Source organism: Centruroides vittatus, unplaced genomic scaffold, assembly GCF_030686945.1.
Source record: "Centruroides vittatus isolate TY-2023 unplaced genomic scaffold, ASM3068694v2 scaffold_3315, whole genome shotgun sequence".
Taxonomy (NCBI): domain Eukaryota; kingdom Metazoa; phylum Arthropoda; class Arachnida; order Scorpiones; family Buthidae; genus Centruroides; species Centruroides vittatus.
In genome coordinates this window covers 936,519-1,174,847 of record NW_027122703.1, presented here as the reverse complement: position 1 = coordinate 1,174,847, position 238,329 = coordinate 936,519, and the positions used below count along the sequence as shown (strand labels likewise).

Below are 238,329 nucleotides of genomic sequence, written 5' to 3'. Positions count from 1 at the left end.
TGCAATAACAACTCTTATATTAAAAAATAAACATTTTTCAAGGATAAAATGAAGAACGAATAACGATCAAGGTTAAATTGTTAAATCGTTTAATTATATAAAATATATAAGACGTTAGTTTTGTCACAGAACACCAGTCTGACGTCATCCCCGTACAGTATTTTTTATAAAAGCTAACAAGTGTTCATGGATGACCTTTCGCGAATTTTTTTAATACAACCAGAATAAGCAAAAGTACCGTCAGCTTACGCTTCGATTGGTCAAAGAAAATTTGAGATTTCAGAAATCTTTACAATCTTTTTTAAATAGGAGTTTTATACTAAATTGTTTTGTGAATTGTTAACGGGACACCAGTCAATCGATGAAATCCGATTCACGTTTACATCTTAAAACTTGCTTTAATTTAGAATAAATTGTATATAAACTTAATTAGAATGCAAACCTACCCTTTTCATTAAGTGTGTATAAGTTATAAAAGTCGATTTTGAATTTAAACAATGTTAATACAATACACGTTTGATATAAAAAATGATTAACATATTTTCGTGTTGGTAAAATTAAAAAAGTCAAATTTCAACTTCTAGTTGTATATTATACGTATAACTTGTTATTTTATGTTATTTGGTAATAAATTAGAAATTAATATAATATAATATAATAGGGCAAATACGACGGCCGGATGGCCGAGCGGTCAAGGTAGCAGCCTACCGCTCTGGGGGACCCGGGATCGAATCCGAACGGGTCGAATATTCCCCACGAATTTTTCAAGGGGTGGTCCGTTCGGATATGTCGGGCCCCGTCCCTCACCACCCGGTTGCTCCGTTGTGGGCCTGGCCGAACCTATAATGGGCCTTCTAAAAGAGCCCCTCTTAGTGCCTACAGGGCGGAAAGAGTTAAAAAAAAAAAAAAAAAAAAAAAATAGGGCAAATACTAATTTCTAATCTCAATGAAAGTGCGTACATCAACAATCACATTGTGGCTTTATTAAACCTTATTTATTTTCTTTTCTTTACTTTCCTTATACTATCTTCCTGTAGTAACAATTTTACTTCCGTTTTCTATTTACTTAACCACGCGGTAGTTAGTCGACACATGTGGCCTGGACGGTAATAAAAACAAAAAGGGTGTGACACCGAGGGGTCGAGGGGTTACGTCAGAGGAGATAGGAGGACAGGAGCGAGAGGAAGGAAGATTTTTCGGAGAGAGAGAAAAACGGGACGAACAGAAACAAAGAAAGTTATTAAGGAACGGATCCGAGGTTTTTTTTTTCTTATTTATTACCGCCAGTCACCCCTTCGAACCAATTTTCAGTCTTATCATCTCTGTTTAATTCTCTTCCACCTTATCTTTCTCTAGGGCCCTGTACTTAGTTAAGCTAGATATAAGTTAGAATAAGTTCTTTGTCTTGTCGGCACGCGGGGACTAATTGATGACATTGTTACGCGCAGTCCCAAATGTATTTGTATTAGTAATTAGTAAGTGTGTGTAATCGTTTCTTTGTAAATTATTTATGTTCGCTGAAATTAATAAACCTCTTTTTTTTAATTCTATCAAAGCCGAGCGACTCTCAGGGTCTTGTTATTTCATATACTCGGCTAACAATGGCGTCCGCGACAGGATTCTGTTAGTAACGGGATACGGTTTTTATTGTATAGAACGTAGCATTGTATTATCGTGCCTGTAGATTTAAGGCCCTACAATTTGTAATCAATTGTATTATTTTTATATCATTAATTATGGATGATTGTAACCAGAACAATCTTGCTACATCCTCAGGAGGCGAGGGTGAGGGGATCCCTCCTGTAGTCACAGGGTTTCTAGGAATGGTTCCCATTTTTTCTAATAGTGGCAGTGATTTGGTTAATGTCCGCCAATTCTTCAAGACCATAGATAATATATCTCGCCTGGCTGGGTGGAACAGTGAAGTGAAATTGGCTGTCTTACAAGCTCGGTTAAAAGGGGGGCCATTATCGACGTTCTTCAGCTTGGCTGACCAAGATCCTTGTACTTTTGAGGGAATTAGGCAAAAATTAATTCAATGTTACGAAAAGCGAGAACTTAAGGAAAAGAATGCACTCGACCAACTCTTAAGTATTAAGCAGAACCATGATGAGACGGTATGTGACTATGTCATCCGCATGAATACACTGTTGTCGAAGGCCGCTTCCAATAACGAAAAAATTGGTGCCTTGAGGGATGACATTATTAGAGAGAGATTTATAAAGGGCCTAAGGCCCCAGCTAAAGGGATACGTATTAAGGAGAGAACCCCAGACCTTAGATCAGGCAATTAAGGAAGCGGAGAGGGAAGAACGGGTCGAACTCGAGTGTAACGTTAGTAGAGAAAATAAATTTGTACACACCATTGAAATAAAGAACCCAACCGCTAATGAGGATCCGAATGGTGTGATGAATATTGTGAAAACAAAGGAAGACGATAGACTTGAAAGGTTGGAAAAAATGGTGGGGTCGTTATGTAGTACTGTTAATGGTTTGGTCGAAAGACTGGGTGGAAATCTAGATAAAAATAAGGATAGCCCGAACCGATCTGTCCTAAAAAGGTGTTACATTTGTGGGAATCCTCGCCACCTGGCCCGCCAGTGCCCTCAACGGAATATAAATGATTTAAACTAATTACGGGGCGTGATGATAGCCAGTATCACGTCCCATGCATCGAGCTAACCCTGGCCCCTAATGTGTTCTTCTCTAAAAAGGGCCTTCCCCTCATTCTTGGTGATGCTTATGGTACCAGTATCAAGTTTCTGGTCGATACGGGTGCGGAAAGGTCCGTGCTAAGCCTGAAGATCGCTCAGAGCGAGATATGGAGTAGGGGACCGAACGGTGCACTTCACAGGAGTTGGAAACGACTACGAGGAATCGGTGGGGAGGTTATCGAATGCGAATGGGAGTCTAATATCAAGATCGAAAGAGGAGGGAGAACTCAAAATGTTCAAATGACTTGCATGCACTTGCCATCCGAAGTCGAATACGAAGGAGTATTGGGTATGGATGTGTTAAACAGGTTCCCGGAAGTATTAATTGAAACAGGTGAGAATGTAACATCTTGGAATAGAACCGAAATTGATGACTTTTATCAGTGTTGTGGATTCAGAAGGGAGGAATCCGATAATACGATGGAGGTTAATTTATCCCATTTGAAAGACTACGAAAAAAAGGAAGTGGAGCGTATCTTTAATGAACACCCCGGATGTTTCGCACGGAAAATAGAAGATTTGACCGGTACTAAGGAATTTCTTCATACACCTATCATTAAAAGTAACCAAATAATTAATACAAAACAATATAGAATACCGCAATGTTATTTGAGTGAACTAAAGAAAATGATAGTTTCATATCTGAAGGCGGGGATTTGCGAGGAGAGTACTTCTGAATGGAATTCCCCCCTTCACATTGTCCCGAAGGAGTCCGGCGAGTTAAGGGTTACTCTCGATCTACGAAGAATTAACGAAGTAACCCAGTCCCAGGAGTTCCCTCTAGCCCGTGTGGATGAGATCTTAACGAAGTTTCAGGGAAGCAAATTCTTCTCGGTAATCGACCTAAAGTCTGGATATTTCCAGATACCCATACATGAATCAACACGTCATTTCTTTGCTTTCTCTACTCCTTGGGGAAAATTCCAGATGTGCCGCCTCCCGCAAGGTGGAAAGAATAGCGGGAGGTATTTTCAATACGCCATGTCTAGGCTGTTGGGGAGATTCATAGATATCAATTGTTTCGTCTTTCAAGACGATATTGTGTTGTTCTCCCAATCCTTTGAAGATCACGTGAAACTCCTAAGGGAGGTAATCTCTATATTAGACAAAGCCAACTTGAAATTGCACCCAAAAAAATCGAAATTCATGGTGAAAGAAGTGCGGTATCTGGGACACATCATCGATAGTAAGGGGATACGACCTGATCCCTGCAACGTGGATGCGATTAAAGAAGTCCAACCCCCGCGTAATGTGAAAGACGTCAGGAGTTTCCTCGGAATGGTGGGATTCTTCCGCAACTTTATCCCAAACTTTGCCGAGATTGCTCTTCCTCTTACATATCTGACTAAAAAATATGTAAAGTTCTTATGGGACGACCAGTGCCAATCAAGCTTCGAAAAATTTAAAGAACTATTATCTAAACCCCCTGTGCTATCTCATCCCGACTTTAAAATACCTTTTTTCATGCACTCGGACGCTTCAGATACCTGGGCTGGTGCGGTCTTAGAACAGGAAAGCGAAGGGAAACTCATTCCCATTGGCTACTTTAGTAGGAAGTTCCGTGGGCCCGAACTAAAATATTCCACTATCGAGAAGGAATGCTACTCAATAATCTTAGCCCTCCGCCACTTTAAACATCTTATTCTTGGTCAGAAGGTCACTGTGCTTTCCGACCACAAACCTTTAACCTTTGTGAAAAATATGAAAAATCACAATAACCGCCTCATGAGATGGGCCGTAGAATTATCTAATTTTGATTTGGTCATTACGCATGTTCAAGGGAAGAGTAACCCAGTGGCTGATTTATTGTCTCGACCACATGGTAGTAGAGAAGAAGCCCCCTCAAACAGCGATGTCATTAATTGCATCAGTGAAGAGTTGTGGAAAAAGGTAAAGAAGTCCCAGATTGGGGACAGAATTTTTGGTCCAATGAGAAATCATTTAATTAAATTCCCACCCTCTTACAATGATTACCCGAGTAGTGGCATACTTCCTGAGTATCAAGTAGATGGTGATGTATTAGTCCACGTACGACCGGGACGGTTTGGAATACGTCAATGGAGGCGTGTTTGTGTAGGGGAAACAGCAATTAATGACGTAATTAAAGCATTCCATGAATCACCATTAGCCGGACACTACGGCAAAGAAAAAACGTGTGACCTGATCAACCGTTACTACTACTTCAAGAAGATGAAAAAACTCGTCGATAGATTCGTGAAGTTCTGCAAAGTTTGCCAACAACATAACTTACATCAAGGAAGAGCCCCCTTTCAAGAAACGGAAGTCGCTAATTATCCGTTTCAAAAGGTGTCAATCGACATAATTGGCCCTTTAAATCAAACACATAAGGGTAATCGTTATATTCTCACCATAATTGACATGTTTACTCGATACACAGAAGCCGTCCCTTTAAGGGACCAATCTGCGGCCTCTGTAGCCAATGTGTTTTTCGAAAGGATAGTCTGCAGATATGGCAGTCCCGAGATCATCATCTCTGACCGGGGCACGAATTTTACGTCCTCCATCTTTAATGAAATGTGCAACATCCTTACCGTCAAGCACAATGTTACGACATCATATCGCCCTTGTTCGAACTCAGTTTGTGAACGTGTGAACAAATCCATCAGTAACCTTTTGGCCAGAATATCAGGCGGCAGCAACAACAATTGGGATACCTTCTTACAGACTGCTGTGTTCGCTTATAATAATGCTACACACTCCTCTACTAGTGAGTCACCTTCATTTCTTCTTTACGGATTTGATCCTAAATTCCCTCATGCGTTCCCTGTTGAACAGACAAATGACTACCCGGGTATTCGGGAGTATCGTGATTTCCTTATGGATAAGCTACGATGCATCCGTGAATCGGCATACGAATTAAGTCGCAACCGTAACAAACTTAACCGTAACCGCATCAACACAGGGAGGAAGGTGAGGAGCTTTGAGGTAGGGCAGAAAGTTTGGATGTTAAGGAAAGGGAAGAAGCAAGGCAAGTTTTCTCCAAAATATTTAGGTCCTTTCCGTGTCTCTCGCCTCCTGGGGCCTGTTAACGCGGAAATCGAAAATTGTAATAAAAAGGAAAAACTTGTTGTACACATAGACAGACTAAAACCGTGCTTCTCAAACTTCCGTGAGCCTAGACGGAAGCGTAACATCCCAATTGGACACGAAGGATCACAATCCGGAGAGATCGAGGAGATTGAAGAGGAAGAAGACATCCCTCACCTACCCACTGCGCAACGGGCGAGCTACAATAGGTATAATCAACATAACCAGCAGCATCAAGGAGACCGCAAGGATTCGGGTAATGAGACCATGCTGGAACAGAGGGGTAATATCTCCCACCCGTATAACTTACGGGGGCAGAAAGTGGACTATCGCCGGCTTCACTTTGGAAGATGAACTGTAGTTCATCATCCATTAATGGTTGTGTATCTCCATATTAATGTTTCTGTTAATTGTTAATATGTCTTTTGGTGGGGACGTATGTGGCTTTATTAAACCTTATTTATTTTCTTTTCTTTACTTTCCTTATACTATCTTCCTGTAGTAACAATTTTACTTCCGTTTTCTATTTACTTAACCACGCGGTAGTTAGTCGACACATGTGGCCTGGACGGTAATAAAAACAAAAAGGGTGTGACACCGAGGGGTCGAGGGGTTACGTCAGAGGAGATAGGAGGACAGGAGCGAGAGGAAGGAAGATTTTTCGGAGAGAGAGAAAAACGGGACGAACAGAAACAAAGAAAGTTATTAAGGAACGGATCCGAGGTTTTTTTTTTCTTATTTATTACCGCCAGTCACCCCTTCGAACCAATTTTCAGTCTTATCATCTCTGTTTAATTCTCTTCCACCTTATCTTTCTCTAGGGCCCTGTACTTAGTTAAGCTAGATATAAGTTAGAATAAGTTCTTTGTCTTGTCGGCACGCGGGGACTAATTGATGACATTGTTACGCGCAGTCCCAAATGTATTTGTATTAGTAATTAGTAAGTGTGTGTAATCGTTTCTTTGTAAATTATTTATGTTCGCTGAAATTAATAAACCTCTTTTTTTTAATTCTATCAAAGCCGAGCGACTCTCAGGGTCTTGTTATTTCATATACTCGGCCAACAACATTATACGACGGCCGGATGGCCGAGCGGTCAAGGTGGCAGCCTACCGCTCTGGGGGACCCGGGATCGAATCCGAACGGGTCGAATAATCCCCAGGAATTTTTCGGGGGGTGGTCCGTTCGGATATGTCGGGCCCCGTCCCTCACCACCCGGTCGCCCCATTGTGGGCCTGGCCGAACCCATAATGGGCCTACTAAAAGAGGCCCTCTTAGTGCCCACAGGGCGGAAAGAGTTAAAAAAAAAAAAAAAAAAAGCAATCACCTGGAATATTTTTCACTTGCTGTGTTTAATTTTGGAAAAAAATTTTATGTATATAATTAACAAATAATCATTTGAATACAAGTAAACGAATCATTACAAGAATTTGAATTTAGATTTTAACGTCGAAGATAAGTCAAAAGTAAATTGTTACCAGAGCCTCTTCAGCCATCGGCCGTATCGACCGATGTTACCGCTTCCCGGGACGTGGACCCAGAGGTTGGATTTTGGGAAGCGTTGTGAAATGTGTTGATTATAATGCACGTGAATGGAATCGTTGGTGATTGGATGCGACGAACGTGACGTTGTTTGAACTGTGTGTTTCAGCGTGAGGGGTGTCGTTGTTTCTGTGCTTAGATGTGAATTACTAAACTAATGTGAGTACGACAAGGGGGAAAAATTAAAAACTCCTTGTCTTCTTACATCTAGGTTAATAAAAGGTTTTAGTTTGAATGTTAGTATGACAAAAGGAAAAAATAAAAAAAAAACCTCTTTCCTTCTTATCCTAGGTTAGTAACATAAGAAATAGCAAAGGAAAAAAGTTGTTTACATCTCTTGCGAAGCGACGCTTTTTCATTTTCATCCTTGCCTACACCGAACGAGAGGATCCCACTCGTTGGAAAAGCAAAGATGATGTCGTCAACATGGAGACATTTCACTTTTCGGAACACGTCCGAATGGCGAAATGCCTCCTTTGCGTTCAACGCGGAACAGAGAATGCTGTCGACACCGGCTATTTCCGAAGGCGATCCCGTGAAGAAAGAACCCCTTCCGCAATCGATGGAAGAGAGTTCCTCTCCCCGCTCAAAGAGTGAAAAGGCCCTCTCTGCATCGATTGCGAAAGGAGAACGCCCTTCACACTTCGTCTTCTTGGGCCGCAGCCACCGCCAAAACCGCCAGCTCTTCATTCAGCAAAAAACAAAAAATATATATATTAATGGATACGGATATACTTAACGCAGAAAAAGTTCAAGATTATACTCACGACGGATCGGAATTCGGATAGCTGGCATTAGATCCTACCGGAAATTGCTAGAACGTTCAAACTGCATTTGCAGTAGAGACGACCGACCCGGAACGAAGAAACTCTCTTACGTGTAATTTGTATTTGTATGACAAAAAATTAAAGATACGCCGCACTTAGCGCAGCAAGTTGCAACGTGTAGCCATGCGGAAAAGGCATTCGTATTCAATCACGAGCCTGTCGTAACAAGTGTTTCGTTGTAGAGCAATTTACACTAACGTGCGTATAAATGGTCCGTCGCCGAAACGCAACGACGGCATTTAAAAGAGTTCGATGCAAAGAAATTTCGTACGAGAGTCGACGAAAACACATGACGTGGCCGCAGCCGGGACACGAACGTTTAAGTGGCACAGTGGCGTGCCGTGACATTTGATGATAGGGAAGCTGTGTTTCTGTAAGAAGCCGACTTCCAGGGGCAATCAGTTAATTGCGCGTCAGTAATGGTCTAGGGTCCATTCGTACTGTACATGGGTGGTGGCTGTAGAGACAAAGACGACAAGTATCTGACAAAAACCGTTTATTTTAACATAAAGTAAACATATACTATGTACAAAATAGTTTGCTTTAGGACAATCAGCCGTTCGGACGTCCTGAGCATCGATGTGGTTCTTCGATGGTCGATCGAAGGTGGCCCCTGGACAGTGGCGTTGGCGAGTCTGTAAGGCACGGGGAGACTTCTTCTGTTGGCGTCGGGGACACGGTCTAAGTCCGAAGTGGCACGGGTTACAGGTTGGCACAATAGACGAGAAATTTTTTATTTTATTTATTTATTTATTTTTTGCGCGTTGACACGCGGCGTTTTGGTTATTCGGAACGTTAACCGAGTGCCAGGTGTCCTCGATTGTCGGAGATTATATCAATCTCCATTCTTTCTTTCATCCATTTTGATTGGTCGTTCTCCCTCAATCACGCTTCCCGAGTGGTAGGTCCCTGGTTTCTAAACGTAACGAGACTCTTACCTGGAGAGTGAGAAAAGTCAAAATCGAAGACGAATTCGATCTTCCACCAATCATAGGACGACTTCCTTCCGCGATTTACGGTTTTTGCCTGGCATTTTGATAAACAATGGGTGTCCGACTACAAACGACTTTTACCTATGATTTTTAAACTAATAAATTTTTCTCTAAATTAACCGTTTTTTCGCGTCTTTCGTGACGGGTCAGACCTGTCCGGTACATGACATTTCCATAAAAGTTTTAAACAAATACCGGAAATGACAAAAATAAACAATTTATGTATTTTAGTTCTAAAATACAAATAATACATACATAATACAAATTGATACGATACAAACAATAATAGAAAAACTTGTTTTTTTAATTTTTTATAAACTAACTCTATTCGGCCATTTTTTCCGCTAAGTCGTTAATTACTTTATCATAAAAGTCGCTGGTCGTCGACTTCATCAACGTATTTGAAAGCTCTTTTTCTATCGAAAGCAACGCTAGCGACCACAATTTTTCCTCCGACCGAGTGTTTCTGGCCAATGTACGAATTCTCTTCGTGGTCGAAAAACTGCGCTCAACAGACGCACCGGTAGATGGTACCGTAAAAATTAATCATATTAAATCATATAATTCTTTCAGTACATCTTTGTTCGGATCGACATTAATTATAATATGTTTTATGTTTAAGAGTTACTTGTCAATATAGTCCGGACACGAATATAAATACTGCGATTCACTACGTAATTTAGATAAATCAAAAAATTTCCCATAAAATTTACTTAATTTAAAGAATTAAAACGCGCTTGGAAAAATTGTTTTTCATAATATTAAAATTATTGACATCTAAAAGTGATAAAAATTCTAAAGATTTTCTCTCAATATAATTACAGTATAATTAAAAGAAAATTATAATCAAATATAACTTTGCAAAAAACGTACATAAAAATAACATTGAGTACTCTTTACTTTTTAAATCTTAAACAATTCACTTAGTCAGATAGTGCCTACGTAGTACTCTGACTACGTAGTACGTAGTCAGATAGTACTCCCTGCCAGTGTGCCTAAGGGATAGAATCGTTGGAAGCGTTACACGTGTGTAGTTTCCATCAGCTAAATTGACTGAGATTGGTGCTCTGTAAAGCGCATGCGCCAATGCCCCCTGGCTGCTTTACACCATTCAGTTATTCTCGCCGTGGAAGCTTTCTCGTAAGCGCTTCCATTCCGCCACTGATATTCGAATATACAATAGTAATCTTATCGTTTTTTTCACATATAGTATAGAAATTTTTAATAAGATACATAATGCAGTTATAATAAAATATTAATTTTAATTAATTGAGAGTACTGTACGTTAAAATATAAAAATTTATATTTCAGAAAATACAAGGGAAGGCCATTGGAAGGTGGATGAGGCGCTTCCACCGCTTCCAATGACGGCACGCCACTGAGTGGCACAAAGCATTTGCGGGGGATTACGTAAGTGTGGAAGATGGACTGCACTCAGAAAAGACCACCTTGTGGAAAGAGACAAACACCCTAAGGAAAAGAATTCTTTGCGTCCAGCCTGTATAGATAACAGTTAAGTGTATTAGTATTACATGTGTTTGCAGACAATTTAATTATGGCAAAATAAACTATTGAAAAGCGTTGTAACTAATACATAAATTCAATGGAGAAGTCGGAGGTCAAAGGGCGAAATTTTTGACGTCGAAGGAACATCCTATGCTTCAGAATGCGGTCAATGTTACCGGAGGACATTTTAGTTAAAATTACGATACGCTTTGCGATGCAATTCGTATTTATAGTTAGTATTAAATAAGTTTTGATTGACTTTCTATAAATAAAATATTTGCAAATAATCCATATTCTTTGACCGTGTATATAAAATATAATCTAAATTAATTACGGTAATTACGAAAATAAACCAATGAACAAATACCTAATCCTTTGCGTCCGTCGTTTTCGGCGCTTCGGTCGCCTTCCAATGTGACGACAGGTTTAAAAGTCAAAAGAGGTGCGTTTCGGGTGGTAATTCAAACAAAAAACACAAGTGACGGCAGATTTAAACGCAAATATGCAAAGTCCGAGTCGGCCAATGTCATCTCCGAAAGTTGCACTAAACGAAACGAAAATAATATCTTACAGCTTGCTAAATTCTAATTAAAATCTTACTCGGTGTAAAGTCGTCTTAAAACCGCGTTCGGGTAGCAAAGAACACTAAACAAATAGCAAAAAACACAGGAAAAACCAGAGCAAAGAGTGCACACGTCCGTTTGGCAAGCGAAAAACGTGCAAAGTGACGTAAAATTGTGTTGCAACAATACGCGTTTCCATAGAAACGGCAATTGTTGCGCGATTAGAAAGCGTGTAACAAATTCGAATGCGATTGACGTCATGGATTCTTTTTGAAGCCTAAGGCCAAATATCTACATTTTTTACTTTTCTATCCCCCGAGTGACGACGGATTGGGATCGACAGACTCCCTACCACCCTCCGCCATTCTCCGGAAGGGGTTAGAAGCGAGATTTTCTATAATCGAACGTCGTCTTTACCTCACCACCCCCCAAAACTAGAACAAATCCTTCTTCTCGTTCGTCCAGTATTTTCCGATTGACCGACAGCACAATTTTTACTAAATTTCGTAATATTTCGTTTATCCGACGCCATTTTAAAAGCGGTTACGTGACGTCTTAGGACGTTAGTTATATTAAATATGTATGTTATAGTTTAGTTACGTAAACGTTAACTAATTTGACTTGCATATTAAAAAAGCGAATTTTATGAATTTACCTGTCCGAAAGAAAATATCGTGTATGTATTTTTACACGAAACAATCAAATATTATATTGAAATTGAGAAAAAGAGCGTGCGTATCGAAAAATGTAAATTTTTTTAATAAAAAAAAAATCTATCAATAGCAACGAATCGCGTAACTTTCTCGGCTGTTACGAGATATTATTTAGAAAATAACTGTTATATTTTAATTATAATAAATAAAATTGTTTGTGGCGCCATCTGTTATGAGATTTTGTTATATAAATTTTTATATTTTTTATTATTATAAAATGGCAAAAGGTTTAATTTTAAGGGTAGAGATGAGTTTTATAAAGAAAGGGGAAAAAAGACAGAAAGAAAGAAATTATAAATGCTAGTAATGAGTCAAATCTTTATTAACCCTGACCCTGTTGAAATATGACACATGCCCCCCCCCGCTCTCTCTACTCTCTTGACCTTTAACCATCAAAGTTTAACAGCATCAATGCCTCTTATACACAAGCTACCGTATCAAATTTTATTCCTTAATCAAGAATTTTTAAAACATTAACCTGATTTATTTTACGAAGGTTCGTTCTTGTAAACAGTATCAAAATTAAAATTTTTAACTATGTTTTCTATTAAAATACATTTTATATCAGTGTAGACTCTGTAGAGAGTGCATATACGGTCAAACTTTGATTTATTACCCTTATTTGTTTGCACCTGATACTGGCATACCGTCGAGCGTGGAGCTAAACTGAAGTACTGTACTTGAAAAAATAATTATATATAGCAGACATGGGCAAATGTGGCTCTTGCTGAAAGTGTTAATTTCTGCTTTTTATTATTATTTTTACAGTTTTATTTCCACGAATTTATGAAAATATGTTTATTAAAAAAATTCAATATTTGTTTTATATTATATTTATATTATATAATAAAATCGCGGTACAGAACTGCGGTACAGAACTGCGGTACAGAATAAAAAAGTACAGACCTGCGGCTCCCATGCATTTTGCAAAATCTACATTTCGGCTCCCACTGAACTTCTGCTTGCCCACCCCTGATATATAGCAATAATGTTTGCATACAGATTTGAAAATTGAAACGCGTTTGATATCGTCGCAACGCTGTCGTTTTCAATGAAAAATCATACATTTGATAACTGACATATATTGATTCTCTAATACTTATAAGAAAAATCCGTTCACAAGTATTCATTGGCACTTTACGATGAAAGTGCTAAGTAGGAAAATGCTGTATGACAGTTTCATAGTGTATTTATATCGAATACTAATATATGTTACTTCCTAATATCGAGCTTTTATGCTCGATATTAGAAAACACTGTAAATTCAATAAATATTCTTTCGCTACTAATATTATATTAGTATACACAGCAGACTATTTACACTCTGCTCGGAGATAGTGAAATACGTTAGAAAAGCGGATGTTCGACCGATGAATTTCCCTGAGAAAAAGAAGTATGAAAGTGTGATATAAAAGTACAAAAAGCAATGGAAAAAGTCATTTATATTTATTTAAATTTATGTACTGTACATCTGGAGACTTGGTCAAGGGAAAATGAAAGATTTGTGATACAGTATTAAAAACAATAAATAAATAAATCAAAGAAAGAGATAAAGAAGAACAATACAATAAGACGGACAAAACATCTGTCTTTTTGTATTGTTCTCAATACTGTATTCTATAATCTACTTGTAAAAAATTGCCAAAAAATTTATGAATGTAATTATTTGTCTTCAAGCTTTCACCTTTTTTTTTTTTTTTTTTTAACTCTTTCCGCCCTGTGGGCACTAAGAGGGCCTCTTTTTGCAAGCCATTATGGGTTCGGCCAGGCCCACAATGGGGCGACCGGGTGGTGAGGGACGGGGCCCGACATATCCGGACGGACCACCCCCCGAAAAATTCCTGGGGATTTTTCGACCCGTCGGGATTCGAACCCGGGTCCCCCAGAGCGGTAGGCTGCCACCTTGACCGCTCGGCCATCCGGCCTAACTTTCACCCTGGAAAATTTTCTGCCTGCGCCCACAATTGACGCACAATCCAAATCATTAGGAATCTGTAAAGTTGTTTAACAGAAAAATTCGTAATCTTAGCAAGTTTCAAATGCAGTGGCATAAAATATAACAAAAAGTTGGGATTTCTTCCTGTCTTGAAAATTAAATGCTATCATTAAATCGTTTGTGATTACGTGGAGATAAGAACGATCATCAAAACTTATGCTTGCTTAAACCAAAATTTCTCCTTTACCAAATGGAGCACGCTCTTATACAAGGAAATGGTCATCGCGGTTCCTCTCTCACAGCAGATGAGAAATCGTCAAATATACGTTGTACGTTGAATCTGAACTTACCGATAAACAGAACAGCATTCCAGCCTCTATGTTGTATAGTCTTTGTCTTCGAGCTTAGCATTTATTGATTGTTCGTTAACATCCGAAGACGACAGCAAATAGATCGTGTGATTACAAGCTGCCCAGTAACCGCCGAGAACGCTCAATTCTGTGGCATTCTGTCGACAATTTCGACAAGTAGTTAAATAATTTAACTCTTTTCCTTTGGGATAACTATTTGTCTATGACCTTGTCCGCGTATTATGCGTATTCTTCATGTACCTGTACTTTATAATCTTCTTTCAAAAGTTTGACTTGAAGAAAGAAAACATGAATCGATATAAACATGCTGCAGCACTGTATATAAAATCATGCAAACATTAAGCAAATTTTAAAAATAAAGAAATTCGTTGAAAATCATGAAATTTTATTAGAATAATTGATACAATTCAATATTTCAATATTTTATTATTATAGAAATTCTTGAAAAACTTACCTGAAAAAATGTATACTTTGTCACTAAGTGCCTGTTAAATAATGTTAGGCCGAATGGCGGAGTACACTTTTTCATCAGGATATTTAACTTTAAAATAAAAAGTACATTTTTACGTAAAACAATTAATATTAAAAACAAGTCACCGCGAATACAACATTTGGTTCCTTCGTTCCGATTAACACTATTGTTTCGAGAAACTAACAAAATAAATGTAGTAAATTACCTACGAAATCAGCGTTAAAATAATAATTAAAAAAAAGGTGTTAATTTATTCAATAAACAATACTTTTATTTACAATGAAAGGACACGGTCTAATTATGTCCATATTAACTGAACGGTAAATATATTTAATAGCTAAATTATCAACATCACTTCAATTATATGTTGTGAATAATACCAATTGTATATCTAATTACAATGATTAAAGTAGTGATTTTTACATTTAAAATTGAAAAGTAAACTATCAATTCGAATCGCCTTCCATAATATGGATAACTGGGTCTTGCAATTTATATATAGTCTATATCAAAATGGTTACACGCATTATATAGAAATAAGCGAAATTACATGTAAAATTATTGCAGTTTCACTAAATATTTCAGATAAGTAAAATTTATTGTTTGTTATTAGGCCTATACTGAATTGAGGAAAAATATTTCTGGGTTTTAGAACATTGATTCATATATAAAGTACACTATAATATATAGTACTAATTTCAACTCATTATAAAAATATAGGGAAGAAAACAGGTACTGAAATGTAAAATGTTCATGTTTTCTACCCTTTTAAAAACAGAAAAAATACAATTTATATAAAATTAAATATTAATTATAATTTAATCGCTTATTGTATAAGTCCGAATTTATATTAAACGTTATTAAAATTTGGTTAATGTTACCTATGGTTCCAAGATGGCGACTCGTCTCTGATTCCAGCAAACAGAAGAAGGGAAACAGTGGGGACGCACATTCTAACTTAACCTAACCTAACCTATTCTAATAAATTACCATAATTATTAGAATAGGTTAGGTTAGGTTAGAACGTGCGTCCCCACTGTTTCCTTGCTGGAATCAGACGAGCCGCCATCTTGGAACCATAGGTAACATTAACCTTAAAAATTAAAAATTTATATTGTTAATATATAACCTAAGATAACATTGTTTACGTGATATAATTAAAATTTATTTAATGTCAAAAAGTTGTAAACTTACCAATAGTTCTTCTTTGTATGAAATATTGTTTGAAATAATGCGAAGCAAATTTCTCGAATATTTTTCTCCCTTTAAATAAAATGTTTAAAAAAAGACATAAAAAATTATATTAGTAATATTTTAATGAATCTAAAATATAAATTAATTAACAGAAATTCTTAACATCATTTATTAATTAAAAAGCTTTTTATATAAAACATAAATAATCCTTTCTTCAAATAATCTTTTTATTTTCATATTTTGATATTTTCAAATAATCTTTTAGACTACAGATTTAAAAATCAATTTCTTAATTCTAATTTTGTATATTAAGTTTACAATTTGAAACATTCGCTCGGTGAAAATCATAAAAGAAATCTATATAATTGTGTGATTATTTTTTAAAGTTATCATTATGAAAAATTAATGTAGTGCATTCGATAACAATTGATATAAATGTAAGTGTTTTGAAGTATCGGCGTTATGTTTCTTGTACTTCAATGAAACTGCTTTTCAATGATGTATCTATGTGTTATTGTGTTATTGTAATGAAATTTTTCATTTTTTTTACTGTCATTCCACGTACAGAATTTCACAATATATATATCAGGGGTCGGTAACCTTTCAGCAGTGTTGTGCCGAACTTAAGTGTTATTCTGGGTGCCGACATGATTCTACCAATTTTGTTATATATATATTATCAAAATTGTTATAATCGAGTTTTGAATTTAATTATTTATTCTTTCGTTTTAGGATAAGAAAGATCAACACAGATATTTTAAAAGCTACATTTTCATACTACGCTCTATATTGGTTTTCGATATAAACGTTATAAAATATTATCTTTTTTGCAAACTTAAAAATTTCTTCTTGTTTGTATAATTCTACATTATACATTAAAAATATATAACTGAGATGTTAAAACTAGAGTTTCCGACAGTGTATCTTTTTTTCTGTGATTACTTGAGTGCCCCTATATGGAGATGAACGAGTTTAAATTAAAATTATGCCCGTAGTCACTGTGTAATAGCAAGCAAAAATTTGCCTTATGTTGCCATGATACCTATTTTAGTCTCAATTAGAAAGCGTAACTTTCAACTGTATCCAGCAAATATTTGTATGGTCCTATATAGTATTATCATTAATTGAATTTGCCTATTTTTTATTTTGTTGTTTTTTTTTCTGATTTTTCCATATCATTTCCTGTAATGTTACGGCCCTGTAATGTCAGGTACAGTGGCAATTCTATTGCGACTATTTCTAAAGCTCTTAGAAAATACAGAACGGGATGCTAATTGTTTTAAATAAAAATTTACATTTACTAATGTTATTTTAAGTTGTTTATAAAGACTTTTGAACTTCACAGGTGTGACTTTTACTATAGCATTTTATACATTTTGTATATTACGTCATATAACGGGCACTCAACTAGTACAGTACTCTACTCACGCTCATGTTAACACGCCATCTGTCGGCTTTTTTCGTAACTTCGAAGGTTCGTAAGTCGAATGTTCGTAAGTAGAGGACTGCCTGTGTATATATACAGTAAGTAAATGTAAATATGTTTTTAATTCTTGATCGAAACGTTTGTTCGTTTCTTTCGTTTTTTCTTTCTTTTTAAAAACATGCTCTTCTCCATTCTTTCGTTTACCAGAAGCTAATTCATCAAATAAATTAGAAAAAATTTAGAGATTCTCCTCCATCTTAATCATCTCCAAAAGTAGAAGCTTCGGAATTTAATTCTTATTGAGATTTTGAATTATCAACATCCTCTAAGCTATCAATTGCCCATCTTTTTATTTCCTATACCATATCCTCTTTTTGAAATTTCATTTTGAATCTTGGATCTAATAAAGATGACAAGCAGAAAGACTTGTTTTCTATATATGCTGAAAAATTTTATTTTAATGAAATTTTCTAGTTCTTCTATTGTGATATTAATGTCACTAAAGGAGCTACTGCTTTTTGCTTTTGATAAGAATAATTTCAGAGTCTCTATTGTGGGAATTATTAAAGATGAGGTAGTTTCTCGTTTGCCAACTTTCCCAAACAAAGGAAGAGATTGTTGATTTTGCAAGGATATTCGATCGTCTCTTGTTTACTTGACCAGAAGGAGACGGAGAACACCAGGCAGAGAAAAATGGAGTTTTTCCACGTTATAATTAACCGTATAATTAACTCCAGGATCTCACACTATTAACGCAATAAATTATTAACACTTAATCGGTATTGGCCATTTTGCTTATTGGTACATTCTTAGTAATGTCTCAGACGCTTTTGGCTCTAATAAACTACCTTATAATTTATACATATCAACACAGCATATGTTATAGAATTCCGGTTGTGACTTTATTCACTCGTTCTCAAAAAAATATTTTAACGAAAATGAATACCATTCACTTCCCCCTGTTCCTCGAGAGATGTAACCGTCGACTTCAGCTACTTTTTGTCTTTTTGCAATAATATATTCATAGAAATTCTGCGAATTACTGATAATATCAGTCTGAGTAATGTTTTCATTAATAATCCATAAACACAATAAAAAATGTTATGTATTAAAGTGTAATACAAAAATATCACACAATCCTCAATATTATTTGGCAGCACTGTTACTTTCTACAGTGACTGTTACCAAATACGTAATTTAATTAGTAATTAAATTCAATAATAAATAATCCAATAATTAGTTAATAATTATTGGAATCATAAGAATATACACTAAAATAAATTTTATTAACAATGAAAAATTAATGACTACATTAACCTAAATTATATTTAGACTGTTAAATTAAAGGATTTCAATAGTAATGAAATATTTAAACTACTGTACTTACCTGTTTTCGAATTACACACATCAAACCAAGTACAGTAAATATAAGTAGGAAAATAACCACAATCAGAAGATACGAACCGATCACACTATAACTTCGGCGTGTGTTAAATACCACGTTATACGACAAAAATACAGACAATGAAAAGAATATGGTTAGGGCCGATGAAAATGGCGTCGACAAAATTTTATCTATATCGTTCAGTATTTCTAATCCAGAAATATACATTTTGAATAATTCAGAAACATTCAAATCTTTATCAATTAAATTTTCTGTTATGTAACTTAATACTGCATTTAATATGACATAGACAATAGCAAGCACTGCAAGATACGCGGTTATAACAGAAAACATAATATTTATCCCGTATAGAATGGAAAGTGTGTCGTAAATTGATTTAAATATTAAGAGAATGCCATTCAGTTTAGTAAAATACAAATTAATTATAACGTACTTTATGGTTAGTATTATTGTTATTGCGAAACTGATTAAATAAGTAGCCGGAATCAAAACATTTGCAATAAGTGATGATACAAACTTGATTTCTTTTCCGTATTTTTTCGGAATATTTAATAAAGCAAAACGTCTTACATTTAGTTTTACGTGTCTAATTGTTTCAAAATGCATAAATATATAGAGACTAATGATAACGAAAAGAAACCAACTGAGATAAACAGTGCAGATTACAGTTATGTCTTCTTTCCATGCTTCTAAATGTGAAGAATGAAACTGTTTTAATTCGGGAAAAAAGATCGTCGCCAGCATCCGTATAGAGTTTGAACAATATAACAACATAACTAAAATGCTATAGCATTTTGCTAAGATTTTGCTTAATGAAAAGTCTTCGTCGAAACATGCATACAATCCGCATACACGTACACAATTTGACATTATTATTAATAACTCATCGATTTCTCTAGAATATTCAAACATTTTTATAGAATATATATTGTATTACAGTAGTATCTTCTTTCCAAGTTTCTGAATAATACGAAAATTGTTGTAATTCTGGAAAAATATCACTATCCGCATCCACGTTGAGTTTGAACAAAATAACAGAATAACCATTGAGCAATAGAGTCTTGCTAAAGGTCTATAGAATATATTTTCTTCATCTAAACACGCCTGTAATCCAAATACACGTATGCAGTATCGAAACTGTTATTAAAAACTCGTGTATTTAGGACATGTTAATATCTTTTCAACTATCCTTTCTTTAATATCCTTCCTAAAACACTGTACATTCTTTCTTTCTATCGCTAAGAGAGAGAGAGACAATCTATTAATATAAGCGCATCCAGAATAATTACAAAAATATTACGGAGCGTAGAGCAATTTATTGAGTATAATATATGTATTTTTTCCTTAATTAATCGGAAATTTTATTAAATTTTTTATTGATTTATTATTAAAGCAAACCGTTCAATAATTTCCTAATTAAACTTCTTCAAGTGCAACATAATTTATTAAACAGTACCATTAATTAAATATTTTTTATCTTAATTGATTTAGATATTTTCCTAAGTAAATAAAAGGGGGTCATCATTAAGACCATTTAAGTGAATAGGCGGACAGAATTTCGTATTTTTTTTTTTTTTTACTTTTAAATTTTATTAAAACATGGTATTCATATCTTGGTTTATACTATAAACTTTATAGTATAATTTTTATTAAGTATTCTTAGAAATTGTTCATTATATCAGGTATATAATTAACATTTTGTAATTAAGCTTGTAAATTTTCTTATAGGAAATATAAATATCAGAAATTAAATATTAGTTCTCTAAATACTATGTAGTATAAGGCAGTGATTCTTAACAGGGGGCCGCGGCCACCTGGGGCTCTGTAAGAAGTTTGCCGGGGGGCCGCCAAATTATGCAAAATTTTCTTTAGAATGTATAACCGAATATCGTATTGAGATGTGAAATAAGAAAGATAGTTTTTCTATTTAGTTTTTTTTTTATTTATTTTTTATTTCTTCCTACATACAACTTTGTTAGTACAGAAGAAATAAATGCAAATATGCTAGTTACACCGCAGTATTTACTTCTTTTACTCCAAAGTAATTCTAAGAAACTATTAATGCTTGGAATTTTAAAAATAATTAGGAAAAATAGCAGGCTTTGAAAATTTGGTTAATGTTACCTATGGTTCCAAAATGGCGGCTCGTCTCTGATTCCAGCAAATAGAAGAAAGGAAACAGTGGGGACGCACGTTCCAACCTAACCTAACCTAACCTAGTCTAATAATTTTGTTGGTAATAATTATGGTAATTTATTAGACTAGGTTAGGTTAGGTTAGGTTGGAACGTGCGTCCCCACTGTTTCCTTTCTTCTATTTGCTGGAATCAGAGACGAGCCGCCATTTTGGAACCATAGGTAACATTAACCGAAAATTTAAATATTTTTGCAAAAGATATGCAAAATCTTTACCACAAGTTGTGGGTGTTTTAGCTATAGTTTAGTTTTAGCATCGACTTTGGATCGATTTATCGACATGTTTCTTATTTTATTTATTGTTAAAAATTAATGAGTTTTCGTGTTTAATTGTGAAGTTTGAATGTTATTTAAATAGATAATGAAATAGTAAAGTTATGATTTACATTTATTATATAAAAAAATAAAGCAATAATAATAAATTAATTTGTTAAAGATAATTTAACAAATATAAATTATTATTTTAAAAAATGGGGGGTCACAAAAAATTATGAAATATTTGGTGGGCCGCGAGTATAAAAAGGTTAAGAACCACTGGTATAAGGTATTAAATTAAGATGTCGTCATACATTTCTAACATTTTTACTGTATAAAATGATATAATGTTTAATTACTTTCTTAAAAATAATAATATAATTGTTTAAGATGCTATATAATTTATAATAAATGTTATGAAGCTTTTTAGTTTTATTGAAACGTAAACGCAACCCGCTTTTTTAAAATAATGAAACAATATCTGATTTGGCCTTTATTTTCTCTGAAAAATATGCTCACCGCAGATATACAGTATATACGAGTAACGCAATTAAGTACTGTACTTCTGCAAGAGAGGAGAGACAGTGACGTCAAAGTCACGTGACATCTGTGGCCGATTACCGTGACGATTCATTCCTATTTCAAGTGCGTGTGTCAGACCGCCTACTAACAATCCTAGAAGGATAATTAAAATAATATCAGCGTTACCATTTTAGTCTTTTATTTTTGAATTTAGTTTCTTTTTTTTCGATTTGGTTTATGGTTTAAATATTTAGTTTATTCTTTTTTCGGCATAGTTTTTTCTAGTCTTTTTTAAATAAGTTTTTACTGTGTCAAAAAATTCTTTTTTCACGTTCCATGATCGCAATTTTACCAACTGTAACGTCAATTATTATAATAATTAAATATTCTATAATAATAAAAAAATACAAAAATTTATATAACAAAACTCATAACAGATGGCGCCACACACAATTTTATTTATTATAATTAAAAATATAAAAATTATTTTCTAAATAAAATCTCGTAACAGCCGAGAAAGTTACGCAGTTCGTTGCTATTGATGTAACTCATTTTTTATTAAAAAAATCTATTTTACGAAACGAACGATCTTTTTCTTAATTTCAATATAGAAAGATCTATATTTGATTGTTTCGTGTAAAATAACATACACGATATTTTCTTTCGGGCACGTAAAAACATAAAATTCGCTTATTTAATATACAAGTAACTTTAATTAACGTTTACTTAACTAAACCAAAGTTTATACGACAATAGTGGAAACTTCTGCTGGAAACTGGCGACAAGCTTCTGCCCGCCATGTAGTGGCTCGAAGAGATACTTCACTCCATTTGTACCGCGTGTATAAGGAGACGGTTTTGGGCGTTAACATAAAGTTTTGAACTTATTATATCTCACAATAATTAGAATGGCCGGAAGAGGTGTTATTTGCGTTATGTATGGCTGTTTTAATTACAAGATACAAAGTGATCGCAAGTCGGTTTACAGATTCCATAAAAACATGGGATGGGCCGAATGTAAAAATGTATTATCATCTTAATAATAATAATAAAAAAAAATGATGACAATTGCAGAATGCTGCATCCAAACAAATGTGGGAAAAAGTTATGTTCTGAAATATCAGCAATATTTCAGAACAATTTTAATATACTTTTGTTACAGAGCACATATGGAATTAAAACTAAATTAATTATTTCTTAAAGAATGCAAATATTAAAGGTGTCTGTGATAATTGTATTAAATTATTGGCAGATAAATGTTTCAAAGTTCTTATTAAAGCACTAGCAGATAAGCCCGGCGTTGCTCGGGCAAAAAGTAACGATAGCGAAGATTAAGATTATTACATTATAGCCAATCTTACCCATTTCTACAGAATGCAAGAATTAGGTCTCCCCTGTTTCCAGACTAATTAGAGAATTTTTCGATGGGTCTAAAAATATGTTCGATTTCTCGCAAAAACGCAAAAAACCGTATCTACACCTGTAAACCTTGCACGTCGCTTTCTCTTAACACTTCCATTGCTACTTAACACTTCGATTGCTACTTAACACTTCAATTGCTACTTAACAATAGCTACTTAACACTTCAATTGCTACTTAACAATAGCTACTTAACACATCAATTGTTAACACTTGAAGTGTTAACAATTGAAGTGTTAAGTAGCTATTTGTTAAGCACTATTGTCGTATAAACTATTTGACTAAACTATAACACCATTGTTAAGAAATACATTTCTTTCATCTCCCCCACGTGGTATCCTACTAAATGCCATATTAAAACGCAGTTAAAAATAAAAAATTGCATCTAAAATAGTACAGTAGAAGCTGAGTTCTTTAGGATAAGCCTTAATCCTTTCCCTCTCTTCGCGGAGGGAATTTCGAAAAATCCCTTCTTAGTGATGTACCATATTAAAACGCAATCAAAACCGCAACAAACCGCATTTAAAATAGTATAACAGAAGCCGAGTTATTCACGGTAAGCTTTAATCCTGTCCCTCTCTCCCGCGTGGGGAAGGGGGAATTTCGACATCTATATAATAGTAGGTATATAAAAACACACGCGTATTCGAATGCAACGTTGTGTCAAAATTTCAAAGCAATCGGTGAAGAACTTTCGGAGATTTAAGATTTTGAAGAAACGAACATTTACATTTTTATTTATATAGAAGATATGTGACAAAAATAATGATTTATCTGGAAGTTTTCTGAGAACAAAAAATGCTAACGATTTCACATATGTAATAATTGTAACAAAATGCATTATGTACACAGCTTGATCATAAAGGTTTGCAAGTTTTGTTAGACTTTACATATGGTCTGCGGTGTTAGTATTCTACTCGAGCCGCTAGATGTCACTAGTTCGCGCTGTCGCATGCAAGGTCTATATAAGGTCATGACACGCCTACTGGAGCCGCCATTTTGAGACTTTTTGAGTCGCATGTTTAAAACAAACTTGTATGAGTAGTCAGTTTTATACGACATTAATTAAACTAATTTATGCAATTTTAGTTAAATTAATGTCGTATAAAACTGAATGCTCGTACAAGTTTGTTTTAAACATGCTACTCAAAAAGTCCCAAAATGGCGGCTTCAGTACGCGTGTCCTGTCCTTCTTATATAGACCTTGGTCGCGTGCTAATTCACGAGAGTTTCCACTATTGTGGTATAAACTATTTGACTAAACTATAACACGCAAATTTAATATAACCAACGTCCGATGACGTCACATAACCGCTTTTAAAATGGCGTCAGATAAAGGAAATGTAGTAAAAATTGCGCTGTCGGTCAACGGGAAAATACCCGACGAACGAGAAGAAGGATTTGTTCTAGTTTTGGGGGTTGGTGAGATAAAGACGACGTTCGATTATAGAAAATCTTGTTTCTAATATTTACTTTTGGAGTTTCTTTCTCATTGGAAATGACCATAGTTTTGGTCTTTTTGCAGTTCAGTGTTAGTCAGAATTGATTGCTCAATTTTGATATTTCCTCTATCAGCATCATTAGATCCCATTCATTTTCTGCTATATATACGTTTAAAAGTGAAGTGCATGAGGTTTCGACAGCTTGGCATCTACTTTAGTGCCCTTGACGGTTCTAGACAGACGGGCGGAAATGTCTCCTCGAGGATTCAAGACGGAGATTTCCTTCCATATGACTCATCCTCGCCATCTTACGAGATTCTTCTAAGCTAAAATTTGGCCTTCCGATTAAAAAAAGGTTTATCATCTCTAGTCCAGATAATTTATTGTACCCGATGCTCAATGTTCTTCACCAAGTTCTGTAATTAAAACATTTTACAATAAAGCATTATGTCTCATCAATTATTTTTATTTTTAATACGTACGAATATACTTTTTTTTACTTTATTAAACGTCTTTGAATATAAATTGTTATCAAAGAAAATTAAAAAAACCGACAGCTATACGATAATTTCGTACAAAATAGATGACTGTTTAAATGCTTAAAACGAAAAAATATATTTAGAAAGTAGCAGTGTCTAATTTTCCATTCATAAAAAGGACCTTCAAAGTCTTCATTTTTAATTATCTTTACGTTATTAGAATAGTTTATCATATTATCGCATAAATATGAAATAGATAACTTATATAAAATTACATCCGTATTAAAAGATTATAGTCTATTTACAATATTATAGAGCTTCACACACTTTTTTTATTCTGAGATATCAATGTTTTGCCAGGATTTCAACATACCGCTTCTGAAATAATTTGCTTAACTCGTCTCAACTAACGAAAACAAATTTAAAAAAGTTCTATACAGTACATGTCAGTTAAATGTTTAAAATATTCTAAAATTTAGATACAAATAAATAAAAGTTCTTTAACATTTTAAAATCTCTGTTTAAAAAATTCTTTGATAGATTAGTGTAAAGAAATTTGAAAGTTTAATGTAATTAATTGCCTAAGTCGTTTTAATACTTAATAATCACATTAATAGTGTTGAATCATCTCCCTCAACCCATCTGATTTAAATGTATACAGTACAGCGGCAATGTACGGTACGTACAGTACAATATATTGGCACTGTTCACTGTTTTAACAACCCGTTGTATAAGATCAAAGTTTTAAAGCAAGGTTTAACGATAACTATTGCGATATAACTTTTTAGAATAAAACAATAAACGTAACAATACTACAGTTCTTTTATTTATTCCTTTTGACTTAAAATAAACAGTTTTATGTTATTCGGAAGTCGAGAAAGACCCGAATTATTTACTATGTTTTTAAGCTAATATTAAAAATTTGATAAAAATAAATGATTTTTAGTACACGAGAAACGTTTCTGATCTCTTGTAAATGTGAGGAATGTGTGAATTGGACCCATGTGAGAGGGTCTTATGATATTCTTTATGGAAGTTATACGTTCGTACAGCTTATAAATGATAAATTAATAATATTTATGACACTATAAAGACATTTTGTAGCATGTAAAACGAATAGCGTCCAAATTTGCTTATTTTTGTCGCGTTGATGCCGCTAAAGTTTTCGAATATTCAAACTTTCTGGTAGAGATAGTCAATACAATTCACTACCTTTATCAGTAATTCTAAAATTAAGTAATCGAGAATGAACAGTTTCAATGTTATTTATATGAACAGGTGGATAAAGTGATGTACTGTACGTTAATAGGTGCTTTTACCAATATTATTAGACTGTATAGAGAGAAATAACGAAATATTTCTTAATACTCTGCAGCCTTTTAGAACTGTCCGTTATAATTAGTTACAATAGTCTAATCAATAAAAAACATCAAAGAAGACATTCTTTCGATTTCAAGAATAAGGTGACACGTGCAGAAATCCAAAGGTTAAATTTAGATTAACTTGGTTATATCCGTGACACTTGGCACAACACTTCGTATTGTTTTTCAATGACAATTTGACAAAAGTTGATCGAAGAGGCAATCAGATGGTCTATTAAGATAAGTTTTATCTTATTCCGATGTAATATAATCGTCTTTCTATTTGCTTAACAGGTTTCAACAGTTAAAGTTTATAGTAAAATATGAATTACACCGTGCTAAAATTACATTTAAACTTACATTAAACACAATTTTTCTGAAGATTAACGTTAAATATTAGAGTCAAAGTATTTCAAATGGTTTCTAAATATATATGTACCTTCAAATAAAAGAAGAGGTATATTCAGGGATGTACAAAAGGAGCCTCTTAGTATTGGTCTTTTAGATATAACTAAAAAATTTTACTTAAACCTATTCCTGATATTTTCTTAACAATGATACCCGGATACATTTCTTTCTGAAGCTATTTATTATACATATATTTGTTCAATAACAAGCCATTAATCAAATTTTATAAGAAATCAGCTTGTACAAATAATAGAAAAATTACTATAAATTATCTTAGACGACTTTTAAGTAAGTAGCTCTATTTAGAGAATGGTTTGATCAAGTCCTCATTCGGTAAACAATACACGCTTACATTTAGTTTATTTAGAGCTGACAATAAAGAAAAACACAACTCGCTTTAATGAACATTCAAATGTTCTTCTCCGCTGTTCATTCTTATTTACTTAATCGGTAATTATTCATGCAGATCTGACAGCTTCCCTGCCAAGTTTAAAAATAAACTTTCTGTTGAGGATACCTCTTGCTGAAAAACGTTTAAATCAGGTTGACATCCGTCATATTCGCATACTTTTCACATAGAATCGTCTCTTGTTCTTTAAAAATTATTGGCAACGACAAGGAAGGGATTAACTAGAACACGAGTTTTCACAAAACGAAAAATTAATTTGAAAATAGCACGAGAGAGTTTTTATTCATGCACCGTTGAAATTAGCATAGATAGTTTTAAAAATAGACTAGTACGATAAGTACAGCACCTAGAAACTCTTGCCAAAAATCTATCGTTGGGTCAAGGCTAGAAATAGTTTTATGGATGTATTTAAAATAGTAGATTGTAAATATCGTATAACACGTTCATTTTCATTCAGATTTCGGTGGAATTTATGTTTCTAGACGATTTATAATCTGGTTTAATTACTTTATAATTCAGTTTAAATTACAGATAACTTTTTATATAAAATAATTAAATTAATTAATATACGTTTAATAAGTGAGATAAGAATGGATTAATTAAAATCTGCGTTATAAAAAACATAAACAACAGCACTGATTTTTTAAAAGTATTTATTAACAGAGCTAATTTCGTTGATAGTCATAATAATAATAATAATAATCGTGAATAACAAGGGCTTAACACTTCGTAATAAAAATTTTATAGGACAATTCCTCACGGATTAGAAGTTATACAAATTCTGTACACGATTCAGATCACAATTAAAAAAAAAAAAAAAAACATTTTTTTTTCCGAAGTTAATCATTGCCACCACACCAATCCGGGACTAGATAGATAGAATTGATTTTAATTTAATTTGGTCTAAAATTTTATGGGGCTGCTTTTTCCATTTTGATCATCTCCAAGATGCCGTCTTGCATTTCTTTTACAGCTTGGTATTCTGTAAGTCCCATGCGCCTCTTGTTGGAAATGTCATAAACACCACCCTCGCTCTCTGTGTGTTCACCGCGAGTGCCTATAAATAAAATAGTTTTAATTTAAAATTAAGTTTATTTGAAAAATGCCAAATGCCGTTTCGGACAGATTATATTGAACAGACATATCCGAAGATACATCCTTTACGAGTAAGTCGTGTGAAGTTGGAGAGAAACTTTATAAAATTAAATAAGTTTACGAGTGGGAGATGGTTAAAAATGATTTCCGTGTGATTTTGAATGATACATACCGCGGACTTGCAAATTGAATTTAGCAGCAACGTCTTCTAAGACTTTGCGATCTTTGGCCAATTTTGGCAATTGGATGTGCACACTGGCACGGATTGTTGTACCTAAATTAGTTGGGCAGAAAGTAAGGAAACCGAGACGATCGTGGCGAGAAAATGGAACTTTGGATTCGATGATCTTGACGGCCTGCAAATTTAATATTTCGAATAAATCATTATCATTCGTCTATTTTACATTTCTATTATTAGAAGTACACTATATAACTCTATCTTACATCGACTAATCTCTTGAAGACTTGCTTCAAGTCACCACCCTTCTGCATAGAGATGATACGAAGATGATCTTCTTCGTTGCACCAAACCAAGAAGGTTTTGGCATCATTGTGGTAAATACCGCGACCAGTGGGCCAATAACGGCAGGCATTGGCAGCTTGCAAAAATCTACAGCAGAAAAATATAATATATTTTTCGTTTCTTACATTATTTTTTATTTATTTATTTAGTTTAAACTGATATTTACCTATCTCCCTCCTTGAACAAGAAGTGATCGTCGATCAATTGTTGTTGAGTGGCTTTGTCCATTCCAGTCAATGGATAGTATTTACCCTTCAGTTCACCTTCCATGCTAGAAAGGGTGCTGCTAACCTTTTCTTCCATCTCTTTGTATTGCTGTTATAATCAAATTTTATGTAGTAATTTTTTAAAAGCGATTTTTATATAATTTATTGAATTATTTACTTACTGCTTCGGTCAAGCAGGGGTTGAAGGGATAACCTTGAAGACTCCTCCCGCATCGTACTCTAGTTGAAATAACAAATTCGTTGGTTGGGTCGAGGTCGACCAAAGTGTTGATATCACCAAAGTCAGTGGCGGGATGCTTGTCGGTGGATTTGAAACCGGCGTGATAAGCTTCGATGACAGAGTCAAAAAGTGGTGCAAATAAGCTGTAGGATTCGGCATCAGGAGCGTATATACCGACGCCACTGTCCAAATTCTCAACACCTGAATTGAAATTTTAAATATTTATAAAAACTACTAATAGGAATTTGATACTCTAATTAATATTTTCACCCAAAAATATGTTAAATTAAATGAAGATACTGAATAGGTCGATACATGATAGGCTTTCAACAAGTGGGCTTAAATTCGACTGAGGTTCATCTTTCTGTCACTACCAGGATTATTAATACAATTTACTTAGTTTATAGTAAGCCAAAAGACGGATAAAGGATTATTCTAGTTTAAAAAAATAAACGTGTACTGAGGCATAAAGTGAGACCGAGTAACTTCATAATAACGGAACAGTATCAATGAAAGAATGAAAAATTCATTCTCCAAGTCAAATTTAAATTGATTATTGCACGTATTATCATTTACTCTCAGAAGTTACGACGCAATATTGCAAAACTAAATAATATAATTGTCGATCAAGCGGGGATTCGTTCAAACAAGGGTTGGAAGGTGCTTTTAACACTGAATTCGGATTGTGTAAGTAGACAATGAAATTCTTTCTTTTCACAGAACACGAGACTCTACCGAAAATCAGTCTAGGCGAAATTCCAAAATCCTTGACCGTGAGACAATCTGAAAGTCATTCCTATTCTAAAGGCTAACAGGTCCAGATTTTGACGAGAAAAATTGACTAAATTGTATTTGCTGGGATCGAATAACTAACGTTCAAAAAAGGAATGTATTGTATATATGAAAAGATAGTGGTTGGCTGTCTTCTATGGATACTAAAATAAGGGGATTGCCCAATAGCGAGTGTGATAGTTGAATACCAGAAGCAGGAGGAACCTTATTTTAAAAATAGACTCTTCTCTCTCTAACAGTGAGCTCCTTAAACGGTCATCCCAGATTGTAACTGAAATAACCTTTTCAACCGATGATTTCTTATAGAACTACTTTAATTATATTCTATTTTCTATTCGCTGCATTAGTTATTTACATTTGTTCTTTTATAAACTTTCTTCTCTAATTGCAAGTTCGTTTTTGTAATTTTATATTGTAAATATTATTACAAGAGCAAAAGACATATAAATAAATGAAGATTATTGGTATATCTCCAACTACATATTACGCGCTTAATTATTCGTATCATTAAAATATTAATTCTACGTTTATTTTTGAAGCTATTTCAAAAATGCAATTAAATATTATTAATATGGAAATTTAACACTTAAACCTATTGCATAAATATAACTTATGTAAAAATAGTTTTTATAAATAAATATCCAACACTAAACATTATCGGGTAAGGGAGTTGCGCGATATCTTGTAAATTTGGCGCAAGTTAGACAAAACTAGAGTTTGGAATATTTGAAAACAGCGCTAATACCTGATTGGATAATATCTAAAAGAGTGGCACCCATTGCAGTTTGACGGTTCTTCAGTTCATCGAACATTTCTTTTGTCAAACATTGTTTCAGCAATGATTTGCAATCTTTGGCTTCCTGGAGTTTCTTGAAGCCAGCTTCCAATTTTTCGAGAACTGCAGCATCCACGGGCATGATGGCTGTTAGTTTGGTTGTTTGAACACAAAACAGTAATTACAATTGATGCAAGAGGAGCAAAGAAATCATTCGGGACGGTCCTTTTAATACGTCCGACAAAGGATTATGGGTAAAGTAAGATCATGTGAGAATACTTTAACGATTTTGCGCATGCGAAGTAACTATACGTAGATTGATAAAAATAAACATGGTTCGAATTTTCGGATAATGCATGCCAAGAATCGAAAGTCTTTCGATCCTTGTTACTTTCGTGTTCTGTAGGAAAGGTGACAACCGTAATGTTTCCTGGCATTTCCTAATTTAGATTCAATCGTCCAATGGAGTTTATCCAATTGTATTCTTAAGTTAACCATGAATGAAAATGAAACGCACAATAAATATATATGTATATAACAATAACATAAAACTGAAATGTCTAGTAAGCTTTAAATATAGAAGCTATCGAGTTAATAAAAATGTTTAAAATAATATAAATATTTTTGGTTTTATAATTGAAAATGCAGTGTAAGATTGGTAATTGGCACGAAATATAATTAGGAATTTCACTAAATAAATAATAAAATATATTCATTTATATTTTTTAATACAGAAAGTTTTTAGTAAAATTTATATAAAGTATTTAGCATTTTATTTACTATTTTTGATTCAATTAATTCTCTTAATTGTTTATTACAATATATTAGTTTATGTTAATCTTTAAAATCGAAAACAATGAGCAATATTTAGTTAACTAAAGTCTAACTAATTAGTAATTTGAATGTAATTAAAGGATTCTAAGTTCACTTTTGAAAACTTTCAAAAAATGGACTTAAAACAATTACTTGTAATTGCTCTAAGTTAGTAAAAGTTACATTAATTACGTAAATAATAATAATATTTAATATAATGAAAAAAGAAAGTTTACTTTCTTTTCCATTATATTATTCATTCTTTTCTTTTCTGAGTATGATTCTAAATGAATCTATTGATGAAAAGAAAAATGTTTCAAGCTTTAATATCGATAACAAAAACAAAAGCTATATTAACAAATAATACAATGTAGATGCATAGTGACGTTTTCATAATCCTGTATTTCAATAAATATTTAAAAATATTAAAATTTGTTTATATACTTCAAGCGAGTTTATTAAGAACGTATCGTTTATCCTTTATTGTTATTAGCATTGTAAGTTTTATTGAACTGAAATGAGTAATTAAAGTAATAACAAATAAGTGTAATAGGAATCAGGGTCTTTCAGAGATCGAGTGAAACTTGTCATTTACTTTTTTCACTCGCTGGAATTTTAAGACAATCGCAGTTTTAATGGTAACACGAAATGCAATGAAATTAATCTGTAACAAATGTTTTAGAGGCCTTTGCCAAACATTTCTGCTAATCTCCCGTGAAAGGACCCGGAGGATCTTGACTAGTAAATGATAAAGAAAAATTGAGAATTTATAAATATTTTCTATTTTGTCTAAATTTTAAAATTTTAGTTTATATTTATATGCAATTTTATCCACGACATAAATCAAAACTTCCCTTCGAAAGAGAGTCAAAAATGATCGTAACGCAAATAAACACAAAGTCAATGCGCTGTCACCGCACAGTGACGTCAAGCGAGAATACGACACCATTTTTCTATATAAAATTGATTTTGAAATTTTATAAAACGTTCGAATTTCGCATTTGAAATCTTAACTTATAAGTATATAAAATCATTTAATGAATTTTAAATGGAGTTTTAAGCTATTTATTGTATTATTAACTTTAATTCGTTCAACATCCTAAAAATGATTTATATTTGTTAAATTCAGCAATTCAGTATTTTATCAGCTGGAATATATATACATATTGCATAAATACCGTGTTAAGATCCAATTTGAAAATTTAAAATTTGAATTAAACATCGCTGATAGGTCAGTTAAATCACGTGACTAAAACTTTATATTGGAACGAAACTATCTTGCGACTTTAATGTAATGTTAAATTATTGCAAGAGTAATTATTAAAAACTCGAAATAAAAATAAATAAAGAATAAACTGTTAAAAATTCAAAAGATTGGTAAAGAAATATAAAAGATTTATATCCAATAAGGTTATTCACTGCGATATAGCGTGACGATTAAACCAATCAGATGACATTTTACAAATGTCAATGTTTTGTTTATACTCTACTTTTTTTTTTTATTAAATTTTAAACAATTAGTTTCCTGTATTTAAGTAAGCAGTGACGCAAAATTATTATATTGTTTGTCATATTTTCAATTCGAACTGTTGGCTGCTAGGTAAGTGATCTTTCGCATTTAAATTTACACAGAATATATCATTAAATCATTACATAATGGCCTATGTTAAAGTTAAAATTTTTAAATCGGGTCACGTGACTGATTCTTATATTATGACGTTCAATCACGTGATTGATTTAAAGAAAAATTTTAATACAATAATAATTCGTGCTCTTAGAGTGGATGAAAATGGGAGAAAACGATAATAAATGTAGTATTTTCGATATTTTAATACATATTTTGCTCTTTATGTATTATTACGAACACGAATTCTAATTGGTTAAAAATTTTAAAATTCGGATAACGTCACAAATCATAAATTATAATAATTAGTCACGTGCTCCGATTGTAACTCGTGTTTTTTATTTATTTATTTATTCATTATGTGTACGATCATTAAAACAAGTAATAAAATAAATAGATTTATTTATATTTAAACATGTTTATAGTTCAGTATTAAAATTCATCGACCTGTATTGTTATATATTTCTGTAAATATGTTTTTCCTCCACATATGTCAAAATATGGCTGAATGTTATAGGTATGTCTTACACTCTGACACTACAAAAAAAGGTAACAAGCATATAAAATTATTTTTTAAATAAAATAATATATATTTTTTATATTATAGGTTAAAATATTATTATAATAAGGAACATTTTCTCATATAATTTTAACGAATTGACAAATATCGTTTTTAGTTGTTAAGTTTTTACCGCAAGTGCATATTATAAAAATTCATTTTTATAATATGCACTTGCGGTAATATTTTCTATCACGATCGTCACTTTCCTTTGATAGATTTGTGATGTAATTTAAAGTTTGGAGGTCGTCAGAACAAATTGCCGGTAGCCAACCAAAACACTTCTGCCAAATAAAATCCGATTTTTCCAAATAATATTTGGAAAAAACGGATTTTATTTCCACTTATAAGTAAAATAATAATGAACATTTTTTAAAATTTTTTAATACTGTTTCATAGCTTAATAAATTCAATAAAAAAATCCTATTAACAAAATTTTGTTAATAGGATTTTTTAGATGAGAAAGAGAGAGATTATATCAATTTTTTTCTAATGAAATTTTTAAAAATATTCTACAAATTTTGAAGAATATTCTACAATTTTTCTACAAATTTTTCTACAAATTTTGAAGAATATTCTACAATTTTTCTACAAATTTTTCTACAAATTTTGAAGAATATTCTACAATTTTTCTACAAATTTTTCTACAAATTTTGAAGAATATTCTACAATTTTTCTACAAATTTTTCTACAAATTTTGAAGAATATTCTACAATTTTTCTACAAATTTTTCTACAAATTTTGAAGAATATTCTACAATTTTTCTACAAATTTTTCTACAAATTTTGAAGAATATTCTACAATTTTTCTACAAATTTTTCTACAAATTTTGAAGAATATTCTACAATTTTTCTACAAATTTTTAAAACATGAAAAAAAAAATAAATCAGAATTTAATTTTTAATGTGTTTTTCTTTAATTTAAGATACAAAACTACATTTGTTTATTTCTAAGAATCATTTCTGCTCTGTATTTAAAGATTTTCCAATCTAAGTTATTTTATTATCTATTAAATTTCTGTTAAAAGTAGTAGTTTCTGTTGAAAATTTATTTTAAGTTTGTAGATTTTAACTGATTTTTTAGACAGATTAAATTATTTTATAATTGTTATAAATTATCTAATTATTATTAATAAACAAAGAACGTGTAACTGTTTAAAAACTTTTTTAAATATTTTATTGAATGTATTTGATTATATAGATATATTAAAAACATATAAACTATCTTATAATTCGCAATTTTTCTTTAATAATCGATAAATAATTCGTTTGTTGACTTATGATTACTATTTTGAATGTTATTAATATATTCTGGTTATATTTTGCAACATAACACATTATTTTTAAATGCTTAAAAGCAAATATATACTGTATATTATATATATAGGAAAGTATATATATTTTTTAAACTTTAAAAATAAAAACTAATTAATGTTTCTGTCTTCAAATTGCATTTTAAAGTTTGTGTCGTGGAATGCATTCTAATCTGAAACCTGGAAATACTCCAGATGACAGGCAGTTTAGTTCTTACTATCCGTTACATAATACCTGTATGCTTAAAAATAAGAAAATAAGCAGATATTTAAATATATGATATATAATAGTATAAAAATATATGGATATTCTGTATATAATTAGCCTATATATATATATATATGAGGTCTTTATTTGGAAAATTGACTTGTTCTTGTGTAATATAGTATATTTATAAAATATTAATGATATATAAAGAGTAAATATTAAATTTTTATATTAAAATTCTGCTGTCTTAAATTAGTTGTTATTCGTAATCGAATCTCAAGAATAGCATAGAGATGTCAGGTATTAAACGAACCGGGTGTTAGGAAAATCTATGACTTATCATGTTTTTAAATCTTGCTACTCAAATTTCGTCCACTTCTACTTAAGATAGAACTTTGAGGACAACTAAATCCGATGACAATGCATTTTAAGATGTTAGGGTGTGGCCCTACCACCATGTTCTTTCCCATCCGAAACCCGATAAACATAACTAAATGTAGAATTTAATCATGATGTGTGTGTATAAAATGCACTGTAATAAAGTATATGGTAGGGGTTGGGTTATCTCACCATTCCCACATCAATCTCGAAACATATGTCCAATATTTTAAATAAGTTTTTAAAAAATGTAATAAAATTACAGGTCAGTGGGGAGAGTTTAAGTCCCTGTAGCTCCATTCCCTGCTCAGAAAGATAAATTAAACTTAACAACTTTTAATTAATACAGCTTTCTCGATTTCTGTATTTTGAATTAAAGATAACAAAATAAATGTTTGATAGTATTATACCAGTCAAGAACCGAATGATAGAGACGATTAAGACGTCTGAGTACCGTTCTGAGAGAATCGAAATCGAATCCGGATGAACAACCCCTGGAATTTCTCATGGGCGATCTATCCCGAATATGTCGGGTCCTGTCCCTCTCTACTCTGTCGTCCCTTTTGCAGGCTTTACAGAAATCACAAAAGGTATGAAAAAAAGCTCTTTAAGCCTACAGGACGGAAAGACTTTAAAAAAATGAAAAAGTCCTTATTGGGAAGTCTTAATCAGCTAGCAGGGTTTAGCTCTTTCAAGAGGATATGTCTTAACTAGTGCAGGGCTAAGAGCTTGAGATTTTGTTATCATGCATTTCCAATACACTTCTACAATTCAAACACAATGGTCTCATTCTATTTTAGTATTTTACGTATTCACATTAAGACTGTGCCTAACTCTGAATATGATCGCAGTAGGGTTTCAGCTATTAAATTATAGTACTTATCCATTATAAGTATATAATTTTGTTTTTGCAATATTAATCAGATTCAGTTACCACAGCTGATAAATCCAATCGAAAGCCCACTAGCTTCAGTTGTTTTATGTAACTCAGGTTTTATATTGTGCAAATAATTATCATTGTTTGTAATGACGAAGCAAGAAAGTAAACGTTTAATTTTGTTACAAGTTGGGTAATAAAATTTTATATTTTCAGTATCATTCGTGAAAAGATAAAACATGGACTAGAGATCGATAGACACTGTGAGACAAAAATTGTATTTTCAAAAGTTAAAAATCCATTGACAATGAATTTGTTTGTGATAATTCAAACAAATCAATAAGAATTATAAGTATTTGAATTGAAAATTTCATAAAATAAAGCCTCGGAGTTATAAACTTCTTCGAACATTGATAAAAGTTATTATCGAGGTTGAGGCCGAAGTTTTAAACGCGAAAACGTGTACGTCGGACGTTCAGCGCCGCCTTCCTGTAAGCCTAGAAGTTTAACAATAGCGTTTGGAATGTCGAGCATGATCTTCACTGACTTTCCAAACGCCATTGTCAAACTTCTAGGCTTACAGGAAGGCGGCGCTGAACGTCCGACGTACACGTTTTCGCGTTTAAAACTTCGGCCTCAACCTCGCTATTGATTATTCGATACGTCGCGTCGTTTCTAGATATCGATATACTGAAATAGCTAACATAAATCAAATTTTGTTAAGTATTTTAGTACCTCAGTATTAAGCTAAATATTACGTATAGTGTGAATTAGAACTGGACTAGAACCACACGGTTTCGCAATTTCCGATGACTGTCCCCGGTTCTACCTGTTCCCAATATAATCTCCCATGCCATGATTCCCGTTTTCAACGAAACTGATAGTCGTGTCACACGTCATGTTTTCCTATTTATTGGGATTTCTTTTCTGTAGGCTATACAGTATTACACGTATTATTAGCCCGCCTCTCTAAAAAGAATCACTACCGAAGGGCCACGGATAGCGTCATCATTGCCTATAGGTCTGTGTACGTTCTCTGTAATTCGGCATTCGCTAATCTGGCATCTTTCTGCAAGGAATGGCCGTATTAGCAAGAGTCTAGTGTATTAAAAAGCAAAGAATAGTTTACAGAATGACTAATTTTAATACTATTACATTTGTTTTTATTGTCACGGAGATATATTTTTAGTGAAATTTTACATATTTTGTCGCTTTTTAAAAACTTTTTTTTAATGTAATTAAAGAATTCTATATTATTCGTCATGAACTTGTCGAAATTGTCAAAAAAGTTTATTAATTTTTAGTTTTCAATAACGATATTACTCAATAGTTCAACATTCCAGAGGTTTCATCATACCATGATCCGTACAATACAAAGTGTACATTTGCAATACTGTATTTAAATATTTAATTATATTATTTATGTTGTGACGATGGAGAACGAATTGTTTAGTAAGGACCTTATCAGTAGTTAAAATATATCTCGGCCTATACTGATATTGATTTTGCTGTATTTCCTATCCTAAAATTACAAATTAAATTGTTTTGAAATAATTTTATTACCATTTAAAGTTATTAGAACAAGACTCGATAAAATTGCAATTTATTTTTCACCAAATAACCGGTTAACCGACGCATTTTTCCGATAGAAAATAGCGCAATAAAACACAGTACAGTTAACTATTGTAATATTTTTATTAATAACTTAAATTACGTAAAAATTAAATTTAGTAATTATCAAATATACGGGTATATGCAAAAATTTTCAGAATTCAATCACGTTTATTGGGCTGTAATTTGAAAAATTGTAGACCTATAAATCCCGTGTCGTCCGTCCGTCTGTCCTTCCTTAATCTCGAGAAGGGAGTTAGATAGATAAAGGATGAGACTAGATATGGAAATCTTAAAAATAGGCGGCCCCGATTAACTATATATGAACTTCCGACGCAAACCGGATGTCACGTTATTTCAATTCAAAAACTTTCTTACGAAAGGCGCTAGATAGATGACTGACACGACTCTATTGTTAAAGGAAAAGTATGACGCACAGGGGCAAGTTTCTTCTATGTAGCTTACAGAATCAAAATTTGATCAATCGATTTTGATTAAACTTTGCCATTTTCCATTAATTGCGATGAAGAATCCAAAAATATAATAAGGATCCATTTAAATGTAAAAAATAAGGGTTTGTGACTTGGCTTTCGACATACATTGGGGTTAAAGTGACAATGTCCGTACTTCCCATGCCACTGACAATGCTTAATGGAATTTAAGGGGTCAAAAATATAACACAGCATTGTTTATATTTCGCGCCTATTTTCCATTAGGCCGAAATACAAAGAAAAAATAAGAACAAAGCAATCGATGGCAATTGCTTTGTTCTTGGATCGTCTCTCCTGTGGATGGCAAGTACGAGGATAGCCTATTTTGTGGCGACGAGTGCAAGGATCGCTTCTTTATTTCCGGCTCCACCTCAATTCTATAGCGATACGACAAGTCGCGCGATAGCCTAGTATTTGTCATTATGTAATATGCCACGTTCTTTCTATATAGGGCCTATATTTTTCAAACGCTTTTTTGTATCATGTCCTCAAACCTTGAAACTTAAATTCGGTCCATCACGGTATGAATTTTATAACTTCTAATTAAAAAATAACCGATCACAGCTTCGGCCGTAGACTGCCATAATGGAGGCTATATTGGGCTAATTAATGGCACCGCCCGGACTCAATCTTAGGTCCCTGAGAACTATAAGCTGATATCCGGTGGGCCGAGCACACGAGTATAGAATCTGTGAATGAGCGCTTATCTTCTGCAACTATTCCCACCACTTGCTGACTTAAACATTCGAGGTAGCCTATTTCAAGTTTCGTCCGAAATAAAAATCCGACGATGTAAATCCGTGAAATAAATTTCTGAACCTTCTCTTTTTAATTAATTAAGTTCTTATATAATTTACAAAAAAGTTGCGAATGGCCATTATAGGGTATCGTGACTTTATGACGGACATCCTGGTACTCGGCGATGGCCATATTTATGTAGGTACAACTTTATACGTTAGTCTAAGTAGTGCTAATCTATTAAAACATAACTTAGTTATTTAAAGTAAACGAGCATTTATTTATTGTGACACGGTCATAATGCCGGGCTGCAATTTAAATTTTTTAAATTTAAAATATATGTTCTCCACCTCAGTGGCGTGCCGTCATTGGAAGCTGTGGAAGCGCCGCTTCCCTTGTATTTTCTAAAATCTAAATAGACACATTGCGCGATTATTTTCATATTTGACACGTACTTATTTGAGATTACTATAAAATTAATTTGGTTAATGTTACCCTACGGTATACAAAATGGCGGCTCGTCTCTGATTCCAGCAAGGAAACAGTGGGGACGCACGTTCTAACCTAACCTAACCTATTGTAACTAACTTACCCCTATTTAATAATTTTTTTGCTAATAATTATGGTAATTTATTAGAATAAGTTAGGTTAGGTTAAAACGTGCGTCCCCACTGTTTCCTTGCTGGAATCGGAGACGAGCCGCCATTTTGTATACCTAGGGTAACATTAACCTAATATTTTATTTATAACCGCATTATGTATTTTATTAGATTGTAGTTAGATTATGTATTTTATAGAAATCTGTAATAAAATACATAATACATAGTGCATATTCCCAATGGAAGCGCTGTATTGTCGAATACGGGACAGCTACCGGGCGAAATATTTGAACGGTGTAAAGCAGCCAATTTACTGTCATTGGGTGCACGCGCTTTACAGAGCACCAACCTCTGGCGGTTTAGCCGGTGGATGCTACACACCATAACGCTTCCCTATCCCTTAGCCACTGGTAGGGAGCTATTTGACTAAGTGCATTGTTTTAAGATTTAAAAAGTAAAGAATATTCAATGTTATTTTTATGTACGTTTCTTTGCAAAGTTATATTTAATTATAATTATATTGACGGATTTTCAGACATAAAATCTTTAGAATTTTCATCACTTTTAGATATTAATAATTTTAAATATTATGAAAAACAAATTTCCCAAGCGAGTTTTAATTATTTAAATTAAGTAAATTTTATGGGAAATTTTTTGATTTATCCAAATTACGTAGCGAATCGCAATATTTATATTCGTGTCCGGACTATATCGACAAGTAACTCTTAAACATAAAACATATTATAATTAATGTCGATCCGAACAAAGACGTACTAAAGAATTATATGATTTAATATCATTAATTTTTATGGAACCATCTACCAGTGGGTCTGTCGAGCAGTTTTTCGAGCACAAATCAAATTCATACATGGGCAGGAACACTCCGTCGGAGGAAAAAATTGTCGTCGCTAGCGTTGCTTTCGATAGAAAAAGAGCTTTCAAATACGTCGATGGAGCGACTTTTATGATAAAGTAATTCACGACTTTGAGGAAAAAATCGCCGAATAGAATTAGTTTATAAAAAATTAAAAAAAACAAGTTTTTCTATCATTGTTTGTATCATATCAATTTGTATTTTAGAACTAAAAATACATAAATTGTTTATTTTTGTCATTTCCAGTATTTGTTTAAAATTTTTATGGAAATATGAGATTCCGGAACAGGTCCGAACCGTCACGAAAGACGGGAAAAAACGGTTAATTGTGAGGAAAATTTATTAGTTTAAACATAGGAAAAAGTCGTTTGTAGTCGGACACCCATTGTTTATATCAAACTGCCAGGCAGAAATCATAAATCGCGGAAGGAAGTCGTCCTACGATCGGTGGAAGATCGAATTCGTTTTCGATTTTGACCTTTCTGGCGCTCCAGGTAGGAGTCTCGTTACGCTTAGTAACCAGGGACCAACCACTCGGGAAGCGTGATTGAGATAGAACGACCAATCAAAATGGACGAAAGAAAGAACGGAGATTGATATAATCCCCGACAATCGAGGACACCTCGCACTCGGTTAACGTTCCGAATAACCAAACCGCCGTGTGTCGACGCGCAAAAAAAAAATGCAGTTTCTCGTCTATTGTGTCAACTTGTAACTCGTGCCACTTCGGTCTTAGGCCTTGTCCTCGACGCCAAGGGACGAAGTCTCCCCGTGCCTTACAGACTCGTCGACGCCACTGTCCCGGGGCCACCTTCGATCGACGATTAAAGAACCACATCGACGCCCAAGAAGTCGGAATAACTGATTGTCCTAAAGCAAACTATTTGTGCATAGTGTATGTTAATTTTAGGTTAAAATAAACGGTTGTTTTCATATACTTGTCGTCTTTGTCTCCTCCGCCACCACGCACGTACGAATGGACCCTAGACCATCACTTTACGCAAGGTCCTAGTCACTGACGAGCAATTAACTGATTGCCCCTGGAAGTCGGCTTCTTACAGAAACACAGCTTCCCTATCATCAAATGTCACGGCACGCCACTGCTCCACCTCAAATTAGTAGCGGATTGTCCCTGGTACATCATACTTTTTCCTTTAACAATAGAGTCGTGCCCGTTATCTACACCTTTCGTGGAAATTTTTGAATTGAAATAACTTGACTAATAAGTTATATATTATATAACTGACGGCTCTGTGTGTTCATCATATAACATTCTTCAGCATTGCCAACTTGGAGACTTTGACTCTAGATTTAGGGATGACACAAGTTTTAGGGCTCATTTAGGGTTAAAAATATAGGTTTTTTTTATAACATTAATGAATTAAAAGTGGTATTTATGAATTGATTACGAGATGGGAGATGATGTATAATTTGCTAGCAGAGCATCCAGCATTCTATAAGTGCCTAGAAAAAGTATATAGCCTAACTACTTATTTCATACTTTGCCAACTGTTTTTAGGCATTCTTTAGATTGTGCAGACAGTGCCTGAATTTAGAATGATCAGACATTCCCGATTTCCGGAGATCGTCCTCTTATTGCTAGGTTTTACTATTTGATTCTACAATTTTATTAAAATAATGGTTAATGTTACCTATGGTTCCAAAATGGCGGCTCGTCTCTGATTCAAGCTAACAGAAGAAAGGAAACAGTGGGGATGCACGTCTAACCTAACCTAACCTATTCTAATAAATTACCATAATTATTACCAACCAAATTATTAGAGCAGGTTAGGTTAGGTTAGAACGTGCGTCCCAATGCTTTCTTCTGTTTCCTTGAATCCGCCATTATGGCACGCCGCCATTATGGCACCTTAGGTAACATTAACAAAAATAATTAAATAATTATTTTTTTTAGTAATAAATTATATCGTTTATACTCATTGTAATTAAAATTAATTTTTTATAGTAATTATTTTATTACAACGTATAAATTAAGTCTCTATCTGGAAATATTAACTCATAAAAGGTTTTTATAAATTACAAATTTGTTGCCTACATTCAGAACCGAAGAAAATGCTGAACTAATAATCGGGTAGTATTAGCAATATCTACAACCGTTGCTATTAGCAATGGCGCATTATAGTTTCAAGGGCGCCCAGACAAATTTGAATTAGGGGGCTCCATTGACTTCAGACATTTTTCTTCGGGAAAATTTTTTAGGGAAAAGATTTTCTTATTAAAAAAAAAATTGATTTGGGGAAAGATAAAAAAAAAAATTGATTCTTATAAAAATTGACCCCTTTTGCCCATGGGATAATCCGCCACTGGCCATTATACATCATGCATACTGTATATACGATATTATGGAACTTCGTGCCAAAATTTTAGGGTCAAAATAAGCTTAAATCCTCGAAAACGAAACAGATTTTAAAAAACATTTGGAGGATTCTAAACTTATATTTTTATAACCTACATTTTCATCATATAAAATTTTATATACACATTACTATATCACAAATGTAGCAGTAATTTGATATTTAGGCATTTAAAAACTCGTTCTAAAAGAGATAAAAATCAATATACATTCTGATACATCATTAAATTTTTCTTCAAAAACTCACTTTTATGTGGTACTAGTACATAAATTATTGCTTTAGATGGAATTGATTAAATACATACAAGAATTATTTATATGTATTTAATCAATTCCGTTTAATTATATTTGAAATCTTTATATTCGGCTATGTATATGTGGATAACAGAACATCCAGATATGGATATAAGAGGTTATTGCCTATTAGCATACTTTTTTTTTTATGTAAGTAAATCTAGGGATCTTCAGTTATAAATTTCAATCTACTAAGATCTATATTAAATCTGTATTCAGACAACAATATACACACTCCCTGATTGTTATTCAAGAAGAAAAGGGTATTTAATTATCAACATATCCCCAATAATCATTGAAAATAAAAAAATCACCTTTCAGACTACACTGAAACTAACATTTTGTATGAATTTTTAATTGTAACTAGTAAATGACTCAACAAAAATAACAAAATTTAAGCAGTTATTAAATGACATTTTTAGTTAGTGATACTCTATGATATCTTATTCGTGTATAATAAATAATTTAATAATACAAGGAATTGAATATACATATATAAAGAGAAGAATTGTATGAAATTTAAAACAAGTTCATTGCACCCTAACCAGTACTAAAATTGGAACAGACACAGAATGCAGAACAGCTGATGGTGTAACTGCTTAATAGTATTGTAGTAACCTAACTGAGACAATAATTGGCAACATTAATAAGATTTTTTTTAAATGAGAATCTTGAAAACTGCAAATTATTCATATAACAAAGTTAGGACAATGCATTTTAAAAAACTATTGTAAAAATATTCTTAACTTTCATTATTATTGCAAATTGAAATGCTAATTTCACATACTAAGCATGATTTTAAGCATTACTTTTAAAATGATGAATAAATTAATTAAACTTTAATTTATAAACTTTTTTACTTTTAAATTAATGTCATATTTTAAAATTCTATATCATCATCGTCATCATAATTTAATAAATGTAGAAATGAATACATTTTTATAATAATAGCTATCTGTCATATTATCACCGACGTCAAAGTAATCCAAAGATAGAAAAGCTGACAAAGTAAACCCCTCGCAAGAAAGAATATGGCCTTGGAAGTTAGAGCAATTGCCAATTACTAGACATCCTTGAATATTTTCAAGGTCTGAAAAAAGAACAGACTTGCTTCAATATCATTGTAGTTTGAATATTGATGCCCTTTGCTATTGCCTATTAGACTAATGTTTTATGAAATTACATATTAATTTATATATATATATGAAATTATGCTTGACTCTAAAATAAGATATAAATTTTTATATTAATTTAAAAAAATACTTTATAGAGTTCTGGTGTTAATATTTGGAAAAGATTATGTTCTTATATGTTAAATTTCCTTTTGTTGTATAAAAATTTAAAAAATATGATCTAGATTGTACATTTTTGGAACACACCTAAGTATTCTAAACATTTTCGATTAATAATGATTAAAGATAAATGAAATAATTTATCTTTATAAAGTTTTATTTAAATCCTTAAATAGTTTAATTATTATATCTACACAAGGATAATTATTTGATTAAAATTACTGTTGTTCTATAGATTGTAATCTCTAATTTATGGCTACTCTTCTTAAATTTTGATGAAACTTAATCGAAAATAATTTAAAAAAGATTTCTAATGTATATAAGTGAAATTAATTGATTACTAATGTATCAGAGACGAACTAAATATTGATAAGAAGAACTGATCAGGAAGAATTACTAAATCAAATTAATCACAAAGCTCTGAAATTTACTTAACAGCAGTATATTATTATTTTATACTGTCAACAGTACATAAATAAATTTTCCTGATGTAAATCAAAAATTATTTTATAGATGTACACAACGGTCAACTTGTTTTGCATCATCAAATTTCCATACCTGTAAATTAAAAATTGTTGTTACATTTATCACATTACAATAATTGAACTTTCTTTTTTTTATAATGGTAACCTTAAAAGTCTTTCCCTAAACTTTTTTATATATTTTTTACAAGAAATAAACATAAGTTCCACATATCTGTTGAAATAGAACTTACTCTTTATATAAACATTTTAAATATTGTTTGATTCTATCATTAGAATATTCTAATTAAAGACAATCTACAAAGACAATTTTTTTAGGGATATGAATCTGTAAAAAAATTTTGATGATCTGGTAGACTAGAAACACCAATCCACTCTCGGTAAATAGCATAAATACAAGTTTAATATTTATATGCGGTACGTATATAACTTGATCTTAGAATTTGTTTTTAAAACAAAACTACAAACAATTCTAAATACTGTGTCAATGTACTTTTTCTTCTTTTAATATGATATACTTTATAATGTAATGACAATAACAAAGAATTTACACATCTCATTAGAATAAATGATTGTTAATAACATTTGCATATGGAAATACTTATCACTTTTGAAATATATTTATGCATAAACAATAAATTTTCAAAAATTCTTAATTTTTCAATAATCATTTCATTTAATATTTGTTAAAGCTGCCTAAAACTTTCTTAACATCTTGCCATAAAACAATCAATTTCTGAATAATTATAAAATGTGATATACCAATGTGAGCAATCAATTTTTATATGTAGAAAATTTTCTATGAAATGTATGACAAAAGTGAAAAATTTCCATATTCAAATAACAATTTCTTTACCTGTGATAAAATTTAATAATCTTAGAAAATACACAGTATAAATGTAATCACTCTTTCTCTGAAATATGCTATATTTAACACATTGCGTGTAAAACAACGTATTAGGAATCCACTGAATGAACATGCAAGTACTTCTGTCATTACAAACGCTTCATTTCTTGTCCATAAACTTTATAAGGAAAAATTTATACAATTAAACTGTACACAGGAGAATATATAACTAAAATGTGCTTAGTAAAAACATTGTGCTCATTGACTATCTTGTGTAGAAGTTTGCACATAATGGACAATGAGTATTATTGGAACTGCAGTCCAGAATATTCATATTGTGGCAGGACTCAATGGATGGAATTCCATCAGTATTAATTAACTATATATTTACGGAGTTCCTGTAATAAGGCATTCAAGCATTAGTGGCTTTTATACACTTGATTCAAACTGTCCGCAAGGACCAGAATTCATAGGTATCACTTCGTCTGCATTTGTAACGTGTTCTTCTTCTTGAAATTGAATAGATCTTGCTTTATAACAGACTAGAGCATCTACAAGAAATGCCGCAAACATAATTGCAGCAGTAAGGCCATGAAACACCATTCGAAATTTGTCTGGATCATACACTCGACAAGCTCCGGCTTCCCCACAATTATCTTCCCAAAATAAACAAGCAGAGTCAACAACAGCACCATAGATAATAGGACAAGGCACGTTTCCTAAATAAAATTTTTAAAAAATACATCTTTTAATATATAATATAAAATTTTAAATCATTTTTAATGAAATTACAAATCAATATTTTAATAATCAAGAGCTTAATAATTAAATTCAAGGAATTTAAAATTGTAAAAATTACAGTTAAGTTAATATTCAAAAATGCTGTAAAATGTATAACATACTTCTTAATTTTAAAAGACTTTCAGTAAATGTTATGTAATATCTAAAATAATTTCATTAATTGCATTGTTATGTTTATTGTAATAAATATTTGATGGATAGTTTCTTCAGAAATAAAATGTGACAAAATTAATATGTAAAAATTTTGCAATTCTAAACTGGTATACATTTCTTTAACTGTTATAAATGAATTTTCAATATGTTAATTAAGATTATTGAGTTCTTTCCCTTAAACGTTTAATACATTAAAAAATTGTGTTTTATTATGTAACAGTTGATTTTATTTATCATCAATAAAATATTAAAATTTTCTATTAAAAGAATGCTTTTCTGTTTATCCCACTTTTGCATTATACAATTCATAGAAATCATTAACCAGGAATGTAAAGAACAAAGCTGAATCATCCTCTTTCCTCTTCTTTTCATCAAAATCTCATTCGAGAATGGATAAATGTAGGCTACCATTGCTATACAATATAGGATTTTTTTTGCCAAGGAGTTAATTATAAGTTTCAGTTAAGAATAAAATTTGTAATAATATTTAATTATAATATTTTATTGATATAATATAAAATACTGTTATGGATAATAAAAGCAAAAAAACTAAATTCTTTTAGAAATAGACTCAATGATGAATTTCTTAATTTAAGTTGTATATTATTTTTCTAAGTAAAACAATTAAAACTGTACAGTTGAATAATTATTATTATAGCATATAAATATTCTTTACTCGACTGATATTTTTACTACTAAAAAAGGTTAATTTTTCTTATACTAAAACTGAAAAGCAAATTTATTTTTTCAAATTAGCACTTGCATTCCACCAATCAGTTGACATCCACAAGAGCCGAATTATCGGGCTAGAGTTGGCTATAATAAATAAATAATTAATAAGACAATTTGGCACTAGAGCTTGGTGTTAGGCGCCATCTCTTACTAAACTTAATAATTATAATTAAATTAAATAAATAATTTTAATAATTTGGAACTGGAGGAAAAGAAATCGGCCCGAAGCGGGACTCAAACCTGCAACTTCTGCTATCCGTGCAGACACGTTACCAGTTACGCTACCCAGACCTTCAGTCCGATCGCCTCCTCCAGTATATATAAGCTAACACAACGACCATCGACGGTCACTACGAAGTGAGACTCGAACCCGCTTCGGGTTGATTTCTTTTCCTCCAGTTCCAAATTATTAAAATTATTTATTTAATTTAATTATAATTATTAAGTTTAGTAAGAGATGGCGCCTAACGCCAAGCTCTAGTGCCAAATTGTCTTATTAATTATTTATTTATTATAGCCAACTCTAGCCCGATAATTCGGCTCTTGTGGATGTATAGCTTTGTAACGGGTTAGTCGTTATTTATTTATACCAATCAGTTGACAATAAATATTTTAATACATACATATATATATACAGGATGTCCTGTTAAGACTGTATAAACTCTGCAGAGCGAGAATCCTCTCTCGGATTATATAAAAAATGACAAGAACAATACCTCTATGACCGATAGTTTGAGAAAAATGCAAAAGAAAATATACAACGTCACATCTGGTGCACAGGAAATAAGCTTTATTGGAAACATGTACATCGGTACTTGCATATGACATCATGCTTACATAGGAAGATGCTCAAAATGACCAATCTTACTTTCTTGTCTTTATGCTGCATTTCCTTTTGTAGACAACACAATGCTGAATTATGTGCAGTCAGCCATTCAAGCCGGGCATGGTCGAGGCATGCATGCGCATGCCTCGACATGCACGGTGATCATTTTGAGTATCCTCCTATGTAATCAAAATGTCATATGCAAGTACCGACGTTCGTGTTTCTAATAAAGCTTATTTTCTGTGCACCAGATGTGACATCATGTATTTTCTTTTGCATTTTTCTTGAAAACTATGGGTCGTAGGGGTATGGTTTTTGGTCATTTTGTATGTACCCCAAGTGAGGATTCACACTCTGCAGAGTTTATGCAGTTTTGATGGAACACCCTGTATATATCAACATATTTACTATTGTATTTATGTAGTTTGTAAATAAGAATGAAATAACTTAATGATTTAATATATATGAGGTTAATAATTGGGAAGTGTGGTGTATACATGTAGTAAGAGTTTGCCTCTGCTTGTTTGTCCCACAATTCTGTTCCAAATTTTTGTTCTTAGATGTTATAGCAGTGTTTCTCAAAGTGGGCGATAACACCCCCTTGTGGGTACTGGAGGCTTTCAGGGGGGCAGTAGAAGGCTCAAAGGAAATTAGGGGGCATTAAGGAAATCTAGAGGGGCGATGGCAGACAAATTCTATTTATAAAAATCTGACTATAATATATATAAAATGCTGACAATTTATATATTTTTTAATTTTTATTGAAGATCACAACCTGAATATTTCTAACATGTTGACTTATATTATAGCATGAATGAACTTATTATAGTAACATTATTGCATAAATATGCTAAAAATGAAAGTTTAAGAATGGCTACCAAGAATTTTGGCTGCAGAAGCAAATCTCTTAACTGTACCCTGAGTTATGGTCAGTTGTTCAACGATTTCTGATAGCATTCCCATCGTCGTATTTGTGTGAACGTGGATTTAGTGCTGTAGCAACGTTGCTAACTAAAAACAGAAATCGGCTGCAAGTTACTGAACGCTGCGACTTACGGCTGATTTTAAGTGAATTTGACCCTGATATTAACAAACTGGTCGAAATACATCAGATTCATCCTTCACATTAGATAAGTTTTAAATTCAAAGCCTTCTTTTAATGTTAATAAAAATACTTCTAAATATGATTAAGTATGAGTTTTATTTCCTCTCATTGAAACATTCTTTGATCTCAGAAATAGGATATAGATCATGCCCTATCTATCCTATCCATATAATAATGCATGTTTAAGCATTACATTTGCAACTGTTTTTAAGATACGCAACAGATGGTAATGTATAAAGGCAAGTTAAAAAATATGGGGGCACTAGGAATTTTTTTAATCTCAAAGTGGGCAGTGGTCGAAATAAGTTTGAGAACCAGTGTGTTATAGTATGCAAGATGGATTGGTTAATCTGAAAATGCTACATAATATTATAATAAATACATAATATTCATAGAACATATTATTAAAATTTATAAAATATATTGAGAGAACTTTCTTACCAAACAAGCCAATGGCAAAAGATATCAATCCTAAAGCCATTGCTTTATCTTGAGGATCAACACATCTACAAATGTAATAAAAAAATAATTAGAAATCTTTTAAAATTTTATTTGTAAATCTAACAATATTGTTTTCTATTATTTTCAAGACAAATAAAGAAATATAAAGAATGATGAGAATGTACAGTATCATATGCATTAATGAGAATGCACTGTAACATATGATAAAAATATATCATTCTTCATACATCTTTTTAACACATAATCTGATAAATATTTAGTTAAGTTTGTCGTGTGTTTTTATATACAAAAATGGATAGAAAAGAGGGGCCAAGGTACTCAATCATATTCAGTGATGACTCTTACCTTATCAAATTTGGTATTTGACAATGTTTATTGAAGGAAAATTTTCATAATGCAGCTGAAAATAGTAAAAAAGTGCATATCAAGTGAAAATATAGGAGAACGAGTGTTTTCATGTAACTCCCCAGTTTTTTGTCATTAAATTTATGATTAATATATGTTAATGTTAACTGACATGATAAAATGTCATTATTAAAAAGTCTATATATTTCACTTGTTATTTATTTTCTTTGTATTCTGTTAAATTCTATTTCAAAGATGAAATTGAATGTTAAATGAAATATCTAAGTAAATAAACATGAAATCTAGAGGCATTAACAACATTTTCTGTTTATTTTCTAAAATAAATTTGAATTATTTTTAATTTTCAAATTTTGAGTAAAGTTTTTGAGCCATAAACATAAACTAGCAAAATCATTATTTCATATCTTACAAATATAAGACACAAGCAGCAGATATTTCATATTTGTTATATGAATTTAAATATTTTTGATGAAGCCATAAACATTGTGATCTCTCTTAATTTTTTTGTTGGATTCCACACTTGCCTCTACTAAATGATCTAACAAAAAGACTCGCAAGCACTAGAATGAGGAGTTTGGCAAATTCAAAAACGTTAGAATTGTCAGTCAAGTGAGTTGATGTCACTTGACTGACTCATTACACATCACTATCTTCTAAGTTTAGTAATTGGTCATTATTGTTATTTAAATTAAATGTTGTAATGCTTTAAATTACGGAACAGAAAATTTGCTTTTTTATATAATTTTCTATTATGAAAAGTTACCAAGAACTGAAGGCTTATCCAAAAACATACTGAATTTTCTATGCTTACAAAAATTTGTTTACAGATTTTTTAATAAATGGTACAGGAGGTCTGTCTATAATAGAAAAACAAATGTCATGAACAAAAAGTTATCTGAGGAAAGACATGAAAATATTCAACTATGCTTATAAATGAATCCCACAAAATCTGAAGCATTTATCTCAAGAAACTGGTTTACCTTAATTTTCTGTTCATATTACTATGAAAAAGGTATAAAGCAAGATTGTCCAAGAACTTTTTAGGGCCAAAATTTGATTTGTTTATTTATTTAGAGTTTCAGATGTTACTTTTAACTTGACAGTAAATAAGTGTTCAAGATTTAAATATTTCTCTCTAATAACGTCAGAATAATGATGTTACCAATCCTGACTTTGTGGCATCATCAAACATTTTGTGCCATCATCTTGTGAGTTTGATCATTTATATACATAGACAGTATGTATACTTCTCTAAACAATTATACAATACAGTAATACCTCGGTTTTCGTTGACTTCAGTTATCGTCATTTTTTTGTGAAAAATTTGTCTCGGTTTTTGTCAATTGCCTCGGATTTCATCGGCGTGCTCGAGTGACCTCACTGCTAATTTTGCAAAAACAAAGGGCAATCCACGTGTTTTCTGGCACAGTGTGGCATTATTTCTTGTTGTGTGAACATTACCCCGCAACGGCCCATCATTGGTCAATGGTTCCGTTCTCTGAACACTGGGAGTTTGGTCATGTTTTCATGCTTCGCCAGTGTGGGCTGGCCACGTGAAGTTTTCCAGGTTTTCTCCACGTCTGTAACGCCTGAATAGGGGCCAGTTACCCTTAAACAGATTTTCTGAAAGGCATTATTCCCCTTGATACAACCATCATAAAAGCATACAACTACTATTACATGACAATTACGTCATACTTTACCACAGGGCGATATAGGCTAGAAGCTCATGTCCAACTAGCTTCTGCAAAACAAAACATTATCCCGCGTGTCTAGCCAAGCAATTCCATTGCTTTCATCTTAATGCTAATTATCTTATCTTTAATCTTAATGCTTTTATCTTTATGCTAATTAGTCTTTTATGTTAATTTCTTATTGCTTTTAGTATTTAATGCTATATTAATTCTCTATAAAATGTGTTTTTGGTATGTATTTTGGAGTGTCTAGAACAAATTAATTGGATTTACATTGATTCATATGGAAATAATTGCCTCGGTTTTCATCAGCTTCGAATTTTGCCAATTGTTTTCGGACGGATTATCAACAAAAACCGAGATATCACTGTATTTATAAATATTATTTAACATTATAGTTCTATAAAATGTGATAACTGATTTTGAATTACCAAGATTATTAATTTTTTAAGAAAAATAGGATTTTAGTCTTTATTATTAAGAAGCTCAGACTAAAATAGTAGTTTAATGATTTTGTATCATTATAAAATCTGTCTTTAGCAGTTAAATAAAATATTTTTCTACACAATGTATTTTCTTTTTCTATGAAAGCAGATTTTTCCATCTAAATCTTAATTTTATCATTCAGATTAAGATACGAGAGACTAACTTGAGATTTGCAAAATATATTTGTAGGAAAAAAATATAATACTAATGTACTACTGCTACCAGGGCCGGATTATCGAATAGGCAAAGTAGGCAAATGTCTAGGGCCCGTAATCCGGAGGGGCCCGGCTTCAGTGCAGAAGATATCTCTGTTCCGATTTAGAAACTTGAATCGAAATTCGATAGGACAGAAAAATGCCGTACTTAAGAAAAGAATTCCTACTAAGCTCCGCCCGACTAGCCATTACCTGCAGAAAAAAAAAAAAAAAAAAAAAAAAAAAGTCAACAGCCACCCGTGCGTCAGAAGTAATGTACGCCGTGAGATCTCTCAGGCCATCTAGAAATATTCCTAGGACCGCATCTCGTGGTAGTACTGATGTATGGATGGTTATGATTTATTTTCTAAATCTACACTTATACGTCGCAACATCGCATATTCAATACAGCGTTCAAGTTGCTCGAGTGCGACGATATTACAATTCAATAGTGTTTTATAAAAGAGTTAAAAAGTTATGGGTGACACCACGATATCTGTACCGGGTGTCACCCATGCTAGCTACGCTAATGTCACATTATATAAGATTTGTTTAGGTGCAACTTATTTAAATGGGGCCCCAATTTAAATTTTGTCTAGAGCCCGCTAGAGGCTTAATCCGGCACTGACTGCTACTGCTTATAATTGACTCATGAGTATCTCTTCAGAGAGATAGAAGGGTTTATGATTGTCAATACAAGATCAGGTCATAAATACAAGAAACTACATTAAGCACAATCTTGAAAGATAATATTCACAGATAACATCTACAGGAAATGTCACATCATGCATGAGACTATACAATATATCACATCAGGTTGTAAGCTTTTAATATAAACGGACTATTTACACTGTCATAACCAAATAGCAAATATAATACATCAAAAGCTTGCGTACAAACAAACTTCTATACAACAGGAACAATACTACAAATACATATTTCAAATGGTCTTAAAAAACACCACACAGAATACAATGAAAATCAATAATTGCAGATTAAAAACATCACAACAGACCAGTCAAACAAAACAAAATCGCATACATTATAGAGAAAGCTGTTCCAAACACTCACAACAAACACAACACATACACTAAAAAATTATTAAGTATTCAGAACTCAACTACAAAAAGCATCTATGGAGAATGGATAAGGTACTTATTATGCCAGTATTCCTTCCTGGTGTAGGCATCATACCATATACATGTTTCCTAATGTTTCAAGACTTTTGTATAAACAAAAGTCTTGAAACATTAGGACTTCACAACACATACATCACATTATAAAAGGCTATCATACTAAACACATGCCACATAGTCAAATTCTTAAAGGACGATATATACATGTACAAATATACATCAACGAAACCCAATATTATAAGTAAATACACTCACAACAGCCGTAAATGAACAGCCATGACTTTAGTTTGGCATAGCACCAGGCACCTGTATATATGCTGTGTAGAAAACACTCCACCAACATGATGATGATGATGATAATAAGTAACTTTGAATGTTTAATATTAAAAAAATTATCAAAAAAGAAATATATTGGGAGACCAATTTTACTTTCTTATTTTCATAAAATAAATTTCTTAAAAATTTCAAACAATTATATTCATTTTGTTCTGAAGAGAAAATATATTCAGGCACAATTTTCAATTAAGATCATTATATTTTTTTCATGAGTTCTCTTGAATGCAGTTTCTGATTTAAGAGTTATCCACTGTAATTTCATGAAACACTGTGAAAGAAATTAAATAGTCTGTTTGTTGCTTTACTAGTTATAACAAAGGCTAAATAAAAAATATAAATAATAATGAATGTTTTGAAAAAATTTCATTTTATGAGTATATGGGAAAACTTGTGATAATTATCATACTGTGATTCTCTAAACACGCATCTGCCAGTTCTGGCATTTTCTTTTTTATTATTTAAATGCTAAAAGAAATGTTAGAACAGGTAGATACAAGTTTAACATGTTTTTTTTCTTTTTAAACTCTTTCTACCCTGTGAATCTGGTCTTTTTTCATACCAATTGTGAATTTGGCCAAGCCCATAATGGGAACAACTGGATGGTGAGGGATGAAGCCCAACTCCCCATGAAAAATTCTTTTAGCCATCTAGATTCAATTCTAGTCCCCAGACTGGTAGGATGACATCTTACCACCTTGGCCATCTGACTATTGAGTTTAGAAAGTTATAAAAGGAAGGATAAGAAGAGACAAGTTAACGTACTGAAATTGAAGTTAGATCTAAAGTGAGAGTAGATTACAAATAGTATATTAATGACATAACTTTTATGACTAATATATGGAGTCAATTTATGAAAACAAAACCTCTCTTCATACTTTTACTAGTATGACATTACTTTTCATTATACATTCTATGTACTCTTTACTTTGCAATAATCAAACATATTTGATATGCATCATTATTTAATTTTTATTATTAATTAAATATATGTAAAATGCTGAGACAAAACTAATAAGAGTACATTCCATCTAATCTATTCAATACATGTATATAAACAACAAGTCAAAAACCCAACTTTTGATTAAAGCTGGATGATCTGCCAAATTATCAGGCTGTAATTCAGCAGATTGGCTATAAATAATACATATATTGTATTATGCATAAATATATGTAATATTTCAAATTAATGTTAATTTTTTTGGTCTATTTTTAAATTTCCATCTTTTTTTCTATTCATTTCAAACCTGCATTTCAGTAAATTTTGCAAAAGATTATAAAATAGTACAGTGGAACCCCGGTTAACAAATGCCCTGGTTAATGACCGAATCGGTTGACGAACTTTTATTTTGCAAAAATTTTGTCTCGGATAACGGACAAAATTCAGATAATGAACGTAACGGTTTTTTGTGTCAAATTTTAGTTGCTGTTAGGTATGAATGAGTTAAGCATTGCTTTTCAGAGTGTTTGTGCTGAACTTGTTTTTTCAGTTTTGTGATTTATATATTTAATCAATATGGCATCCAAGAAAGAAAAAAGTGATAGTGGCAATAGAAAACGACAATGCGCTATCGCATTTGAGAAAAATTTTGATTAAAAGAGTAAGACCACCAACTTTAGATCAATTTCTTGCTCCTTACCAAAAGAGACCTCGACTCAAAAAATCTCCCGATGAAGTGCTACCCGTTATTTTTTTGAAGGGAAATTTTCCTTCTAAACATTAAGCTCCTTATATCGCCACTCCTCTGCCACCAACTACAACAAACGAAGGTATGTACAGTGCTATTTTATTAAATAAAGTTTACACGTTTGTTTCCGTAATGATAGATATTACGTTTTCTTACATTTTCATCAAAGAAAACCTACTGTATTTTACAAATAAAATCAGAAAAAATTTGGATGCTAGAACGGATAAATTGTATTTGCATTAATTTCTATGGGAAAAATTGCTTCGGTTAACGAACGAAGTCGCAGAACAAATTAAGTTTGTTAACCGGGGTTCCACTGTACAGCATTATACATATTAATACTGTGTTTTTAGTTAAAATCTTTTCTGAGTAATTTTAGTGTGCAGGATGGAATTTAAGTAAATTCTGCTTTTCTTATATTTATACATTTTCTTCCTTATTTTATTGTTAAATCTTAAATGAGTAACAATGTGTGTGAAATTTGTAATTTGATCACATTCCATTATGTATCAAGTTTTCATAATAATAAATTCAAAAGAATTAGAAGTATTCTAATTGCATATGAATGATTAGAAAAACAGAAAACACAAATAAGTAAGCAAATGTAATTTTAAAGAACAGTATATCAAAAATTCTATCTTAGGACACACATTAAATATATAAATTTGATGCATACTAACACATACATTGAATTATGTATGTATGTATCAGTTTTTATATAATAAATTTAATAGTATATGCAAAAATATAAATTTTTATAAAAAAAAGGAAATATAGTATGAGAGAAGTGTAGTACTGTAGTACATCTAAGTGAGATACAAATTTTATCATAAATATAGTACAGTTCCATGTTTATGCTTAAGTATACAATATATCTAATCTTTTCTGAACCCACATTCCATATTTAAGATTAATAGTACAATTACTTAAGGTGGTATCTTTTCTGAATATAACAGTATTATATAAGGCATTATATTTAATAATATCAGAAAGTGATCCAATACTAGGTTTTTATTCAAAATCACTCTTATAACTGCTTTATGTGTTGATAAAAATACTGTATATCTGGCTATGGTGGTGCATTTATATTTACTTTTATATGAAGTAATCAACTTTAAATTTATAGAAAGTTAAATTATAAGGTTTTCATCTAACATATTGTGAATTTGACATATGAAAAGGAAGTTCTTAAAATAAAACATTGTAAACTTGGACTGATGCTTATTCTTGATTATTCTGTTTTGTTTTTTGATCATAATCATGTATATGTACAAGAGAATTCTCACAAAGCAATTTCTGAGTGTTTTACTAATATTATATTGTAGTATAAAAGCTGTTGGTAATGGTTATTATGTAACTGTACTGTCTAATATCTGTAAATTTCGATTTATTTATTTCATTAAAGTTATTTTTTAAGGAACTGATAAGTAATAATATTTACTTTTATTACTTAATTTTATTTTATGAACTTTGAAATAATATTTATTTTAAAATGAATTATAAATGGATCTTCTCAAAATTCATAAAATATCATTGTGGAATTATTTTATTTTATATGTCACTGTCTATTAAAATTACAAAATATATACTTCTATTACATATAAAGCAATGAATTACAGTATAATTTACATGCAACCTTGATTGGTGTTTAGTAGTTTAGTCTATGAAAATAATGATACCAAATTTATCAGAAATTTTATCAGTCTTCAACTAAGCAAATTATATTGTTTATATTTAAAATTTAAATTTAGAAGAAATATATTTTCAGGTAAAAGAAAGATTAGAAAATTTTTAAACAAAAATATCAATATTTAGCTCTTAAACTCTTATTTTCAATACAAAATTAGAACATTTTAATTCTGATAAATTATACTTTCTTTATATTCAGGTTGTGTCAATTATCTTTTCTGTTTATTATTGATATTGTAAGAACTTTTCTCTTATCATAGGATTCAGATAAGATTATTCAAAAACAAGATTCTGATTATATAAAGAATTTACATGTCAATTTTCTGTTTACTTGAACTTTATTTGGTTAATTAAAATTATTTTTTTTACATCAAAAATTTATATTTTAATTTTAAATGTTATGCTTACAATGCTAGGTTTTATTATAGTTTATGGATAGCAAAATCAATAGACTATAATAAAATTATATAATTATGAAAGTGGTGTAAGTAAAAAATAGGAAAAAATTGAATTTATTTTGTAAACTTTTCATAAAATTTTATAATTACATAAATAATGTTTTTAATTTTTACAAACTCAAAAGTTAAAATATTTCCAAATGAAAAATATAACAGATCACTTTCATAATCATCACTGGCCCATAATATAATATTGTATCTATATTTTTTATAAATTATAAATTCATAGAAATGTAAAATATTTTTTTGTGTTTTTTTTTTATTATTTATCTAATTAGAAATAAATACAATTTCATTCATTTTAAAGTGAAATGTATTATTTATAATATAATAAATAGAAATATATTTTCCAAATTTTTTACTTGTTTAAAATATAATTCATTTAAAATATATTTGAAATACATGGTTATTCATAAATCCATGAAACATTTTAAAAATTTATTATTCCTAAACAACATGATATGATATTTTTTAGCATTAAAATTAAAGATAAATGCTCCAAGTTTTTTTCTCAGGAATAGTATGCATGAGTAGTTGTGTTTTGTTGCTAGGAGGCAACAGTAGCAAATATGACATTAAGCAAACATAAAAAGTCATTTTGCATGTTGGAATACTCAAGAATCTTGTCTATTGTGTGTGTATAGAAACAATTTTGAACAGAATTTCATAAGGAGCCACCTGTATACAACACTATCCTGAAGTGGTTTGTGAAATTCTGGGATGAAGGCTGTGTACTGTTCCTTGTCCCAGATGTCCAGAGCCAAGTGAACAAACTGTGGGTTGTTTTCAACAAGCCTACGAGTGTAGTCCCCACAAATCCACTACACATGCAAGTTTAGAAATTGGCATCTTGCAACCAACAGTGGGAAGTGCTGACATGCGTGGGAAGAAATAAATTTTCAGCTAGATGTCTGCCACATCAGTAAAAGTGGACACATTGAGATTTTTGTGACTCATGTAAAAAAACTTTGAGAATTTACCTTTATTTTAAAGTTAAAAAATATAGTATCTGTTGTGCAATTTATGAATAATAAATTTTTTAAATGTTTCATGGACTTTATAATACAGGGTTATTCATATCATTTGAAAATGAATGACTACTTTATTTAATGATAAGATGCATAAAAATTAGTTTATACATAAATATACTTAAATATTTGAAACACATTGATCCTGTTAAATTTACATACCTTAGAGTCAACATCATTGAACCAACTTCTGATGTCGAATGAACAAGCACAAAAAACGAAAACACAACAATATACCATATCAAATTATTACATGTTAATGGACAATACCCTGCAACAGCTGTAACATTAGCAGCCAAACATTGGCAATCAGTATATAAAACCTGAAATGAAAAAGTTAATATATATTAAAGTCCCTTGGCATTACACCATAGAATTTATTGTGATCAAATCAATCAATGTGATAAGTTAAATAAAATCAAGAGACTCACTGAAAAATTGATTTATGATCTATTATTATTATATAGAATATCAGAAAGATTAATATTCTTAAAGAAGCTTTATTGGCTTCACTTACTGACATGAAATGTCAGTAAGTAGAGCAGACATTTTACAGAAATAAGAATATGACAAATACATTATCAGAAAAATTCAGATTCTTAAAAAATTAAATATTTATGAATTACAAGGTGTCTAGATTTAATCGTTGACATCTCATAGAATGTCAGTATCCAAGCAATCAATTTTAACCACCAGCTGCCTGATTTAAGAATATTTGTTGTTATTAATTTACTCTACATTTTAAATTATAACATCTTTTGTCTTATTGTTGATTATTCTTTATTTAATTTATTATTATTATTTACAATTATTTAATCTATATATATATATATATATATATATAGCTAATAATTTATATTTTACAGAATTTTTGTAAATTGTAAAACATAAATGTGGAGAATGTTGCAAAGTAATGTGAAATATCAGGGTTGACTTGAAGGCAGCTATGGACAAAGCTTCTATTATAATATAATCTTGTATAAATCTAAAATAAACTACGAAGTTTTTTATATATGTTAATAACAATTTAAGGAAATAAACAACAATAAACTTGACACACTTTAAACAGCAATATCAGATTTTTACATAATTTAATCCAGAAAAATTTAGGTAAAATAAATCATAAAAACAAGAATCAATTAAATACAGCAAGGTCTTCTTTTATGTGGGATTGATTTATGCAGATTCTGGTAAGCAATACACAAAATTTTTCATGGGTAATCTGTCCCAGCTATGCCGGGCCTGATCTATCACCCCTTTATGAACTTTTAAGAAGCATAGCAAAAACCCTTTTAGTGCCCACAGGGTGGAAGAGTTGAAGAGTAGGGAGAAGGGAGAGGGGAGAAAAGATATACAAATATTTGTATTTTTGCAGATAGAGAATGATTAGGTTAGATGCATAGGAGTAATTCTGACCATTAATGTACATGATAGCTATTCTGTTAAGAAATTTATTGTGGAGCAAAAATAATGGTATAAAATTATCAGAATGAAATAAAAACAGAATATACAAATGTGGACACAAAGATAGAAAAAGTTGTTTGTACTGTACACAAGTTTTATAAAGTAAAAATAAAACTTATGACACTACATAAAAAAAAATCAAAACCACAACAGGAAGATAGTGTCAACACATTTTAATGTTTATCTGTTAATTCTAAATGGTTGTTTAAGTGTCTAGACCAGTGTTTTTCAACCCCTTTTTTACTTCATGGCACACTTGAACCTGTAATTGAATTTCTATGGCACAAATTTACATGGAAAAAATCATGTGATTTAAAGCTGTTTGTAAACATTCTAGTGCCATATTACTTACCACTTAACCTAATTCTTTTTGTCTATATTTTTTGTGAATTAAATAAAACAGTATTGTTATTTCTTAAAACAGCATTGATCTCTACTGACAGAGAAAAAAGATTCATGGTATGAGAGGTTGCTAATTATATGATGTATTATAATCAAAATATTTATCAAATCTAAGACACCAACTAATCAAATCTACGATGCACTCTATTTCCAGAGATACACTAAATCTTGAAAAAGTGAACCTTGCATTCAAGTAAATATGATATATATACCATATTTTCTTGATTAAACCCTACTGGGGTTTATTTTTAAAATGCATGTATACCCTGGGTTTGTGTTTGAATATCCAGGATTTTTTTTGATTTTTCATCTTTCAATAGGATAAAGTGGGTAAAAGCTGAAAAAAATATTTTAATTACTTGTACATTTTCTGAATTATCAAAACCATTTATTGACTGTATTTATGGATTACATCTACAACACTTGAAATTACTGTTTTCATAGTTAACTAGATTGAGCATCTTCCAATTCAGTTATTATTATCATTCAGGTCTGATTTGATATTTCAAGACCGTGACTATCATCTTCTGGTTCATACTCACTATCTCTTTTGGAAAGAGATGGCAAGTTTGAACCAGTTTTCGTAATTACCCTTTGGCTGATAAGCTCTCAACTTGATCACGACTTTCTTATGCTCAATATTTAACATTATTTATAATTTTATTTCAAAAAAATGTTTCCATGAACTTTGGAATAGAAAGTGCTGTCTGACTCCAGACAATTTGAAGCAGTAAAAATTTAGTTAAACTTCTTTAAAGTACATTATGCTATCCAAAACTTCAATATGTGTCCCATGCTTTTCAACCTATGGTTTATTTTTAAACAGTATTCTTACTCCTTGGGGTTTATCTGAATCTCGAGGTTTAATTGAGGAAATACAGTGTATACACATATATACACTGGTTTTCATTAAATTTTTTTTTCAGCTTTAGATAAAGAAAAGTCTTTAGAACTGATTGAGAAATAGATGGCTGCAAAAAAATTGCAGTGCCAAGGTGATTTTTCTAGATGTTTCCTGAATTGGAGGAAGTGTATTGAAAGCTCAGAGTGATTATTTTGAAAAGTATTGAATATTGAAATTTCTTTATATCCTAATAATTGAATTTTTGGCCCATTCCTGGAACTTTTTGAACACATCTTGTACTTTTTAAGAATACGAAAACATCCATTCAAAATATAAAGCATGTTTCAGCATATAACATACATTAATATAGAAAAACTACAACTTAAACTGATAAAATATTGCAGATAAAATATTTTATCAGTTTAAGGTTTATATTATTTACAGATATTTTCTGCATTTATCATGATATCTTAAATTTCAATTTTATTATGAAATGAAATTGTTTCTACTTATTGATTGTCTTGTGCTGTTCAGCTCTGCGGACTGACAGCACAAGCCCCGGTAAAATCTCCATACTCATGGTTCCTCCCTTAACCTTATTTCCCCACCTGCCTGGTACAAAGACTCAACAGTTCAAGCCACCAATCTTTTTATTTGGGGAATTTCCATATTTCTTTCTTCACACACCACAGTGATATGTCCTTGCAAAGAGAAAGAAATTTACTTAAATGGGCTCTTGAGCCACCTGTAAAGGTCCAGGCCTATTCCTATAGTAAAACAGATCCCCCATAGTCCAAAGACAAGACCTCCCTAGGAATCCTGTTAGTAGCAGCTACAGCAATCATGTTCTGACCCCGCACTTATTGCTTGGCCCTCTTATTGCTGAGACTGAAGAGAATAACCACAGTCTTTCCCCTTCTCATCAGTGCTGATTATGTTTAGCATTTAATAAGTAATAAAAAATATGAACTGTAAACAGTATTTTATTAGAGATTTTAGTGATTAAAAGAGGTTCTCAAATGGTACACTGAGGCATACTTACACACCTGAAGAGATGATCTCAAGAGTACCATATTATTATGAAAACATATTTTAAAAATGAGAATAAACCAATTTGTACAATGATTTATTATATCCATGATAAACTAATAGCTAGGTTAGGCCTAGGTTAGATCTATAGCATAGCAGTTATTATAGTACAGCTATTTATAATTTAATATATATTAATATATTTTTAATTTTGTACATAAAGTGTGCCCGAAAAATTTTCATGTTTTAGTGCACTGTAAGCAAAAAAATTTGATAACCACTGATCTATTGGTATATAATTGGTAATTTTATATAATGCTGTAGATGATTTACTGGTAATTAAAAATTGAAAAGTTTTCTTAAGAGAGTTTGGTTATCTAAAGAAGCAGTCGGCAACCTTTCTGACCTCACGGACCACTAAACTCACAATTTTGAATCCCACGGACCACTATCATGAATTTTTTAAATGATACAAAATCTGTAGAATAATGATCATAAAAGTTCAATTTTACTATATTAATACAAAACTTGCATGTTTAATTATAACAAATTAATGCCAGCCTACAGTTCATTGCTACTTGTTTGAAATAAGTTTATGGATTCTTAGCACTTTTCCACGAAGAATGACAATCACACTCACAATATTGTTTATTGTTCATTATTATTGATAACAGTCACTTCGTATTTGGTTTTAGATTCGAATAAAAAACCCCGAGTAAAAAAAAGCAACTAAGCATTTTGCATTTCTTTCGTAATACTTCACGTAATCTTCCGTTAATCAATGTCCAAATTTTCTTGCAGACCATCAGTGGTCCATGGACCACTGATGGTCTGCAAGAAATCAGTGTCCACTGATGGACCACTGATGGTCGCAAGAAAATTTGATCATTGGTCAACTATCACTGGTCAACATCAACTATTATTATACTTTAGATCAATGGTTGCCGACCATTGATCTAAAGTATAATAATAGTTGCAATAATACTTGTAAATAGTATAAATAATATTGGTGAGAAATTTAAAGACCTAAGAAAATTAAAACATTAATACTAGCTTTTCACTACATTGTATTTGAATATGCCTAATTATTTTCTAATTAATTTAATAACTATTAAATTATGTTAAAGCTTCCAAGCTGGGAGAATATTCACTTTTATTTCTTTAATATAGCATTTTATAAGGTCATATCAACTTATTTTATAATTATTCTGATTTATTACAAATAGATATTTTTTGTATATTTAGTAATCTTATGAAGATTTTCTTACTTGATCATCAACTGATGTATTTCTTTTATGGCAACCTGCTAAACATGGTGATACATATGTTACATCATTTGCACATATTGGGGCAAATTCTCCCAAACTGCATCCACAGTTTTCACTACAAACTGGATTTGTGGCAATTGTGCTAAAAATAAATAAATAAATAACTTTTATATGTATTTATTTTAAGTTAAATTTATTATGAATTCATTATAAAAGATATAATTGCAATTCTATTAGGAAAAAACACCGTACAAAAGACAAATATGTACTCAAACATGCAATTATGAACATATACTTTACGTATATCATTAGCATTAAAAATTACTAGTAAAAAATTTGATTTACAGTTATTCTTAATAATGATTTAGTATTTCTATCCTTTTTTATCTTTTTAATCAATCTCTACTTATACAATATTGTTCTCATAGTGCTTGAAATAAACAAAATCACTTTAAAAAAAATATATATATATATTTAAGTACTTCTAGAAATCATTAAGTGTAACTTCTATGATATTAAAAGTTTCTTTTGATATCACAAAATGGAAAAATTATAATGCTATTTATCTTCTATTATGTGTATAAGAAACTATATTTAATCATATCCGTACACTTGTGTTCAAAATTAAAGTAACAAATACACCGTATAAAACCTGTGTAGCATCAACACCATGATATGTTAGTAGTGAAACTCGCATATGTAAATCATCAAAGTGCCATCCCATCATGCAAGTGTCATGCAAATGATGCATGACAATAGTGAACCATGCAACAAATGTAGTGCATTATATATGTATATAATATTTTGCTATACATATAGCAAAATTGTTTCTGAAAAAAAAAAAAAAATAGTCTGCTAGGACCACTATTTATTTGTGTATGTTGCTTTAATTTTGGACACTTTCATTTACACACACTACATATTGATATATACAGGAAATCCTCATTAGTTTGAATTCAAGGGATAAAATAATCACAACTTTGAACTATTGAATTATCTGAGATTTACATATTTCTGTACAATATACCAAATGCCATGTAACTGATCTAATTTATTAATTTATGTATTTATGAAACTTAATTTTTATTGTCTTTTATTCTGTTTATTTATTTATTTATTAAGTACAATTGGAAACATCAGAGACGATTGTATTGTTTAATCTATATTTTAATGTTTTATGCATAGCAACATATTTACTGTAAAAACCAAAGCTTTCATATCTTAATAAGATATTATATATATATGTGGTGTCTGTCCCCCACGCTGATATGACTTGGTTGAGTCTGATGTCGTGCACAGGCATCCTGCGCAGACAGGAAAAAAGATGAACCATTAGAGTTAGAAAAAAAAGAAGCAACGACGTAGCACAAACGACATGTCTGCTTCAAGACAATTAATATCCATTTAATAATTAGTATCAAGATGATTTATTTAGTGCTGTTCTTTTTGTAATGTTCTCTGTATCGTATTAAAATATACGTCATTATATGTCACAAGAAGCTCTTCATATTCTTTCTTAAACTGTGTTCTGCATATGCTTCTTAATGTCCAGCCCAGCCATCTATAGACACCACATATATATATGTTTAGCTTTCCAGAAACAGAACTCCCTTTTTAACATGCAACTCTATGGTTTTACTTTCAGACATTCAACTTTCCAAAAAATGTTTAAAAGTACATTACATTACATACTCCAAGAACCAATATTCGGTGTGCACGCACGGCTTGTGTAACAGATTCGAATGTTTCTGAAATTTCATAAACCGATTGCTCCGTTCCATCATAAATTCTGTTTAACACTTGAGGAAGAACTCACAGCAGTTTGTAAACATTTGTGGTGAACCTTTTTTCTTTTTCTTTTGTTTTTTTGTCACACCAGATATAGGTTCTTGGAGTACATTATTTAATACATCCTGGTGTTTTGTGGTGGTGTTGAATACATTACATTTGAAAGTTTGGGACTGCATACATATAATTTTAAATTAGAGAATAGATTACAAAATATATCTACTATGCAGTTAATAAGAAAAAATGTAACATTAATAATAATATTTGTACTGTTTTAGCCTTAAAAAAATTTAAATAATAATAAAAAAACAGTAAAAACCTTTTTAATTAAAAGTATTTTGTTAGTTTTTCAGAGAATATTTTCAATTAAATAAATAAATGAATGAAAGCTTTATCATTTTGATTTTTCTTTTATAATTAGAAATAAGTTACTTATTTTTTTATTATTACCTGTCAGCATTAAGACCAATAAATTTATTTAAAGGACATCCCAACCACATTAGAATAACCATTCCTAAGGAATATATTAAAGCAGCAGCAGAAATCCATTTGGCAACAAATGTAGCATTAGGTTTGAATTTCCTCATAAATGTTCCACTTGCAAATATTCCAATGCCCATTACTAGAATTCCAGCAATTCCTATAAAGATTAATTCTGTGATTAGTTTCATTTACTTTATTTGCAAAAATATAATGAAATCATTATCAACATTTGATGAATATCACAAACAATGCCATCTGTAACTTAGGTTTTACAGGTGTTCCTGGATGTGTCCGTGTGTGTCTAAAATAATAGTAAACACCATTTTTATTTATATTTATTAAATATAAATAAAATACTAATCATATATTTCATGTTCTTAAATATATAAATTTAAAAACATGAAATTATTTTTATCTTAAAAAGATTTTGCTTTGTATCTACAATATTGCCTAAAACAACTGTCCCATTTACTCCATCCTTATTACTGCACTGAGTAAGTAAGTTGTAGTCATTCTAGAAAGAATTTTTTAAATATATTTTTAACTCCTAATTGTTTATTATATTTTATATTTGTTTATAAGTATTGTACATTATTTGAACACTGAACTGTATTATTTCATAATATATATTTAACTGTGAATAATGGATGTTTATAAAAGAAAGACTTTTTTACAGAAAGTTATTTTGTTAGTTACTATATTTATGTTTATTTAATGTTAAAATGTTTATAAATATCTTGTTTGAATTTGTAATTGTCAAAAATGAGAATTTGTTTTAACTAAGAAAAGTAAATATCCTCACCACAAACTGAACATCAAGAACAATTAAATATTTTGTAAAAAAAGTTTATTTTTTACATAATATCAGTAAATACAAGTCTCAAAATTTAATATACTTTAAGTAGATATCAAAATAAATATTAAAATTTTGATAAAATACAATTACAGTCATCTTAAAAGTATTTTAACAAAATGCTTAGGCAGAGAAGTGAAATGTTGCTGAGTGCCTCCTGATGTAGGAAACCAAAGCACAGAAAGGATGGTTTGGAATGTGAATTAAGTAAATTGATGACTTTACTTATTAATAGTGTAGTTCTAAAAAAAATAAATAATAACAACATGTATGATAGTTTTGTTTGTATGTAGATTTTATATTTATCTGTTTAACTTGCTTGATAATTTATATATTGATACATTTTTCATTACAACAAACTTTCAATTTAATAAACATTTTTGGATTTTACTATAATATTCCATTGTATTTTTTGTTTCAAACATTTTTAAAATTTAGTCTTATTATTTATTTCTTCTAATTAGATCTATTATTTTTTAAATAAATGCAATATATATACTGTATATATATATATTTATTGCATTTATTTAAAATATCTGAATAAATATTTGAATACATGTTTATTTTATTTCCAATATTAACTGGCATTATTCTTCTGCAAATTACTTGATTATTGAAATTTCTAATAATATTCAATATTTCTACAGTTTCTATATTAAAAATTTAACCGGAGTTAAATATAAATATAATCCAACAACTTTAGTGCCTTTGACCGGTGTGCTTCTCTCTTCTTTCTCTGTAAAACGCAAACGTTTTCGAACCTCGTTGGTTCTTCGTCAGGCGTAACGGAATTCTGTTCGACAAATATTTTTTAAATAAATGCAATATATATACTGTATATATATATATTTATTGCATTTATTTAAAATATCTGAATAAATATTTGAATACATGTTTATTTTATTTCCAATATTAACTGGCATTATTCTTCTGCAAATTACTTGATTATTGAAATTTCTAATAATATTCAATATTTCTACAGTTTCTATATTAAAAATTTAATTTATTAAATAGTAAAGTATAATCCAAATATATAAATAATAATGAAATCATTAAATATAAATAAATAACCTGATATCATATTAGCCTTTGTTGCTGTCAGTTGAAACTGACTTTCTAAATATTTTGGAAGGAAAGTATAAAGGCCAGCAATAGGAAGAATGTGAAGTACGCTGCTAGCTGTTCGACACAAAAGTACGTCGTTTCGTAACAAGCGACGCATGGCAGTTGGAAAATCTGAAAAATACAAAGGAAAAACTTACTAAGATAACATATTTTATGAACTGACAATAAATGAGAAAATTACTATTCAATATGCAATTCAATGTTAAATTAGGAATTTAAAAACTTGATTCAGATACTGATACCCGAAATTTATCATAGGGAGTCACTAAAACTGTTTTTAAATGTAGCCAAAATGTTGGAATGCTGGATTTATCCATCATTAGATCATTCAACGAAAATATTCAAAAACTACAGTTTTTAAAACTATTCTTTTTAAATAATTTTGATTAATGATTAATTATAAAAATGGTCTAGAAAACTTCTTTATCTTGTTGATTTTCATGGAACTTCTTTACTTTTAGTAGTATTTTTAGACAAAATTTATTTTAATACATATATTGAAATTTGCTATCAGTAAAGATTAAAATTTGTTATTTCCTTAAGAAATATCTCTGAAAAGTTTAAAAAGTTATAGTATTTTTATTTCTTTTAATTCTAAATCAAATATTCTATCATTGCTTGATTTGTGTTAATGTGATCGTTTATGTAATTTTGTTTTTTTTTTTGTAAAACATATTGTTATCATTTAAAAAATTTAAAAAAAAAAGAAAAAATGATATAAAACTGTAATGTTTCATTTTTCTGTACTTGCCATTATTATTAAACTTTCACTAACTGTCAATCTTCATAATAAGAATAAGAATAAAAACAAAGCAAAACAACTACAAATATTATAATATATCAAAATATACCAAATGAACTCATTGTCACAATAATAAATAAATAGAATAGAGCAGTCTATAGTCATACACTGAACAATAACTAAGCATTATTTTTGCATTTTTATAATGTTTAAGTTTTTTATTTGTATAATTAAAAGAAATAACTTATATAACATTTTTATTATATAAGCTTTATCACAAAAGTTTTTAAAATAATGAAATAACATCAGATGATAAGAATATCATTCTCAGTATAGCTTTTCTTCTTGATAAATACCGAAATTAACTTTTCCTGTTTAAATTTATGTGTAGTTTAACAAAAAATTTACTATATTTTTCTTTTTTTAGTCATACTTTAATTGTTGGAAGATTTAATTGTAATCAATTCAAACAAATATTTTTAATCTTATGATAGACATTCAAAAGCATAACTGTCATAATTATTTATTTATTAAAGGATTTAAAATATAATCAATAAAATCCTTATTATGTTTTTACATCATCCTCTTTAATTCTATATCCTGTATTAAAGGTATTGATTAATTTTATTTCTATAATGTAAACCAATGAAAAGGAAACATATTTAGTTACAACTTAATTTATATTTAAAGTATTATTTTTGTTACTGACCTTTAATAACAATAAATTGACCTTTAATCAATAAAAAAAATAATATTTGTTATCGATTTTATTTTTTAAAAAATGATAAAAACCACGGCTTGTAAATTGGCTGTAACTTTGACATTTTATTGAGATTAAAGCATGTATAATTTTAATATTTGACATGAAAAAATTATTTTGTTAATATTTTTTTGCTTGAAATTTTATGATAAAGCAAAAACATCAATAAGTTCACAAATCTATTGAAGTATTTATTAAGGTAATGTTCCTTATTTTCTAAATCACAGGTTTTTATTTCAGTTTAGGCATGCATATGTTCATTTGTTGATTTTAACAAGAAGCAATGTTTAGGCTATACATGTGAGATGGCATGTGTAATGCTTAAATAAATTCAAAAAATTAAATAAGCAAGCATGTATGACCAGAGACTTCTGTCTGAAGTGAATAAAATATTTTTATGTCTATTGAAATTTTTTCAGCTAAGTTAAAAATAGAGTAGGGTCTTGCTTTATAAGAGATTGCTATATGTGAATTCACGTTATCACAGATGGCAAATGATTCGATTAACCCCACTTCTAATGCCACCGAAAGATTTTCAAGTCCCTTTCTTGTTTTCAAGATATCCAGGAAACATTTTTATGTAAAATTACTCTTTTTATGTAAAATGTCATCTTTAAAATGTTCACTGAGTTCATACTGTAAGAAAATGCTCTCCAGCAAATATTGCTTCTCCAGCTTCTGACACTGCAAAAACATAGAACATGAATACTCTGGTTTACATGTATGTTTTTCTAGTAGTATACAATATAATTTTGTTCTGTATATTCAGAAACATGGAGTAAAATGTTATTTAATACAGTAAAAGTGTAAGTAAAATGTTTTAAACACATTTTTATGTTTTTTTCTTAATTGTACATTGAATAAATGTCTGTGGCAGTGGTTCTCAAATGGTGTACCAAGATACATTGGTGTGCTGCAAGAGATGGCTAAAAGTGCCACAAATATTAAGACAGTATATTTTCAAAAATAAGAAACCTATTTGCACAAAGATCTATTACATCCTTAATCAACTAATAGCTAAGCTAAGCCTATGGGGTAACAGTTATTATAGTATACAGTTATTCATAATTTAAAATATAACATGTTTTTAATTTTGTACACAAAGTGCACTAAAAAAATCTTACATTTTTCACAGTGCACTACAAGCCAAAAACATTTGAGAACTATTAGTCTCCTTAGACCAGTGGTTCTTAACCAGTGGTCCGTGGACCACTGGTGGTCCCTGAAAGCACCCGAAGTGGTCCGTGAAGTCATCTTAAAATTATTAAATAAATGACGACGAGTTTTGTCAGTTCAAATTTCAAATACATTTTGCTTATTTAGTGGATTTTTTTTGCACAAACTAAATAAATTGAACCTTCAACTACAACGGTCAGGAAATATGAAATTGGAAGGCACTAGCAATATATTTGCATTTGAAGATAAAATCAGTACGTTTATCGCTAAAATCGACCTATTGATCAGCAAAGTTGAAAGAGAGAATTTTTCTGCGTTTGATACATTGAACCCAATTATTGACAGACAGTGTGCTGAGATGCCCACCAGTGGCCGAGCGGTTCTGTCGCTAAACACTGAGAGTTTGGTCGCGGGTTCCCACTGCGTTCGGACGGGCTGGCACGTGGAGTTCTCCGGGTTTTCTCCACGTTTGTAACACCTGAATAGGGGCCAGTTTCCTTTAAAAGACCTCCTGGAAGGCATTATTCGGAAACTGATCCACAATCCTTTCATAGTCAACATTTCTGAGGTGCCGGATAAAATACAAGAAGAGTTAATTGAAATGTAACACGATAGTAACTGCAAGGATACTTTCGAGACAGGAATTAATCTTGAAGATTTTTGGAGCCATAAAGCTATTGCTTTCTCTAAAATTCGAGAAATTGCTTTACGGTACCTAACTTTATTTTCAACCACATATTTATGCAAGCAAGGATTCTCAGTGCTTTTGATAATTAAAAATAAACATCGAAATCGGTTGGATGCCAGTGCCGACATGCGTTTGGCTTTGAGTAGCACTGAACAAAGAATCCAGCAGTTGGTAAACACTATGCAGTTACAAAAATTGCACTAAAATAATATAATTAATGTAACATTTTTGCAAATAATATAATACTCTTGGTTTCGAATAATTTTATACATGTTTAATTTATAGAACAACCTTATAAGAACTTATATTACTGCCAAACAGCTCGTGGTCCATGGCAAGAGAAAAATTTTGATAAATGGTCCGTCATCACTAAAAGGTTAAGAACCACTGCCTTAGACTAATAGTTCTCAAATGTTTTTGGCTTGTAGTGCACTGTGAAAAATGTAAGATTTTTCTAGTGCACTTTAAGGAATCAACTAGGGCTACTTTTGGAGTGAAGCACAAATTTACATGGAATTTTTGTCTGATCAAATTTATTAATTAAAACCTTCCTTTAATAAATTTGTTTATTTTAATTGGATTACAAGTGATAGTTGGTGCTTTTATTGTAATATCTTTTTGTATTTTTGTTATGTTGTATCTGATAAGAGATAACATCCATGTAAAACTAGACAATATTGTAGTATACAACAAATATGCTAAATTACAATTTGTATATTCTTGAAAAATAGATTTATATAATGTTCTTCCGTAATGTTTAAAGTAAGTATTGCATTATACATTGTACAGTTTTATAAATATGTTAGGCTCAAAGACCAAAAACACTCATTAAGTGAAATTTACCACAATGACTTCCAGTGGCGTAGCGAGGGGGTGCAAGGGGGTGTATCATGCACCGGGTGCCACTCACAGAGGAGCACCCAAATGATCTCCAAGACAAACTATATGTGTTTCTGGAGGGGGGAGAGGAGCACCAATAAAGTGTCAGGTGCCAGTTATGTTCACTACGCCACTGATGACTTCTTAGATCCAGACACAATATGAATTTTCAAAAGTGCCAGGATATCATTTTTGCATAGTCAGAAAGACCACAAAGCAAAATTCATGCTGAGATTCTTTCAATAATCAATCAGTGCAGTCTGGCAATTGAAAATTTTACATGCATTGTAGATGCTTATTAAGGATGCAATGTAATAAAAATAACTGCAAAAATAAGTAACAAATTCTTTTATTATTTAGAATAAAATAATATTCTAATTTACATTGAGAATTATACTGAAAATAAACAGTTAGCCTCATTAATCTTATGTGCAAGCCTTAAATTTCTAAGACAAACTTCTGTTTATCATTACTTCTTACTAATATTAATATAAAAATTAGTTTGTAGTTGGTCTTTTCGTGGGAGTATCATTATTGGAAACAAATCTGCAATCAATTGACAAAGTAATTTACAAATAAATTTCTTTATTTGACTTAAATCTATACAGTAGCAATAAACCAACCAAAGCCGAATTTTCAGGCTGGAATCGGCTTGGTTTATTGCTTTAATATATCGGGTTGGCTGTTGACGTTTGTTTATGTTTCCATACAGTAGAGCATCGATTATCCAAAACAATTTGGGACTGGGGTTGTTTGGATGACTAATTTTTCAGATAACTGATCATTTATGAAAAAATATATTAAACACTGAACTTTATTGCAAATATTTTGTATCATATGTCTTACAAATACATATCTCACATAAAGTAGTACATTAAAGTAGGCCTGCAGTTTACATTGGGAGGGAGGGGGAGACTGCTGCAGTGCCATAGCACTAGCAGCAATTTGGATTTGCCAACTGGAACGCTTTCGGTTAACCTATGTTTCGGTTGATCGGTATTCAGATAATCAATGCTCTACTGTATTTGTTTTAGATATCATACATAGGTATAAAGGATTCATAAACAAAACAACTGACAGCTAATTGTCTTCTTGATTGAGTTATAAAAGAAAATGAAGAGTTACATTTATTACATTATGGTTCTTTTAAATGATATAATATTTTGTGATAAGAACTTTCATTGATAAGAATTTTTCTAATAATAAACATTGTTCAGAATTCCTTTTTTGGTGGAAATTCTTAATGCAGATTATTATTTAGAATAAAATCAAATTCCAAACAAACTTGTTACTTATTTTTCTCACATTGTGTCATTAATAAGCATCCACAATGCATTGTGGTATTTTTACATTCCCAGCTCACATTTTGGTTGATTATTAAAAGAATCTCAGCAGCATAAATTTTGCTTTGTGGTCTTACTGAATGTATAAAAACACATTATGTGCATTTTTGAAAGTGCCATGACACAAAATTCACACTGTGATTAGATCTAAGAAGTCGGAATGTGTTGTGGTCGATTTATTTGCTTAATGAGCCTTTTTGGTCTTTGAGTGTAACATATACATACATATACAGTATATGTAACAGTATTACTTCAAATTTAAGATGTACTTTTTTCATGTTTTTACATTTAATATTAAATATGTCTTAAATTTGAGGTATTCTTTCTCACTCTTTAAAAGTTCTACATAATGTAAAAATAAACAAAAAATAACATTTTTATTTTTAGTTAGATACGAAACTTAGGTTAAGATTAAAGTTATTTATACCTTAAATGCAGTATTAACATTTTAATTCTTTAATAAACACTTTCAAATATATTTGCTTCCAATTATCATCTGATTTTTTCCTGAAATTATAAAAACTTTTTAAAAATGGAATGCGTCCCATTTTTATAAAGCTTTTACAATATAATGTATAATACTGAACAATACATAATATTGTTTTTGTTTTAAACCAATTTTTCATTCATTGGAAACATCCTAAAATTTTCCTTATATACATTTTTAATTTATTAAGTTTTAAATAGTAAAAACTGTTTAAATTTCAAATGTTATAATTTCTTTTACCAAGCAAAAGTAACTATAAAAGTATTTCTCATTAAAAAAGATTCTAAAAATATGAATTAGCAAGATATTTGCTGAATATATTATAATAAAGTGTGCTGCTATATATATATATAATATCATTTACAAAAGATGATTTATCATTACTTTTTTATGATAAAATTGATAGTTTTAATTTTTAATTCATTTTGACCTTTAGTAAATTCTTTCCTCATAATTGCTGTATACAGCAATTAATAATCTATTTATAGTCCAATAGTAATTTGTAAAATAAACCATATCATGTATATTGTTAATTTATATTAAATCTATCAATAAAAAACAATGTAAGCAAGAATGTAATCATTTTAAATAAAAAAAATTCTTATTGAAAAAATCATCACTGTCAAGTGGAGGCATGTATGTAGTTATTAGATAAATTACTGAAAGATATGATATAGACAGATTAAAAATTATAGATTGCGTTAAACAATCCAGATAATTTTAAAATAAACCAGGAACTGATTTAATTTCAAAACATTCTTGCTATTTTTATTTTAATTAATTTATTACAATGAAATGATTTTTAAATTTAATTAAATTTATAACATTTAATATAATATTTTCTTAAAAAGATTGATTTAAAATTAGAAAATTCTTATATTAATATCGAAATTCAAATCAGGTTATAAAAATTACTTAAAACATTTATTTAAATCAAATAAATTCATTATTTATCTAAAGTGATTGCTTGAAAGATAATTTTTGAATCATTATTTGTATAAATTATTATTCGAATCCAAAATATTAATAATAATTACAGTAGTAAAATTTTGTTTAAGTATATTTTCTGTAGAAATGTTTGATGAGATGAAACGTAATAAACTGATAGAAATAAAATTTCGTTAAAGGATTTCTATTTTGCAAATTAAAAAATTTAAGAAATAAACTTTTAATGAATGAGAAACATTTTCTAATTCAAAGGACTCAGCCAAAGTTGACGTTGAATTCTTTAACATATTGTTTTCTTACATATTATTGAACATATATTCAAATTTTTCATTCTTGTAGAGGTACTATGCCGACAAATTACCTGACATACAGAGATACTTTAAGCAATTTATTTTTAACTGCATTGAAATCATTGAAAATTGAATTTGAGATGAAATGGAACCGATTTAATTGCATTATTTTGCAAATCCTGATATAATATTCACATACGTCTCTCTCTATTCATTACTATTAGTTTTAAACAATAAATTTAGTTAATGACGAACTATCTGTCGATAACATAATTTCATATTGTAAAGAAAATTCTTAAAAAATAAAACTTTTGAGAATTAACATGTGAAGAAGACTTACAAAAATAAAAATATTTGAACTAAAACTTTATGAATGGATCTATATACAAAAAAGTACGTTGTCTAATTTTAAAAATAGTACAAATATTAATGATTTTATATACAACTTCATTTAAAATGCTAATAATTATTAATTTACATATTTCCACTTAAAAAACTTGAATACGTTTAATTGCAATTTTTTTTCTCCTTACATTTGATGATTAGTATTGATCTTCCACTACATTTAATGGTATTTACAATTTAAGTAAGCAGAAAAAATATTTTTACTTTAATAATATTAAGATTAATTCTTCAAAAATATGTTTTGTTAAATGTTTTAAATAATCTCAGAAAATTTTGGTATATAAGAGCTGATAATGCTTTCCATAATTTTTCAAAACTAAAAATTAACCAACCAAAGCATACTAGAATGGTTATCGTCAAAAAATATTAAGTATGCCACATCAAAAGTTTTATTTTATTTAAATTAAACTTCAATGGATGTTTAGATTATCCATAATTATACTTTTGAACCTAAAATTATTTTGGAAAATAATTTAGAGAATATTAATTATGTTAATTATTATAAATTTGTTTCATTAAGTTTAGTTTTTTAAGCTATACACCAACCAAAACCAAATATAATCGGGCAAGAAATGGCTATAATACGTGTAACTGGTAAGGTGTCTGCACGGATAGAGGTTGTGGGTTCGAGTCCCGTTTCGGGCCGATTCTTTTCTTCCAGTAATTCTAAATTATTATTTAAATTATTTAATTAATTGTAATTATTAAATTTATTAAGAGATGGTGCCTAACGTCTACCTCTAATGCCAAATTGTCTATTAAATTATTAGTATTATAGCCATTTCTCGCCCGATTATATTCGGCTTTGGTTGGTGTATAGCTTTACATGTATCGGGTGTAGGGATTGTAAATTTACCAAATTTTTCATTTACTGGTAATTCGGTAAATGAAAATTAAAATACCAGTTTACCGGTAAATTTTTTCCTGAAAAATAAAATTAAGGCGATAAAAAATATAAGTCATTTTGATTTCCATTTCACATTTTTTATTTCAAAGATATAGAATATAAAAATTATAAAAATTAAAGTGTTATTCTAAACAAACTAAAATAATAACTTTTAGAAACAGAAATGAAATAATACAGAAAAATAAAAATGCAACAGAAATAATATATAGTACCTAATAACATTTTATTGATTACCATTTTTTAAAAAATAACTTCTCAAGAAACTTAAATTATTTAAAGTCTTATCTCCTAATTTTTATCTAATTTTTGTACAAAATAATCTAGATCCCGAGAATATCCTTTCCGATTTAACACTTGTTGGACGAATAGTATATTAAATAATCAAATACTATTTGAATATACTTCCCCATACTTTTTCTTGGCGGAAGTACTCTAATTCTTTTTTTACTATTTGTTTCCAATCTTTCGTGTTTTTTGCTTGTGAAACTGACTCTTCTTGACATTCTGTTTTTTGTTTGATAAGGTCAGAGTTTTTGCTTCATTGATAATTCAACATTAGGTGTAGAAATCAATATTTTTGTTATCTGACTTTGAATTGGAATCCAAATCAGGATCATTTAAGTGTCTCTGACTACTCTCAACAATAATCCAAAATATTTCAGCAATGCTTTTGATTATTGATGCTTTACTGTTTATATTAAAAATGTCAATTTTCTTTACCCGACAAAACCAAATTAAGATCTGTCAAATAGTGTAACATGTCTGAATAAACAGTCCTTCTCTTCTTTATGCTATATATTAATGCTTTTTTTAGTTCAATGCTTAAAAATGCATTTTGGTTGATTAGTTCACCAAACATAAATTTCAAAGTAACATCGGCTACATATAAATTAGTCTTTTCATTACAGTGTTTCAACAGCTAACTTAATGGGTTGCAGGCTTGAGATTATATTTGTAGTAATTTTATTTTTCTGTCATTGAAATCTAAGTTCAGTTTCAAATCTATTAGTCTTTTTTGGACAGCATCTTTAAGTAATAAAAATCTTTCCAGCATGTTTAGTAAGCTATTCCACCTGGTTCTACAATCTAAAATTAAAGAAAGTTCTTTTTCAATAATTTCTTTGACATATTTTTGTAGTAATGTAGTTTTCATTGGCGATTTTCTAAAAAGTCTTATTGTCTGTCGTATTTTTGTAATTAAAAAATTTAATTCTGCATTTTGTAGAGTAAGTTCAGTACAGCCAGTAGTTTCTTGGTTTATTTCAAAATTATCATATTCAATGTCTGAGTTATCAGAATCAAAATCAGAATCAGAATCTGTAGTAAGTAGTAAATTAGTATTATATTCATCATCATCCTGTACATCTGATCTGTTTATATTGTAAAGAACTTTTATGATTGCAATTTGCAATCCATGTACAAGACATAACTGATGGTTTTTATTGAGTAATTTCATCGTTTTCTTCATGACGGCAGCTCTGTCCGATGTCATGCAGACAATATTTTTCAAAGAAATTTGAAATTCTTTTAATTTATTTTTTATTAATTCTGCACATACCTCAGCAGGTGCAGGTCCATAAATTCGACTAAATCCAAGATTACCCAAGAAAATAATACATATTTTGCACAATCTTAAGGCATAATATTAGAATCTTGTAATAAATATTTGTATTTAGTTATTTTAAACAGTTGTTAGAAGTAAAAAAATTGTAATGTTATTTTACAATAATATTGCATTAATGTCGTGTCATAATGTGGTGTATTCAAAATTGCTATTAATTTAAAAAATATGTGAAATATTTATGTATTATTATATTTAAATATTAAAAAAGGAAATATTTACTTATTCTTTAAGAAAAGCATTGATTGTAAAGATTTTAAACCTTTAAAAATCTCAAAAACTGCAGAGCACAAATCACATAAGATAACTAACGCTTTCTGTACAATTTACAGCACCTCTCAAACCCAAGAAAGTTTGAATTAAAATTAAACAGAAAATATCTCACATAAAATTAATAATTAGGTATATTGGCCTAATTAAAGGTCCCTTTAGCCCTTTCAAATATCTATAAGCACAATATTTTCTACATAAAAATTCCTAGTATGGATTTTTCATTTACCAAATTACTGGTAAATTTCAAAAATTTACCGGTAAGTTTACCGAATGATTTTTTGTCAATTTATCGGTTAACCGGTAAATCGGTAAACCAGTATACAATCCCTAATCAGGTGTAGTAAAGATGTTTGATTAGTTTTTTAATTTTTGGATCAAATAAATTCAATAAAGAATATAATTTCCATCTTGCATAAGTATTATTAACAATATAGAGAGAATACAAATATATTTAAGAGTTAAAAATAGGAAATACTTTTTATATTTGTTGTGGTAGAGACAATAAGAGTGACTGTAAAGACATATTGTTGTGGTAAAGACTGAAAGCTTGTACAGGTAATTTGGGTTGGATTGAGCTGACAGATGCAGTTTTACTTTTACTGTTTTATAGACACTATTGTCTCAGATCTTGAGCAGAGCTTTTAGCTTCTGTTAGCAACTAGTGTTTTCTTAGGATAGTGCCTTCTATTAACTGGTGAAAAGTTTGTTTATCCTTTTAGGATTTTAGTTTGTAATACTTTAGTCATAATTCTAGTTCTTGAATCATAATGTTATGCAGAAACAAAATTTTCTTTGTATTCCTTTTTTACACTGTTCAGTAGATTCAACTTTATGTAAACTAAGGTCAAGAGTTGGGTACTTGTGAGGCTTGTTATTGTAAAGGAGCTGGATTAAGTGTGTTTTCTATCTTTTTCTATTACTTTGTTAGTCTGTGCTTCACCTTTTTGTTTTTCTTTCATCATTCTCAAGTTTTTCTTCTAATTTCTAAATCTTTCTGTAAGAAGTGCCTAGCCCTTTTCCTACCAACAAGCTGCTTGTCATGTAGTGTTACTGATTTTAAAGACACAACTCTATTCTCTTGAACTATACATGAAGGATCTTTTGAGCAAAATTTGTTGATATTTCTTTATTCTTTCTTTTGGTACTTCCTTTTACTGTTACACTACTTTTATGTTTTACTTTTTGAGCATAAGTCATCATTTCCTTTATGCTAGGAAGCTTTCCCAATTAATTTTCCTATTCCTCTCCTTTTCTTTATGTAAATATTCTACATACTTAACTGGATCTTTCTTGCATTTTTATCAAACATTATTTGACACTTGTGGGACTTGCATCAACTCACCAAAAACCTTATTTTAATACTAGCAGCAGTTTAATTTTCATGTACAAAAATGTTTTTGACCTAATTACAGGTTTGCTTCAGGCCTTAAACCTTTTGTTCCATTTTGGAACTTGAAGGAGAATAATACTTCAAACTTTGGAATGAATGATGGTGGAATTCAAAATTGTGTTCAATGTTCTTAGTAATGATAAAATAATCCAGTTTGTAAAAGGATTTGGTGAGGGACTTATGTGTCTTCTGAAAAAGAAAATCCAAAGAAAAATTTAATTTTATTGTTAATTCATTACAAATTCTGTTTTAAACAACAGATTAAGAATGTTTAGTCTTTATTTTTATGTTTAAAAAGTAAAAACACTCCAACCACAACATTACCACAATTTCGGTAGTGGCAATAAGAACTGTGGAAGCATTTTTTTTATATTTAGCAATAATATTACAGATTATGTATTCATTTTGAACATTGCTGTTTCATTGTGAGAAAGGTATCACACATTTACGTTTACCTAATTATTTTAAAAAAAGTTTATTATTAAAATCATGACAGGTTAATAGGAATATACAATACTTACCCAGATTAACTTGTTTCCAAGCAGTTGTTAAAACCTTAAAAATGTCTCTTTGCACATGTACTTTTAACCTGCTATGGACATGGCCATTAAACATTTTTCAGACTTCTTTGCAGAATAAACTGAAAGCATCAAAGTTGGCAAATTCTAATTTGTGTTGTTGTTGCAGTTAGGACACAACATTTTTACTATAAGAAGGCTGTAGCCATGATAAATCTTTATCCATTGGAAAATATTTTATTTTGTAGAAAGCACATTCTAAAACATTTATACAATATAACAAATGCCTGGTTGGTGGAAATTAAATTTACACAGCTAAATTTCAAGAAAGATTAGGCTCCTACCTGGATATACAAAGCAGTAAGGACACTTCTATATAATATGAAGTATTGAATATATGAATAAAAACATAATATTGTAATAAGTCAGTAAGTCTGCTAAACACAAAAATTGTTAATATTTGATGCATTAATTAGATTCCAGAAGTTTCTTGTCATTTTTTTGGAAAATTTAAGCCAGATATACTTCAATTCCACTAAATTCCAACATTATCAAAAATCAGCCCATAAAAGCCATAAAAAGTCTGTTTCTAAAAATCTTAAGTATTCTTCAGTACATTTAATTTAACGTATTATTATTATTATTAAAAAGTACATATGATTTTTATTGGGAAAAAAATGACATAACTGACTATATATTAAAAATTGATAAGCATATAATCAGATAATATTTTCATTAATATTCTTACCTTTTAGACTAGGTGTTTTTGACTGCTTTTTTGCTAATTGATTATTTTTATACACAAGATGATGTTGGCATATTGCAGACCATTTATGATGGGGAGAATCTGACGGAAGAAGTTTGCGAGGAAATGCCATCATAGGCACTGATGTAACAAACAGAGCGGCTCCAACAATAAACACGCCAAGCCACCAAGCACCAATCCATTGAGGATCATCAGGTGATATGCCTGGATCATTTCCTAAACAAAATAAATGTTTATTATTTTCAAAATAATATATACTGTAATTATAATTTAAATACATAATTAAGACAAAGTCATATATATATATATACTACACACACACACTCAAATTAATTAATTAATTCTCAAAATATTAGAAATTTTTAAAAACCTTTTCCATTCCCTGCTTTTTAACCTGATGATGATGATTTAAAAGTTGTTGTTGTTGAAAACATTTGGCTTTTGTTGTTATTTAGTAAAATATATTATTTGCTGGATATTAGTGATATTTCATTATACCTTTTCCATTATATAACACAAAAATTCTAACTATAATGTTCATTGGAAAAACAATATGTTTGATCATAAGAAAAATTTTATGATGTCCAAAAAGATAGAATTATTTTGAGAGAAAAAAATGAACAAGAAGCAAAAGCAAATCAACAGAAAATAAAAAGAAAAAATGATGAAAGAAAGAATAAAAGAAAAACTGGAGGAAAAACCCTGTTTGGGAAGAGGGAAAAATAAGGATGACATAAGTATGATCTATAATAAATATAATTTCTAAGAGTTCCAATTTACATAAATTCATAATTATAGTTTATAATATTCCTTATATATATTATTTTATTTGTTTTTACAAAACTTGACTCTAAACCATTAGAAAATTAAGAATAAGAATTAGAATATAATACAATACAATACAAAACATAGGGTTAGGTTCTAAAAGTTAACAAAAGTATACTATTCTTTTTCATTACTAAGAGAAATATGTTTATTAAAGCAATCAATAATTTATTTCCAATCAATAATTAACTAACAACCCAATTAAAAGTACTGTATTATGCATTAATATTAAATTTAGTTAAACCAGGGCATTTTCTTTTTACAAAGTATTGTCATCTTCTGAGCTTTTTTGTTGATCTTGATCAAAAATATCAGTAGTCTTCATTTTTTTTAAATTTTTACCATAAAAATTTTTTATGTACGACAAAATAAAAATATTATTAATTGAAAATTTATTCTAGTGGGTCGCATTTGTTCAATCGAAGACTGAGCAATTTTTTTTCCAGAATTTGTGTTCGAATATTGAATTGAGTTGGGAACAGTTCAAGTACTGAGATTCCACTGTATTTCGTTCCTCATTTTTATGAATAATTACTTACCTATGGTTAGAAAAAGATTAATAACACTTACCTAAAAATGTTTAAATAAACTTTACTAAATATGAAGATTAATCTATAAAAACAAAACTCAGTGACAGTCTTAAAGGCTAAAATCTGAAAGCAATGACAACATCTGGTGATAAGAAAGCTAGGACAATGAAGAAAAAAAATATTGCACTATTGGTTTTCAGTAAATCTGATAAAAGGCACAAAAAAAATTGAAAATTTCAATATTCTAAAATTCATGGGCAAATTTCAGATAACATGCATGCTTACTTGAATAAAAGAGTTTGCACTTTAAAAGTTGTGAAATTTTGTATGGAGGATTTACCAAATTCTTGAACAGTGTTAGAGTGAAACTGGAAACCATGTTGTATGGGGGATTTTCCAATTTTTTAACTGTGTTATAGAAGTGCATGTTTACAAGGGGTACCTGTATTTTATATATATACAGTAAAAATAATGTAATTACTTCCTAATTAGATTTTGTAAATCAATTTTGTAAATTGAATGGAATTAAAAACCTATTAAAACATATATCTATTAAAGAAACAACACTTTCTGATAAAATTATTAGTAATCTTTCAATACCTTAAGAAATAATAATTATGACAATTATACATTCTATAAAACACTGTTTTGAAAAACAAAGCTTATTTATTCCTGAAACCAATAGTTTTTTTAAAACCATTGTTAATGCAAGAAACAGAAAGATATATAAAGATAATTAAGACCACTACATAACTTTTTCATAATATACATTATGCAACAATAGCAAATTCACATTTACACAATACATACTACGTAGTTATATATATTGCTAATTTGCAGCTTATTGTGACATTTCAATTTTAAACTTAATGACTAAATTTAACTGATCAAAAATATAACCTTTCATTTTTGACCAGTTTTTAAAATTTTGTGACTCATTACGGAATTTTTAATTTTATTGAGACACACATCAATTACCAAAATGCACATGCATATGTACTGTATATTATTTTTTTATTAATGGATTCCATTAATAGAAAGCTATTATTAATAGATTAATATTCATTTAACGTCAATACAGCGATTATAACTATGCTGCTGTTGAATGATAATATAACTAATTCATACTTTAATAGATACTGATTTTTCTTCAATGTTTGACCTGCTTGATTCTAGAATCCCTCTTCTCTTTTTCAGTGAATATCTGAATCTCAGTTAATCTGAAGAGATAACTGCAAGTGAGACATGGAGCTAGAACATCACTCTCTTTTCATACTGATGATTGATTGAGCACAGTTATAATCAGTGCTCTTTTTCTATAGAAAGAAATTACTGACTAATGCATATATAGAGTGACTAAAAATATTGTTATACTTTTCCTAGAACAGAATTTTAACTAACAGTAAAATAAATAGTAGTGTTAAACAGTATTTAACATTATTTTTTCTTTCCAAATGTACTCATTCATATTGTAATTCATTCATTTATAGTTTTCCATTTTTTTTGTATATCTGTTTGCACTTTCTTCCCTATTTCATGTTTTTTATTATCAGTTGCTAAATGATGTCCTTTTGTAACCACATTTTTACTTTTCCCTTTCAAAATATTACAATTAATTGTTTTTTAAGTCACTATGAAGTGTTGATTTTAGGCACCAGACTTTTTCACATTCACTTTATTCTCCTATGTGCTTTATAATATTTAAACCAATTGTCTCAATACACATTTTGGGCTGATACCTCTCATCTGTTGCTGATGCATATTCTTTACAGCAATTTCTATTTTATTGTTGGCATGCATAAAACCAAATCTACTGTGTACTTGATGTAACTTTTCATTCTTAAAAATTTTTTGTGCAAGATTCTATTTCTCTTTTAAAAGATATCTGCATAATACACATTTTACATTGTTTTACATTAGACACTGTACTGAAAATGCTGCAAGTACTTTCAGATAGCAATCAGATCTTCATCTTAATGCTTCTCTGTAATGTACCTCATTTCTTGACAAGAACAAAACAGAAACAGATAATTACCAGACTGTATTTTCTGTTCATTGAAAAATGGCCTCAATGAAAAGGAGGAGAGTTCCCATCTCAATTGCTGTTTATGTTAGCTTCAATAATCTCATGGCATTTGTTGTGGCTGAGAGAGTGGTACAGTTTGTTTTGTTTATCATCATGCCAGTCACCAGATTTCTTGCCTGAATATATAGAACTTTTCTCTCTAAGCAACTGCTGGTACAGAGTGCTAACTATTCATACTTTTTATACTATATACAAGAATGGCCTAATAGCACATTCCAGCTAAAAAATAATCCTGCTTGCAATATTGTGAAACTCCAAAACAAAGATACCCTAAATCAACTCTGCCCAGAGTATGAAGTTCTGAAAAAATTTCCTAACTACAGGAGAAGCTAACACACTACGATGATCCTTGTGACTTAATAAATTATATTAACTATTTAATTTTACAATGCATTTCGAAGTGTTAACAAAATGTCTAGAAAGAATGTGAAAACACATAATCTATGGGTTATCTGCACAAAATTTTGGTAATTTATTAGTAAAATTCTTCCCTTTCAAATATTTATAACAAAGATACATGCTTAAATTATGTTCATTATGCTTCATTATTAACTTGATAATGAAAATTACATTAAAAAATAAGAATTTAATAAAACATTTAATTTAGAATAATTACATGAAAAATGTTAGATTATATTATATTATATTTGAAATATAGCACATTAAATTATGTATAGAGTAGAGTGAACTATAAAAGTTGAATTTTGGGTTTAAGTCCTAATTAAAATATATTATTTGGATCATTTTATTTAGGGCTTAAATCAAAAGTCTAGTTTTTATAATTCATTTTTCTTTATTTAGTTATTTAATTTATTTCTCAATTTATTTAATTCTTTTAGTTTTCTTATGTTACTGATTATAGTTTTCTTATAACAGAAGAGTACAGAAAATTTATTCTTCTATCAAAACTATGATCAATACGACATACAGAGATAATATTTTTTTCTTTAGTATATTTGATATAAATCAATAAAGTGAAGTTTGTAGTCTAGCTATCAACATATATATGGATATGCATCTATCATAGAGATTTTAACAGAAGAAAAAGTATATTTTACCATATATTTTATATTTTAAAAAACATGTTGAATATAATTTACTTCTTGAAAACTTCCCTTAAGTATTTAACTATTTTATCTATCAAAATTCAAACATATTTCATTATTATTTCAAATATATCAAATTTAACAATATGGCCAGATTAACTAAGAATTGTTTATGACAAATTATGTAGTATAATTTCATAAACACTACATAATTTGACATAAAGGTAGGCAGTTAATCTGCCATCTTGTATTAATTTAATATTATTATTAATTTTGAATTAAATACAGTAAATAAATTTCAAACTTCATTGTTTATATGTATTAGCAATTAAAATTCTAAATAAAAAACTTTGAACATTCAATGTTGATGAACATCATAATAAAAAGTAAAAAAATATAATTTTTAATTATCTTGAAATTACAAATTATATTTTAATTAAAATATATCTGTAATGCAACTTACATTTTAGAAAAAGCACATGAAAATTAAATTGGCAAATATTATAAATTAATTACACACACAATAAATATAAGTCAAACCTCAATATATTACCCTCCTAAATAATATCACCCTCACAAAACTCTGTTGAATGCTTGTAAATGTATCTTCCTCATATATATTAAATAGAGAATCCTTTAGCATCTGTGAGTTCCTAGATGTGCAATTTTTCATTACAAATGATATTGTTGTCGTCATATTGCATCACTATCAAATTCTCAAACTTGAGTAGGCCTTACAATTATATATAATTTTTATTGTTTGAAGTACTGTACTTCAATTTAGCATCATATTCAATTTAGTGCCAACTTCAGTGGCAAAAAAAATTATGACAATTTATCACAGTTTATATACAGGATGTAAACAAAGACTATCTTGCTTCTGTTATATTTTAGCTAAATCCGGGTGGATGAGAGTATAAGTAAGTAGTGGGCTATTCAACGTTGTAGTTGCCATGCATCACAAATCCCCCCTTCTCATGGGACTAAAGCAGGTGTTCCCAACCTTTTTCATGTATTGACCCCTTTTAAGGAAAATTTTTTCAATCAACCCCCTCCAATATTATACACTATATATATTATATATAAGTATATATGCCATAGCATCTTATATAATTTTTAAAAACATCTTCCTACACTTATTTAAGAGCAAACAATGTGTACAATTTTTAATATTTACAAAGTCATATTGACCCCACCCTCAAACTTTCATCAACTTCTAAGGGGTCAATATTGATCCTGTTGGGAAACCCTGGACTAAAGCTTATCACAGTTCTAAGAAAGATAATGGCACAGTTTAAATTACAAAGTCATAATAATTTCAGAATTAGTACAACACATTTTTTTTCTAGTTAAAATAATTAAAGGGGAAGTGGCTGGAATGTCAAAAAAATGGATGAGAGAATTATGTAAAACTCTGCATAGCCTCACAAACTCACATGACAAGCTCAGTTTATTCTTCTGAAGGGTTAAGTATTTTGAAAACAGAAGTGTTTTCCATTAAAAACATTATTCTTTTATAACAAACTAAATCATTTTCCCAGAATCTACTTTCTTTACACCAGTAGTACCAAAATTTTGAATTGGCAGGTCAAATTGCATAAGTCATACGTAGGCAGGCTACAAATATTTTGTATATTTTATATACTGTATACCAAAAGTAAGCCTATTTCTATAGATGATATGCCAAATGTTTTCAGGCTAGATTTTGCCTGGGACCAGTCTGGTGCAATTTCTTTCTCTACACTCTGTATATACATACTTGCCAATCTTTAGAATGGGGAATAGCTGGGACATTGGTAAAAAAAACGTTGATTTCTTAATCACTGACAGCATGAAAAATGAAACATTTTTTATTAACATTGATATTGCACGATGCTTATATTAAATACCTTTAATACACAAAATTTAATTTTATCTCTGTATATATATCATGTAAAGCTGTTGCCATAAACACTGTCAAGAGTATGGCAATAGTTTTATACTCTTTAGCATCACCATTTAAAAAAGTCAAGTATTTTGAGAGGCATCATAAATCTATACCTAGATTAGGGGTCACCAAACTTTTTTCACAGCAGGCCAGATAACTGAGAGAATAACGAGCACGGACTGCATAATCATTTTCTTCAATATATTATAGTGAATACAGAAAAAATAAAGAAAATCAATATATTTATTTATGAATACACAAACACGATTGCTGCAGCAAACTTGTAATCGCATTTCTTAGAAACTTCATTGCAGGTATTTACACAAAAAGTGCTCTGGCATCCAAAGTCGCAAAAAGTTGCCAAAATTTTTATTTCACTGATTTATCTAAAATTTATATTACTGTCAAATACAAAAATCAGATTGGGCCAATTTTGGCATTTTTACTTACATTTATTTTAATTTCTTCTACATAGTAAGTTCATTTACAATCTATATTTCCATTGACACAGTATGGCAGTGGGCCAGATGAACTGACCTCGTGGGCCATAGTTTGGTGATCTCTAACCTAGATTTGTGATATGTTTCATCTTGATCTGTCAGGGGTCTTGATACTGCATGATGAGTGCCTCCTGTTATATGCTTTTGTGTGAAGTTTTGCTTTGTTAATAATTTCTTTTGTTACAGTGTACTCGTGACAGTTGCTATCAGTCAATTTATTGACTTTCACTGCAATTATTAAGGACAACGATTTTTCTGGTTGTGCTTTATTTCCTATCTTTTTCTTACTTTTTCTTATCATACTGAATATTTTTTCCTTTTTCCACACAGCAATGCACTGTGGCAAAACCATCATCAGCCTATTTTACTATTTTACAAATATTACAAATCTTTGTAAAATCCCACAAATCTCAAAGAACCATCTAATTTAGAAACTGTAGTGCTGCTCAACAATTTGGTCTAACTGTAAAAGTAACTCGTTTCCTTCTGCTGATGAGTCGGCCATAATTGATTTAACCACCAACATGATGGCATTGACGTCAGATTTGAAGATGCAACTTATCATATCTGCCATTTAAAATTATCATATTTGAACTAAAAATTCTCATACATATACCAACATACCTATATAAAAACATCAATCTTGGTTCTTTCCCAATTGAACGAATCTGAGAACGTTGTTGCAGTTCGCTTCAGTTGATCATAATAAAATACATACAATGTTTGACATATATGTTGCTATTAGATTTGTTAAATAAAGTCTTTTTGTGATAATATGAAATTCTTTAAAAAGGATAATGAAAGGGAAATGTGTCCTGTCCACTGACTGAGCACACAGAATGCTGCTGGTCAGTGTCAAATGCTGGTGGTTGGAAACTATGTATACATATATACCATATTTAAATATGAAATGTGTATATGTATGTAAATAATAATTTTATATAATATAAAATTTATATTATAGTAAAATCCATTTATATAGTATACAGGTGTAGTTACATATTTACTGAAAAAAAAAGGATAAAAATAATAAATATAATTCAATATTTGTTCAGGATTATAAAAATGCATATATTCTTCTATTTAAAATTAGGAATATGTAATGGCATGAATGTATAAATATATGAATTGAATAGCACAAAGACAAAATGTAATATGAATAATGTACAGAAATACTGTTGTCTATACTTTCTATATATAAGTATAATATAATTAAACATTCTTATTTATTTATTCTTTAATTATGATTTATAATATAAATAAACTAGACTTTGAGCTTACTAATATCAACATTGATTTTATAAGTATATCAAACATCCTAATGCCTTATATATATACATACATATATACATACCACTATTTAATGATTAAATTGCCTTAAATAATTGGGCTATTGTTTAGTTATGTGAACATTGATTTTATGATGAAATTATACATTCCATCCATTAATTCAGTTGAACATTTAAGCTACATCTTAAATACTTATTTAATTATCCAAGTTACCTTATGTTGAAAGTTTGGATACATAATAAAAGTTCATACTTCTAATCATCATCTCCAACTTTTAACTTGATTTTTTTTTATATTATTAATATCAACAATTAAGTTATAATTGATATAAATAAAACAGAAAAATGTAAAAATAGTGCCCAAAAATAATTATACCATCTGAAACACGATAGTTTCTGTAAATATAATTATAAAGACTAACAAGAACGCTGATGAAGATAGATTAAAATTTGTACTCTTCAGGCAAAAGTAAAAACAGAACCAAATAAAACCAAAAGAGAAATAATTTATTGAAAATATTATTTATATGAATCTTAAAATATTACAATTAATTTATTATTTCAGAATGTATCACAGACTTAAAGGTATTATATGTAATAAAATCAAATGCTTGCAAAATTTTTTAAAAGTAAATAATAAAGTTACTACTTCAGTTTATCAAATTTAAACAAAATGATTTAATGATGTAAAAAGTAAATAATATACAAAAATCTGAGTGCTTTAGAGCAGTGTTTTTCAACTGCCAGTCCACGGAAAAATTTCACTGGACCACAGAAAAATATTTGATTGTACTGAATGTCACCAATAATCAACTGTGCCAAATAGTAATTTAGAGTTACTGTACATACTTTGTTACGTACAGTAACTCTAGACAAGCATATACAAGCTTAATAAATATGCATAATTCATAGTCACATATAATTACCAGTCTGCAATGAGAAAAAGATTAAAAAAAACATAGCTTTAGAGCACTATTCCCATTAAACTTTTATATATTATGTACTTTTGCTCCATTAAAGCATACTGTTCTAAATTTAAAAAAATATTTTAAAATGAATACAAATTCTGCTTTTCAGAAGCCAAGTAGTAATAATTTTAAATAATTTTTTGAATAAAATTAACATACATGAAATTTTTTCACAATATTTTTGTGGTAATTAACTTCAGAAATCAATATTTAGCATTTATTTATTTTAATACTATAATATGGGATTCAATCCATTTTTGGCACTACATATCATTTATCAATGATATTTTTCACCATCAATAAATATGATGAACTATCAAGGAAAAATGTTTGCTTTGTTTATAATCAATCTTTATTTAATACAGAAATTTAAATAATTCCTTAAAGTAAATATATTTATGTAATGGTTCATTTATCGTCATTATTTTTTATTCCAAATGAAATGAACTATTAATTTTTTATAGTCATTGTATATCCTAGATGTATGAATGATAATGCTAAATTGTTTTATTACAAATTCTTTTGAATTGAATACTGTATTGTATTTCATGTCAAATGTCTAATAGTAAAAGTAAAATAATCATTATTAATTTTATATCTGTTAAGTATATTATTATTTATTCAGAAGAAAATTATATAGTTTATTACTATTGATAATATTCAGCATATTAACATATATAGTTTATTATTATATTATGATGAATATAATTCTTATAATATAGTGCATAATATAAAAACAGTTTTAAATACAATTTAGAGTTATAAACGTAGAAAAATAAATAAAATCTTGGTTATTTGCGCAGTGTTTATTAATGTATATAATGTCCAAATGAAGATTGCACAAAATGGTGTTACAATAGTAAAATAAAAATAAGGGTATGTTGTAAAAATTATGAATAAATATATTTGTATTTCTAATTTATTAAAATTTTCATTGATTTTGTCATGGATCATTCCGCTAAATTTAGCTAAACCTTTTTGAATAAGAATTATTTTTTGAACTTTTTAAATTTTATTCAAAATGTAATACCATGTTATGCCATAACATAGTAATTATACTCCTCCATTTCAGCATAGAATATTTAAGGAAAGTATTTAATATATTTAAGCCATCCTGCACAAATAGAATGTAGCCCCAAAAGTTTTTTTTACTGTATTTATACTGTGTAAAAAAGTAAAATTAGAATGCACACTTTTATGCTGGAACGTATGATGAACAATCTATAGATAATCATCTCATGTTATCTAACTTTATAATTAAAATTAGTATTAATAATAAGAATAGTAATATTAATACTAATTAATAATAATAATATTAGGTTTAATTAAATAGTAACATTTGTATTCAAGAATTGAGTTAGATTTAGGTTACTGTAGGTCATTTGGGAATTTGTTAACCTTTGGGAGATCACAAGTTCATTTATAAGATGCACGAGGCAATTTGTTTGAGTCCCTTTTCCTTTTGAGGATAAAAGTTGTATCTTATATGTTACTATATGTTTTAATGATATATGAAAAATAAATTATTTTATAACAATTCTATGGATAGATTACTTTTTATAACAAATTTCTTAGAAGGACTTCTTTAATTATCTCTTATAGTATAAATCTCTTCTTAAATATGAAATTTCTGTAAGGAAAAATTTATCCGAAGAATTTTTATAAGAAAATAGTAGTTACTGGAAATAATATTTCAAAACTTAATATCACCACTTCACCGATTATTGAATAGTCATTAGAAGGGAAAAAAGCCTGATTTCAAGAAGTATGATATATTTTAAATCAAATATTTTACCTTAAAATTTAAAAAAAAAAAAAAAATTAAATTCTATTATTTTAAATGATACAGTTTTGAAGATAAAACTTTTAAAAAAATTGAAAATACTAATATGCAAATTTGTAATTTTGTGCAATTAAACAATTTGACTCAGATTTGTTCTGTAAAATAATGCTATTAAATATTTTGATAAGAAAAGTTCTATTTTTATTTTAATAAAATTTGATGTTAAGGTATTGTTTTTAGAAATGTATTGATTTAACCCAAATTCTAACTCCATATGAGAGGGAATGAAGATGGTTTTGTTTCCTAGACAGATTTTCTAAACATTGAGAAGCTATAATTTTTAAAACAAGTTTTGACGGAAATTTACATAATTTTTTAAACATTTAATATCAAACATTATATAGTAATTTATATTTCAAAAAAGCTTTCCTTTTTAATTTTATCTTTTTATTCAAGGATATATATATAATATATATATATGATTTTGTAATATAAATATTTAATTTTATAAGTTTCTTCTTGATACTTGATAAGCATGTATAGATATACATTATTTTTGTATTGGAAAAATAATCAATCATGTGTTTATGGTGAATGTGATTCTGCTTCAATTTATAAATTTATTATTCTAGCAAATACATTTCAAATATTTTGAAATGTTAAATTGTCTGATATATATTCAGTTAATTTGAAAATAAAATATGACTAAAGTAATTTATTTAAAAATTTTCAAAAACAAATTAAATTTCTCATTAAAATTCTGAAAATAAACAAATGATTAATGGAAATTCTAATCACTTTTGCTTTTATAATTTATTGATATACTGGTAATTGATAAAGAGTGATTGGTAAGAGATAAATTAGTCAGTTGTCTTTATTGGATTTTATTAACATTATTTACTGAAACAATTTCTTCTCTCTGAAATGAATAATAAATATGACCATAAAGTTTTCCTTTCTTTGGAAAAATGCTTTTGTTGACTGTTGGTAGAGATGTTTCAATTTAATTTTAATTTATTTACTATATTATTTTGAAAATAAAATTCATTTCCAACACAAATTATTAAAATAATAGAGTCTAAGAAAATGTTTATTATTGTTTTTTTGTTGGCTTTTCAGATTAGTATCATGTAATTCAAACTATTTTTAGTAATGTAATATCAAATTATGACACAGATAATAAGTAATTAGAGTGCGATTTATGTTTGCTATTATTTTGACTCTCATTAGTCACTTACTATAAAACAGATTTTTAATAATATGCATGTTTCAAAAACAAGAAACAAATATTAAACACATAAATAAATAATAATAATTATTATTATTATTAATTAGTTACTTTAGTAATGAAGATATCACAGTATAACAAATTAATTATATTTTACTGAAAACTTACAGCATTTAATGTGTTTTTATGTAAGATATTTAGATCAATATAAATATTTATCATGATAAATAAACCAGATACATTAAGCAATATATTTATACTCAGTTATAATATACGCATTATATAAAATGAAACTTATATAGATATTATATGGCAAGATTTTAACATTATAATGTTAAATCTTATATGTATTATACTATATTATAGTGTAAGATGTTATAAATCATATACTATGCACACAGGTAATATATAAAAATTTTACAAATACATTTTTTAAAACAAACTGTTTCAAGCAACATACATCAAAAAATGTTATGTACAAATGAGATTAAAATTTTATTTTTTCTAGAATTATATGAATATAGAATAGATTTTTTTAAATCAATAGTTTTGAAACAAAAGTACATCAGGATATTAGACCATTGGATGATTACAGTATATCAGAATTTTAGACATTGATTAATTATGTTTTAAAACCTATATAATTTTTTCTAGCTTCTTTACTTAGCTGCTAAAAATACACAACAAAATTATAAATAAATTATGTTAATTTTTTTATTAGTATGTAGAATCAAAAATAATGAAGCAATGCTTTATTGGAGTCAAGGTGGAAAATTTTCTAATACTTTGAGACCTCAATTCTATCTTCAAGGAATAAAATTTAAATATATTACATATTGTTGAAGGAATTATTATTATTGTTTCCATTTTAGCCCCAATACAGCAAAAACTTAAATTAACATGACAAAAATTTTGATATAAACTTAAATTTATTTGAAATACGTTTTTAATAACGAAATTGTTTCAAAATTTGTGGCAGAAATGCTTGTGTTTGTCAATTATAGATAATGATGCTTAATGGAAATTTATTGTAATTATATTAATCATAACAATGAACAATTAAATTGAAATATATGTATATAAAATGGAAATGAATCAGTTAAAGACAATAGCAAATGTTTTTTTCCTCTCTCTCTCTCTCAGGCAATAGAAAAGCATATGTTCAACAACATTCTTGCATAATTTAATTTTATAATTATGTTTAAAAATAAATTTGATGATTTTCATAATATTTGCAAATGAAGTTTTTATTTTAAGTTTTATAATAATAATTCGAAATGTTTAAATTTTAGAAATTTTACTATTGAAACAATAAACGTATTAAAAATCTAGAATATTAAACATATCCAATTGGTAAAATGTTAACAGGTGTTTAATCTTGAAATTTTATCAAGCAGAAATTTTAAAATATCAAATTTTAAAGTTTATTTTGAACATTTCTGTTCTTGACTGTACACGACATTAATTTTTTGTTCTTAAAAAAAGTGCTTTTATTTTTCTTTTTTGAGATTTCAGTTATGAGTTTCATTTAATTTTATTTACACATAAAGTTAAATATTTTAAAAATAATTATATTATACATAACTTACCAAATGGAAAATTAACATATATACTTGTACAGAATGAACCCAGTAAGAAACCAAATACGGGACCAAATATTCTGACACCGATTGTTATTCCTGAAAATTATTAGTAAAAAAAATTCATTTATTATTTTTCTATTTAAGTTCTCTATATAGTTATATTAATTTAATACTTATTTACGTTAAAAATTTCATAAATAAATTAATTAAAAATTATTATTAATATTGAAAATCAAAGTATAATACCTTGAAAATTTTTCCATTGTCATAATATTTAGATTATTATTAAATTATGAACTGAAATTATTTCAGTAAATAAGATTTTCGACTTGTACACCAGAAATAAATAGTATTACTTAACTAACTCTATGCTGAGTAATTAAAGAACTTTGCTAAAATAAGCTACAAGAAGAAAAATGCAGGATGGTTGAACTAGATTTAAATTAAAATTATAATGTTAACAAACTACACTGGTTTAATAATAAATAATTATAATATAATCATATTCAGAGACAATTATATTGTAAACATCTGTTTAATACAATTTTTGCTACAGCTAGCATTTATTATATATATATAATTAAAAATTTTTTCAGTATCATTTAAATATAAATAATAAATTGTGTATATTTAAAATATTTCACGACGTGGATGCATCCAGGTTCAATTCACTCGACATCTCTTGAATCAATGTATCCTTTTAACATTGCATTGCATTCAAGGTTAATTCAATTGTTCATCATTTTAAAAGCCAGTTTTTATGGTTTCTGAAAGTTCAATTCAGTTATTAACTCTTTTTAGAAGACAAACTGATTTAGGAATTGCTGTAAGTCATTTATTAACGTCAATAGAAATAAGAATCAAAAATTGCTACCATATGTGAAAATAAAATAAATATTTTGAAAATTTCTTAAATTCTTAAAAAGCAACTAGACCAAGTCATCCAATCAGTGGTGTTAATAGGTTATCTAGTGCATAAACAGTGTGCTAGATTTTATGATATTGGGTGGAACTTTATTGTAATTTTTTGGTCAAAATATTGATAGAAAAACTAAATATCGTTATGTTTTTGAATTTAATAAAATGTGGATATTAATTTTTAAAAATATATTCCATGAAATCATTTTCATAAATCTTAGTTATACTATATTAAGACAATTATGCTTGTAATTGTCATTAAATAAAAATAATCAAATGATAGGATAAAAGATTTTAATTCTAGTATGTATTTCATTTACAATCTTTTCTTCAGTATTATAATATATATCTCTACAATAAACAAAAAGATATTTGCTTATTATCTGATTATCTAATGATATGCTTTACTGATTTTATTATTAAAATTAATAATAATAATAGTATTTATAAATGTAATATATTTAAAAAATCTTTTTACATTTCAAACTATATCAATATATTGAAGAATATTGTCAATAACAGAACTCGATTTTCTGGGTATGAGGTGAACAGATCAAAACACAAACATTTATACTGTGTATTTTTCTCTTTTGAATGTTTTCAAAATTACAAAATGTCTTTTTTAGGACAATCATCTTCAGAAAAACATATGTTTCTACTTCATGTTTTGATTTGTTCGTCTCATACTCAGAAAACTGATTTCTGTTACTGATAACATTAAAGGTGGCATATGGCATTTTACCTATGCAATAATTAAGAATATTTTTAGTTTTTAAATTATTCAGTAAAGCATACAAATTATAATAATTTGCCAACAAATAAATAAAACGTTTCACTTTATGCTTCACTTTATCAATTGGTTTCTTGCATATTTGTTGTAGAATATGATTCATAAAACAAAAAATTTCTATTAATTTTATATTATTTTTAATTTTCAAACAAAATTTAATTGATTAATTAAAAGCATATCATTAAGTTTAAAAGAATTGCTTATTGTACTTAATACAGTATACTTAATAATGTTTATATTAAGAAAATTAAAAATATTTTCAATATATATATATATATATATATATATATATATATATATAAGAGATTTACGATAATGTAGCTTCTGCCCAAATTTATACGAACTGAGTTGTGAGTTTCATTTAATTTTATTAAATATTATAGCGATTTTTCTTTATACTAAACTATTTTGGAATATTTCTTTTTAGTAAGAAATAGTATAAGTTCAATTTTTACTTATTGTCTAATTTAAAATTTATAAGTTTCCAAATCAAGTAAAATAATCTCTTTCTACGTTCACAATTCAAATAAAATAACTTACCAAAATACAAAGGAGATTCTCTCGTGGCAACATTATCATCAATATACGGAATTCCTAAAGTATAGACAGCAGTCGCTCCAATCCCAATGAAAAGCAGACTAATGAAAAACACTGCAAGAACTGCATTGGTGATTCGAGTCTGCTGAATCGACACTTCTATAGAATCACATTTGGAAAATTCCGCAGTCACCGGAGATTTAAAAGTTTCGTTGCCGAACGTCGTCTCGCCGGTGATATTCTCCGACAGGTGACAGAGACGGGGAGCGTGTTTCGACGCGGTGGAATTGGCATTCAGAGACCGAACGTCTCCGCCAAACAAGAAATGCGGCATGGAACACAGAACGGAGGAAAACGCAAAAACCACCATGCCACAAGCTATCCATTTTGGTCTGTGTCCCTGTCCTCCGTAGTACGTAAGTAACAGAGCACCACCTATTTGTCCGATCTCCGTCGCAGACATGATGATACCCGTCGTCTTACTTTGAATCTGATAGAGTTTTTCGATAGTCGTCAGAACACTAACAAAATAGGTATAATACATACCCTGCAACACACTGGTTAAACAAAACACAATTAAGAAAGTCTTTTTGTTAGCAAAACTTCGAAACAGCTTGGGCCTAAACGACCACAGACCGCAGGTGTAATCTCGTGCATCCGCATAATGCTGTATGGGACATTCTAAGGCACAGAGGGCATCTTGCTGTCCGATCGAGTGTCGTCCGTTGGTCACCTTACGACTTCCGTTGACCGCACTCTTTCCGTTGTTGAGCTCCACGTTGGCCGAACCGACGACGGGACACTTATCCATTTTTCGGCGTTCTCTTATATCTAGAAAGAGTAAACAATGAGTCGGGCGACCGCGTCTCTATCCGTCTAATCTACCGTCCCTTAATTTTAAGTCGACTAATACGACGGTTAAAATTTAAATAACAACTTTAAAACGACACACCACAACAGAAATATCAGAAATGCAAACAATACATAAATAGAAACCGGTAGTCCGAGAAAAAATAATAATAATTTAAAAAACGTTTGGAATATTTAAAAATACAGTTTACCAAGGAAATAAATTACAAGGTTGTTAAAGAGAGGCTTGTTTACAGATTAGATAATAACTTATATGGTAATTCACGTAATTTAAATCTATCTTAATCTGAAAATGGGGTTAAGAATAGTCAGTCTAGTTGTTACCAACCGAAAATTAACATATTGACTTAATAGGACAGAATTGTGTTTTCGAATGACAGGCACGCTTAATGACAGGATACGTAGATGTGTACATGCCAACCAAACCGTTCGGGATTCTTACCGAACGGATTAATTTCTGTTGTCGGGTGCAGTCGATATATTCTTATCTTATCCTATCAACACGGGCGAGCGAAGATATTCCGCAAAACGATCGAAACGCCGAAGTACTTTGAGCTTGTTTTCCGCCGTACGACCTCGTTTTCTCTAACCAGTCACCCGTTATCGACACCAAATCACAACCACACATTATCCACAACTACGCTACGGTACATACGAGGCAACGGATACTACCGAGTCCGTTCACTCGCCTCACGTTTGTCTTTTTTTCCATCCGAAAATGCCCCTCTCTCTCTCTCTCTTCTCTCGCACGGCATTATCAATCGCCGCGACGAAAACGAAAGCGATCAATGAGGAAAAAACCCACCACACCACCACCTTTCCCGTCCCCTACACCGTTACGTAATCGCACCATTCGTCGACGTTCGTGCCGCATTTTTATCAACGCGAGTAAAAAACGTCAATGGAAGAAGAAAGTTGTCGGTTTCACGCTAGATATTTCATATGGCGTGAAACCGACAACTTTCTTTTCCATTGACTTTTTACTCGTGCTTAGGCTTAATATATTTAAAAGGCGTCACTCACCTCAACTTAAAGCATTCGCGGTTCCATCTAACGACTAGACGACGGAGGGCAAGTAAAGCTCCATTTCTATTTAGCATCTCGCGCGATTTTTTGGTAGTAGTAGCCTGGCGAGTTGCGACGATCGCACCGTGTGCACTCTCCACTATAGTCGATCGGCATCGGGACGAAGGCGAGGCTGTCGCTATCCGCGCGCACCGACAATTGCCGTCGTCGTCGTCGTCACGTGATCGCTCCCCTTTTAATGTATACCAACGGAGAAGGCTCCGGACCGTTTTGGAAATCCAGGGTTACGTGCTCGAGATGATAATCTGGCACCAAGTTCAATGCACCGCGCGGGTTTAGGGATGTCCGACCATCTGGCCAAAGTACGGAAACGTCGGCGATAAGGAAAGCAGAAGGAGAAGAAGAAGAAAAAACATATATATATATATATATATATATGTGTGTGTGTGTGTGTGTGTGTGTAGTGTAAAGTATAACGCAGTAGACGGGTCGAAAGCTGGACGGGATTTGTTTTGGTGATCCGAGTCGTTCACCTCGCGTCTGAATTTAGACGTCCCTATTTCTAGGGGAGAAGACTTTTGCCAACAAGACGATACCAAAATGCAACACTGGCTGGCAGGTACCGTAGTGACGTCACTAGAGATGTCAGGTTGCATTCACAGGTGCGTCTTCCATGAATTGCCAACACACGCTTCGGGAAAAAGCACCCGCGCGTTTTAAAAATCGCGTGCCATTTTTTTTTCGCCATAAACACACCATTAAATAAATTTAAATCGCCACGCGAAATTTACGATTTTAAACCAATAATTAAACGTAAAAGATTTAAATAAATAAATAAGGATAAAAGTAAACCGATCTGGATCACCTTCGCTTGGCAAACGTTGGAAAAACTCATCCGTCGACCTTGAAAGATGGGGAAAAAGGGAAAAAGAAAAAAAAACAAATAATATAAATATATATAGTAATTATTATTATAATAGTAATAAGTGAAATTTACAGAATGGCAAGTTTGTCTTTACTGTTTACGTGCATCTTTAGTCGATCTGGTGGCTTCTTTCTGTTGATCTTACCAGTTGAGCCGCGCTTCTGAGCTCCCGAATCGCAGTTCTAAAGCATTTAAAGACCCGCACACACCAAATCCACACTAGCTTCTACCTAACTGCTGTTGATGTGTAGTGCGGGAAAGGCTGTCTTCAAGGCCATCTCATGACAACGGCTATGTAGAATTTGCAGTATTCTCTTGACCTTGAATCCAAACTGGTTTCTGATCTTTACTTCTCTTAAATATATATATATATACTGTATATATATGTATTATTATACACCCTATATAGCCCTATATATTTATTACATACGTGAGTATTAATAAATAAATAAATAATCTCCCACACGTTTTGTATCTTAGAATTTATAAGGTTAGGGGAATTAAAATAATATCTTAATAATAAAAAATGGGGGCTAAATTAATTACTCGAAATTCTTGCCAATTATACAGGATAAAATATTCTTTCTTTTTTTTTATTCGCGTAATTAAAAATCGATATTTTAACGTTAAAGCAGGAATGAAGGGGTTAACGACCCGTTTCCGGAAAAAAAAAATAAAAAAAAAAGATAATTTTCGCCAATCAAGTAGGGCGAGGGTGTTCTACTCGTTCACCCATGCTGTAAAAAAATAATAATAAAATACTTTTACTCGCGATACTATTCGTACTTTTAAGAGATTTATCGCGAAATTATTAGAGATGTAGAATGATATACAAACAAGGCCAAGGAAATATTTTGACCAGAGATACAAGGTCAAGGCGATCTTTTGAGTTCCTAAATCATAAACACGATGGTTATTGGAGACGTTGTTTGGTTTAAAAAACGGATTGTGTAATGGAAACGAACATATACATAGTTTTAGATTAAGAAAAGAAATAATAAACTGAGTTTTAGTATTTCGTAGAACGGTTCTATAAGATGTACCGATTGGCGTTTGAGATCTTCATTCTTATCTGATTATTACATCATTATTCCACGCTGCTTAATAATTATTTTAAGCATGCTAAGCGAGATTTTTACGTAACAAAACCAGAAAAACTTCTACGTTAAAAAAAAAATAATAATAATGTAAAATAAACTGTTAAAATGTCGAATTTATATATTGAATGTAACATTGCTTTGTACTACGTCACAAGTAAATTTTTCAAATTGTAATACGTTGTGTGACGTGTGTATGAGGTTTTCATGCTTAAGTTAGTTTTCGTGTAGTTATCTCGCCGCTACTTAATAATTAATTTATACGTTGTGGACGGAATTGCGTATAACACAGGAGAATTGTATATAATATAAAGTACAGATTGATAAAAGAAAATAACGTATAACGAGATGAATTTATTTATTGTTTTTTTTTAAATTTAAAAAGAAATAAATTTAGTTTCTGTAATAAATTTCTATTTATCTCGGGATTATTTTTCGTTTCATGTGAATACAACTTTAATGATCAACAAGAGGAAAAGTTAAATGCGGTAAATTATCTATGAAGCGATTAATTAAAATTTGTTTATTTTTTTTTACAGAATGCTTATTATATACCGCTTATAAAACTATATTCAGAAGTTAGTTTGTTTTTTATATATATTTATATATTTTAAATAAAGAAGACGAGTCGAACGTAAGGTATCATCGGGGTGATAGAAAGATGTTTAGATGAGCCATTAGTGGAATGTTCTCATCCGTTAATTTATTACGCAACTTTGGACCCGTTATACTCGTAGTTCAATGAGCGATTGGGTTTTATGTAACTTGTCCAATCTCCTAATCATTTTTCTTCTCGAATGATATAATGTTAAAGAGTGCATTGCACGAAACGGAACGTTGGTAGGAACCATAGGCGTCCCCAGATATGAAGGTCACCAATAAACGAAATACCCGCTCAAGGTTGATAAGATGCAACCTTCCCTAAGGCCATCTTGTCATCAAACGGTCTTTCAACTTTTCTGACCAAAGATGAAGCGAGGTGTAAGATAACATACTTTTTTCTCCTCTTCTCATCTTTTGATTGTCTGATGCTTTGTCATACGAGCAGAATATTTGTATAACGTCTATAATTTTATGACGTCAATGGGATAATTATATTTTTCCTTTTATATTATCATCTTTTTCCTTTTTCCATTCCGTCAAACGTGGGTGATCTACAAGAAATTTGTTAATGACAATTTTTCTTCGTTTTATATGATTATTAGCTTAGATGTGTCGACTAATTGAAACTGTTTTTTATTGTTTTCTTTGTTTTTGTTACAGATTGTAAGAGTATCTCCCGACTTGGCTGTAATTGTGTACTGTGATCGCTTCGAGAGTGTTTACGGGGGAATCGTTTTCTTCCATTACTTCTCGTAGATTCAACTAGAAAAAAAGCAAGAAAACTCACGTAATTAGAAGCTGTATATAGGCCTATATATATATATATATACACACACTCTTAAATATCTTACTTTTCGCTTTGTAGATCGATTCTTGACAGGTCTTCGTGCTGTAGAACTAACTACTCTATCCATTTTTGAGGTTCTAGATTTGTCTCGTGGTTTCTTTCGTAATTTCCAACGGTGGAAAATGTAAACTGATAATCCTATAAATATTTTATAAATGTGAGCATGTTATTAAATAATTCTTGCGAAAGCATCCATAATAAATAATAAAAGAATTCACTGAATCTCTACACGAACCCGATGGAAAATCGATAACCATTGATAGTACGCTTATCGTTTTGTATGAATACAGTACGTACTGTACTACATATATTTATAAATTAGTATGCAAAAATATCGCGGATAATGTCGCAATTTGGGAAGTTATGATGCATTTTTACTGATTAATATCGACCTTTAAGTCGTAGTTACTTTAAATTTTTGCAATGTCCAAGTTCTTTTATCAAATTGATATCGAAAAATATTAATTTTACAAATAATACCATGGTTCAAGAGTTGTATCCGGAAAATTTTTATAAAGATATTATTATGAAATTTTAAAAATTTATCGCATAAAATAAACTGTAGCTTTAACTAAGGTAGCATCTCCGATAGAAAAATCAATTCAACGGCTCTTGAATTGACCTTGAATTTGAGATGGAAAAAAAAATTTTCTGATTCTTCGTATCGATTTTACGTAGTGAATTTTCATCGATCGATTAATTTAACGATTAGATCGATCGACGGTTGATAGAGAAGAGTTTTACGTCAGACAGTCTGAAGAGCAAAACATTTAACTTTTCTTTAATAAAACTAAATTATCAAACTAAATGAAAGATTAATGCTCCCTTATAAACAATCTATAATATTTATTTTAACATTTTTATTAAGTTTCTCTGTTTTATGTTCGAGAAACAGTGACTCGATTATTTATATAGTTGCCCTCGACCTACAAGTGATGACAAGTAGGACTATCAAGATGTTGAAATTATCCATGTTGGAATTTTTCCTTTCGACTTTACATGGTCATTAATTCAATAAAGAATGACAGTAATAAATGTACAATGGTCATTCTTGTGAGTTATTCTCTGTTTAGTTTCTTAGAATAACAAGAGAATAATTATCTTACCTGTTGTTATTCCTACAATTGTCACCAGACCGACGATGATTCCTATTAAAATACCCGTTGTTAGAAGAATAGAGGTCGATTTACTCAAACATTTGCTGCTGTCTGTCAAGCAGATAAAATTTGTTGAATTATCTTGAAGGACATCCAGATCTGAATTGGATAATTCATCTGGTAATGTCTCTCTTAACGTTTCTTGTACTTTTCGATTTCTGTCTTTCAATTCATTTAAATCTTCAATATTGTTCATTTCTGTTCCTTTTTCGTATTGAGAACCGTTTTTATTTGTATCGTTATCGTTTCCTTCAATAATACTTTTAGGGAATTGGCCATTTTGTATTGTGTCCTCGATTTTGATTTCATTTAATTCGTTTTCCTGAACACTTTCCTCGTTTGTCTTTTCTATTTTACGATTCGTTTCCTCGCGACTGCTCTTCACTTTTTTACTTTCGCTTCGTTCTTCGTTGTTTTCCACCGACATTATTTGCTTCCTATTTTTCTCTAAATTCACTTCTCCATCCTCTATTTCCGTTTTAAGGTTAATTTTTCTATTCTCGCCATCATCCTTCGTTTCTTTCTTACTCTCGGTATCGCCATCATCGCTATTCCCGACCACATTACCCAAATCTGTTTTCACGGTAGTAACTTCCTCCATTTTAATATCTTTTAAACTTGCTTCAGCATCATCGACTTTAACTACAGAACTCGTTTTCTCTGTTTCAAGCACGTGTTTCATATTTTCTTTTTTATCGTCGTCATTAAAATTTTTTCCTTTATCTGTAGATCCATCTTGATCGAACGATTCCGATTTTGAGATTAATTGCCTTTCTTGTAATCCTTCGACATTTTTATGAACTTTTTCTTTTTTCTCTGTTTCATCGTCACTCTTATGGTTAATTTCTTCTTTTTCTGTATCTGCGACTTCATATTTTTCAGTTGTAGTATCGATTATTTCTATTTTCTTTTCGTTTTTTATAGCTTTAATATCTACTTTATCGTTATTCCTAATGGCTGTTTGTTCATTTTCTGTTTCAATTCCTTCCTCTAGAGCGGTTGTTTCATTTTTAGAAACACTTTCTTCGTTTTTCTTATTCCTTTTTTCGTACGTAACGCTTTTAACTTCGGTTTCCTCGGTATTAGGATTAAATTCTACATCTTTGGTTAATATATCATCTTCTACATCAATTTTAGTTAAATTTATCGTTTTGGCAACTATATCATCTCTTACATTCTTCTGCAGGAGATCGAAGAGATTTATACTTTCTTTTAAAGATTTGTTATCCAAGAAGAGATTCGAAACTGTTTTGGTATCATTAAATTCTTCGGGAAACAATACAGGATAATTAAAACGTGGTAAAAATAAATTATGTCTTTGCGAGTTTCTTAAAATTGGATTTATTAGAGACTCTTCAGTAGAGAAAAGATTTCTCCATCTTGAAGCAAAGAAAGGATTTGGATCGGTTCTTGGTAGAGATGCTTCGGAGAAGAAACTATCAGAAATTAAATATGATGAATTAAATAAACTAAGTAGATAAATAAAGACGAAACCTGAAAAGATAAAGAAGAAAATGTCAGAATTTTTATGTAATATTCTGCTGTAAAACAAACATTATGAAATTATTATGGCAAGTTGACTATTAATATACGTTCATTGCCATCACCTTTTATACATACGAGCCATAAATATAGAAAAATAGTTATATTTAAATATATCATAAGCAATGAACGAATACATCTTCGTGTACAAGTTCATTGCTCTCTCAATATTAAAAACAGATATAGCGGTGAATTTATTATTTATAACTAAGCAAACGTAAATTGTTTCATAAAAATAAGCTTTAAAATATACATATATATATATATATATATATATATATATATATCACGGAGATATAATAATAAAATATTGCATCGATAAAACTATATTCTTATCGATTTTTTTCTCGTGTCTTCATCCCAGGATGGAGAATATAACACGAGAAATATTAAAATTCTTCACGTTTATTTTTAAAAAGAAAGCTGAAAAAATTATGTAAGATATATAAATATAATTGCACAATTCCTAGAAATAACAGAACAGAATCCCTTATGAACTGTCCTAAAAAAAAAAAAAAATTAGATATAAATTATAAATGCCGCTTATTCAATCAAAACCTTGATGTTCCTAGAAGGCATTTTACATTCTTGACAATAATATTAAATTTATATTATGTATCTTAAACTAGATCACGAAATAATTAGCATGATTACATTTTAATAATAATAAAGTTCCTATTCTAATTTTCCTTTCTTCGAAATTTTCTCCATTTTTTAACGGTCGTTTTTAACGAAGCCGTTAAAAAAATGGCCGTTTATTATTCAAATTTTCAAAAAATAAATAATAATAATAATCGTTTTCTGAGGTTATTAACCATTCATTATTTTTAACCGCCGCTTACAAAATATGTAATCTATGTTTGCGTACTTTACTAGAGAAAAATATTGATTATCGGCTAACTAACGTGAATGTACTGTAGTACATCTACTGTACATCTGCCATATAAATGTAAATAACATTTGTAGTGTTTTCAATACAGGAATAAGAAAAATAAACAAATAAATTATATATTTTTTCCTGGTATATATTGATTTAAGATACTTAAATGTATTTAATTACTGTTAATTACATTTCGAATGGTTATGTTATGTACTCTTAATACACGAAAAACTCTTGCAAAACTCTTTATCTAGTTATATAACTGGAAGTTTTATTTATGTTTCGTTTCTATCATAACTTATAAGCCTACGAAATGTTTAAAATTATCTCCCTTTTTTTAAAATTTTAACTTGCTCTACTCGTACACTTTATGAATTAAAAAAATCACGAATGATTGGTTATCATGTGATAAACAGTTATTTTGAATGAAATTTTTATTATCTAGTTTTAGACAGGAAATAATCTAAAACAAGTTTCAAACTAATTTAGATGCAAAACTGTATTGAAGATTCTTTATATTCAAGGTCTACTTCATCTTGATTGATAGAATTTTTTTGCCTAAAATTTATAAATATCTTCATGAATATACTAGTTTCTATTCAATACCTAAACCCAAATGCAATCAATGTTGCAAGATTAAATTATAACAGCTGTAGAACCGTACTACAACAATACGCTGTAAAGGTAACCATTTACAGCATTATATATACAGTATATATATTGTTGCATCATGGTCTTAGTGATAATTTCTATAATCATTTTAGTAAGAATTTAAAATAAAACAGCGTAAAAATATATAATAACCTTGGTTAGATTATAGCTTATTTATAACATTGTTATATTCTTAACGTAAGTTTATAAATGGGTTATAAATAATGTTGCAACGAATAGTATATTCGGCCAGGAGCGTGGCCGAATAGCCGAATATTCGGCCAAACTATTCGGCATGATTAACGCACGTACGAAAATTGGCGCGCAAACCGCATTATGGCAAGGATCGCGCCTGCTCTCTATTGGCCCGCTGTCACTACGCTTCGCCAATCGAGTTAATTCTTGACAGTTGTAGCGGACATACACGAGTGTCATGGCAGTACGTGATAAATGATGATATCAAATGTGGATAACAATGGAAATACCTACACGTGTAAATAACGGAAAAAGAATAGAGAAGGACCGCGAAGCGAAAATGCGAAAATAAATATGAAATTGATTCGATAACGTAATGGAACAAGTCGAGGCAGCTTATTGGCGCGAAATTCGCGGCCGTCAATGCCAAATAATTGTTCTCAAGACTTCGGAAAGCTAAATGCTTGTAATGAAAGCCACTTAGCGTGCACGGGCGAAAGCCTGGGGCCGTTCGGGCTACCAAGCTGTCTCGAATCTGTGAAATCATAACTGTGACTTGTACCGATGTCCTATCTGTCTCTTTTCTCCGTTAACACTAGGCTATGTGTCACGTAATTGTAAAATTAGAAATCTTTTCTTAGCACGCCTAAACTTTAGAAAAGGAACACGCCCTCAAACTTTTAAGTTTCTAGCACCGGTAGTAGTACCGAATACGGAATAGTAACCGAATATTCGTTGCATAACTAGTTATAAAGTATTGTATAACATAATACTTGCATATAAATTATCATTATATTCAAAAATGTATATGCTAGAAATATGTTTTATGCTTAAGAAAGTCATCGTTAAACCTCTTCTGACAGTCGGATTTCGTGTTAAGAGTTTTAAATCATATTAATTTCGAAGTATGTTTATACTGAAATCATCGATGCACGAACAAGTCATTTGGCATAAAGAGACGCCATTATTCTTTTCTTGTTAGACATATGAGAACGTGATACGCATCTTTGTTGTTTGTATCTTTTATAACATCCCACGATTCTCTTTTTAATAAACGTGCCCTTATCTTAAAAGCACAGCCTATGTTTAGAACGAAGAGAAACAAAATACAAATCGTGATATGGTTAAAGATACTTCCGAAAACAAAAGAAAAATTTAGATCAGAACAGAAGAAGAAAAAAAAAATAGCATTAACTTTCTTTTAAAAATAGGAATGATAAATAGGTCTGTTCGATTTTAGGACATAAACGTTTTAAGTCGGCCATCTTGCCTTTGGTTCTGACAGATGACGAAGCGGTCATTTCTCAAAATTCCGTGGTTGAATTTCTACGTGCAGAATGGCAGTAAACAACTGTCAAATAGGCCATGTTGTTGACAGCAAAGAGGCCTGTTTGATACCCTCATTTTATCGACTCACTTTGTCCTGAATTCCAGAAAATATCCCCAGGTGAACAAACACAGCAACAGTTGTTAACAGAAAATCCTCTAACGAACTAAAACTAAAAGAATACATACTCCAATATCTTTTACCGAATTGTTTTTGTGAACAAAAGCCTATTTCGCCAAGATCTCAGCCAGAGATTAAAAAAAAGTTCTCGCAGTTGTATCAGTTTTACACTTCCTGGTAAGAAAAGTTGATAATGGAAAACACGACTGGAAATGACGTTATTTAGGTTACTTATGCACATATCTTTAGAAAAATGGATTAAATAGTTGATAGAATATTTAAATTTCCGCATTAAACTTTAAAACTTAAACTTACCTAGACGAAACGACATTATAGTGAAGAAAACGACAAAATTTCCAACGACCCCGCTCTACTTTTCCTATGTCCTTGGTTTGCTTAAACTCTGTGTACCTTACTAGTATTACCTGTTCAAACGGTATTTTTCACTAATATTATTGATTTCAAAATTTAATTAGATTATAACTATATTTTGCGTTAGAAAAAATCGTTATACAATTAAATCATTCATAAATTCCAACAGAAATTTGCGTGTTAACAGATGCTTATTCTTAATGCTTTCGCCAGTTCTTTTTTTAAAGGAAATGATAAATAAGATTTTCTTAAAGCATTTTTATTTAAAAATATTTTTATAGAGAAACCTAGGTTAACATAGAACTTGTTCTTTTATTCAAAAAACAGGTGCACAGATTTACGATGAAAAGTCATCTTTGTCATGAAAATGATTGCAGGATATTATCCAATTATCTATTATTCTTTTCCTTTTTTGTATATATATATATATATTTCACTTTTTCCTTCGTAGGAAATTAAATTTTTTGCCTTTTATACATTGTAGTTTTGTTATTTTAAGTATAGGAATAAAACGCATCTGGTTGGAATTTTTCCTCCTCTATCACTAGCTCTAGGCTTTAAAAAAAAAAAAAAAAAAAGTAAAACTCGATTTTATGCCTGGGGTTACTTAAATAAATAAAAAAAAAAAAGTATATATTTCTTTTTGCTTAAACGTTACTAGGAAATTAAAGTTTCCTTGATAAAATTCAATTTAACTTTTCTTCTTATATAATTATTCAATTAACTTTGTTATATTCTTTCTTATTCAGTTAACAATAAAATATCCAGTTCAGTACATACCAAGTAACATTATTGACTAGGCATGGCTCCATTCTTTGAAAAAGCTTCATCAAAAAAAAAAAGGAAAGAAAGAGAAAAAACTTGAAAAATCTGTTCCATATACAGTAGATTTGATAAAATTCTAACAGTTGATAAACTGCATTAGCATAGATACTTTTCATTAAGCTTTAGTCTATATTCAGATATTTAGCCTACATTTAATAATCTACTTATATATCAAATGCATATTCTGTATATATATACAACTAAATATATCTATGAATATAAATATATTATCAGTTAAATAGATCTAAAGTATCACCAATATAGATTTTACAGTATAGAAGATGGTTATCTGATGCTTAAAGCTATATTCAACCATAGAAAAAATATAAGTTATGTAAAGTGTGAGCTGATTAAAATTATATTTTTTCATGTAATTTAATATTTTATTACTTCTTTTTTTTTTAAAAGAAAATTAATTAATTAATATACTTTAACTGTTTTCTATATAATTGGTAGGATGTAAAATGCTGGAAACTACCATTTGTGAACAGTAATTTGATCATAATTCTTGAATTATGATCAAATTTAATACTTAATTAATTGAAATTTTATTGAACAAAACTCTTAATATATTATTCAACATACTAAAAAAATATCATAAATGATTGTTAAATAAAGGGAATAAAATTTTTCTTGCTGGAGATAAAAATAAATTAGGTCAAAGCCCACATTTTAAGAGCATAGAGTACTTTTAAGAAGTTCAAATTTACACAATCATATATTCTGAATAGTTAGTGACTTGTTTTATCTGATTGGCAGTGAATAATGTGTTATGTAAAAGATGCGTAGGTCTGAAGGAATTGGAATAAATTGCATTTTTACAAAGCACAATGGCATAATTTACTTAAAAGAATAAATATATATATATCTTGAAATTTCATAACTTAAATTCTATAAAATATAAAGAATTTTCATCAAAATTTTATTTTTATTTTATGTTTTAACATGTGTATTGATTTTTTAATGAACTAGATACAGTTATTGGTATTACTTTTTTGTACTAAATTTAATAAGAAAACAGATTTAGTTTTGAGTATAACATTTATCATTTTCTGAATAATTATATTATAAAAAATTAGATTTTTCATATTTTTTTAAAGTAAAAATTATCATTTAACAGAAATCCTTTGAAAACCTAACACTAATGTTTTTTCATTCATTTATTAGGAAAAAAAATGTTACTTATATGAGAATTTTAATAGAAAAAGTCACAAATATTAAATAAAAGTTTATTTTGTCATTTATGATAATTCATTTCTCACAATTTTATAGATTAATATTATAAAATTTTAATACTTTGTGAAATGAATAACTAATTGTTTTCACTATAATTTTATAAAATAACACAAAAATATGAGGACTAAATTTTAAGTTTATAATTCTAGAAACTAAGCATCATTCTGACTTTATATGTATATATTATATATATAAGGATAGAGAGGGACTAGCAAGATCCTATTTGATCTAATTCCTGAATCATACACAGTAGCTCCAAAATTATATAAATTAAAATTTCATACGATAAACAGTGAAAAAAAGTTTGTTTTTATTAAATTTATTCATTCATTTTTATTACTTTTGTAAAAATATTAATAAAAACAGACTTATTTTACTGTCTATCATAAGAAATTTTGATTTACATTCTTTCTATACATGTTCTTAAGATCTCAACAACTTAGTTCATATTGATTCTATAACTTCTAAGCTGTTGTAAGCTAATTCTATCCTTTAAAATTAATCATGAAAGATTAACATTTTTAAAGATTAATTTCTGTAAATGCATTATAACTCTTTCATAACATGTAAATTTGATTACCTTCCACTTTCATACGAATTGAGGCTAATGCGATTACTCCAAAATTAGGTTCAATGGACATTCTACGTGTTTTTACTTGGCAAGATTAATAAATGGTTTGTGTAATAAACATAACAAATAACTCCTGGATAGAAATTTTAATGCAAAATCAATATTTCTCTGTGTACTATTTAAAAAAATTTTTTTAACTTTATTGCAAGATTTAAAAAGTCACGAATAAATTACCTCATCTTTCTATTTGAAGTCAAGTAATTTGTTCTACTTTATATCAAATTTTGCAAAATTTAAGCCATTAAGATTGGCTTAAAATGCAATTACGATCAAAAAATATAATTTATAATCTTGATCTACTTTTCAACCAAGATAAAAATAAACATTAATTACGTATAAATGTAGGCTTATTAATTTCAAAACCCTTGGAAATTATGGAACGAAATTATTATCATTTTTTCTAAGTTAAATATTTAATAATCGTTAAGAAAAATGTGCGAATTTATAGAAAAAATGTGTCAACGAATTGTCATTAACGCATTGGGAACAATTCGAGAAGAAAATTACCCTTTTTTTTTGAGATGAATATATTTAATACGTAAAGTAAATGACATTAAAAACAAAGACAGGAAAAATCCTTTTAATTTAAAACGATTCATAAATAGTCACGTTATATTTATACTCATCACTATGCAACATTTAAGAGAAAGGTCACATTGCGTAAAAGGTATAGTTCCTATTATGTGAAAGAACAAGACAATTCTTAGATTTCTACACTTTGATCTTCAACCAATTAACATCCATATCGGAGGCTACTTACCAGGCCGACAACACAAAGTTAAACCATTTTATTCGGACCTCATTACATAACACATAAACGAATAACGGAAATTTCTATTTAAATAATGTAACTCGTCAACATCTATCGATCATATTTTTTAAATGAATTTATTCCAATCTGCATGAATTAAATCTGGTCTTTTCACAAATGGCACGATGATATATAAAAGTCGAGACTTTCTTCGTAGAAATTCGTCTCGATTGAAGGCTTTCCGCGAATTTCCGTTACTTACTCTTTGTTTTTTTTTTATAATTTTTTCTTTCGAATTTCGTGAAAAATAATAAATTTTATTCGTTAATTTATAGTAATTTTTAATGTTGTGAAAAACAAATATAGATCAACAAGTAACTTGTCCATCTCCTTTTAAAAACTTACGCAAGAGATAATAATGAATCGGGTCACCTTGAGCAATGTCAATGACAATGTCAATGAAAATGCTTCTTTATAAAATAATCTTTTTATAAAAGATTTTATTTAATTTAATTAAACGTTCTTTTAGAATTAATATGCTCGATTTTTATAAAATTATCTTCTTTAGTACCGATGATATTTGATCAGTCTTGTTTGTATGAAGCCCTATTTTTGATGCTTTATGTATATTTATCTTATGATTTAACCCTGTTCCAATTCTGTCTTAGTTCTCTAACTGCATTATAATGAAAGTTACAAAATAACATCCATAATCCTTAGTAAATAGCATCGTAGATATGCCAAGAATGGATGTAGAGCAATTAAAAATCTTAGTCAATCGCTGCTAAGATTTCTTTTATTGATAACAGGAGCGTCGTTATTGCTCTAAAAAAAAGAATAATACAGTTTTTTGTATTATTTAAGTTTATTTTTATTGCACGAATTAAAAATTGCTCCCCGAAGATCCTTCAAGACGTGTCCATTTCGAATAACATTGAATAAATCAGGGAAAATATATTTTTAAGTTTAATTATACACCTTCCGTTTAGAGATAATAATAAACACAATTTTAAAGGTATTAGTTATGTTGAAATCCTTGACGTGTTTACTATTTTGAAGGCTATCAGACCGCAATCACTTTTTCTATGAATTAATTTCCTTCTAAAGATCAGAATATATAAACACATGTAAATAATTAGCATAAGATTTAATGGAAGGCATTTTTTTAAGAGTAAAAAATGGCATTAATTCTTCTCTAAACTGCAGAAAACAATTTTTTTTCTTCATTTTTTTACCTGTCAAGTTAACGTTTATATTAATTATTTGACAGACTATTGTCATATTGATACTATATTATTATATTGCTGTGATAATAATAATAATAAAGCAGCTCATAGAGAAATAAATGAATAAAATATTTAATATATATATTTTTAAGCAATTTATTCTTTTATAAATTTTAATTTTTTAAACCTATTATTAATGTCAGATATTTATGAGATTTTTCATATTATGACCTACAGAAAATAGAATTTTGAAGGAAATCGAAATTTATTTATTTATTTTTTTGTCTTCCGTTCTACTTTTTCGTTCTACCGTTCTGCAAATTTACAGTTTAATTTAAAAATAGCAATATGTTGTGATTATTTAGTAAAGAGATCAGTTTCTATCACTACTTCTTGCATACTTTAACCATATTCTGATTGTAAATATATGGGTTAACAAACGTTAAATATTTTTAGAACTTATAATATAAAGAAAAAATTTAATTAATTATATTTTTCTAGGGCGGAATTTGATTACAGAAATGATTTTATAATCGAGATTTCAATACTAAATCAAGTATGAATTAAGTTGCATAAAAATGAAAGATGTCGTGTGTTAATATACACAATATTTATTAAACAATTTAATTAACACGTCAATTTTATAATATATATATAATTATATATATTATAAAAATGTTATATATTTTATATATTTAAAATATATAAAATTGATATATTTTAAACATTGTTTCTTCTGTGTTTTTGAATTTTATTGTTCTAAATGTGTTGTTAAAGAGGGAGGCAACCTCACGCTCTTGGCATTGACTTGTAATAATTAACGATAACTTAATATTTATTTAATTCTCTAAAATTACAATTCGACAATAATTTTAATTTATGTTTTTCATATCACACTGTAAATCGTGTAGAGGAAAAAGATTTAAAATTTGCATTAATACTTTTCCTCACATTACATACATTTCCTCTTTTTCCTGTATATTTCTATCACCAAGTTCTTCCTGAAGCTCTAAAATATCAAATATAAAAATTATTCATCAAGAAATTTATAGTTTTCGTAAAAGATGATATAATTTCAGACTTTTCAGTACACACATCTATCATTATTTCGCTGCCAGTTTCCATTAGTTATTATTTATATGTACTAACGTGAAGTCATATCCATATTTGTGCCTGCCATCCATTTCCTTAAACCAGTTTATGCCATTACATAAGAATGATATATTCTTGTATATTTACTTAAAATAATTTTATTCCATTCTCGTATGACTTCTCCGCTAACTTTTTAACTATCAAATAAATTGTTCAATGTATAATAAAAGAAAAATATACTGATGTTTTTACAGGAACTGATTGACTTACTAATATAGCCTAATTCCTTCCTGAAAAATTAAAATAATTAAGTTAGTTAACGGTGTTTTCTTTTTAAATAAATCTTTTCGTGTTAATTCAATATATATTTTATAAAATTAATACTTATCTGAAGTATTTATCAAGTACTAGAATATATGCCAATTTTATTATAGGGGATTAGTAAAGGATAGTTGAATGTTTGGATAATATAAAGATAATTTAAAAAGTAATATTTGAGATTGTCGAAATGTTTTAAACAATTTTTATTTTATTTTATTTCTTTTTTATTATTATATTCTTCCCCAACAAGGGGAAAATATAGTAATGTCTGCAGTTGTATCATCTCATCCGGTTGTCATCCATTCGTGTTAAACGTGTAGATAATACATATATATCAGATATTTTGATAAAGATTTTTACTGTTTAGTCTGTAAAATGATTTATAAAATCATTATATTTCTATACATGACATCTATGGAAGAACTGTAGAATAATTAAAGTTTTGTATACCAATCTGCAAATAGCAAAATGATACTATTGATGCATGTAATTAGTGTAATAATTTTATATATTTTAAATTGTTATCTATGATCTTCATGCACTAAGAAATTTATCATTTGTTTTACAGTATAATATTTTATTTAACCTATACTCTTTATTTATAATAAGTTATTTCGTGTCAGTTGTGGATTACCCAATAGATGCATTAGGCACGCGTCTAGAGCCTCGACGTCTCGAGGGGACACAAAAATTATATAACAAAACAATAATACATTTGTAAAAATTTAGTAAACGTTTAAACCGGTAGAAATTTGTTAAAACTTATAAATTGAGGCTTTTATTGCATTTTTAATATATATAAAAACGCTTTTATATAAAGGGTCTATAACAAAATTATGCCTAAGGCCTCAAAGGAGCATAATACTTGTAATATTAAATGAATTTGAATCCATTCTTTTATATTATTAACAGAATTTTTTAAAAATTTCTATTAATTTTCTTCTCTTTTTTTAAAGGTAAAATTGCACTAAATTTTAAAATAGTATAAATATAGATTATGTATAATGGAAATGTAGGACAAATTTTAATATTATATTATATACAATTAATATTTATTAAATAGTTCAAATAGTTATGAATAGAAATGCTGAATTTTTTAAAAATATTGAGATTAATTTGAGTAGAATAATAGCATTAAAAAATTCAAAAATAACAGGAAAATCAAAATTTAATTTAATTCATTCATATTATAATTGTATGTATCTAAAATATAGTTTAATACATACTCTTCTGCTTATTTTTACATTAATAATTAATGCTTTTGCTTTAATATATATTAAAAAAGTCAATGCTTAGCTTAAACTAGATTAAATATTTTATTTATATATAGACTTATGAGATGAAAAATGAGGAATGAAAGACAAATTGTTCTAAAAAGGAGGACATTACAGATGAATTTGAATAGAGTTGAAGTAAAAAAATAATAATAATAATTTAAAGAAATCAATGTTTTATTTACAAAAAAAACCAGCTAATTATTGTATTTTTTTAGAGTTAATTATATTTTAAATACTTGAATGTTTTGTGAAATAAAGGGAGAACTTTTTTTAAAGTCAAAATGGAGGATATGTCCACCATATGGTATCTAGAAGGAGGACAAGTGGATCCCATATAGCAACCTATATAGAGAATGTCTAATAATTATTCAATATTACAAAAGTTTATTATTATTAAAATAAATTGTTCTTATATTAAAGTTATTTTTTTGATTCTTTGATTTATTAAAAATGTATTTAGTTTATATAGAAGTATGTTACAACTTTTTCTAGATTGGGAACGAAACCAGGCTTTAATGATGAATACATTATAAATTCTTCAATCTATGCTATTTTTAATATGTAAATAACTTCTTCGGTAACTTAATAATTACCAATGACGCTCCTAGTAAGGAAAAAAAGAATTAATAAGTAGGCTAGTACTAAAAGTAGTAGCCTTTATGAGGTAGTAGTTTCTATCAAAATAACGTCGGTTGTTTTGGTAGGAAAAGAAAGTTGTTTTCCCCTCTTTGGGCATTAAATTTTACAATTTATATATGATAAATAAACATAAAAACGTGTTAACAGTATATTTGAACGTGTAGGACTATACAATATATACATAGAAATAATAGAAAAAACATTAGATATGGGTGATTTACTCGAAACTGAACACTTATTAAGTAGAATATCTTCGTATAAAATCAAAAGATGAACATGAAATGCGAATGATTCTTTATTTGATGACGAAGTAATCGACCAAGATACGTTTTACACTACATATTATTTAAATGTGACTGCAATCATGAGGTATTGAATAAAGTAAGTGTTTAGTCTCCTGTGAATCGCCCTATATACAGCGGCTCGTTATATCTTTGAGACACAGGAAAATTTGAATTAGGGGGTCTCATGTACAGTGTTGACTTCGGAGATATATTTTATTTGGATCATAAATTCTTGTATTTTGTTTCAACTCAATAAATTATCGTTATTTATACAGAATTTGATTTAAGCATAAATTCATTCTTTTACAAATTTTTACTAACATAATAATATAAACTGTTGTATACATTTAATAATTTAACAATGTATTATAGGTTCTATTAGTTATTTGCTTTAGTATAATTATCATTCAATTGTATTGCTCTGAATGATCTATATTCAGAGCAATACAATTGAATGATAATTGAATGCTCTGAATCATTACAATTAATATAATTCAATTGTAAATAAAAATATCTGTTTGTGACTCTGAAAAAAAATTTATATGTATTTTCAAACTATCAGTTTATTTTTTATGAATTCTTTTTATTAAGTAAAAATGTCTTTTATAGCTGGAATATGCAGAAGTAATACAGAAGGATGTGTAATATCTTTAGGTTGCAAATTTTCTTAATATATTGCTAACAACATTGTTTGTTTTCATCATATTTTACCCATATTTAGATGACTGTAACGTTTAAATATAAATTGTCTTTATAATTTATTGTTAGAATTAAATATCATGTTTTAATAACAGAGTGTAATAAGACGTTACTGAAATTGTAGCTGTTCAGCATTATTAGTTCCAGTTTAAAGTGGGGTTGTTGCAGCAAAACTTATTCTATTCTGCTCTGTTCACTGTCATAACATCATTCAGTTTCGACTTTACATAATTCCTCTATCTTCTCATGAAAGTTACACATAAATAATACATTTTACATATTATTTTGGCTACAAAATTTAAATTTTAACTGGCCATCGAGAGTTTAAAATTTTATATTAAAAGAAGATTAATTAATTGATTATTAAAACTGCTAAATTGCAAAAAAATCGTTTTATTTTTAACTCTTTTATCATAAAAAAACGTATATTTTTGTATCCAACACGTTATCTAGACATATCATGCTTAGATCTATTATTATAATATCCGACAATATCATCATTTTCTGCATACAGTAAGCTGTACATGAGCTTATATAAGTGAATAACATGTTTCTCTCTTACTAATCTTCTCACTTTTTTTTATTATATTCTTTGCTGATTATGATCAGAAATGCCATTATGTAAACGTGATATCGTAATTTGATCATATGATTAAAATTATAACAGATATTTTTGTTACGCTCTTAAAGATTTTTCTAATCGATAAGATAAAAGGATTAGACAATGCTCTATTTCCTTCTGGAGAAACAAAAGTAGAAAACAGAATGAAAGGAGTTACAGAATAATGGATCTAATTTTATAAAATTTATCGATTAATACTATCAGTTTACAAAGTAAATGTGATTATACTGATAAGACAGGGTCAGAGAGGTACCAACAGGCTATTTGGCTCCAACATAAATTTAGAAAAACACCGAAAATTTACTCTTTTGTTTTTATAAATGATTTTAAAAATTCCGTTTAATTTATTAACAATTATTCAATAACTTTGAAACAATAATAGCATTTATTAACAAATTTATCAATAAATTTTGTCATCCAAAATTAAAGAAACATCCGGAAGACAATGCAACACATAAACATCGCACATTATTATCTCATTATTTTGTAGTTATAAATTATTAAGTATTAAATTAAATTAAATTATCAAGTGTTATAATTATTAATAAAATGCGAGATAAACATTAACAGAATTATTTAATGTGTAATAAATATACAAACAAATTTTTATTTAGTGCTATATATGGCAGTATATTATACGTTACTACTGTATTGTTCTTTATATTTAAACTATTTTACATTAATTAAATAAAAGTATGAGCTCAATTTTATCAGAATTTAATAATACCAAACACTAATATGTGGTAAACGTATAAATATATGTTTTGCTTGTTTTAAATCCGTTATTTAGTATAACAGAGCATAACAGTACTACTGTACTGTTCCATAAATTTGAACTGTTTTATATCAATTAAATAGCAATAAACGTTTATTGTTATATTAATTTTTATATCTTCATACTACATAAATGATTTTGTAATTTATATAATTCTTTACTAAAATATCTAATGAGATAAAGTGGCCAAAAGGTACCTAAATTTAAAGAAACTTTTCTCGTGTACTGAAGTATTCAAGTGATAATAGCACGAATACTTAAGCATATCAGAAATTTTCTTTAAATTAAATTGACTGGTAATAAAGAAAATTGCATTTAAAATATGCAAGTATCTTTGGGACCATCCTGCGTATCACTGAATTTCTCTTTTTAAATTTTTTATATACAATAGATGATCAATTATATAATCAAATGAAGTTACAACGTGTTGCAATCATGTGTTGCAATATATACAATTATGCGTACAGTATGTTAACTCGACAAATAGAAATACACTACAATAAATAGAATAAAAATAAACAATAATACTAGGAAATTCATTGTTTACAGTATTTGAAACAATTTATATCATTAATTTATAAGATAAAATTATCAGATCGAGTAAACATTTAATCCATTAATCAAAGTAAAAGAAAAAAAAAACACTCGTCGTTGTTTAAATTAGAACTCAATTAAGTGGTTTTTAACGTATTGTTCCTGATGTCATATATAAATGAATATCAACATAAGTTGCGTGCGAAAGTTTTATAAAACATATGATTTCTTAAATAAATGGAAAACTGCCAAATTATAAGCATTTTCCCCTTCTGCATGTTGATTTTCCGTCGATAATTATGTGTAGAAAATCATGAATCGGACAACTTTTTCACGCATTCGCTAATTAGATTCAAATGTTTGATTTTTTTTCCTTTAGAACAAGTGGCCTTTCCTTATACATATCAATTTATTATAAATTACCACTGTTATGTGGCGCCCTCTGTTAATAATAATTTACTAATCGATTATATTTATAATTATAATCGATTTCTAATCTATAGAACTGGACGGCCGGATGACCGAAGAGGTTAAGGCGTCAGCTTACCGTTCTGGGGATCCGGTATCCAATGCGGGCGAGTAATTCTCTAAGAATTTTTCGGGGATAGTCCGTTCCAGATATGTTTTTTTTTTTTTTTTTAACTCTTTCCGCCCTGTGGGCACTAAGAGGGCCTCTTTTAGTAGGCCCATTATGGGTTCGGCCAGGCCCACAATGGGGCGACCGGGTGGTGAGGGACGGGGCCCGACATATCCGAACGGACCACCCCTCGAAAAATTCCTGGGGATTATTCGACCCGTTCGGATTCGATCCCGGGTCCCCCAGAGCGGTAGGCTGCCACCTTTACCGCTCGGCCATCCGGCCGTCGTTCCAGATATGTTGGCCCAGGTCCATAATGAGGGCGGCCGTCCCTCATTGTGGACCTGCCGAACCCATAATGGGAATAAAAAAAGTTTTTTTTTAATGTCCACAAAGAGAAAATAGTTTAAGAAACGAGCAATTGTTTATTGTGACATCGTCACAATCTGTACATCATACTTTTCCTTTAACAATAGAGTCGTTCCTGTCATCTATCTAACACTTTTCAGAGAAAATTTTTTGAATTGAAATAACGTGACTTCTGGTTTTCATCGGAAGTTTTTTCATAGTTAATTAATCTGGGCCTCCTGCACCTAAGATTTTCGTGTCTGGTGTCGTTTTTCATGTATCTAATCCCATTCTCGAGATTAAGGAAAGACAGTGGGAATTTATACAGTTTTTTTTTTTTCAAATTGCTGCCCAAAAAGCAAAACAGAAGACCATTCCTAAAAAATTCCTAGGGTTTCCAACACGTCAGGATTCAACCCCTTCCAGAATTTGAATATAGCCTAAATTCTTCCTAAACCAAATAAAATGGTTTTTATGGAGCACGAAAATGGCATATGACATTTCCGAAACGAAAGTCTTAATCTCAATGTGATGGAAGTGAAGGCGTTAGTCTACTATTCTGGGAGTCTGGTTCTAATTTTGGTTCCTGTAATCCTCAGAAGTTTTCATAGTGTGTGGGTAGAGACTAATCAGGCCTTCACTCTCACTCGGCTGCCCTGGCTAAAAGTCCTTTTTTATACCCCATAATGGGATATAAAAAATATCTCTGTGCCCAGGATGCAGAAAGAGTAAAAAAGAACGATAAGAAGGTCCTGTTCAGTTGTTTTCCCAGACAGATTCCATTTCCTTTTTCTTCCAAGTGAATTTTTTAATTCTATTAAGGTAGAAACAATTATCACTCAGATATAAATCTGTCTGAAAATGAAAATAAAAACGTTATTATAACAATTTATAAAGTTTTGATAATTGTTTTCCTTATTTTCCTACTTTTAAATTCTTTGAATTAAAGAAAAATATTTTTCAATGGGAAATTTACCGTGTCCACTTGAGATAGCAGATATTGTTTAAATTTAATTGTTAATGTTGGTTTTTGCATATGACGGAGGTGTTATTTTAACTTTACCTAGACAACTTTTATTGTTTTCAAAGTTGCATCATTAAAAAATGAAAAGTATTCCCTGTTGAGTCATAAAATTCTGCATTTGTGTCGTTATAGCATGCTCGGGGATTTTCCTATTTTTCTGCCAAGTTCTCAAGGACGGAATATCCAAAATTAAATCTCTAGAGTATGTAAATTAAGTGCCATGCACTAATACACGTTGTAACAACTAATCGATTAACGCATTCTATTATAATCGTGATAGAGAAAGAAGTTCAAAAATAGCAAAGACAATAGAATATGGTATTAGTCGTTACGTGGAAATTTACATCGCTAAAAACATAGATGTGAAGACACTTTATATAAGCTAAATGAACGGAGAAACATCACGTAAAGTGTTCTTTTATGTTTGAATGCCATAAAGTGATATATTAAATTTCAGTTTCTTCTTTTCTGCTTTATTTCATAATTGAAAAGACAATTGAAAATTCTTTTAAAATTTCTTTTATATCATTTCTTAAAAGCTGTGGTATCAGTATCTATTCTTGATTTAGATAATGTGAAACAACAGCACATTGTGGACTGTATGGATTGGATTAATGGAGTAAGGCAACGCAACACGGGCGATCTGCCAAAGGGCAGTGCCTCCCAGCCGAGAACTTAGCCTGTATGAAAACTTCTTTATTTAGGTGTCATACCGTGTGAAGAAACTCCAGAAAATTCCACCAATTTGTGTGAGTCTGGCCACAATTGCACTCATTGCGGTGATTTCACAGACCGATCCATTAATCGGACATACTAGTGGCAAAAGCTTTCACATTGAATACGCTTAAGTCGATGACCGATTCATTACGACCAATCGGAATGACTGTTAAAGTTTTTAACGTGGCAATGACACAAGCGCTTAAATTTCGTTCCATTATCAATTAATTCCTTGTATAAGATAGAAAATTTCTTCGCTTTCATTTCTTTTATGCGTCTAAACCCACTTCAGTTTCTTCGTCTGATGCATTTCTTTCTCATCCAAAATTGTGACAAAATTATCAATAGCGGATACAGACCCCAAAGGGAGATTATAAGTGCTGGCAGTCTTCGAAATTCAATTTAGAATAACTAGCGTCGTGTGTAGTGATTGATTGCTGGCCGGTTGGAGAATTTTCAAATGTTCTCATGGACTTTCAAATAGATGGGTGTTTGAGCAAAAAGTTGAAGGTCATGTCTGTCCTTCAACTTTTTGCTCAAAGGCCAAACAATGAGGTTTTCAAGTGTCAGTTCTTGGCTTTAACAATATTATCGATTTTTAATAAATCCTAAATATCAGAATTTCCATTAATTTGAAATCGTTCTTTTCGTTAACTTAACTAAAACTAAATTTTAATTTCCTATCTAAATAAAATAAATTTCGTTTTGTCAGAAAATCACGTACAGTACATTTTAACGAAATTTAAAATGTAATGAATATTCGCTAGATCTTCCAAAGATTGTTTGAACAGAAATTTCGCTTTAGACGCATCATTCTTCTCTTTCCGTCTATATGAAATGATGCCATGATTTATTCATGAAATCGATTCCTTTTGTATCATCAGTCTTCCACCATAGAGATATAGATTTCAATCCGATTCATATATTTGTAATTTACTATAGAATCGGAGTGCTAGTCGGAGACTTCGTTCTTCACCTCTCATCTGCGGTGATCCGACTCAATTGAAGATCAGATCCGCCTGTAAGGGACGAAATTGAGCGATCCATGTGATACCTAGTTTTTGACAAACTAGTCAAAAAAATGATAATGTATTTTGTGAATTGCCAACATTTGAACATTTTGGTGCCCATATTTCTGTACTATACAGAGTTTTGGCTTCAATTTACAATTACTGGAGAAATTCGAATTAGAGTAACACTTATATGAGTTTTATAAATTATGGAGCAAAGGATGTATTGCGATATTTTTTTGATCTTATAAGTATTCATAATAGCGAGGTCGAGGCCGAAGTTTTAAACGCGAAAACGTGTACGTCGGACGTTCGGCGCCGCTTTTCCTGTAAAGCCCTGATCACCTTATGCGATTTCCAGCCGCGCGGGCGACTGCAACCGCGACGGCTGTTCCCATTAACAAGTAATCCCCCCTCGAAAACCGGCGCAACTGCAACCGCAACTAGAAACAAAAAGTTCCTTCTACTCGTGACGGTTGCAAATGCGCATCCAATCAGAATACGTCTTTGTGCCAGGTCATACTTTGTGTTGTATATTTGTCAACATATCTTGATTATAACATTTGTATTAACTCAGTTTCAGTACATTTAAATGCTATATTTGATATAAATCAAATCTGAATTCATAAAAGTTATTGTTAGATTTGATTTAAAAAGTTTGATTACAATTGAATAAAATAAATGCTTATATAAAAGAAAAAAATATATCGATTATAAATTAATTAAATCATTCAAGCTTTCCTCTAAACAACACTTACCCTCAAATATTCACGTTTATAAGATTGATAAATAGCATCCAAAACTTCTGGGATAATGACTTGTAGTGTACATACAAGTGTTAACGTACTGTCCGCGAACGTAAGTACAGAAGGACCCAACAACAATTATACAAATAACAAATGTCCCTTTATTACACTTTGTACAAAGAGGTTCAATCAGGCATCCCAACTATTTACATAAAGGTTTTAGACCCAGCGTAGTTTTCACAAAAGCTTCCTTTTTGCCGAACAAAGTACGGGGTGGCCGTTACCCAATCGCGTGACAATGAAATTTCGTATATCGCGGAACTAACCTAACTTAATTCTAACTTAAAGCTAACTTAATACTAAAGGAAATAATAAGGGAGATAGGAAAGTGAGAAGAAATAAGAATCGAAATGTTGCTTCACCCGGGACTTTCTATTTCAAGCCGATACGCACTCGGGAGGGCCTCGGTTCTTTTATCCTGACTTCCGTTTTTCCAAAGTTCGCTTCGCTATATCGTTATTCGAAATTCTTTCCTTACGATAAGTTCTCTGACTTGATTCCTGCTTGGACAGCGTCGGACTTCTCTCTCGATCAGCTCCTTCTCGAGCTCTTCCTTACACGTCCGATCTCCTCCGTGTCTCGTCCAAAAGGTGCCTCTTCTTGGGCGCTATCCACCCGTCCGCACATTCTCTTCTTTGTTCCGATTCTTAGAACCACTAATCCCACCCCAAGGCAATAACGGTCTTTGAAAGTTTAGGAAAGGAGAAGACAGAGGAAAGACTAAGACTAACTAAAATTACAAAATACAGTATATTAATATGGCCGACGGCCACAGACTGATATCGAATTATGGGCCACTCTAAATTGGTATGCCAAACTACGAAACGTTTCGCCTAAATTATATATAAGTATAAATTATATTTATACGGTTATATCCCCTATAACCTTCGGCATCCGAAAGCCTTAATTCATTCATCAGCTGCTAAAAGCACGATTGTTTAGCCCGTTGATTTTCATTTCGCCAAGTTTTAACCCAGCATGAACGTTTTCTCTTATTTTTCTCTTCGTATATTCTGGCCAGCTCTAACAAAATTATCGCCTTTTTTCTTTTATTTATTCCAGAAAAGGAACTGCTTGCTATTTTAATAAGAAAAGTAGCTAAAAATACGTAAATACTCTGAAGTAGAACGTAAAATTTCAGTAAACTCACGAAAGTAGACAAAAACAAGCTGCTGTAATTTTATTGGTTTATCATGAGGTCACGTGTTCCGAGTTGTAACGTCAACGAACAATGTGTGACTACGAGAAGACGCGCTCAACTCGCGCTTGTCGCGGTTGCAGTCGCCTGCGCGGCTGGAAATCGCATAGTGTGACCAAAGCTTAAGCCTAGAAGTTTGACAATGGTGTTTGGAAAGTCAGTGGAATCATGCTCGACATTCCAAACGCCATTGTCAAACTTCTAGGCTTACAGGAAAGCGGCGCCGAACGTCAGACGTACACGTTTTCGCGTTTAAAACTTCGGCCTCAACCTCGCTAATAACGGATATGTTGGTCCATAATCCTCAAATTCCGTTCGACTACGGCACAATATGTTTTTCAGGTCGATGTACTAAGTGATGAAATTTCTGAAACTAATACTATATTTCTGTAATTCTAGAAATTTTGTGTATTGTTTTTTTCAATTTGTCACTTATATAATTTTACTCTTTATTACGTAAGGACCACAGTGCATCTTATAATCGTAATACGAATTCTTTCGAAGAGTCACTTTTGTTAAGGCCGGATGGCCGAGATGTCAAGGTGGCAGCTTACCGCTTTGGGGGCCCGGGATCAGCGCCGGATCCAATAGGTGCGAGGCCCGATTGAAACTTTTTTGCGGTGTTCCTCAAACTTTAAATAACAGAATTAATTAACAGTTAATTTACATATTGAAATATAGATTTTAAATATTTATTTAAAACTAAATCCAAAATCCAATTATAAAAATCAAAAGTCATGAACCATAAGGTAGTTTCGATGTGCTACGGCGCCCCTTCAAGCGCGGAGCCCGATTGGCGCATATCGATCCAATCGCCTCAAATCCGGCTGTGCCCGGGATCGAACACGGACGGGTCGTAAAATCCCCAGGAATTTTTCCGGAGATCGGACACCAGATATGTCGGCCCCATCCTTCACCACCCGGCTACCCCATTGTGGGCCTGGTCGAACCCGTAATGGGCTTGCTATAAGAGGCCTTCTTAGTGCCCAAAGGCCGGATGGCCGAGTGGTCAAGGTTAGCAGCCTGCCGCCCTGGGGGACCCGGGATCGAATCCGGACGGGTCGAAAAATCCCGAGGAATTTTTCGGGGGGTGGTCCGTCCGGATATGTCGGTCCCCGTCCCTCACCACCCGGCCGCCCCATTGTGGGCCTGGCCGAACCCACAATGGGGCTTGCTATAAGAGGCCTTCTTAGTGCCCACAGGGCGGAAAGAGTTTAAAAATAGAAAAAAAAAGTCCCTTTTGTTCATGTACAAAAATCTAGAATTTTGAACAATTAATTAATAAAATTTATATTAAGATATTTAAAATAATAAATTATATTATATATACGTTATTAAAATAAATAATTTTAAAAATGTTTTTTCTATTAAATTACAATATTAATTACAGCGCTCCCTACTGGCTTTCATAGTAAACAAATTTTGCAGTGTAATGTTTTAGATTGAAAGTAGTGTATACAAAGTAAGTTGTGTTTTGTATTATTTCTGTATTTAGTTATGAATTATTTAGCTTATATTAAATTGAACGTTAATATTTACTCGTGTAAACACACGAATTAATTATTAAAATGTCTTAATTAAATTGTACTTTAGTCTACACATTGTCATTCACTTAATTCATGAATTAACACATTTGAAAGTATGTTAATACTATTCAAGTTATAATGATTGTTGTTTTATAGCTTTATCCTTAATACAGAATCTTCAAAAAAATAAAAAATAAAAGCTTTAATTGTTATCCTGTAGCATTAAGTTAAGAAAATCTCATAAATCTTGCTAGAAATGATAGATAATTCCATTATATATGTACAGTGAATCACATAGATATTAGTTTATATAGCACAAAAAAAAAAAATGAGTAGATGAATGAAATAGAAATTATTTATCACACATTTTTTTTTATAAATTAGTATAATTAATAATAATGGAAATTAATGAGAAGCATTGAGTTGCCATCACTTAAATAGACTTTGGCTGCATTCAGCAGACTCAACAGTTGTAACTGAGCAAATTGGTAGCTGTTATGTAGCAACTGGATCTACTGAATGATGCGTTGGAACAAAAAGTTTCATTGGTCAGTTTCGGTTAGCGATAGGTAGCATAAATGAAAGATGCTACCGAATGTGATGTAAAAACACAAAACATGTTCCAAAAGGGTGCTACTGTAGAGGGTGTTTGGCAGAAAAATACTCAACAGTTCTGTAACTGTTGAGTCTGCTGAACGCAGCCATTCATTTATTCCAATTTTATAAAAAAATAAAAGTTTTGACATAATGCAGTTATTCATTCGGATATGCAAACGTGAAAATAATCTTGTGGGTTTTGTAAATTTATCAAAGTAAGAATAAAGCATACTGTCTGTCGGCATTAAAGTTTTTCTTTGTTGCTTATTTATTTATTCTATGTAAATGAATATATATATATGTATATATACATACGAAAAGAAATAACAGCAAAACTTCAAGTTGCCCAAAGGTAAATGGAGCGATACATGCTAGGAATTACCAAGAGAGATCACAAAAGAATAAAATGGATTAGGCAAAGAACCCAGGTAACTGATGTGATCCACAAAATTAAATCTCTCAAATGGCAATGGACAGGACATCTGGCAAGGAGGACTGACAACAGATGGTCCACAAGAATCACAATGTGGTATCCACAGGGAATCAAAAGACCCAAGGGACATCCATATTTAAGATGGGACTATGACATAAGGAGACAAGCAGGCACAACGTCGTGGAGAGTGGCAAATGATAGGTAAACATGGGCACAAATGGTTGATGATTATGTAAGGGAGGCTACACCATAACTTGAAATGGTAGAATAAGCTGAAGCTGATGATGATATACAGACATACACATATAAAGTAACATATCAAAATCTCACATATATAATAAAATTACTGCTTTATTAACTTGTAATTCATACACATGTCAAACGTGTAAACAAAGCTTTTTTTTTTTTTTTTGACAAAATATGAAATTATACAATGAAAAGCTGAATATATATGGGAATTATTGAATGATATAACTGAAAAATATATGGAAAATGAACATAGAATGTTACTTTAAAAATACATGTAATAATTTATTTAATTAAAATAAATTTTTTAATCTAAAAACTTAAGAACAAATTTAGTTATAGATATTTTGCAGCAAATGATTTTACTTTCTCAGCTGTTATATATAACAGAGAGAAGGATCTGTCAAAAAATGACTCACATGAGATTTTTATATTTTTGGACTTGGGACCTTGAAATGTCGAGAAATGCAAAAAAAAAATGTTAAGTGTTTTTTCTCTGTGTGTGGACATGATTGTTTTTACCTAATTTGAAGCTTAATAATTCCTGTGTCTTTTGTTGAAAGTTTTCAGGGAGATTTGTATATTAGGGGACTGATGCTATTAAATTTTTGTGGTTCATAAAGGTCAAGGGTGGGGAGATAGGAGGAGGGTTTTGTGTCATATCTTGAGTAAAGTTAGACTTAATGAAGATTTTATTTGTTATTAACCTTTACAATTTTTTTAAAAAATCATCTCTACCCTCAAAATTAAACTTTTTGTCATATAATAATTAACAATCTCATAACAGGTGATGCCACAAACAATTTTAACTCTTGCCAAAAAAGTTGAGCAACTTGTTGCTGATTTTTTATTTAATAATTACTAAGAACTTCATAAACCACATCAATTCACCAAACCACATAAATTTTGTTGAGCATAAACATTTTTATTTCACTAATGTTTTCAACTTTTTCAATATAGGTTATTCTCAGGTTTTAGAATACAATATACATGTTCTGAAATGGAACGTACCGTTTTTCGAATTTTTAATATTTTTAAATTCAAAAAATTGTTTAAAACAGTAAACAAAATTAATCGAAAAGAATATATGATTTAAGGGTTTTTAAGTCCCATTCTCTTTTCTATTATATATTTCCACACTGTTGGAAGTGCATTAGCATCCCTAGCATTTAGGCAATGGTTTTTTATTTTTCTTTTGTAAATTTCTACCTTTACCATATCCAAAGCAATGGATGGAGAGTGCACTGTCTTAATGATGTTTGCTTCTTCCCACTTTACAATTGCTCGTCCAGTCTGTGCCATAATCACTAAGATTGTGTTGTTGTGTCCTTTTTCAATGTTATATCTATGTTCTTGCAGACATATTGCAAGGTTTCCTCTAGTCAAACCCACATAATCCTTTGCGATTTGTAATTGTTGGTTCTCAAATGGATTTCATATGTTAGGCTCAAAGACTGAAATCACTCATTGAGCAAAAAAAATGACCACAACACATAGTGGCATTTTTAAAAACGGCCACAATGCGTTGTGGTAATTCAAAATGACCACAAAGCGAAATTCGTGTCGTGGCTTTCATGATATTTGACCACCACGCCTTCGGGTTAGGTTAGGTTACTTGGTTACTTTTCAACGACATGTAATCATTTGAGAAAATCTGTTGCGGTGCTTGATATGATTGATCGCTGATAGATTACAGAATACAAAAACTTGATACTGAGCAACTTTTTCTTATAAATAAATTTTCCAATTATACAAATTGCATATACAAAGAAATATCTTGAATGTACACTTTAAACTTTATATTTAAAGAGGGCATTGCAACGTTTATGTTTTGGAATTTTAAGGACTAATTCGGAATATATGTTAACATGCCACTTCATTTATATTAGAGTAACTTTTTTATCGTTAGCATAAAGTGGATATTTGTTTTCAGATAAAAATGTATATAGAACAAGTAATACATCAATGACAGAACGTGTCAGCAAATAAACATCATCAATTGTTATTAGTTGACATTATGAAGTCATCTGGATACTTCCCAATGACAGTCAAAGAGAGTATTTGTTTCATAAAAAATTCTTGAGTGGAAATAGCATTTCACCTGAATTGCTGTAGAATGGTTATTTTTATCATCATATCATTTACAGATTTGAACTGACGCTTATATTGTCAAATTTTTACAAGAATTCTTTTCAATAATAGAAGCATGGGTATTGCATTACAAATTATAGACAAAATAATGCTGTGTAAGTTTTTATTAAGTAACATCATAAACAGAATAATGAAGAAAATTCAAGAATACTAAAGAAAAATAAGATATTAAATTGTTCAATTGTAAATTTTCTAATAGTAATTGAATAATAAATTTTATTTAGTATGAAAATACATACATTATTTATTTGTGATTATGATCTTATCATATATATTTTTTTTATCAATTATTTAATTATGGTACATTTGCACAAAGTGATGAATAAACTGATTTTGGATATATAAAATTGAGTTGAAATAATAATACAGTAGACCCTTGCTAATCTGGCTATTCTTTGCACAGAAGATTGCTAAATTACTGAGTGGTATATAGGACTAAAGACAATGAACAGCATGACTGTTGCCCTTCCATACTGATTCTTTTTGGAGCTTCACTTTGTTATTGTGTAATTATGTACAAGGATATAGTAATTCAAGTTTAATTCTTTATTAAAGTTAATGTTACAAGTTTAGAATATGTATTTAAAAAAATAATAAACTTGAATAAGAGAAAGATATTTTAATGAAATATGCTGGATAATTAAGAAGCAGGATTAGCAAGAGTCTACGGTAATTCAAGTATTTTATGCCTAGCCTTTGCCTGTAAACACAGGTGTATTTAAGAGATGGCAATCTTAATAATGCTTAAGTAATTGGGCTGCAATTTGAAAAAATTGAAGGCCTATAAATTCCCACTGTTGTCCATCTGTCTTTCCTTTATCTTGAAAATGGAGTTGGATAGATGAAAAATGAGACCAGGTATGGAAACCCTAGGAGCAGGAGGCCTTGATTAACTATATACAAATTTCTGATGCAAACTGGGAGTTACATTATTTCAATTCAAAAAATTTTCTCTGAAAGGTGTCAGATAGATGACCAACACAACCCTATTGTTAAAGGAAAAGTATGAAGTACAGGGGCAAGCCTCTACTAATTTGAGGTAAAGAGCATATTTTTTAAGTAAAATAAATTAAAAATTGCAGCCCGACATTGTGACGATGTTTTGAAACTTGTTTCTCTATAATATATTTACATAGTGAAATTAATATTGTGGGAATGCACATTAATTCTGTTTGAAATATTTAAATTATAGTTTGAATAATTTTTTTTTTCCATATAATTTGAATTGTGATGTATTTTAGATCAGATGTTTTTAATTTATAATAAAATCAACTAGAGAATATCATGTAGTTGAATTTGATTCATTTAACCCTCTATAACTCAAAAACATAGATATTAATTATTTTTACAGATTTAGGCAGGGTTTAGGAAAATAATAAACAAGTAATTTAAAAAATAAAAAAATTCTTTTTATTTCGGAGCAAAAAATACAAAACAGGGAGTGTAGTTTACAGGCAACACTGAGTAATAATTGCAAAGAAATGCTAATTATGCATGATGGTTTATGAAAGGTGGAAATTCCTGAAGCAGTTTTTATTTTTCGTGTAGCATAGAGCCACGCCACACTTCTCACATACAGTGTGAGTAAATCCCAAGCATTTTGGGAATTTGCAACGGATTTTTTTATCAGCCCATTGAGGCCAGTGTCCAATCTGGTCTTGACGAACCGCTTGCGGAGGCACATGCTGAGCAGGTCCTCTATGTTTCTTTGCTAGGATCTCACCCTGTAGAGATCGCCGGGTCGAAAAACTTGATTTTGTCCTCATTTTACACAGTGTCTCTGCAACCTCCAGACGGAAATCTGCTGAAGCCATGATGGTCTTCTGAGAAATATTTTTGTATTTGCACACCCTTTTATAAAGCAGCCATGCGTTGGCCATCGTGAGGTCCAAGTAATGATAGAACAGGCGCATGTGCCAACGTTTGCTCCGCAGTCGAATCTTGTATCTACCCATAATGCTGTCGATAAGGTCTACGCCACCCATAAAAAGATTATACTCGCCAACTACATTAGGTCGTTTGATGTTTACATACCTTGAGTTCTTTTTGTCATATCTCTGGACTTCAGTTTCAGGTTTTTGGCCAGCAAATGTAGAAGCCAAGGTGACAATTTTATTATCCTTCCACGCGACTGTTGACACGTCTATGCCATTGATGCTGGCTACGTATTCTTCTAAATATCCTCGTTCTTTCTTCATGATCAACTTCTCTGATGACAGTTTGCAGTCAGGAATTCTATTTCTTCTAATAGTACCAAGACTGAGGATTCCTTCTTTGGCTAAATACTCTAGGAGACGCAGAGAAGTAAAATAGTTGTCAAAGTACAACCTAAAATTTTGATGCCTAGGGATCATACGTGACAATCTCATTACGACATTGGACGAGGCTCCCAAATCTGGTTCTCCTTGTATAACAATATTTTCTTTGCCTGTTTCAACCTCTGTCTTATAAGCAAACCCGGAAACGCCACTCAAAACATAGATTTTGTATCCCCATTTGTGCGGTTTCTTGGCGTTGTATCTCTTCAGCAAATTTCGGGCTTTGGTGGAGCACATTTGCTCATCTACACATAGGTTCTTTTCTAGTGGAACTTTGCTGGATGTTGTATTCAAAGCATCAATAACTGGTCGGATTTTGAAAATCCTGTCGGCATTTGGGTCAGTCCGAGGAAGAAGTTTGCTATTATCATTGAAATGCAGAAACTGTCTAATCTTTTCAAATTTGTTCAATGCCATTGTTTGTTGAATAAGGGGTGTTCCAAGGACAGGCCCCCAGTGGTTGGTAACTCTAGGCAGTTGAATTAGTGACATGAGGTACACCACACCAATGAATTGCCGGATTTCCGTTTCACATACACGAAAAGTGTCATTAGGATTCCTTTGTACCAGGTAAAGGTTAGTCTCTTCCGATATTCTCTTGATAAGTTCTGGTGAAAACAGGTAAAGAAAGAACTGGACAGGACTTTCAAGGTCTAAAATGTTAGAATCTAGTGATTCATCGCCGATAAATGCCAGCTGCTCTGCATTCAATTCAAGATTCTTCTTTTTCCAGCGCAAGTTTAGTTTTTTTGGGTTTTTGTCGTTTTGCTACGGAAACTAAAGAACCTGCAGCGCTTGAAGTTGAAGGGAGTGGTTCTATGTCAGGAGAAAGGTCAATGTCGTCATCCTCTAGATTTTCCATTATAGCATCCATATCACTTTCATCCATCAAAGTTTCTTCAGCAAACTCTCCAAACTCGGGGTCAAAATCAGGGTCAGCGAGGCTGTCGTCGTCAAAATCCAGGCCATCTTCACTCGGACAATCATCACGGAGTTCAGAAATAATATCTTTTTCATAAAGGCGATGTTTGTGAGCCATCCTAAAACATGAAAATAGCCTTTGTGACTAACTACACTCTTCATACAAGACAGCTACCTTTTTCACATGACGTAGCTCAAAAGATACAAACACTAAATATCAGATTATCCAATAAAAATCTATAAAATTCTCAAAGATAGCATTAGATAATAAAATTCAAATATTTACCTTTCAGAATTTCACAAAAACACACATCAGCAAGTTCTAAAACTACTAATTTTAGATTTTTATATTCGCGATGTGCACCAACTTGTTCAAATGTTCAAATCAGTAACGAAAAATTCAAAATTGTGACAAGTAGCGCCATCTAAATTTTAGATTTTAAACTAATATTGTAACTTGGAACGTAGACAACAGACTACAATGCATAAAAAGGGATGAAAAAAATTCCGTTGAAAATTAGAAAAGCGAACTGACTTTGTTGCCTGTAGTCTACCAAATGTTATAGAGGGTTAAATTATTGGATAAGTTGAACTCATTATTATTCCTCTTGAAATTCATAAATAAATTAATGTAAGAAAATAGTTAATTTAAATTTTAAGTATAAATTTGTATTATTTTGAAGCTAGTATATCTCATATTTTGAAATGAAAATTAAAAAAGAAAGTAACATGTACTACTGGAGTGTAGATGAAATTGTCACGTGTTTCAGTTTTAGTCTGGATAGTGAAATTGTTTAGCTATATTTTTACATCTAAGTACAGAACATATGCAGATTATTTTTAGCTTAAAAAAACTGACTGATAAAAGGATTGAAAAAGAAAATAAAGAGAAAATATATCATCAAAGGATATGGAAGGTTCAAACACTAGAATTTATAAAAATGGAGAATTCCAAAAAATTCTCCTGATATTTGAATTTGAAATACAGTCAAACCTGTTTTTATGCGGTGGATAGGGACCGCATTAAAAAAAACGCATAAAAAAATCGCACGAAACTTCACAAATGGCTGTAAAAAAATAGTTTTCGCAACACAATTAAAAAAATATTTTTTTTTATGCGGTCAACAGGGACCGCATAAAAAAAGTCTCACATAGAAAATAACTCAAAACCGTACGAAATAGAATTTATTGACAACAGATGTCAGCACTTGACTGCATCGTCTGGTCTATCGTCTGTTTTACATATTTTTGTCCAGGTGGTGTTTTGTTGACTTAAAAAGTAAATTATTTTATTTTTCGCATATTCATGCAATAATATTACTATAATAAGTGCATTTATGCTATAATAAGTTTATTTAGCTATAATAAGTCAACGTGAGACATGACGAATCGCACGAGACTAGTCGCCAACTATACTGCACAAATAAAAAATCGCACAAAAAAAACCGCACAAATTAAAAATTCGCATTAAAAAAATCACACAAATAAAAATCGCACATAAAAAGAGCGCATAAAAACAGGTTTGACTGTATTTGACTTATACTAATTACTTAAATTACGTTGTATTCTTTTAATTGAAATTACCAAATTTTTTTTTTTCTGTTACAAAGAAAAATTGGTTAAGATGCATTGTTTCCATAAATATGTAATAACGTTTATTTAACATTTTCTGTATGAATGAATCAATAAGCCAATGTTTTAATAATTTTTTATAGGAATTTTTGAATTGCATCAATATGGATCGACTTCTTAGGCTAGGAGGTGCAGGATTAGGAGGCTTGGGACAGGTAAATATTAAAGCTTAATTTATTTGAATTAAAAATTGCAATCACTGCATATTAATTAAAACCATGGGTAATTATTCATTTTAACAAATTAAATATAAGGCACCACCTCAAAGTGATGGACCTGTTGTTGATACTGCAGAACAAGTCTACATTTCATCTTTAGCATTATTGAAGGTTTGTTGTTTTATTATTATTCTGAAAGTTTTCTTAATTATAAAAGTATTAATAAAGAAATTAACTTTTATCAGATGTTAAAACATGGAAGAGCAGGTGTACCGATGGAAGTTATGGGTCTGATGTTAGGTGAATTCGTGGACGATTATACTGTAAGAGTGATTGATGTATTTGCAATGCCTCAATCTGGAACAGTAAGTTATCAGTTTAATTTAATTGTAAAATGATTTTGTATTATGAAGAAAGGGATAATTTAGTATAGAATATATATACAAAATTGGTTTTTGTAAAGTATATTATAATTGTTTAATATTTTTTATTAGTCTTTTGAAATAAAAATGGAAGGCTATTTAATGTTGTTCAAAATCACATCTATGTATCACCATAGAAACAGGAACTTTATTGTAAACAAAACTTGCATTTGAAACACAATTTTCCGCATCTTTATTTCTCAAAAAATATGAATGATTTTGGTCTCTTCAGAGGCCCTCTAGGTATTACAACAAGAAAGACACATTTTCTAATCAAACTTCCTTACATCTGTTATAATTCAATTTATTCAAATTAGTGAGTGATGATGACATTCAGAAACTCATTTACCATTGTTTTAAGTTTTTAAGAAGGTTTTATGTAATGGAAAAACTATTTATTTTGATCCTACTTTTTCTTTTCTTTTAATTTCTTGGAGGTTCCTATGATCATCAAATAAAACTGATTTCATATAAAGAAAAACAATTTAGTCTATATCAATAAATTCAGCATTAGATTTTTTTCTTATTCTGTAACAAAAAGTTTTACAGCATTATCAGTTTTAGTAAGAATTAAATCTTATACTACTAGAATAGTATATTATGCAAGTAGTTTATAATATAGGATATGCGATTATGGCATGTATGGAAGTACGAGTGGAGCAAGTGGGCCGATTTCCATGAATGCCATAATTGCTAATTATAAAAGAATTGTCATATGGTATTTTTAGCCATATGACAATTCTTTTAGCCATAAAGCCGTGCTGTAAAATTTTTATGGCACTGGTGCCACAAACACTGTGTTTATACACTATTTTGAGTTCCGTAAGTGTAGTGTTATAGGTGTAGTCAATCACAAAATACATTAAATAATGAAAAAGTGAATTTAAGAAAAATTCAGTTTATTATTATAATTAACCTTTTCATATATAATCTTTTAACATATGAAGATATATTCAACTAGCTGAATCAAGTGATATTCTATCTTGGGTTAAAAATTACTATTATAGAAAGTTCCCAATGTAAGTGAATCATTCTGCAATCCTGTATGTAAGGTGATTTTTACATAACTCACATACATAACTTTTTACTATTGCATATCTCGTAAATACAGTGCTACACATGTAAACTGAATCAGAGAATGAGTCTAGGTGAGCAGCTTTGAGTTTCCATATGCCATAATTGACAATATTTTATATTACTAGTTTGTTTCATAAAACTCTATAGATTTTTTTCATTTGGAAATTTCGTACTTGTCCAGAGCTATGTAAGTCAGGGTCTGGCTGAATTGTTATTTGCAACATCAAATTATGTTGATTACTAACCAGCGTAATTTGGTTAACCTATCAAAATATTTGCTGTAAAAAAATTGTTGTTAAGTTACAAGTAAATAGGGAAATAAATTTATTTACATAAAATTTATTAATAAAATACACAAAATTTCTTGGTATACATTAGTACTTTAAAACGAATTGGAAGTAGGTTTGCTTTTGTATTCTCTATAGGAACATACAAATGTATGTAAATAAATTAATAAAATAATTGCATTTAGGATAGAAAAAAAACTAAAATTATTTATTACATATATGTATATGTGGTGTGTCTCAAAGGTAATGACATTTATTCTTATTGTGAAATAATCTACAAAGTAATAGTGTCACTTTTAAAGTATGTTTTTTGAGGATGCACAGAACAGTTACTTCTGCCATTCCTAGTAATAATGCCAAAAGTTGTCTTCTCTTAAGCTTTTTATAACCTATATTGTAATCTTCTGGATACTCTCTACCATGCCATAATGACCTTCCAACTTGTGCTTCATTTTTTGAAAAAAAAAAGTCACATGGCACCATGTCTGGACTGTAGAGTGGATGTGGGAGTAATAGAGTACTTTTCCTGCCAAAAACTCTTAAACTAACAGCTAGGTGTGACTGGAGAATTGTCATGGTGCAGGATTCATGAGTCAGCAATGTCAGATTGCACATGCAAAATCCTTTTTCTCAAATGTTCAAGGACATCCAGATAAAATGTTTGATTGCTTGGCCTTGCAATGTGTTTCTCAGTGAACAATTCAGAACAATTGAAAATGATGATGAGCATGGACTTGATTCTTGATTTGGTAATGCAAGATTTCTTTGGTTAAAGTGATGATGATAGGTGCTACTCTGCACTTTGCTTTTTGTTTCAAAGGATCATACTCAAAGACCCACATTTTGTCTTTCATTATCACTCTGCATAAAATTTGGTTCCTTTGTCAAGCAATCCAACATTTCCTGGTTAATGAACAAATGATACTGTTTTTGTTCACCAGACAAGTCTTCAGACACAAGTTTTGAAGAAATTTTTCACATGCCCAACTCTTCAATCACAATATGATGAACAGTATTTTTACTAAATCTCAATTCCTCTCCAATTATCCTGACTGTCAATTGTCTGTCTTGTTCTAACAATCAACACCATATTTTTATCCATTCTCAATGTGTCAGCTTCTTCATATGCTGTTCTTAAGATTTTAAGTTTTTCTGAAATACTTTTTTTCAAGTTTAACACAAACTTGATCACATTGTGCTCACTATTCTTATGTTCCATTTTCACGATGCATTGCTGGAACATAAAGCCACACAAATAATTGTCAGATCAGATTAGCAGCAACAACTTGTGACTTGAACTGAACATAGAGTAGAAGTGTAGTTATTGGCTGATGTCATTTCTTTTTTACAACGTTGTCAGTTCTTAAAAAATAATTATTCATTAATTTTGGGACACATCATGTATGTATGTGTATACATAAAACTATATGATTATTCAAGATAGGTTTCTAAATTTATATTATATTACACAATAAATACATAAATTGCCATTTTATTTGAAAGTTGGGCTATTAAGAGTTTAAATGAAAACAAGTAAAACGGCAAAGCCATGTTTTGGAGGAGACTATGTCTCAGAGAATGTGAGCGCAATGAATGTGCAAATCTCACCCACGCCTGTTTGTAGAAACAGTTTCAGCATTTTGTATTTTCTTTTGACCCGGTTCTCAATTCCCTGACTACCTACAAGTCTTTGTGCGCATAATTTAGGCACCAAATACTCTGTGCCAAATTTCAACTTCTGACATACTCCTTCATACCTCTAAGGTGTGCAGCTGTTGACAGCAGTGTGATTTTAAAGACAAGACATAATCTCATCAAAAACTGATTAAAATCTCGCAAAATTTGAAATATTAATCTATTTATTGTTTATAAGTTATATTTAATTTATTAACATAATTCTGTCACCATTTAAAATCTCTTATTTTCAGTTGTTTTGATTTTAAATAAAAATTGAAAAATACTGTTATCAGATATTAGTTATATATTCATACTAGATGTAAAAGTATTAGTTAAAGTTAATAGAATCATAATTAGTATTTAATAATTCAAAAATGTAAGGAATCTAACTAAATTGAAATGAAATTTCAAATTTTCAGTTTTCTCTATTAAATTAGATCTTTAACATTAAAGACTGCAATTAATTTAGTTTAATAAATAATTTTACTTTATGTAAAAATGTAGTTTTGACTTGTTACAACTAGTTTTTCAATAAAGATTTGAATAAATATAATTTTATTTTTCATTAGGGTGTAAGTGTAGAAGCTGTGGACCCAGTTTTTCAGGCAAAGATGTTAGACATGTTGAAGCAGACAGGCAGGTATGTTAAACAATGATGAAAATTTTATTATTTTACAAGAGCAGATATTTTATTTTGAATTTGTTGTACAATGATAAAATTTAAATAAATACAATAGTTTTTATCATTGTGTAAATAATTCAAAATAAATTACATAATAAGTAAAAACTGAAGGAAGCATTTTTAAATTGTACGTAAAGAAGAAATTTCTTTATTTTTGAAATTTAATATTTTCACAAATATTAGATAATCATGAGAATTAAATAAATGATTATCATAAATATCTATTAAATATTCTTAATGATTATTTTAAATGTTTGTGGTGACTATTTCACTATTAATTAAGTAAATTTTACTATTTTTTATTTTTATTCTAAAATTAAACAAGTAAAACGGCAAGGCATTATTTAGGACAAGACTGTCTTGGAGACTCACTACTAAGTGGGATCACTTCGATGTTCACAGCGGATCTCGTTCTCATTCTCCAATCTTCTTTGGTATCGCTGGTTTTGAGTACGATCATTCAAACTTTGCCGGCCAAGGCCAAGACCACGAGGTCGTCCACGATGCATTTTTGGTGAAATTAACCTATTCGATGTCAAAATTTCTCTCCATTGTGTGTTGCCCCAGGTTGAATTTTTGTCGATGCCTAATGAAAATTTCCCATTTTTGAAAAAATAATCATGGCTATTGGATCATCTGAAATTATTTTTATTTTGCACAAAATAAATACATTAATAAATGTAAAAAGAAAGAAAAATTATATTTTGGAAGTTAGTTTTATAATATAAAATTATAATGACTAGCGCCATCTAGTTTCAAAAACATTCCAATGCTGAAACAAGATATCTCGGGTCAACTGGTCAAGGTCATTGGGTCGCAACCAGAGATATGTCGGGAATAACATGGGACAGGTAAATGGTTTTTTCAAAGATTCATTTGTCAAAATTCAATTTATCAACATTTGCATTTTGAACTTCTCACTGAGCAATGCATGTGCAAATCTTGTACTACTGCCTGTTTGTAGAAAGTATGTTGCCATTTTGTATATTATTTTGACTCAATTCTTGGTCCCCTGAGTACCTCCAAGTCTGATTTTTTTTTTTTTTTTTTTTTTTTGTGCGCACATGATTTGGGCACCTAATACTCTGTGCCAAATTTCAACTTCTGACATATACTCCTTCATACCTCTAAGGTGTGCAGCTGTTGACGGCAGCACAATTTCATAAACAAGACATAGTCTTGTCAAAAATTATTATTAGCGTTAATGATACTAGAAATCAGAATTTGAGACTTATTTGTTTCCTTATTTTTCATCAAAAAGAAATGACAGTTATTAAAATGGTTATCTAGAGTTAAAAACTGAATTTGGAATTAAATCAATTATTATACTATAATATGTTTAACTTAGAAAATGCAGAATATGCAATCATTTATTTGTTACTTCCAAAAAAATTTTATATGAATTATCTGAAGAATACATTTTAAATAAAATGAAAATATTTGATTAAATTTTCTATTTTGAAATCAGAATTGTGTTTTACAAATGAAAGAGAAAAAATATTTAGTGTAGGCCAAACTCATCAAGCTGTCACACCATGTTGAAAATCTTAGAAGTCTAGAAGCACTTGAAATTTACAAATCCGAGTTACGTACTGACAGTATTAACCCTAATGATGCCATCAATGTGTCTCGAGCTTGGAAGTATTGCTATGAAGGAATGGACAACACCTGCACCAGCAGTTAGAAACCACACCCCCACCCTTATTTGATGTACTTATATGTTTTTATATCTGTTTTTTGGTATTACATATACCATTCCATCACCTTGGTAATGCAGGTGCTTATCTGTTTATTATTTTAAAATCCATTTGTGCGGTTCCATTTTTAAAAATAATTCAGTTATTTTGTTCTATGGTTCGAATCACATTGGTTTTTTTGAACCTGATGAAGACTGAAAGTACGGTCAAAAACGTTTGTTTCATATTAAATCATTTTATTACTGGACTTTAAGGTTTTATGAGTGTTAATTTATATTTAGTGTAATATATACAATGAAAATGAAATAGTTATGGATTTTTAGTCATTGTAACATTGATAACTTAAGTTTCAAAACACCTTTCACTCTTTTTTTTCTAGCAAATTCTTTAATTAAATCAAATGAACTAACGTTTTCAGCTATCTTAAATGGCCTTCTTCAGGTTAAGATAGCCAAAATCATTTGTTCATTTGATTTAATTAAAGAATTTACTACAAAAAAAGAGTGAAAGGTGTTTTGAAATGTAATATACAAAAGTTCTAGCTTACTGTGCATAGAATTGATAACTTAATTTCTAATTTACAAGTTTTAATTCTAGATAATTAGTTTCAAGGATTTTTAGTATAAATTTCTTTTTTAAAATAATAAAGCTGGTTCATACTTCACAAGAACAAAAAAGATAACAGAAACCCACCAAGTGGGTTTAGTATGTAACACTTCACATTACTAGTGAAAATCTGTATTTCTGTTCTCTTTAGTTAGCAAGTTCAGTTAACATAACGTCTACTTTTCTCTTTATTTGTAGCCCACAATTCTGTGCAATTCTGCTTTTAAAGCTTTTTTTTGAACTGCAGGTACTGAAAATACATGTACATTTTGCTTGTGTTGTTTTGAAGTATGAACATTTACATGAAGAGAATAATAGAAGAGAGATTCTTTTTTCTATTCTCACAAAGGCTGAACTGGCTATAAATCAAGATGTTTCAAATTTTATTTTTAGACTTAACATTATAAACATTAATAGAAATATTTTTTAAAATTTTCAGATAAAACAAAATGAGTGTTAAGTTACTTAATAATGGTTATACATTTCTGAGAAATTAAGACTGTGATCAGTAAAATTGATTAAATACAATATAAGAAGCAATTATTCTATATTATCAGTAATAAATTCATTTATAAGTGAAAGAACTAAAGAACATTCTTCATTGGTTACTTTGCATTTTATAAGTTATTTAAATTCAATTTGTTTAATTCAAATTTATTTAAGAGTTTAATTTATTCCTATTAATTTAAAGGCCAGAAATGGTCGTAGGATGGTATCATTCTCATCCTGGATTTGGTTGTTGGTTATCAGGAGTAGATATTAATACCCAACAAAGTTTTGAGGCTTTATCTGAACGTGCAGTTGCAGTTGTTGTTGATCCTATTCAAAGTGTAAAAGGAAAAGTAAGAAAACTTTTGAGAGTATTTTTAAAAATTTTTAATTTTTGGTAATTTATTATAATTTTTTATTTGATAGGTTGTGATTGATGCATTTAGACTTATCAATCCTAATATGATGGTCTTGGGACAAGAACCTCGACAAACAACATCTAATCTGGGTCATCTCACCAAACCATCTATTCAGGTATTTTATAATGAATCTATATAATAAAATTATAATTATCAGTTGAGAGCAATATTTTTTAACCTGGGATGTAAGAAAGCATTTTCAGGGTGTGAGTAGTAATGATAGGTTTTTAACCTTTAGATGTATAATATAAAATGTAAAGATTATGCTATATAAATTTGACTTGACTGTACTGTGTACTCTCACAAGTCAGAGCCCATGATAAACTGAAAATGCTATAGTGATTTCTTGATTCTCACTACTACCTTCTCAACCTTTGTCATTTTGGATTCACTTGGATTTCATAACAAAGCACTAGAATGCAATTTTCAAGAGGGTGCAAGACTGTAAGAGGGGGTGTCAATCAAAAAAAAGGTTAAGAAATACTAATTTAGAGGAATGACAATTTTAGATTAAAAATCATTAGTTGCTTTATGTTATAATTATTATTATTGGCTTATTTTAAACTAAACTGTTTAATAGCAAATATAGAAATGTTAAATTTATATATCAAGAATTGTGGATACAATTAATAAATTTTCATATGGAAATTTTATAAATGGATCCAGCTTATATTCTTTTTAATAGTTTTACATAAAATTTTATTAATAAACTAAGAAAAAAAGAATACAATATAATTACATATACAGGTATACCTCGAGTTACGTTGCTCTCGAGTTACGTCGTTCCTGATTATACATCGTTTGTCAAAAAAGTATATGGAAAAATAAAAATCAAGTTTAAATCAGTTTATTCGACTTTAAATCCGTCCGCCACAAACATTGAAGTCGTAATATCACTAGAAAAGCGTTAAAAGCACATAAAATCATATTAAAATATGTATATTTACAGTAAATGTTAATATAATCATCATAAATCCTAGAGAACGAAACATGAAAACATCTGTGTTTCTGTGTTGTCGTCTTATTTAGCGGTCTTTAAGTGCTCATTATTGGCGTTTCCTCTATTATTGGGGTTTAGTTACGACGTAAGTTGAAACTACGACTTACGTCATAACTACGCAAGTAAATTCGACTTACGTCGCCTCTCCTGGAACCAATTACCGACATAAGACGAGGTATACCTGTATAATCATCAGCCAGTTCTAATGTCCACACAGAAAAAAATAAATGCTATTCCAAATAGGTGGTAAGTTTATTTTAGGTATAAAACTTTTTGAGTCTACTTGACTCATCTTTAAATATTTTTTCAAACTCAGTTGAACATAACTAACATTCAAATTTCAAGCATCTTATGATTAGAACAAACTAGGCATTTTTCAATGTATAAGATCTCCTGTGCTAATTTGAATGTTTTATTATATTCAATCAGTGGCGTGCTGTGACATTTGATGATAGGGAAGCTGTGTTTTTGTAAGAAGCCGACTTACAGGGGCAATAAATTAATTGCACGTCGGGCCCGTTCGTATTTGTTTGTTTGATAAGTTAGTAAAAACCACACACTTCTTTAAATGTATTTTTAATAGATTATCTGACATACTTAATAAATAAGAAAGTTCAATATAATTAACTCTGTTATTAGATTCAATAAATTCCCCATGCCCTCTAAATGCCAATTCTTGCTTTGAGAAAAAACATATCTATTAATTTAGATATATCTATTAATCATAATTATCTTGTTATAATTTTCAATATTTATTCTATATTGTCTACCAATGTTAAATTCTATTCTGCTTTCATTTCCAAATTGCTTCAATTTTACGAAAGAATTGTCATTCGTCATAAATTTTATCGTCAAAATGTGGAAATTTTTTTGTCGACGTATTTATATTTAATTTAGGCATTGGTCTTTCTCTTTTAATAATGTTTTCTTTTTCATTATATGGTCTTGAGCCAAAACTTTTTTAAAATAAATTTCTGAATCACTAGCCTTGATATAAGGGCTAAAATTAAAATTATAAAAAAAACTTTCTTGGTAAAACAAAATGTGTGATGAATATACATATCTAGTACAAAAAATTCTTCAATTGTATGAATATACTTTTAAAGAAACTTATAATTAAATATAACTTTGTGAAGAAACACATAAACAACAAAATATTCTTTACTTTTGAAATCTTAAAACAATCCACTTAGTTAAATAGCTCCCTACGAGTGGCTAATGAATGGAATCAGAGACGTCCTGGTAGGTGTGCGGCACGTGCATGCAAGCAGTTTGCCAAATCCCGAGGGTGCTGATACCGGTCAATGTCAAATGCCTCTTTTGTCACATCACTAATATACTTCAAAGGATGCGACAGGGTTGTTGTAAATTTTAAAAATTTCTCACCATAGCTGTAAAAATCTAAATATGTTAAACTTAACAGATTGTCCGTTGTTCGTTTTCTGACTAATTCATTTTAGGACCAAGTGTCCACGAAAATTTCCAAAATTTACAACTTTTCGTTCACTCTCATTGAACTGGAAAAATTTGTCTTTCTTACATCTAATGTTATGAAGAGATCAGTCTCCACTGTACTCGGCAGGAGATTGGTTCAGTTAAGCTTCTGTTTAAGTAAAATTCTGGCTCTTTATTTATGTCCCTAATTCCCTAATCGCTTAATTATTTAACTACTTCTTAAGTAGAAATAAGTTGAAACCAGTTACTTTGTACTTGAATATTTGTAGTCTTGGGAAAAAAGTGGAAATACAAATTTTTATGACAACCGATACATAAATCGTAAATTTAAGGAAAATAAATTCTACAGCTTTTTTTATACCTCGTGCGTCTCATTCATTAAATTTAGTTGTAAATGATGCTGCCAAAGTAACAGTTAATTTTTTAACATTATACAAGAATTGTACACGTTTTTTCTGCATCCCCTTACAGATGGAACATACTAAATTGTAATATCACTGGTTTAACATTGAAATTCGTAAGTAATATAAAATGGGAGAGCAGAATAAACGCAGGATAAATATATCAAATATTTTAATGGATTTTTTTTTAAACGCCTGTCAACTATACAGAACTATCATAAAAACATGCCGGTAAACTCCTATCGGTTGGGTTAAGTTCTAAATCTAGTCTACTCATGATTCCCATAATGGGGCGAAGGCGGCCAAATATCTAGCAGGCAGGCAGCTAACAGCCCAGAACCGGTTCTGGATAGAAACATTGGAAGCGTTATATGTATGTAACATCCAGTGACGTGCGTGTGAGGTTGGTGCTCTGTAAAGCGCATGCGCCAATGCCTATAATCTGCTGCTTGGAAGCTGACCTGTTTCGACATTCCAGCGCTTTCATTCCGACACTGATATTCGAATATACAATAGCAATCTTATTGTTTTTTTCACATGTAGTATAAAATTTTTTAATAAGATACATAATGCAGTTATAATAAAATATTAATTTTAATTAATTCAAAGTACGTTAAAATATGAAAATTTATATTTTAGAAAATACAAGGGAAGCGGCACTTCCACCGCTTCCAATGACGGCACGCCACTGTATTCAATTAAGTTTTGAAATGTATCTGAAGATGAGTTGGATAGACTTGAAAAACATTTTATACCTTAAATAAACTGGCTTCTTTCCTAGAATAGCATTTATTTATTTATCTCTCTGAGTGTGTGTGTGTGTGTGTGTGTGTGTGTGTGTGTGTGTGTGTGTGTGTATATATATATGTATATATATATATATATTTATTAAGTTGATTAATAAAATTTTTTCTCACATTGTATATAAAAGATACTAAACTGTACAGTAGTCCCTCATTATATCACACTTGTCAGGAGACAAAGAAAAAGTAGGCCTGTGATATAACTGAGTACTAAAAAATCTGGGCTTATACTAAACATACATGCTGTGGAATCTCTAACCTCTATTATTTCATGAGCAAGCATTTCTGATATAAAATATGCTTAGTTTTTAATACCGAATTTTATTTGTGGTTATATTGTATTAATTGACATATACGTAAACATGATACCATGAATGCACATTTAGCATTATTGTTTCTTTAACAATGACGTTTGAAGACAAATATTGTGGATATAAAAACAAAATATCAGTTGTGATTTTATTATACAGTACTATATTTCACAATAAATCGCTTATTAAAAATTCACATAATTTACATTTTTCAATAAAAATTATAAATACATTAAAAATTTTAAAAATAAATATTGAACATATAATAGAGCATCAAAACTTATAAAATTACAGAGTAAAAATTCTCTAAAATGCAAAGTTATTACTGTATAAAAATTTTATAACTTTCCATTCAGAAATAAACAAATCTTTTCTTTACACATTAATGGTGAACTTGAAATTTCACATCTTTTATGTGAATTGATGGTATTGCCTCAATTTACATAAAGATGTGAAATTTCAAATTCACAGAAACTTGTAAATGAGGAGACAGTACTTGAAACCAATAAATAAACAACTTTTAATATCAAAAGGAAACAAATGATAATTGATGTGTCCACCTGTTTTGCTTATTTAGAACTTGACGAATTTATTGTTTCACCTGCAGTGGCAGGAATAAAATATGGTATTTCGTTACAAAAAGAAATTCAATGGCAATTGGTAATTTAAAATTTATTGACTTGAGTGCTTTAAAATTTGGGGGACCAAAAAAAAGTGCGATATATCCAAATTCGTGATATAACAAGTGGCTACTGTATTATTATTATATATATATTTTTTTTTCAAAAATTTACATCAAATATAGAACAACCATCAGTTATATACTGCTTATAAAAAATATAATTGTTGTTGTTCAGTGATTTATACATAAAATATTAAAATTTATTTTCTAGAAAGTCATATTTATATTATAATATTTTTATAACTAGCTTTTTAAATGAAAATTTTTATGAATAATGATAATGAATATTAAGTTAATCTGTTAGTCTATGAATGAGTTATTATGTAGATATAAAATTTTTTATAATTTTAAAATTATTTATTTTTTAGGCATTGATACATGGATTAAATCGTCACTATTATTCAATATCAATCAATTATAGGAAGAATGAACTAGAACAGAAGGTAAATTTTTATTTTTTAACTAATGTACACTAAGAGTTACAAATATTATTATTATTAATTCTCCAAATGTTACCTCAGTTTCTTTTTTATTGAATCTGTTGTAATTTAATGTGGTTTGTAATATCTGAAATACAGTAGAGCGTCAAAAATTGGCGTCAATTGGGGACTGGGGTCGTTCCAATTAGTCATTTGTTCCAATTTCCGACTTTGTACGAAAAAATATATTAACCTGTCCAATGTTCAAATTTTTCTTCGTTGCGTATTGCTTCCTGTTGAATTTTTCTCCGTTGCATGTCGCTTCGTGTTGAATTTTCGTCGATTTTAAGCCTAACGAAAATTTTTATAATAATCATCAAGGCTATCGTATCGTTAAAAATTATTTCTTCATTTTGTACAAACAAAATAAATATATTGAAGAATATAAAAAACATGAAAATTATACTTTAGAAGTAAATCTAGTATCAAAAACGTTCGATTCAGCACGACACAGTCCGACTGAAAATCGTTTCAATTTCCGGCCATTTCAATTACCGACGTTCCAATTAAGGATTGCAATTGCTGGATCCCTCATCCAGCAATCCAGCTGGATCCAGCGCATTCTTCGGCCTGCTGGATCCACAAATACTCAATTAACTTTCTAAATAATTGCGCAAAAGTCTACGTCATCGCGTTGCCGCTTTGCTAACTACTAGACTGCTACTAATTACTTACTCACTACTTTACTAACACTAATAATTAAATTACTTATAAACAAACTATACCCTAATCAATCCAACAAAATTTAATAAAATAATAATGTATTCAATCGCTTTTAATGATCTTCCTCAGTTACAAAAAAATACAACATTAACTATAAAACATAAAATGTGTTTGGAATAAATGTAAAAAGAATAGTGCTTAATTACATTCCATTTTTAAACAAGATACATAGATGTACTGCCAGGTCTAATAATTTTCGTATTGTATACCGACGTAATCCCACTGTTTTCAAACTTTTAAGAAACGATAAAAAGAAAGAGGATCGGAATTCAACAACGGGTATATATTCGGTGCCTTTACACAACCAACGTTTCAATTCCAAGCTTGTTTATGTGGGTGCAATGATGCACAGTTTAAAACAAAGGCTCAAGAGCACAAATATACAATCAGTAAGAACCTTGACAACACTGCGCTGCCATCATACGCAAGAGAGAAGGATGTTAACGTCCAATGTGATCAAGCGGCAATTATAAAAACGACGACGAATAGGCAAACGGTCAAACATCTTGAGAGATTGGAAATCTGCAAGGCGCACATGACAACTGGTTGTATAAACCATAGAGATGCGGACTCATTGTCTACCATGTGGAGATCCTTTTACATTAATTAATGTTATTAACGGACAATGCTGATTTCATTGGATCTTATATACAGGGTGTTTTTTTTTTAAACTGACGGTACTCAGAGACATCTGTAGAGCAATCTAACAGCCGGACTGTCGCCAAATTTGGAAGAGTGACTAAGGACGACATGGGAAAGAGATTCCGCGAAGAAAAAAGTAGTACCCAAATTTTCCGGTAGGGGTGGATTTGGCGCTGTTGTAGCAAAACAGCTAAGAATCTGCATAAAATCCAGCTGCAATTAACAAACACACGAATGAATAATCAGACAGAGGTTTCAGTGTAATAACGAAAGTTTAATTAATCAGCAAATAACCTTCTCCCTTCTTCAATGTGATCACCGTCCTGCTGGACAACTCATTGCATGCTGAACACCGTGTTCTCTATGGCCGAACGTAACATGTCCGCAGGAATGTTCATCACAGTTCGAGAAATGTTGTCCTTCAAAGTCATCAAGTTTGGGACACTACCAAGATAGACCTTGGACTTTAAGTAACCCCACAGGAAAAAGTAACATGGGGTTAGATCCGGGGAGCGAGGCGGCCCATGCAAGTGGAAAAAAGCGACTGATGACCCTTTCTTCAGTGAAGTGCTGGTAGCTTTTTCGCTACAACAGCGCCAAATCCTCCTCTACCGGCGAATTTAGGTACTACTTTTTTCTTCGCGGAATCTCTTTTCCATGTCATCCTTAGTCACTCTCCCAAATTTGGCGACAGTCCGGCTGCTAGATTGCTCTACAGATGTTTCTGAGTACCGTCAGTTTAAAAAAAAAACACCCTGTATATATTTTTTCCGCTATTTATTTTGTTTATTTATCTATATTTTGTCTGTTTGGGCGTTTTCCGTTAATTTTCATATTTATTCCGAACACATTTTATGTTCTATATTTAATGTTCTATTTTTTTTGTAACCGAGGAAGATCGTTAAAAACGATTGAAAACGTTATTATTTTATTAAATTTTGCTGGATTGATAAAGGTGTAGTTTATTTAACTTATTCTACTTCCAGTACATAGTTTTATATACTTATAAATAACTACAGACTAATATGTAGAGCCTATATATGAAAACTGGTAAGACTGATAGCCACTTAGCCACTGATTATCCGTCCTTACATTATTATAATATATTAATATAAATTAATCAGTAGAATTACCTTTGCTATTATTTAACTTAAAGATTACATTATAATTATAATCTAACTAAACATTTAAAGTTAATTATCTCTATCTCAAATGTTAAACCGAACCAAAGTTAAGTTTACTACCTAAATGTGTATGAAGTTTTACTGATTTATAGTGACCAGTCTAAATAATAAAAGCTTTTTAAGTATTTTTAAAAAATGTTTTATTTCATTAAAAAAAACATAAATTGCAGGATAGATAGATAGACAGATAACACTTTATTGCACCAAAAATACATCCACGCTGGATCCGCTCTGGATCCAGCTGGAATGATTTCAATCCAGCAAAAATCCAGCTGGATTCAAAACACTGATGGATTGCAATCCCTAGTTCCAATTAACGACGCTCTACTGTACTGAAGATTTCAATATATTATTTTAAAAAAAGATGATTGTTTAACATTTCATTAATATGAGAATATATTGCTTTTATACATTCTTGCAGATGTTGTTGAACTTACATAAAAAGAGTTGGATGGATGGATTGACATTAGAGGATTATAATGAACATTGCCAGACAAATGAAAAAACTGTTTGTGAAATGCTAGAACTTGCTAAGGCCTACAACAAGGTATGATATTATTAGTTAAAACAACTATGTATATAAATATAATACATCTCAAAGTCCGATGATATATAGTAGAGCATTGTTTATCTGAATCAATCGGGGACTGGGGTTGTTCGGATAACCGATTATGTACGAAAAAATATATTAACCTATCTGATGTTGAAAATTTTTTCTGTTGCGTGTTGCTCTGTGTTGAATTTTTGGGGATACTATAGATTACCACCTATGGAATTTCGTGTGTTTGGGTATATATCTGAACTCAGGGAACCGAGACGAGTTCAATGATACTCTATTTTGGACCAGAGACAAAAAGTAAAAAAGTTATCATACTTTTTTCTGGCAAGTGCGCGATGATAGGAAGTCGCGTCGCTCTCTCCACTAAGTCGGCCTCGCTATCGCAATCGGGAGTTGCATCGCTTGCTGTTAAAATTGCCTTTAGTAGATGTTTTCCCTCTTTTTTTACTTTGTTCAAGAACTACCATGAATGAATCACTAGTTTAGCACATGGTGGGCTGTGGTGGCTCCCATCCAAGAGGTCAGTCGGGAGCATGAACAGTGGGAACGGCCACCATGTTCACTGCCATAAGTAACATTAACCGAAATGGCAATCGCATGATGATCGGAAGTCACGTCGCTCTCTCCGCTCTCGTATCGCATGTTTAACTCTCCGGGAGATGACCATGGTCTGACGTCATGGTTTGCAGACTTTACCGCAAGATGGCAATACTAGCAACTACGGAGCCATCTGCATGACAGCATTAAAAAAGTATGGTAAGTGAAAAAGTATGATAACTTTTTTATTTTTCATCTCCGGTTCAAAAATAGGGTATCGTTGAACTCGTCTCGGTCCCCTGAGTTCAAATATATAATCAAAGTCCTGAAATTCCATAGGTGGTAATCTATAGTACACCCGAATTTTTCTCTGTTGCATGTCGCTTTGTGTTGAATTTTCGTTGATTTTAAGCCTAATGAAAATTTTTATAATAATAATCAAGGCTATTGTATCATTAAAAATTATTTCTTTATATTGTACAAACAAAATTAATATATTGAAAAATATAAAAATTATACTTTAGAAGTTAATCTAGTATCAAAAACGTTCGATTCAGCACAACACAGTCTGACTGGAAAGCTTTCGGTTGACTGGCTTTCGGATAAACAATGCTCTACTATATTAATAAACCAACAAACGCCTAAATAATTGGGCTATTATATGGCTATAATTAAATAATAAATGAATTTGGTATAGCACACCACACGGCAAGCGGAGGCTGCAGGTTCAAGCCCCATATCGGGTCAGTTATTTTTTTTCAGAATGTTCTAAATTATTTATTATATTATTTAAAATTATAATTATTAATTTAGATAAAAGATGGCGCTTAATGCTTATCTCTATATCAAATTCATTTGTATTTATTATTTAATTATAGCCATATAATAGCTCGATTATTTACATAGTTGTAAACCAACAAATGCCTATGTTTGAAATATGCAAAATAGATTTTTTAAAATTTGCATATTTTACTGAACATTTTTCTTGATTATTGAGATATTTATTTTACTTCTTCATTTTTAATTCTCAAAAAAGTTTATAGAAACTTGTTTATATTTATAAGATTAATAGTTTTCTTAAAGCCTTGTAAAGTACTATTTTAATTTACAACGATTATCGACTCTACCGTGTCGGAAACAACCGTTAACCTACCGGGTACTTTACTCGGATTCGCGTTAGCGTGCCAGGCCTGGACTTTAAGCGTGCACCGAATTAAATAAAGACAATATTTGTCAATAGAAAAAAATCAAAGATTTAATTAATCGTTTAGCAATAACTATGTACAATATTAAGTAAAAATCAAACAATAATTTATTCAAAGAAATTCAACAAAGTCAACCCGACAATTCTCAATTCAAATCTATGTCTAACTTAACTCTATCCCCTTGGGAATCCGACAAAACCAAAAAGTTTAACTTAAAACAATAATTCTTATAAACTAGAAATCCTAATCGTCACCTCAATATACTCGGAACCTATTTCCTTAAACTCTCAAGACTTTCTCAGACTGTCGATCCAAACTTCGAATCACTTCAAAATCACCTTGGAACTTATTCGAGATCCTATCGGACACCTCTCTATTACTGCTGCGAAGCTCACCAAGCTCGTTGCTATCAGAATTCACCTCACCGTCTTCACTTGAGATTCGGGATTTATAGTGTGAGGTGACGTCACAATTCTTAATGCGGTCACTCCCCTCATTTACATACTTAAATGCTAACAATAACGTTTTTCATCGTCTGGCAGCCCTTTTTCCGACAGTTTACTCACTAACCTTTTACATTATTAGTTTTTACAATTCTTTCCGGGACGTTTTTATTACTTAAGGTTTAGCGAGTTTATTTCGTGCTTGTGGGTTCTCCCCCCCCTCTTCTCGGTGCGGACCTATTTTCTGCCGCTCGGGGAGCGCAAATGTGCGTGAGTCATATGGCGCTTTTCTTTCGTCGGTGAGTTGGGTTTTATTTCTTCTCTTTTTAAATACTTAAGGTGAATGGTGAGGAAACCTTCGTCCTAACAAAACATAAGCCCCAAACAAAAATAGAATAATAGGCAAAATAAAAGTAAAATAAAAATAACGCTCGGACTTGGTTCCTTACACCCCTTCCCCTTTAGAGTAAAGAGAAAGTTATTTCTCTTTTTACTTACTGCCAAAATCCTCCAACTCTTTTTTCTTTTAAGTAGTGCGCCTTATTTACAATTGCTGCCAGGTTACAAAGGAATCCGTCCCTTACAATGATTTATCATAAGCGAGAGTGACTCGTTGCTTAGTAACTTTATTCTAACGTAATGATACAATAGAGGGGAAACTGTTGACATGTGCTCATTTCGTGTTCCAAGGTTTGTTGCCATTTTCACGCTCTAATTTGGCGTGAGCAGGGTGAAACGTTAACCCAAAATTTTGTTCTAACGATTATTATCATCTTTCTTACGCTACGGACTGATTGTCGGGTTATAATTTAGCATTGTTAATGGTTTTAGTATGTAGTTACTCCAGTCCGTCATCGTGAGAAAAAAAAATTTTTTTGTTTGTTTGTTTTTTTTTTTTTCCCCCCCGTAGCCAAAATCCTTTCCCTTCTAGGGACCCTTGGATTACAATTAATTTGGTCAAGGACCATCTGTAAAGAAAAATATATACCTCTGGTTTCCTTCTCTATCTTTGGGCTCTCGGCTTCCTGGTGAGACCGGCGAGTTGTCTGTAATCCACTCGTTGCATCGGTCGTAATCGTCGCTGGATGACTCCAGACGGTCTAGCTCTGGCGATGGACGGCGCTCGGGTTCCGTGATCCATCGACGATCCCGTAACGGAGTGTGATCCTCTAACGTTGCCCCTATTGGTTGCGAGTAGGGGTGTAGTAGTTTTCCTCTTTGGAAAAAGGGTGTATCGCTTCAGATTAGCGATGTGTTGACTTCCGTGGCTGGCCCCAGTGTGGGGATCTTTTATCTCGTAAACTACTGGTGAGATAATCTTAGCGATCTCGTAAGGTCCTGACCACTTAGGTGCCAATTTAGCGCTGAAGTGTCGGCTAGAAGAAGAAATAGGGTGAGCTTTTAAAACAACTAATGAACCCACCTTGAATGTATCTGGCCGTCTTCGTGAATTGTAAGCCCTTCTCTGTTTCTGTTGTGCAGTTCGCACGTTGTCTCGGGCTTGTTTTCTTATCTGTTGTAATTCTGCCCATTTTTCTCTAATAGTCGTAGGGCGACTTGGATAAGCCGTTAGACGGTCCCACGGGAGTGCAATCTCTCTCCCGAGATGTAGTTTAGCTGGCGTATATTTCGTCGAATCCTGTTCTGAAGTTCGTAAGGCCAGCGCAAATTCCGATATGTGGGTGTCCCATTCTTTGTGGTTCCTTTCGATGTATGCCGCAATCATCCTACCCAAGGTGCGGTTCGTTCTTTCCGTAAAATTCGACTGAGGGTGATATGGCGTCGTCAGGATATGCTTAATTCCGGTGCGGTTACAAACTTCCGCTAGGAGGTGAGATATGAATTGGGGTCCGTTATCGGATACTAAGATTTTTGGCATGCCATACCTGCAAAAGTATTCTTTATACATACAATTTACCACATTTTCCGCGGTAATCTTCCGCAGGGGAAAAATCTCCACCCACTTACTGAAATAATCCACCATAACAAGAAGATACTGATTACCTTTGTTGGACTTGGGATAGGGTCCCATAATGTCTACGCCTACCTTTTCCCCTGGTTCCGTTATCTCGGGGACTTGCATTAGTCCGGCCGTTTTCTTCTGGTCGAACTTCGTTATCTGGCATGTATGGCATCCTAGTACATATTCTTTTATGTCCTTTCTCATTCCAGGCCAATAGCAACGTTGTTGTATTTTTTTCGTAGTCTTTCGTACACCTAAGTGGCCAGCAGTGGGATGATTGTGTAGTTCTTGTAATACATCCTCCCGTAAGTTGTACGGAATTACTGGTCTGTAACCTCCAGTGTCATCTGTTTTCCGGCTATAATATAAAACATCATTTACTAGCCGGTAATGGGATGACTTACCTACTATTTCTGCTGACATGGCTGGGTCATTTGGTAAGTTCCCAGTCGCTAAGTAATCGTACAGTCCGCTCCACTGTGAATCAGTTCGTTGAGCGTCTATAAGGTCTTTCTCTCGTTCAAATGTTGTTACCGCTAACAATTTTGCGGTTATGTCTGAGTCGTTACTTAGTTGTGGATCTTCCAATGGACGTCTAGATAAAGCGTCTGGCAATTGATTGTCCTTTCCACTTCTATGTTGGATTTGGAAACTAAATTCCTGCAATCTTAATGCCCATCTCATTAACCTACCTGAGAGGGATGTAGAACTATTAAGCCACCGTAATGCAGAATGGTCCGTTACGACGGTGAACTTGGTTCCGTCTAAGTAGATTTTGAACTTCTCTGTAGCCCATACAATGGCTAGACATTCAAGCTCCGTGGCTGTATAGTTCCTTTCGGCTGCGTTTAAAGTACGGCTAGCGTATGCAATGACTTTCTCCTGGCAAAGCACTGCTCCCAGTCCTACCGTGCTAGCGTCTGTATATAACGTATAGGGCACACCTGGCCTAGGAAGCTGCAAAATAGGTGCAGTTATCAACTTACTTTTTAGCTTTTCAAAAGCTTGCCGGCATTCTTCCGTCCACTCCCATCGTTTCCTTTTCCGCCGTAATTGATACAATGGTTCGGCAATAGTTGCGTAGTTAGGTATGAATCTACAGTACCAGCTGCACATTCCTAAAAAGGTGCTAAGATCCTTCGTATTTCTGGGCGTCGGAAACTCTCGAACGGCCCTTACTTTTTCATCTTCCGTCGCAATGCCTTTATTGCTGACTTTAAATCCCAGGTACTGAACGTCTGGGCGGCAAAAGTTACTCTTAGCTAACTTAATGGTTAGTCCTGCAGCTGCCAATCGTTTGAGCACATTGGTCAAATGTTCGATGTGTTCTGTAAAAGTAGATGAGTATATAATAATGTCGTCTAAGTAAACTTGGCAATACTTCCCTTTTTCTTCCTTTAGGACTTTGTCCATTAGTCTTTGGAATGTTGCCGGGGCGTTTTTGAGTCCAAACGGCATGACCAGGAATTCATACAAGCCACTATTCGTAATAAAGCTTGTCTTCGGTCTATCTTGTTCCTTTAATGGCACTTGCCAGTAACCAGACGATAAGTCCAAGGTAGTTATAAAGTTCGCTTCCTTAAGCGAAGTCAGTAATTCTGAAATAATCGGTAAAGGATATTTATCAGTCACTGTTACCTGATTTAGCTTTCTATAGTCAATACATAATCTCCAATCGCCCGTTTTTTTCTTGACCATGACGACCGGGGATGCCCACGGAGAATTTGATGGTTGGATGATACCATCTCTTAACATTTCCGCTATCTGGCGGTTCATTTCCTTTAACTTTACGTCAGAGTATTTATACGGACGTCCACATACTGGTGTCGCTTTGTCAGTGACGATTTCATGTTCTATCATATTAGTTAGTCCCGGCTTATCTGTAAACAGTTGCGAGTATTGCAATAATACATTTTTCAAAGTTACTAACCTTTCACCACTTAAAGTGGTTTGGAGTTCGTCCCACTTAGGTGAAATTCTCTCTTTGGGATGACTTACGTCCAAAGAAATTTGACAATTCTTAAAGTCCATTGTTATTCTATGATTCTTGGCGAAATCACGCCCTAGTAAGCATGGCATTATAAGTCCTTTTACTACTACGCACGCCTGTCGAAGGGTAACACTTCCAATCTGGATTTTTGCCAGGAATTTTCCAATGGAGGTTCCTTTTCCTCCTTCAATGGCTAACTTAAAATTCGGCCCTGCTTGTAACCGAATATTTCTATTCTGCAAAGAAATTCTCCTCCACACTAACTCATTGATTAAAGTAAAGTCAGAACCCGTATCAATCCGGGCTGAGGTTAGTACTCCATTAATAAAAATATTTACCTCAGGCAACTTGGAGGCTTCACTCACGATTAGTCCTACGGTGGAGGTATTTGGATCTATATCGGAGACAGGATCCTCCCCTCGCCGTCTCCGGTTTAGTTTAAAGGTTTTCTTTTTCCATTACCCTTCCTTTTCCAGGTTACTTTTCTTTCGGGACTATTTGGCGTCTTGACATTTGTGTGATCATTTTGTCCTTTCCCTTTTGGACAATTCCTCGAAAAATGTCCCACCTCACCACATGAATAACAGGTCATGGGTGACTTTGCCGGTGCAAAATTTTTCGGTTCTAGTTGCTTACTTACTTTTCGACAGTCCTTAATCTGCTTTGCACTGTCAGGAGAACCTTGGTCGTTTCGTCTAAATTCGTACTCTTTCGCAGTACGTACTAACTCGTTTAATGAATAAGAACGGCGATTTTCCAGATACTCACGTAACGGAAGAGGCATCTGGGCAACTACACATTGTATAATTTCCTCATCCCGAGCTAAAGGTCTCCACGTGCGGTATAGCTGAACTGTGGTCCATATAAACTGCTCGACTCCATTGGTTCCTGTGTATTGTCGGCTAAATAGTTCTTTAGCGACAGCTACTTCGTCAGCTAAAGGAGCGTAAAGATCCAGAAAAGATCGCTTAAACAACGGCCAACTGTTGCCGATTCGGTGGCGTCCTTCATTCTTCCACCACATTGCTGGGCTACCGCGAAGACAACTAGCGGCAGTATCAACCCATCTAGTGTTCGGTATTTGGTTTACCAGGAAATGCTGTTCGAGGTCCTGCAAGAAATCATTAGCAGTTAATGCTGACCTACCGTTAAATTGGATGGCTGGCGGCGGCGGTGCAGTCTGAAGCCAGACCATCGATGCATTAGATGTAGGCACTTCCTGTCTCGGAGTAGAAGTTTCGGGCCGTACAGCACTTGTAACGTTCGGTGTTGTTGGCTCTACAATTCCAGACGTGACACATGAAGTTAGATGAGTCACGGCGTTTGACAAGGATGACACTTGTTGCAACAGTACTGACAATTGTTGTTGCAACTGGTTATATTCGGCTCGGGTGACTGGTGCACTATCTTCCATTTTTTTTCTGAGATTACGAGGTGTTATTCCTCTAAGCTAAAGTCAATATCAACAAAGAAAGCAACAAAGTCTAATATTAACCTTTAGAGTCCCTGTTCGGGCGCCAGTTGTAAAGTACTATTTTAATTTACAACGATTATCGACTCTACCGTGTCGGAAACAACCGTTAACCTACCGGGTACTTTACTCGGATTCGCGTTAGCGTGCCAGGCCTGGACTTTAAGCGTGCACCGAATTAAATAAAGACAATATTTGTCAATAGAAAAAAATCAAAGATTTAATTAATCGTTTAGCAATAACTATGTACAATATTAAGTAAAAATCAAACAATAATTTATTCAAAGAAATTCAACAAAGTCAACCCGACAATTCTCAATTCAAATCTATGTCTAACTTAACTCTATCCCCTTGGGAATCCGACAAAACCAAAAAGTTTAACTTAAAACAATAATTCTTATAAACTAGAAATCCTAATCGTCACCTCAATATACTCGGAACCTATTTCCTTAAACTCTCAAGACTTTCTCAGACTGTCGATCCAAACTTCGAATCACTTCAAAATCACCTTGGAACTTATTCGAGATCCTATCGGACACCTCTCTATTACTGCTGCGAAGCTCACCAAGCTCGTTGCTATCAGAATTCACCTCACCGTCTTCACTTGAGATTCGGGATTTATAGTGTGAGGTGACGTCACAATTCTTAATGCGGTCACTCCCCTCATTTACATACTTAAATGCTAACAATAACGTTTTTCATCGTCTGGCAGCCCTTTTTCCGACAGTTTACTCACTAACCTTTTACATTATTAGTTTTTACAATTCTTTCCGGGACGTTTTTATTACTTAAGGTTTAGCGAGTTTATTTCGTGCTTGTGGGTTCTCCCCCCCCTCTTCTCGGTGCGGACCTATTTTCTGCCGCTCGGGGAGCGCAAATGTGCGTGAGTCATATGGCGCTTTTCTTTCGTCGGTGAGTTGGGTTTTATTTCTTCTCTTTTTAAATACTTAAGGTGAATGGTGAGGAAACCTTCGTCCTAACAAAACATAAGCCCCAAACAAAAATAGAATAATAGGCAAAATAAAAGTAAAATAAAAATAATGCTCGGACTTTGGTTCCTTACAGCCTAATTTAATACTTTTAAATAAATAGTTTTGAGAAACTTCCCTTATTTTCAAAATTTTTAGATCAATTATGTATTTGTGGTTGGTTATTCATCTAGAGTAGGGGTTCCCAACTAACGGGCTAACGTTCACCCGCGGGCACAAGGTTGGGAATCCCTGATCTAGAGTTTATATTAGAATTATGTAAGCAATATTTGTGTTGAAGTGATGCTCACAACAACCAAACTTAATTATAATATGCTTTATTAATTCGATATTTCTTTTTATTAATATTATATAATGTAATATATGAAGGGATGTATGAGAGCAAAGATTGCAGTTCCATTTATAATTTTTGTAAATATACTTTTTGTGGTATGGGTGCATTTGAGATTGCTAAAACTAGGACAGGCGCAAATCGGATTTAAAAAAAAAATTAATTATTATGTCCTTTATTATAACATGCATTTTGTAACGTATATTTACTATAACATATTATATATTTATTATAAAAGCAGAATTAGTGCGATCTATGACACCTCATTTTATTTGCTAATTTCTCACAGTTGGGAGTGTAAGATGATAATCCCAGTCGTAAACAATCTTCAAGATTATTAAGTTGAGATCTGATTTTTGATTTTATATTATTCATGGTGGGAAATAAAGATGATAAGTATGTGGAACCAAAACAGAATTTGATTTTGAAGGCTCCTTTTTTCAAAAGATTATGCTTTTTATGATCAACTAAATTCCAAAAGTTTTCATCCATATTGTGAGATTTTCATATGATGTCATGTTGAAAATATAAAATCTCTTCTTCAATTATTGATGCTTCTTCTTAAAGAAGTTCTGCTGTAGATTTAGCAGTTTCAGTAATGTCTACTTGTGTAGTGAAAGGATTTACAAAAGTTGTATCCATGGGTTTGATAATGGTAAATTTCTGGAATTTATTTTCAAACTATTCCAAAAGGTTTTTAACATGAGTAATGAATAGTGTTAGGTCAAAATTATTTTCACCAGTCACTTTTTTCACCCTTGGAAAGTGTACAAGAGAATTTTTCGACAAATTATTTATCCAAAACTGCATTTTGGCTTTGAATGCTTTTATAGAGCTAATCATTTCAGCTAATGTTAATTTTTTTCCTGGAGATCCAGGTTTAAACTGCTCAATTTTTCACATATGTCAGTTTACCGCATAAGAACTGTGATTGGTTTTGTAATGATGTTCGATGTTGTGTTTTTTTGCCACTGACACAAAACTGTTGCATATTAAGCAAATACATTTCTCCTTACTTTCAATAACAAAGTAGTCTTCTTCCCAATCTTTGTTAAAATGATAGGTTCCTTGCTTTTTTACTTGGATTACTGATTTTGAGGTAAAATGTTTATATACAAAAAACATAACACAATGATAGTATGTGATGACAATAGTACGAGTTTACAACTACAGTAGAGCATCGATTATCCGACTCAATTGGGGACTGGGGTTGGTCGGATAACTGAAAAGTCGGATAACCGAAAAGTATGAAAAAATACGTTATTAGTACAGTGTATTAGGCCTGGTTTAAATACTAGCCTCCCTTTCACGGTCGAGCCAGTGCTGCCAGCTAAAACATGCAAAAATTTAACAAAAATAATATTAAAGTAGCCAAGACATAACCAAATATTGTAGTGCCACATCACTAGCGGACATTTGAATTTGCCGACTAGAATGCGGTCGGTTAACCGATAAGTCGGATAATCAATGCTTTACTGTAATACCATACTACTAATACAATATAGATGCCATGGAGACATGATTTTAGGCTTAATAAGCATGATAAATTAGACAGGGTTAGTGTAGCCCAATTTAGCAAATTTCTTACTACATCTAGAAAAATTTTAAAACTGGGTAACTTTTTATTTTCTTTATTTTTAACGTTTAATTTTTTTCATTATTTCAAAACTTTGCTGTGGGCACATTTAAATTGTTCCATGCACACACGTTCACCCGCGGGCACAAGGTTGGGAATCCCTGATCTAGAGTTTATATTAGAATTATGTAAGCAATATTTGTATTGAAGTGATGCTCACAACAACCAAACTTAATTATAATTTGCTTTATTAATTTGATATTTTTCTTTATTAATATTATATAATGTAATATATGAAGGGATGTATGAGAGCAAAGATTGCAGTTCCATTTATAATTTTTGTAAATATACTTTGAAATAATTAGTTAATCAGCTATTATATCTGAAAAATTTACAGTATGATAAGTATGAATGTTTTTCTACTACTACCTAGAACTAGCCAAAGTTTCATTAAAAATTATTATAATTGTGCAATTTTATTAATTTTATAACTATGAAATTAATTTATTATTATTATCCTTTGTTAACTGTTTTAATGTAATGATTATTTATTGACATCATAAAGTATTGCATAAAGTTAACACACACTAATTATATATTTTTAGTCTTTGGAGGAGGAAGATAAAATGACACCGGAACAATTGGCAATTAAAAATGTTGGAAAACAGGTAAATAATAAAATTCAACATTTGGAATTGTTTTAATTAGGATATGTTTTAAATTCCAAAAACAAATATTTTAATTTTTATAGGATCCCAAACGACATTTAGAAGAACATGTTGATGTACTGATGGCTTCAAATATTGTTCAGTGTTTAGGAGCCATGCTCAACACTGTTGTATTTACTTGAATTTTATATTTATCTCAAACATTAAATATTGATATAAAAATTTACTCTTTTCTTGATTTTAAATAAACATTAAAATAATTAACATTAGTTTCATTCATTTGAGTTTCGTTTATACCAGCCAAAAAATTCATAAAAATATTCTTCTGCATTTTGTATTTTCAGGAATTGAAATAATTTATTGTTTAAATTTCAGTATTAAAGAGAGAGAAATTATTTCCAAATGCTATTTTTACTTTCCCAGCTGTTATACAGAAAGTAAGGCAATCTAGCAAAAAAATGACCCTTTCAGATCTTTACATTTTTGAACTTAAATGTTGAGAAATGCAAAAAAATTAGGAGGTAATTTCTGTATGTATGGATGTTTGTGTGTGTGGGACATGATTTTGTTCACCTTCTTTTAAGCTTAATAACTCCTATGCATTTTGTCAAAAATTTCTGAAATTTTTGCAGTGAGGCTTATTTATTAGGGGGATTGATACTATTACATTTTGATGGTTAGAGGTCAAAGAGTTGGAGAGATAATGAGAGTTGTGTATATCTTCAACAGGGTCAGACTTAATGATGATTTTACTCATTATTAGCATTTACAACTTTTTATAAAACTCATCCTTACCCTCAAAATTAAGCTTTTTGCCATTTTATAATAGTTAAAAATATAAGGAGTTTTTTTTTATAAAATGTGATAACAGATGGAGCAACCAAAATTTTAAATGTTTCTGGGAATTGAACAACCTGTTGTTAGTTTATTTTACACAGTGGTCCAAATTTTAAACACACTTGACAATGTCACAGATTTTTTTTTTAACTGCTGTATATAGAAATGTTTTATGGATAATATAATTAACTATTTTATAAAGTTTTTGCGTAGCCAAGTATTATTATTACAGAAATTTCTATCAGATTAACATTTTATGACAGAAAAATGTTCAGAATTTTTGCAAAATTATTGAAATTTGTCAAAGGTTCTGTCCAATGATTAATTAAGAAAAAAATTATGATGATAATTATGAAATAAAACTTATTAATAACTATACTCTTCTTAAATGTTTCGATATTTTTCAGATAGTTAGTTTTATAACATTTTGAATTTGCTAAATGTTATGTATCTGACCATTATGATTATTTATTAAATAATCAAAGATCAATGAAAATATTCATTAATGTGGGAAATTATTATTACTACATATATATGTTACAGTCAAAACCCATTTTTAGTTAGAACGTGTTTTAACTAGTTGAAACTAGTTTATACTGGATGTCTTTGTTAAAACCCGTTTTGTCTAGTTAAAACTAGTTTTAACTCAAATTCATTTTTGACTAGCAGTAAATTCTAGTTTTAACTAGACAAAATGGATTTTAACAATGACATATAGTAAAAACGCATCCTAACTAAAAACTGGTTTTGACTGCAACATATAGAGTTATTTGGGGTAAGATGGTACGCGGGGGAAGATGCCTACTTTTTGATATTTTCAAATGGTGACGTCAGATATTGTCGTGTGTTTGTATGATGAATCGTTGGGCCAATATTGAATGCGGAAACCTGTAGTTGACTACCGTTACCTCATTTTCTACATCTGAGAAGAATAAAAGCAAGGTAAGAACGAAGTTTTTGTTGTGAAATGTTTCTAGAATCATTTTAAAACTAAAAGTTAAAATAGAATTTATTAAAAATTGCGAAAAACAATTAATGTGTGATAGACATATTTCGAAACAGTGCCGTTAATTTTGTTGATTCATAAACTCCATAAGGTTTGGATACACAGACACTGCCAAGTGTCCATGTATCCAAACCTTATGGAGTTTATGAATCAACAAAAATTAATGTGTGAGTTAAAGTTCTAAAGTTTCCATTGTGAGCTACCGCCAATCCCGATCAGACATGCTAAAACACGTGACTGCACTAGGCATCTTACCCCGACAAATGGGAAAGATGCCACATTTTTTTGAGGGGTAACATTCCTATTTTTTGTTAATTGAATTCTAATATGCCTATTTTTAATAAATTTTTGTTTTCTCGTTTTATTGCATGATATGCATAGAAATTATATAAGGACTTTTCAAAAAGGTTTTTGGACTGAAAAAAGCTTTCAGCTAGCTATAGAGCACGTTAGAATGGGTGAAAATTTAACAATACTTATACTGCGCTGTTATACTTACTATGAAGTACTTTGTATTACATATGCAATAAATTAAATTTGGTTAAGATATTCAAAATTAATTTTATGCAATTATATTTGTTATCTTACCCTAATGGCATTTGGCATCTCACCCGGATACTTGGGGTGAGATGCCTAAAATGCCAGACAGTAAAAACGTCGTCATTGCAAACACAATATACGATTATTTTTCATATACTCCAAAGTTTTATTTGAAAAACATGCTCAAGAATATGATATTTTCGTTAGAGGCCTCCAAAACCCAAATTATCGCTATGATTTCCTTCATAAGCAAAATGTTAGGCATCTTCCCCCGAATCACTATACATAACTATTTATTTCCCCCAAACATATTTATGTAGCTAAAATTAGTTTTAACTAATGTTAAAAGTTAAAACTAGTTTTGTCTAAAATCAAAACATGTATAGCAGTAAATTCTAGTTTTAACTAGACAAAACAGGTTTTGTCTAGAATTTACTGCTGGTCAAAAATGAATTTGAGTATAAACTAGTTTCAACTAGTTAAAACGTGTTCTAACTAAAAACGGGTTTTGACTGTAACATATATAATATATATATTTTTATAAAATCGCAATGTTTTTGATAAATGAAATTGTTAACATAATAACTCTATTGAAGAATCTATCAGTTACTTTAATCTCTATCTTCTTTTTATGTTTTTTATTAACTTACTCTGACTGCATGTCCAGAATCTTGTAACTTAATTTTCACCCACTTCCCGATTTTCAATCTAGTTGAAAATTTGCATACATATGTATTCCTGATGGCAATACATTTTTTTTTTAGAATTTGCAAACAAGTTTTAGCAATTAGAAAAAAGTTAAAATTTTGTAAAAATCTGATAACAGATGGTGCTAAATGTAAGACAAACCTTCGCTGCTTTTTACATTACGTTCGTAAAATCCATCGAGTTAAACATGTTACGAGTTGGTCGTAAAATACAAATTCCGCTCGGTGTGCATGTTCGACGTTGGTGACATTTCAAATGAAATTCACGAAGGAAAGAGTTAGTTTACTTCATTAAGAAAAGCATCCAGCGATATCATGTTTCTAAATCTGAGTGTTTAAATTGTGAATTAAAAGGTGAAATGATAGAAATAGCTGTCCACCTGAAGCAATCAAAGAAAAATATTTAGGATAAGACTGTACTAGCAACATTCATATCTTCAATTTTAGAAACAGCCATTTTGTTGTAAACACCTGTCGAAATATATAACGAAAGTAAGAATAACGACGACATCATTCTCAAACAAACATCGTTACTAAACCTTATACATTCAAAGCTGTATGCCAACCAAAGCCTTATATTATTGGGCTATAAATGGCTATAATATTATAAGAAAATTTGGCACTAGAGTTAGGCATTAGGCCCCATCTCTTAATAGATTTAATAATTATAATTTAATTAAATAATTTAGAACTCTAGTGCCAAATTGTCTTATAAAATTATTAATATTATAGCCATTTCTAGCCCGACAATATACGGCATTGGTTTGTGTATAGACATCATTCTCGTTTAACTGGTTCGACTTTACAAACTGACCCTTAGTTGTACTATCTGCATAAAATCTCGTAACTCAATTTTTCACCAATTTTACAATTAAAAGCTAAACCAAAAATATTAATAATTCAGTATTCAATGTAGGAAATAAAATATTTAAAAAATGTTAACGAAATACTTTTTATTCACATAAATGCACACTAAAAGATAAAAAAGAATTTTCTTTGGCTTTCAGTGTTCATGGTATGCAATCAAACAAGTGTGAGCACTCATGGGAAGCCTTTAAAAATTGATAGAAAACGTAACCAAGAATATTTTTAAACATGAGCACCCCACATTTTTGTTTTTAGTTGCATAATACCAAGAATAATATGAAAGGAGAAAAAATTTTTTATATTTTTTTAGTGAATTACGCAGAATGAAAAGCATTTATTTAGAATTTTTTTCATATTTTTAATTTAAAGTTAAGAGTAGTCCAAAATGTAAATTTAATATATAACAAATATATTGTCTATATTAAACATGAGTTAATTTCCAATAAAAAGTTAGTTTTTGATGTTTAGTTTCATTATTAACATATAAAGCATATAGCATTTTATGAATTTCTTATCTTTGAAGTCTTATTTATGTTCTAAATTTTATTATAAATGCATCATAAATCTTTAAATTTATAAAAAAAAGTTTTTGATGTTGATTTATAAAAGAATTTCTTTATAGACAATATGTTAATTTTCAATTTTATTAGATACTATGTAAAAAATTCAGTAGGGTTTTGTAAAGCGTTCAATTTCATCTATCAATAAATGTAAACATAAAGTCAATATTAATTTTTAATTTTGTAAGCGAAGTGGTTTAGCATTTAACTGATTTTATTTGTCAAATGGACTGCAATAAAATTAAAGAAATCAATAAAATTCTAGTCACTTTTGGTGATCAGCATCAGATTTCGATTAAAGCAATATTCTATAAATTTAAATGCATACATACACGATACAATCAAAGAATCTTGTGTTGTTATATCTTCCATTATTTATATATTTTTCCCCCCCGTAATTCTATATAAAATGATTTAATTTTAAAGATTTATGAATTAAAAGAATTTTGTAAATGAGCCTGATTTATATTTGCTTTTTCTATACTTTATCATAATCTAGACTTTGTAATTAGATACTTTTTATTAATAATATCTTGATCAGTTCTAAGAATAGCAATTTGTATATCAAATGAAACTTAACTAAATTTGTAAAATTCACATAGTAATTGACTCGTATCGGATAAATATATTTGTGACGGCATAAATTTTATTATTTAAATTTCCATTATTACTTTGTCTGCATTTTTACTGTCATTTTATGAACAATTATATGTATTGTTTTTAATTTTATATTAGTAAATTATGTTTAATATTAGTGGTAAAATAAATGTAAATCTTAAAGCAAATACTGTTTCATAGGAGTAGAACCTTGATTATCTGAGGTATTGTGGACTGAATCTACCTCAGATAACTGAAAACTTTGATAAAGCAGATGACCACAGCCATTTCAAATCAAAAATTAAGAATATAAAAGATTTTTATGGTAACATTTTTAACACTCTTTTTATATTTTATTAGGCTACAATTCAAATTGCAGACCTATACATTCCCGTTGTTATCTGTGTGTCTTTCATTAATCTCAAGAATGAAGTTAGATAGATGAAAATTGAGACCAGAAATGGAAAGCTTAGGAGCCAAGAGGGCCCAATTAATTGGATACAAACTTCTGGCTGGACCAGGATTTTTAAAATTAAAATATGATTAAAAATTGCAGCCCAGTATTGTCATAACGTTACAATAATTTACATTTGATTTTTGAATTCAATCATTTATAAGAATGTTTTTTTAAATCGTTTATTATACTTCTAAGCAATAGTTTTAAGAATAAAAATGTATATTATTGTAGTTATATTTTATTTAATATGAATGGCTTGTTTCATTTTAGCACTCCAACATTTATTTTTGCAGAGAAAATGTTTATTAAATAACCGTTCTACAAGTCATCCTTAGGTGCAGAATACAAACTAATAACTATTGTAAATAGGACATTCTCAAATGAAAATTTTCAAATTTCTGTATTTGTACATGTTTAAATGCAAATCTTGGAACAACTTATTTAATTCTAGTATTTACAAACTATTGATTGCAAGGAGATAGTGTATCTTTTGCATTCAGGGCTGCATTTAACGCACGAGTATATTTAACCATGGCCGAAGGCCTCATCTTCTAAGGGGGTCTCAAAAGTTTTAAAATGATTATTTGTCTCAAAAAATTCTTTACGCCAGTATTTAAGTGATTTTTTTATGTTCGGGATTTGAAAAAAAAGTGTTAAAGACCATTTCCTGTTTTGTGTACTCTTATTTAGTCATATTTATTAGCCTTTTAGTTTTCCATGAGATGAACATACATCTCTGCTCTTATAAAAGAATAAGTTTATCATCATCAAAAAATTATTTTTGAATTTAACATAACGACACTCTATTTAAATATCTGATGTCAGTTGAATGCAATAATTTATTATAAAAAATTTAAAATTATTCTCTAAATATAACTTACTTTCTCGTCCTTTTATGCAGAATTTTTTTCATATTTAGTATAAAATGGAGAAACTTGAGGTCATAAACAAAAATTAAGAATGAAAATACATACAGCAAAAGTAAGAAGAATTAATACAAGAAATATATAAAAAGACATTCAAGTAAAACTTGACATGTTTTTTTAAAAAAAATCAAATTTTAAATCTAAAAATCTAAATGATGATGATTTTATTTCAGATTAATGCTTATTTCAATATTACTCACTGTAAATTGAGATGGTTTCTAGTTCTTAATTTATCTTTATTTCTATAAAATCTTGTACTATATATAATAGCGAATTAATAGAAAAGAAATATTTTGGAATCTTTACCATTTGTTCTTTTTGCGACAAACGCAAGATCATGCTGCAAGTTGACTCAACCTTTTTTTTTTCTCTAAGGTTCTTTCCTGCATAATTAAATAAAATTGTTAAAAGTCCTTCTGGAGTAATTATGAAGACTCCAAAATTTGTATTTATCTTCTAATTACAATGCATTTTAAATAATTTTTCCCTAGTTTTTTTATTGTTATACGATAGAGTATTATGTTTAAAGCTTTCCGAAACCAATCAATGACAATCAAATATCGTTTCATGAAATCAATGCTACAATAATAACATTTATATTCCACTTTACTAGTGTTCAATATTGGAGAAGGTGAAAGTGTTTTCATCAATTTTAATGTATTATCAGTTTTGTAATACATTATTTGACCATTCTTAAGAAATATAGAATATTTTTTCTATATTGATGCATCACCAAGCGGCACCTAGTGAAATAAGTACCGTGCTTTCGTATATATAACGTGCAGGTTCTATGTTTGAGAGAGAATTTGAAAGGGTCATGGGTTATGCAATGGAGCAGCTTATATATCAATTTTAGGTTACAAACGTCTATCTACAGAGCAACAACTGCATTGGATGGGTTATGTAAAGATTTATTTTTATTCTACAGATTATACACACAAATATACAGTATATACATATATAGTAGCAGGATATTGATACGAATTAATAAGAGACACCGTTTCTTCCGAGCAGAAATATTTATTAATCAATTCAAATTTGTCAAACAACGATTTAAATGTAATTAATTAATTAAATATATTTAATTGTTTAAATGTATTTAAAAATTTTAATATATAATTAACTTTGTCAACTATTGGTCTCGTCGATCCACGGAAAAAAAAAATTATTAGATTTGATATGCCTTAGTTAAATTTTTACACAAATTGTAATAGCTAATTTTTCATCCATTATAAGCTGATTTGGCTTACAAGATATTACACGAATGATTTGACGTTGGATCTTCAAATAATTACGAATGGTTTACGATTTAAATAACCGTGAAAGGTTCGACCTGGTTATGTCAAGTCCTGCTGTTTCTTGCTATTCAGTTGCCTTGTAAGCCTGACTAAATCTGTGATGGGCATGAAAAAGGCCATAGTGTATCAACAGAGTGGAAAGAATAAAAAAATTGTGACTTGTATTCATTCATAATATTAAGAGAGATTTATTTTCTGATAAACTGAAGACCAGATTTTTATGATTGTATGCTATATGAGCAATAAAAAGGAAAAAACATGGACTATCATTTGTTCTCTATGTTAATTCTGGTACTGTATGAATTAATTTTTAAAAATAATTTAGCATATTAACTAAACTTTTTAAAACATTAAAAATAAATTAATTAATTTGTTTCTAAGATAAACATACATGTTTATAATTTTACTTTCTATTGAACAATATGTTGTTGATTATATAATTTTTAATTTTACAATATTTATAATTGCAGATGTTTAGAAAGTATTTTATTATATGTCCCATTATCAATAGAATTGTTTTAGTTTTTAAGTTTTTAGTCTTGTGTCTTCTTTAAATTGCTTTTTTCATAGCAAAAACTTACAAAATTTTATTAGTTTCAGACTATAATCCTATCATCACAAGTGATTCAATGATGAGTATATCCTTATAGTATTCTCAGAAAAGTATTTTAATTTCCTGCATATAACCTGCAAAAATTGCTAGAAATCTATTTTAAAATAAAATAAGGCCTTGGCCTATAATAAGTAAAGTAGAAACTATATAAATTAAAGAATATAAGTCATATAATTAAATAAGCAGGGAAATACTTTACTTGCTACCAACCACAATAGACAGCCAGATGACCAAGCATGCATATGCGGTGTGTTATGTTAATTTGAATTAGATTTGTATTTAAAGTAGTGCTTTAGTAAGTGTGATGTCTTATTATTCTCTTATGCTTTTGAGTATTAACTATAACGAATAATAATAATACTTGTTTTTGATGATCTATGTACAGAATATTGATTAGTGTTTCAATGATCACATCAAAGGTAAATTAGCTTGTGCTGTGAAGTCTTTCTGATAGAGATTAGGCCTAACCATCCTTTGTTATAGGTGGCCATAAACTAAGGTGACCAGACATCCCGTTTTTTAACAATTTGTCCCAGGTTCCACGGCATTTTAAAAAAGTCCAGAGTTTTGGAAAGATTAAGTTTTTGTCAATTATGTGTCATAAACTTATGTCTTATGTTTAAGATTCATAAAGATTGTTTTATATCACACTTATCAGTACCAAGGTGTGCGTGAGCATCAGAAATAAAGAACGCTGCTCCAACAAAACCCTTTGTGTTTGTGGCAAAGACTGACAGAAAATAGTTTGGAGCATGCAGCTGCAGCAGTGGTGCAGCGTGTGTTCACTGACTGTTCAAACAAGCGAACATTTTGTTCGTTGCGTGTTACGTGGCTCGGAGCTCTCATCTGTTGCCACCTTAGAAAGCTAGCGACTAGCGAGAGTAAGCGCATTGGTTGTATCATTCTGTTGCTAGCGGTGGGACTGGGTTCATTTTGGTTACGACACTATTATATCAATATAATAAATTAATTACAATAATAAAGTGACACTCAAAGCAAATTCAGAGAAAAAGTAATACAACTATATAAGTAGTAATATTATTATTATTTAGAAAGAAGTAATATTATTACAAAAGTAATATATACAAAAGTAATATTATTATTATTTAGAAAGAAATACAGAAGGATTAAAATAATTGTTAAAATATAGTTTGTCATAGGTAGCAAAAATCTCAACAGAGAACAAATGGTTAGAAATATTTGATCATTTTGAAACAAACTATGTTCCATATAATAATGCATTAGGAATTGTGGAATACGCTGTCCTTACCAGGAACTAATCCACGACTGAATGCATTTTTTCTACCATAAATAGTGTGTGGACATCTGATAAATCACAATTAAGTGTTGAGACTTTGAAAGCCATATTATGTGTGAAATATAATTTAACAAATTCTTGTGAAAAATTTCATAAACTATTTAAATGACAGCAATCTACTGAAAAAAAATTCACTCAACTGAGAAATATGCTAAAGAATAAATGGTTTTTAAAGATTTATATATTTATTATATTTGTAAATTTTACATATGTTGAAATTTTAAAAAATGTAATACAATACGACTTTGTGTTATTTGATGATAAAATTTTGTTGCTATAGCACGATATTTTTCAACAAGACAACCACTCCCCCACTCAATTTTGTCCCGCTTAAGCAATGTTAAAATCTGGTCACCTTACCATAAACTGAGTCTCCCAAGATTTTAATGACAAGGAGATACTCTGCCTAGGTTTCCTTGAAATCACATGGGAAGTCGAAGGACTGATTTAACTGCTAATCAGTAGGAGACCTGTTAACCAAACTGATTTTCAAAGATTAGATAAATTTCTGCAGAGACTTGCCAACCTTCATCTTGGTGCAGTAGAAAAACATGCAAACATAAAGGAGAAGCTAATTAAACTGCAAAACAGAAGACTGAAATTTAAGCCCAAGTTAAATCTTATGCAGATTGTTTGACAAGGAACTCTGAGGGTCTGCATGAGCATTTTTGTAATGCCTCTAGCAAAAAGAGGGAAACCTTAATTTTAGCACCAAAATCCAAGGGTAAAAGTAGCAAAGGTCAAAAAACTGTAAAATCTAACTTAACTTAAAATTATTGTGCTCAATATTGAAAATTTGGATAAGGCCCTACAACTCATTGAAACTAATAGAGCTAAATTGACCCAGTACACAGTAAAATGCAAGACCAAATTATTCCCTGTTGTTCAGATACAACTTGTAGATAGATAGACCTTAATGCAAGTGACTTAAATGATTAATTGTGCTCCCAAAATGAATGTGTAGCAACTGTAGTAGTAAGTGATGAAGAGATTATGATTCTTTTCCTGATACCTTCGCATTCAGACAAAAGCAATTCTTGGATAATAAGGTCTCTCCTAAACTAAGGCATATTCTTAAGAGAAACTGAACAGTGTATGTTGGACTTTATTCCTCTCCTGTTTTGGACCACGTAGGAGTATGCCAGTGCTTCACTGCTGCAAATTTGGCTGTACGGCCTCAAAGTGTGTTTCTAAGCAGCCAGCATTCAGTCACTGTCTCTCGAACACAAGGTGCTATACTTGGTATGATGCCATTGAAAGTGAGCATGGGCAACAAATTGAAGAGTTTACCAATAAGTACAATTTATATTATTAATGAAAAATGTGGTCCAACTTACGAATCTCCACTAGAAACAAGTTGGGTGGATCTTACAGTGGTGGATAATTCAGCACTTTCCAGGGTGTCTAATTGACAGCAGTTGGATATCAAAACCTTTTCTTATCATAAAACCCTATATTTTGTGATTGCAATAACTCTTCCGTGACTAGAAATCATTAAAAGAAAATATAATTTTCATAAGGCAAACTGGGCAAGGTTCATAAATTCTGTTACAAGCAAGCTTGACTTTTCCATCTTGGAGGCTACACTTTCATCTAAGCACAACATAGATAACTTCTGTCAACAAGTTATTCATGCTATCCAAACAGTTGTATCCATCTCAATACTAAGGAGGGTTCCTCACTCTAGGTCAGTGTCATGGTGGACTGCTGGGCTGATGCTCGTTTGCAAAGAAGTTAACAGGGTGAGATGAAGGTTTCAAAGGCAGAGAGAGTCCACTTTAAGAGTAGTCTTTGAAACAGATTATAGAGAAGCCAAGAAAAGATATGTCAAGGAACTATGCCAGGCAAAGGCAAGTTCCTGGAAAGGGCACTGTAACACTAAGGGGAATGATAATCCATGGAAGAGTATGTATGAGATTATTGGCCACAGCAAATCAACAAATTATACCCTCAAATCTGTCCAGGACATTGGAGGGTTTACACAGGATATAACTTCCACACAACACTGCTTGGCCACAGTGTACTTTCCAGTGACAGTTTGAGTGGTGGTGATGAATCCCATAGTCAGCTGAGATCTTGTGTATCTGAAGTACAATTCAGCCTAGTTGGGTGTTTTCCTCTTGTCTCCAAAACTGAACTATAACAGGCCATATTTTCTACTGCACCTGCCAAATCTCCTGAACCTGGTGGCATTTATGCAGTTATGATACAGAAGTGTTATGGTCATCTTGAGCCAGTTGTTTTAAAGCAGTTTAATGCTTGCTTAAGTAACTCATATTTTCTATTGCATTGGAAAGTGGCAAAGGTCAATTTGATTCCAAAATGTTCTAGTAGCACTGAAACCCACAAACAGTTCAGGCCAATAAGTCTAACCTCTGTTATGGGAAAAATTTTTGAAAGAATTTTGCTAAATAGGCTCAATTGGAAAGTTACAGTGCATAAGTGGTTCTCTGATTAACAGTGGGGATTTGTAAAAGGAAGATCAGCAGGGAACGTTCTATTTAACCTGAATAATGTATCCAGAATAGACTTAATAACAAAGAGTACATGGCAGTGGTTTTTCTTGATATTCAAGCTGATTTTGATAATGCTTGGCACCCATTGTGTCAGTCATTTTAAAAAGATGCAATGTTCTTCTTACCTACTCAGAGTGATATGCTCCTATTTAAGCAGTATGAAAGTTTGCCTGGTATCACAGGGAATATCTTATGAAAAGTATCTTGCTAAATCCTGCCTACAGGGTAGTGTGCTATCTCTGTTTCTATAGAATCTCATTGTAAACTTTCTATTGTGCAATGAAAGTTTAAATGTATTCATACAAGCATTTGCAGATGATGATATGATAGTTTACCAAGATTCAGATCTACAGACTGTGCAAGATAAACTAAGTATAGCCCTGGAGACTGTGCAGGCCTAGGCTCTGGAAAACAAACTTTTATTTAGCATGAACCAAACATAAGTATTCTTTTTCATTTCTCAAACTCAACGATGTGGATATTAATTGGGTCAGCACCCACAAATACCTTGGTGTTTTTCTTGATACAAAATTAACTTACAAAGATTATCTGGAGCACATTTTTGCTCAGGCCAAACAATTTGGTAACCAGCTTATAAGATGTGCAAGAAGTATCTGGGGCTTAACCTCTACACTGTCTAAATATTGTTAAGGGGAGTTATCCAACCTCTGGTGTTTTATGTGGCCTCTTGTTGGAGTCATGTTTCTTACAAGTCCTCTTACTCTGCTAAACTTCTCACTGTGCAACATCTGTTTCTATTGAAAAAAGTTCATTGTTGTAGAACTGTATCCACTGATGCTTTGGCTATACTGGCAGGCAAACTTCCTAGGCCTCTGGCCTTGCAGACTAAGGTTCTTCAGTGTTATGTGAGAACTGGTTACAGCAACACTTTTCATGAGCAAGAACTTTGGAAAACGCATTCACTTTTTCCACATGATATGTCTGTTCTCAATGGTTCTTTGCATCCAGCTGTGACATCTTGCCTGATGTCTCTCTTGACCCTAAACCTGTATCTGCAATTTTGAATAACGTTTATATCTTTAATGATGGATCTAACTAAGTCTGAACATGGTGTTGGGTGAAGTGTATGTATTTATACCCATACAATTGAAAATCCTCGGCACATATTTAGGCAACACTAGAATCTGTCTACTACTATATACCAAGCTGAATTGGCTGCTATTCATTATGCAGTTCAATGGAGTTTGATGCTTCCTGACTCTGAAAATTGCAAGAGTTTTAAAAGTGATTCTAGAGCAGCTTTGACCACCCTTATAAATCTTAATCTTCTATATCAGGTTTAGTGATGATGTTTGTTTAAATCTTAACTTATAAGATATTTTATAATTTAAATGATAGCTGAATTAGGAATATTCAAGAAACCATAAGTATAGGTTCTAATTGCATTAAATTCATTTGTGTACCAGGTCATGTAGGTATAAAGGGGAATGAGATGGCAGATGTTGCAGGAAAAGATGCTTCTTTGGATAAAAACTTGCCCTTATCCTTACAGCAATATTCTAGGAATGTCCAGATGGAGATAGTTTATGATCATCTCATCAGTGAGTGGAATTAGTCACGGTGTTTGTCGACCAAAGGTACCGTCACCAAGTTATTCTACCCTACGGTATATGACTTCCTCAGAAATCCCATCAAGAATTTCTCCTTTGCCCTTTCTCAAATCCTAACTGATCATGAAAACATCAACAGCTATCTAGAGGCACATAATTTGGCTTGCAGTTTCAGCTTTACCAGTTGCACAAGAGCAGAAGTGCCTTCTGTTCTTGTGCAATTGGTAAAGCCAAAACTGTAGAGCACATCATTTATGATTATCTTATCTACAAAGTTGAGCACTTCAGGCTAAAGCTGGAAGCTTCAGCGTTTGATTTGTCCTGTCCAGCCCATACTCTTGTGCACAAAAAAAACTATATGGATATTTCATCACTTTTATTAAAGGTACTTTTCAGAAAAAGCTTTTAGCAGAAGATGCCGTATCAAGTACAGATGATTTAGGCTTTTGTCTGGACCGCGCGCTTTTGGGAACCCGATACATTCACGTACACGCTCATAATATCTGATCTGCGTGCAATATTAAGAATCTAGTACGCCAAACACACACTGTTGCATTAAAGCACGGACATAGCTAGCCACGGCGGGGTCTTTGCCTCATCTCTTATTACTAATATTTTTGTTTCGCATCCGTATAATGCCTTTAAAGAAATTGGGATAGAGGCCTCGGAAGTGCCGAAAAAAAAATCTCTGTTAATATACATCCGAGACACGGCAGCCCTCGGTAATTTTTTTATGTAAGTTTTTATAAAGCTTGTATTACAGAATACAGTACTTACATCTTTGCTAATACTAGATTCTGTATACTACACAAACCATAAGGACCTAAATAAAAAGCCTAAATTATCTATGCTTGTATATATATAAACTGCAATTATTTAATCTTACAAAAGTTGCTTTATAACACTGATTTTAAGTAATCAATGATGGTTATTACATAAAGTTTTTAAACTGAAAAACAATGCCATATTTCATCTGTTTATTTCATTTGATTTTTTTCATTGTATTAATAATCAACATTACTTTAAAAATAAAACTACATATAATACTTTATATAAATATCGAAATAATAATTTAAATCTGATAAGATTATTACTGTATTTAATCATTTCTGTAGACTCCAGTTCTTAAATTAAAATATTTTTCCATACATAATCTTGTCACTATGGAAATAATTTTTATTTTCCTGTTTATGATAATAAAAAAAAAATGATCTTTCAGTTGTTTTTATTGCAATAACAACAATAATAAATATGAAAATTGCAAGATATAAATAAATAACTCAATTCTAAATTTATAAAGTTTACATCTACATAAATTTTAATTGTTTACATTTGTTTTAATATTACAAAGTTTATAAACATTTATGCAAAAGAAAAACAGGTGAAGGGACCATCTATATATGACTATACTGGAGAAAGGACACTTTTTTAGAACTATAAATACAACAGGAAAACATGTAAATGTGCTTATTTAAATATATAATTGTTTTCGAAGGTCATTAAGATTTAAGTAAAGATTTTAAACAATTATTATTATTTTTTCTTCCGTGTTCTAAATATTTTATTTGGATATTGTTTAAGGTAAGTATAAATTTCAAACTAGTTGTATTTAACTTACGTTAATCACCATCCAAAATAGATTATATGTTGTAGTAATGTAATAATTTTACAAAAAATAGTTTTTTTATTTTAATAAGTTTAAATGTTTTATATATCCTATCGACAGTATATAAATTTCAATCCACTAAACAGCATCAATTCATCACTCTTCCTATTATAAATTGAAGAGATCTGTCCCTAGTTCTATAATCCCTCGAGAATTTCAATAGCGAAACGGGTGTATGTCTACGGTAAAAAAATAAAAATCCCAAATGCCTCTTACATTATATATATATATAAATTTCCTATTACTTTTTATAGTAAGTTTCTCCGCATGATTAAATCAAATAATTATGACTCTCGATGTAGTTAGAGTAATTCTTACAGAAGTACTGTACGCGACGGCCTTACATGAGTCACCGACCACCCGTCGAGCTCTTAAAAAAATAACTTTTATATATATATAATCGCTTTAACGGGAGATTTGTACCATCGAAGAATTTTCGGAGAGTCCTTCGACCGCTCTAAATAATTTTCATCAACGAAAACGGCGTTATTAAATTAAATTAACTTACTATTTCGTACATTCGTTTTAATTTAGTAAATTCTATTTCTAGTGATAATCAATGCTGTAGCAGTATATGAACGGTTAAAGCGTTAACGACGAACGGAGGAAAAAAAAAAAAAACAAATACTGTGTTTCCGTGTTTCTAACTTGGCCATAATTAATTTTAATAATGCAGATATACCTACAGACCGTGGCCGGATGACGAAACTGATATTTTATATAAGCGAGGCTGTCGAGTTCGGCCTGTAAAGTGTGCTTCTTTCCCCTCCGTGCAGACACAACCTCCGCACAGTGGGTCGGCCCATAGCTTGATGACTGATAATGCACAGTATATCGATCCGAATTCTCTCTCCCAGTCGCTACCTCTTCGTACTTGCAGCCGGCCATTCCTTCCTCCTCACATATCTCATTAACTGCCTTTCTTGCATTACCTGCTTACATCTTTTACACCCCACGTGTTAACTGTGAGTAATTATTTCCTTTATCCGCTGTCTACAATCGGCTAAAACCGTCCAATCGTATGCGTTACGCTTTATCTACGGTTAGTATCGCTTCTAATCTTAATTTAAAAACATAATTTTCTCCTCTTATTCTTAACTCTTTTAAATTCTAATTGTACTACAATTAAATAGTAAACGCATCCGTCGGTATCCTTAGTATTTATCTTACTACACACTTAGCTTTACCGTATCAAAGTTTTAGTGTGGGGAATACTTTAAAATTTTCAATTGTTAGAGAATATAATACGAGTATACGTGTCAAGGTTATCGAGCGGTTGTATATAGAAAATTTAAATTTATATATACACACACACAAAAAAAAACAAGTAATTACTTTAAAAAAAAGGACACCGACTTCTGTCAAAGTGACTCATTTGTATGCAGCTACAAATCGATATCACTTAAAAAGTTTTAGAATGTTACGAAATAAATAGCGATGTGTGACGTTAAAGCACCGGATATATAATTAACATTGCCGTATCGAAAGGGAAGGACCCTCAAAATTGATCATCCGTAATTTAATAAAATTATAAATATGCTACTTAAAAAACAAACACTGGGTTAGATTTTACGAGAGTTTGAATGAGAAAGCGTTAGAGTAGAGTGTTTTCAAACTCGATTTTAGCTTGTATGTTACTACCTATAACAATAAATCAACAGTTTTTATGCCGCTATAACCGTTTATGACAATGATTTTTCTCTATAAAACGCTGCAGCGTTTTTTCGCAATTGTTATGCATAAGGTGTATACCAATGGAAATCTATATTCATTAATATTTATCATGCTTCCATCTCTATTAGATTTACCTTTAGAAGTTTTCATAATGCGGTTTCTAACATCAAATATTTGTTTAGGGAAAAACTGTTGAAATTTTACTCAATAATTTATTTATTTATCGTTTAAAACATAAAACAATCGTATTTTTAATACAAGAAAAACGTTGTAAAGCGGTGTAAAATATGCTTATAGATTTATTTCCGACCTAATTTACATAAACATTTTTTTTTTTTTAAATCTGTGGTTAAATTTTGACCGCGTGTATACAATTTTAACCCTCCCGGTGTTAATTTTATCAGTGATAATTAATAAACAATGCTTAAAATTTGAGGAGGGAAAAAAAAGGATATTAAAAGCTTAAATTGTGAAAAATCTCCCCAAAAGAGCGTTTTAATCCGGCCGTTTTGACTCCCAAAAGAACCATCCGCGCGGATTTAACACTATCGAAGTGTTACCTAAGCAATTTTGGTAACTAAACTGTTATTTTTATATCCCGTATAATGCACGAAAAACATTTCAGATTTTATCTCGTATTGGTTTATTATTAACCGATAATTTTACCATTTGATAAGTATTTTCGGTTACGTAAAGTTACGACGCGTTACCGTCAAGGGGTAGAGAAAAAAAAAGTGTTATAAATTGGAAACATGACAGATAATCGACCGAGAAGAGAGAAAATAATAAATGACATTAGAGGACTCGGTGTCACTGTTAGAATATATTGGAAATTTTCCGTTTTTAACCTTTTGAGGACCAGTGGAAAACATCGGAATTCCGGTAGTCTACGGTATGTCGCGACTGTTCAATTTTCGATATGTCATTTTTATGTGACACACGACTCCAGAAATGGATATCATCTAGTATAAATTGACAAAGCTGGTGTTTTTTTTCCGCCATTCGTGATCATTTCCTTATCGAATATAAGGTTTCAAAATTGATTTATTTTAATGCCTGTTTGATTTTCTACAACTTTATAAACATAAAAAGAAATAAGCGCGAAGACATTGGAAAATTATAATACCGTATTTCTTTTTTTCGTTACTCGAGATGCTCCGTGAGTGTGATGTATACCTTATTTTTCCCGACAGAGATTTATCGCCCTATTAAGAAAACAGCGGGATAAAAATTAGTTTTTTTTGAAAAATATTTCGAATTTACTAGAGCGTTTTTATTGTCGTATATGAGAGCAGAGTCATCGTTCTGTCTATTGACTGTACGGCGGTATTTGTCAGTTTTGTCGAAAGCACATATACCCCGAGTTCAGTTAACGATCCAAACTGCTAGATAACTTATCCGAAAACACACGAAAAGTAATGATTTATCTCATTCTTTTGCTCTCCACCGAAAATTATACGTTATTCCGGTGATTTATAGCACTTTCAACGTCGCCATAATTGTTTGGGTAGCGCGTACCAAACAAATCAATTCGAGAAGAGTGCTTTTATTGGATTTATTTTACTACACCCCTCCTACTAAAGAAGAAAAAAATGTTCGACGATGGCACCAAAAGAGATAATTTACCTTAAATTTTGACAATTATCAATATAAACATATTAATTATAATCGTAGTTTCGATGGCATTCGGAACGATCGCCGATACGATCATTAATAACGCATTAAAACCCATTACGAGCTAATTTTAGAAAGATTGCAGATTTTAACGTCGAGATTTAATGATTACTCTTTCGTAGGCAAAGCAATAAACTGATGTATTAAAAAGATGGTGGATATACCCTACAGTCCAGCTAACGATTTGCAGTTTTTGAAACAAGGTTTTGTTGTCGTCAATGGAGTTCCCACTCATTGCATCACTTGCGGAAGATGGATCGACGAAACCTTACCCGATAACGATAAGATGCTCATCTTATTTATTCCAGGTATCAAATTTATGATTACAAATTCACCTCACTGCCACTATTATTTCGTTTCGCATTAAACTTTACTTAGATTAAAGTAATTTTCTTAACGTTTTCGATATGCAAATGAAAGAAGAGCGGCGCAATTCCATCACAGAGTCGACTTAATGCCATTTGTGTAAATAAACTTAATCCTACGTTATCGGCGGGATTTAATAATCGCGGTTTACATTTTACGCCGATTAACTAAGTGTTTTCTTCACTTATTATACCTTTACTCTATCTTTCTGTCTCTAATAATTAGAAAATCGCTGGCTAAATGAATTTTTCAAAGTGCCAAAAAATTGAGAAAATTGAAGACCGAATTTGCATTTTTTTAAAAGAACCTAATTAAATTCCTTGAGTGTTAATTAACACGTTAATTTGTGTTTAATTCACTGATTTTCAATTAAGTTTAATGTGGGCGAATTTATATTCTAAACTGGTGGGAATGAAATATCAAGAAGGTCATAAAGTGACTTACCTCCAATATTTCATTCACACCTGAGTCGTATGAAATTTTAACCTAATTAAAGTGACCGAGGATAATAAATTCGATCGAAATTTAATATATTTTTAGTTTAGCACGGTAAATTTTATTATTAGGATTTATATAATTACGATAAATAAATTTAAAATCGCTCTCTTTCTTACACAAGTATTTGAAAAAAGGGTTAATGTTACCTATGGTTCCAAAATGGCGGCTCGTCTCTGATTCCAGCAAATAGAAGAAACGGTGGGGACGCACGTTCTAACCTATTCTAATAAATTACCATAATTATTACCAACAGAATTATTAGAATAGGTTAGGTTAGGTTGGAATCAGGACGAGCCGCCATTTTGGAACCATAGGTAACATTAACCGAAGAAAGACTTTAAAAGTCCTCAAGCACATTGCTCTGAGGGTCTCGGAATTAAATTCGGGTGAGCCACCCCAGGAATTTTTTGGGTGGTGATCAGTCCGGGTTATATCAGGCTCCTCTTCTCACCATCTTGACCCTTCATTGTTAGCCTGAGAGAAAGCCTCCTTAGTGCTCACAGAGAGGAAATAATAATAATAATAATAAAGGCTTTACGGACTATTTTCTCTTTGAGGCTACGAGATAGTTTTTCCTATGAAGATATAGTTGCGCTGATCAGGTGGCTGTTTAACTAAAACCGGGTCAAATACAGAGAAACCCCAAAATTTAAAAGTTCCTCTATGGTTAATGTTAATGAAAATTACTACTTACCGTAATTGTAACGTATTTTCATTTCATAAATACGAACGAAATATTTTGCATGGCCACAATGGAATTATTCTTACAGTTATAACATTTAAATGTAAATTTTTAATAGGTAATCCCGGTGCGGTAGAATATTACGAGGAATTTGTGAGTGCCTTGTACGAAGGACTCCAAAGAACAGTCCCGATTTGGGGAATTTCGCACGCCGGACACGTGGCACCTCCCTCTGGACAACAACTGCCAAAATTGCAAGGTTGGCTTCTGTTTTTTTTAATCTGGTAATTATATTTTTTGGTTATAAGAGTGCGCTTATTTATTCCGCAGGTAACGACGATTTGTATAACTTGGAAGGCCAAATATCCCATAAAGTAGCTTTTATAAACATGTTCGTACCAAAGGATCGTCAAATTGTTTTAATTGGTCATTCGATCGGATGTTACGTGGTGCTAGAAATCCTGAAACGGATGACGGATTTAAAGGTAACGGAAAGTGTCTTTAAATCTGCGAAAATATTTCTAAATGATACGTTTCTTTGTAGATAGTAAAGAGCATCTTGTTGTTTCCGACCATCGAGCGGTTGTCGACGAGTCCACAAGGCCAATGGATATGGCCCATTCTTAATTATTTTCGTCTACCAGCTATACTTAGTGTCTATGCTCTGAGTTACCTCAATCCTCAACTACAATGGCGATTATTGTTATGGTATTTTCGAGATAAACCAGTCCCCGATTGCGTTTTGAGAGCCAGTATGAATCTCTTCCAACCCGAATGCGTCCGAATATGCATGTTTATGGGTAAAGACGAATTAGACAATGTTACGACTTTAGATGTCGACAATATTCAGGACAATCTCTTTCGACTCACTTTCTATTATGGCGTCAAAGACCAATGGTGTCCTTTATCTTATTATCAGGATTTACGCGAAGTCTTTCCACAAGGTGACATTCGACTGTGTCGTCATAATTTCGAACACTCTTTCGTTTTACAAAACAGCAAAGAAGTGGGCGCTCTGGTCGCTGGTTGGATTTTGGAAGAATTATTAGGAACACCTCGAGATGTTCATGGGAAATCTCTTCTGGTTTAACTTATATATCGAGAGCTTTAAACAAAAGTTTCCTTTTTCCTTCGGCATTTTGGACGTTTCTGTTTTTGAAAAAAAAACGAGAAAAAAAAACCAAAAAATAAAAGGGATTGCACTAGTTTACAGGTGCTCCCGCAAGGATATACATGCACTTTACAGGCTGTTCGAGGAGCTGTTTTGACGAGGCCTTTTTGCTGTTTATGTTTGAATTTTCATGTCATCCAGAATGTTAGAATATCGGAAAACGCGTCCCAGGTCGATTTTAAAGTTGGCCAAACCTGTAGGTGCGACCCAAAATTTGTCTGTGATTCATGTTATATACAATAAATAAATATACGGTATTTAATATATAAATGAATATATATATATATATATATAAAGTACATATATATATCGGAGAATTATTGATATCCGTTTTTGCGTATAGTCTGTTTGGAATTTGCACTTAAAAAAAAAAAAACACATTGTTGAAGACGTTTTTCATGTGCTGTCACCGATGGAGAATCCTCCTTCTTGCATTTGGTTAGAAGTTCCTGAGGTTCTTCGCATCAAGCTGTTAGTATATCGTAATAGATCCTGTTAACAGTTTTATGTTTTCCTGTCAGTTGGCGACATTAGAATGTTAGAAGTTAGAATTCCTCGAAGAGAAAGCGAGCGAATCGCTACGTTCGTTCGTTTTTCATGTTAGATTTCTCAGTGTTGACGAGACATTTTCCTTATTCACATCTCAACACGAGGATTTTTCTACTAAGATATTTTATTGTTGAAGGATTTTTTGCTGACAATTTTCCCAAAAAAACGAAGAACATCAGTATTTAATATTCACTTCTTTTAAAAATTTTTCTGTTTTAACTTTTTACTGAACGATTGTACCATTTGTACCTAGACTTTATTGTTATTTCCATCTGAGAAAATAAAAGAGAAAAGATCTCTTCCCAATTGTTCTTGTCGTCAAACTTATTTATCGCTCACCACACCGTACATCATTCGATTTATTGTACAGACTGCCATTTACTCAATCAGTTACGCATTGAATAAATGGCCCTTTATTAAATCAATAACTTCACGCAGATTTCTGTTCTTCTGCTTTCATATTTAAAGATAGAATTATCTAATAATTTAGTCATTAAGTTCTAAAGATAATTCCTATAAAATTTAGACCGCTTCGAAGCGATTTTTTTAAAAATCCAATATGTCGGTATTCACAATTTACGACAGAAAATCTACAGACAGACAAACAGTCGGACGGTGAGGCAGATAAAGATTTTTCCAGACAATTCTCATTGGAGTTTCCGAGAAGAATATAAATAGAAAATCAGTTTCTAAGAATCTTTTTTTTGTTTGTTAGTTTGTCTGAAGGTTTCCGAGAATTCTCGAAAGAGGAGAAAAATAAACTAATGGCGGCTAAATAAATTCGATTACATTTTGTAATTGATGCAGTGAATATTTTAAAGTAAAATGTAATTGAAAAACTGTATTAATATTAACGATAACGTGTAATGTAAATACTATACAATTGTCATCATAAAATAGACGAGAAATGAGTAATAAATATGTCGACATTCGGGCCCTATCGCCAGCTATCGAGGCCATTTGGCACAGGCTTCGAGACTTTACGGAGGCCTTAAAAACATTTGTTACAAATTATTCATTCCATTTATTTATTTTCCCTCTATTTCTGAGTCGTCCCGACAGCAATAAATTGAAGTATACTGTATGTAACAAAAGAAAAATCCGTGCCGATTATGTCGAACCCATCGCCCGGGCACTCCATTGTGTGGGCCCGGCCGAACTCATCATGGGCTTGATAAAAAGGCCTTCTTAGAGTCCACAAAGCGGAAAGAATTTACAAGAAAAGACGTAATGAGCTAGTGTCGCGCTCAATTTTTGGTGGTACGCGGAGAAGCCGGCGTCACATCAAAGAGGTTCTTATACGTATAAAAAACGACTGATGTCGAAGATTTGCAATTATATTTGCATTTCTTTGCTTTACGAACTGTTTGAGAAATACTACCGCTTATTTTATTTCTACTCCCATTTACAATATGGCTCCGAGTGTCCATTCCTAAGCTCCGCGCGATTTCTGAGTCACTGTAGCAGTCTTCTTTGGTGGGTTACTTTCGGAACACTGGATTGATATCAGCAGAAATAGTTTTATTATTTGCTGTAGATTTTTCGAACACGTTGTATTTTTGATTAGTCAAAGGAGTGTTTGACGTTATATGTTTTACAAAATGGGATATTTTTACTTTCATCAAATGACGTAGATTTGAGGTGAAGTTGTCCACAGAATTGCTCATTGTATTGGAAATGAACGGAAGTTGAGGAACGAACATCGATATATCTGGTTCTCCACCCAATATAGCGTTTCGTGTTGCTAGCCAAGATTTATTGTCTTCCTCAACAGCCCCAGACAAGTGCCTCGTTTTCCTAGGCGTAGAATCGACGGTATAGATCGTTGGCATAATTTATAAATTAAGAATGTGTTCCAGAAATACTGTCACGAAGGTAATAATGGCATTAACAAATATCTACTTAGCTAGAAACATAAGAATTCTGAGTTCGGTTCAAAGTTTAAGCTTGTTTATTGTAAGAAATGACGATAGTCTCAGCAGGACAAATTCGTATAAAATTGTTTGTTTTCTTCGCGTTAGTAATAGCAAAATAGAGGTCAGTTTTCCTTAGAAAGTCCTCCCGGGAGGTAAACCCCTCGGCAAATCGCCCATGTGTCGCGCTGCCGCTAAACCAAGCCTTAGGCAGAGCCTTTATGCAGACGTGAGAATAGGCGAAAGAACTTTTGGAATCAGAATTCGCACTCGCGATGCCGTTTATGCAGAAGAGGAAAACGGAGTTCTGGCATATCCACTCTCCCGAATTGGTGCACTCACAACACGGGAGTTCGGCAGCCTCGCGTTTGCGTTACGACTAAAATAAAATGGCGACGACGGAGCATGCCGACAATTTGTGGAAGGAGAAGAAAATGGCTCTGGAAGTTGGGAAAACTCAGGAAGACCACAAATAAAAAGGAAGGAAATGTTAATAGAGAAGTTTCGTTGGACATTCATCGGACTTTTCCTTCCCGCTTTTTCGTGAACGCAACCTGAAAGAAAACATGAGGTGAACTCCTGTAGGAACGTGACCTTGCTTTGCCTTGTTTTCTCTCTCGAATTTCTCCGACTGCATCACCTGTATCTGCACCAGTCATAAAAGGGAGAAGTCGTAAAGCGGGATCGCTGATGTGAGAGGTCGGACTTGACAAAAAAATTTTATTCAAAAATTTTTCGAAAGAAATAAAAAAAAAAAAAGATTGCTACGGATATGATTATATCCTTTCCCACGGACTGCCTTCCCGTTTGGAGGGGACACGTGGAATGTGTCAAGAGGAATCAAACGCAATAATCGCCATTGGACGTGGAGGACGGTTTTACCAAAAAAGGACGAGCTGCGAGGGGGAGGACCCCAAATAAAAGAGAAGGTCCGATGACGCGGCAAAAGAGTTCGTCCATATCGAAAGTTGGTCGTGTATGTGCACTCGGATACACTTCGCCGCCGATACTCCTTCAACAGCCAGCGACAAGAAGCTTAACAGTCGATAGCCGATGACCCCAAGTACCCACCAAGTGTCTCCTCCGAAAAAGGACCCAAATCAAGAAAGCGATCTTCAGGTAAATAACACGCGCGAACGTTATATAAACTCTCTCTCTCTCTTGCTTAACCACAGGTGACGCTTATCGAAGAAAGAGCCGCAAAGGCTATAATCTCCACATGAAACCGTAAACAAAGAAGAAAAATAACGAGCCTTTTTTCCCCATTGTGAGTGGTGAGGTGAGTTTTCTTTTGTGTGCTGTTTTTCTGAGGACCGTGTCGTGCTGGATAGGAATGTTTTTGAGGTTCAAAAAACGTTCCGGGTAATGCTTTATAAATCATACACCACGTTTTTTTTTTACTTAATTTTATTTATAATAGAGACATACATGCTAGACATGCCCAAAACACATAGAATATATGAAAGTCATTTAAAAAACGCTATAAACAAAAAAATCATAGGACTTCTTACCCACTCTACATTGCCATTGCTAAAGCTTATTTTTGTCGTGGAACTACACATTGGAGGGCAGACGCACAGAGTGTCACATGACCTGGCTTTGGCATCAGTTGCTCACGTGACTACAGCTCTGACACGTTTCCGGAAACTTTTTCTTGTGGCAGAAGGATTCGTTCTCTTTGCACTATACCTTGCAGGCATCATGCAATAGAGCAAAGTATGGTGCTTACATTAGAGAGGTTGTGACCATCGTTTTCAGCCCAAAATGTCTACGTCCGACGTTTGAGTGCAGTCATCTGGCAATTCTAGAAGGTTAATAATGGCGTTTGCTATGTCTAGCATAGCGAGTAGAAAATCGGTTTAAACTTCATTTTTTGTGTTTGGGTTAAAATTATGACGTATTTTATTAAAATAATGATTATTTAAGCATTTGTGAATAATAATGTAAAGAAACAGACGATTTTAATCCAGAAATTATTTAATTATTCAATTTTTTAGCAAGTGATGTGAAGTGCCTATAGAATTTACATATACCGTATATCTCGGCAGATAAGACGATAGATGAATCAGAAAAAAAGGCCCCGAAAATCCGGGGTTGTCTTATAGGACAGATACAAAAAAATTACATTGGAATTTATATAAATTAAAACCATTATAAAAAAACGGACAAACCGTAATTATTTACTACTAGAGAGTAGAGTATGTCCACAAAATAGAATAGGCCATACGTTTTCGTGAATACTCAAAGTCATTCGTTACTCGAATTCCCGAATCAGTGTGAATGTTTGCAACAATCGCAAGGCAGTGCCGCCAGATGCAAGAAAATAAAATTTGATGTCCTTTCAAAAAATTACGAATAGGACATAATTGCATATACGCTATACACTGTTATTATCCAGATGATGATTGCTGATCTAAACGAAATTCATGGCCATTGATAGTTTGGGAGTCGTCTTATAAGACAGATATATGCTAAACTATAAAATTCCGACGAAAATTTATGCCTCGTCTTATCTGAAGGTTGTCTTATCTGTCGAGATATACGGTATTTGTCTTCATAATAGCTTATCATAATTCTGTAGGAGTAGGTTTGTTTTTTCACAGCATCTTCTACCATCAACAGCATAATACGTTCGTAAATTTTCTAAAAATAATTTCCCGAGCTGCGTTCGGATTTACATAAGCCACTACTTCCCTCGACAAAAGTATGAGATAGCATGGTGTCTCATACCGTACGAAAAGACTAATTAAAAATTATTATTTAGTGTTATTAAACATCCTATAAATACTTAAACAAATTAAACTATTTTAATTCACTTTCGTTAGTAACATTCGTTGTTAAATGTGTTCTGCCATTTTTCAACAATATCCCATGAGCCAGTGCGCAACATGAACGTGTAGTGCAATGTGTTTTACTTGGAGTTCAAACGTCAAACGTGTACCTCTGCTTGCCGTACAAGTTTAAAATTTGAACTTCGGCCGCAACCTCTCTAATAGCGGTCATTCCGTTGGGCTGCTGTTTGTAGACATTTTCTAATGATTGTGAAAGAAATAAAAAGATGGCGGCGACGCCTGTAATGTCGAGTATCGTGATAACAGGATCTATAATTTTAAATATGCATTTCTAGAGACAAAAATTTAAAAGATGGGTTCGAATAGCATTCAAAGTCCATCCTTTATACATGGGGCGTTTTTTTTCTAATTTTGCTCTCTTAAGACATCTCTCTAATAGACGTGTCCTAAACAGATAGAAATTTTTTGGGCCAACGTGTACAATAAGAGTTATAAGCGAAAACTATTCTGCTGAGAGAAGAGACTTGGAGACAGTGATGCGTGAATCGTGTATGGTGTAATGCGCGCCAGAGCCCTGCCATCTGACGGTGTAAACTTGAATCAGTTGAATGCTCCTTGGTTACTGCTGTGATCTGGAGGCGTTTTTTTTTCAGCAGACTTCCGGCTTCATCTTAAAAGATGGGCACAATTCAAGCTTTGAATGAGAGAGTCGGCAACCCCCCAAAATTGTAGACCCCAGTGGGAACAAAAAAGTTAAAGGAATTCCCCTATGTGCGACCCTTCACAAGATATAGCCCTGTAAAAAATTACCTATGTCATTTCCGGTCACAGTGCCCAAAAGAAAAAAAAACACGTGCTCCTCTTTCTAAGGTCGTCTTTGGGTCGAGTTACACACAACAGTGACATGCTGGCACAGTGACCGTTTGATGCAGTAATGTCGATAAATATCACACACAGCCAATCAGAGTTTCATCTACAACACGTAATCTGTATTCTGTCAATCATACAAGTGTTGTAGATGAAACTCTAATTGGCTATGTGTGATATTTATCGATGCTTACTGCACTGTGCTGGCACATCACTGTTGTGAAACTCAACCCTTACTTGCGTCTCCCTGATCTGTCCTCGCTGCCGCCGCTGTCTCCCCTTCCACACGGTCCGCAGGCCACGTCTCCCACCTGAAGTCATCTGGAGTCGCCATCTCTTGCCTGTAAATACAACTAACTATTATTATTTTTTGTCTTACCTGAGCCAGGATGCAATCTCCAAACCTTGCTGGTCGCAGTCCACCCCTCTCCACACCAGACCACCACGTCGCTATGCCGGAAAACAATAGTAAAAAAGGAATTTGCCAAAATGTATAAAGTCAGTGTAAGAACAATTGACAATTACATTAAAAAGCATAACATTCATTATGAAAAACGCATGTTTGGTATTAATATTCCAATAGATAAACGTGGAAGATATTCATTAAGCAGCCAAGACCCAAATGAGCAGGGTTCCAGGGTGCTTCGCATCATAAAGACATGACAAAATAAGTCCTTTAGATGCTAAGAAAACACAAATCAATAAGAACTTTAATAATAAGCTTTCAGATTCTGAGAACCCAAAGATAGATTTAAACTTATTAAGCAGCGTCACTGCTGAGAACCTGAATGGTCGACAAGTCCCAAAGGGCTGTCAAGACCCGAAATGGTTATCAAAGCCATCGAAACAACAAAGTCTAACTTATCCAGAAAAGGTCAAGCGAATTGAGGCAGCTTTAAAAATGTAGATATTTGCTCAAAGAACTATTGATTTGAAGAGATAATAAAATATAAATAAAGAAATTTTTATTGAAGGTTTTACCATCAGCAGTATGTAATTATTCTTTTACAACAGTTTTAAAACAATTACACATTTTTTTGTAGGTGATGAGTAGTCCAGAAGAAACCCCCAGTCGAAAGAAACAAAAAATAAATCAATTAGGTGATGGCAAAGTAAAATCAGCACTCCTGTAATTTTTATTACTTTTGCTGGCATAATTATGATCTTTTGTTCTTTCTAGTTTGCACCAGTGCAGATATTGATCCAAGAGCAGCAACTTTTCAGCAACTCGTGAGAATGGAAGCGTTTGTAGATCATATAGATCTCATCAGATGCATTGTAAGTGAACCAAACTGCAAATTTGTGGTAGAGCCTTGCTGATTTGGCGAGTCTGTCAATGTGGAATCAGCACGGACGTTTTTGGAGATAGAGGGGCAAAAAGAAGGAGAAAAGGAAGGAGAACCAGTACAAGATGTGACACGGCCAGCAAATAGCATCAATGAACTCAAAGGATCAAATCTCAAGAACTATGATTTGTTTTGCGTGCTCAAACCCAAATGTAAAGTCTTGAAGGATGAAGGCTTTGTCTTTGAGCATTTTGGACACTATCCTGTCATCAAGTTGGATCTTGCAGTACAGGGAATACACTCTTACAGTGATGCAGTTGACCATTGTCTGGATATCATCCACAAGGCTTATTTGCAACATGAGTACTTGCGGAGGAGCAGAAATTTAGACAAACAGGATGCAGATGGAAACATAAGTTCTCAAAGGGTCTGCAAGAAATGGTGTGATGTTAAAGCCTACCTGGAGGGTGACATTTCCACCAAAGAGGTCAAAGTTACAATGGGCTTGAAAAACTTGACCCAGTACTTGCATTCACATTTTGGGCGAAAAGTAGTTCTGCTAGTTGGTGAGTTCAATGCTGTTATGAGCAGAGCAAAGTTCATTGTAGAAAGTACTAGAAACCGAGTAGGAACTACAGATGATTTCGGATTTGGTTATAGACAAGCTTGGTTGTGCTCTGAAAGGGGTACATGCTGAAGAACATGAGGTGTATGTTCTGCTTACTGGAATTGAAACAATATCAGGCCTGGATGCTTCCTCCCGCTTGGCTGGAGTGACAAAGTACATGTTTCTAGACAGTGATGAGTTTGTTGAATTCTATAGAGCATCTGAAGATGATGTTGCTGTCTTGTCTGTAATTTGAAATCCAACATGTTTCTTCCTCATTTCCAAGACAAGGAGGAAAAGGAGATCATGCATGAGATCAAGAAAACACTACAATTGCTACTACAGTGACAAGAACATTCCAGTATATTCCCTGTGGAGTATGCTTCATTATCTGCAGAATGGAAAAGCAGAAAGTCACTGGATAGCACCTAAAGTGATAACTTATATTGAACCACTACTCGGATATCCATCCATTGCTGCAAAAATTTTGCAGCTAGCCAGGAAGGCAGCTGGAGAAGAAATAGTTGCAGTTAAAACCATTGAGATTGTTTCTATACGAGATTTGCAAACACTGGTAGGAAAAATGCCTCCTGGTGCAAGCCCCTGTATTGATTTAGTTCTTAGTTATCTCAGGGAATTCAATTATACAACACTCAGACAAACAAAATGGTAAGTACATGCTGAAAGTAGCAAATGAAGAAATCAGAGGAAAATTGTTGAAATCATAAAAAAATCCTGCTGCAGTTATTGCAGGTTTTGATTTCACTAAATTAACCAGACTGCCCATGTGATGTATGAAATCATAACATCAGGAGCATCTGATGAGAAATTTGTAGAAAATTTAAAGAAATGGCACAAAATCTTCAGAGAACTTTGTAAGGGATTTGAGAAATTCATGAAACTTGATATAAATGAGTCTGCGGTAATGCCTGAGGTGATGATTGCCCTTAATCAAGTGTAACAGTTAAAGCGCATTGCCTCTGATCATCCTATAAAGGATAAGGACAGAAATTGCATCATATCAGGCAGACTCAATTCCTGGATGACGATTGAGCATCCTGGTAGTAAGAGCCGCTTTATCGTGATTATTGAGTTGAAGTATAACACCTTCTGTTACCAATCACCATCAGAAGAATGGTGATTGGTAACAGAAGGTTCCTCTCTCTTTGCCTTGAAGAAATTCTTGGTGAAGCGGGCGGTAAAAAAAGAGTACATTCAAGTACTAGAAGACAAAGATTTCAAGCCAACAAGCTACTTTCTCATTGGTTTACCCATGAATTCTAACTGCTTGGCATCCCTGAGTGGCTTGCTAAATACAACAGATTGTACAAAGGCCATGTCCCTCTTGGCAACTGGGTTTGAAGACTACAAGAATTGTCGCAACCTTCTCAAGGAAGACAAGGAAAAGGATAAGAAGTAAAAAAGGAAGAAAGTGTGTTTGTTATCGCTCTGCAACTGTAATGCAACAATTGCATGTAATACAGGAATGTAGTAACATTGTTTGGAAACATACTTTTTTTTTTTTTTTAATTGGGAGAAGGAGATATTGGGGAGATTTAAAATTTGGATTTTTTTTCCTTCGTTTTGTGAGGTTGGGAGTGTCCAGAAATATTATCGATATTTTATGGTAAAAAGTGTTATGGGATATTTAAAAAAACCCAGTACACAAAAAAATTTTGATGGTTGAGGTGTCAGGCTATTTTATGAATGTTAGCTGTGCAATGAAACAGTTAAAAAGAATAGAGAAAATCTATTAAATTTTATAATTAAATTGAAAAAAATATGTTTTTGAAATTAATTCAGATTTAGAAAACAATACTCTGTAATTGTATTTAACATTAAAAAAAATATATGAGTATTGTTTTCTAAATCTGAAATTATATATATACATTTAACTTATTTTAAAAAATATATAAATTTATATATATATATATATTTGGCATGAATATTAATGCTATAAGAAACTTTTTTCAAGATAAGACTGAAATCGCTCATTGAGCGAAATAAAAAATGGCCACGAAGCAAGATTCACATCGTGGCTTTCATGATATTTGACCATGACGCATTCTGGTTAGGTTAGGTTACTCGGACAGGTTGAAATTGGTTCGAATGTTTTACTTACGGTACCTAATGTTGATTGGGTATGTGCAGTTCCCAGAAATGTTTTAGCTGTTGTTACGAGCATTAATCCATCAGGTGTCAATCAGTTAAGAAACAAGGATCTTCTTGATCGACTTTACGCCCGTAACGAATTTACAATTTCTGACAGTAACTTTATTAACATTCAGGACATACCCTCAACTTCATTAACACTTCATTCAGCATCCACGTTAACATCTGGAAGCAAGCAAGGGTTTATAATGAGTCACTATAAAAGATACTGTATTGATAAAAAATGTAAATGTCGCTTAAAAAACATAAAATGCAACTCAAAATGTCACGGTAATAGTTCTTGTAAAAATAAATAACAAACATTCTTGATTCTCATAAAAAAAAGACTGATTTATTAATAAAAGTTCCTGACAAAGTAATTATTTTTAGTAAATTAGTTGTTAGAAAACATTGACATATCGAGCACCGCATCAGATTTTCACAATGATTACATGTTGTTGAAAAGTAACCAAGTAACCTAACTAACCTTACCAGAGTGTGTTGTGGTCAAATATCATGAAAGCCACAATACGAATTTTGCTTTGTGGTCGTTTTGAATTTGCCACAATGCGTTGTGACTTTTTTTCACTCAATGAGCAATTTCGGTCTTTGAGCCTAACATATATGTAACATAAGATAATTTTGTATGTAATTTTGATTAGTGAACAAATCAGAAATTAAATATTGACCCTATTAAGAAAATTAATGTAGGGAAAAAAGAGTGATGAATAAATATGATCATTTTAAGAAGGAAAAAAAAAACGTGTAATTTTAATATAAATATATTTTCACTTTACTTATTTCAGCTTATATCTATGATAACACAATCTTTTTTTTTCATTAATTAATTTAAAAAATAAAATGTTACAGTTTTGTCATAGATTTTGAAAGAATACTGAATATTTATTTATTTTTTTTTAATATAAATCAATCATTTATATCCAGAAAACAAATATGTGATATCACCATCAAACAAATTTTTTCTATAGAAGACATTTGACTTACCTGAACTATGCCTGAGACATGCAGTTATTGATCTGTGCTCTTCTTCTATGTTGCATCTTAAATACTGTAAACTGCAGTTCCATTTTCCTTTTTGTTTAGAAAATGAACACATTGTAACATTTTATTTTGTAAATTATTCAAAATACAGTAAATTGATGACTTTCAGGATCATTCAAATATATAACTTCTAAAAGCAGTAATATTGATTTGAGTTGAAAACAAGAACATATTTGACATAGTTGCATTGCAAAAAAAAAAAAAATAACTTCCAAATCTATTTCTTAAAAACCAGAATAAAGTCAAAGAAGCCTAAATAATTTTCAAGTAACAATTGTATATCTACTACAAATTCTAATTTTTTTAACCAAGACAAAAATATTGAAAATCAAGTAACGTATGCTATACTTAAACATTAAAATGATTTTTAAAAGATAACAAAGTGTTAATTTATTATGCTATTTTCAAAATTATTATTGGTAATTATTGCAAAAATGTATCCTAAAGCTAAAAAATAAAAGTTAAAATTCAATTTCACATGATATCTACAATAATGTTTTTATGTAAGTTAGGTTTGTATTTCCATATGAATATTTACAAAGTAGATACAAACTGCTGTTTTGTACCCTTTTTGTGACTATTCATCAGTTCATTAAAAGTTGAAAATATATCAACTATAGGCAAACTTCTGTTTGTTCAACCAATCAACTTTACACAACTAGTGTTCAAAACCTTTTCAACCAATTGTGTTTAACTCAATTTGTATCGTAACACGTCAAAATGTGCACAACATTTTGCTTTGATTAATGTTTGTGCATTGTGGTTTTTATGACGGTTTGAATCTAGCTTTAGTGAAAAGCTTCTTGTATATAATTCAAATGAATAAAATTTAAAATATTTGCATTTATATTCATATGTGTGTTTGTAACATTTACTATTCTGTATTCTGCATTGACTTCTCTCATAACTAATCAAGTCAAATCATGCTATAAGTTACATTTTCAAATAAAAATCTAGATGATTAACAAAGTCTCAAGGATAAAATTGTTGATTAAATCAAATTTTGACCATACAATAGATTTGGGTAAGTACAAAATAATCCTTTTTAATAATCCAACTAGAGACAGATGGTTAACTTAAAAACCGACAAATGACATTAAAAATATACATACAATTGACTCAGACCTTTTCTTGGAGGATTTGACATCAAGAACACAGTATTAAAAATTCTTCTCAATATCAATCAGGTACCAAACAGTTGTATTTATATCCATCTGTCAATTGATGGCTTCGTTACTAATATTTTGTCTTTTATAGGTAAGAAATATTATTATTATTTATTCATTGTTGTTGTTTTTTTTTAATACTGGTAGATGCTCTCTAATTTAATTTAATTAAGGTCATTTTGTTCTAATTTTTGAATTGTTTTGTATTTATTACCAAGAGTTTTGTATTTATTGTTTCTTTTTTCTCCCCACATCATGGAGTATATCCACTTAAAATAAATAAAATAAAATAAATGCTTTTGAGCAGTCAACAAATCTGTTATTTAGAATTGTGCCAAACAACTTCTGCACAGTCTGCAGGTGCAGCATGGCAGGTCACAGCTTGACTGACATTTAGTATTGCTAAACAATTGATACACTGCATTTTAACATCAGTTTAACTCTGTACAATGTGTACCACAGACAGTTATCAAAATCAAAGTAAACTTCAATCAGACGCAAATATAGTTGAGGCTCTAATATAAATTGAGATGACTTTTTTGTCCCTTTAAAACTGGGAAAAAACACCAACTAATACTCAGGTCAATATAGTAAATTAAAATACAATATAAAAATATAAAATCATTAATTGTATAGTGTATATCACAATGGTGTCCAAACTTTTCAATTGGCAAGCCAAATTTCACATAAATCTTAGGTAGGTAGATCACAAATATTTTATACATTCCATATACACTAAAAGTTGGCTATTTCTAGCATTTATAAGGATGTTTCAAATATGTTAACAGGATGCCACAAACAAATTACAAATCATTGCATGCTGCAGACTTAATCTCACCTAGGGGCCATAGTTCAGCTTCCACTGATATATATAATCAAATAAATCAATGCAAGCAATGATTGAATGCATTCAAATATAGTTATTGTATGTACTGTTATTAAATTTTGAGGATAATTTAACAAATTAGTACTGCTTTTCACTATTCATGACTGGCAATACTTTTTGATTAATGATTATTGTTGATTAATGGTTAATAATCATTACTCATTATTATTCTTGTATTAAAAATAATACAATGTAGACTTATTTAAGTTACAAGTATCACTAATGTATAAACATTACTCATCAATTTTTATGTCAGAGTATAAACTTTAGTTTATATCTATGGGCCATCCATAAATGATGTCACTCTAAAATTCAACACTTTTAAGCTCCCTTTTCTCTTTCCCTCTCCATATCATTTATTGTCACATTATGACAAAGTCCCTTACAAATGATGTCACATTGGTTGTCACCCCTGACAAAGCTTTTGCATTATTACAATACATTGCATCAATTATGTAATGGAAACATATTAGCATAAAATGATTTATTTACACTTTTATTAAAATAAAATACTATATGACAATAGCATTACAGTAATCAAAATTTTATTTTTTATTAGCAAGTTATTTCACTCTCGTGAGTTTATAAGGTGTTCTTCAATTAACATAATGGAAATATTGCAGGTATGTGCATCCTTGGGGATGCTTTGTCCTGTCATGTCAATGTTGTCACCATTTATCCACTCAACATCTTATGCATTATATTCCCTAATAAAGAAATTCCAAACTCAAAGTTGTTTTCCTCCAGTCCATGACAAGTGTTGCATTTACAGATTTAGAAAATTTCATCAAGTATCATTTCTCTGTTTCCTTTTTCTTTGGTAATATTCTAAAACTAAACTTTTAATTTTTCAAAAAGTTCAATATTTCTAACAAATCTAACACAGTAAATAACTGTTTAGTTTGTAAATATAGTAGGTGTGCTTGGTCTCAGTCTCATGTCTTGATGGATATCAAACTTCTATGTTCTGTACAGTACATACAAAATTAACTTGTTTAACTCAATATATCTTAAAAACAAACCTATGACAACCTATGGCTTCATTATAATAGCACAATAACAACTGAATAGGGAGAATGTGGTAATAAAAATTTCTCACTATTATAGTCCAGAAAGCATGCCAATCATTTTACTATGGCTGTAACACATAGTTTACTACAGCAATTTATTTATACACTAACTGTATGATACACATTTACTTTTTGTTATCTTTAGTGTTCTTATATAAATTTAAGTAAAAAAAAACTATATTTTAAATGTGACATATTGTGTTAAAAAAGCATGATTGATACTGATAAATGGTGAATGTGAAACATGACATCACATGAATCATTTGCCCCATCCTTGTCACATTCTGAATTACCCCCTGCCCATGAGGGATAACATCTAAATTTATGGACAGTCCTATATAAATATATGGCTTTTTAATTAAAATGATTTATTAATTAAACAGCTTACCGATTAATAAATTGAATAAAAATTAGAATGAATTTTATATTGATATTATTTATTTTATGTAGCAGTCAGTGTTGTGGAGTCGGAGTCAGAATCGGTAAAATTCTTTTGACTCCGGCAATTCCAATCCCAAATTTTACTGTTGGTAAAATGTAAAGTATGAAAAATACTTTTTAATTAATTAGTATCTAAAGAAATTTCTTAGAAAACAGACACTTTGATAAATTTAGATATCAAAATATATTCACCTATAAAGGCCATTTCACACCAAAATTTTATGCACATCTTGCACAAAATACTCTATACTTTCAGAGAATAGAATAATTTAAATGAATAGTTTCACATTGCCAATAAAGCCGTATTCTCTATATAATGCATGCCAAACTAGGTATGTTTGTGCTATTACCCAACAAAAATTACTTGACTGACTTTGCATTTATAAAAAGATATCTTAAACTTTATTTTATACAAAGTAGTGTTGCCACCAGGCCGGTTTTCACCCGAACAGTCCGGTTTTTAATTCATTGTCTGGAGTAATTATTAATTTGTCCGATTTTCGTTGACTTTGGTTATCGCCAGTTTCGGTTTTCATCAATTTATTTCGCAAAAACTTTGTCTTGGTTTTTGTCAGTTACCTCAGATTTTGTTGACTTTCCCATGTGACCTTGCTGCTAATTTTGCGAGCTATTATTTATTGTGACATAGTCACAATAAATAATAGCTCGTCTGTAATAATAGCCAGGCTGCAATTTTTAATCATATTTTTAAAAATTGCATGACAACAAGGAGTACGCTTAGTGTTCAGAAGATGCCCTTCAATGTTTCATCTATTATGCAATGAAAAAGACAAGCCTAACGAAGATTAACTACCTGGGGTGCACACAGTGCCTCTCAAAGACCACCGATGTGGCAGGGACAGTATACATTGGCGCCACGAAGCGTGTGGTTGGAATCAGATGGAAGGAGCACCAACGGGACATCCAACACAACGGGTTGAGTTCCATGTCATTATCTATTTATGCATCTGATCCGGAGATCTTGGCAACTTCTCAAACGCCAAGCTCATTATTACAACTTCATATGTAGACCACGTCAAATGGTTGGAACAAATTGAGATCTACAAGGCCTACAACACATCTTCATCCATCAATTCCAGAGATGAAATCACCCTTTCTTTAGCTTGGCAAGCCCTATTCCAAAAAGATGATTGAATTTCTCTTCTACATTAAAGGATCAGAATACCCATAAATAACAAAATTACGGAATAACAACACTAATTTTTTCTTCACTATTCAACCCTCTGAGACCAACTTTTGTTTGTATAAAATACATAAGCCATTTTTGTAAGAAGTAGGACATTACGTAATGACTTTAGTTTACGAAACCTAGTATGCACGTGACTCCTTTCTGTTTTTGAATTTCGCAATTCGAAATATCGTTTCAAACGGCTGGTCTTCGTTCTGATTAATTGTTACAAACAATTCGTAGCTTGAAGGAAGGACCCAGGAGGGATCCGAAAACGTTTGCTCGGATAGTTATTTGTACTTCATGCCAATTAAAGGTTTATGAGAGATTAATTGCATATTTTTAATTTATTTAATTTAAAATATATGTTCTCTGCCTCAGATTAGTAGCATCTTTCTCCTGTACATCATACTTTTCCTTTAACAATACAGTCATGCCGGTCATCTATCTTACACCTTTTGGGGGAAAATTTTTGAATTGAAATAACATGATTTCTGCTTTACATTGGTAAATATTGTATAGTTAATCTAGGCCTCCTGCCCCTAAGGTTTCCATATCTGGTCTCATCTTTCATCTATCTAACTCTGTTCTCGACATTAAAGAAAGACAGACAGATTACAACAGTACAGGTGGACAACAGTGGGAATTTACAGGTTGATGATAATTTTTTCAAATTGCAACCCAAATATCTTTGAAATTTGGTCTTAAAAGTTCTACCATGTCACTATGTTGTTTAAACAAGAACACAAAGTGCAGAGACAATAATAAAAAGTTTATATGACTTCAAAGTGCCAAGCATATCTTTACCAAAAAAGAAACTCCTGAGAAAAAATTTTTACTTTTATTTTGGATGTCATAATTTTTGTTCAGCATAACATTTTTTATCTCAGATGATTTTTTGGATATCAATTGTTTTTGACAAATTAACTTTTTCACTGCCTTTTTATTATAACTATTTATTATTGCTTCTATAACATAATTTGGTCTTAAAACAGTCAATAGAAACACAACAAAAAGAAAAAACCGAGATCAGAATTGAACTGCAACAAACTAAATGAGGGAGTGAAAACCTCAATACGTAATTAATAGGATTGTTCCAGCTTATTATTCATCTGTTTTCTTCGAGCATGATTGTATGCATTAGTTCAAGATGACTGGTATATTTTTCCAAAATTAATATTTTAAAATTCTACAATATACTTGATTTTAGTCAACTGTCGGTTGGAAATTAACTACTCTTGTAGTAGCCAGAGCGAGAGAAACTATTTTGCAAACCAATTTATTACATTATTCATTAATCAAATCGTTGTTTTTTTCATTTATTGTATTTAAACCTTTTCTTTAAGAATCAACTTTTGATAATTAACTAATGAAAGTGGAATGTGATTGGCCAACGAAGATGTATGTTTCTTTATGTACTCGAAAGTTTTTCCAAGGTAAATTCGTTAAATCCATTTTTTGATTCTCACCATCAATTTTATTACAACTTATAGAGAAATTTTAGATAAAAATATTCGGATACCTAGTGGTATACCAGTCATGCTAGGATTCCTTATGAAAGGAATCGTAGTGGAACAGGTTGGAGTCACACATTTCAAATTTGCCGGAGTTAAAATCAAACTATTTGTTTACCGACTCCACCACACTGGTAGCAGTAAACAAGTGCAGTATACAAACAAATAAAAATACATTAATAAATAAAATTCAATTTGATAAAATATTGTTCAATAAAATTTAATAAAATAAAATGTGTAACATTTTTTGTCAATAAATATATTTTTAAAATATACTGTGTAAAAAAATATATAATACTTACTGTAATAAATCCCATATAGTTGTAATTCGAATAGAACAATCTAGATGAATATGAAGTTCAATCTGAAAGAATAAGAATAATTTTACAAGTTTAAGGCCTTTGTTACACTTTAAAAAAAAACCAATAATTCTAATAATGAATTTGTCACTCTGGCATGTCAGACACATAAACAAGCCTCTTTGAGAAAAAATTCCCTCAACAAGATCTGAGGTTGCTGGAACGCAGCATATATAAGAGGAAAATTTTATTCTCACGTACTCAACACTGAATGTCAGGATCAATGTTGCCAGAATACTTTTAGCGTTGCTCAAATGTGTGACATAAATAATTTTAAATGTATTAATAATTTTATTATTTTATATTTTTCCAAAGCTTTCACTATCAAGACTATGATGAAACCGAGACACTCCATTTTGGTCTCGAGATTTCACATATCTAGTAATCTGTCTAGTAGAAAAGCAATATTATAAACTTATTATCGTGAATAAAGTTTGAATAAATGCTTAAAAGTGCCACACGTTTTGTCTACAATCTTTCTACAAATTATGTTTTTATTTCTCAGCTTTTGCATTCCAAAATCATCTTTTCATAGCTTGTAAGTCAGCCTCATCTACAATCTAAGGTTGTTAAGTATAGTTATATACAATGATTATATAGTTTTTACATTTAATATTGAAGTCTAGCATATCAAAATATTAAAAAGTTGAATTTATTGGCATTATAATTAGACTACACTTTAATCATTAAATCAAAGAAATTAGAACTAAAAATAAGCAGTTAGGCCACTTTTAGATTTTAAAAATTTAGCTTTCAGATATTTATTTATTAAAATTTGGACTTTGTTATTACATATATAAAGTCCAGCAATTCTATGTATTTATTTACACTTAAAAATCAAAAATTGTGATGTCATTGTTATAAAGATTTAAAGAGCACAAGATTTTAAAAAATTCTTTTTTTAATTTTGAAGAAATATCAGTTTGAAATGAGTTTAATATCTTGTGGCCCATTTTATAAAAATGATATCAATGCAGTGAATTTAACCTGGAGATGCATTCGATTGATGGAACATTTTTAAAAAACGCAATGTTTATGTTTGACCTGAAGAATGTCCGGCTGAAGGATCGAAAACGTTAGTCATTATCACGGAAATAAGCTACCGGAGAATTGTTTAAAAGGTTCTACAAAGAAGGTTCGGAGCTATACTGAAGTACTATGCTGCCAAAAGTTGTGACCAGCCTAGCATATATGGTGATGAGATTTTAATGAGATTGGTTTGTCAATGGTAAAAAGTCTTAGTAGGTAGTGGTGGTCTGTGTAAATTGTAAATTTTCTTCCAAACAGGAAATACTGAAACTGCTTAACAAATATAAGTTTAACGTGTTTATTATACATTAAAAATACATAAACGTGTTAAAATTATAATATATATATTTGTATTTTAGGATAGCTTTGCTTTTGTTTTTGTTTTATTTTATTTTTGTATTTAAATTAATCTAAAGAAGTTATGTTGCATCTGTTTCAATTTCTGTGAAACTATATGTTATGATTTAAATTGTGTGTTTGGAATCTTTTAACAAACTTTTAAAAAATTGTAATTCAAATATTATGTATATATATTAAGATGATATTTTGAAATGTCAAAAGTATTTGTTTGTACCTGTCCCTATAGAGTAAAAGATTTTTACTCTGTAAGTACAGGTTATATACTGGGTAGCACCATATAACCTGTACCTAGTATTATGCAAAGGTTTTATTTTCATTCTACAATTTCTGCATGGGTTCATGCCACTGTGAGTTATACACATGAAAATATGGTAATTACATAATAAAATAAAAATTTATACATAATTAAATCACAAAATTGAAAAAATTATAACTATAGATCTTAAAATTATAAGCTAGTAATTTTTTCTTCTCATATTCCTTATAGAAAATGTAAAATTGCATGGTATAGTAGAAGTTATTTTCAAATTTATAAAATAGATGAGGCATTGCTCAGTCAAAAAATAACAACAGCAAAGATTAAGATTATTAGATTATTTCATAAATGTAAATCAAAATGTAAATCAAATACTATTCATTATAGTATTTGATTTACATTTACAAATGTTATCTTATGTAAGAATTTATCACACCAAGTGCCCAATCTAACACATTTTAAAAATTCTTTAAATTGTGTACAGTAGAGGAATAAAGAATTTTTAAAATGTGTTAGAGTGGTCACACAGTGCAATAAACCTACGGCGGTTAGCAACACGCCGCTTGACCACCATCCCCAACCTATGTGATGCTAGGAATGAGGCAACTCACTTTTCTGAGTTGACATGCTTCTGTCCAGACTTTCACCTCACTGCACATTCTGAACATTGTTTCCACGGTCAATGTAATTGTAACCATTGTATATATTTCTGTAAAGTGAACACATGACAATGACCATTGGATTCCTTCGTTGCCCGGTATCATTCCTCCAGAACGACGATGACGACACTACTCGTGGATGTAATCGGTGACTAACATAACCGATTTTCTTCTCAAGAGGTACGGCCCAACGGACTCCTCAAACCCTTATGTAAAATAACCTTTGTAATTATATAAATCAAAACTCTAATATAACAAACATTACAATGAAAACCATATGAAGAGTTTGTTATTTCAGCTTACCATTGTCATGTTTATTGCATGGTACTCAGATGGTATGAAATGGCACACTTTCAATGGTCAAGTTGAATTGAATTGAAAATACGATACCTTAAAAAATTTAAGATATCATATTTTTTCCTAATGTTAACTCTAAGAAACTCCATTTAAAGCCAAATATCAAATGGTAATCTGCCAACAAATAAAATTTCACAAAAATACAGAGCAAATATTTAAACTAGGCACCCTCAAAAACCTCTTAAAACACATTTTGTGCTCACTGGTAACCTTGTATTATGTAATTTTCCTATTTGAATGCCACTATACCAGTGGTCCAATAGAAAGAAGGGACTGTTGTGGAAAAGGGAGTGAAGAACTTTGACCAAAAGTAGCAGTTGATCTGCTCCCAGAAGCAAGGAAAATCAATGACTACTAATTAATATGGGTCTACTGTTAATATTTGAAAAGTGATCTGTGTTGGATAGGTTGTGATGGTCCCACATGTGATTGAAGCTGCTAACTTTAATGTTCAAAAGACTTCATATGACTTGTTTAAATAGAAAAACCTTGTAAAAATGCTAAAAATAAGTGCTTTTATATGAGAATAAAGTGTTTATATTTTTGCAACAGGTTGCATAAACTATGTGGGAAGTATGTCTCATAAATATTGTGTTTATAGAAAAATTATTGGACTGCAGTTTGAAAAAATTGTGGACCTATAAATTCCAACTGTTGTCCATCTGTATGTCTATCTGTATGTCCTTCCTCAATTTTGAGAAATCAGTTAAATAGTTGAAACTCGAGACCAGTTGTAAAAAACTTAGGAGCAGGAGACCCAGATTAATTATATAGGATCTTCAGGTTTGGAGGTTTGGAATGGATGTCACATTACTTCGATTTAAAATTTTTCCCTAAACAAAGTTAGATACATGCTATTGCTAACAGGAAAAGTATGATGTACAGGGGCAAAGCCACCACTAAAAAAATTGAGAACATTGTGATGAAAAGTTGCAGGCTGGAATTATGACAATGTCACAATAAATAATTGCTCGTTAGTATTAGTTTGGTTTATTTTGTTATGGCAGCACAACATATGAGCAATCTACCTTTGGATTGGAAACTGAACCCTATGGAACTGAACCCTATGGAAACTGAACCCTATTTAGGGGTTCAGTTTCCCATAGAAAACCCTAAGTGGCCAGCCCATTTGTCATGCCTGAACCCACAACTAACGACCAGAGTTCAGTGATTTTATGCACTCGGCTACTGGAGGACACTTTTTAAATTCTAATAAGTACAAACTGTTCAGAAATAAAAAAAAACCCGAGTTGTTAAATGTGGAAAATTAAATACTTATAGACTTTTCACAGAGTAACACATTCCATTCCACACAAGTGTTATGTGCTACCTGTCTCAGTAATGATATAGCATGTTTATTTCATGCCATATCATTGTTGCAGTAATTAAGTGAATATAATACATATTTTTTAAAATTATATCCTTTTTTATAAGAATTATATTTAGTTTATTATTTTGTTAAATTTTTTGCAAAAATATGGTGCTATATATAAATCAGTAAATCAAATGTAGATAGAAATTAACTGATTTACAGAAATCCAATAGATATTTTAGGGTGGGATGTATGACATTATCTAATTTAGAAGTATATAAATGTAAGTAATTTAAAAGTGTGTAAGCGTAACTGCCCAGTTTGACAGTTACACTTACATACTTCTAAATTTGTTGAATGGCCTAGTAGTATATAGCAAACAAACATCCTCATTTATATATATATAGAAGATAATTATGATTTAATAATATGAAAATAGTATAATACAAAATGTTGGTGATATAGTATAATACATTTATGAATTGAGAAAGAATGATTAGAGCACAAAATGCAGATTTAAAAATTATTCAAATTAGGAGAAATTTAATCAAATACTTTGTCTTACCATTTCTAATACCAGTCAAATATTTAGCTAGTAATGTGATATAACTGACTTAATTCTTTGTTAGAAACTGCACTATGACAAGGCAGTTTGATTAGATAAATCATGTTATGATGAATATATAATCTTGTTCATCCGTTGAAAATATGCTAATTCATTGTCAGCCATGTCAGATGCTGAATCACTCCAAGATATTTAAAAGTCTTTATCATCATATCAGATAATTCTCCAACACATATTGCTTGTGTATATCTTAACATATAACTAAATAAATGTAAAATCAACTGTCTTGTGATATTATTTATTAAATAAAAAAGATAATATTTCATAAAATACAGGCACTTTTGATATGACACTTATCTTCTTCAGGCAATTGGATTAGAATAAAAATTACAAATTTAAAAACAATTTAACATATGTGGGCAAAGCGAACTAAAATGAATCTACTATAAAAAAAAACGAAAGTGTCAAATAATTTTATTTATAATTGAAATAACTGCTAGATTTTTCAATAACACAAGCATTGGATAACATATTTTTAAACTTCTATTCCTTATTCAACATTTAATATGATCACTCTAGCACATTCAGATTCATGAAGAATATTTCCAATACGGTAGTTAAAATGGATGGAATTGTCTCAGCAATATAATGATTAATGTCTTTGATGTTGCTTGATTTGATAAAACAAATATATATAAAAATATAACTTATACTGTTAATATTTACCTGTTTATTAAAAGCCTCATTCCTGCTTTAATTACAAAAAAGTTATTTGAACTTTATGAACAGTAAAATTGATTCTATAAAGTAGAAAGTAAATGCTGGAGATTGCAAACATGATAATATTACAATAAAATTAACCAAATTATATCTCGTTTATATCTATTAGCCTATGGTAATTATACATTTTCTTATACAACATTTCGCTTACTGTTTTTCTAAGAACCTATAAATGATGGTAAATGAAGACTTGCTATATATGTTATGATTATTATAATTTCATGCATATAACCCATAGCAGTATAATCCACATTGGCATATATCCCATAGAAAATTGATGGAATGGAAATAATACTTTCCCATAATCCACACTACTATATTTCCCACATAACCAAGACATTGAAAGCATATACCAATATACAATCAAGAAAGTACCATATCAAACATTAAAAAGCTGTTCTTTATATTTTAATTCTATTGGAAATTTTAGATATACAAGAGAAGTTCATGTAAAGATCAGAATTTCTTTCAGTAACTGTGTATTATTTGTATACTTTTATATCAATCATGTTGTATTCACGTTAATTTGTCTGTATGAACATTCTGTTAGAATAGCATGTTGTTATAGCAATTATCCATAAATTACATAATGCTATTTTTGTACTTTTTAACTATTACTTATCCCCTGTAACACTCTGTAATACTGTTGCATACCCACCCAGAAAACTACATAATACATATCTTCAATCAACTTCCTTAATTGTACTAAAAATAATACATAGTATGGGACACTGAACATTATGTTATTTTATTAATTACATTTATAATGTTCAAAGCAGTGACAAACAGTACAGTTTGCCATGCAACACTTTAAACAAAAATGATTTATTCTGTTACTCAAGGGTTAAGACCCTAGCATTATGTAATGTTTTTGTAATCATCTCCACCCTCTTGTAACACACCATAATGATTGCAGTACTAAATCCAGTGCATCTCTTGCTTATTTTTATAATTTCCCAGACAGACCCAGTGAAAATGTTGTATGGTGTATTATTATTCTTTTCTTGCAAACAAAGATGTCAAATTAGCAGAAATTTTGCAAAGATTTACAGTCCAGTTGGAGAACAAACTCTGAAGAAGACATAGATGTATGAATGGTGTTCATGCTTTAAAAATTATAAAGATGTATATCTATATAAATAAAAATGTAAATGTTCGTTTGTTCAAAATCTTGAATCTCCAAAAGTTCTTCACCAATTGCTTTGAAATTTTGACACAACATTGCACATGCGTGTTTTTATATACCTACTATTATATAGATGTCAAAATTCCCCCTGCAGGGGAGAGGGGAAAAACTAAGGTTTACCATGAAGAACTCGGCTTCTATTATACTATTTTAGATGCAGTTTTTTGCATTTTTGATTACGTTTTAATAGGGTACGTAAAGAGAATGTACACTAAGAAGGGATTTTACAAAATTTCTCCCTGCGGGGGAAGTGTTAACAATGGAAGTGCTAAGAATGGAAGTGTTAAGAGAAAGCGACGTGCAAGATTTACAGGCGCAGATGTGGTTTTTTGTAATTTTGCGGGAAATCAAACATATTTTTAGATCCATCTAAAAATTTTCTAATTACTGTAGTTGGAAATGGAGACCTAATTCTTGCATTCTGTGAAAACAGATAAGATTGGCTATAATGTAATGATCTTAATCTTCGCTATCGTTACTTTTTGCCCAAGCAATGCCAGGCTTATCCGCTAGTATAATATATTGAAAAAATTAGTATTTTTTAGCAGATTTAATATTTAATTATTAAACATCAAAAATTAAGTCCTGATAACAGAAAGTGTCTATGCAACAGTATCAAATTTATAGTGATTAAATTTGCATTTTTTTTTTCATTGAATGAAAAATTATCTAATCTGTATACTTTAACTGATACAGTAATTGATATGCATTTTATATCTATTCACTTCTTAAATATAATATCTGTCTTAAATTTATGATAAAAGACTATATCAATGTCATTTAAATATTAATAATTTACAGTTTAAAAATTAATTTATTCAATTTTTCTGCTAAACAATATTTTGGGAATGAAGGATTTATTACTTTTAAATATTATTAGGGCAAAAATAAAAGAAAAAAGAAATGAAATTTAAGAATTTTATTTTAATTAACCAGAGGCATAGTGAAGGATGGAGAGGAGCATATATCCAAGATGCTAAATGTGAAAGTATATAGTAGATAGTAGATAGTAAATAATTAGAGGGAAACGATATACAAACAATTAAATGCTATGCTAATATTAATATTGAAAATAATTAAAAAAATCCGTTTTATTCATCAGCACATGCTATTGAAACAGCCCTACACAACAATACACAGTATATTGCCTCCAGACATCATAAACTGTCTTTATAATTAGCATAAAATTAATTTAAACTGTTTTGGATGCCAAAACAGTTTTTAATTAATATAACACATTTTAAACCTTACCTTCAACTGTTCTAAACAAGCATATTGTATTTAGAACAACTAACAACCTGGGATATTCAAAACTCTTATTATACTAATTAAAACAATATAGTTCCCTGTTTAAATAAGTTTTATGTAATTAGTTAATACAAATCTGTGGTATAAATTATGTTAACTTTCATTTACATAATTTTATCAGAGACTAATGATAAATTATTGATTTCAGTTAATGACTTATAACATTCTTAAAATAATATGCATTACCAGTTTTACAGTAAAGTAGGCCTACATATGTTAAATTATTATAGGGCTTTCTTTAAAAAAGAAAAAATAGAAACATCCATATGTTGCTTATATCAGAACCATGACAGCATGAGACTTCATATAAATAATAAAATTAATATTTAATGTATACATTTAATCTTTCAAATATATTTGACGACAATTATTTGAATTTTAACTACATAAAATAAAGTTATATAATATGAAAAAAACACATGTAATTGAGCAAAGACAATAAAGAAGGTAACAGATATAGAAACAAGAAAGCAATTGACCTATAAACTACTAAAACAAATTAGATTGGTTCCTTACAATAAAAACAATTCAGACTATTTGTAACTTTACACCTTGGGACTATGAACTGTAAATTTACATTTTATAGTCATAAGGTGTAAAATTGTAAATATTACATATTAACTATCAGTAAGAAAAATCAAGGACTTATATAACTTTATTAAGTCTTGACTTTAATAAAGAATATAACTGTGAATTGACAGTTTATTATCAGCCACGAGTTATTCAAAGCTTACACTCTCCCACAAACAAGCAATTCAAACTAAACGATAATAAACAACGTAACAAGACGCGAAAACAATAAAGTATTATAAACACGAGATTGTTTCTTTATGACGTGAGAAATTCAAACACTAACAATTGTGACGTAACGCTTCGTAACTACGAATCGTAAATTTAATTAACACAGCCCTTTAGCAACTAGATTCAAGCTCAAAGTCTCTTACAAATCGAAAATGAATATTCTTCCTACAACACAGCTTAAATTTATATAAATCACTTACTTTGCTTCTAACGTGAATTGTTTTTGGATTCATTTCACTAGTCACGTGCGTCAGCCACCTGTAAACAAGTGATCTTTTCTCTAACTCACCACAACTAGAAAAGGAACGTGTATCGAGCAAAGAATGCAAGGCCTTTGGTCGATGTAACTGTAGTATTAATTATAACTCGGATAAATTACGTATATCTGTGTAATTATCCTGTAGAATTAGTCGAATAGATAAGAAATGGTACGTGGAGTAAAACGTGTAAATTTTATTTTATCTTTTTGAAATTTCTGTTGCTATTTATAAAAATTTGAAGCCGTGTACAGTATTTACTAATGAAACCAGATTTTTTTTTTCTCCTTGTTTTATATTAAACATTCCAAACTTATTCCAGTTTATGTACCTGCGTTGTGTCACGTATAACACCGGGAGTAAAGTTTACATCCTGAAATCGCTGTAGCTTAACATTAAATACGCTTCCTACTTTATTATAATTAATTTAAATCCCGTGTTTTCCTTCAATACTTTATATATAATTTTTTTTAACTGTTTTACTTGTCGAAATGTCAAAAACTGAAAGCATTTTCGCGTGTAAACAATTTAAGTGCGCTGTAAACACCGATACATTTAAAAAAAAAATGTTTTTTGTGTCGAGATAATTATTTTAAACTTCTACAAATAAAAATATTTATAGAAAACTTTTAAAAAATTTAACTTTTTTCTCGGTTTTTATGCCCCTGTAAAAGAGAAAAAGGACGTGTCACGTGTCTCGAAAAGTATACTTTTTGGTCACGTGACTCATTCTTTTCATTTTTTGTTATATTTCCCGGTTTAATTTTCCGACAAAATCCGGTTTTTGGAACAATATTTTTAAAAAAATAAATTTAAAAAAGTTATTAAAAGCAAAATGAAGAAATGGCATAAATTAAATAAATATATATATTTAATAATATTAACGTTTTAAAGTTTTAAAAATATATTTAATTAATTTATGTTAAACGTTAAATATAAATAACAGAATTTATACATTTTGTAGGATATTAATCGCAATTACAATTTTTTTAAACTTAAATCTGTATATAAACATTTTATCCGTGGGTAGTCATAGCAACGTGATGCAAGTTTTCTTTTAGGTTGCGTAGCAACGCAAACACTGATTTATAAACTTAATTTCGTTAGTAATATTTTATTTAAATTATTTATTTATATCGATTTATTTATTTTTACATTAATTTATATATATTTATATATTAAATCAGATACGTATAATATTGTTTTCTTTATATATATATACATAATTTTTATTTTTAGCACTAGGTGGTGCCAGGTTCATTGTTTTGACTGGAAATTGATGAAAAGTTGAAGGCATGACCATACAGAAGAGGAAAGGAGAAGCTGAAGGAGACTCGTACGGGATTATATTTGCTCAAGGATAGACGTGTTTGAGAATTATTGAAAATAAATATAGTCCCTAGCAGTTTACGTGGAATTAAATAAAAGTAAGCGTTGAAAAAAAATATATAAATATTCTTATAAATCAGTTTTTAATGTAATTGATTAATAATCTTGGTAATTTGGGTGAGTTAATTAACTTGTTTAAGCGTGTAGAGACGTAGAAATGCGTTAGCGAGGTGTGACACGAGTGACCTTTCCAAAGGTTACCCTTAGCATATGAAGGAGACTATAATCAGTCGATACGTTAAGATGCTGATAACGCTCACCTTTCGTGACTTATGGAATTTCTATTGATCCTGCAAATTTTTCACGTTATTAAAATATTTACCCATTATTCAATCTAATAACTTAATTACAGAATATCCAAACATGAATCAAAAAGGTTTATTCGTTAAATAAAGTCTATTTAAAGAATATTTTCTTCTTTATATATATTTTAAGCCAAAATTAATTTCTTTTACAAATTTTAAAAAATATATCCTTTGTTATATCACTAGAATTATATAAAGTCTTTACACTCTAATCTAAATCCAATTATAATAACTTTTTATTGTAATAAATCTTAAACTTATGTGTAATTAAAATGTGCAGTTTATTTCAGGTAAAAATGGCTGGAAAAATCCCTCAAACGATCGATTCTAAAGGAAAAGTTATTGCCGTTTTTACAAGCGGCGGAGATTCTCAAGGTAATATAAATAGTTGTTATACTTTATTTGATGGGCATTAAAATATATTTATGAAAGTTAATCTAGATATATATATTAAAATGATTTTACACTTCTTTTTTGACAAGTTTAGTTAATAGACTAAACATAGTTTCTCCTTTGAACAATTCTTGGCTTAATGCCTATAGGTCAAATAGAGGACAGCGTTTGTGTCTGATTCATTGTTAGCCTCATTTTTTTTAAATTAAATAAATTTTTAAAAATTTTTTTTAAATATGCATAATTAAAAAGACATTTTAGTTTTATTTTTAATTTACAAAAATTTTTATACATAAAAAAAATGAAAAAATTATTTTTTAAATGATATTTAATGTAAGATGATGATGAAATATATGTTATGGAATTTATGCACTTCAGAATATTTCAAAATAATTTATAAAAATATATAATTTAAGTCATTTATAATTTTAAAAATGAACTTCATTAAATAAATAAATTCAATTTTAAGTTTTGCCAAATAATTTTCTAATATAAAAATAAATAAATGACTGTAGCTGTTTAGTTCAGGAAGCCAGCAATTTTAATAAATGAAACCTTTTACATTTAATAATATGGTCATCCTCAGCATAAAATATTCATATTTAATATAACAGATTGAAGTAGAATATAATTAAAATACAATAGAATTTCTCATTTTAAAATATAAATTTAAAATATTTAAAATAAAGAATTTAATTCCTAACATTAATTAAATTTTTATTTATTTTACATCAAATTATAACATAAATAAATTATAATGCAAATAATATAAATATAAAAGTAAATAAATAAAGAGCAATTATGTAAATTATATACATTTTGAAGGTAACTTATTGTAGAAAGAAATGAAGTGAATTTATTAAACTAGTCCATACATTGTTTACGTTGTATGCATCATGCTTATTAACCAGTTATTTATTTAAAAACATGCTGCATTTTTATAACAATAATTCAAAACTGAAAATTTGATTCTTCTATAACAGGCATGGGCAAATGCGGCTCTTTTTGAGTTACGTGCGGCTCTTGCTGAAAGTGTTAATTTCTGTTTTTTATTATTATTTTTACAATTTTATTTTTATAATTTTATGAAAATATGTTTATTAAAAAAATTCAATATTTGTTTTAAATTATATTTATATTATATAATAAAATTGCGCGCTTTACCATACTATCCGCCACGACAGTACAGAACTGCGGCTCCCGTGCATTTTGCAAAACCTACGTTTTGGCTCTCACTGAACTCTTGCTTGCCCACTGCTGTTCTATAACTACTTAATATACCATATTTTATGTTTTAAATTTATAAGTTATAAATTTACAGTTATTCTTCGTATGAAATTTAAAATACTGTTATATTAAAAAGCATTTTTAATGTCATATTTCCGCATCATAATTTAAATTGGATATTTGTATATTTATTATTAAAGTTTTGAGACTATATACTTATAAAATTATTATTGTAGGTATGAATGCAGCCGTTCGTGCCGTAGTAAGAATGGGTATGTTTGTTGGATGTAAAGTCTTCTTCATTAAAGAAGGTTATCAAGGAATGGTTGATGGTGGTGACCATATCGTTGAAGCATCCTGGGCTAGTGTTTCAGGAATAATACATAAGGTGAATCAAATAATTTAATTTCATAAAAAAAAAAAAATTAGACTTAATCTAACATTTAATTTTTTTATTTTTAGTATCATTTTAATTTAAATTATTTTTTATCTACACTGCAAATACAGAAGAATACTTTGATGACTACACCAACACAATAAACTTAACATGTTAAGAAGCCTTAAAATTAGATTTATCAGTTTAATTAAACTTTTCTGTATATTTTTATCTATATTAAATTGTTATACAGCAAATTAAAAAGCTTAGAATATCCATTATGTTAAATAGAAAAAATAAAGAAACCATGTGCTTTCAACTACCACAATAGACAGCATTAGGTTACAAACCCACACACACACACAAAAAAAAAATTAAAATATAAATAGAACAAAGTATTCTGAATTCATTTTACAAGGAGAAAAAAAAATAACATTAAAACTTGAAAATTTCTATATCAAGTAGATAAGAATAAGTTCTTTATTTATAGATCATAGAAATTCTTTAATTTATGTTAAAACAATAAAAATAATATTATTGACAGAAAAATGAAAATAATAATAATCTAAACACATAAATCTGAAAACCAACAGAAAATATATAGGTAACTCGATATTTTAACCAATTTTTTGTTTTTTTAAACAAACATTGTTATATTTTCATATGCAGTTTCCTTATATTGTGGCAATTAATTTTATTAGAATGCTTGCATGTATAGTATAGCTCTATAAAGTTAGCATAATTTATTATTCCTGATTTTTTTTGTGGCAATTATGCTACATCCAATTTTACTATGGAATTATCTAGAAAGGTTTTAAGGTTGTTACATGTTTAAGCTTAATGCTATATTTGCAGTTTTTTTCCCTCCCATCAATATTTTTTAGTATATGTTAAGTAGAACCTGACTTAAGAATGCATTGGAAAGACATTTTTTTAAGCCATAGAAAGTTATTTGTATTATGAAAAAATTTTTGTTTAATTTTTTTTACAACTGACAGTAAAATGGTATTTTAAGACAGCAGACTGTTAATACATCTGCTTTATTTAACAATGTATATTTTTTACAGGTTCTAAACTCCTCTTTTGTTGGTTGATGTGAATTCTTATGATATTATTTTCCATTTGCTCTTAAAATTACTTTAAAATTAAATTTTAGTTTATTAATTTCCTTTTTTGTTTAATGTTATACATTAAAGTAACCAATTAACTTTTGTATACTTTTATATATTGAGCACTAGAATACATATTGAAAGCTTCATATGAGCCATTTACTTTGAAAGTGGTGCAAGTCCATTTTTGACAAAAAATTAGCAGATTGCATTCATTGTTATCATTAACTATGAGCTTTTTATCTATAAACAGTTCCCATGAAAAATCCTTCAAAATTTTCATTTTCTCAATATAAATTTATGTAGTTAATGAAATTACAAATATAATTACTTTGAAACTGGTGTTAAGTCCACTTTCCACAAAGTAGAAGGAAATGTATTAAAATAAGAGTTTATTTTATAAATACCTGCCTGAATCGCTGTCCGATTCTATGGTGACATTATCCATTTTGAATATTATATAATATAAAATGCACACTTGTTATAAAATTAACAATTTATTAGTAATTTTAGAGGTAATCGTACTTATTTACTTCAAGTTAAGTGAACAAACAGAACACACTACTAAGTTTTATACTCTACAAAAAACATGGGAAGTACCAAAATTCCAGTGAACAATCAAAAATTTGAAAATATAATACTAGTACCTTTATATCATCATGCCAGGCCCATCACATCCGAAAAATTCAATGATATGATGGATCTATTACCTTATATTCCTTCAATACATCATGACTATTTTCAAAAACTTTCTCGTAATGATAAAAATTAAAAATGGCACATATTAATATAAAGTTGTAATTAAAGTAATTTAAATGGCATTATCTGAAGAAATATTGAAATAAAGCCTTTTTATTTTGTTTTTTTGACATATTTAATCAAAAGTTCATTAAAAAATTGGTTTGATTCAATTGAAATCCCATATTTAATATTTCATAAATGTATGATTTTCACATTTTGTTGACTTTGAAAATGGTGTAAGTCTATTTGAGGTCATCAAAAGTATAAATTTCTTTTAACTAATACTTTAAAAATGATCACATTATAAACTTAAATCAATTTTAATATTTTAAAAACATAAAATGAGTGTACTTACATGTTGGTACATGTAAGTACGCTCATTTTTCAAACCATTCAAATACAAACCCTTAAATATCTCCATATAATATAAAATGGACTTAACACCACTTTTAAAGAAAATGGCTCATATATATATTGTAAAGATTTACATATTTTGTTGCAGTTATAACATATTTTGAAATTATAACGAGCAATTATTTATTGTGGCATTGTCACAATGCCAGGCTACAATTTTTAATCATATTTTTAATTTATTTATTGATAATTTAAAATATATGCTCTCCATCTCAAATTAGTAGTGTCTTGCCCCTGTACATTATACTTTTAACAATAGAGTTGTGCCAGTTATCTATTAACTCCTTTCAAGGGAAAAGTTTTGAATTGAAATAACTTGACTTCCGGTTTGCATCAGAAGTTCATATAGAGTTAATCGGGACTCCTGCCCTAAGGTTTCCATATCTGGTCTTGTCTTTCATCTATCTAACTCCATTCTCGAGATTAAGGAAAGACTGGTGAATGATGGTAGGAATTTATAGGTCTACAATTTTTTCAAATTGCAGCCCAAAAATAATTTTAACTAGCTTAATATGTAATAAATATTTTAAAAAATGACATTAATTTTTATTATGCTTAATATTTTTATTTTTCTTTCTTTCAGTAATTTGCTGTAATAAGTATATCATAATTAATAATATTAATGCAAATGTTATAAACTCTTTATTAAATCATTAATATTGTATGGAGTTTATTAAGTGCAAATTATTTTTTTTAATTTACTTCAATCTATGAATTAAAAAAATTAAATTTATTATATTCTCTTTACCAAATAAATAATTTACTGTTTAATATTTTAGGGTGGTACTGTGATAGGTAGTGCCAGATGCAAAGATTTCAGAGAGAGAGAAGGAAGGTTGAAAGCAGCTGCTAATCTTGTAAATAGAAGCATAACAAATTTAGTGGTAATTGGTGGAGATGGTAGTTTAACTGGAGCTAACTTATTCAGACAAGAATGGTCATCATTACTTGATGAATTAGTAGAGAAAGGTTTCAAGATTTTTAAACTATGTTTAATATAATTTATTTTAAATATTTACACAATATTTGTTTCTAGGTACAATAACTCCAGAGAAAAGATCAGAATGTAGCCATTTAAATATTGTTGGTATGGTTGGTTCTATTGATAATGATTTCTGTGGAACAGACATGACAATTGGTACGGATACTGCTCTCCATCGTATTATTGAAGCTATCGATGCAATTGTTACAACTGCTTCAAGGTTTGTTTTGGAAAATTTTTGTATAGCCTAAATATTGATTCAATCAGTAATTACATTATGAAGATAAAAGGGCACATTTTATATTATTTCTCAATAAATTATTTATAAATGAACAATGAAATTACATTAAAACTCTATTTGAAAAAATATATACTGTATTTTTTTTGATTAATTATAAAAATTTACCATATATTATAATTTGTTTTCTATTAGTATTGGCATAGAATTCAGTTATAGTAATGTAATAACATGTGGAAAACATACTTCAGAAATTATATACATAAATGTGTCGTTTATTGTGTGTAATTGTAAATCTTCTGAGACTTCTCTTACAGAATTCAAATCAATGATTATTTTTAATGTATTAGAAACTAGTTAGTTACTTCATTAGCAAAATTGTAAAATTTAGTTGCTCTTTATTAAGTCTTCTCCTTATTAAAAAACTAAAATATTTCAAGAAAATACTTTTTGTATTCGGTTCTATTTTCATTATAAACTCTCAAGCTGAATATTTGAATTTTATGTTGAATTACATAATATATTAACATGTCTTATGTTTTATAATTTATTACATTTTAAATATACTAAACTTCAGTGTTTTTATACATGAAAATTTTTATTTTAGCCATCAGAGAACATTCATTATGGAAGTTATGGGTCGACATTGTGGGTAGGTAAAATTAATTTTTGTAATTTGTAATTTAATATCCTATGTCTGTACATCACTAGTTCTACATAAATTAGTTCAGTTTTTTAGTGGAATATGCATTTCTATTGCAGCCATTGTCAGATACAAAGTTTTAGTAGAAGAATTTGTTAAATTTTAACAATTAAGTGAAGAAGAATTTGAATATGATTGCAGTAAAAATGTATATTCTATTAATCAAATCCTGTTTATTTTTTCTTAATTTTTGTTTTGTTATTCAACTTTTTTTGTTTTTGCTCACCAAAACTTTGTAAAAAAATTACAGTTAGTTTTCTTATTACTTGATAAATTCTAATGTAATGTGTTGTGATGTCAATGAACTTTGGTTAATTTAAATCTGGGTCATACCATTGGAAGTAACTGATTTACTTGAATATAAGCAAATCAAAAATTATTATAAAATTATTTCTCAAATACAGTAGACCCCCCTATAACACGGGTTCATATAAAACGGATTCGTATAACTGGCAGAAAAATTGCGATTGTGTTCGTATGATGCGCTAAAAGAAGCTCGTATAACACAGTAAAAGAGTGAGACAGATTGTCATGGCTGACTTGTGTCTCGACAGGATTGGTCGAATCCGGACCAGTAGTGGACATTGCACAAACCGTTGAGTTTAAACGAGCAGCAGACCTACTAAAAAACATTTATTATTCAACGGCCATAAAAATTATATTTCTATTAATGATGTCTCCATAGTTCAGTGGATTTTTCGCAGAAAGAATAACTTTTCAGGAAACGCGTCCACCGTTTGATGAGCTGCTCCATGACGAAAACAAGCTCAACTAATGGCATCTTTGAATGGTGCACACTCGGTAGGTATTCCTACAATTTTTTTGTTTATAGCATAGTTTATACAGATTATTTCCAAAAAATTATACGTGTTTTGGAAATGTTTGAGTCAAATTAGTCTAGAATCGATTAATTATATGGAAGAAAACCTTTCAAGCAGCCGCACCCCGTAAACTGCACAAATGCCGGGCTGTGAATGGCTCATGTATTTGTAAAATCTAAGTGACTCATACAACACAGAACGTATCTACCGTGTTATGGGGGGCTACTGTATGTCATTGACAAAATTCACTTGATAGTGCTATACATTTGTATGAAATTTTCTACCATACTTTAAATGTACCATTTGGCAAAAATGGTATAGCCAAATTTGCCGAATGCCCAAATTTATCATAACAAAATTGGATGATTTAAGATTGTGAGAATTTAAAAGTTTATATATTTGATTTGAGATGAGGAGCATATTGTTAGGAGGTGACATATTCTTTATTAAAAATGTAAAAATGTATAGTTTTAATAAACTTTTGCTTAGTTTTAAGTAAAAACCAATTGTTTTTTATTTCTTCAATCGTTTTTTACACATTTTTGCTCACCATAGTAAATTGTTTTTGCAAAAACTTAAATTTCATTTGAACGATTATATTGTAATTATTATTTTTATTATAGAATAATGTTATAAACTTTTAATTCTGTACTTTCTTAGTTCTAAGACATGCTTTTTTTTACTCATTATTACTGGTTAAAAGTAGTGATGCATCTTACAATTGATGATATCATATGTTTCTAGTCCAAAACATCATCAGCTCTTTTTCACGAGTAGACTAATGCATTAACAGTCAACATTTTACATATGTTTATCTTATTTATTAATGAGTTTATTGCTTATATCAGTTCAAATGAGCTTTACTGATAATAAGTGTTTAAATTAAACCTCTTTGACATTTAAAATGCCTTCAAGAAGACATTATTATTCAACATTAAAATGAACAGTAATTATATATGAGAAGATCATGGAAATAGAGCTACAAAACAATCTATTTTATGACATTTGTATTATTCTAATTTGTTGCTTAACAACATTTAACAAAATTCGTTAGTTTTTATTGAGGAAAATATTTTTAGTCATAAAATTTGACTTCAGGTGCTTGGTGAATCTTAGAATCAAGAAAATAACATAAAACTCAATTTATATGCATTATACCTATATATATATGTATTTGTTTATACTGTTCATGTACAATTTTAAGAAGAGATAAATAAAAAACTCACACCAAAATTTTATAGTCTCTTGAAAATTATCACTGAGTTCAGCGTTAACACAATTTTTCTTATCTTGCAAGTACTTTCAACGATTATAAGTTTGTCGAAGAAAATCCAATAATGGGGATAACAGAGGGGTATATAGGGACAACGACAAGAATGCTCACTTGCCATATTGCAGAACATCAGGAGTATATAAACAAAGGAAGACAAATCACAGAGCTCGCCAGAAAAGTTCTACAGCGGGGCTATAACCCGCTATGGTCAAAAACAGTATTGCTCAAGCACTGTAATAGTAGAAGGATTACATTTATTTGGGAAGCGCTCCTCACAATGACCTCAGACACATGCAACGTCCCCACCCTTGACTTGCCCGAAATATGGGTTACTTTAAACCAGCATCTAAACAACCAAACACGCTGAGAGGTGCACAATTAGCACGATTGCTCCTCAACGCATGCACTGCCAGTCGCATGGATTTAAGATCTTTCAAACACCTGAAAAAGCTTGTTGCATGTTCTATTTCTTCAAATTTGTTCTTTTTCACTTGAGGACGATGAACTTACAATTGTCGAAAGTACTTGTGAGATAAGAAAAATTGTGTTAACCCTGAACTCAGTGCTAATTTTCAAGAGACAATCTTAAAATTTTTGTAATATTTCTACTATCAAAATATCTAACTTCTACAGATAAATTTTAATAGAAAAGACATTGACTAGTTAAAAATTTAAATAACATTTCTTTTTACAAAAATATAAATTTTATTTTGAAAATTTCAAGTAAATTTCAAATGAAAATTCAATTGTAAATTTTGCCTATTCTTAAATGTATATTAGTTTGTTTATTTGAAACATAAAATTAAAAGAATTTAAATAATTTCAAATATACATCTTTTACTGAAAATAAATAATAAAAAGGTGAGAATCATTCTTCAATTCTAATTTTGTTTACTTACATTTCTAGAATTTAATAAATTATTAAAATTGTGATTTTTATATTAGAATATGTAATAGTTTATTAGGCTATTTAATATCAGGAATATGTTCGTACTTTATAGAAAAGATTCTGGGAATTATATTTTAAAAAAAATTAAATTTTGATAACATCACTAAATATAAATCCTAGTATATAAGCTACATATTATGCCATTATAAAATGTTTTTTTTTATTATGGAGATTAATAAGTCAACAAAATAGTCATTTAATGAAATATTTATTTATTTTCAAGGTATTTAGCTATAGTTGGTGCTTTAGCAACAGAAGCTGATTTCGTTTTTATTCCTGAATGGCCTCCTGAAGCTAACTGGCCAGATGTATTATGTAAAAAACTAAAACAGGTATCTAAACAGGATAATTGTATGTTAAAGTATATTAGATTTTAATGATAAACTTTTATAAATCTGAATTAACATAAATGTAATTAAAATATCGAAAAAATGTGCACATGGTTTTATTTTAAATAACTTTCTTGAGTTTATGTATCATATTATACGAAACAATTTCATTATTTAGTTTCAATTAAAATATAAACGTTCGTTGAATTGAATTTATTTATTTCACACCGGTCAATAGGCACAAGTGAGTTTGATTTATATTTTATACACCCCGGTGTGTAGGATGATGATATGTGATAGTTTCAATTATTTCATTATTTACATTGCTTTAATTTTCTTTATTATCTATGTGTGCATTAATATTTCTAAAAACATTTTAGAAAATTTTTTAATTTAATACAAGATGGTGGCTTAACTGTTTACCTTTAGTCTAAATTACATGGCTAATTAATTCCACAGATGCTAAGATCAAGTCCAATAATTAATCTGGCCGTATTGTTTCATCATTACAATATTTCAAGCTTTGTATTCTCGATGCATTTCTTTAATAATCAAAACTTTTGTAAATTATCTGAACACTGATTTTTAGATAAATTTTGTTTCAAATTGTATTAGTATTATTATTTATTTTTCCCATTAATCTCATAAACAAATTACTTGAATAAAGGTTTATTCAAAAAAATGTTACAGAACATTTTTATCTTTATTTTTTTTAAGGAATCTGTTCTGTAAGTTTGAACAGGAATTTTGAAACACCTTGTGTGTGTGAAGAATTCATTATATATATATATATATATATAATGAATTCTTATTGTCGAGTCCGCATAAGTCGACATCCCAAGGAAAAGTGAAAATGTGTTGAGTTATCCAATACGACAACTGAAGTTAGTTGAAAAATCCACAATACTACAATTAGGAAAATATAGTAGTGCAATGTACAGTACTTCTCTCTGACCATCTTTTACTGGCACTAAAGTTGGTTTCTACTCCAAGTACCCCAGCAATTTCCATTGCCTTTTGTTTCAGTATCGGTCCCAAAACAGGAAGATTCAATGAACGAATTTGTTCTAGCCAATGTACGAGAGCGTCTTTGACATCTTTATATGGCAACTTTCTCTGCCGTTTTTGAGACAGCTGTGACGAAAATCCAAGAAATAGTTTCTTAATTTCCTCTTTTTTCTTCAGGATTCCCACCAATGTTGTTTTGTTTTGCAAATTTGGCTTGTAAAGTTTTCTTACATTCAAATTCAGACACAAGTTTGTATTTTTCCTGTAGCATAAGCATTTTTAGCTTTCTGACATTCATTTCTAACAGAAACATGAAACACGTGCTACAAATAACGCTTGACGTGAGAAAATGCAAAATCAGATTCTGCTGTGACATTGATATAGATTGTATATTTTCTTTTTGTTTATCTGCTTTTATTTTATATATAAAAATAAATAAAATGTTCAGGAATTTTTATTAATATGTATATATTAATAAATAAGTCGACTTCCTTCCTGAAAAAAAGAGTTCACACTGCAAGTGCAGGTGTAAACTCATTTTTCAGGAGAGAGTTGACAACAAAAGCTTGAACATCCCCCCACTTAGCACAAATTTCTTTAATCACTGAACTTGGGATATCCTCCTTCCCTGAAGACATATCCTCAGCCAAAATCCTTTGTTGCTCATTTTGAAGGTGCTCCAACTCTTCTGTAGTAAGCTTGGTACTGTGGTCTTCCACGAGCTCAATATCCTCATTGTCGACCTCCAAGCCTATGCTTTGTCCAATAGAAACAATGTCATCCACAATTTCCTTATTAAAGCCCTCAAAATCTCGCTCTGATACACAGTCGGGCCAGAGTTTCCTCCATGCTGAATTCATGGTGCAGTATGTCACTTGGTTCCATGCATTGTCAATAAGATGAACGCAATTAAGAATATGGAAATGATTTTTCCAAAATTCTTTCAAAGTTAACCGAGTGTCATTAGTGACTTCAAAACATTTTCGAAACAAGGATTTAGTGTACAATTTCTTGAAATTAGAAATGACCTGTTGATCCATTGGTTGTATCAAAGGGGTTGTGTTAGGTGGCAGATATTTAACCTGAATAAAGTCGAATTCTTTGACTAAATCCTCCTCCAAGCCTGGGGGGTGAGCAGGAGCATTATCTAATAGGAGAAGGCATTTTATTGGCAAGTTCTTTTCTTGCAAATATTTTTTCACACTTGGTGCAAAAACTTCATGCACCCACTCAACAAAAAATTGCCGAGTCACCCAGGCCTTTGAATTAGCACGCCACATAACAGGCAATTTACTCTTCATAATATTGTTCCTTTTGAACACCCTTGGGTTGTCGGAGTAATAAACCAACAATGGCTTAACCTTAAAATCTCCACTTGTGTTACCACACAGCAAAAGAGTAAGCCTATCTTTCATTGGTTTGTGCCCTGGTAGTGCTTTTTCTTCCTTTGTAATATAGGTTCTAGTTCGGCATTTTCTTCCAAAATAGCCCAGTTTCGTCTGCATTGAACACCTGTTGAGGTGCATAACCTTCTTCCATCATAAGTTTACTAAACTCAGCGACAAATATCTCAGCCCCTTCCTTGTCTGAACTAGCTCCCTCTCCATGCTTTACTACGTTATGTATTCCACTTCGGTTCTTAAAATTTTCAAACCACCCTCTACTAGCCTTGAATACAAAAGCACTCGTACTTGTACCAGGGGTTTTCTTCACTAAATCGTCATAGATTTCTAGCGCCTCTTCACAAATAAATGTCTCACTAATGCTATCACCTCGTAACTGTTTCTCATTTATAAAAATAAGTGGCAACTTCTCCACTTCTTCAAGTATCTGAGGCCTTTGCTTTGTCAACGTAGTCACTCCTTTTGCAACATTAGCTCTTTTTATTGTTTCTTTATTCTTTCAAATAGTCGATATCGCCAACTTAGCCATAGAATATTGGACAGCAAGATCCGCAACACGCACTCCATTTAAGTGTTTAGCAATGATTTCTTTCTTCAGTTTGATTGTTGTTCTCACTGTTTTCCTTTTCACTTGACTACTTTCACTTTTATTCTTCTTGGGACCCATGTTTAAGGGCTAATAAATCAAAAGAAAAGGATGCTAATCCAGAAAATATAGCACAGCATAAGTTAATGTGCATGCGAAACAATGACTGTCTCGTAACTGACGCCCTGCCGCCATGGCATCGGCTTGGCCGGCTTTCCCGTTCAGTACCAAAATTTTGTTTGGGAACAGGGGCTTTTTTTTTTCGAAATTTTTGGTCGGGTACCAATTTGTTCGGGCTTTGAAACGTTCGAGTACCGAGGTATGACTGTATAATTTTAAATATTAGTAGGAGAACTTAGTTAATTGAATTTAAAATTCTGATTAAGAATCAATTATTGGTAATTAGTCAATTTTACTCTTATCTTATGTTTATTTATTAATAGTATATTATAATGATTAGTATAAGAAATTTTTAAACAAAATTAATTTTTACATTGAATTTCAGGAAAGAGAATCAGGACAGAGATTAAATATTATTTTAGTAGCTGAAGGAGCTATGGATAGACAAGGACAGCCTATTACTGCAGATCAAGTGAAAAAGGTATTTTATAATTATATAAATTTTTATATCATTTGTGTAAAGGAGATAATAAAAATTTTTTTATATATATGTTATGGACAAAGTGATTAATTCGGGCATTATGAATAATGACCAACAAAATCAGGCATTGTAATACGTTTCAATAATTTATCAAATTGACTGGTCATTATGAATACTGCTACTACCTAGTCGGGCAAAGTGGTGATAAAACGTTGAGGAGTGATCATCCGACATACGCTAGCCAATCAGAACTTACATCTTAGGTGCGCATGCGTATTGCATTTAGTGCCGAATTTTAAATTTATGTGACCAGTAGTTAATCTTTTTTCTTTGACAAAAGTAACGATCATGGAGGAATCATTAAGTGACATGAACAACCGATTAAACGAGTTAATAGCAGAAAAAGGTGAAAACAATTAAATTTTTTTACAATATCAGCGTATTTGTTAATGATAGAAAAAGTGAGAGTCAAAAATGGAAATTACTTCTAACTTACCGGAAGAATATCAGTTAATAGTACTTTGAAATAATTCACAGAAAATAAATATTTCTAAATGAATTAAGTGGAGTTGTTTTTAATCAAATTTAAAATTCAGTACTAAACACGATACACACACGCAACTGAGTGCCGATTGGCTAGCGTATGTCGGATGATCACTCCTCAATGTATTATTATTACTTTGCCTGACTAGGTGGTAGCAATATTCATAATGACTGGTCAGTTTGATAAATGAATCGATATTTATCACACTGCGCACCCTTTTTGGTCATTATTCATAATGCCCGATTAATCACTTTGTTCATAACATATACATCGTAAGACATCATTTTCACAATTTATTTTTATAAAAATGCTGAGATTTTTGCATGTAATCACTAGTTTAAAATTTTAATATAAAAATATGGTTATTTCATTTATTATTATAAGAAAAAAATGAATGCTTAGTTATCAATTGCTCACTTATACTACATGACTATGGATGGTTCTACAAGAAAAATCGTAGTTCTGATATCAAGATTGTTCTTGACGTTTCCTTCTAGATATATTTGGAACATTCTAGAACATTTGTCTGGCAGATATATAAGGGACACTTAATTTTTCTTCATTCTCGTTATACTTTTTAGATCATCATCCCAGATTTCTCCCAGGGCAAAATCTTAATTATGCCATTTGCTTCAGTCACTATCATTCAGGAGAAACACTTGGTTACAAGGGTAGAGAACAGTCAGTAACAGATCTGGATGATATGATTACTTTCACGATACATTTTTCTCCCCACGAATAAGCTTGTCGTGTGAGAATTTAGGTATATGCTGGCCATGTTTACTGCAAAAATATCAATTACATCTTATTTGTATTTATTCTTTAATCGTAATGATTATTGCAATTTTAATTGTTCGTAATTGAAATTAAAAAACAAATTCAAATCAGAAAGAACATGTAAATATGATTTGATTAATTAATTTTTTTATGTAGGTGGTGGTTGAAAATCTGAAACAAGATACTAGGATTACAGTTCTTGGTCATGTGCAACGTGGAGGTAGTCCATCAGCATTTGACAGAATATTAGTGAGTAATATTTTTAATTACAATCAATAAATTTTTAAAATTTGTAAACTTTAAATAAATGAACATTTTAATCTTTAGGGCTCAAGAATGGGTGCTGAAGCTGTATTAGCAGTTTTAGAGGCCACACCTACATCAGAAGCTTGTGTAGTGTCTTTAGATGGGAATCAAGCTGTACGTGTTCCTCTGATGCAGTGTGTAGAAAAGGTAAGTTAACTTATTTGCTATTTATGTATATATATATAATTTTTAATCAAATTAATGTTTGCAAGAGGAGTCAAAACAGTGGTTTGCAAAAAGGAATTCTAATAAAAGAAACATGCAGGATTTGAAAACATCAAAGACTTTAGTTTCTTTATTTCATTATTTAAACCAAATGGATTATACGTTGAAAATAAACTGCCTGAGCCTGCACTTAAAATAAAATTTGTATTCATTTTCCCTCAGTTGAATACATAAACCTAACGATCTATGAGAAAATATTCTGAAAAATAATATTCCCAAAATTTATATTATTACCTGTTATTTTAATTTATTCTGAACATAATTTGACCAGTTATTGTTAAATTATGTTCAGATGAAAGATATGAGTTCTTTAGTAAAAACTCATATTAATAAATTTAAAAACAAATATACCGTATTTTATGGACTATAAGACGCTACGGACTATAAGACGCACCTTAATTTTTAAGCAATTTTTTAAAAAAATACCTATAGGAGGCTACGGACTATAAGACGCTCCTGAATTTTGGAGGCAATTTTTCGAAGAAAAAAGTGCGTCTTATAGTCCGTAAAATATGGTAATATTTACACTTTGTTTTGTTTTTTCACTTCAGTTTTCTTTATCAAAATATCAGTTAGCAGCAAAATGAACAGTTAAAAAGACAGATCAAATCAAACAATGATCAGGATAGTTGTTTGATTTTAGAAATTGTTGGAATTTTAAATAAAAATTATATTAATTGATTTTAAATTCAGAATAAATTTAAAACTGGGTTTTAATATTGTTTTGTATTGAAGTTTTAAAAATAAACAACTGATTAAAAATGTCAGTTATGCATATTTTCAGTTTAATGTTTTTAATAATAATTTCAGACAAAACAAGTGGCTGAATGCATGGCCAACAAAGAATGGGAGCAAGCTGTAACTTTACGTGGAAGGTATAATGTCTCTTAAAATTTTTTAAAAGCGATGTTTATATAATGTGTAAAAACCAACAAAATTAGTAATAATTATATTTTTTTCCCCTTTATAAGATTATTTAAAACCAAACTTTCTTCAAATAATTTCCATATTAATACTCAATCAAACAATCGCTGTAATTAATAGAGCTGTAAACTTTCTATTTTTAATGATTAGATATTAAGTAATTCGGTATTAGAAGTAAACATAGGTGCCATCTCTTATCTAAATTAATAATTATAAGTTTTTAATAAGTTTATTAAATAATTTAAAACCATCTGGAAGAAAAAATTAGCCCAGAACAGGATTTAAACTCATAATCTCAGCTTACTGTGCGGTGTACTTTGCCAGTTATGCTACCTGGATCTCTGAACAGTTTTTCACTTCCAGATGTATTTAGACTCATGGTGCTAGCCAGGGACGACAACTATGCCCATGGCCTAAGTACACCTCCACTATGGCACTCAGCAGTCAGCCAGCTATCACTTCCAGATGGTTCTAAATTATTTAATAAAATTATTAAAAAGTTATAATTATTAATTTAGATAAGAGATGGCACCTAATGTCTACCTCTGTTACCAAATTAGATATTAAGTAATCATTGATAATATCAAATTTATAGCCCAATTACAGCGATTGTTTGGTTGAATATGAATGAATCGTGCTTTGGGAAGTTTATTCCATAATAATTTAAAGCAAGTTAGAAAATTAATTTACATCAAGATAGTATTTTTATTTTTGATATTTAGCAATTTGAGTTTTCTTTAAATTTTTTTTCTTCCTTCCTTTTTTTATCAGATTCAACTCAAATTTTAATATTTATTACTTTCCAGTAGGCAGAAATTAACTGAAGATTAGAATATTGTTTCTAAAAGTTTTACAATAGTGAGGTTGAGGCCGAAGTTTTAAACGCGAAAACGTGTACTGTACATCAGATGTTTGGCGCCGCTTTCCTGTAAGTTTCCTAGAAGTTTGACAATGGCCTTTGGAATGTCAAGCATGATTCCACTGACTTTCCAAATGCCATTGCCAAACTTCTAGGCTTACAGGAAAGTGGCGCTGAACATCCAACGTACATGTTTTCGCGTTTAAATCTTCAGCCTCAACCTCGCTAATATAATAAATAAATTTGACTTTTAAAAAAATCTTGAGTGTATATTTAATTAGACTAGCTGAAAGTTTTTTTAAAAAATACAGAAATAATATAAATGTAAATAATAAATAATTGAAATGATTATTATTTATTTATAGAAAGAAATTTATAGTTGCATATTTTTTGTTTTTTAGGAGTTTTGAACGTAACTTACAAACTTACAAGTTATTAACAAGGCTCAAACCACCTAAAGATGCACATCAACATGTAAGGAATATGCATATATAATTTAGATTTGAGTTTTGTAGAAAATATTCAAAATAAGTGTGAAAAATTTAGAAAAATATTATATATTTTTCTGTTTTACTTTTAAAAATGATAAATGCAGCTTGTTTAAGGGAACTAAAAAATTTGAGTTTATTTAAAACTTTTTCAGTTTACAGTTCAGTCAGCATCAGCCTGAACATATACACAACTAAACTGAAGAGAACTTCTATGGCGGATATGATCTGAAATAGCTAGATATTGCTGCTGATCCCCACTCTTTGGTATTGCTGACTGGTTATAAATTCAGAAAAAGACTAGAGATTTGCTATACATTTAAAGCAAATAAACTATCTTATATGAATCAATTTCATTTTTTAGAAGAGTTGTAAGATGAAATAGGATGCAAAATTAAAAACTTATCTAATTTTTTGAATAATTAATCTAATAAATCTGGATAAAACTCCAATAAATGCAAAATTCTGCAAAGTTGATTGATGAATAGGCATTTCATATCTGTCTTGAATTCTTAATTGGCCAAAAGCCGAGCAAAACTGAGGGCCTGACATCTGGAGTCTTTATCAGTTTTGTTTCAATTACATTCACTTCAACTCTGTGTCCTTACTAACTTCTTTCTCTCAATCTGCAGGTATATAAAATTGTACAAGTATAAAATCAAAAAATAATGCACACATATCAGAATATTGAGATTTAATACACTAAATTTATACACATACATAGGTATATACTATTGTTGGACTGGTATAACTGAATGGAATCATAATCAACTGATAGTTAATCATAATTAACTAGTTTACATATGTACTGTGGATGTCATGCCAACAATTGTCCTAATTCGGGGATATTATAGATTACTATCTATGGAATTTTGGGACTTTGAGTATATATCTGAACTGAGGGGACCGAGACGAGTTCAACGATACCCTACTTTTGGACCAGAGACAAAAAATAAAAAAGTTATCATACTTTTTTCCAGCGATCGTGCAATGATAGGGAGTCGCGTCGCTCTTACCGGTAAGTCAGCCTTGCTATCGCAATCAGGAGTCGCATCGCTTGCTGTTAAAATTGCCTTTAGTAGACGTTTTCCCCTTTTTTTTTACTTTGTTCAATAACTACCGTGAATCAATAACTAGTGATGTTTAGCACGTGGCGGCCTGCCGGCGGCTCCCCTCCAGGAGGTCAGTCGAGAGCACGAACAGTCTGAACGGCTGCCACGTTCGCTGCCATAAGTAACATTAACCGAAATGGTGATCGCGCAATGATCGGAAGTCGCGTCACTCTCTTCGCTCTCGTATCGCGTGTTTAACCCTACTGGAGATGACCGTAGTCCGATGTTATGGTTTGCAGACTTTACCGCAAGATGGCAGTACTAGCAACTATGGTGCCGTCTTCATGAGAGCATTAAAAAGGTATGGTAAGTGAAAAAGTATGATAAATTTTTTATTTTTTGTCTCCAGTCCGAAGATAGGGTACCGTTGAACTCGTCTCGGTCCCCTGAGTTCCAATATATACTCAAAGTCCTGAAATTCCATAGGGGGTAATCTATAGTACACCTAATTCAAGCGAAAAATCACACAAAAGGCGTTAAGGAGCATTTTAAGGAACGACCACCAGAATGCTGGCCAATCACATATCTGAACACTAACAGTCTGTTGCGGTAGGCAATTGTGATACCAAACTATTCAAGTTGGTGGTACAACATCACTACACACCACTTTGAAATCAGGTGGCAATACTCAGACGTTGTGAGGAAGGGGACCTGATGTACAGTACTGTACATTTGGGAGGCCCTCCTCACCATGCTGCTGTCTCCATGCAACTCTCCCACCCTTGAATTGCCTAAAGTTTGGATTAGTTTATACAAACGTTTAAAAAAACATGAACAGTAACTCTGCATCTAATTCCCCCACCTTCACTGCGAATTAAGGCGCATGCACGTCGGTGTTACATGTGTTTTAAATTAATGTTTATTTTACATGTTTTTAAAGTCGTTCTTCCAAACGACTATTGCATTTACTGCATCATATGTATGTTAAGGCGCATGCAAGTTGATATTAGGTGTTTTCAAATTAATATTTTAAATTTACTTATTCTTAAGTTATGTTCCAAACGGGTAATGTCGTTATCATTTAAATTTAAAAATCCATTCGAAATCTGTTTGTTTTTATAACTGCCTGAGGATGACGTTCATAACTACGTCAAAAGCGCTTGCCAGAAAATAAAACATTCCTTAAAACGCTCCTTAACGCCTTTTGTGTGTTTTTTTTTTTTTTTTTTTTTTTTTGAATTAGAATAATTAACTATTCATGCTATGTAATTAATCCTCTGAAAAAATGATTTTAAATTCTATTATTGAAAAACAAATTTTATAATAATTTTCTAGCATCTAGTTACATTAATTTAATTTTTAAAACACTGAAGTATAATTCTGAGATAGCTTAAAAATATAACTTCGAGTTGTTTTTTTGATTAAATCTAGCAAAGTATAACTTATTGATTAAAAAAGTTTTTAAATTAAAATTTTTTGGAAATTTTTATGAATAAAATCATATTTTGGTTATCATTATATCAATTTTACTACATTTCAAAATAAATTTATTTTTTTTTTTTAATAGGGTGGCCATGTGTTTGCAGTAATGCATATAGGAGCTCCCTGTTGTGGTATGAATGCTGCTGTTAGATCTTTTGTAAGAAATTGCTTATGTCAGGGAAATATTGCTTTTGGTATTCATGATGGTATAGAAGGTTTAATTGAAGGAAATGTGAGTAAACTGAAATATTTCCTATTTAAAAATATTATTAGTATTATTACTTTAATAGATAATAAACTTTTTAGTAATTTTTCTTTAGTTTCAACAAATGAATTGGAGTGATGTAGCCGGTTGGGTGGGCCAAGGAGGTGCCTTTCTTGGAACAAAAAGGTTAATATATTTATAAATTTGATAACAATACTGATTTAAACTTAATTTAATCAATAAATAATAAAAATACAATTTAGTTCTGTTAATAAATATATTTTCATGCCAATATTTGAACAGTAGAGAAAAATTCACACTAAAAAAGATACTTTAACATATTTATACTTAAAAAGTTATGTTTTTAACATTATATGAAATTTATTATAATATTTAATAATGAAAAATATGTAAGACATTTACTTGTTGGTGCAACAGCAATTAATCTATATAGTTAATATGATTTGACTTAATATAGCCCTGGAAGCAAATGTTGGATGTAATTCCAAGTAGCATAATTGGTAACACATGTACTTAATAAGCAGAGTGCCTTCAATTAAATTTTAATTGTTAGCTTCAGTACAAGGTAGCAACATAACTGATTATTTTAGTCCAAATTACATAATTTAATTACTTAACTTAGTTACAGTTCAAATCATTTGTAGGTGTAGGTGTTTGATAATATCTAAAACAAATTTTTAAAGCAAAATTTGGCATAAATTTTTTTTTACAAAAAGTAATCATTATATATGAATAATTTTTCTTTTTTTTTCAAATTTTTTAAAATTTTTAGGACTTTAGCTGAACCACATTTACAGAAAATAGCAAGCCAATTAGCTCATTATAAAATTCAAGGATTGCTTGTAATTGGCGGTTTTGAAGTATGTATAAGTAAAAAGTATATTGTATTGAACGTTAAACAATTTAAATGTAATGATTAGATTAATTTTTTTTTAATGAATATTGTGTTTCTTTTTTTAGGCATATCATTCTGTTCTTCAAATGGCAGAAAACAGAGATAAGTATCCAGAATTATGCATCCCAATGTGCGTTATTCCTGCTACAATCAGTAATAATGTACCAGGAACAGATTTTTCGCTTGGTGCCGATACTGCTCTTAATGAAATAACTGAAGTAAAAAAAAAAGTTTCTACAATAAATTTATTACAATAATTAATTATAAAATATACATTTCACTGAACTTTTTTCATCTTTTCTCAACAGATTTGTGATCGTATTCGACAATCTGCTCAGGGTACAAAGAGGCGAGTATTTGTTGTAGAAACTATGGGTGGATATTGCGGTTATTTAGCCACGTTATCTGGTCTTGCCGGCGGTGCCGATGCTGCTTATATTTTTGAAGAATCCTTTTCAATTACTGATTTAATAGGTGATGTTCATCACATGCAAGCAAAAATGAATGAAGGCATTTCTAGAGGATTAATATTAAGGTTTGTTTTGCCATTTATACTTGAAAAATAATAAAAAATGAGTAATTGCTAGATATCGACACAAATATTTCTTATTGTAGGAATGAAAATGCAAATGCCAATTATACAACAGATTTTATTTTCCGTCTTTACTCAGAAGAAGGTAAAAAACTATTTACTACAAGAATGAATATTTTGGGTCACATGCAACAGGTGAAAATTTAATTATTATTATTAGAACTCTAATATTTGCAAGTATGAATATTATATTTAACAATTTTTTATGTTTCAGGGTGGATCACCATCTCCATATGATAGAAATTTTGGAACAAAAACAGGTGCAAAAGCAGCTGTATGGTTAGAAGAGCAAGTTAAGAAAGAACCGAAAACTAACAAGCCTGAGAGTGCTTGTTTACTTGGAGTAACAAGTAGACAATACAGTTTCGAACCAGTTCAGACATTGAAAAAAGATACAGATTTTGCGTTAGTAATCAAAAAATAATCTTCTGTTATTTTAAAGAATTTATAAATTTTAAATAATTAAAACTATTTACAAATATGTTTTATCGTAGTAATACAATAGATTCTGAATAAATAAAGCATTTTTACTTAATTACTATTAAGAATAAGAATAAAATATATTTTACTATTTATCTTATAAATAGCGAAATATGTTGAATATGAACTAAATACTTCTGCTTTTCTGCTACATTTTTTTTTAAATTTAAATATTTCTTTCAACATCAGTAATGAAATTAAAATGCTATCAATTAATGTTAAAACACAAAGCCCATAAAAATACAGTCAAACCTGTTTTTATGCGCTCTTTTTATGTGCGATTTTTATTTGTGCGATTTTTTTAATGCGAATTTTTAATTTGTGCGGTATAGTTGGCGACTAGTCTCGTGCGATTCGTCATGTCTCACGTTGACTTATTATAGCTAAATAAACTTATTATAGCATAAATGCACTTATTATAGTAATATTATTGCATGAATATGCGAAAAATGAAATAATTTACTTTTTAAGTCAACAAAACACCACCTGGACAAAAATTTGTAAAACAGACGATAGACCAGACGATGCAGTCAAGTGCTGACATCTGTTGTCAATAAATTCTATTTCGTACGGTTTTGAGTTATTTTCTATGTGAGACTTTTTTTATGCGGTCCCTGTTGACCGCATAAAAAAATTATTTTTTTAATTGTGTTGCGAAAACTATTATTTACAGCCATTCGTGAAGTTTCGTGAGATTTTTTTTAATGCGTTTTTTTTAATGCGGTCCCTATCCCCCGCATAAAAACAGGTTTGACTGTATTTTGAAATTATCATTTATAAAATACTTAAAAAACAAATTTAATGCATATTATAATCTGACTCGATAGTACTTTAGATCAAATGTTGCTATTAAAAGGAATTTTTAAGTGTAATAATAATTTCTTGAATATATATTTCTCATATGAAATGATTGGGAATAACATATTTTCCAGCATATAAGACGACCTTTTAACCCAGGAAAATCTTCTCAAAAGTCGGGGGTCGTCTTATACACCAGAAAGTTTGATACATTTTCTCCTTTACTCATTAGAGAAATCGATTATGATGATTACAATTTCATTGAACCAAGTAGCAGAATAATTGAAAAAAATAATTTTAAAAATTCTGAGGACTTAGCTTCATTTTTGAGGAGGATGATGATGATAATTTTTTACACATTATTTATTTTAAAATATTTTCATATAATTATTTTTAAAAAAAATGTAATTAGAAATATATATATAGAATCTTTTTGTTCCTCTAATATTTTAATATATGCTTACATAAAATTTTTATGTAACATTTATTAAATATTAAACAAAATTTAAATGTGTTTAGTTAAGAATTAATATTATTCAATTTAGATTTTAAATATTTTTTATGTTTAATTTCAGTTACAGACTTCCCAAACATCAATGGTGGTTGCACCTACGTCCACTTTTGGTTGCACTCGCCACTCCAGCACATCAGTTGAAGCGAGAGGGAGTCATGCCTAGTACTAACGAGCTCTTTGAGGAACTCCTTACCGAGAATGTTGAAGATATATCAGCAAAAATTGATTAAGCACTCTTAGTGGAAAGCACTTAGTTTTAAGGTGTTAAAATATCAATTTTAGTTTTGTATATAAATAGATAGTATGATTTTCTATTGTATTTAATTCTCAAAAATTAATACTATTTAATAATAGAGATTATTATTATTTAAAAATAAAAGTAATTTTGTTAATTTAGATTAGATGGAAGTATGGATGATTACTCATCTGAAGTGCCAAAATGCCATTTTCTTCCTCTTCCTTTGTTGATTTGAAATTAAATATATTATTATTATTAATTCCTATTTGTTGCCAAAAACATTATTTTAGAATAAAATAATTAGTTCCTCAAAAATAAAAATGATTATATTTTATTTAAAATGCAGATTGTGCTATAACATATCATTTTGAAATTTTTGAAACAATTTTTGAGACTTTTTACAAATTGTATAGAATGAAGTTAGATAAGATAGATGGGATTTATATTTATGTACAGAACATTAACATTAAATTTTTGTTTTGTTATTTTCAATAAAGGAGATTTTTCTATATAAAGTTTCATAAAACTTGGATCAAAGTATCTCCTAAATTATGGCAAGAAAGGAGCGAAAGAAAAGAATGATGCATTGTTACACAAAATCATTTAGCAAAATTGTATTAATGATGCAGTAAAATTGATAGTGATTTTTTTAACTATTGACCTGGAAGACAATGGGTGAAGTCTGCTCCTTTGCTCCTTCTTGAAAACTCTGGATTTACGCATTCATGCTTAGTGAAGATTAATGAAGTCACTTCTGTTAATCCTCTTGTCACATATATGCAGAAGAGCAACAGAAGCAAAACAGAACAGAATTTTATTTATTGTTAAAAATATATTTTAAATGAATTATAAATTTTAAAAAGTTTGAAATATATCTATGTCAGTACTATGCTCAGTCTTAATGAATTTAATTTTTTTTAAATTAATATTTAAGTTTTTAATGCAGCGGTTCCCAACCAGTGGTCCGCAAGAGCTAAAATATGGTCCGCGAAAGATTTAAAACTTTTATTCATTTTAAACTATTATTTCCGCATTGATACAAACTGAATTTAATTTTCACTAAAAATGTTATGTTTTCTATTATAATAGTACTATTAAAGCATGTTACTCTTGAGTTTAACGATAACTTATGTTAAAAGTTTTGATTAAAGTTAATTTTTAGATTGACACAGTTTATTTTTCTTAAACCTTGTGGTCCCTGCTAACAACAATGAATTCAAAGCGGACCCTGGTCAAAAAAAGGTTGAGAACCGCTGTTTTAATGAGACTTATTCATATGAAATAGGCTATAGACAAACTAGAAAATGTAGAAGTAGCTTCAAATGAAGATGATTTCAAATTTGTTATCTCTTGTAAACAACACAGTAGATGAAATGATGCTGAGGATGCAGAATCATACATTTTGCATCCTCTGCATCAGATTCACTTGTGATCTTTAAAGATAGAAAATTTATTATAAATATCTTGCTTAGCAATAAATTTTTGCTTACAGTAGATATATATATCTGGAATAAACACATCAGATTGAGCTATATTCATAAATTATTTACTTCGTTTAAGATTAACGAAAAAACTTCTATCACTTTTACTGCATTATTAAAGTGTAAATTGACTTAACTAAAGGTAATTTGTTAATTTTATATTTCAATTCAGTCATTATTACTAGGAACAGAATTATATCCTTATAAACTAGTTTTATATATGTAAAAATATATTTTATTATAATGTATTTTATTTATTAAATAAAACCCTTAATATATATTTAAGTAATAATTTCAGGAATGTTTTTTTCTTGAGATTAGACTAGTTCGTTCATCCTAAAATTTCCATTTTCATTGTAAAACCCATATTTTATTATAATTTCTGTTCGCTCGTCCATTTATTTGTATGGAATATTTGTATTTGTCTTATTGCAGAAAGATGTTAACGCAATTGAAAAATGTGTTTTACCCATCTAATTGTCAATTACTTTGTTATTAATATTAAATTGTTTGTAATCTGTTAAATATTTTTTGTTTATATAGTATATAAATATGACTGCAACAAATAAA

At 30.5% G+C, this 238,329-nt stretch overlaps 7 protein-coding genes and 2 long non-coding RNA genes across 14 annotated transcripts; 4 read left to right on the top strand and 5 right to left on the bottom strand.

The window, feature by feature from the left end:
• Positions 1 to 27,832: 27,832 nt before the first annotated feature.
• LOC136988600 (arginine kinase) lies at positions 27,833 to 31,047 on the bottom strand. Its single transcript, XM_067286503.1, has 6 exons — positions 30,799 to 31,047; positions 29,203 to 29,462; positions 28,981 to 29,129; positions 28,736 to 28,901; positions 28,464 to 28,647; positions 27,833 to 28,253 (listed from the first exon to the last, which is right to left on the bottom strand). Exons 1-6 carry the CDS (start codon positions 30,968 to 30,970, stop codon positions 28,108 to 28,110), a joined length of 1,077 nt encoding a protein of 358 aa, XP_067142604.1. The 5' UTR covers positions 30,971 to 31,047; the 3' UTR covers positions 27,833 to 28,107.
• A 2,171-nt stretch (positions 31,048 to 33,218) lies between these two features.
• On the top strand, positions 33,219 to 163,029 carry Rpn11 (regulatory particle non-ATPase 11). Of its 2 annotated transcripts, none has more exons than XM_067286505.1 (11): positions 33,219 to 33,241; positions 135,923 to 135,994; positions 136,094 to 136,168; positions 136,243 to 136,362; positions 140,030 to 140,100; positions 143,137 to 143,287; positions 143,361 to 143,468; positions 148,374 to 148,448; positions 151,455 to 151,580; positions 162,703 to 162,765; positions 162,849 to 163,029. In XM_067286505.1, the coding sequence occupies exons 2-11, from the start codon at positions 135,944 to 135,946 to the stop codon at positions 162,945 to 162,947; spliced, it is 939 nt and encodes a 312-aa protein (XP_067142606.1). In that variant the 5' UTR covers positions 33,219 to 33,241; positions 135,923 to 135,943; the 3' UTR covers positions 162,948 to 163,029. The 2 variants fall into 2 exon arrangements, with proteins under 2 accessions (XP_067142606.1, XP_067142605.1); XM_067286504.1 differs by lacking the exon at positions 33,219 to 33,241 and adding an exon at positions 127,406 to 127,477.
• On the top strand, positions 39,573 to 44,748 carry LOC136988455 (uncharacterized). The gene is made up of 2 exons (XR_010882766.1): positions 39,573 to 39,641; positions 44,532 to 44,748. It is a non-coding gene; the product is annotated as an uncharacterized lncRNA (long non-coding RNA).
• Positions 45,299 to 100,884, bottom strand: LOC136988596 (solute carrier organic anion transporter family member 74D-like). 4 transcript variants are annotated; one of them, XM_067286493.1, is made up of 11 exons: positions 100,705 to 100,884; positions 100,573 to 100,610; positions 97,815 to 98,642; positions 95,573 to 95,662; positions 81,784 to 82,017; positions 68,555 to 68,719; positions 66,598 to 66,787; positions 64,360 to 64,501; positions 59,515 to 59,675; positions 50,260 to 50,324; positions 45,299 to 46,920 (listed from the first exon to the last, which is right to left on the bottom strand). In XM_067286493.1, exons 1-11 carry the CDS (start codon positions 100,737 to 100,739, stop codon positions 46,631 to 46,633), a joined length of 2,238 nt encoding a protein of 745 aa, XP_067142594.1. In that variant the 5' UTR covers positions 100,740 to 100,884; the 3' UTR covers positions 45,299 to 46,630. The 4 variants fall into 4 exon arrangements, with proteins under 4 accessions (XP_067142594.1, XP_067142596.1, XP_067142595.1 ...); XM_067286495.1 differs by having other exon boundaries at positions 100,727 to 100,875; XM_067286494.1 differs by lacking the exons at positions 100,573 to 100,610; positions 100,705 to 100,884 and adding an exon at positions 99,705 to 100,512.
• LOC136988598 (uncharacterized protein MCAP_0864-like) lies at positions 102,941 to 109,578 on the bottom strand. Its single transcript, XM_067286499.1, has 4 exons — positions 109,367 to 109,578; positions 104,286 to 105,830; positions 103,184 to 103,317; positions 102,941 to 103,094 (listed from the first exon to the last, which is right to left on the bottom strand). The coding sequence occupies exons 1-4, from the start codon at positions 109,380 to 109,382 to the stop codon at positions 102,987 to 102,989; spliced, it is 1,803 nt and encodes a 600-aa protein (XP_067142600.1). The 5' UTR covers positions 109,383 to 109,578; the 3' UTR covers positions 102,941 to 102,986.
• On the bottom strand, positions 132,471 to 133,703 carry LOC136988511 (piggyBac transposable element-derived protein 2-like). The gene has a single exon (XM_067286387.1). The coding sequence runs from the start codon at positions 133,701 to 133,703 to the stop codon at positions 132,471 to 132,473; it is 1,233 nt and encodes a 410-aa protein (XP_067142488.1).
• A 15,952-nt stretch (positions 163,030 to 178,981) lies between the features above and the next one.
• sturkopf (lipid droplet associated hydrolase sturkopf) lies at positions 178,982 to 185,164 on the top strand. The gene is made up of 5 exons (XM_067286272.1): positions 178,982 to 179,209; positions 181,715 to 181,900; positions 183,257 to 183,397; positions 183,469 to 183,623; positions 183,683 to 185,164. Exons 2-5 carry the CDS (start codon positions 181,744 to 181,746, stop codon positions 184,226 to 184,228), a joined length of 999 nt encoding a protein of 332 aa, XP_067142373.1. The 5' UTR covers positions 178,982 to 179,209; positions 181,715 to 181,743; the 3' UTR covers positions 184,229 to 185,164.
• Positions 185,165 to 194,635: 9,471 nt separating this feature from the next.
• Positions 194,636 to 211,375, bottom strand: LOC136988603 (uncharacterized). Of its 2 annotated transcripts, none has more exons than XR_010882788.1 (3): positions 211,363 to 211,375; positions 202,105 to 202,166; positions 194,636 to 194,660 (listed from the first exon to the last, which is right to left on the bottom strand). It is a non-coding gene; the product is annotated as an uncharacterized lncRNA (long non-coding RNA). The 2 variants fall into 2 exon arrangements; XR_010882787.1 differs by lacking the exon at positions 211,363 to 211,375 and adding an exon at positions 210,975 to 211,168.
• Positions 211,376 to 212,283: 908 nt separating this feature from the next.
• Positions 212,284 to 237,302, top strand: LOC136988595 (ATP-dependent 6-phosphofructokinase-like). Its single transcript, XM_067286492.1, has 20 exons — positions 212,284 to 212,458; positions 213,016 to 213,100; positions 214,582 to 214,733; positions 217,765 to 217,954; positions 218,022 to 218,187; positions 218,813 to 218,857; positions 222,175 to 222,283; positions 225,783 to 225,878; positions 227,356 to 227,448; positions 227,527 to 227,652; positions 228,541 to 228,605; positions 229,915 to 229,987; positions 232,621 to 232,767; positions 232,856 to 232,926; positions 233,534 to 233,621; positions 233,722 to 233,874; positions 233,965 to 234,191; positions 234,272 to 234,383; positions 234,463 to 234,653; positions 236,102 to 237,302. Exons 2-20 carry the CDS (start codon positions 213,022 to 213,024, stop codon positions 236,268 to 236,270), a joined length of 2,352 nt encoding a protein of 783 aa, XP_067142593.1. The 5' UTR covers positions 212,284 to 212,458; positions 213,016 to 213,021; the 3' UTR covers positions 236,271 to 237,302.
• Positions 237,303 to 238,329: the final 1,027 nt, after the last annotated feature.

Coding starts and splice junctions, on each gene's coding strand:
- LOC136988600 (XM_067286503.1), bottom strand. CDS start 30,970: ATGCCCGTGGATGCTGCAGTTCTCGAAAAATTGGAAGCTGGCTTCAAG. Junction 28,902..28,980: donor TTGTTCAAGGAGGGAGATAG/GTAAATATCAGT, acceptor TTTCTGCTGTAG/ATTTTTGCAAGCTGCCAATG. Junction 28,254..28,463: donor ATTCAATTTGCAAGTCCGCG/GTATGTATCATT, acceptor TTTTATTTATAG/GCACTCGCGGTGAACACACA.
- LOC136988596 (XM_067286493.1), bottom strand. CDS start 100,739: ATGCACGTAAACAGTAAAGACAAACTTGCCATTCT. Junction 82,018..95,572: donor ATATGTTAATTTTCCATTTG/GTAAGTTATGTA, acceptor TATTTTGTTTAG/GAAATGATCCAGGCATATCA. Junction 68,720..81,783: donor AAAAACACCTAGTCTAAAAG/GTAAGAATATTA, acceptor TGTATTTTTCAG/ATTTTCCAACTGCCATGCGT.
- LOC136988598 (XM_067286499.1), bottom strand. Junction 103,318..104,285: donor AATTGTAGGAATAACAACAG/GTAAGATAATTA, acceptor AAATATTTATAG/GATTATCAGTTTACATTTTC. Junction 103,095..103,183: donor ATCGATCTACAAAGCGAAAA/GTAAGATATTTA, acceptor CTTTTTTTCTAG/TTGAATCTACGAGAAGTAAT.
- LOC136988511 (XM_067286387.1), bottom strand. CDS start 133,703: ATGGCATTGAACAAATTTGAAAAGATTAGACAGTTTCTGCATTTCAAT.
- Rpn11 (XM_067286505.1), top strand. CDS start 135,944: ATGGATCGACTTCTTAGGCTAGGAGGTGCAGGATTAGGAGGCTTGGGA. Junction 136,169..136,242: donor CATCTTTAGCATTATTGAAG/GTTTGTTGTTTT, acceptor AACTTTTATCAG/ATGTTAAAACATGGAAGAGC. Junction 136,363..140,029: donor CAATGCCTCAATCTGGAACA/GTAAGTTATCAG, acceptor ATTTTTCATTAG/GGTGTAAGTGTAGAAGCTGT.
- sturkopf (XM_067286272.1), top strand. CDS start 181,744: ATGGTGGATATACCCTACAGTCCAGCTAACGATTTGCAGTTTTTGAAA. Junction 181,901..183,256: donor GCTCATCTTATTTATTCCAG/GTATCAAATTTA, acceptor AATTTTTAATAG/GTAATCCCGGTGCGGTAGAA. Junction 183,624..183,682: donor AACGGATGACGGATTTAAAG/GTAACGGAAAGT, acceptor GTTTCTTTGTAG/ATAGTAAAGAGCATCTTGTT.
- LOC136988595 (XM_067286492.1), top strand. CDS start 213,022: ATGGCTGGAAAAATCCCTCAAACGATCGATTCTAAAGGAAAAGTTATT. Junction 229,988..232,620: donor CTAAAGATGCACATCAACAT/GTAAGGAATATG, acceptor TTTTTTTAATAG/GGTGGCCATGTGTTTGCAGT. Junction 234,654..236,101: donor AAAAAAGATACAGATTTTGC/GTTAGTAATCAA, acceptor GTTTAATTTCAG/TTACAGACTTCCCAAACATC.